Source organism: Ictidomys tridecemlineatus, chromosome 11 (genome assembly GCF_052094955.1).
Source record: "Ictidomys tridecemlineatus isolate mIctTri1 chromosome 11, mIctTri1.hap1, whole genome shotgun sequence".
NCBI classification, from domain to species: domain Eukaryota; kingdom Metazoa; phylum Chordata; class Mammalia; order Rodentia; family Sciuridae; genus Ictidomys; species Ictidomys tridecemlineatus.
In genome coordinates, this window is record NC_135487.1 from 104,178,426 (window position 1) to 104,466,783 (window position 288,358).

The 288,358-nt window shown below is 39.0% G+C and overlaps 8 protein-coding genes, 4 long non-coding RNA genes and 1 pseudogene across 35 annotated transcripts; 4 read left to right on the forward strand and 9 right to left on the reverse strand.

The window, feature by feature from the left end:
• Positions 1-9,084: 9,084 nt before the first annotated feature.
• Positions 9,085-21,456, reverse strand: LOC144368238 (barrier-to-autointegration factor pseudogene; annotated as a pseudogene).
• A 2,420-nt stretch (positions 21,457-23,876) lies between these two features.
• Positions 23,877-46,202, reverse strand: Dram2 (DNA damage regulated autophagy modulator 2). Of its 6 annotated transcripts, none has more exons than XM_005338128.5 (10): positions 46,051-46,200; positions 45,577-45,687; positions 43,967-44,037; positions 38,673-38,817; positions 34,326-34,393; positions 33,340-33,479; positions 26,374-26,551; positions 25,780-25,862; positions 24,723-24,815; positions 23,877-24,237 (listed from the first exon to the last, which is right to left on the reverse strand). In XM_005338128.5, exons 4-10 carry the CDS (start codon positions 38,801-38,803, stop codon positions 24,130-24,132), a joined length of 801 nt encoding a protein of 266 aa, XP_005338185.1. In that variant the 5' UTR covers positions 38,804-38,817; positions 43,967-44,037; positions 45,577-45,687; positions 46,051-46,200; the 3' UTR covers positions 23,877-24,129. The 6 variants fall into 6 exon arrangements, with proteins under 6 accessions (XP_005338185.1, XP_077883118.1, XP_021590824.1 ...); XM_078026992.1 differs by having other exon boundaries at positions 45,972-46,109; XM_021735149.3 differs by lacking the exon at positions 24,723-24,815 and having other exon boundaries at positions 46,051-46,202.
• On the forward strand, positions 46,141-83,101 carry Cept1 (choline/ethanolamine phosphotransferase 1). Of its 7 annotated transcripts, none has more exons than XM_078026986.1 (10): positions 46,141-46,292; positions 53,054-53,464; positions 59,455-59,602; positions 61,456-61,597; positions 67,595-67,636; positions 74,411-74,495; positions 80,403-80,534; positions 80,962-81,120; positions 81,622-81,747; positions 82,326-83,101. In XM_078026986.1, the coding sequence occupies exons 2-10, from the start codon at positions 53,126-53,128 to the stop codon at positions 82,443-82,445; spliced, it is 1,293 nt and encodes a 430-aa protein (XP_077883112.1). In that variant the 5' UTR covers positions 46,141-46,292; positions 53,054-53,125; the 3' UTR covers positions 82,446-83,101. The 7 variants fall into 7 exon arrangements, with proteins under 7 accessions (XP_077883112.1, XP_077883117.1, XP_005338186.1 ...); XM_078026987.1 differs by having other exon boundaries at positions 46,222-46,395; XM_078026990.1 differs by lacking the exon at positions 46,141-46,292 and adding an exon at positions 46,297-46,407.
• A 2,116-nt stretch (positions 83,102-85,217) lies between these two features.
• Positions 85,218-102,349, reverse strand: Dennd2d (DENN domain containing 2D). Of its 2 annotated transcripts, none has more exons than XM_040287407.2 (12): positions 102,128-102,349; positions 97,560-97,735; positions 96,670-96,782; positions 95,758-95,827; positions 94,938-95,015; positions 93,761-93,901; positions 92,427-92,575; positions 89,828-90,005; positions 87,086-87,127; positions 86,597-86,678; positions 86,034-86,273; positions 85,218-85,739 (listed from the first exon to the last, which is right to left on the reverse strand). In XM_040287407.2, the coding sequence occupies exons 1-12, from the start codon at positions 102,183-102,185 to the stop codon at positions 85,663-85,665; spliced, it is 1,404 nt and encodes a 467-aa protein (XP_040143341.2). In that variant the 5' UTR covers positions 102,186-102,349; the 3' UTR covers positions 85,218-85,662. The 2 variants fall into 2 exon arrangements, with proteins under 2 accessions (XP_040143341.2, XP_021590823.3); XM_021735148.3 differs by lacking the exon at positions 102,128-102,349 and adding an exon at positions 98,313-101,823.
• LOC144368239 (uncharacterized) lies at positions 101,783-103,746 on the forward strand. The gene is made up of 2 exons (XR_013428014.1): positions 101,783-102,217; positions 103,558-103,746. It is a non-coding gene; the product is annotated as an uncharacterized LOC144368239 (long non-coding RNA).
• A 15,552-nt stretch (positions 103,747-119,298) lies between these two features.
• LOC144368240 (uncharacterized) lies at positions 119,299-138,583 on the forward strand. Its single transcript, XR_013428015.1, has 5 exons — positions 119,299-119,386; positions 119,500-119,597; positions 120,096-120,175; positions 123,093-123,156; positions 136,464-138,583. It is a non-coding gene; the product is annotated as an uncharacterized LOC144368240 (long non-coding RNA).
• On the reverse strand, positions 126,159-136,703 carry LOC144368241 (uncharacterized). The gene is made up of 2 exons (XR_013428016.1): positions 136,503-136,703; positions 126,159-129,387 (listed from the first exon to the last, which is right to left on the reverse strand). It is a non-coding gene; the product is annotated as an uncharacterized LOC144368241 (long non-coding RNA).
• Positions 138,584-142,891: 4,308 nt separating the features above from the next.
• On the forward strand, positions 142,892-155,572 carry LOC144368243 (acidic mammalian chitinase-like). The gene is made up of 11 exons (XM_078026996.1): positions 142,892-142,965; positions 144,748-144,777; positions 145,955-146,156; positions 149,630-149,686; positions 150,354-150,519; positions 152,803-152,927; positions 153,107-153,230; positions 153,512-153,697; positions 154,171-154,290; positions 154,376-154,517; positions 155,233-155,572. The coding sequence occupies exons 1-11, from the start codon at positions 142,941-142,943 to the stop codon at positions 155,481-155,483; spliced, it is 1,428 nt and encodes a 475-aa protein (XP_077883122.1). The 5' UTR covers positions 142,892-142,940; the 3' UTR covers positions 155,484-155,572.
• A 2,641-nt stretch (positions 155,573-158,213) lies between these two features.
• On the reverse strand, positions 158,214-169,890 carry LOC144368242 (acidic mammalian chitinase-like). The gene is made up of 11 exons (XM_078026995.1): positions 169,747-169,890; positions 168,420-168,449; positions 167,042-167,243; positions 164,101-164,157; positions 163,267-163,432; positions 160,859-160,983; positions 160,556-160,679; positions 160,089-160,274; positions 159,496-159,615; positions 159,269-159,410; positions 158,214-158,553 (listed from the first exon to the last, which is right to left on the reverse strand). Exons 1-11 carry the CDS (start codon positions 169,769-169,771, stop codon positions 158,303-158,305), a joined length of 1,428 nt encoding a protein of 475 aa, XP_077883121.1. The 5' UTR covers positions 169,772-169,890; the 3' UTR covers positions 158,214-158,302.
• A 4,997-nt stretch (positions 169,891-174,887) lies between these two features.
• On the reverse strand, positions 174,888-212,163 carry LOC144368244 (uncharacterized). Of its 12 annotated transcripts, XR_013428026.1 has the most exons (5): positions 212,027-212,163; positions 204,694-204,792; positions 175,767-175,891; positions 175,495-175,647; positions 174,888-175,063 (listed from the first exon to the last, which is right to left on the reverse strand). XR_013428026.1 is itself a non-coding variant. In XM_078026997.1 (3 exons), the coding sequence occupies exons 1-3, from the start codon at positions 212,153-212,155 to the stop codon at positions 202,370-202,372; spliced, it is 375 nt and encodes a 124-aa protein (XP_077883123.1). In that variant the 5' UTR covers positions 212,156-212,163; the 3' UTR covers positions 201,358-202,369. The 12 variants fall into 12 exon arrangements, 1 of the variants encoding a protein (XP_077883123.1); XR_013428024.1 differs by lacking the exons at positions 175,495-175,647; positions 175,767-175,891 and adding an exon at positions 196,234-196,303 and having other exon boundaries at positions 212,027-212,158; XR_013428019.1 differs by lacking the exon at positions 212,027-212,163 and having other exon boundaries at positions 204,694-204,888.
• Positions 212,164-215,171: 3,008 nt separating this feature from the next.
• Chia (chitinase acidic) lies at positions 215,172-226,819 on the reverse strand. The gene is made up of 11 exons (XM_078027000.1): positions 226,714-226,819; positions 225,376-225,405; positions 224,000-224,201; positions 221,061-221,117; positions 220,228-220,393; positions 217,814-217,938; positions 217,511-217,634; positions 217,046-217,231; positions 216,453-216,572; positions 216,226-216,367; positions 215,172-215,511 (listed from the first exon to the last, which is right to left on the reverse strand). Exons 1-11 carry the CDS (start codon positions 226,736-226,738, stop codon positions 215,261-215,263), a joined length of 1,428 nt encoding a protein of 475 aa, XP_077883126.1. The 5' UTR covers positions 226,739-226,819; the 3' UTR covers positions 215,172-215,260.
• A 33,848-nt stretch (positions 226,820-260,667) lies between these two features.
• Positions 260,668-261,454, reverse strand: LOC144367762 (uncharacterized). Its single transcript, XR_013427273.1, has 2 exons — positions 261,327-261,454; positions 260,668-260,812 (listed from the first exon to the last, which is right to left on the reverse strand). It is a non-coding gene; the product is annotated as an uncharacterized LOC144367762 (long non-coding RNA).
• A 12,746-nt stretch (positions 261,455-274,200) lies between these two features.
• LOC101972718 (ciliary microtubule-associated protein 3) lies at positions 274,201-282,346 on the reverse strand. Its single transcript, XM_040287405.2, has 6 exons — positions 282,237-282,346; positions 281,915-282,054; positions 280,843-280,941; positions 279,961-280,088; positions 277,786-277,903; positions 274,201-276,783 (listed from the first exon to the last, which is right to left on the reverse strand). The coding sequence occupies exons 1-6, from the start codon at positions 282,301-282,303 to the stop codon at positions 276,715-276,717; spliced, it is 621 nt and encodes a 206-aa protein (XP_040143339.2). The 5' UTR covers positions 282,304-282,346; the 3' UTR covers positions 274,201-276,714.
• Between the last annotated feature and the right edge of the window lie 6,012 nt (positions 282,347-288,358).

The following is a 288,358-nucleotide window of genomic DNA, read 5'->3' on the forward strand; positions in this document are numbered from 1 at the left end:
TAAAATCACCTGTTTTACAACAATTGAGAAGGAAAAAAAGACCGTATTAAAACATAATAGGAGCAATGAGTTGTCCTTAAGCCAGATCAAGCAATTTAAAACCAAAACAGAAACAGAAAGCCCATGCTGGGCTCTGCAGCCATTTCAATGGGCACACAGATGAGCACACATTAAATCATTCCCATTTTCAGATATCAGCAAATTAAAACACAGGGAACACCCCTTGGTGGAACCTCTTAAGAATCTGTCTAGTAAGAACTTACAGAGGGATTACCACTAGGAAAGTCATTATAACCCCCTTCTCATCTCCAAAAACAACCGGAGCAGGGTGGAACAGAGCTCTGTGCAACCTGAATGTCCTGGCACAGGAGTGTTCCACAAAGCATCCCTAGGAAACTGGGCAGAAAGGAAATGCTCTGCATAGCCTCCATGAGAACCCAGAAGGAGAGGGTGCACTCTATGAAGCATCCTTAGGATCCCAGAGAAGAAGTGCTCCATACAGCCCAAGTGGGACCCCAGGTAGAAAAGGAGCCCTCCACGAATTCCATGCAGCATTCACAAGAACCCCAGTATAGATGAAGCAGTCTCCTGCAAGTCATGGAGATAAGAATCAAGACCTCAACTCCAAGTGGGAAGGTAGTTTGGCTCCAAGCAGAGGAGAGGGAATCCAGCAGGACTGTTGCTCCCAATGATCACTGACACTGGGGGTAGACACGGTGGGAAATTGCCTGAGTCCTATGAAGCCTAGAAGGGCTATCTCACTGATTGCAGCCACAGATATCATGGGGCCCATTCTAGAGGGAAGATGCCTAGATAACAAATGGCATAGTATGACAGTCCACAGGTTGGGGCAAAGACTAGTGGAAGGCCAGAATTAGAAACTGCCTGAGACCATGACGCTTAAAAAGAAGGTATCTGAATTGCAATAATAACCAGTGGGAAGTTTGTTAAGGTGAAAAGCTGCCTGGACCCAAGGCAGGAGATAGTAATGACACCCAGCCTGGCCCACGATCAGTGTTTGGACACTGGCTGGACATTTGCAACAGTCACAGTCAGCAGAGTGAAACAGTACCCACCAATCACCATCTGGGTTAGTGAAAGATAGAACACCCAAGAAAGCCAGCTGAGTCACCTTACTCAGTAGTAAAAATAGTACCCAATGAAGCTACGTCAACCAGGAGGAAATTTCTGCACCACAGATCAACCATGAAGAACCCACAACCACAGGCCTGTGCTTATAGCAGCTACCAGGCTCTACATCACTTTGAAAAGGATGCTGTAGAGGGGAGCAGATACATGGTCATTTGCAGCATTTATAATAATAACCCAGAGCTCTGCATTAAAAACCATTGAAAACAAAGTTTTCAATTTCAGGCACACAATAAAAATGACCAACAGAGACACCCTGCACCCTGTGAGTATTCAGCCACAGGCCCCTGAGCTGACAAACCAGAACCAGCCAGTGGGAGGTCCAAAGCAACTGGGGGAGTGACTCCTGCACTCCAGCATGTCTGGAGGGATCCAAAGCCAAGAATAATGGGTATCTTATAAATATCCCAAATCCTCATTAAATCCAAACAAAAATTTAACAAGAACTTTCTTCACCTTAGCATAGTTTACTTTAAATAACTGTAAAATCAACTTTGTTCATATATATCACTCTTTATCTTAATTAATAGTGGTTACCCTGAAAATCAACACTGGACCTTCAACCCATATGAATATATTTCTTCTAATGGTTTAAAGCATTAATTGAAATCACTCTTTTTTATTTCTCCTAGCTCTGGTTTATACTTTCTCCTCCTTTGCCGCAGTCTGGCTGGGCACAAAATAACCGAGCCACCACAAAAACTTGTAGATTCCAACAGCAACTCTTTATTCCCAAACTCTCACTGGCACTCTACACGAACGAACGTTCTGGGGAAAATACACTCTCTACCGGGCTCTGCTACCAAATACCCTCTGAATCCTGCAAGAACTCAATGGGAACTCAAGGAGTGGATGCCTGAGGCAGCAGGATACACCCTATTCCCAGCAGGATCCACCCTGGAACCGCCCTATTTCCACCCCCCCCCAGGATCCACCCTAAACCCTAAACCCGGATCCACCCTAAACCTGGATCCGCCCTAATCCCTGAGCAAGGTCACCTTTCAAATCAAAATTCTCAAACATTCATGCAATGTCACTGCAAATGACCTGGGTTCAAGGCAAGCCCATTTCCACAATGGAGAGGCCTCCCTCTAAGCAACAATGGGTAGGCTGACAAGGAAATTGCCATGCATCATTCCTACTTGGCTATGGCTCTCAGCATCCACTCCTTCTCACTATTCTTCCTCTTACACTGTCTGCTACAGTCTCAATTTTCCCCACCCCCATCCATTTTTTCTCGTTACCTTGGTTTGCACTATTCATTTCTACCTTTTCTTGTTTTTTCTCTTCTTTTTGCTTAATCTTTCTCTCTTTGCCTTCTCAACCCCCATTAAATGTTACAGAAATTTTATTATTATATATAACTAATGTTTTACCTATTCCAGAACTTCACTACAAGTTTACATATGGATTAGAAGAACTGTTAAGAACAATAACATGTTTTTTTGATTTTTCACAAGATTGAGTAAGCACATGACTTGGTTGTGAAGTGATCATAGTAAGTAGGGTTCAGAGGCTTCTTTCAAAGTGGTGCCGACACTGGAATCAGCAAAGGCTAAATACTGAATTAAAGTATTAATATTTGCATATTTGCCCAACCCAGGACTCCTAAGAGAAAGAAGCTCACAAAAGAGTCTCTTGCTTAAAATAACCAATAAGCATCCCAATAGATGGGAATACAGACAAGCAATATGAAAAAACAGTGAACAAGCCACCTGAAACATCCTATAATACTTTAACAACTAACTCCATTGACAACACAGAGAAAGAAATGTGAGAGAAAGAATTTATAAGGTTTATAGTTAAAATGTTCAACAAGCTAAAAGACAATATAAGGAGTGAAATTAGAAAATACAGGAAGTGAAAGATCACTTCAATAAAGAGACAGATATCCTGGAAAAGAACCAAACATAAATCCTGGAAATGAAAAACTCAAAAACCCAAATTAAAAATTCAATGGGATGAATCACCAATGGATTAGAACATTTTGAAGATAGATTTTCAGGCCTTGAAGACAAAGTATATAATCTTAAAAATAAAGTTGAAAAGAAAGAAAAGATGTTAAGAAATCATTACCAGATATTCAAGAAATCTGGGATAGCATCAAGAAATCAAATTTAAGCATCATTGGGGTAGATGAAGATTCCAAAATACAAACTAAAGGAATATACAATCTTTTCAATGAATACTATTAGAAAAGTTTCCAAATCTTAGGAATGAGATGGAAATTCAAATACAAGAAGCATACAGGACTCCAAATAAACAGAATTAGAATAGATCTTCTGCAAGACACATAATAATTAAAATGCCTAATATGAAGAATAAGGATAAAATTATAAAAGCTGCAGAGAAAAATGGCAAGTCATATTTAGAGGTAAACCAATTCAGATTTCAACTGATTTCTTGATCCAGAACCTAAAAAAGCCAGGAGGACTTGGAATAATACATACCAAACTCTGAAAAAAAAATGGATGCCAACCAAATATGCCCAATAAAACTATCCTTCAGAACTAAAGATAAAACAAAAACCTTCCATGATAAACAGAAACTGAAAAATTCATAACTACAGAACATGCATTATAAAACATACTTAACAAAATATTTTTCAAAGAAATGAAGAATAAAAATGAATATCAACATAGGGATAAATCGCACTAGAAGAATAGACTATTCAAGGAGAATCAAGTCTGAATTAAACATTAGAAATGAATCAGAATGGCAGAAAATAAAAGTCACCTCTGTATAATAATACTGAATATAAATGGTCTAAACTATTCAATCAAAAAGAGATTGTCTGGATGAAAAAACAGAACCCAAAAATATGATATTTACAAGAGACTCATCTTACAAACAAAGACATTCATAGTCTAAAGGTGAAATAATGGGAAATTATATACCATGCAAATGGTAGCTCAAAGCAATTAGGGTTAGCTATTCTCATATCAAAGTGGATTTCGAGGCAAAATAAATCAGTAGAGAAAAAGAAGTTCACCTCATGCTGCCTAAGGGCATCATCCAACAACAATAAATTATCGTAAATGTTTAGCCCCAACCATGATGCATTTACATACATAAAACAAACCCTTCTCAACATAAAGAATCAAAGAGACCACAATAAGATAACACTGGGTGATTTCCAACACACCTCATTCACCAATAGATGGACCGTCCGACATAAACTAAGCAAAGATTCTTCCTTACTAAAAAAATACTATTCATTAAATGGACCTAACTGATATCTATTGACTATTTCATCCATCAATCAATGAATTCATTTTATTCTCAGCAACACCTGGAGCATTTTCTAAAATAGATCAATTTAAAATCACAAAGCAAACCTTAGCAAATACAAAAGAGAGGGAGAGGGAGAGGGAGAGGGAGAGGGAGAGGGAGAGGGAGAGGGAGAGGGAGAGGGAGAGGGAGAGGGAGAGGGAGGGAGAGGGAGGGAGGGAGAGAGAGAGAGAGAATGAATTGTTGTATCCTATCATAGTATATTGAAATTAAATTAGAAATCAACAATAAGATAAAAACAGAAATCACTCTCTAACATCTGGAGATTAAATAATGCTCTTTCAAATGATAAATGGACAGCAGAAGAAATCAGGGGATAAATTAGAAAATTCTTAGAAAAAAGTAAGAACAAATGATACAACATATCAAAATTTCTGTGACAATATGAAGCTGTTCTAATAACAAATTTTATAGCACTGATTTCACACATTAAAAAATAGAAATATTCTAAATAAATAATCTACCATTACACCTCAAGGCCCTACAAAAAGATAAACTGACACCAAAATTAGCAGAGGACAGGAAATAATTAAAATCGAACTGAAGTCAATGAAATTGAGAATAAAAACAATACAAAGAATCAATGAATCAAAGAGTTTTTTTTAAGAATAAAGATTGAGCTGGGCATGGTAGTATACACCTGTAATCCCAGTGGCTCAGGAGGCTGAGCCAGGGGGATGGCAAACTGAAGGCTAGCCTCAGCAACTTAGCAAGACCCTAAGCAACTTATTGAGACCCTATCTCAAAATCAGAAATTAAACAAAAAAAGAGCTAGGGATGTAGCTCAGTGGTAAAGTACCCATTGGTTAAATTCCCAGTATTAAAAAAAAATGAACAAGACTGATAAACCCTTAGCCAAACTAACCAAAATAAAGACAAAGAAGTCACAAATTAATAAAATTAGAGCTGAAAAAGGAAATATCATCAGAGATACTACAGAAATCCAGAGACTCATTATAAACTATTTTGAAAATCTCTAATAAGTTAGAAAATCTTAAAGATATTGACAAATTCCTAGAGACATATCCCCTACCCAAATTAAACAATGAAGACATAGAAAATTTAAATAAATCAATATCAAGTAGTAAAACTGAAGCAGCTATCAAAAGCCTTCCAACAAAGAAAAGTCCAGGACTGAATGGATTCTCAGACAAGTTCTATTGAACCTTTAAAATCTATCAATGAAATTTTCATTGATCAAATTATTCAATGAAATAGAAAAAGTAGAAACACTGCTAAATTCATTATCATCCTGATACCAAAACCAGACACAAATTCATCAAGGAAAAAGCTTTACACTTATATCTTTGATGAACATATATGCAAAAATTCTTAAAATAATGGCAGACTGCATACAAAAGTCCTTGAAATTCTAGCCAGAGCAATCAGGCAAGAGAATGCTATTAGAGGCATTCAAACAGGAAAAGAAGTCAAATTATCTACTTGTCAATGGCATGATCCTACCTTTAGAAGACCCAAAAAACTCTACCAGAAGAGGTCTAGAGCTGATGAACACATTTCGCAAAGTAGCAAGGTACAACATCAACATATATTAATCAATTATTTTCCTATACTCCAATAATTAATCTGATGAAAAAGAAATTAGGAAGACTATTCCATACACAATAACTTCACCAAACCCAGCCAGGCTCCCCACTGGCTTTCCCCAAGAGTTTCTGCCATGAAATCTCCATGCTTTGGGGAGGCTGTCATCTTGATGGAGCTTAATAGGCATCTCTGTAAGGGCTGCTCTCACCACTCGGCCATTCCTGGCCACACCTCAGTTGGGGCCTTTAATACAACAATACCTCACTGTCACGAATGGGTAGATTATCCAGATAAAAATTTAGAAAAGAAACATCAGAGTTAAACTACACATAATTTCCGCTCTTGATTTCAAAAAGCTGGAGCCCTCTCTGGGGACATAACGAAGATGAATTTCCTCACTGCTTTTCCTATTTCTATGAACAATGTCATTGGAATTTTAATAGGAATTGTATTAAATATGTACAGTGTTTTTGGTAGTATGGCCATTTTGATGATATTAATTCTGCCTATCCAAGAACATGGGAGAACTTTCCATCTTCCAGTGCTCAACATCTCTAGCAATTACAGAAATGCAAATTAAAACTACACTGAGATTTCCCCTCACTCCAGTTAGAATGGCAATTATCAAGAACAGAAGTAACAATAAGGAGGCTGACTCATAGTGGAGTAGGGACAGGGACTATGGGAGGAATAGATGAATTCTAGATAGGGAAGAGGGGTGAGAGGGAAATGGAGCAAGCAGGAGATTTGCAAGGATGGCAGAATGTGATAGACATCATTATCCAAAGTACATGTATGAAGACATGAATTGGGTGTCAAAATACTTTATATACAAACAGATATATGAAAATTTGTGGTAATATGTGTAATAAGAATTGTAATACATTCTTCTGTCATTTATTTATTAGATCATTTTTTTTAAAAAAAGAAGTAACAATAAATGTTGGCAAGGATGTGGGGGAAAGGGTACACTAGTCAGTTGCCGGTAAGAATGCAAATTGGTGCAACCATTCTGGAAAGCAGTATGGAGATTCCTCAAAAAACAACTAGGAATGGATCCACCCTTTGATCCAGTTATATCATTCATCCATATATATTCCAAAGGATCTAGAATCAGCATACTACAATTGTGTAGCCACCTCAATGTTTATAGCAGCTTAATTCACAATAGCTAAGCTATAAAACTAACCTAAATGCACTTCAACAGATGAATGAATAAAGAAAATGTAGTATATATACACAATGGAATATTACTTAGCTATAAAGAAAAATGGCTTCATGATATTTGCCAGTAAATGGAAGGATCTGAAGACTCTGCTGCTAAGTGAAATAAGCTGATCCCCCAGAACCAAAGGTCAAATGATTTCTCTTATGCAGATACTCACACAGAAGGGGGGGGGAATAGAAGTTCAATGGATTAGACAAAGAAGAATGAAAAAAATGGAAAGGGGATATGAAAAGGAAAATAGAATAAATCTGATATAACTTTCTTATGTTCATATATAAACACACCACAGTGAATCTCAACATCATGTACATCCGTAAGACTGGAATCCTAATGAGGATAAGATATGCTCCATGTTTCTATAAGTATGCCTATAGACTCTATTGTCACTTATAACTAAAAAGAAAAAATACAAACAATACATAAAGCATCAACTTAATGATATTCTATTTCTCATTCTCATTCTCAACAAATAGACTTAATCTAATTATTAAAAAGTACTGTTATATTTGAGTTGGAATTTATATCAGAATTTTATGCTTTAAAATAAAATTGATATTTTATGTTTTTACATTTTTGTGAGAGAATATTAAGAAATAAATTGTTTCTATAAAGAAAAGATACTTAAAGGAAACTTACACCCAGAAGTGGAAGAAAGATAACTGCCACAATGAAAGCACATGGAAGTATAAATCCCATGAGAAGAACAGTTACATGAAAGATGAATAAAAAAGAATAAAACATTATCAATATACTAAACCACCAAACCATAAATATGAATAAGAGAGGAAGAATCAAAGAGTATTCAAATCAACTAGAAAAAAATCAACCAAATGACAGATGCAAGTCCATACCTTTTGTTAATAACTCTGAATATAAATGGTCTTAATTTGCCAGTTAAAAAACACAGAGTGGCTTAATGAATATAAAAAAAATTAAGACCCAACAATATGTTGCCTACAATAATCTCACCTAACCTGTAAGGACACATACAGAGTGATCAAGAGGAAGGATAGAAAATGATATTCCAATCATATGGATCCAAAAGCAAGGAATAGCTACAATTATACCTGACAAATAGTCATTAAAAGAAAAACAGAAGAGACAAAGAAGGTCACTATAGAATGATCAAGGAATCAATTCATCAAGAAGATATAATGATTATTAAAAATCTATATTAACCAAATAATGGAGCAGCTTTTTGGTGGTTGTTTTTTTCTGAAGTGGGAGGGTGGTTAGCAGGGATTGAACTCAGGGACACTCAAACACTGAGCCACATCCCCGGCCCTATTTTGTATTTTTTATTTAGACAGGGTCTCACTGAGTTGCTTAGCGATCCTGTGCTTAGCTACCTGAGCTGCTGGGATTATAGAGCACTCAGTTTTATTGAAAACAAAATAAAACACTATTAGACTTGAAAGGAGAGACAGGCTTTACTAATAGTTGGAGCCTTTATTAATTTATTTATATGGCTATTTTATCTATCTATCTATCTATCTATCTATCTATTTATTTATTTATTTTTGAGGCTACTGACTTTTTTGATCTAAAAAACTTTCCAAGGACAGTGACTGTTATGCCAAAAAAAAAAAAAAGGTGCCAAATGGCATCAAACAGACCAGAGGTGAAGGTGGGGTGAGGGAAGACGCTCAGAATCCAATCAGAAAAGGCAGTTAATGGTTTCCATGTAACTGGGAGAGGAAAGAGGAAGGGAGCTGCATGCAAGAGCAAAAATTCCAAAAAGATTGAAATGGTAAAGGGAGAGAACTCCAAAAGTGTCGGAGACCAGTTCCAACAGGGGGTCTCAGGAGACGAACGGATGGTGAGGAGTCAGCGAAAGAGGGGGTAGAGAAACAACACAGACACCAAAGTGAAGGTGTTGATCCCAATCTTTACTTGTGAAGTTGATCATATATACTTTTCATTTTGGCAGGCTTACAGTACTTTGTGGTTACAAAACAGGAATCATTATTCAAACAAAACAAAATATTACGTAGCTACAATTAGAATAGAAGAATGTATCTTGGCTTATGCATAAGTAAGCATTTGTACTTTCAGTTCGTGTTTTGCTTTGAGCTGTTTCTGCTTAGTTAACTTTTAATAATAGTTACAAATGTCCCAAACTATTGGCCTATACCTTGACTATTCTTTCTTGACTTACTGACTGGAACCGGTGCCATGGTTACGGCAAGGGGTTGACTTGTTATTACTTTTAATCAAACAGAAGTAAGAGCACAAACCATTGTGCACAGGAACAAGAACAAGTTGCCCAGTACTAAGTACTAATCTATCTTCTTAACAATAATTTTTCTTCTCTAGATTTTAATTTAATTTCTCAAAAACTTCCTTGACAGGAATACAGGGAGTTTTTCTTTAGACATTAACAATTTACACTCCACAGCTGAATCATTGCATTTAGAGCAAACAGATCTATGCTTTAGAAGTAGTTGCATTAATTGGGAAAGTCGTGATTTTTCCTTTATACTTAATGGTCATATGAGAAATCAAAACTATACTTATTAAAGGAATACAAAAACAAATCAGCCCATTCCCAGAAACATACTGCGCTCCTCCAGAGGATGGATGCCTTGCGCCATCCACCTCGGTAGGGCCTTGCCATTGCCTGAGTCAGGGGAGGGGCACAGCACAAAAGACCCTGGAGAATGTCAACAGCAATCTTTTCCTTTGTAGAACACAAGGAGCCCCACTCAGCTGCAAACTCTGGAGACTTGATAATGGGGCTGAGATTGATGGCTCCCAGAGAACATCACAAGAAGGAGTCACACCATTCTTGAAGCATTCCCAAAGCTGTCCGGAGACTGCTTGGCAATGCGCCACAAGTGTTGTTCAGCCATTCCCATAAGAGGTCTTCATCTTTCTTTAGCACCAGAAACTGACCAAGGATGACACAGGCCTTGTCGAAGCCCCTTTCTTCCAGCTTCTTGCCCAGGACTTCACCAAACCCAGCCAGGCTCCCCACTGGCTTTCCCCAAGAGTTTCTGCCATGAAATCTCCATGCTTTGGGGGGGCTGTCATCTTGATGGAGCTTAATAGGCATCTCTGTAAGGGCTGCTCTCACCACTCGGCCATTCCTGGCCACACCTCAGTTGGGGCCTTTAATACAACAATACCTCACTGTCACGAATGGGTAGATTATCCAGATAAAAATTTAGAAAAGAAACATCAGAGTTAAACTACGCCTTAGATCAAATGGGCTTGATGGATACTTACAGAATGTTCTCTCCAATAGCTAAAGAACATACAATCTTTTCATCATGATGTACAACTTTCTCTAGAACAGACCACATATTAGGTCACAAAACAAGTCTTAGAAAATTTTAAAAAATTGAAATCATATTATGTTATCTTTTTATCATAATAGGAAGAAACTACAAATCAATAGCAAGAAAAACTTGAGAAATTACACAAAAACATGGAGACTGAAGACACTTATAAATAAGCAGTGGGTCACTGAGGAGGTCAGAGGAAAGTTAAAAAAAATCCTTGAAACAAATTAAAATGAAAATACAACATACCTAAATCTGTGGGATACAACAATAGCAGTACTAAGAGGGAAGTTTATAGCAATAAATGCTACATTAAAAAAAATAGATTTCAAATAAACAACTTGATGTTGCATCTCAAGATTTTATAAAATAAAAAATACTCAAAATTAATAGAAGGAAAAATTATAAAGACAAGAGCAGAAATAAATGAAATAGAGTCCTAAAAGAACAATAAAATGATCAATGAAACAAAGAGTTGGTTCATTGAAGGGTTAAACAAAATTATAAAAAATTAACTAGACAAGTCAAAAGACAGCACATGCCAAATAAATAAAATTAGAGGTGAAGAAAGAGACATTACAACTGATATTACAGAAATTAAAAGAATCATTATGTTTATAAAATATTATAAGTTAACATATTGGAAAAATCTAGAAGAAATGAACAAATATATGGAAACATAACCTATCAAAATTAAACCAATCATATAAAAATCTGAATAAAGTGAAAACAAGTAATGATATTAAACCAGCAATTTTTAAAAGTTTTCTAACAATGAGCCAAAATTAGGTGGCTTCACTGCTGAATTTAATGAAACATTTAAAGAACAACAATGCTCCTCAAAATATACCATAGATTAAAAGAGAGGGAACCCTTTCTAACTCATTTTATGTGGACAGCATTACCTTGACACCTCTTCTAATGAGTATATAACATCAGCAAAAACAAACACAGTCCAATATCTCTGATGAACATAGATGCAAAAATACTAAACAAAGCTCTTGAAAATAAAATTCAATAGCATATTTCAAAAATCAGACATGATGATCACATGGTTTCACTTCACAGATGCAAGGTTGATTCAACACACACAAAATAAAGAATAAAAAGTCAAATGATTATCTCAACAGTTATAGAAAAATATTTGATTAAATTCAACATCTCTTCATGATAAAACCCTGAATAGAAATTATATATAGAACAATCAGGCCTTAACATAATAAAAGCTGAATATGACAAACACATAGCATCCTATTGAAGGGAAAAAGACTGAAGGCATTTCCTCTAAGATCAGGACAAAACAAGGGTGTCCATTCTCAGCAATCTAGAATTAGAGTTAAATTAATACTTAGCCAGAGCATAAAGTAAGAGAAAAAAATTAAAAAGCATAAAAATAGGAAAGGAAGAAGTCAAATTATCCCTGTTTGCAGATGATATGAGTCTATACAAAGAAAAATCAGAAAGACTCCATGAAGACTATTAATTCAGTAAAGCTGCAGGAAACACAATCAACATACAAAAATCAGTATCTGTTTTTATATACTAATAACGAATTCACTGAGAAAGAAATCATGAAAGCAATCCAACTCACAATAGCTACAAAAATAAAATAAAATAAAAAACTATACCCAAGAACAAACTTAACAAAAAGGAAAAAACTCTACAATGAAAATTATAAAAATATAATTTAAAAAATGGAAATACACACATACACATTGAAAAGATCTATGTTCATAGACTGGAAATATAAGTACTGTTAAAATAGTTATACTACCCAAAGCAATTTGCAGATTTAATGAAATTCTTCTTAAATTACCAATGATATTCTTTGCAGAACTAGAAAAAACAACTCTAAAATTCATATGAAATCTGAGAGACCCTACATAACAAACGGAATCTTGAGCAAAAAGAGCCAAGCTAGAGGCATCACAGTAACTGATTTCAAGACATACCATAAAACCACGGTAACAAAAACAGCATGGTATTGGCATTAAGACAGACATGTGGACCAATAGAAGAAAATAGAAAATCCAGAAATACATCCACACATTTTTAGCTAACTGATTTTCAATAAAGGTGCCAAAACCATACCATGGAGAAAGGACAGCCTCTTAACAAATGTTCTGGGAAAACTAGATATCCACATGCAGAAAACTGAAGCTTGACTCCTCTCTCTCACTCTGTTAAAAAAAAAAAAAAAGAAAAACTCAAAGAGTATGAAAGACATAAACTAAAGATCTGAACCTCTGAAAACACTAGGAAAACACAGGGGAAATACTTCGAGACATTAGTACAAATAATGAGTTTCTGGATAGGATTCCAAAAGCACAAGAAACAAAAGCAAGAACTGACAAATGGGGTTATATCAAATCAAAAAGCTTCTTCAGAGCAAAGGAAACAAACAATAGTTAGGAGAAAAATCCACAGAATGGGAGAAAATGTCTGCTAGCTATTCATCTGCAGAGGATTAATATGCAATATAAAGAATTCAAAAAACAATAGGAAAAAAGAGAATGTTTTCTCTCATATGCAGAAGCTATAGAAAAATAAAGGAAAGGGGAAGAGGAGGATAGTAAAATATATTGAATCAATCAAATATAATAATAGAAGAGTAAAACAAAGTCGAGTAGAGGAAGGAAATGGGAAAGAGGAAGGAAGATGAGAAGGAATAGGGGAGAGATCATGAACTGAAATTGATTTCCATGCATGTACAAGTTTGTCAGGATGAACCCAACTATTATGTATAATTATAAATCTCTAAAAAACAGAAATAATCAAATTTTTAAAAGGATAAATAATCTAAATGATCTGAACAAACACTTTTCTCAAGAAATACAATGACCAATAACTATATGGAAAAATACTCAATACCATTTGCCATTAGGGAAATGCAAATTGATATTACAGTGAAATATCACCCCACCCATATTAGAATGGCTATTATCAAAGAACAGCAAAAACACACATAATTTTTTGAGTTCTTTGTATACTCTGGATATTAGGGCTCTATCTGAAGTGTGAGGAGTAAAAATTTGTTCCCAGGATGTAGGCTCCCTATTTACCTTTTATTGTTTCTCTTGCTGAGAAAAAACTTTTTAGTTTGAGTGAGTCCCATTTGTTGATTCTTGTTTTTAACTCTTGTGCTATAGGTGTCCTATTAAGGAATTTGGAGCCCTACCCCACAGTATGTAGATTGGAGCCAACATTTTCCTGTATCAGATGCAGAGTCTCTGTTTTGATATCAAGCTCCTTCATCCATTTTGAGTTAACTTTTGTGCATGGCGAGAGAAAGGGATTCAGATTCATTTTGTTGCATATGGATATCCAGTTTTCCCAGCACCATTTGTTGAAGATGCTATCTTTTCTCCATTGCATGTTTTAGCACCTTTGTCAAATATAAGATAGCTGTAATTTTGTGGATTGATCTCTGTGTCCTCTATTCTGTACCATTGGTCCACCCACCTGTTTTGGTACCAGTACCATGCTATTTTTGTTACTATTGCTCTGTGGTATAGTTTGAAGTCTGGTACCGCTATACTGCCTGATTCACTCTTCCTGCTTAGAATTGCTTTTGCTATTCTGGGTCTTTTATTTTTCCATATGAATTTCATGATTGCTTTATGTATTTCTACAAGAAATGCCGTTGGGATTTTGATTGGCATTGCATTGAACCTATAGAGAACTTTTGGTAGAATTGCCATTTTGATGATGTTAGTTCTGCCTATCCATGAACAGGGTATATTTTTCCATCTTCTAAGATCTTCTTCTATTTCTCTCTTTAGGGTTCTGTAGTTTTCATTGTATAAATCTTTCACCTCTTTTGTTAGGTTGATTCCCAAGAACTTTTTTTTTTTTTTTTTGAGGATATTGTGAATGGGGTGGTTGTCCTCATTTCCATTTCAGAAGATTTGTCACTGATATACAGGAATGCCTTTGATTTATGCATGTTGATTTTATGTTCTGCCACTTTGCTGAATTCATTCATTAGCTCTAGTAGTTTCTTTGTAGACCCTTTTGGGTCTGCTAGGAACAGAAACATGTCATCCGCAAATAGTGATAATTTAAGTTCTTCTTTTCTTATTTTTATGCCTTTAATTTCTTTTGTCTGTCTAATTTCTCTGGCCAGTATTTCAAGAACTATATTGAATAGAAGTAGTGAGAGAGGGCATCCCTGTCTTGTTCCAGATTTTAGAGGGAATGCCTTCAGTTTTTCTCCATTTAGAATGATGCTAGCCTGAGGCTTAGCATGATAGCTTTTACAATGTTGAGGTAAGTTCCTGTTGTCCCTAGTTTTTCTAGATGATTGGCTAAACAAACTCTGGCACATCTATACAATGGAATGTCCTTCATTAACAAGGAGAATAACTAGTGATGCATGAACAATGTGGCTAGATCAAAATGCACTCTGGGTAGTAGGAAAATGGTCACTCACAAGACTATATACTGTATAATTATATTTATATTACATTCCTCAAATGACAAATTTATGGAGATAGAGAAAAGATTAGTGGTTTCAGGAGGACAAAGATGAGGTATGATTGATTATAAAGGATTAGCATGAGGCATTTCCTTTGTGATTATGTGATAGTTCTGTATCTTAATTCTGGTGGCTTTACAATTGTCCACTTTGTCTAAAATGACAAGAATTACGTACACTCACATATACACAAATCAATACGTGTAAAATATGTAAAAATAGAAATGTGTAGCCTAGGTAACAGTGAACCACTGGCAATTTCCTAATTCAAATATCTTACTACATTTATAAAAGATAGTTTCACTGGGAGAAAACAGGGTGAAGGTCATTGGGATTCTATACTATTTTGGCAATATCTGTAGTATATAATTATATGAATATAAAAAGTTAAAGTGTGAATAAAATAAGAATCAAGAAAAAATAAAGACCATCATTACCTTTTAATTTTAATTGTCTCCCCTAATCCTTAGGAAATACGTTCCACAAACCTCAGTGGATGCTTGAAAACAGACAGTATTGAGCCTTGTGTATAATATGTATACAAGGACATTAGTAAAAAAAATAGTAAAATCTGAATGCATTTTGTAGTTAAATACTATTGTACCAAGGTTAATTTGATACAATAGTACACTGTTCAATTACATACACTGATTAAAAGCTTTTTCTACCTTAACTAAACACTTATCACACACCATGGCTATAACTTAACTAGTAAGAATATTTTCTTCCATCTTTACAATTTCACAGATATACTTGTTCTTTTTTTTAAAAAAAATATTTATTCTTAAGTTTTAGGTAAACACAATATCTTCATTTTACATTTATGTGGTGCTGAGGATCGAACCCAGTGCCTCATGCATGCTAGGCGAGCACACTACCACTGAGCCACAACACCAGCCCCAAGATTTGTTCTTAACATGGATTTTAACAAACTCAGCATATGATTTTTCTCTTTCCTAAGTTAGAGAGCTTTCACCTTTTCACTTAAAGGAACCACTTTACTGCCTTTCTTTGGGCCAGAATCTCTATTAATATGCTATGGAACCATTATCAAGATAAATGAGAACTACTTATACATAAGCAGTATGAAGCTGCAACAGCTGATGTGATAACTGAGATAGTTACTGAGTGACTAATGGACAGGCAGCACAGACCACATGGGTACATTGGCAAAGGAATGATTTTCAAACCGGTGAAATGATATACTACTCAATTATAAACCTATCAATCATACCTGGAATTTTCCATTTAATATTTTCAAACAAGAGTCAACCATGGGTGACTGAAACCATTGAAAGCAAAATGGCAGATATGGGGAAAAGGTGTCTATTGTGTTCATTTTACAGTGTTTATTAAATTTCACTTTTATCCTCACCTTACCTCTAAGGAGATAAATAATGTAACTTGGAATCTTAGATTGGATCTGGAATAGTCAAGGACATTAGTGAAAAAAAATACTAAAATCTGAATGCATTTTGTAGTTAATTACTATTGTATCAAGTTTAATTTCTTAAATTTGACCACTTTCCTTTAGTTACAGAAAATATTAGTTGTAGGGTTTTTAATATCACAAAACTGATCTGTAGACAAAAACTAATGTTAACAAAAGTATTAAGTAACTGAAGCATTCATACATTGGTGGTGAAAGGATAAAATGGTACAATCATTTTGGAAATTGGAGTCACAGTTTACCATAAATTAACACATATATCAACCTTGTAATCCAGCAATTGTTCAAGATATTTTCTCGGGGCTGGGATTGTGGCTAGAGCACTCGCCCAGCTCAGGCGGGACCCAGGGTTGATCCTCAGCACCACATAAAAATAAAGGCATTGTGTTGTGTCCATCTACACCTAAAAAATAAATATTAAAAAAAAGATATTTTCTCAAGATAACTGACAACACTTTAACACAAAAAGAACAATATGAAAATGTCTGTAGCATCTTTGTTCATACAGCTCAAACTGCAAACAACTGAAATTTATACCAGAAGGAACATCCATAAACAAATTGCTGTATATTCATAAAATGTAAAATCATGCAACAATAACATGAAATACAAGAAACAACTTGAATAAATATCTAAAACATTATTCTGAGATTATAAAGACGAACAGACAATAGCACATATTGTATGACCGCATTTCTCTGAAACTCTAATATAAGCAAAATTAATCTATGGTTAAAAGACTATTGTCAAATTGTATCCTAATATTTTATATATTTAAAAAAGATTATTACTTATTTTAAAAAGTCAGTTGCCTTTGTGAAAGAATGGGGACTGGGAAGGGATACAAGGGACCTTCCCAGAATGAAAAAAATGGTTTTTTTAGGGGGGTTGGGTTTCATGAGTGTATACGTTTTTCAAACAGTAGAAATATAAGACCTGTACATTTCAACATAAACTTTTTACAAAAAAAAAAAAAAAGTCCTACACCATTTTCTTTTCCTTTCATTTACTCTATTGCAAAATTAGTTGAAATTTTTTGTTTCTCTTTGATTATAATGTATCTTTTATCCATCTGCTTTTTTTCTCATTACTGTTTTCAGCAATCTATGTTGTCCATACGTGTGGGTTTTCTTAGAGATAAAAATTTGTAAATTTATCTTATTTGATATTGCCATTATTTGAAAATATTTAACCTTCATCTTATTAAATGTTGTTTCTTTTTCCTTCACTATCCTCTTTATTGGGACTGTAATTAAACATGTGTGACTGCAGTCCGTGTTTCTTAGATCGTTCCCTTTATTTCCATTTCTTTTCTCTACGTACTTCACTTTGCATATTTTATATTATCCTTATGCTTTCTTATCCTTCATTATTCTCTTTAGTACACATAATTAGTTAATTGTATGTATTTCCAGTTTTATTTAACAGGCCCACCGCTTAACTCCCAAATCTAATCTTTCAGGTCCACAATTTAAAAAGCTCTTAGGGAAAAATCATGACACTTGCTTTTTGACTGAACACTATTTCCTTTGTTGGTAAATTTTCCATATGCACATGAAATGAACGTCCATTTTGAAATTGTTAGATGCAAGTTCTATGTATCTTAATTATATTTTATTTAGAGTGTGCTGTCCAAATACTCAAAAAACACTACTTTTGATGTGCTTGTCATATCAGCAACTGGTATAAATTTTATGTGAGGCACTTCAATTTTCCAATCTGTTGCTCTAGTTCAGGCAAGTGTTAAATGCCTACTTGTGTTCTATTTCACAATGCAATCCTTTTGTGTGAGATAAACCCCACTGCCCATGATTAGAATCAGTGAAAGACACCTACAGAGTAGAAAATGGCTATTGCCAAGATCATCCTCTCCATAATTTTAATTGTTCTGATACTGTTTTCACAGATTATCATTTTTCTTTAAAAATTCTTTTTAAAATTTCCTTTTTTGTTGTGTCTTTTAAAATTTTTATTTCTTTTATTATTATTTCTATTATTATTATTTGTGTGTGTGTGTGTGTGTGTGTGTGTGTGTGTGTGTGTGTGTGTTGCTGGGGATTGAACCAGGGCCTTGTGCATGCAAGGCAAGCACTCTACCAACTGAGCTATATCCCCAACCCCTTAAAATTTCATTTTTAAAAGTTGTTGAGATGGGATCATTGCCCTTCCAAGATCTGAGATTCTACCAAGAAGTGTAAATACATGACAATTTTTAATACTATGCCAGTTGCTTTGTTTAAAATACCACATTAAGAATGTGTCTTTAACTTCATTGCTTCATTTAACTTTTTTCTCTTAGTATTTCTGGTAAAATAAAATTTGATCCAATAAATTCATTATGCACAGATTAATAAATATTTATAAGAAGGTCTAATAGGTGACGCTAGCACATCCCATCATGGGGCACTTATTTTGCCCATTTATCCCAATTTTAGTGAGACTCAACTGGATCCCTTAGTGGTATAATTTGGATATATTTTGTCCCCCAGAGGGACACATCCTCGAAACTTGGCTCCAGGCTGGTAGTGTGTGGTGTTGAAAGCTTTAAAAGATCCAAAATCCTTGGAAGGCATTAATGTAGTTCCCTGAAGGTTATAAAACAAAGCCACCCTACTCACTTGACCCTTTCTGAATATAGCCAGTTCTTTCGGTTTCTCCACATTTTATGAGGCAGTCAAGGAGACTTTGCCACAGAATGAACAGATGGAGCCACCTGATCTTGAATTTTCTGTCTCCAAAACTGAGCCAAATATATCTATTTTCTTTTCAAAATACTTAGCCTCAAGTATTTTGTTAAAGCAACAAAAAGGATGAATATACTTGGTTAATGTGATGCAAACTAGTCCTCTCAAATCAATATAAAGGCATGTTTTCCATCTGAACTATACAAATAATCTATTCATTAACCCTTTTGTACTATGGGAATATCTGTTTCCCCAACAATTTTTACAAGTGATTTTGATTTTAAGCAAATAAAATCTTTGATTTTTTCAAATGTCTCTACTAAGTTAAACTCTACTTGGTCTTAATGTGTGACTGTGTGTGTGAGTGTGTGTGTGTGTGTGTGTATGAGAGAGAGAGAGAGAGAGAGAGACAGAGAGAGAGAGAGAGAGAGAGAGAGATTGCATTGTCAAAATCTATTTCCTTTAAATGTTTGCCAAAATTTTCTCAAAAGATACTGATTTTTCTTTTATTGTTAATATTTTATCCAAGATTTGTTACTGGATTTATCCTAGCTTCATAAAACAAGTTTGTTTTCTACTTTTTGAAAGAGTTTGTGCAGAGCTTAGTAACACTTCTAAATATTTGATAGATTTCTCCACTGAAGTCATCAGAACATGGAGTTTTCTTTTTGTCAAGGTTTGGGATTCCCAATTCAATATTTATTTTTAGATCTTTTTGTTTCTTCTTACATCATTTTTGGTAAGTTGTGTTTTAAGGATATTTAAATGTCAATTTAATTTACTAAATCTATTGGCATAAAGTTGTTTATAACATGCTCTTCTATTGTCTTTAATATCAACAGGCTCTATAATGATGTCCTCATTTTCATTCTTGATGTAAGCAATTGGTGTTTTCTCTTTTTAACTTGATCATTTTTCTTAGTTTCCTGCCACTACAGATGATCATAAACTGAGTGACTTAAAACAGAAATGTATTCTCTCACAATTCTGGAGGTCAGCAATCCAAAATCAAGATCCCCTCTGAAAGGTCTGGTTGCAGGCAATCTTTGACATTCCCTGGCTTGTAATTCCATCACTCCAGTATCTCCCTCTATTGTTGCATGGCTGTCCTTCTATGCCCATGTCTTCATGTGGACTTATAAAGACCCCAATCATTGGATTTAGGGTCCAGCTTTATATAGTATGAACTATTATATCTATAAAAACCCTATTTCTGAATAAGGTCACACTGTGAAGTTTTTAGGTGAACATGGATTTGGAGAGAGATACTATTCAGGCCAGTATATCAGTTTTGTAAGGTATTTATCAATTTTTTTAAAATTCACTTTTTTTTGGGGGGGGGTACTGAGGATTGAACCTAGAGGTACATAACTACTCGGCCACATCTGCAGCCCTTTTTATTTATTTTGATATAGGGTGTCACTAAGTTGTTTAGGGCCTCATTAGGTTGCTGAGGTTGGCCTTGAACTTGCAATCCTATCTTAGCTTCCCAAGTTGCTGGGATGGCAGGTGTGCACTACATACCTGGCAAAAATTCATTCTCAATTTTGTTGATTTTTCTCTGTTAATTTCCATCAATTTCAAAGGAGTCCTTGGTTAAGATGTCTTCAAACTTTTCTTTTATACCAAGTGGTAGGCCACTTGATTTTTTCTTTCAAATCTGATATTCTTCTTATTTTCACTCCTTTCCTTCTTGATTTTTACTTTGTATGCTTTCAGTTGTCCTGTCTTTAAGTTTATTGATCCATATTGTCATAGATCATATTCTAGCATTGCTTCTACTTTTTTATTTCCATATCTCTGCTACAATCCTCAATTATTCATACCTTTTATTATTGTTATCAACCCCTGATAATTCAAACAACCTGGTAATTTTCAAGATTGCTTGTATTGACTGTTATCTTTCTGGATCAAATTTTTACTCCTCCGAAAGTCTTATAATTTCTTATCATGAGCAGGATATTTTCTATAAAAGGACAATAGGTATGAAAAGAAATAATGGTTATCTTCAGAAAAGGCTATGCCTTTCCTTAGTCAGACTCCTAGAGTGGAAGGCTGAATTAATCTGATTTGCCATTGAGGAAGAGCTGGGCTTTACTGCAGTGATCGTCTGATTCACTTTATCATTCTCTTCAAATATATTCTGAGTAATGGACAGAATTTCTCAGTAGGAACTGAAATTTGAGCTCTGGTGAAATTCTAGTAGAGTCTTTGCACTTTTCAACTGCACTGTCAGGGTTCTAAATTATACATTTCTCTTTGCATTATATCACAATTGCATATTTTAGGTATCCGGGATATTCTCTTTGATATCTATTCCTATTCTTGGCTTTCAGACATATCACCTACTTTTAAGACCTACAACCTCACAAAGATTTTTCCTTTTTTAAGGTCTATTCTGTATTTTTTTTCCTTCCTTATAAATGAGAATACCTTTGCTAAAACCAGCACTTTAACTATTTGAAAACAGATAAGATGTACATAATGAGATTTACAGAGTACTAATAAGCCAACATTTATTGAGATTTTAGTTTGCAGGGAATCTGTACTGGACACTGCAGAAGATACAGGAAATGTCAACTTTCTCTTTCACACATTTATTGAGCACCCACAACACATAACATCATTCCAGCAATAGCACCCACAAAACATAACATATTTCAGCAATATGCAATATAATCTTAGTAATTTGGATGGAAATGAAGTTTCTAAATTATATATCAAGTTGATTTTCTGAAATCTGACCAAAAGTGAACTATTTTTGGCTCCTTCTACCTTGTGATTCTTCCATATCTTACAATCTTGTCGACATCAATATTCAACATACAAAGAGAAAAACTGGGCGGGAACATCTCCTGTTTCTCAAAACCTGAATACAAAAATAGTAAACATATCCACTCCACTTTCTAAAATACACTCTCACGCCTATAATTAATTGCAAGGGATGCTAGAAAACATTGTCTTCTTGTGTACCCAAGACAAAAAGGAAATATATTTTCACTATTAGTTTGCAGTACCTGCAAACTGTTACCTTACAACATCTTACTCTGAAAGCTCAAACATTCAACAAAAAATAATGTTGATTGAATTAAACAGAAATGTCTTACCTGTTCTTTCTTCCAAGCTATTGTACTTGACAGTAGAGAAAAAGTATAATTGAAGGAGAGCATGGTTGTCTTCCTTGACTTCAGCCTTAAACTTAGGGGTGAATATACATTTCAAATATCTTGACTTTTTAAAATCTATTAATATTTTCGGCCCATGTTATTTCTAAGGGTAAAAGTTAACTAATTGGATTTAAATTCTATCCAAGTACTATTTGTCTTAAAACCATTTTGTTAATGTGTGGTTTGTATCTCTAATCCTGACATTCTAGAATGGACAAACAAGTCCATGTTAGTTCCTGAGCCACCTTTCCCACACATAATTTAGTTTTGTGAGCTCTGATTCCATCAATTTCTTCTCATCATAATGTGAATTCTTCATAATTAGAATTAAGAGTTTGCTTGAATTATAGCAATCTAGACTGGATGATACTTCCCAGGTATGGTGGCACCATGATTTTCAAAGACATGATACCTTTTTGTGATTTGTATCCAATTTTTCTAGTAATGACAATACTTAATCAATCAACATTTGTTGAATTCTTCCCATGTTCACATTTCTTGATAATAAATATTATTTTCTCCCATTTTCCTCATTATTAGTCCACAAATGTTTTTAGAAATATTATTTACTTATATCTTTATCGACTTATTTATAATCATGGTCTCTAGTTCCATCACATAAGCACTTTCCCTTAGACTGCTCTTTCTTAACATTTTAAACCATTTCACCATTTCTTCTTCTGGCATTGGAAGCATCTCTTCTAAAAATATAATAAATCTTGTTAATCTTCTTCAAAAGATTCTTTTGCAAACCAGTTTGCCACTAGGAACACCAGAACATTTTTTCCCCTTTAATCTCACCAGGGATCTGTAAAGCATTCTTTACCTGCCTAAATAAGAAATTCAAATAGAAACTATATAATCACTTGCATGACAAAAGAGAAAATTGTTTTAATAGATGCAAATCACTATTATTTTGTACCTAAGTTTTTGCCTTTTGATTTCTTAGTTTGTTCTTAGTGTAAATTCTAAAATGGTCACATTCCATTAACCAGGCTCAATATTTACCTGTCATGACTACTTTTACTAGTAATTATAATCTGGGGTGACTTTTGATAGTAATGATATCTGCTATTACAAACTGCCTAGCCTTGTTTATAAATACTAACTCTTGTTTTATGTAAAACATGACAGAAGTAAATTTACTAGTTACCTCTCTTAATCACTGGTTATTAAAAATCTCATATCAGAGATTAGGCTTCATAAAACTATTGCAAGCATGTGTGATAAATCGGCATAGTATCTGGCCTTGTGGACAAAATCAAATCAATTCCTACACAATCTCTTGTGCAAAGTTTAAGCCATTAAAAAAAATCAGGTCTGCTTCCATTTATAGATGGATTCCAAAAAAAAATATTTTTTCAACATTTTAAACACTATAATAAATGTATTAATGTGGCAAAACTCCAAACTTTAAAGCCCAATTCTAAATAATTTATTAACGAATACTTACTATTTTGGAAACATGGAAAAATGTCTCTCATAAAAGTGCTATCAAAACATATTTTTATAGTGACTTACAAATGTGAAAGGCTGGGTTGTATAGACTGGTGCACTTCAGGATGTTTCTTGTAAATAAAGTAGAAAAAACTACAATGTTATAGTCCTTTCATTTTATTTCCTGGGATAAAAAAGTATAGGTATAAATGTTTTTAAATAGTCCTCTTGATTATATCCTTAAAAAGATTTATCAAATGGCTTATTTCATGTCTCCTGATTATCAGGATTCATCAATGTCACTGTCAGTCTTGATTAATTGGTTGAAAATTTCAGAGGGTAGTAAGTTACTTTTCTGAACCTTTTCTCCATCCCTGAGAATCATAATCAGTACAGAAATATTTTATACTTTCATTAAAAATCTCTGGAAAGTAGTCGTGTTCGTTCATCAATAACAGGGCAAGGAGCAGTATCATAGAGGGTTAATCCATGTAAATTGGTTTCCACCCGTAAAGAAATTTTCTGGAACAGAACAAAAAAGAAAATTATATAGAGAAGTTTGCTCCTTAAAGAAAGAGTAACTTCCTCTTTAGTAAGTTCTATACAATTTCTGTGATTAGAGATATAAATCCATCTAATGAATAACAAGAATGAGAGTGCTATTTTCCTAAAAAGTTATCAAGTGATCGAGAAAAACAAAGCTTTTCTCATCAGAAAGTTTCCTGTTTTTCTCGAAGAATCAGTGAAACTAAAGGTTGAGGATGGTCTATGTAAATGTATAGAGTTGAAAATTCTACAAAAGAATTTCTTCAAGTATGTTTTCATTTCCAGTTTTGAGGCTGAACCTCATTAGCAATACACCACTTCCCCAAACTCAAACAATTACACCAGGGAAGGTATCTTCTGTTTATTATTTATGGTGCCAGATTTTGAACAATTTCCAATGAAATGTTCTCTTACTCCACCGAAGGAAGTTTGACTATAAATCCAAGACTGTGTTTTCTTACCTGAAAATCACGAATGTAAGTCAGAAAAAAACCAAAGAAGGAAAATGACATAGACCATTCTGCTGCAGTAGTAACCATATGAAGCACATATCCCTGAATGACAGGAGAAAAACTTACAGTTTTGTGAAATTTCATTTAATCTACAATATTTCTCAAAATAAAACAAATTCTTATAAACTAGTTTGTCTTCTGAAAATCAACACTTATTTAATTCTTAATATTATGTTATTTATTTAACATAATATTAAGAATTAAAGTAGATGACAGAAATTCCTCTTAAATCACATGAGCTATCTTAGTCTCACCTAGAACAAATATAATTTCCACTTACTAAAACAAAACAGGGGAATTCCTATTCTACAACCAAAAAGTTACTATTTCCCAAAGTCATAAGATTCATAAAATGCTACTAAGAAAAGTTTTTAAATGTTCAACATAAACTTAGTAAGGGCTATTTTTAGAGTATGAAATAATATACAGATTGCAATTAGGAGACTCTAATAAGTCATTTCATTCATTCCCACAAATATGCCCTATTTAGGGCTGAAAGTTATAAAACAGATTAAAATAAAATGCTGCTCAGTAGTTTGTGAAAACAGATAAACTCCTTTTATTTCTTAGTTATATATCCCTCCTCTCTTTTATTCTCAGGATCAAAGATACTTTCTCCACATAAATAACTACTACATTAGAACCCAAATGTCTGTAATAAATTTCCAGAAAATGTAACAAAATAATGAAATGTGGGAGAAGATACTTTTCAGTTCAGAAAACAAGTATTTTAAAAACAGAAAAATCCCAGTTGGGTATACTGTATCCACACTTAGGGAAATTTCTGAGAAAACACATTTGCCATTATACTTCTCTACATGTCTTAAAAATATCCATATATCACAAGGATCTGCATAAACTATATCATATCTAGAAAAAAATCCCAATTCATAATTGATTACTAAAGAAGTCTCATTGGTTAGTGATAAAATGAAAAATACATCAAAATCAACCCGAAGAGTCATCTTTAATATAAAACTAAGTTTTATAAGATCCAAGTTCTTACTTTGTCCTCAGGGTTCCAGTGTAGTTTCTGTACTAAATCAGTGCCAAAATCCCCACTGTATAAAATTGATGAGCAAGTCAGCACTATTAAAAAATAAGTCAAGGAAGAATCTCAGAGAAGACCTGTAAATTTAAATTAGATCCAAAACAAAAATCACTTTGAAGGTCCAATAGGATAACTCATATATTTGTTGCCAAAGTCCAAACCAAGTTTCTTAAAGATTGAATGTCACATGGCACTAGTAAAACTCAAAATGTGCCCAGATGATCACCACAAATCAGTCCTCATAGTAGATCCCTTCTCTCTTTGCTCAGAAACTATAATTCTATCATAAACTTCTACTAGATGACACAGGGAGGGCATCCTTCAATTCTTTAAAGTGAGTATGATCAGGCTAAACATTACCTTAATTTTTTGGCTCAGTTACTGAGTTTTATATTTACAGTCCTTTAGTTTGTTTAGGGTTAATAACCTAAGACTCCCTCCCACACATACACACAAAAAAGGTGCTTACATTGTGCACCAGTAGTGTTCACTTAATTTTTGTTATTCAATTCTCTTCCAAGTATAGCCATACTTTACAGTGAAGGATACTGCTAAATGCACTTACTCCACACCAGATAACCAACAGAAGTCTGATCCAGAAGACTTGCTTGCCATGAATTTTGGGCTGCATTTGGTAGGAAAGGATGGTCTGAACAAACATATATAATGAGCCCATACCAAAGGTGAGCACAGCTCCACTTACATGTGCAAAAAAAAGTGTTGTTTTCTGAGGTAGATAAAAAAAAAAAATAAGTCAATAAGGGAAACTCAGAACACATTGGCAATCCAATATTCAAAAGCACAAGCCAGATATTTCAATAGGACATTCACTGAGTGGAGAAGCTCTGCAGATTCAATAACATATTATTTCCTAAAACATTTTTCTTTTAATATTTAACATGAACCTGAAGATTACAGTAAAACCAAATTACTTCATTATACTACCACTGAAAATATGATAGTAATTACTGATTTGTTCTTTTACTCATTTAATAATATGTTTACATTTAATAATATGGGTACTTAATTAGAAGCCATGTACTACTTAAGTCCTCAGATACATAAATGAACAAAACAGACACAAATCCAGCGCTTACAGAGTTTATATTCTAGTGAGGCTACACAAACAATAAATAATAAATTTTAGAAATAAGGAAACTCCACAGTATGTTACATGGTGATAAGGGTAATAGAAAGAGTAGTTCAAGAAGGATTAATATGGCTGGGAATGCTGGGGATGAGGTGGTTTGATTTAAATTCAGCTTAAATTTAAATGTATTTTAAGGGCTCAAATTAAAATACTCTTCTTTGGTCTTATACACCAGGGAATACTACAAATTATAATTTTTCTCCTTCCTATAGTTATCTGCTTATATTTTACTTTAAAAAATTTTTAAGTTATAGATGGACACAATATCTTTATTTGTTTATTTTTTATATGGGGCTAAGGATCAAACCCAGTGCCTCATACTTGCAAGGCAAGTGCTCTACCACTGAGCTACAGCCCCAACCCCTTATATTTTACTTTTTAACATTATATGTACATTCTGCTTTAAAAAGACAACAGAGCTCTCTAAAATTCTGCAGTCAAAAGGTTTTCAGTTGAATTGCTGTTTTTCTGAACTGGTGTCATCTATATTTCCTTTGTTTGAAAAGATCCAATACAGTACTTGACACAGAAGATATGTAATGACTAAGACAACAAAAGAAAAGGGATTAGAACTTGATTCTCCTCTTTTATAATCAACTGTACTAATACACAAACACAGAGTTCAATTTTCTTAGATGAAGGTAAGAGAAGACTAAATAAGAGATTGTAATTTATTTGCTAGGGACATTGGCTTCCTTTTGAGAGAGAAAGGGCTATTTTTATGTGGTTTAGGGTGTTACACATTGACGAAGTATAGATATAGCCTGATCAATGTCAGAACATAGTTCCTTAACAAAATCCCATGAATTAAAAAGTAAAGAATGGAGAGTATTTAACTTTTTAAAAAACTGAAATGGATGTACATAAAACTGGTTTTAATGGTAATTTTTCTGCTTAATAATATCATTTTAGAGACTAAGTAAATATAAGGTAAGATCTTCTATAATGACAGAAGTTGATAAACAAGAGCAGACATTAACTCAAGAGAAAATTACAATAATCAAATAATCCCTAACCATACAAATGCAAATTATGTTCTACTGAATACAACTGATTACCACCAGGTGAATTATGACCAATTTCACTAATTTTGCATCCATTTGTAAATTCATTCCCATATTCTCTAACTACAAATGTATGTTACTTGGACTGTTCTTTTTAGCTAGTTTATAATATCTATTGTTTGCTTCAATAATTAATAAGTTCAATAAAATCTTTGATACCTATACAAAAGGTATGATTTTATCCCTTTGAAAATATATCCCTTAACAACTCAAAAAATTATCCTTTAATGAAATAAACACAAACAAGAAATTATAGAGATAAGTATGCAAATCTTAAGACATAAAACTTATATGTTTTATAAGTGATCTAAAATCTTTTTTTTTTTTTAAAAAAAAATAAAATAAAATAAAATCTTTTTTTTTTAATTTTTAATATTTATTTACTTTTTTTAATTCTTGGCGGACACAACATCTTTGTTGGTATGTGGTGCTGAGGATCGAACCTGGGCCGCATGCGTGCCAGGCGAGCGCGATACCGCTTGAGCCACATCCCCAGCCCTCTGATCTAAAATCTTTACCTAAAAGCAGTTAATAAAACTTAGAAACTAATTTTCCACTTACTTATTCTTAACCCTTCCCAAGTCTCTCTGGGAAGAGAGAATGCCCCATGCTGACCAAGGTATAAATTAGAGTTATGCTGTCAAAAACCAAAAAAGACCAGAAATTATCTGAAATTATCAGAAATTGGGAGAAGATGTTCCCTAGAGTACCCAAGAGAGAACCAACCCTACCAACACTTTAATGTTTTAGTCTTCTGGCCCCGTCAACTTTGAAAATGAATTTCTCTTGAACTACCCAGTTTGCAGCATTTTGTTATGGCAGCTCAAGGAAACTAATACATTTTTCTGCTTATTAGTCCCTTCTAAGTTTCCTGGAGTATAAATTTACTAGAGGGAAAAATGCCTCTGTGGGCACTGAGGACACTTAACCATTTGTACAAATTTGTTTTCAAAATATTTAATCCTTAAATATTCTTCAAATACTCTCAGTTACTAGGCTTTTTTTTTTTTTGGGGGGGGGGGTATATGGGCAGAGGTACCAGGAATTGAACTCAAGGGTACTTGACCACTAAGTCACATCCCCATCCCTATTTATTTAGGGACTGAGTTGCTTAGTACCTCGCCATTGCTGAGGCTGGCTTTGAACTTGCAATCCTCCTGTCTCAGGCTCCCGAGCCCCTGGGATTACAGGCATGCATCATGGCACACAGCTAGGCATCTCTTAAAATGAAAACAGCTATAGTAGTAGTAACAGCATTTGTTGTTTTTCAATCTGCTTAGTCCTTTGGCCTCTCTCAATAAGTTCCTAAATAATTAATCAGAGTGTATTTGTGCTAAGTACTGTTAGGTGCTAGAAATGCAGTGGTGAACAAAACCACTGCACTTAAAATTAATGAAGAAACATTATAATCAAAAAATTCAATAAATTTAAATAAACACTGATATAAAATTAGAATGTAATAAGAGCTATGAGGACTCAGTTTTCAGAAGCTTAGAGAATACACATGAAAAAAAGAAAATTCAAAATATTCTATAGGAGGAACTGACAGAAAATTATGGTATGTACTGAGATCTTAGGCTAAAGATCTTAGCCTAAATCTTCTTAAGCTCTGGGTTGTGGCATGCCTAATAACATATGAAAAAAGAGTTAAATAAACTTGTCTTATTTTAGGAACCCAAAAGAGGCTGGCATTATATACACCAGAGACACTAAGAACAAGAATGATGAGGCTAGATGGTTAGACAAAACCGAGATTATATTAAGATCTTTAGAGTTAATTAATTAATTAGTCAAATTATTTTTCCTCTCTTGATTCTATCTTTTTTCATGTATTTTCTGAACCTGTAAAGATTTAAGCAAGAGTACACATTTAAAAAAGAGTGAGATAGATATACATTTCAGAAGTATCACATTGGCTCCAATATCAAGAACTTATTAAAAGCAAGTAAGAGTAAATATAGAGGAACCAATGGTTTGGATGAGAGATAATGAAATCTAAATTGATTAAAAAGGAGATGGTAGAAAAAGTGTTATGGTTTGGATAGTAGGTGTCCCCCAAAATCTCATGTGCGATTCAATGTAAAAATATTCAGAGTTGAAATGATTGAGTTATAAGGGCCTTAACCCAATCAGTGAATTAATCCCCTCATGAGGATTAACTGAGTGGAAACTGAAGGCAGGTAGGGTGTAATTGGAGGAGGTGGGTGTTGTGGGGGGCAGGGGGTGGCGTGCCTTTTGAGGTATATTATATAATATATACTGCTTCCTGATTATTATGTGAGCTGCTTCGCTCCACTACACTCTTCGGCCATGATGTCTGACCCTCCACAAACCTCAAGGAATGGAGCCAGCTGTCTATGGATTGAGACCTCTGGAACTGTGAGCCCCCAAATAAACTTTTCCTCCTCTAAAATTGTTCTTGTTGGGCTTTGGTCACAGCAATGAAAACGCTGACCAAAACAGAGGGAAACAGAGATGGAATTAGCACAAGAAATATTTAAAAGATAAAACCAGTAGGTTCTTAATCTATTTAAAATAAATATAGTGTTAAATTTAAAATAAATATAGTGTTAAACTCTCTTTCAAGTGAAAATACAGACCAAGTTCAAATATAATTTTTGCTGTGTAAGTCAAATAGAGTTTATAACTGCAAAAGAAAAGGGGAAGGAGGAGGCAATACAGTCACCACTTTACATAAGTAGGAAAAGTTTATATTACAGAGGAAGGTGAGCTACTAGATATCTAGATAATGCTGCAGGGTCTGCTAAAGAACCGGGCCAGCAAGGAAGCCAACAGTGAAAGATGAAGAGGACATTCAACAGGTCCAAAGTTGCATGAAGAGATGAGATTAAGAGAGAAAGAGTAATCTTATAAAAAATTAAAAAGCCAAGAGGAATCCAAAACAAAACAAAAAAGCAAGCATATAAACTGTCTTAGTAGATGAGATCAAGGTAGAAAAGCAGCTCATGTGAGTTCTATCAGGGAATACTATTGGAATTTACTGGATTGGGTAAATATTTAAGATTCATTTTTACCCTATGGTGATATGAGATCTTGTTAAATTATCAAAGGACAACTACATCAATGAATCACTAGCCATGCCCTAAAAGTTCCCCCCAAATTTGTGTATGGTACTGAGAAATGAACCCAGGGCTTCATTCATGCTAGGCAAGCACTCTACCACTGAGCTATATCCCAGCCCCTTTTTAAAATTTTATTTTGAGACAAAGTGTCACTAAGTTGACCAAGCTGGTCTCATACTTGCCATCCTCCTACCTCAGTCTCCCAAGCTGCTGGGATTACAGGTTTGTGCCACTGTGCCCAGTTCCCAAAGTAATTTTTAACACAGATCTATAAAAACTGATGAAAAAAGGCAGGACTCTATTTATGTCATAGATAGCTACTTAACTGTCCACCAAAACTTTTATTCCCCTTCTATAGATAGTACAGAGTTGTTCAGAACATTAATGCCCAGCAAAACTACATTTTCTAGCTACCCCCTGATCCCCAACCTCCACTTCTAGCAAATGGAAATCTGTAGAATGATGTGAGTCACCACAAGGTAGCAGGGAATCTTGCCCTGACCAAACAATACTCTGAACTTTCTTCTTAACTAGGCCTGACATGTGGAACTCCATGTTGATCTCTGCAATCCAATTTTAGCAAGAGTCTGTCTAAGTCAATTTAACTAGGATCCCCCATCTTAAACATCTGCTGATCCTGACTGGGTTCCTCAAACTCCACCATCCCCCAGGTGATATATAATCACCCTGGTCTGCTTTCAGCAAGAATCCTATTAGGTGAGTTTAGTCAGAATACCTCCTTATCCCTGATATTTCTTCTCAGTAATTTTCCATCCACTGACCACCATGCTGCTTCTTCACTATAAATTCCCATTTTTCTTTGCATTTAGAAGTGAGCCCAATTTCTTCCTGCTACTGCAAAAATCTCACAGCAGTTGTCCCTTCACTAGTCAAGATGACCCTAAAGAAAGTCTGCCTAATAAGTTTTATGAATAAATTTTTTAACATAAGCTAAAATTTTTAAGAAGTAGGTGTGACTTTTGCCATCTCCTAATTTACTGTTTCAGCCAAATAGCTGCAGTAAACAGAGGCCCTAGGGCATGACAAAGCCCAAAGATGGACATAGGCTAGGCTTTAAATTACTCTGGGAAAAAAGCCACGAGTCAATGGGAAAAAAAGAAAAAAAAACCCTGTATTGGATTCATGTGTAAGACCTCTACCCTCTACTGTGATAAGCCACTGAAAATTCAGGCTTTGTTACAGCAGTTAGCATTACCTTAATGTCCACATAGACTATGCTTATAGAGCTTACTGCATGTTGAGCATCCCTAATCTAAAAACTGGAAATATGAAATGCTGCAAAAATCCAAAACTTTTAAAGACTGCAAGGAGATTAATCAAAATCTAACACATATCAAGCGTGGAGCCATTATTATTATCGACTCCTCTGAAGAGCATCAACAGACAGGAATGTGGAGAGTTTACAAATACAGTCCTGCACCACATAAATGTTTCCATCAATAAGGACCACATATATACGGTTATCCTATAATATTAAATTACATACTGGCATCTTAGATTGTGTAAGTACAATCTATGATGTTTGCACAATAAAACTGACTATCAATATATTTCTCAGAAAGCACACTACTGTCAAGTTTCAAATGAGTATATTTGGTGAGGCTGATTGCTACTATTAGGAATAGTAATATTAGGAATGTTAGGAATTAATATTACTAATACTAGTAACTAATATTACTAATACTATTATTTATTAATAATGATAGTAATATTAGAAATTTCCCCCCAAAAAGCTAGAAAAGCTATAGATCCTTCCTTACTTCCTAATGGGCTAGGCACCTAGGAATGGGAAGGCAACCAACTGAAACATCTAGCAAGTACATAAAGTAGGAAAATGATTGTGACTTATCATATGAACAACAAAACAACTGGTGTTTAAGTCACTGATTGTATCACTTATATCAATTCTGTTTGGTCTTGAAACAATATCCAATTAAGTAGTAATAAAGAGGCTAATTAACTATCCTGTGGATCCTTTAAAAAGTTAGAATCAAGTATATTTTTTTAATGACTGCATTTGAATTTTTTATTGTGAAAGTAGCTATTTCTAACAGGGTCAACAACATAAGGCACTAGATTCCATTTTATTAAGGCAAAGAAACAAAAACAGCATGTAACTGAATGTTTCAAGCTTCCTTTTTAAACATGTATAATTAGGTACTTAAAAAAAATACCTATGCTGGGCTAAAACACAAACCTGGAAATTTGCCACAAGAGAAAGTCCTAAACAACTCAATATTCCAAGTACAAGGCCAGCCTTGTTTAATTTGATGATAAGGTTCTCTTCAGGACTCAGGGCATGAACTTGCTTATAACGAACATAAATGGTGGCAATGCCTGGGAAGAGAGAATCGGAAAAACAACAAAGTAATAAATAACCAGGGAATAAAGTTGCCAATGAAGAGTTCACAAAGGTCACTGCTATCCAGAAGCACATTTTTTTCCTTTTAAAGTTAATCTGAGAGAAGAACAACAACAACAAAATAGCTGTAGATTTTAAGAACTTTTAAGGTTGCATCATAGAACTACTGGTTTCTCTGTGTGTCTGAGCAAGTTGTTTGCCTTCCATTAGTCTCATGTCTATAAATATTTAGTATAAAACTTAAGAGATGTGTGATGTCTAAGAGCTCTATAAAATACAAAATATCTTCATGATTAGCATCAAAGGCAAATGTAAGTTGCTCTAGAATTTGAATGAAATAAGCACAGGAAAAAAAATCCAAAAGTTTATATGCTTCATTCTCATATCATTTTATTTCAAATTACTACAATTTGGCTCAATCTGATATAACATTCAGATTATACAGGAAAAAAGCCCACTTTCCATACTTACTTGTCAAGAAAGGGCCAAGTCAAACTTTCCACTGCCAAAGTATTGCCAAAAAACATAACAAAGACATGCTTTTACAGACATACTTCTGAAGAGTTCAGCTATAAAATGAATTTCTATAAATTGAATAATTTTCCTTGTTTTTGACATAAGCAAACAATAAATATCACAAATGAATTCAAATATTTAAAACAATCATAGCTAAAGAATGTATATTTCAGTAAATCAATAAAGTTTTGGTTCATAAAACATTTCCTCAATTATAACAATAAAATAATTAACATGATCGTGTTTAAAGAAGAAAATAGTAATTAGTATTAATTTTGATTGATAAAATCTCTCTCATTACTTACATAAAACTGCAGCAATATTTAACATTGCCCCAAACAAGCATTTTTCTGGAGCTACTGTACCAGTGTCACTGAAAGAAAAAAAGAAAATGTGAATTTATCACATTTCATGTTTTAGTCAGCTTTCATTGCTGCAACAAAATACCCGAGATAAACAACTGAAAGAAGGAACAATTTATTTCAACTCACAATTTCAGAGGTTTAAGTCCAGTTACTTGACTCCATTGTTTCTGGGCCTGTGGAGAGGCAGTACTTCATGGTGAGGAAATTGCTCACCTTGAAGAGTTCAGAAAGAGGAGGGGGTAGAGAGAAAGGGGCCAGGAACAAGATATAGTCCCCAAGGGCATGCCCACAGAGAAGGACCTACATCCTTCAACCTCCTATAATTTCCATCACTTCCAAATAGTCCATTCAGCCATCAAGGGACTAATCCACTGATCATGTCAGAGCCCTCATGATCCAATTTCTTCCCAAAAGTCCCACCACTGAACACTGCTGCATAGATGATCAAGCTTTCAACACATGAGACTTTGGGTGACATTCTAGATCTAAACCATAACACTAGATATATGTGTGTATTTCTTCTACGGAATAAGTAGTAACAGGAGTTACTTCAAACCCTTTATCTTTTAAAAATCCATGAGCTCAACTTATATCACTTTATAGAAAGAACATGATAATTTATACTTCAAATATTTGCCTGCTTTACTTTTTTTAACAACATTTAAGATTATTTACCTTTCACATAATAGAAATTAATATAAATTGATTTTTAAAGAAGAAAAAGCTACCCTTATTATTTTAAGACTTTGTTGCTGACTTACCATGCACCAAGCACATACATCTATCTGTCTATTCAGAATACTCCCTGAATACCATAGGCCCTTTCACAACTCGCCTTTTTGCACCTGTTGTTGACTTTGCCTATAATCCAATTAATACTTGCTCAATTAAAAAAGTATCAAGCTGGGCGTGGTGGCACACTCCTGTAATCCCAGCAATGCCAGCCTTAGCAACTTAGAGAGGCCCTTAGTGAGACCCTGTCTCCAAATAAAACATATAAAAGGATATGGCTCAGTAGTAGAGCACCTCTGAGTTCAATTCCGAGTACCAAAAAAAAAAAAAAATTTTTTTTTTTAATCAAGTACTTACCATTAGCTAGACATCATTTCTGAGACAGGAATATGGAGGGAAGTGAAACAAAAGACCCTGTCCTTAGGAAGCTAACATTCAAGAGCAATTTTGAGGCCTCTCCTCTCTACAGCCTTGAACTACTCACTCCTCTAGGAGAGTAACACAACATTTTGTCCAGATTTCTATCAAAATGACTTGCCATTCCACATTGCAACATATCTGTTTACATGCTTGACCTTCAGGGTACTGTGCAATACATAGAACCAAATAGAAAACACACTATTTACTAACTGTAGGATCTTGGGCACCTAACACTTTAACCAAGTGGGAAAAAAAAGAGAAGTGAACTTGCAGCAATATTTGCCTTTAAGGGTAATTTACATTCAGTTCTGTCCTTTGGGGCTGTAAAAACTAAACATTTTGGATAGGATTTACAGACTAAAATGAACTTTGTAGAACATCTATCTTAAGTATTTTGTAAATGAAAGAAATGAGCCTAGGAGAAGTAAATCAGTGCTAGAGTTTAAATACCTTAAAATGTTGGAGAAAGATTCCAGAGTAACACCAAGTTCATTAGCAGAAAAAATTTTAAAAGCAAGAGAGAAAAGGAAGTGTCTAGGGCACTAGTAGAAGATCACATGGAGTACCATCAGAGAACTGAAACTCTCAAAAAGAACTCAGTGGCCTCCGAAATTATTTAAACTTCCTTTAAAGTGAAAGAAGACAAGTTCTCAGAAGGAAAAATAAAAATACTGAAAGGCCCTCATGAATCTTAAATATATGCCTTCTCTAGGAACTACTAAAGAATGGTCTAGCTCCTTAGGCTGGGTGTATCTCTAGCACAGTGGTAGTTATCAATCAAATTATTCCTAGAATTTAGAACCTTAAATCATAAAAAAAAAAGTGTTGGTTTTGTAAGTATTCTCAAAGTGTACCAAATTTGCTTTTATCATTTGTTTGATAACCCACCACTATAAAAAAAACAAACATACATGGTAATGCCCAGATCTTTCCTTGACATTTTAAAAAGCCAAAATGAATATTCTGTTTATCAATCTTTAAAATTTTGCTTTTTCTGTATTGGAAAGGTTATTTTTCAGAAAAAATAGATGAATAAATTAAATAAGTTTAACAAACATAAAGTGAAAAATGCTACTTAATTCCAACAACAAAAGCAATGCATTCAGTTTCTCTATGAAGAATGATGTTTCCAAAGCATCATAAAGAAGTTGAATAGTTATGGACCTCACTATATTCCATGTAGAATCATTTAGATTAAAACACTGGTAGATGTTCATATTTAAAAATGATATTTTAATAATGTTCTCATCATCTTCCCTCCCTATTTAATGTTTAACTTTTACTTAAAAGTTTGAATCTTACTAACTCAGAAACCATTCATAAAGATTATTATTTTTCTCATATCCTCTTTTTTTTAAATATACTTATTAGTTATTGATGGACCTTTATTTATTTATTTATTCATATGTGGTGCTGAGACTCGAACCCAATGCCTCACACATGCTAGTCAAGCACTCTACCACTGAGCCACAACCCTAGCCCTCTCACTTCCTCTTTATGAATGCACAATTGATGAAATGCTATTATAGGGGAATTTGCCATGTCAAACTAAAAATGTTGGTATGCTATTACCTATCAGCAATCCCACTTGTAGAAATCTACCTAAATATAAATAGTAGCATACATATATAAAGTTACATGTTATATAACTGTTATTATAGTGTTATTTCTAACAATCAAAAAAATCATTAACCTATATAATTAACCTTTTAACAAATGAAACAAAACTAAGACCCCCCCAAAAAATATGTTAAAAGTGAGAAGAAATAAAAGAGAGAAATAGTTTTGTATAAATATAGATGACAAAACAAATCAAACTTAGGAAGGAAATCTATCAAACCATCAGTCACCCCTGGGGGCAAGAATTAACTAGAAGAGTCAAGAAGGGACTTCTCTTTTTGTAATTAAAAAAAATTGTTATAAACATAGCACATGTAACTAAATACCTACACTCAGAATACTCACATCATTAGTAGTTTTGAAATTTCAAAAAAATTACCCAAAATTGTTGAGACTTAATGTGTCAGAATTATCTAGGAAGCATGTCATAAAGAATAAATAACATAGCCCCCAGAGTCAAACTACCCAGGTTGTATCTTCATTCCAACACTAACCAAATTGAGTGCCCTTGAGCAAATCACCTAAGCTTCCTGGACCTCTTTTCTTTTGCTATAGCTAGATCTTCAAGGTCTCCCCAAAGTTCATGTCAAAGCCTTGATCCCCAGAAAGGTGCTGTTAGAAGTGATAGAACCTTAAGAGGTGGGGCCAAGCAGGAGGTCTTCTGGTTATTGGGGATATGCCCTTGAAATGGATTAAGGAACCCTGGTTCTTTCCTTTTCTTTTACTTCTGGGCCATGAGGTGAGTGGTATTGCTTTCCCACTCACTACCACCATGATGTGGTCCCTTGTCATAGGCCCAAAGTAACAGGGCCAATCGATCATGGACTGAAACCTTTAAAAAACATGCAGCAAATTCTCTTTATAAGTTGATTTTCTCAGTACTTATTATAGTAACAAAAGGTGACTTAACATACCTTCTTCTCTCAAATGAGGATAACCTTTCCTACCTACCTCATATGCATGTTGTAAAGATTCAATTATCTAAGACATGAAGAATGCTTAAAATGTTACCTTGAATACAGTAAACAAATGAATACATTTTTGTTATCACTACCACCTTTTCCTATTATTACTATCATTTGTTTGCAGCATTTTTTAATGTTAAGGGGAGAAGAACTCCACTGAGGTTCTGAGACAACTTCAAATGCTTACTGGTAAGATAAGGCATGAAGGGGTCGCGATTCATTAATCAATCTACCAACTGAATTTTATCCCATTCGCTCCACATTTCTGTATCACATAGAAAAAGCCAAATACAAGTCCCATCTTACATTTCCTTTGTTGTTGTAATACATAAAAATAAGAACTTTTAAATGTTGACATAAAATGTCAGTGTCAATATACAATATGAAAAAGACATAAAGATATGTCTCCTATACACGCCTAGCATGGTGGAGCATCTCTATAATCCCAGCTACTTAGGAGCCTAAAGCAAGAGGATCACAAGTTCAAGGACAGCCTGGGCAAACTAGGAAGACCCTGTCTCAAAAAAAAAAAAAAAAAAAAAAGACTGACCTGATGTAAGGCAAAGCAGGGTCGACATGGTGGAGTGTTACCGCAGTAATGTATGAAAATATGAAAGCAGCAGATGTCCAAATTACAAGGGCTGAGGGAAGAAAACTGAGGCCTTGCTGAAACCACCACATTTCAAACAGATCTTCTGAAGTGGAAAAACAAATTTAAAAAGATAAGTCATAAGTTTCCTTCAGTCTCCTTCAGTCTACGTTAGCCATCTATTCCTACCACCTTGCACTTATTATCCTGAGCTGTTCCCCTCCAAAAACATCCCCCACACCATTCCAATACTTGCTCTTCTTTGCTTTTCCAGTAAATGGAACCAAGATTCACCCCCTTGCCATTGCCAGAAACTTACTTTTTGTTCCACTTTCCCACATATAACCAAGTACTGCTTATTCCCCTAAATTTCTTCTCTCCACTTTTATAGCCATTACTCAACCTAAACCATTATCATATTTAGCCAGATGATTATCATTAACTTTCTGAAGGGTCCTTATGATATTTTTAAGTATCTATAGTCATCCTTCTGTATCCTTAGGGGGACTGGTTTCAGGACACCTCAGAAAAATCTGCAGATGCTCAAATCCCTTATATAAAATGGCATAGTATCTGTATATAACTTATGCACATTCCCCATATACTTTAAATAATTTCTAGATTACTTATAATACCTAACACAATGTAATGCTATGTAAATAAGTTGTTATACTATATTATTTAGGGAATAATGACAAGAAAAAAGTTTGCTGATGTTCAAACTTCATCTGTTTCTTGGCAAAACGTTCTTAAAATCTTTGGAATTTATCTTTTATGTGCTAATGAGATAACTGGGGTTGGCACCTCTAGGTAGCTTCAGGATGGGTGCTGATCACAGGAAAGATCACAGTGTGCTTAAAGTGCTGGGATTTGCTGGGTGCAGTAAGCACATGGGTAACCGTCCTTCAATGGTGACCCCAAGCTCTAACAAATTATCTTTTCTTCTTAATATGGTCCATAAAGTCCTTGCAATAAAGGCTGAGACAGGAGGATGGCAAATTCAAGTCCAGCCTCAACTACTCAGTGAGGCCTCAAGTAACTTATTGAGGCTCTCTCTCAAAAAAAAAAAAAAGAAAGAAAGAAAGAAAAAAAAAAGAAAGGAAAGAAGGAAGAAAGAAAGAATAAAAGAAGGGCTGGAGATGTAGCTTAGTGGTAAATTGTCCCTGGGTTAAAATCCCCAGTAACCACCCTTCCCAAAAAGAGTCAGGATTTTCAGCTCCACCCCCCCCCTCCCAGGAGGAGAGAGGGGCTGAAGGTTAAGCTGATAACCGATGGCCAATATTTTAATTAATTATGCATATATAATGAAACTTCCATAAAAACAAAAGAACTGGGTTTGGAGAGCTTCTAGATGGATGAACATGTAGATGGAGGTTTCTGGAGGGTAGTGAGCTCAGGGAGGTCATGTAGCTCCTTGGCACTCCCCACATGCCTTACCATACGTATACCTTTAGCTACGTCCTTTGTAGTATCTTTTAACATAAACTGAGTAACTCTAGAAAATTATTTGATTCTGGGAATCCCCATTTATAAGCTGGTCAGTGAGAAGCACAAATAAAACAACTTGGGTCTTAAGACTGGCACTGGAAATAGGGGCAGTCTTATAGGACTGAGCCCTCAACCTGTAGGATCTGATACTATCTTCAGGTGGATATTGTCAGAATTAACTGAGTCAGAGGGCATTCAGATAGTTTCTTCGCAGAATTGATTGGCTGTTATGGGAAGAAATTCCCTCACACTTCTTAGTGACCAGAAAAGTATTCTGTGTTTTCTACATTACTCAGTCCTTCTCTCGTCTTCAGCACAATCAATCAGAATAATCAGAATAATCCCCCTAATTCTAAAATAGCAATCTGACCATCTTACTCTCCTACAACAAATCCTTCAATGATTACCCCAAGCTCTAACAAATTATCTTTTCTTCTTAATGTGGTCCAGACAGTCCTTGCATCATCTGACCTCTACTTACTTTTTAAGGTCCTTGCATCATCTGATCTCTATTTACTTTCTATATTCACCTCTAGCTACTCTTTGTTCATAATTTCTGGCTCATCTTTATTATTCCCTATAGAAGCTCTTAGTGTTTACTATGTGTTAGTAATGTTACTAAGCACCTCAAATACATCTCTTATTTAATCCTCTCAATAAAATTAGAGCAATTAAGAGAACTACCTGAACCTATAAGGTGGGAATATAAGAGATAGGACTCAAACTCTCATAGCTTCTTATCCATCTTCTAATGTGCCAATGCCAGGCACATTATGCATATTCCAGGCCTTCATGCATATTGTTGTGTATATGACTCAACTTCAATGTAATTGCCTCTGCCAAATTACCTATCCAGTTAATGTCACAAATTTTTCAGGTCCCAATCCTTTTGGCTCCAGCTGAATGTGTCTGCTGTTCCCAATAGCACCCAGTCCTTCCCCAATCAGGACACCCTTCACACTTAACATTCACTTGTTTGTTTTATCTTCCACACTAAACTTTAAGTTCTATGAGGGCAGGAAACTGTTGTTTTTTTTTTTTTTTTGCCATTATATTTCCAATTTCTCCACAATAGAGAAAAAAAGAACCTAAACATGTCTATAGCACACATCACTCTCTCCATTAAATTCTAGACTAAGGATGTTATATAAAAATGAGTTAATAACATGAATTAGAAAACATAACTTCATATATTTAATTTATTTAAATTTTAAATACATAGAAATACTTTTAAATTATAAGAAATTGCTCCTATGTGAGAATTATTTGGAGGACCTAAAAAAGTTTTGTTGTATTTCCCCTGAACTTTGTATATATTCTTCCACCCCATTCTGCATAATCCTCCACTGTGCTCAGCTTCCTCATTTCAGCCTGACTTCCCAAATAATGAAATCTCAGTCATTTTGACTTGTACATGTCATTGACTCTGATCATCTGACTTGCTACCAAATAGGAACATTTACAACTTACTAAGTAAGTTTCTTTATGGCTAAAATCATCATTATAAGCTTTATTTGAGTAAACTGATGCCTAATTATCATAATCTCTTCTGTTTTGTTCCTTTTTCTTGTCTGTCCAAGGACAGACAAGCTACCCCATCACTTCTTTCCTTTATCAATTTAGTTAATCATAGCAAATCTTTGCCAAGAACCCATAGGTCCTTTCTCCACCATAGGTTTCTGGGACACTAATTTTCAATTTCTGCAAAATTTGAGTCACTGCTAACATCTGTCATATACTTGCTAAAATAGCATTTAAATAAAATAGTTTCTGTTTCTGATAATTCCCATCTAAAGTCTTTAGAAATTTAGGAACTACCACATGAAAGGTGCCTGCTTGAGTTATGCACTTGGGAAGTCACAGGGATAACTACCTTGGTAGGAAGCAGAGGGAGCCTATCACTTGCCCCCAGTTGTGCTTTATCTACTATCTATCAAATGCACCCAATGGAGTCATGCTGCTAGTATGCCATTTCAACTTCAGCTCTCAGTTTGACAACTAAGGATAATGTGATTTATTCAGCACTTAGATATTTTGGTAAAAGTAATTTTCCAAAAATTTAGTCTACCACACTGGTAGAAATAAAACTTCCTCCATGCTTTATTGTTTTTACATGTCTACATCTTTTCTTCAAAACAGAGCTCAAATACTGTCTTCCACATACAACCTTCCCTAATCCCTCTGTATTTGGACATAAGCACCCTCTTCTGAGAGCACTTGATTTGCACATCTCCTACAACTCTTTTTCTATAGTATGAACATTTTAGGAGAGTGCCTTAAGTGAATAAAATCCTTGAAGAGGGACTTTACTTATCCACCTAAGCATGGCAGAAGGCTTTGCCCACAGTAATCACTCAATATTTGTTGAATAAACAAATACCCCAAACCAAATCCTCTTAATTCTAAAAAGTGTTCATGGTTTTTATACTTTAATAAGCAGCATTATATTTTCCAGGTTATCCAGATTTTAGGATTTCTGAGTAACCTTTCTCCAAAGCCTTCATATACTGTCCTTTAGTGATAGCAATTCTATCTCCATAAATCATTTACAAAAATCCTTCTTCCTTGTGCACACTGTACCCACTTGATTCATATTTTCAATTCTTTTGACCTAACTACTTTTCTTCCCTTCCATCCATTCTATTTGTATTGCTTTACATTCCTAAGGCCAGGCAATGTGGTATGCCTATAATCCCAGCAGTTCAGGAGGCTGAGGCAGGAGGATTTTTAGTTCAAAGCTAGCCTTGGCAACTTAGGGAGACCCTGTCTCAAAAAAAAAATTATTTAAAAGAAATAATAATAAAGGGCTGGGGACGTGGCAATCCCCTGTGCCATTTTTTTTGAGAGAGAGAGAGAGAAGAAAGAGGAGACAGAGAGAGAGAGAGAGACAGAGAGAGAGAGAGAGAGAGAGAGAGAGAATTTTTTAATATTCATTGTTCAGTTTTCAGTGGACACAACATCTTTATTCTATTTTATGTGGTGCTGAGGATCGAATCCAATGCCCTGTGCATGCCAGGCAAGAGTGTTACTGCTTGAGCCACATTCCCAGCCCAGCCATTTTTTTTTTAATTGTAAAGTATTCTACTGCTCAAAAATTTTTTTTAACAAAATTGTGTGAATTTGGGCAATCTTTTAACTTCTCTGAATCAATTTCTCCTTTGAAAAATGGGAACATTATCAGCACAAACTATACTGTCCATATAGTAGCCAATAGTATGTATAGCTAATTAAATTAAAAGTTCAACTTATTAAGTAAATTAAAATTAAAATTTCAGTTCCTCTATTATCCTAGCTACATCTCAGATACTCAAAGCTACATGTGTGTAGTGGGTTGCCAATAGGACAGCAAAAATACTGAACCTTTCCTTAACATGGAAAATCCCACTGGGCTGTGCTGGATACTTATTAGCATAAGGAAAGAACCTAACACACTGATAATGCACAGTAAATAGTATCTTTAGCTAGGTGTGGTGACATACACCTATAATCCCAGTGACTCAGGAAGCTGAGACAGGAGGATCCCAAGTTCAGGGTCGGCCTAAAACTTGGCAAGACCCTGTCTCAAAATAAAAAATATCTCAGTGGTAAAGTACCCCTGGGTTCAATCCCCAGTGCCAAAAAATAAATAAATAGTAGCTTTTAGTATTATTTGTTAAATAGCCTCAATAAATAGATGTTTCATTGAGATTTAATCAAGAACTACATGAAATAATAAGTAAGTAGTCAATAAATATTTGTTCCTTTTTTAGATCTGAAAGATAAATTACCTGTTTTATAAGTTCACAAAATTGTAGTCTTCAGAACTGCCCAAACTTGCACCTTTTGTAAATCCTGAATTCTATATCAAAAGAAAATATGAAATTACTGTTTTGATCTACATAATTTAAAACAGTACAATTTTAGGCCAACACACCCATAACTGTTTGTGGAAAAACATTAGGCTATAATATTAATAGGTCATTTTTCTTTAAAGAGTTGATACTTAAATTTTTTTAAATAATGGTGGTGAAATATATGAAATTAAATAATGTTTTAAATCCAGGATATCAACTTTTGTAACCCTTGTTATACCAGACATCTTTTCTCTGGCCTCAAAAAGGATAAAAGAAAAACATAAAAGGTTCCTCCTAGAGAAAGAAAGATAAAGATTCAGGAAGAATGATGCTTTATTATTAAGCAAAATAAAACATTAACTAGTCCCTGAAATGCAATCTAAAAAACACAGTTGTTAGATCAGATTTATCTGAGTGTAAATCCTATCTTTACCACTTTCTAGCAATATGACTTCAGGCAAGTTACTTAACTTCTGAGTTACAGTATTCTTATTTGTAAAACAGCCAAACCCTCAAAGCATTATTTCTTACAGTAGAACAGAGCAAGCATAAGATAGTACGGTTCATTTGTTAATTCAGTAGAATCTTGTACATGAATAAATGAATCATCTTGTATTCCTACCTCCTTAGGTCATGAAGGTTCTCGTGGTCTAAAATAATAATTTAGAGGACAGGAGGAGATTGAAATGGTTTACCACTCTGCCAATGAAAAGTGAAAATTTTAAGCACACAGACTAAGTGTGAAAGTGTACTAATTATTTCTGTATTTTCACCTTAGAAAGCATGACAGAGTAATTCCCAGCTAAGCAAAATTAGAATTTTAATGGTTAATGATTCAAGAAACCATTAAAAAAATACTTGAAAATATGCAGTAATAATTTTACCTAGCAGTGGTTAGCAGAATGTTCTTGAATCTCTCACCTATCTTTTCTGCTTTCTCTGAAGCTCCACCTAACAGAACTCCAGTTAGAATATTTGTCAAATATTTAAGTCACTGGTAATAAAATGAAAATTTTATGCAGTCTCCTCTAAATAGTGACAGAAAATCTTGAGCTTCTTTCCGAGCTACACAGAACCACTAAGCGAAAAGCGAAGCATAACAGAAAATGGTTATTCTAAACTCTCACGTGTCCCCCTGACAAATGTAATATTTTTCCAATGGTTAAATCCTAAAGAGTCTAGCAGATTAAGTGACATCTTTATAAATTACATGGAAAAAAAATGAGAATCTGATACTCAAACACAAAGAGTTGCATCGGGGTACTGATTTACAAATTAAAATATGGAAGAACTGGAAAAAACGATTCTTTTAGGCTGTGGTTTTTATTTTTCAAATGCATCCTACTGTAAATCAGAAGTGGAACGAGGACACACAGGACAAGCAACTTCCTTTCGGTATTGAGACCACTCCCTGCAATACAATTGTGAATAGCAGATGGAGCTTCCCGTAAACACAAGGTCACCAGGGACTTCAATTCCAAACTTCCCTCCTGGCCCTCACCCCCAAGGTATCTGAGCCCAGAAGTGACCACAGGAACACTTACTCAAATCTAGTTTTTGTGGGACTGGAGGGAAGGTTATCCGTAGCCGCTTAAAACCGCAGAAAATACTTGGACCACTGCCTTTTTCCTCAGGAGTGCAGCATTCCGCGCTGCCTGGGGTCAGGGAAATAAGCGGAAGGCAAAGCTTAGCACTTAGCACCTCTCGGGGTACGCAGGGAGTCAGGGGTGGGGGCAAGTGGGGTGCGGAGACCCGCGCCCAGCTTGCACTCGCCAGCTTCCCTGTGGTCCCCCGGAGGTGGCCTAGGACTCCCGTCACCACCAGCCCCTCTCCGGCGCCTGGCACAGTTTAGCCCCAGGAGGGAGAGGGTGCCAGCTGGGGTACGCGCAGCCTGCCACCGGAGGTGATGGGTGAATTGCGACCCCACCCCTTGACGCACCCTCTAGAGTGAGCGGCGGGACTCCAGGCGCTTGGATCCGTCCTCCTGCCCCACCGACCCCACCTTCGGCCTATCTTACCTGGCTGGCCCAGCCAGCACCGCCCGCAGGCTCCGAACCCTGCCAGCCGCGCCGAGACAGGGCGGGGCCCCGAGGCGCGCTCCCGAGGAGCCAGGCCAGCTCCGAGCGCGCCGCCGCTCCTCCCGACCCTTTCTACCTTTACGGCAATCGCGAAAGTGTCGTGAAAGTGCTGCCGCCGATCACTCATCCAGTCGGCAGGAGTCGAAGTTGTTATTTCTAGGGGTGTGCTTGTTGAGGTCGGGGTAAGACTGCGGGGATCGGTCTTGGGGAAGCGGCTGGGAAGTGGAGGACGTGGTGGGAGGCGTTTCTCCCAGGCAGAGTGAAGAGAGGACTGGATGCTCAGGGGTGGGCATTACGGTATAATGCGGAAGGACTCGCTGAGGCAGACGCCGTCCTTCTTCCTCTAACCGGGTGGCCTCGCGCGCGGGGTTGTGGGGGAGGACGAGGGGCGACTCCTGGCCCCTTCGGGGACTCTGGAGGCTGAGGTGGCGGGGTCCGGGGGTGGAAGCCCCGGAGCTGTGAGGAAGCCGGGGGTGGTGGGAGCGAGAAGCGCCTGCCTGGCCAGCGCTGGGCAGGTCGAGGGCTGGGGCGCTGCCCGCGCGGAACCGACCTTGCCTGTCAGGTCCACACCCTCCTGCCCCGGTGCTGCCGAGTCCACGAACCGTGTGGCGTCCTGCGCCGGGCTTGCCTTCCTTTTGGAATGCGGTGGTGGTGTTTCATGGCTGGGCCTCGCTTCTTGGTCAGCAACTTTTCTAGAAATTTCAACCCGTGTTGACGAGCTCTCTGAGATTGCCAGCTAGGGTTTAATTTCAGCAATATTCTTGGAAGGAGAATGGACTGAAGGATCGCTGGTGTGGGCCAGTGTTCCCAGGAATGCTGAGATGAATGAGATCTTTACATTTATCCTTGTTTGTGTTCTAGGATACCGTGCGTGGCATTTTTGTGTCGAGTGTGTGTGTGTGTGTGTGTGTGTGTGTGGCATTTTGCATCATTGGTGTTGAATGTGTGATTTTGCTTGAAATCTTTTAGTTAAGCGAATCTCTACTGCAGTAGACGGACGTATAGATGCTTTTGAACAAATATTAATGTTTTATCTGAACGTAGTCAGGAAATTTAGTACCTGCTGTCGAACTTGTAGAAATGTGTTCGAATACTTCTGTACTTGACTGGCTCAAAAAACAACATAGATTGGGATGAGGGTGTTTATAATATTACCAATTTAGAACAGTTGGCTTTTGCATAAAATTCCAGGGATTGAAGTTCTGAAAGGATTTTGCTACGTATTTGTACTATGCTGAGAAAAGTACTTAAAAGCTTCTTGTACAACTTGTCTTTACGACTCTTCTCTGCCTCTCCTATTAAGGACAGTTATATTTTATTGCATAGCAATTTCTTTTCTAGGGTGCATATTTTCTTTTTTAAAATATTCTATGAAATGCAAGACTTTTGCTCCCCGCCCTCCCCCAGAAAGTTACTTCCTTTCTTAAAGAATGCAAGATTGCACTTAAGCAAAACACTAGATCCAAGTTGTTTTACACGTAGTATTTTTGCTTCCAAGTCTGCTGAAAAGGCTTTTGTTTCTGTAAACTTGCTGTATGCATCATTTGTTAAGTAATGCTGAATTTAATCCTTTTTTTCCTATTAGTTTTCTTTTTCTTTCTTCCTTTCTCCTTTCTTATTCTTTATAATATGCCTCCTTTCCTGGTAGTGCCAGCTATTAGTATTTTCCTTTGGTAGTACCATAAGGTGGGAAGGAGTACGTATCACAAATTCCCTGTGAAAGGATTGTAAACATAATGCTGAATCAATGCAGATCAAAACTTGGCACCCTTAGATGTGGGGGGAGGAATGAAAATTCTGGAATTTCACATAACAGGTTGGATATTGTGTAAGTTTACCTTGTCCTCTGCTCAGCAGTTGAAGTTTTTTGGTTTTTATCTTTTGTCTTTTTTTTTAATGTGATAGTCAGATGTACCCATGCTAAAGTCACAACAGCAATGTGGTAGGCAAATGTCATTATCCTCAGCCACTATAAACACAAATGTTTTACATGATAGACTTTTTAAGGCCCACAATTGTGTGTAATTTTAGTAAGTGTATTCATTAAATATCTCTGATTATAATCTTGTACTTTTGTTGGACTTTCACATAAATATTCATGTATGTACAAAGAAAATGCTTTGTCAGACCATATGTCTTCTCCTTTGGACTCCCCAAACAATTTGTTGGCATCGTGTTATAATTTATCCATTTATAAGACTACAACCCCCCCCACCACCTTTTGAGCTTCTTGAGAATATGGAATATTTCAATCTTTCTGTTTCCCTAATATCTAGAAACAACTAAGTGCTCATTAAATACTAGATGTGTCCATATTTGTTCATTGTTAAGTACGTACTAATTACTTAGTGCTAGGTATGGTACAAGATAGAAAGAAAAAAATATTAACAAATATGGAAATTACTAAGCAATGTGTGTGTGATGAGAGGAAGGGGTGGGGAGACCCACAATAAACAGAAAATGTTCAAAATGCATCAAGTATTACCAAGAGTGCAGGACTCTGGAGCCTTAAAGGCAGTGGGAATTTTTTACAGTTTAAAATATTCAGTTTTATGATATATGAAAACTATCCTCAGCTAACAATTAGCCTGTGCCCAGAATTGTAGGTTTCTTTGTAAATTTGTTGGTGGTTTTCCATGACATCAGAATAAAATCTCAGCTCTTTGCTTCTGCATTGTCTAACTTTTCAAACTTCATTTTTGTTGCACTCTTTTTATCTTCATTTTTGTTCCACTCTTCTATCTTGTTTATTCTTGTCTAGCCTTTGTGATTCCTCAGATACTTGAAAAAGATAAGCTCTCTTCTGCCTCAGGGCCTGTTCCATTTTCTTAAAACTATTCTTCTTCTTGCCCTTAAACCATCTCCTTCCTTCTTTTCCTAAGTTTGGAATAAAAGTTACTTCCTCAGAAACTTCAGTCACCCTATTTAAAACATGTATTCCCAACTATTTTCTGGCTCAGCATTTTGTTTTCCCACAGAGCCCATTACACCTTGCAATGTTATTATTTGTTTTACAAGTTTTCAGTTGTTTCCTCACTGTGCACAGGAGCTGGGACCTTATCTGTATTATTCACTAGATTTAGGTATTGGCTGGATGAATTTAGAACTTGGAATACATTTTCTTATAAATTGTTTTGGTGGGTAATTTTTTCTAGGCTAGCCAGCAATAATTTTAATTTTTACTTTTTTATTGTTTTAATTTCTTGCACCTATGGTGAGAAAGGACATTTTCTGCTTATCCTTTTGAGCACAGGCTTGATTCCGTAAAAAAATCTCATGGTTAAAATAAGTTTTGTTATATTTGTACCTCCTTTACACAGTTCCTTTCCTATATCCTTTCACTTTTCTCTCCACATAGTCTGTCCTCCTTTTGTATCTACTCCCTTGACATGCTTGTTTTTCCTTTTTTTGCATTTCCTTGTTTTTCCTTGTTTTTTTCTGAGATGGTTTTCATGATTATAGTCCCCGCCTCACATATGATTGGAGAAAGAATGGAGTTGGACCTGTGGTAGTGTGAGTAACCTCTGTAGCTATTTACATGTGTTGAAAGTAAAGTGGCCATCTGTATGTCAAGGGCTACATGTATCTGAATTTATGTTTGCAGTGTTGTTGCTAATAACTCCACAAGGACAGTGTTGCCAAATTGAAATGTTGGCAAGGAACCCCTTCAAAAACTCATTGTCTCTTTTCAAGTATGAATTATATAATGGCTGGATCTGCAAAGGTTTGTCAAAATGTAGATTTTTCTAAAAGAAAAGTAAAAGGTTAAAAGAAATCTAGGTCATGAAGGGGAAACTCAGAAGGAAAGTGTCAGTTTGTTAACTAGTCCTGCCAAACGCTCAAATTTAAAACCATTAGGATCAATTGCTTGTACTTGTTCAGTGCCAAAAGCAAGCTAGCACCCTCACTGTATGAAGTTTAATAATAGAAGAATGGAACACTGCAACAATAAAATTCAGATGCAGTTGGCTCAACTTTTTATTCTTCTATCAAGTGAAATTCTATCAAAGCTGATTATTCTTATCAAATATGAAAATGGATCATTCAGTTTGACTAGAAAATTTGGCTACTATAATACTAAGTGTTTTGGTGGTAGATCTCAAGTGATCCCATTACTATTTGTTTAACATTATACAGACATCACTTTAAAGTAGTTTTAATCAGTAGCTTTGTGATATATCTGTGAGGAAGAATTCTTTGAAGTAGTGAGAAGTTAGTTTCGATTTATCATTTTGGTTTGAATTTAAATATTTTTACTTCAGAATACCTCACTTAGTTGAATTGAAGCACTGATAATTTTTTTTTTTGAGATTTTTGAAAATGTATTTCAGGAGTTAGCTTGACTACAATGACTGTTTTCTGGGCAAATGCTAAGAAACACGATTGGCAGAAATGTTGAATGCCACCTTAGGTCATTAATGATGTTAAAAATTTCGAAATTGAATATTTATGAGGATATAGGGAAAATATGCTGGTTCATATGTGACACCAACATTGTATCTACATGTCCAGCTCAGCCATGTCTGGTTGTCCCTATGGCCTGTACTGCCATCACCTCCTATCTTCTCCAACCACTGGCCTTCATTAGCCCTCATTTCATCCCTTAATCAAGTATGAGGTGGCTCCTGCCATTCAAGACCACCCTATTATAACAGAATAAACCAGATCCTGTCATGGGTGGGGTGGGAGGGGGAGAAGAAACATCAACTACCTGTTTTGCTAATAGATTACCAGATCTATTGAGAGGTTCTGAGTTCTCTATCACATTCTACATTCCCATACTGCATCACTTCTGGGAATTACATACTACTTTCTAGATAGTTTTTGACGAGAAGATCAAAATACAGCTCTCTTGGTCCACTGTTACTACCCTTTTTATTCTATGAAGATTATTTCTTTTTTTTTTTTAATCTTCTTAGAGTTGCTGTTTCTCCTTCTACTTATTAACTATGGATTTCCCACAATGTTCTTCATTCTTTTGCTTTTCTCTCCATACTTAATCCCTTCAAACCTTTTCTACTTTCTAGTCTTTACTGGACGTTAGCTTCTAATTGGCAAAATTTTCATCTTTTACTCAAACTCTAGTCTTGATTTTGTTTAAAATATCTCTACTTAAAAGTTGCATTTATCAGCCAAGTGTGGGGACATATGCCTATAGTTCCAGCATGTGAGAAGCCATGGGTAGGGGGGATTCCTAAAAATAATTGTTACCTGTTATATCTTCTAGTCCTATAGCTTACACTTCACCTCAGTTTCTCTCTCATCCCCTACCCCAAAAAGTCAAAAAATAACTAACTGGTTTTCCATTCTAATTTTCTCTTTTAAAAGCAGTGCCACTAATCTCTAGCTGTTGATTCCTTTTTTCTTCTGCTTCACCTCTCATAGCCACACATGAGTACTTTCTACTGATTTTTTCCTTCCAAATAGAAAACCTGTAAACTTGACTGTCTTTTTCATATTTCCATTCTTACCCTGTTACTCTAGTCCATTACCACTTAAAACCATTGAGGTCATCTGCTAATTTTCTTTTTTATATTTTGGTATCAAGGATTGATCCCAGGGTCGCTTAACCACTGTGCCACATCTCCAGCACATTTTATGTTTTATTTTAAGTCAGGATCTCACTAAGTTGCTGAGGCTGTTTTTGAACTAGAACTCCTCAGCCTCAGAGCCTCTGGAGCCACTGAGATTACAGGCATAAACTACCATTCTCAGCTTTGTGAGAATGGTAGTTTCTGCCTTTAATTGTTCTCATTTCCTTCTCCATTCTGATGAATGTGTGTGTGTGTGTGTGTGTATGTGTGTATGTGTGTATTATGCATTGCTAAACTTGAAGATATAATTGTTTTCTTATGCTGTTTAATTACTTATTATAAGTATGTTGTTGTGAATCTTTTTTAAGTCTTGAACAAGGTTTCAGGGCTTAAACTTAGTTTTTTTTTTTTTTTTTTAATCAACAGTCATCACATCTTCTTATCCTGTATTCTTACTACTTCCTCATTTTGTAGGGTCATTCTGCTGATACATATATGGTATTGTCTTCTTAGAGTTAATTTTTTTCTTACTGTTTATTCCCATCTAGAATACCATCTGTATCCCTTTTCACCAATAAGAAGTTTGTCTTTTGATTTAGCATAAGCAGAAACCCTGTGTTCTTTTGAACACCTCTTATACTCTGTGATATGTGCAAGTCAGTCAGCTACACTACCTTAGTTTCTTTTTCTGTAGAAATGAGGGTGATTAATAGTCCCTATCTTGCCAGGCACAGTGGCGCACACCTGTAATCCGAGCAGCTGGGGAAGCTGAAGCCAGAAGATTGCAAGTTCAAAGCCAGCCTCAGCAATATCGAGGCACTAAGCAACTCAGTGAGACCCTGTCTCTAAATAAAATACAAAATAGGGCTGGGGATGCGGCTCAGTGATTCAGTGCCCCTGAGTTCAATCCCTAGTACTAAAAAAAAAAAAAAAAAAAAAAAGTTATAAAGGTTTAGGTTAATATCAGTGTTCGATATTAAATGTTAGCTATTATCATTAAATAAAAATCTAGTTTAAGATCCATTTTAATCAAGTCATTCCTCTGGTATTAATACTACTTTCCTAGCCTTGGGGGTCTCAATTTCTACATATGTATATGAAGAGATTAGATTATTTCTAGCATTTGTTCTGAGATAGAAAAAAATGTATGTGAGATAGAAAAAAAGATTGTGAGCTGCAAAGTCAAACAAACTGTAAAGTAACATGAAACCCATGACTATTAAAGCCCCTTAATAATTTTCACTTAAAAGTGAGATTATAAACCTTCAGTAAGAACTAGAACAAAAATTGGGCCCCTGGTTTTCTGATTTCTCTTTGATATTTATTATTCTATTAGCAGGTTGATTTTTTTTTTTTAATTTGCTGATACTAATGTAAGTAGTAGCTGACAGGTATATCTTGTTTTTTAGGGAAATACGAATCACAAAAAAACTACAAGACAAGGTTAATTGTTATTTCCAAATAAAAGAAAACCAAGATCCATGAGTGGGCATCGGCCAACAAGGAAACGATGTGGAGATTCTCACCCAGAGTCCCCCATGGGCTTTGGGCATATGAGTACTACAGGGTGTGTATTAAATAAGTTGTTTCAGTTACCTACACCACCATTGTCAAGACACCAACTAAAGCGGCTAGAAGAACACAGATATCAAAGTGCTGGACGGTCCCTGCTTGAGCCCTTAATGCAAGGATATTGGGAATGGCTAGTAGGAAGAGTTCCATCCTGGATTGCACCAAATCTCATCACCATCATTGGACTATCAATAAACATCTGTACAACTATTTTATTAGTCTTCTACTGCCCTACAGCTACAGAGCAGGTAAGAGGATTTCTTACCAAAACATAATATTTCTTATGTATCAGAATATTGTAATTGGGATTTCTGGGTCATTTTAAATAATGCTTATTAGAAACCAGAAGCAAGGGGCATACTTGATACTAGTAGGTTAATTAATGTTAGCAGAATTTACATGTAAAATTTCATCCCTTTATAAAAGAGTTTTATGTTTTGTTTTGTTTTGTTTTCCAGATGGTTGAATAAAAATCTTAATAAAGTTTAAAATGATCAGAGAGAAAAGTCTGGTAGTTGAGATGGCATAACTATAAACCAGTACTATCAAAAACATTTTTCTCTTCCTTCCAGAGAGAATTGTTGAATATCCCTTTTCTCTTCTTGTAAATGTGGCTGATAGACTTCAGGTATATCACTTTTCTAAAAAGGGAAAGTAAATGTAAAAAAACAAGTCAATATCCTGCTCTTTTTTATGTCCTGCTCTGGCTGCCATTAAGAAAGAAAGCGTGGTATTGCTTCCAAAGACTATATAAACCTTCTCAAATCCACACCTCTCTTCTGCTCTTATATTATTCTCTCTATCCATTACTTGAAAATAAAACTAAAACTCTTCATCCAAATGGGTATATTGATTTTTTTAAATTTCCTTATCAAAAGGTAAACTAAAGTAGGTAGATGGAAAAGAATCAGAAACATCTGTTCTGCCTTTATTAATCAGAATAATCTGTCTGGTTACTGTGGAACTAAAGATGTAAAAGTGACTCTAAATTACATGAAATCATAATGGCCACAACATTCCTTCTCTTAATTGAAGTTAATTTTTTTAAAGTAGATTATTCAGATAAAGTTACCATCCCGTTCCTTTATCTCTTAAAGTGAATGGCTATTAAAGGTCACAGTTACCCATAAAGCATGTGACTTTTGTTTTCCAGATATTTGTTTATTTTAATCCTCTTTTACTATTCAAATACAGTTTATACAGATTATATGACTGATTTTCCTTCATTTTCTTAAGTATCTTGCTGTACCTCATTTAGGACACTTAAAATACAAGGTCTAATAAAAATCATTTAAACCCGTCCTGGGGTCCTTCATCACATTTCCTCCAACAGTTCACCTGGAGCTTACTGAGGCCCTCACTGCTACTTCTATAAAAGTTTGGTGCAGATTTAACAAATTCGTTTATTAGAACAACAGAAAATGGGGTTGATTCCACTGAAGCCCTCCAATAGTCTAAAGTTAGATCTACAATGAAGATCAAAGATGGATCAGACAATAATCATCAATTATTGAATACCCTAGAACCTACCAGGTTCCATGTTCTATAATGCTTTTCTTTGGCCACTGTTTGTGATTTGGAATTATTGGAATAACTCTAGAATTAGTTAAACCTTTGGGGAGAGTTCCAGAATGGGAAATACTCTGATAACAGCAAATTTCTGGGGGGAATCAAGGTGGAATATTACTGAGGTACTATTCAGTGCTCTACAAGGGAAGGTAATGTCCTGCAGGAGACATGCCTGAATGCATTTATAGCTGCATGCTAGAAATACTTGTTATGCTCAAATCAGAATACGTTAAAATTAGCCAGGCTTATCTTCTGTAATAGTTCCTTATTATCTCTGTGATCTTCAGTAAGTATATAAATTATCTGAGTCATACTTTAATCTTTCTAGATCTTACTTTGTAATATTACAAGAATTAAGAAAGATCATGCATTTACGGTGCTTAGCCTATAATGCTTAATAAGTGGTAGATAGTTATTGTTTCATTAATTTTTTAAAAAAATTCAAGTATATAGCCTGTTATTCTTCCTCACAATCTCCCTTCCATTTCTAATTTCTTCTAATAATATATAACATATGAAATCATAGATTCATCCAAGTCCTTATTATTGAGTTTTATATTTTTGCCTGTAAGCATTTTGGAGCCAAAGGTTTTATAAATTTATAAACTTTCATTATGGCTGCAATTCTTTTAGGCCTTTTACCAGTAAGTGATCAAGAAGATTTATGTCTACATATACTATCAATTCTTCATATTTTTTATATACTGTTTTTTACCCATTTCTTTGGTAGAAAAGGTCACTTTTAATGATTTTAGCTTCCTAATAGATAAGAAAGGAAGGTGAGTTAAACCCCATTTTTCAAATTTCTACATTTTCAGATTCCTGCAGTAGAAATGTAGACTTCTCTTTTCAGTATCTCCTTGATCTTTTTGTTAGTAATATTAAACTTCATCTAGTAGTTTTGGTTTTAGTACCAGAAATTCATTTTGAGTTTTTGTCTTGCAGCTTGATGTATGTTAATATGCTTAAGTTATCTTTGCCACACAAGACAAAGGAAGTTAGTGTTGTCTGTTTTACACACATGAAAACCAGAACTGAGCTATACCATTTTCAGTAAGAGTTTTGTTGAAAATAAATATAATTTTTAGAATATATTCATAAGAGTTTTTTATTTAAATGCTGATTTGTTTTTGTTTTTATATTGCTAAGTTTAATGCTTTTGATTTAACTTACCAAAAATTAACTTGTTAAATCAGGCATGTTGGTACACATACAATCCCAGTGACTAGGAGGATTGCAAGTTTAAGGCTAGCTTGGCAACTTAGTGAGACCTTATCTCAAAATAAAAGAAAAAGAACTAGGGATGTAGCTCAGCGACAGAGTGCCCCTGGCTTCAATCCCCAGTACCAAAAAAATTAAAATTTTAAAAAAATTTAAATTTATGTACTGTTTTTTACCCATTTCTAATATCTAACTTATTAGATATTATTTGCTAGTAAAAAATGAAAAGAAAATTAAAATGCCACATTGCTCATAATTTTACTGCATGCTTAATTTCTATTGACATTAAAAAGGAGAGGGGGAAATTACATAGCATAATTCAAACAGAAAGATATAAACAAAAAACATAATCTTCTCTTTTTTTACTTGCATATCCTTTTTTTTCTACCAATTCTTCTAAACATAACAATGTTTGACAATTGTTTGGTGTAGCCTTTCAGGAATAAAAATTTTAAAAAATCTAAAAATTTAAAAACCTCCTATCAATATATATATATATATTTGCATTTGTATAAATCCTTAAACTGTTTCAAAAGTTTAGTAATACCATGTTTCTAATTTTTCATATGAATTAATCACATAAAATTGGGTTTATTCCATATCTTCCTATTAGGGTTAATGATATCCTGGCTCAGATGTGTTCTTTTGTTCATTCAGTATCTTTCACAGGTTTTTGACTGAGACCATATAAGACCATGATGCATATAAATATTAGCTTAGTGTTCTATAGATTTTTAATTAAGAAAGGAAAATCCAAAGATGAGAAAGTTTTTCTTTCTTATATGTATAAATATTATTGTTTTCTAGGATTGGGTATATGTGTGTGTGTGTGTGTGTGTGTGTTCCATAGTAATATTTAAATTTTTTTATTCTAATTAGCTATATGACAGTAGAATGCATTTTGACCCATCATACATAAAAGACTTCTTATTCTTGTTGAACATGATATAGAATCACACCAGTCGTGTAATCATATGTGTACATAGGGTAATAATGTCCAATTCATTCTACTATTCTTCCTATCCTTTACCCCCTCCCTTCCCTTTACTCCCCTCTGCCTAATCCAAAGTACCTCTATTCTTCCCTAGCTACTGCCCCCCAATTGTGAATTAGCATCCACATATCAGAGAAACATTTGGCCTTTGGTTTTTTTGAATTGGTTTATTTCACTTAGCATGATATTCTCCAGCTCCATCCATTTATCTGCAAGTGTCATAATTTCATTCTTTAAGGATGAGAAATATTTCATTGTGTATATATATATATACATGACATTTTCTCTATTCATTCATCTGTTGAAGGGTATCTAGGTTGGTTCCATAGTTTAGCTATTGGGAATTGAGCTGCTATAAACATTGATGTGGCTGCATCACTGTAGTATGCTGATTTTAAGTTCTTTAGATATAGACAGAGGAGTGGGATAGCTGGGTCAAATGGTGGTTCCATTCCAAGTTTTCTGAGGAATCTCATACTACTTTCCATGATGGTTGCACCAATTTGCAGTGCCACTAGCAATGTATGAATGTACCTTTTTTTTTTTTTACCATATCCTTGCCAACATTTATTGTTGCCTTGTTCTTCATGATTGCCAAAATGACAGGAGTGAGATGAAATCTTAGTTTTGATTTGAATTTCTTTAATTGCTAGAGATGTTGGACATATTTTCATTATATTTGTTGATTGGTTTTATTTCTTCTGTGAAGCATCTGTTCAGTTCCTTTTTTGTCCCATTAAAATCCTATGGTTAGACCTAGCTCTCTAGTCCCTTAAAACAGAGACATTTAAGAGAATGTATGAGGTGTTGGGAAGGTTCTGTGTCTCTGTGGTCCAGTATGGTATCCTTAGCTACAGTGGCAATTGAGAACTTTAAATGTGTCTAGTGTAACTTAAGAACTGAATGTTTAATTTCATTTAATTAAACTAAAATAGTTGTACTGATGGCTAATGTGTAGGACAGTACAGCCCTAGAGAGTTATAGGATTACTTTAGCAGCAAGAAGCAGTAGACCTAAAGCCCAGAAGAGGGAGTTCTTAGTCCTAGGATTAATTGCCCATTTCAGAGTGCTTTAGTAAAGTATGGTTATATAACTATAATTATTGTCTTCAAGATTTGAAACTCTAGCTTAAGGGAAGTACATTCTATGAACCTTTTAGTAGCCTTACCTTTTAATAATCTAAACAGATCTGTTTCTTTATGAAAGAGATAATAATCTAAACAGATCTCTTTCATAAAGAAACCCCTTTGCAGTACAAAATATATTAAATATTATTTGCAGTTATAAGTGTTTAATACAGTGTAACTGGTAACCAGTATCTTAGAAGATACCTGTGATTATAAAAATTTTTTCATGGCCTACGCATGGGAAAATAGTGAAAAGTATTGTAAAACATTGTTCCATATTCTTAAATACAGTGATCCAAATAAAAGCTCTCTTTTAAACACATACTATTTAAATTTAATACCAGCAGTTCATTTCCTGTCTAAGAGAAACTATTCCTTGAAAATGTGACTCTAAATATTTGAAAAATAATGTTCTAAGCACTCTGCACTAGATTCATCATTTCCCTGGTGTTGTTTCATGAACCATTAAAGAAATGTGTGTAAAAATAATTTACCTGCTCAAGTAAATGTGGAAAATATCAGTATATTTTTCCCCTTCTTGAGTATTCACAGTATGTATTAGTAATATTAGGGGTTGGTAAAAGTCTTGCAGAAAGGAAATCTGTTTAATGTTGTTTAACCCAGTATTAAACATGAGGTTAGCATTAAACATCTTGAAAGGTACAACTTGGGAAAAACTGTACTAGATTATTCACTAATTGGCTCTTCAGATCTTAGAATCTACATATTGGGAGGGCTTCTATGGAAGAAATCTCATAGATTTCTATAAAATTTCTGAGAAGTAGTTGTCCCATGGTATCCACAGGAAACTGGTTCCAAGACCTCCCTGCAGATAGCAAAATCTGCAGATACTTAAATCCCTCATACAAAATGGTGTGGTGTTTGCACATAAGCTATGTATATCTGTCTATATGCTTTAGGTCATCTCTACATTACTTGTAATAACTAATACAATGCCAATTTATGTAAATATTGTTATACTATATTGTTTAAGGAATAATGAAAAGTCTGAACATAGTGCAGACACAGTTTTTAATACTGAATATAATAGAGCCTCAGTTGATTCCATGAATGTGGAACCCCAGGGATATGGAAGATCCCATATAGTTAACTAGCATCTGTTTAAACACACCTAAAAGCAGAGAATTTAATTCTAACAATCCTAATTATTTCAGTAAGTTCTTAATTATGTAGCACTTCTATTTTCTATAACTTCAAACACTCACTCTAAAGAGTGAAGATATAATATCTGCAGATAAAAAAGGTGTTAACCAAACACGGTAACTAATATGTCTGAATACTCTTACTTTTCTTATTTATTTCACAGGCACCTCTGTGGGCATATATTGCTTGTGCATGTGGCCTTTTCATTTACCAGTCTTTGGACGCTATAGATGGGAAACAGGCAAGAAGAACCAATAGTAGTACTCCTTTGGGAGAACTTTTTGATCATGGTTGTGATTCATTATCAACAGGTATTGTTACTGTTTTAATGTTAATGAGTAGTAACTGATAAAAACATTTTGATAAACAGCCTTAGGATAAATAAGGATTTATTTGGTCATCAGAATAAATGATTTTTTAATTAAATAAGAATTTCTCATGACTGCAACTGATTCATATTTGTTCATTATTGGCAGTATTGGGGAATTTAGAAATTAAGTTCATTTTTTCATTGTAAGTATGGTTTGGGGCATCTTTTTGAAGGCTTAAGGTATAATGGTCATTATTAAAGAAAACCTCATGAATTATAGATGAGCACAGTAGTGGGAGACTTGTTTGATAATTTGTGGTCTTTATATTTAAATGAATCTTAAATTGACATTTTAGTCTTGGATTATAAATATGTGATGGGGCTTAGATAAAAAGAGTAGATTGAATGAATCTGGAGATCTAATTTGCAATATGAAGACTATGGTTAATATCAATGTATATTGAAATTTTTGCTAAAACAGTAGATTTTAGGTGTTCCTACATGAAGTAAAAAGAAAACCATGGAAGGCAATTAATAGGTTAATTTTTTTAATAGTAATAATTGTTTCACTTCATACATAGCATACAAAACAGCATATTGTGTACTTTAAATAAGTACAGTTTTTTAAAAGATGAGAAAAAATACAGTAAAGTGTTAGGATAGATGAATTACAGGGTGATATGTCTTTAGTGTTGCAATGTTTTTAAGTAATATTTTAGTATGATTTTAGAGGGAAAATGTTTGGTTGGTTGGGTGGTTTTGTTTGTTTGGCAGTGCTGGGTATCAAACCCAAGCCTGATGCCTTGAACTACACCCCTAGCACTAAATGAATTTCTAACTAGTCTTCCTGACAGGAACTTTTTCTCCTTATTTTAATTTGATTCCATAGTTCTCTTATCATTTGGCATGGCATTAAAAAGGAAACAGCCAGGATGTTTACAGGCACCAGCATGCCTGTAATCCCAGCAGCTTGGGAGACTGAGACAGGAGGATCACAAGTTCAAAGCCAGCCTCAGCAAAAGCAAGATGCTAATCAACTCAGTGAGACCCTGTCTCTAAATTAAAAAATAGGGCTGAGGATGTGACTCAGTGGTCGAGTACCCTGCCACCCAAAAAAAGAAAGAAAGAAAAAAAAAAAAAAGCCCTTTGATGACTTTATCTCCTGAATTCAGGTTTGTAGATGACGTAGATGCATGTCAGAATGAATCATTATTTCATTGTAGCCTGATAACAACTTTCTTAGTAGACAAGGAAGAGAAACTAAGCTCTTACAACTTCTAAGAGTCAAGTCAAGAAAAATTCAAAAAACTTCCACTGAAAAGAAACTAGCTGAGTATCTTGATGCTAACCACGTGACCACAGAATACCATTATCCTGTTTTTTTATTGAAAATGACAATTTTTGCATTGTAGTTTAAGTTCCAAACTTTTATAGGAATATTTTTTTCTATGTATGTCACCCATGATATCTACTAAATAAGAAAAGACAGTTATCAACCTGAAGCAAGTAGGTCCCTTGGGGTATGTTGTTTGTTTATTCATTTTTGTTTTCTTTTTGGCTGCCTTGAACTTTTTTGTACTCATTAGTATCAGTAAGTCAAGAGAATATTCCAAAAAATGCCCAAGTATTTTAGTTGCTTTCAAGAACTTTGGTTCCACCAAGTGATTTAGTGAAAAAAGAGATTGAAATTATGAGATAAAATGTAGCATAAAAGATTATATTCTACTTTTCCTGTTATTATCAATTACTGAGAGTAGACAATACTTTATTTTGTCTCTTCTAAGGTTATTTCCAGCTCAATTATTGTTTGTTATTTATTTTGTCCTGTTTTCATCGTGATTTTTCTTTCTGCAGTTTTTGTGGTTCTTGGAACTTGTATTTCGGTACAACTTGGAACAAATCCTGATTGGATGTTTTTTTGTTGTTTTGCTGGGACATTCATGTTCTATTGTGCACACTGGCAAACATATGTTTCTGGGACATTACGATTTGGAATGTAAGTACACTTAATGACAATTTTGTTTTCACTTTCAAATATGGAGGATGTGGGTTGCTTATAGGTATTTGAGTATCAGGAGTTGGTAAAATCACTAAATTTGTTTAATAAATAAAATGTTTTAAAGCTATTATATCTATTTTCTAATAGACTATCATGTCCCCCTATTACTTTTTAAAAAGGAAATATCAGAACCCCCCAATTATAATTTTAAAACAATATGAAAATATGCTTCAAAAAAAGCATATTTTAAAGCAATATGAAAAACCATAGCCCCTTTTTACTTGTTTCCATTTATCTTCCTAGACAAACTCACTTTCCCCCCTACCATTATTCACCTTACTCACTGTTTTATTTTGATATATAAAAAATGTATTTTCAGGAAATAAGATAGTTTCTGAGAGCAAAGAGTAGTATTCATCTCTAAATTTCATAGTTTATTTAGGTTTATATAGTTTTTTTTACATTGTGTTCTTTATGAATCTTTAAAAATCTAAGCTCTTAATAATTCAGTTGACATAGTTGACATGAACACATCATATAGTTTATTATTGCCAACAAATATACCTGAGAATTTAAAAATTAAATATAAATATCTTTTAAACTCCTAAAGAAAGAATCTCTACCTGTTGATCAGTACTTTTCCATAAGTATTAATGAGTTAACCAGTTTTGGAACTTGGTTAATGATGGCACTCACCCATTGTTTTTTAATTAAATATCACTGATCCTATTTACACTATTTAAGTTATTTCTTTTTTCATGGCATAGGGTTCAAAGAGAAAAAGCCTTGAGAAAAGACTGTATACTTCATGAAATGTCAAAATAAAAATCTCTGATGGCAGATAACAAGAGAACATCTCAGTCTCAAAGATGAGTCATTGCTAGATTTTTTTTTTTAATTTTAGAACCTTAGTAAACTTAGTTTTTTAGACCTTGAAAAAGCCACAACATGGAGAAATTCAGTTGTTTACTACAAGTTCAGATGGGTTTTTTTCTTAAATTTATTTATTGAACTTATCATATCCTTATGACAAGTGAATACTTGCTAATTCTTTGGATGTTAACTATTTAAAAGAAATATCTTGGAATAATTTTAAAATAAAGAGGCCTAGAAAATGTGTTTAAGACTTATCTTAAGATAGAACCCTTATTTTTAGAGATGATAGCAGACATGCGTATCTGTTGTGAAAACTATGTCTGTGTATCCATCAGCAGTTTATAAAATGATTAGTGCTCAGAATAGATTGGAGAGGTTTGTTTGGTTTGGTTTGGTTTTTGGTACTGGGTATTGAACTCAGGGACACTCACCACTGAGCCACATCTCCAGCCCTATTTTGTGTTTTATTTAGAGACAGGGTCTCACTGAGTTGCTTAGCATTTCACTGTTGCTGAGGCTGACTCTGAACTCAGGATCATCCTGCCTCAGCCTCCCAAGCCACTGAGATTACAGATGTGTGCCACTGAACCCGACTGGAGAGTTCTTATATAAAAGAAACAGTAATTGAAAATATTTACAGTTTTTTCCTCCATATTGTTTTCATAATCTTTATTTATTTAAATAATATTTTCATAGTCTTTCTCTACATACATAAACCACTAAATATGTTAGATCGCTAAGATCATTTGGTTTTGTCTTAATTCAGTTTTAATTTGTAGTTTTTCTACTGTTTTCAGAAATGGCAGAATTTATTATATCTGGATTTCACATAGTTGATGTTTTATTGGTTATTATCTCATAGTTAACCATTTTGTTTTTGTTTTTGGTACTCCAAATTGAATCTCATAGTTAACTTTGAAAGCTTATTTACCAACCAGTCCTAATGTGTTCTCTTTCCCTTTTAAGTAATATAGCACCAATCATAATGGTGTGGGAAGTTAAGGAAGGAGAAAATATTAACCATGAAAATAGTAGAAAAATAGGTTTGTAGGACTGATTTGATAGCACAGCTTTCTGTCTTCCGGTCTTAGAATTCCCCTTGTTCTTGTTTTCTGTCATGAAATTATGTATTTAGAGAATTGCAAACAGGTCCATATGGTTGGATCATAAGATACCTGCAGGAGATAAGCCTGGAAAGATCCAGAAAATCAGGGACCTTCTCTGCTCTGCCAAGAAATGTGGGCTTTTATCCCAAATCTGCAGGGAACTTTTGCAAGGCCTAAAGGTGCAAAATTACAAAATACCTTTTAGATAGATCAATCTGGCAACATGGCAGAGAGTAGAATGTGACAGAAAAAAAGAAGACTGGTTAGAAGACATCAGAATAATTAATATGAGGATAATGGAGCCTGAACTAACACAGCATCAGCATCAGTGCTGTAGGGTGAGAAAGGAATAAGTAGGTTAGAGAAAGACTTAAGAGGTATAAACTGTAGGACATAGTCTCTGGGTGTAGGGAATAAATGAGAGCACAGATATTAATTAGAATGACTCCTTAGGTTGTTGGATGGAAGGTAGAGTAAGGGACTACAGGAAAAGGAACTATTTAAAGGAAAGCTACTTAGGAAATGTGATGATTGTTAGACATCCAAATAGAATAACAGAAAACTTAGAGAGGAAGCTGAGAAAAAAGCCCATGAAAATTATTGAACAGCCAGAGTAGGAGGAATGCTGGAATGAAAAGCCAGAAGAGGGATGTATTTCAACAAAGAATAATGCCAAGTGCTGCCAAGACTCAAAATGAGGACAGAAAAAAATACACAATGAATTTGGCAGCATGAGCCATCCATAGTAGTTTTTATATAATGGTGGGGCAGAAGCCAGATTGTAGTGAGTAGAATAACTAAATACAGTACCCACTTATTACACAACATTTAGTGTTACTTAGAAATGTGTGGCTATGATGGGAAGAAGAGAGCTGTTGATTAGAGGAGAGAATATAGGCTAAAAGGAAGGTTTTTAATTTCAGTGAAAAATTTTGAGTGAGCAGAAAAAGAGATAGAAAATATTGAAAACAAAGAGAAGGAGCATTATTTATGGAGTGAGATAGCTGAAGATACAAAACCAAATGAGTTCTAGAGTAGCAGATAGAAAACAACACTGAATTTCTTTTTAAAATTAAAAGCAGGCTACAGCATTCATAGAAATATGCTGTGAGTGCTTTACATTTAAGGAGATATTTATAAAAATACTAATGCAATGGAGGATTACAGAATACATAAATATATTCTAAAGACATCTTTATGCTTAAACTTTACCTGAAGTTTGTATGCATGGAAAAGATAGTAAAAATTTTATTTTACTTATTAAAAAGGAGAGAAAATCAATTCTCATGTAGCTTGAGTAAAGAAACTTTTAAAAATCACTTTTTCTTACTCTTTCTTAGAGGAAAGTAAAAACTAAGAACATTAAGGAATCTTATTTTAGAATACTTTTGTTTCAGTTGTTTTCATTTGATATTTATACACAATTGAAAAGAATCTTGAGGATTTTTATGTACAATAGATTCTGGTTATTATGCTTTTAATAACCTTATGAAATAGAATGCTTACCAAATAAGAAGTTTTTGTTCTCCTTAATCTCTTTAATGTTAGTGTTTTAATTGCTAGAGTATAGTCATAGTATCTTGAATAGGATTTTAATTCTTCCATTCTAAATAATTTCCATTCAAAGTCTAGAATTGAGAAGGCAAATATGCTTTGAATACATCTTCCCTGAAATTATAAGCTATATTTTGTAGCTCTTGCTCTAGTCACAGCTAAAAGCTGTCTTCTGCATAGAATTTTAGTACCTCTCACATCTCAGCAGACCCCTGTCTGCATGGTGCTCCTGGACTGAGCAAGTAGGGCCCTGACAGAAATGAGTACTGTTTGACTAGATCTCATTTAGCCTAGTTATGAAAGATTGGAGAGGGAAGTAAGGTTAGAGAACTTAATGGAAACTTGGGATTGGTAGAAGAGATATTTTAAAATTTATAACTTGTATGTATAAAATCATTTTTATAAATACATGTTTAGAAACCCTAAGCAACCTTTAATAAAACTACACTTATATAAAATATGTATTAAAAAATCTTCCATACTGTAAAAGCAGAACTCTTGCTTAAATTATTATTTTAGGAAAAATACTCTTAATTATCTTTTTGAGAGAAAAAAAATTATAATAAATTGAAGTGAGTCCAGTGTATCTTGACTCAAACGTTATCAAATTATTTTGTATATGTGTCAGCTTAAACAAGGCTCAAAACTTTCATAAGCCTCATTTCCTAATTTGTAAAATAAGAGTTTTGGAGGAGATGATCTCTAAGCTTCTTTCTTCTTATAAAGTCTGAATCTACTAATTTTATAGATGTTATTTCTAGTGTTCTCATAATTACAATATACAGAGTATTAATCTTCACAATACATTTAATTTTTCAGTTCATGCCTCTAAGATTTTGTATTAGCTAAAAACCATGCCACCAAACATTTATTTCTATTTATGCAAATAACATCCCACTTTTTCTTTTCTGTAGTTAATTTAAAAAGTTAGTAAACTGTGTATTCTACTGGCAGTTTGATAAATATAGTTTATCTTTTTATCCAAGTAATTTCTAAAGAATAATTAATTGAAGACTTCCTTGTAATAAAAGACTTCCTTGTTGTTTTTTATTTTATTTATTTTTATTTCTGTTTTATTTTTATTTTCTGTTTAAGAATTAGGAAACTTTGCTATCAAATACCTATATGAAATCTTCATATCTTTATGTGTTTAAGGTTCATCACATGAATTATTAAATACTGAAGATCTTCCTTTTAGTTTCTACTTTCCCCATGTAGTTTTTCCTTTGCAAAAATTCATTCATTTTGACCCCTACTCTGTCTACTTAATTTATCAATTGTTACATATAATATTCTAAAACAGCCATTTGTATTAATGTAAGACCTAGATTGCAGCTGTGCTCTCTGGTCATCAGGTAAAATTGGAGACATCTTTCTATGTCATTAGTATTTCTCATTCTTAATTTTGATTGATGTATTTTTTATTTGAAGCCTGTTCTGTATTAATCTTTTTCTGTCACCACCTGTGTTCCAAAACTTGGGTAGTGATTGAACTGTTTTTCTTGTTGTTGTTTTTTAACACTAAAAGATTAATCCAGTGTAATAAAGAGTTGTAATAATGCTGGTGTGGAATCCCCACAAGAAAAGGAGAAAAAAAAATGAAAAGATTTTTCTACTAACAATTATCAGGGAATCAGATAAGGAAATAGCCAATTTGATTTTTGCTCTATCAATATCCAAGAAATCACTTGACTAAATTCTTTCCAACTTTTTCCACATGCATCTGCCAATTTTTTGAGATAACAGAATTAGGAGTGTGATAAAGTTTGGGGCAGTAAAGGAGTACAAGGTTAGTGGTTTTTTTATCAAATGTGCAAAATAGATAATTCTCTGGAGTTTCTGTTTTGTTTGTTTGTTTTAAGAGAGGAAAGACACATTAGAAATTTGGGGAAGATGATTAATATACTGACCAGTTCTCACAAAATGTCATTTAAATTACTTCATATCCCTCATTAAATAGTGAATTAGAACTAAAGCCAAATGCTTTTGTGTAATGTTAGGTATCTGAACACTGAGAATAAAAATGAAACTAGAGGCTGGGATGTAACTGCTGTCTACAGGGAAGTCTAGATATGTTCTGACACTGAAGGGACCTGTGTCACAGTGTAATTATTTGGCAAGTAGTATTGGCTATTCCGAGGTAACTGAGAGTTGACTGTTTTTAGGACCAGTATTTCCAGCTGCCAACTTACAAGTCATTTTTTTCAGTGTGTTAACAGTTTTAATTTTTTAAACTTTTCTACTAATTTTATTTGGATAAGAAATATTTGTATATGCATAATAGAGTATAAATTGTGTTCTTGAATCTTTAGGTGTCTTTATAAGGAAAATGCTATTTTGTTACCTGTTTTAATAAGCCTTTTTAGCAAAAGCTCTGAATAAACTATTTTGAAATGTTTGTTTTCCTATGCATAGATTTGATGTTACAGAGTCCCAGATCCTAATTATAATATTCCAGCTCCTCACAGGAACCCTGGGGCCTTGGTTCTGGAACTTCACGGTAACTGCTAGAATATTCATGCTGTCTGATGAACAATGGTGTGATCTCAATAAAGACAGCACCTTTGTCATGCACAGAATAATTAGAAAATTAAAAAATCTTTCGGTAATATTTTACAAACAGATTATTATAGATCAAATAATTTTAATACACAATAGGGCAATAAAAATCCACCCTATTAATATAACAAAGATTTTGAAAAGTCATTTCTGATGATTTGATGCTAACCCCAATTCACTTTTCCATTTATTTATTATGCCTAATATTACTTTCACTGTATGTAATATTTTTTAAAACAAATACCTTTCCACCATTAGATAGATTTTGGGTTTTGAAGGTTTTATGTTTTTTTGGAATTTCTATTTTGAAAACAGAAGAGAAACAAGCAGAGTTTTTCTTAGACAAGTAAGTTCAGAGAACTCAATGTAGGAAAGATTCTGCTTATTAACTTCTTCAGCATATCCTTTAAGCATTCTGTTTCTTCAGCTTGGATTAACAATGATCTTAGTATTATAAAAAATTTCTGCTAGAAATTATTCTCATTTCTATTTGTTTTGTTTAATGTTTTCCTCCCTTAGTTGTGCTTTCAAATTAAATATCCTTAGCTCTTCATGTCACTATAGTCACCCTTTGAATACCTTCCTCTTTCAGTTTTTTCTTTTAGCAATACACATTTTCCTAAAGAAGTGTAGTATATCGTTTTCCTTTCATATTAGAAATGTAATTTTGACCTTCAGACTTTTAGAAGTTCAAAAATATTTGTTAGGAAATATTTCATCAGTAAAAAAAAAAAAAATCCAGAAGCCTACGCACTTTAGTGTGAAAGTTTATTTACAACTAAAAACAGAGTGCCTACATTCAATTTGTTTTGGATTTCAGAGAATGTTGAGGAATTGTCCATATGAAAATTTGACAGATCATTCCTACAATACAAAACTTCATTAGATTTTCTACATAAGTCCCTTGCTCCTCTAAAAAGAATTACAAGCACTTTAATAGGGATATTTTACATCTTTTGTCAAAATAACCTTGGTGTATGAAGAATACTGAGAAGTACTATAGACGTCTAGGAGCAAAACCAAAACCATTTTTAATTGAATTTACAATGTATCTACATATTTATTTATGGGATTCACTCATAGGTAAAATAATTGGGGGTAGTTCAGTATGTGTCTTTATCCTCTCTTGACCCTTACTCTATCTCTAGTACTTTCTCCAAAGACTTGTAGCTTTATGCTCCTTAAAATCGCCTGGATTTATCATTTTTTATCATGTTTTATTTTTTGTTGTTATGCTCACCAGTTTTCTTAATAAGATTAAGTCAGAATATTGACTTATTTATTTTTCTCCTGTTTATGATAACAAAATACCCTAATTTTTTTCTAAATTAATTTAACTTATTAGCATTTAAACTTTCTGTTCACTACTTCCTGTTGTATTCTAACATCTTTGGTAAAATTGTGTTAGAATACGGAAGCATCATCCTGAAAGCATCATCTTAGCAATAGCAAATAAAAAAAAATTTGCCCCTGTTGATAGGCAGGCTAAAAGTTAGGAGTTCCAGCATTGCATAAGAACAGCACCCCCAATATCTTTGAAGTTTCTGCCTCTTATTTTCTCTGTAACATTGGAAAAACCTTAATTTTTCTGACTTAATTTCTTCATGAATAAAACTACGATAGTATTTCCTACCTCCTAGGGTGGTTGTGAAGATGAGAAGTGTTAAATATGTAAATATGCTGGTGACTACAGTGCTTGGGATGTAGTCTTTGTTGTTGTTATTGTATTTTTGTTGTTGTTGTTGTTATTGTATTAATTCTAAGACCTATGTTAGTAACTCCCAGTAGCCTGCATATTTCTTCTAGAATTGAGTATGATACAGATAGAATAAATTCATGATTCCTTGACTCCAAGGTTGTTAATAAATGGAGTGAACTCTACTTTGAGTTCTTGTTTCCAAAAGTGATGAGGATAGGCTGCCCCTTAGTTTAGATCTGCATTCTAATTCTTCTTTTCAGTGACTTATTCCAGCTTTAGCCTATATTTTTCTCCATTTTCTCAAGTTATTCAACAGATTTTTGCTTTTTAGTCTTCAAAAAATCTTATGATCCGCCGGACGTGGTGGTACACGCCTGTAATCCCAGCAGCTCCGGAGTCTGAGACAGGAGAATAGAGTTCAAAGCGAGCCTTAGCAATGACAAGGCACTAAGCAACTCAGTATGACCCTGTTTTTAAATAAAATACAAAATAGGGCTGGGGATGTGGCTTTGTGGTTGAGTGCTCCTGAGTTCAATCCCTAGCACCCCCCCCCAAAAAAAACCCTTATGACCCATAAAGTTATTCAAGTGGTGGGTATTACTGTTTTTAATAATTCAGCTTATTTTAAAAACAGACACTTAGATTTGTCTGTTTTCTCTATAAACATTTGAATTAAAAAGACCTAAGTTACCACTCAGCTGTATGGATAATGTTATTTAATACCTATCAAAGATTGTTGTCATTGCTAGTTTGTCCCTTATCAAGGATAGAAAATAAAATGTTGTAGGGCAATATGATGAATTTCTAGGCTAGTCTTCCTTTCAGTCTACTAACACTTCACCCTACCCATAGTATTTCTAGTAAAGTATGTTATGAATGCCATTCTCTGCTTATTCATAAATTACCTGTAAATTCAGATCCATTTACAAATAAACAAATCTGTAGTTGATAGTAGTCTGAACCTTGAATTCATTTTCAGATGCCATCAAACTAATGAGTTTTTAAGCAGAAGCTCACAAGTCAAATTGTACCAACCAGGGTTTCTTTGACATTGTAAATTTATCCCTACTACATATTTTATGTTAACCAAACTAATAGTTAACCTAAATTATAACACAGTTGTGTTTATAGCTTAACAGAAATTCTTTTGTATATAAATTAACTGCAAATGTATGTTTAAGATGCTTGTGTCACATGTAGAAGACAAATTGATTATCTTCTAATTTTTAGAGGGGGAAGACATTAAAAATTATGCAAAAACATGATTAAGATAATTATCAGCTCTCACAGAATATCATTTAAATACCTTCATCCTTCATTAAATAGTGAATTAGAATTCAAGCCAAGTGCATTTGCACATTTGTTAGCTATCTCTCCAAGTACTGAGAAAACTAAGACTTGGAAAATAGTCAGGGGCTCATTGTATAGCTCAGTGGTAGAGCACCTGCCTACTCAATCCCCAGCACTGAGAAAAACAGAAATTTTCTTCAGTTTGCTAACGTAGATAGTTTGTAGTTGTTGCACACTATGCCCTAAATACCACTTTTAAAGGCTAATTTATTCTTCTGATATGATCGCTGTCTTCAGTGAGATTTCTAAGCCACCTTCCTATGGTGATGAATGCCCCCTGAGATCCTCCCTTAAACTGAAGAGATTAGGTGTTCCTTGTTTAGAAGTTGAAATCACTCTTTCATTTAAGGACAGTTTGTTCTCTCTACATCTTAATCAGCAGATCATTAGAGTGTTGTTTTAAGGAATGATTGATCTTAGAAGTTTGATCTTCAAGGTTATTTTGACCTTGGACTGCCATACTTAACAGCCTCCCCATTAAAATAATGGGAGCGCTCTCAGATCTCACAGCTGGTTTGCTTTTTACCTTTTTTATCCTTGTGATAGCCATCAGAACCAAAACAATGTTCATTTGTGGCTTGTTGTAATTTAAGTATGTTCTGACCAAAATTTTAATTACTGGTTGTCCATAACCATTGAAGGAATTCTTTTTGTCCTTTACAGCTTACATTAAATTTAAGTAGAAGTAGGAAATTATTTAAAGCAATACCAGTCAAGATGTTCAGACATCTTCATAGGTAAAGAAAATTATGCTTTCTCCCTCCTAAATTTTATGCTCTAGAAATCTAATGCTGCAGATAAGAGACCTATTTATTTTTAAATCACAGTTGTTTGGGGGTGCACATGCCCCTTATGTCTTTTTTTTTTTTAATCCTTATGGTTTGAAGAGCTTTTTTTTTTTTTTTCTTTGTTGTAGTGGTGGTCAGTTTCTTTGATTTTTTTTCTTTTTGATTTTCAGCAATATCCCAACACTTGGGAATATTATCACCCATGGTTCTCCATTTTTTAAAAATGTTTTTTCACTTGTAGATGGACACAATATCTTTATTTTATTTGTTCATTTTTATGTGGTGCTGAGGATCGAACCCAGTGCCTCACACATGCCAGGCTAGCGCTCTACCACTGAGCCAAAACCCCAGCCTGGTCTCGATTTTTTAAACAGTAAGAATAAAAGGAAGTGAATACAGAAATTCCAAATTCCTACCTATATATATTCGTTTTTCTACATGTCTTTCCCACATGGCCAAAAAAATTAAAATGAACCTGTTCCTAATAAGCAATCCAGTAAATTGAGCCCACACTGAGAGATTTCTTCGTGGACAGATGGCAGAAGGGACTGTCATGTTACTACTTCTCTTCTAAACAGAATCATTAGGTCTTCTATTTATCATTTCTGCTACCTGTCTCAGCTAACTTCAGTCCTCATCACTGGAAATAGCTTTGCACTGTACTCTTTTTCATTCTTAGTCAAGATTAATGGTACACTTCAGAAGTGATGATAGGCAGTTCTCCTATTCAGAGCAAAGATCTCAGCCTGGAGTTCAGAGGATTACTCTCAATAAGATAAGCAAATAGGAAAAAATATTTCTAACTACCTATTGACTGGTAAGCTTTCCTTGGCCCCCTTTCCTAACATTAAAACATTTTGAACTAAATATAATGACAGTGTCTGAATAATTTATAAAATTCTGTCTCCCAAAATTTGAAACATGCTAGTCCACAAATCTTTCCCTAAGAATCCCAATTTGAGACTTTGTGAAGATCTTTTCTCTTTTATATTCATCCACAGTACAAAGATTAATTGCATAAGGTTCCCTCCATTTTTATTTTGTAATTCTATACTTCTGGCCCTTCCCCTTCCAAAAGGCTACTTCATATGTCCAGAAAAAATGTTCTAAGATGTCTGCCCTTCTCCACCCAAGACAGAATCGATCATCTTTGACACCTACCTGCTTAGTCTCCTGAGTCTGCTCCTGAGTGTAATTTCCCTTATTGGCAACACCACTCACCAGGTCAGCTCTACAGATTCTTTTTAGCCTAATTCAGTCCACTTTTTTTTTCAATAAGTGTGTATAACAAGATAACTACATCACTATTTGTTTGCAGCTGAATAAGATTCTATTTAAAAATATTTTTGATCAAATAAAGATAATTTTTTTGGTTTTTGTTGTTCTTGTTGTTTTAGTTTCAAGAGACTGGTTTCAACCCAGCTATCTTTCATGGGCATTAAAGCTTACATATCTTAAGCTCACATTATAGGTTATCTGCTTTAAGTATTAATTTTAGAAGTGGGGGCTCTATTCTGTGGAAACTGAACCCCCTTGTTGATACCAACTTTTCTTAGACTGATTATTTTTAATAGCTAAATTATTTGCTCAATTGAAAAACACACTATAAAAAGGTGTACAGTGAAAAGTATCCTTCTCATCCTTACCTCTCAGCTGCCTAGTTCCTACACTGTCCTCCCTTATAATAGGTAACCACCCTAATAGGTAATGTATCCTCCCAGAAATGTTTTATGCATCTACTGGTAAAAATAAAAGAATATTAATTTTCTCCCTTTTTGACACAAAAAGTAGTCTCATACATTCTGCAACTTTCTTTCTCTTAATATATTTGCTATTTTTCCATATGGATATTTAGGGAGCTACTCTTCTCCATTCTCTTTAAGAGCTACAAAATATTCCATTGTATGGAAGTATTACAATTTATATAACCACTCCCACATTGATTTTTTTTTAAATTGCTACTATAAAATCTGTAGTGAATAACCATGGTTATAAACAAGTATATCTGTAGGATAAATTTTAAACACTAGAAAGCATTTGGATCCAGCAATCTAAGAATGATATCAAGATTATACACAGTACTAGTCTACCGAAGGAAAGGACACCAGCATATGCTTTGCTTCTCAACTGTTTTGCCCACATTCTGTTTTGTTTTGTTTTTCCCCAGACTTTCAGGCTTCTAATTTCTACTGCCCTCTTTTTGCACCAGGTTTATTTCTTCTTGACTATAAAATCATTTTCAGCAATCCTAAAGCCACTTGGCTGCTTTCAGTATCTTCTTTCCAGAAATGCGAAGGTAGTTAACCTAGTGAGAATAAGAATTTGAGAATTGGATGAAAGGGTTTTTTGTTTTGTTTTTTACATTCACAACATGGCAAGCATTAAATGAATGTATCTAAAGAACAGTATGTTTTTTTAAGGTCTCAGTGATTTGTTACTTTAGTTAAAGCTCACCATTTTTTCATTTGATACTACAAAGCACTTAAGATTTTATATCATATACCCATGCAATGTAATCCTCTGCTTGATACTCAAAACTTAACACAGGTATACTTTTTTTTTTTTTTTTTTTTTTTGGTGGGAAAGGTTAAACTACAGTTAAATAAATCCAGCTTCAGTAATTTACTGAGTCAGAAATTTCCTTTGGAAAGGAGGGGTTTTTATTGCTCTGTGAAATTTATCAAGTTAAATTAAGACTCTGGATTTTATATGATTTTGCTCATAACAAATTTTGATACCTCCTTTTCACCTTTCCTCAATATTTTGAGTTTTTTTTTTTTCTATTGTGCATGATAGAGGAATGCTGCTATGCTTGCAGGTAATTAACATGAAATTGTTTTGAGTAATTATGCTTTTTTGGCTTTTTGTACCTAATCAGAATTGATGTGACTGAAGTGCAAATCTTCATAATAATCATGCATTTGCTGGCAGTGATTGGAGGACCACCTTTTTGGCAATCTATGGTAACTTTGTTCACATTGTATATCCCATGTGATGCATGCTGTCTTTGCTTGTGTTTTCTAATATGGGATAATTCATTAAAGGGTAATGTCTAAAATATTTTTTCTGAAAATTAGAAATCACAGCAAACAGTAGGACACATACTTCTCTTGAGGGCAGGATGAATTTTGCTACTTGGAGTTATATAGGACATTAGGTGTATTCCAAGGTTTTATTTTTGAAGGCCTGTAAGAATCTGAATCATTATTGTCATCCCATTTTACATATTAGGAAAGACCAGGTAATGTAACAGGTTAACCAGTGACAAGATTAAATTGCACATTTTGTTTTGCTGAACTATGTCAGTCCACTAGTTTTTCTGCATGCCATGTGCTTAAAGCCACATAACAAATTTAGGAATGTAAATTAACTCTGCCTCAGAAAAAAAGATAAATACTTATTGAATGAAGTTAGTGATACAGGATTAACAAACCATGACCTTGATTTTCAGGTTGACCAGAAATACGGTCTCTCTACAAACAAATTCTTTACGTGAACCTCAGATAGGGAATATAATACCAGGGCAAAGGACACAAACTCTGAAATCAAGCTACCCTTATTTGATCCAGGCTCCACTGCCTACTGTGCGAAATTAATCTATTATGTAACTGTCTATGGCTTAGTTTCTTCCTATGCAAAATGAGGACAATAATAGTACTCCTCTCATAAAGTTATTTTGTGGGTTGAATGAGTTAATATGTGTTAAACACTTAAAATAGTGCCTACCAAATAGGAATCATTCAATGAAAGCTGATGCTGCTCCTACAGTCTATAGTCTGCTGGATTTGGGTCAAAGTAGTTTGTACTCCCTGATCCTCAGTTAATTGCTGGTTACCACTACCTGCCTTCAGAGTACAGTGTCATTTATTTGCTATAACTTACTAAAAATCTTACTAAGCCTAAAAGAACATAATTTTTTTTAAATTTGTTTTTAATTGTAGATGGACACAATACCTTTATTTTTATTTATTTTTATGTGGTGCTGAGGATCGAGCCCAGTGTCTCACATGTGCAAGGCAAGCACTCTGCCGCTGAGCCACAATCCCAGCCCTGAACATAATTCTTAAAAATAAGATTACTTTTAAAATATAAGGGAAAATACATTGAAAAAGATTTTTCCTTACTTAACTCACTTATGCAAGTAAATGAGGGACTTCAGGAAGTGTAACTGACACATTTCCTTAATTATTAATTGCCAGAAATTGTTTAATGCCTTTGTTGGAAGTTTTCTGTAGATTTAAGACTAAAATGGAATTCCCAGGCCAAGCAATCCAAACAGAATTAATGAGGTTAGTTGCAGCAGGAAAATGGATTCCCAAGCTCCTCTTCTGTTAGCTTCATTAATGCTTCTATTAGCCTCATTCAACTCAAAGGGAAAGACCTGACTTCTGTAGTGGTATTTGAGGTTGGTGAAGTGTTTTGCGTTCTTTGAGCAATTCTCAACACAGACTTCCAAATTGACCTCTGACCACTCCTCAGATTGAGTATCTAAAATGCTTGGGACCTGAAGGGTTTCAGATTTTGGATTATTTCGAATTTACCAAATATTTGCATAGACTTAAGCAGTTGAGCATCCCTAATCAAAAAAGAAAATCTCAACTGCTTCAAAATCCAAAACTTTTTGAGCATTAAGTTTTAGATATTATGGTTAGAATTTTCAACCTGTATTACTACTTTTTTCTTTTCTTTTTCTTGGCTTATGAGTTCTTTACTAAATATACTTTTTGAAATGCATTATGTTAGCCCAGGAACAGTTACTACATGTAGTGTATGTTATGTGCCAAAACAGAGAAAAAGTATTTATTTAGGGTTCAGTTGTGAGATTTTCATCTCTTGAGATTGAGGCAATAAAATTGCTTTCCAAATTCTCATTAAATTAAAGGGCTTTTACTTATATTTAGAAGGCAAATTTTTGCTAAAAGCAAACAAAAAAGTACAAATATCTTCATAAAGTTGATTCCAGAAGATCAGCTAATTTGCGAAGGTAAGCAGTTTACATCTACTATATTTGGATTGCCTATTTCTTGCTGCTTTTTTGTCCAAAAAGATGGGATTTTTATTAAAATTTGCTATTTACTTGCTTTTTGTTTGGTTTGGGTTTTGTTTTTTAAAGGAAAGAAGTTGTTTTCATGAACAAAAGTTAGTACTTTATTTATACATTGCAAGAAACAAAAAAATCATATTCTGTATATTACTTCCCAAAAGAATATTTCCTTTTGGAAAGTCTTAGAACTATCTTGTACATCTCATCCTTTGAGAAAGAGAGGAAGGGAGAGAAAGAGAGAATCCTCACTTTGGAAAAGAACCACATACAATCCACTCATGGTTACTTGCACTGATTTTGATTCTCTTAAATGTAGTAGTTGATTAAATATGCAGTAAACCTTTTGGAATTCAGTTTAAGCAACTGGATTGTACTACAAATGAAGGTTCGGGATCATTTGGTAGGACCAAAGACTTGATAATGTGGTATAAATTATTTGTTTCTCAATCTTGTACTAAAAAATTTTAAAAGTACCATTGTACTTAAATAATTCAGACATAGTAATTTTTCTTAAACAATTATGTAAACATTTACTGTATTTGGTGAAACTCACTAACATTAAAATGATTTACAAACAGGCATTACCACATTCTTCGGGAAAAAGTATCTAATTTTAAAATGATGCTTTCTCTATTTTTACTGAAATCTACAAAACCTACAAGAACATTTTATTATAAGGAAACAAGTTTATTAGTTAATAACTGACAATAATCTGCAATAATCCAAATTGTCAAACTAAAACACTTCCATGTCCATTGTAATCTGTTAAAGGTGCTGAAAAATTAAGTTTTGTTTTTGTTTTTTTGTTTTTGTTTTAATCTCTAACATTTTTTAAAACAAATTACTGCTGGTTTGGAAGCGAATGCCCTTAATCCCAGCCGCTGGGGAGGCTGAGGCAGAAGGATCAAAAGTTCAAAGTCAGCCTCAGCAATTGCTAAGTGAGGCGCTAAGTTACTCAATGAGACCCTGTCTCTAAATAAAATTCAAAATAGGGCTGGGGATGTGGCTCAGTGGTTGAGTGCCCCTAAATTCAATCCCCAGTACCCCCCACCAAATGAATTACATTTAATTCATATTATTTGGGTGTATTATTTTGTGTCATGAGTCCAGAGAATTTTCCCCTGGCTATGGAAAAGACATTATTGTGACATTATAGCCCAAGACAGTTCTTGGTCTTCCCAAGTCTTGAAGATTACCAAAACTTCAAGCAGGACTGAGAATAAGGTGTTTCCACTACAGCTCTTTGCCTTTTTCTAAAGTAGCTGCACCTTGGCCACCTTTCATGAATGCCAATAAGATGATGACAGAAACAAAGTGGGAAAGACAATGTCCCCACCCTTTGTGACAGGGAGAAAAGATAGAATGTGCCCACCCTCCTTGATCTTGAGTGATGGGTGAAAATAGCAACATGAAAATATAGTGTGTTTTATAAGTGGTTCAATTGGTGTAAGACTAGGGATTCCTCCAACTCCAGCTTTTACTTTTCTTTGCCTTATTTTTTTTTTAATATACCTAACTACCTTTTTCATTTTCAATGTTGGAAGCAAGATGTTTTGTCATACACTTCCCAAACAGGAATTCTACATGCATAAGAGAAAAAGAGATCTTAATCTTCATTTAACAAATAAATATTGAACACCTACAATAACCAGTGCTCTACAGAGAGTACATAAATCAATTCAAACAAAATCCTACACTCAAGGGCTTATATTTTGGTGTTTATAACTAACATGTAAAAGAAGTAAATGAGAACCCTAAAAATGTTTATGATATTTTGCTCTTACATCTTAGCTTGCTTACTTTGCAATTCAAGATATGTACTAATTTGCCTGGCTTTTTTAAAGTTTGTATTTTTCTTTTCTTTCAAAGGGCAACAATTTCCATGATCCTAAAGCAGGTTCATTACTTATAAATGTGGTTAAGATGCTTTATCAGTCTAATTGTGATACAGAAACTATTATACACAGTTGGCACTCACTCAGATACTCTGGCTATACTGCAGGGATGCCCCTATAATGAAATAATGCTCTGCTTCTTTTGGAATGTGGTCAAGTGTAGTATTTCCCCATTTGCCAGAGAGATCCTTTGTCTCTATGGGAGGAAAAATGTGGGAGCAGTGCAGAAGAGACTGGAAACTATAAAACTAGCCAGAGTATTGAGTTCCAGCCAGGTGCATCAGATTTAGATTGTAATGCTCCCCCAGTTTTCTGAGAGCAGGGAAAAAAAAAAATCCCTTAGAGTTCAAAGCAATCATGGTATTGGTTTTCTCCTTTATTGGAAACAAGTTTTGAATTTGAGCTGTCAGGGTTGGATAACAAGGAAGGAAGAAGACCACTTAGGAGGCACCCTAAAGTTCTGGACTTGATTTTAGCTAGACCTATTTCATTTTAGAAAATTAAACACTGCTATGGTACCACTTGAAATTTGAATGTTTGATTTCAGTATTTTTTAAGTGTTGTAGTTTTGTAAGAGGTCATAGAGTTGTGCAAATAAAGTGAGCTCTTCAGAGTTTTAATAGAGTATCCAAACATTAAAGTTTATTTTTGTCAGTTTTACTGGGGTTTTATATACACAAAAAGAAAAAGAATTGTCCTATTTTTGATTTTGTTTAAAAGTGTAGGCAGATGACATCCCAGAAAATATAAATAGCCTTAATTAAAATATTTTCAGCAAGCCAGGTGCCTGTAATCCCAGCTACTGGGGAGGCTGAAGCAGAAGGATTGCAGTTTAGAGGCTAGCCTCAACAATTTAACAAGACCCTGTCATAAAATAAAAGAGTTAATAATGTAGCTCAGCAGTAGAGGACACCTGGGTTAAATCCCCAGTACTGCAAAAAAAAAAAAAAAAAGAAGTTTTCATTTTAAGAACTCATTGCCTAACAAACTTGGAATCTTTTTCCTGTAATCCTTTGTTTCTGTTACTGAAATTTATCATTTATCTTTTCAATCAATATTGGACAAATTTTGAAACCATGAGAACTAAAGGAGGAATGTAAAAAAAGAAGAGACTCTTAAATGATTTTAAAAGTTTAGAGTGCAAGTGTCTTTCATTTTAAATGATACATATTGTTCTTGGAAGATTAAATGCATGTTTTGGATCTACTCAATCCCCAACCCCCTTACTTTAGGTAAATCAATTCATATTTTCAGTATATAGTACCATAGCAATGTTATTTACTTTTTATTAAAAGTAAACCTAATATGTTAGAAATTTAGATACATGATTGTAGAGCTGTAACTGTTTGGATTTGCTTGACAAGGGTTTTGGTTGGTTGGTTTTTTTTTTTTGTTTTTTTTTTTTTTTTCCTACCTGCCTGTGTCTTAGCAATATAGAATTGGGAACTCTTCCAAATAGAACCTTCTCTTCCATTCTCTACTTTGTGTATTTTTAATTTAGTGGCAGATATTTCTATCCTTTTATGCTTCATATATCCTCACTACAATAGGGGTATACCACAGGTTTAAAGGAAGAAATTTTAAAATACACAAAGGAAAAGGCAGGGCACACCCTTTTTATAGGACATTAGCCTAGTTCACTGTTGCCAGATCTCTGGGATGCATTAGGAGAATCATACTTAGCTTATGACACAGATTAATAAAATTGAATCCATTTTTTAAAGGTGTCAGAAGTAAGTTAATTTTTTACAGCCTCATCTCTTGAGTCTTGTCATATTGCTTATGATGAAGAGGAGAAGGAAGCTTCCATTAAGTATTAATTAAACTGGAGGGGATGAAGAATATTGGGGAATATAAATCAAATATTTATACTATTTTTTAAATTTTAGTTTGTATATATTTTAATTGTTCTTTCTCTCTACCTATTAAAGATTCCAGTGCTGAATATTCAAATGAAAATTTTTCCTGCACTTTGTACTGTAGCAGGGACCATATTTTCCTGTACAAATTACTTCCGTGTAATCTTCACAGGTGGTGTTGGCAAAAATGGATCAACAATAGCAGTGAGTATATCTTAAGATTTCTGTTGATTTCCAAACTAGGACTTGGTTTTGTGGTCAGTTTGTTTTTCATTTGAAGTATATAAAATCATTTGTTAATTTAGTATTTCTACTTAGCCTTAAGGAAAAGTGTCCAAAACTTCTCAGTTTTATATATACATACATACATTTATATGCTTATATATGCATGTTCTTGTGCGTGCACAAACACATATTTTTAGAAAGTATGATCTGCTTTGTAAATAATAAGCCTAACCCATTCTTGCTGCTGCTTTTCATTAGCTCTTCCAATGTTCAGTTTATAGATATTGTTGGCTGTCAGGCACCATGGGGTTACAGAAAGTTTGAGATGATCCGTTTTATGATAGATCCATGTGGTATCTGATGAACATTGAATAGTACCCTTACCACTTCTCTTCACTCTGTACAGGGAACAAGTGTCCTTTCTCCTTTTCTCCATATTGGATCAGTGATTGCATTAGCTGTAATGATCTACAAGAAATCAGCAGTTCAGCTTTTTGAGAAGCATCCCTGTCTTTATATACTGACATTTGGTTTTGTATCAGCTAAAATCACAAATAAGCTTGTGGTAAGCACCTCAACTCTACTTGTTTTGTTTTTAACTTTCATCTTATTTTGGTTTTATGGTCCTTGTTTTTATTTTATAGCTTCCTAAACAGACTAGGGTTTACAATAAAAATCTTTTGAAATCATTATGGAAGCTATTTTTAGTCTTTCGTAAAGCTGCAATTTGAGATTACCAGAAGTTCTTAGAACCCCTAGAACTTTTCACCATTTAATGCACTGTTATAATTTGGTTGTTCAGTTTATCTGCACTCTGTAGTATATTGTCTTCAATCTGGACACTCAAATTAAGGCTCTTTGGAGAAAGCATTTGCAAATTTAGTTTGACATGATGTGTCCCTTTCCTTCTCACACATCAGATTATTGAGTTTTTAGTGTTGGAAATTCAACAACTATTGCTGAATAATTCTTGAAACTCTGTGTGAATATAACACTGATTTACCACGTTGCTCCCAGTTGCTTTAATATGAAAATGCCTACATCGTTAATTTTATTCTATTCATAGGTTGCACACATGACGAAAAGTGAAATGCATTTGCATGATACAGCTTTCATAGGTCCAGCACTTTTGTTTCTGGATCAGTATTTTAACAGCTTTATTGATGAGTATATTGTACTTTGGATTGCCTTGGTAGGTATTCTCCTATCTTATTTCATGATTTGGTACTCCTTGTTTGTTTGTTTGTTTTTAATGAGCCAGTCCTAATTTATAGAATCATAGAATTATGAATGGGAATGCCAGAAATCCACAAATCATATATATAAGACAGTGTGGAAGGTCCTTGTGACTTTGTATTTGAGTTTTTTGGTTTTTTTGCATTATTTTTATTAGTTCTTCCTACATTAGGACTCATAAATTTCAAATTTCTGACCATGTAAATCAGAAATTCAAACTATACCCTGTAGGCCCTCAACCTGTTTACCCAAGCCACAGCCATTCCTTTCTGTATTGTCTGTGGCTGCTTTCATGCTATAGTGGCAGAGTGGAAGAGTTTGGACAAAAGACAGAATTTAAAATATTTGCTGTCTCTCTAAGAGTTTATTGATCTTTAGTGGAAAGGAAAAAGCATGGAGAAACTGAGTTACAAAATTATATAGAATTGATGGTGAATTTGAAGAGAGAAGAAAGATGCCACTCCTTTCCTTTGGGGGAAATATAGAAATTACCTAAGCAGGTGCTGAGAATCTAACAGTCCCTTTTCTTTCCAGGTCTTCTCTTTCTTTGATTTGATCCGCTACTGTGTCAGTGTTTGCAATCAGATTGCGTCTCACCTGCACATACATGTCTTCAGAATCAAGGTCTCTACAGCTCATTCTAATCATCATTAATTAGTTGGTGTTATATAGGAAACTCATGTTTTCTGCAGGAAAGAATCTGAACATATTAAGAAGAATGGGGGTGAAAAAGAACAAATATAATTTATAATCAATGTTATGTAACTTTTATTCTTTGTTACTGGTAACACTCCCTAACTATCCTGTGTGAGAATGGGAATTTCAAGTCCCATCCTGTAAATTGTACATGTCATCATACAGGGTTTGGCCCAAGAAAGCATGCAGGAAAAAATGCCATGTGTTTGTAATTATCCTGGCTTCAGAATAATATTGTCATGGGGAGCAGGTCCCCAGTGAAGGAGATTTCTAATGTAGAATATTTGCAGGCCAAAAGATGGTTGTTTTATAATTTTAACAAATTATCATCTTTTAGTAACACCCTTGTTTATGTCTTCTCAAGCTTTCTTTACTAAAGAGCTCAGCTTGTGACACAGATACATCCCACTAGCTTGTGAGGTGAAATGAGTGATAAAGACCTGGAATTTGGGTTGAAAGGTTTCCTATCTTCACATTGTTGAGGATGTAATTTTTTTATTGCTCAAGAAATGGTATCTCTTGTGGGCTTGGGAAATCCTATTAGCATGCAGAATAATGTGGTAACTTTGTCGATCCATTTTATTTTTTTAAATAAATAAATGATCTAAAAGCCAGCTTTTTCTCAAGTTTTATTCAATGGGGAGATAAACTAAGTTTAATGTCATTTTTTAAAATTTAAGGAAAATTTATTCCTGTTCTTTAATAAATAAGGAAATTTGGTCAGCTGTGTTGTCATACTGTGTCCCATTTCTATCTTATAGAAACTATTTAACTTATAAAAGATGAACAGTGTTCATCTTCCCTCTTGATGAGTTCGTTGTGTTATAGTTGTTCCCTTACCCTTGTGATTATGGGACATTTGGGAATCTTGAGTCCTTTCCCCTACATTTTCAGTAATTGCCTGGGTCTCTCTAAGGGATGTCATTTTGCACTCTTCTTTTCTGGCACACTCCTTTTCCGTGTTTATACTACAATTTGAAATAGGAACTAAGTGTCCTTGTGAACCAGATCTATTTTCATTTGTATAGATGTTCAGTTGCTTGAATGAAGAGATAGACTGCAGAAACATTTTAGGGTTAAAATAAACTGTCTTATTATTGACTTTTATTTATACCTTGTTCCATAATCCAGAATAAGCAGTAGCTGCACTTCCTTCCCTGGCAGCCAGAACTGCACTTTGTTGCACTCTTCATGAGTCCATCAGTCCAGTGTAGATCTGGATTTGCAAGATGAGTTAAACCTTGAATTTCTTTCCTAAACTGTAATAGGAAATGAAATCTCTTCATTACCTTTGTTTGTTAGTAACTTCTCCAACATCTGGGATAGAGAAACACATATAGGAACGTGCTGGGACACAGCAAAGTTTTGAAAGCTAGGAAAAAGGAGGATAACTCTTATTCAACAGTTGCATCTGTTGTCTTCCAGTTGATTATCACAACAGGCACAGCAGGCATTCATCACCTGGGAGGCATTAATCACCTGGCGAGCCTAACTGCCATACCAATGGCACACAGTATTGAGTTCCTTTAGAAGACTAGAATCCATGTCTTCTGAATACTGGTTCAGTGTTTTCTCCCACACCACACTGGATTTGAGCTAAATCTGTAAATTGAGATGTCGAGGGCTAATTGAAATGTATATCCTAGAGTCTTTTTTCAGCATAAAGGGAATCTGAAAAGCACTCAGATGCAGTGTGTGCTTCAGCCCTAGATACCATTTTCATAACATCAAGGGTACATTTGTATAGTTCCACTGGTTCTGATTATTATGTTGATTTATCTAGTGGAGTACTAAAATCACCTGAAGCACCTTTTTAAAAAATATGTAGATTTCCAGATCTTATCTCTAAGGACGTCTTAGTAGATTTAGGATGGAGCCTCAGTATTCTTATGAGCTTCCCAGGATTCTAGTCCCTTCTCTGAAACCTTTTGAGGTAAGTTAAGTTTAGGAACAGAGGCCATAAACTGCCTAAAAAGATGTTGTGATTCTTAGAAGCTGTGAAGAACAGCAACATAGTTGGCATGGTATGGACAGTGGAACACCTGCAGTAGTGTCTCTGTGTTTTCCAGATCAATTTATATTGGCTTTAACTTCAATTTGGAAGCCCCCCTGACCCTTTTCAACCCTCCAAAACATTTGTATTTTTTATAAAATTCAGAGACTCTGAGGGCCACACTCAAATAAAAGAGGTAGAATTTTTGAAAGACAAGATGCTTCTAAAAATGTTTCCCATCTCTTGCAATGTTTAAACAGAAGCGGTCAGTAGAGGTATAGAGGGAAGAGGGATTAAGTAACCACTAAAGTCCTTAGACTCTTGCAGTTATGATTCTGTTTTCCCAAAAAGAAAAAATGTCAATAAAGGGATCCCTCTACCTTTAGCCAAAGAATCAAACTGGGCTTCTCAGAACAACAAACAGTTGGAAGTGGGATATCTAAAACTGCAGGTAAAGTACTAGTCCAATCAGGGAGTGATGGGCAGGCAGATGTATTTATGGAAGCCAGGTAGTGACTTCTGTTGACTTGAGATTCTCCACTCAAGCTGCCCTGTACTCTCCTGCCCTGTGTCTGGCGCTGCTGCTGCTTTTACCAGGATCTCTTATCCTTTTAGTAAGTGGAGTACTGCTTGACCCCTGTGACTCTATGACTCTAATCATAGCCCACCATGACCAAGGCCTCCTCTTCTAATCCAGTTTATTCTCACATGTATTATCTTACACATTGACACACATGTAAACAATGAGATTCTCGCCTTTATTATCCTCATGTGTCCATAGACCTCTGTTTTTATGTGGAGGAGCTGAGCCTTTGGGCCACAACTTCTTTCAGCTCTGCGGAGGATTTCGTAGTGGTGGTTCCCAGGAGACATCAGTTGCAGCAACTTGTAACCAAGCACCTACAACACATGCACTACAGTTTCCCACTCTGTGTCACCTCTGCAAAAAAGGCAGCTTTGAGTCCAGTTCTGTGAGCTTGGGGTCTGAGCCCCCAAAAAGTCCCAAGGAAGCTCACACCTGTGATCCCAAACTCAGATACCAGTATGAAGCAGGACCTGGACACCAGGACTCTGGAGAAGGCCATGGGTTCTGGGAGCTGAGCTTTGCTGATCCCACCACTCTGGCAGGGGCCAAAGTCCAGAACTGGCTTGTAAGTCAAGTCATTCCTGTTCACCACGCTCTTATTTCACAGTCTTTTCCCTTGATTTCTTCTGTTTCTTCTGTTGTTCATATTCAAGTATTTTTTGTTGGAAATAGCCTGTGGGTTCAGATACAGAGGTTAGGCATCTAACATGATCAAGCAGACTGATGAACTCAGGAGTAAAATGAGAAATACCCTCTGCACCCCATACTACATATACCACAAACCAACTTTTACATAATATCAGCCAATGAGGCATTTTCTTAGGTTTTAGATTCCTTCCTTCCAAGCCTACTAATAAACTTTACAGCTCTTCTATGGGCCTCTAGAAAGAAATATTCTTCCACCCCCTCCTCTGTATCCTAAAGGTGACCTCTGTTTGAAATAGGCTAGTGGAGGCTGTCACTGTACCTGCAGGAGGATTCTTGCTCTTCTCAGCTTCCTGGATGAAAAGGGAGAAGAGCTGTGTCTTCACAAACTTCTTCACAAATCGGCGGTTGGTCTTAGAGGACACAGCCTTACAGAAGGACCGTTCTTGGAAATGGCCTTGTCCATTTGCCTCCCGTTTGATATAGGAAGCGTAGTGGCCCACAGTCTTGACAAAGAACTGCACAAAAGGGCCTGAAACATGTTCGTTGATTTGTTCTGAAGCTGTCAGAGATATACAATGACCATCTTAGAGGGTGGCAGAGAATAAAGTTACTCATCTCACCTCTAAGGACAACTTTCATTTCAGGCCAACAGTGTCTAGGGAAAGCAGGGGGACAGAAGTTCATGATACCAAATTGATGGATTGAGACGAGAGCTCGGGTGTGGGTTCTCTGCCATTGCTTAGGAAAAATCTCATATTTCACCTTGCTTCAAGATATAGGCCTCTGAGACTGGCCCAGGGCTGCTGAATGAGTATATTTTAGTTCTGAAGGGGAATAATTGCCCTCAAACTCCTTGAACAACCACAAAATAAGAGGACTTACTCAAGTCACTGATCCCCTGATCAAGAGAGACTAAGATATCCTCTTGAAGCTTTGGTGGCAGGATATCTTTTTCATCTCCAACCTGGAAGAGGATAGTCAGCTTAGAGTTCCAACAAAGAGGAGGTACGGAAGGAAGGAGGTAGCAGAAGACCATGAGGGGAGCATGAATTCCACACCCTTGCTCCACCCCCAAATAATTGCTCACGCAGAGAAACAACAGAGCTGTTTCTTCATCTTTAGTTTGGCTCAAAACATTAGCAGGGGATCCCCTCCATTTCTGTAGTACTTGGTTTATATACATTACTCGAGGTACGAGCATTGATCACCTGGTAATGAAGTGGTCAGTGTCTATAGGACTTCCTTAAGAGCAGGGAGGTCTTAATACCAGGAGTTCTCACTCAAATGTTCGTCAAAATAGGGAAAACCCCATGAGGCTAGAGTGGCTGCATTGGTGGTGGGTCTGCAAGGACTCAGAACTCAGATGCTTACCGATAATAAGAAGGTTCCTTCACAAAGATTCACCAGCAAGACCTGAAAGAAACAGAATAGTTTTATTCCTTCACAAACCATAGGAGGACTTACCATCTGCATTTCTGACTCTGGCTATTAGATCTTTGGGCCTAGAGGACCATGAAATCAGCATCTCCAAATCTCATTTCCTGCCTGGTATTCTCCTTCCTTCCTAGGGAAAGGGTGAGCATGTAGAAAGAGGTAAGGGAAAGAGCCCAGGTAGAAGGAGGTACGATATGGGGAAATCCTAGCCAGTTACTGCCTGAAATAAAACATTGATCATAGTAATTGCTCTTATTACAGAGCCTTTAGTACCTGGCATACATGATAAGCACTTTGCACATTTTCGCATTTAAACCTGGCAACAGTCTTGTGAAGCAGGTACTACTTCCATTTGCAAATAAGGAAACATCTAAAGAAGTTCAGCTGCTAGAGGTCATACTGCTGACAAACAGCAGGACCCTTTCAGAACCTAAACTGTGCTGTCCTTGGGATTACATTCCTCTCTCTACACTCGCCTTCCACTTGTCAGCCTAAGGACCAAAGTGGACATGTTTCTATCTTTTAATGCTTGCAGCAACTTTATGTACAATTGCCTGAGGTTCTATTTAAAAATAATAACAATCTAGGAGCTTTGAGCCTATCAGCAAAAAAAAAAAGACACATCATGCAAGGAATGAGGAGAACATGTGCCTACAAACCACAGGTAAGTCAAGCACAGGGCTGGAAATATGGGGGACCCTAGTTCCAGAACCAGCTCCATCTCAGCCTGAGGGGCCTACAATGGAGATGAGAAACTATAAACAGGCATGCTGCTGCCTGATTCCAACTAGAAGATCTATTAGATTCAGAGTATTTTAAAATAAATGGATTAGTTCCTGATATTTAAATTGGAATATTTTGCTTAAAATTTGGATTTGGGGCTCTTCCTAAAATGTCAGGCCCTCTAATGCTGTCCATGTTTTAAAGGACAACATGCAGCTGCCCTCTTTGGGCAGGATATGCAGTCACCAGTATACCAGCCCCAAATCATGTGTTGGGCATTAGGGGCCTGTGCTGGGCCCCTCTTTTTAGTTTTTGACCTTGGTCTTAACAGGAGGGTGAAGAATCTTCCCTTCTTCCAAATATAAGAGAGGGACTGAAAAGTACACCAAAAAAACAGCTTGCACTGTAATTATCCATCATCAGGGGAGAACAGCTGAACTAGTCCAGGCCTGAAACCACTTGTATACAAAGGCTCAGATGCCTTCAGCAGGAAAAGCTGTTCATTTGGGGGGGTTGGAAGGAAAGAGTATGTATGAAGAATTCTTTTTTGAAGTTGCTCCTAGAAGTTCTTTCAGTATTTGGGCACATTGGTGTCTATTGACTAACTCCTTCCCTAGAGCTATGTGGGGAGTTACGGGATCCCCACACATACTCTGACCACATTGCCCTCCTCCTTCCACACCCTCTGCCCATTTCTCTGAGCAGATGCTGAGGAATGAAACAAGCCAAGGTTCTTGGCTAGCAGGAGCGGAGTCCATTGACTCTGGGATATCTTCCCTCTGGGTCATGAAGGGAGGAACTACAGCTTCCGAGGAGCTGGAGCTGCAGCGTCAGGAAGTTTCATAACTTCTAGGGTTGGGACAGTTTAAGTTTCATTGCCAAACACAGTGCTAATACTCTGTCCCAGTTAGTCACAAGGCTAAGGGTGGTTCAAAGGGCATGTGTACTCAGTCAGCAGTTCTGAGGAGGGTGGGAGAGCTGGGGGAGAGAAGAAGGGAAATGCAGCCTGCTTCTCAGCTTCCCAGCAATGCTTTCTATGGATAGAGTGGTTTTATCTGTGCAGGGATCTGCTGCTGCCTGTGTGGCCTCAGCTCAGGGTTCTGTGCACCTTAGCTATCTCTTATGCAAAATGGGGCAAATCCTCCCACTAGGGCTGGCTTGTTCAAGTAGCTTCCTTCTAGACTCCTCTCATCTGGGTACCCTCTCTCTGCATAGAGGGAGTCAGTAGTTAGCCAGGACAGTCATTCCCAAATAGTTCTTCTGCTTTCAGATAACAGTAACATACCATCTTTGAAGTTATAACAGACAACTCAAAACAGGACATGTTTTCAGTTGATTTTCTATCTATTAGAGATTTATGTGATTAGTGTCCTTTTCCACAATTGAGCCCTCTGCCATGTCAGCGGCACTTCCAAAATATAAGAAGCTAAAAAAATAAAATGGGATTTGAATCTATATCCTCATAAACCAACTAAGCTCTGAGCCACTCAGAAAGATGGTGCTTGTTGTAGAAATTGGCATTCTCAAGACACATAGTTTGCAGGAAGGCTCATTTCCAAGGAATTTGAGTGAATTCCAGTGGGGTGTGTGTTGTATAGACCAGCTGGGATCATCCATTCCACTGAGAGATGGGACACCCCAGAGATTGCTCATTAGGGCCAGCTGGTACAGGACAGTCTCATGACCTCTGAATAAGCTACATGCTGCCTCTTAAACCCAAGAGAAATCCTTCAGGAGAAGACAGCCAACACTTAATGAGCATCAACTGTGTGGCAGGCACCGGACTAGAAGGTTTATACAGGATATTTCCCCCAGAATCCCTAAGAACTGAACACTTGTCCCCATTTTACAGAGTAAGTCACTTGCCCCAAATCATATAGCTGTAAGTAGCAGAACCGGGATCCAAATCCAGGTCTACCTGGCTCCAAATCACGTACTCTTCTGGCTGCAGCATACCTCTTCCATGGGGCTGTCCATAACTTCCTGCTGAAAGCGCATTTGTACTCCAACCATGAAGGGAGTGGGGCAGCAGACGGTGGCCAGAAGGCTCTCGGGCACAACAGGGATGTAGGTGTGTGCCCAGCTGAAGGGGTACAGCAGCGCAGCAGCAGCATGGATGCACTGAGACAAGGTACTGGGATGGAGCACAAAGAAGAGAGTCAGAGAGGACCCTGCACCTCCGCCATACACACCCTCTCATTGCCCTGCACCCACAGCAGCTACTACAAGTCCTTCCTGCACCTGTGTAAAAAGGCAAGTCTGGGAGCCACACAGATCACAGAGCTTGTCACCACTTGTTGCCAGGAGAAGGGCAAAAACCAGGAGAGGTTCCCTCTCTGCACTAAGGAGCCACAGGCTCCACTAACCCAGGGTGGGGCATCTATTTGATCTTTCATTTCCCAATTAGTCATCTCATTACTGGTCCAAAATAAAAATGGCTCAGAAGCAGGGAGAGAAGAAGGGATGTCTTCATTCAAACAGAGAAGTGACAGAGCCACCAATGTGTGCCGACAGCTGTGCTGAGGATGATGTAGATACCAGGAAGAGTAAGATGCTGGGCCTGCTTTTAAGGAACTCACAGTGGAGTAAAGAGACAAACTGTCCATCTGAGCCTCAGTGCAGAGCAAAGCTTTTCCTCCTTGTGTCTATAAACCTTCATCCCCCACCCTGACCTCACATGGCTCACCCTGGCCACTTGAGGGCATTGAGAGCTACCAGGTTGGTGCCCGAGTTAGCTTGGGAAATTCCGAGATTCCAGGAACCTCTGGCTCAGCAATTCCTACATGGAAAGTCCCACAGAGGTGGCTCCTCTAAGCTATGCAAGAAAGCATCCCTCATGTCATTCCTGCCCAAGCCCAGTCAGCCTTCTCCTCGCCCCCAGGCTCGCACACATGCACACTCTGGCTTCTATTTAGCAGCTTCCATGGCTCTTCATTCCTCCAGCCAAATTGCCCCAAAGCCAAGGCCAATAAAAACACAGATGCGGAAACCTTGTTTCAATTCTTGGTATCAAGCTAGCACTTCCTGAGTAAGAAAGGTTTGAGTCTCTGAGCGTGTAGCTGCAACTCTGGCTGACTGGAAGTCCCCTCCCAGTGCGAGCCTCAGGAGCCTGAAAACTCCATATGGGAAGGAAGTGGGGAGTGCTGGTATCTCCCTGGAGAAGGTTCACTCCTTCCCCCTTCGCTTCCCAAACACTGATCTGAGGGGAAGACCAGAACCCCAGCCCCAGCCACGATAGAAACTTCTTTCCACTCAGACCTAGGAGTGGAAGAGCTTTTTGTTTGTTTAATATTTTTTTAGTTGTTGATGGACCCTGTATTTGTATGTGGTGCTGAGAACCAATCCCAGTGCCTCACACATGCTAGGCAAGTGCTCTACCACTGAGCTACTACCCCAGTCCTAGAAGAGCTTTTATTAAAGCAAAGATGATGTCTTTCCGACAAGGATTAAACTAAGACTAGTTCCTCTTTAGTCGTCACCGATTTTCTTTTGAATTTCAACACACAAATCCCAACCCCTACCCAAGCTTCCTCTCTTCTGAAACCCATGACATTCATCTAGACCTCTGACCTCTGTTATTTCTCTAACATCCTTCTCTTCTTCCCTAAAACTTAGGACAAGGGCTGTCAGCCCAGTGACATTGATCTGTTCCCCCACCCTCTGCCCAGATATAAATAGAAGGTTAAACCCTCCTATTTTATGATTTTTTTTCTTCTCCATCTGTCACATGTCTCCCATGTACTTTTCAGACATGTAGAAATCAAGATGCGACCGTGCCCTGCTTTGACTACACACAGGGAAATCCTTAACTGTGAACTTCTTAATAGCAGCTAATCCTCATCAATATGTCCCTGGCCTGGGGCTAGATGCTTATAATGTGAATATTTCCTTTCATTCTTTATACAACCCTGTGGGTAGGTACAATCATTTCCCATTCTACAGAAAAAAAGATCATGTCTTCAAGAAGTTAAGATGGGGACCTGGGGGGACCCTCATAGCTGCAGGTGGAAAACAGGATTTGAAACTCATCTGCTGACTTCAATACCAATCCTTTCAACCACTACCCAATCCTGCAACCCCTTAAGGTCAAGAACCATGTCTTCTTGATATCTTCCCAATGCTTTTATCTGGCAAACAGTTGTCACACAATAAACGTTTGTTGAATGAGTGAATCAATGGGTAGATAGGCTTATCCTTCATAGCATCAGATGCCCTCCTGGACTATTCTCCACCCCTTCTCCTCACTCAGCCTTGCAAAGGCACCATCATGCCTGCATTCACCTTAACTGGACTTGCCTAGGCTGTCTCAGGAACAAGGACAGTTCAGTGTCCTGCTCAGAGCTAAATCAGGAAACTTCTTCAAGCCCAGGATATAACTGAGTTTGGAGACAGGGCAGGGGAGTTGCAATAGATGTTTTTCTACATCTAAAATGAGGATTCAAGAACAGGAATCAGGAGAGAGTGGACACACAGATCCTACAGTCTGACTTCCCTTGAGAACCTCTAGTCTGTTCCCGTGGCCGAGGGATGAAGGCCATCCAGTGACTGAGCCCACCTGAGACCTTCTGCCAGGAAGATGATCTTTCTCTCCAACACCGCAGAGGCAAAGATCTGAATAATCTGTTCAAAACGAAGACAGTGCAACAGGGAACTAAAATCCACATGTTCGAGGTGGGAGTCCAGGGGCCGGGTCAGTGAGATGTACTGTGGGAAAACCAGAGGGGAGGAGTCGTTACATTGCAAGATCCCTCAGACCCCAGAAAGCTGGGCCGCTACCAGCCCTACTCCATGCTTCCCACTGGAGAAATCTGATCCTGTCTCTTTGCCCCTATAAAAAACCCACAGGGGGGTTTGCTCTGCTCTAAGGATGGCATGACCTAATCTTCAACATGGCACATGAGGTGCTGCCTTGAGCATGCACCCCTCTCAACATACTTCACACTATCTACCTGTGTCTCAGGGGCAGACCATGCTCTCCCACCTGAAGCCCTTCACAGGCTGGTCCTCCCTTGCCCCACATGGCTTTTACCTTCTATCAGGCCTCAGAGGCCCACCTTGACCACCAATTACTTCCTCATCTTTTTCTCATGTAACGCCCTGGATTTTCTTTCTTTGAGATGATACACTTTTTAATTATATATTCATTGATAGTTTGCTTATTTAATGTCTGTCTTCCCTATCAGGCTTTTAGCTCCATCGCGGTAAGGGACCACATTCATTTTGGTCACCACTGGGTATGCAGACAATAGTACATATTGGCACACAGAAACCATTGAGTACTTATTTTTCAAGTCAATGAACAATCCTAGATGCTTCCATATTCTTCCATGGGGAAGACAGAGTTCAGAGGGGCACATAGACCCTCCATGGCTCTGGACCAGAATTCCAGGGGTCAGACTAGAATTCTTTGAACACTGTCCCACTTGCTGGACTATTCAGTCTGTTTTGTGCCTTAGAACAACAGCATCCCCACGTACCATGGTGGGGGTGGACTCAGGGATGGAGATAGGTGATCAGAAGTAGGCAGGTGGAGGCTACAGGTAAGAAAGAAATAAAGGACAGACACACAGAATAAAAGGGAGGTGTTCTATGCAAGCAGCCCTTTGGGGACAGGGGACAAAGTCCTTTCCAGCACCAAAACCCTCAATTCACATGTTTTACTGATCTCAGTGGCTTGAACAATAACTAGGTGCTTTGGGGTATCATGTTGGAAGACTCGGCAAATGTGAGTTTGATTGTCAGCTCTGCCATTAATTCCAACCAAGTTCCAGTCCCTGCCTGGCTCAGTTTCTCTGTACGTTAACCTGGTGAGTAGAAGAACAGTAGTGAGAGGTGCCACAGAAGCCTACCCTCTCCAGCCAGGGGCCTTTCACCCATGTGCTAGCTCACCTCTGTGCCAGAGTCAGGGATGAAGCTCTTGAGGGTGACAGTTTTTCCAGGTGCAGGGAAGGCTGCCTCTCGGAGGCCCTGCATGAATGGGTAGATGACAGCCATGGAGATATGATGCCTCTTTTCCACTTCATCCAGGATCTGCCACAAGAAAGGGCCACAAGAGACAAGGCTCAGAGGGATGCCAGTGATCATCCTGAGGCGCTCAAGCTGCTTCAGGTTAGTCTCATGCACCTTCGAGGCCCCTCCACCATCTGGCTCTTTCCCTCCCTTGCTCTCAGGCTCAATCATCTGCTCTCTATCTTCTGAACAAGACCAGATATGTCCTAGCCTTCTTTTCATTCTCTCTACCAAGCCATATGCCTCCCTTCCCACACTAAAATAAAACGACAGGCCCCAGAAAGCCACGCCAGAGCACTCAGCATCCATGACAGCAGTGCCGGGAGTGGATCCAGTGACCTCTTGAGTGTCACTCTGACCTCCAGTTCCACTGGAGACTCTCCAAAGTCAGGGTCAGGAACTGCTTCCAGCCCTCGGAACACTGCTCAGATGAAAGTTCTGCCCAAGCAAAGCTGACCGGAGGTCCTGCCCTGGTCCCCCAGGAGTCTTGCCCCACAGAGCAGTAAGAAGCCCTTTACAGCCACTGAGACATGTCCACTCTGACGGCTCCTCTCCCATCCTGTCTCAGTGTGCTGGGGCTACAATCAGTCCAGCAGCCCAAGACCTGGGCACCTCAAGTTCTACCCTTAAAGGGGTTAGAGCAAGGCTTGAGGCCCCTATTATACGATGACTACCATCCTATTTGTTCATAAAGAGACTTCTCATCGCAGCCCAGGGGAGAGGAAGCCGAAGGACCATTAGATCCACTGGACAGAGGAGGAAACTGGAATTCAGGGCAGAAGACTCCTGAGGCTCTTCCCTTTATCCTGCTTAACTGCTTTCTGACTTGACTAGAGTGCTCTCTCTGCAGGGGAGATAATCCTCCAGATTTTCCTAAAATCAAGTTAGGCTCAAGCCCCTCTCTGCTCCAGTGTCCCCAAATGTCCTCGATGAAGGCCAGGCTACGGGGAAGGAGGTCCACTCAGGACACAAGTTGCACAGGAACGGCGAGAAGCCAGACCAAGCCTAGAAGCTGAACAGGCCTAACAGGCCCTGAGGAATCCTGTTCCACCCCTACCTTGGAGAACAAGCCGAAGCAGCCAATGCAGCTGATGATGCAGTATACTTTGGGAAGTCGAGGGCCGGGGCCGGCGGGCTGGGGAGGGACAAGAGGCATCTTCAGTGCTGCAGCCTTCCCAGTGGCTTTTCCCACCTGGGGCTGAGGAGCTCAGGGCTGAGTGCTGGGGGTGGGGGTAAATGGGGACTTATGGGATGGATGGAGAAAGGCCTGGCTAGGCAGTGGTTCCATTCATGGGGCAGGCAGCTGGGAGGTCAGAATGGTCACCAAGTTCAAAAGAAGATGGCCTTCAGGGAGCTGAGGTTTTCATAGACAAGCCCCGCTGCCTTCAGGGCCAACACAATCTGAAGATCAGCAAAGCGAGGGAGCAGGCATGTCTTAGAGATGAGGAAATGGCTGAGTAGGACAGCACTGTCAAGGTGCTTGCGGAGAATTGTGGAGACCCAATAAGTGGACCCAGTTGTTCAAATTCCAGCCTCTGCTCTGGGGGGCTCCCAGGGCCAAGGCAAGCAGGTCTGAATAAGAAGACAGGGAGAGGAGTCAAGTGGAGCCTCTCACAATGCACGGAGCTTTTAAAAGCTAGGAAGGGCACAGACCAGAACCTGGCCAGCAAAGGTATCACAGGTGAGAAAGAAGGAGTGCAATGTCCTCCTTCTCATGGGGCTGCAGAAGGGATATTAGCATAATAGCAAGTTCTGGGCTGAGTCCCTATAACCACCACTGCAGGGAGCCTGAGCTTTTGCAAGTGAAGCTTGAGCAAGCCCAGCTGTGGAGCTGAGCAGGCTGCAGATAGGAGGGGGCAGTTCTGAGCGACACAGACCAAGAGGCGCCTGCAGTATCCAATCTTTCTGCTGCCGTCCACATTGGTCAGGACAAAGGAGAAAGTCTCCCTGCAAAAGAGCAAACAAGACTTGGTTGCATTACTCACTAGATTCTAAAAGGAGGTCAAAAGGGTGCTGATGAATAATCATGTTAGTAATAACCCCAGTAATTTATTAAATGCTTATTGGTGTCAAGCCCTAAATGCATCACCTCATTGGATCCTCAAAGAAATCTTTTGAGGTAGGTTTGATTATTATTTCCACTTTAAAGATGAAGGACTGAGGCTCTGAGAGGGTGAGAGGATATTGCTTGCTTGCTTTACTTATTTTTGGTACTGGGGTGTGAACCCAGGGCACTTTACCACAGAGTCACATCCCCGGGTCTTTTTATTTTTTTTTTTATTTTCAGACAGGGCCTTGCTAGTTGCTGAGGCTGACTGTAAATTTGCAATCCTCCTGCCTCAGACTCCTCCCCAGGTCCCTGAGATTACAGGCCTGTACCACCACACCCCACCTGTAAAGGTATGTATTGAAGGCAGACTCATCAGTGGTAAAGCCAAATTCAAACCCAGGGAGTCAAATTCCAGGGCTGATGTCACAAGGGTCTTTGCTATGTTGCCTTCATAGAGGCCACAGGCCTCCCGTCCAGTACAGTTTCCACCAGTAGCAGAGTCAAATACAATTATTGCTCCTCAGACATCTGAGAATTCCAGCCATCTTTGGACAGAGGTAGAACCACAGCTAGATGCTTGGCCTTAAGGGCCCTCAGGCAAGATGTTTATAAATGAATCAACTCCACCCCGTGGCAGGAAATCCGGCATGCACACCAGGGGAGGGGGACCACAGGAGACACACGTGGCCCACACTTGCCCCTTCTTTCCCAATCTGATACTCCAGGGTGGAGCAGTTACCTGGGATACTCAGTGAGTGGTGCCCACTCATTCCCATCTGGGAAGCAGAACAAGGGGATGGCTTTGAGAAGTCGCTCCTCCTCCTCCTGCTGCCCTCGAAGCAGATTCTCCCGCTGGAAGAAAAAGAAAGGAAGGGATTGTGAGGGCAGGAAGGATAGCAGGCTTTTGAGGCTTTAAAGCTATCTCGGAATATGCTTTTCCACGTGGGGGGTCAAAGGGCACCTCTGTCTGAATTCTGGGTCTAGCAAGAGAGGTCCTTCTGGGCCCCATTGACGGTGAGCGTGGGTTGGACTTTAGTGTCTTGAGGATCTACATAGTTAAGGAGCAGGTCAGGGACCACACTGCATACTGAAAGGCCCTGAGCTGACCCAGCCCCTGGGAGGGTGATGTCAGAGAGATACCACATCAGAAAAGAGAAGCGGCCAACTCAGCCGCTGCACCTGCTAACGAGAGGGGTTAACCAGAAAGATGCCCTATTTCACCTCTTGCCCAAGTGCAGCATCATACAAGAAGGAACCTGATGCCTGGGCTGCGGTGCAGTCCCCGGCCTACCCACTAACTCTGTGCTGCCCTGCCCTCTCCTTCCCACAGAGCAGGAGGGCACTCCTTCTAGAAGGCATGGCAGAAGGTAAGCTTCCCTATGGAGAAAGGTGACTGAGGATGGGCAAACTCTGAGGTCCCAAGAGGGGCAAGAGCTTAGTCTAGCTTCCCCTCTAGGGAGCCTCAGCCTCAGAGAAGCAAGCAGACCTAGATTCTCTGGGTGATAACAGAAAACTAGGGCTGGGCTGAGAAGGAAATAGGAGCAGCACACCCAGAGCTCCAGCCCCAGCAGGGACGGGGGGAGAGTGGAACCCCCATTCTCGGTCCCCACCCCCTCCCTCAGTCCTTACCTTGGGAAACTGGTAGGTGATGGTGGGTTCATAGTCGTCTCCTGAGCGCTTTTTTTTAAGAGAAACCACCAGAAGATATTCAAAGAAATGCTGCCCCCCAGCAAAGCTGGGCAGAGAGTTCTCTTGAGTCCTTTCTGGTTCGTTTACAGCTTCCCCTAGATTGTCCCGGGGAGATCCTGAAAGCAAGACAGTGCCGTCGGTTCAGGATCTCTTTGATCCATTCTGTGGAGTCTGTGAGAATGTGGGCAAGCTGCAGGGCTCCAGGCTGCCCTGCCCACGCTGAGACACCTGAGCCTGGCCGGCACTGCCGGTCAGCAAACAAAACCAAAGCCAAGTGGGCAGTTTCCACACACGCCCTGCGAGGTTTAAAACTGGGATAAGCCAAGAGAAGGACAGAAACCACCGAGGTAGAAGCTGAGGAAATATACTGGACAGGTTCATGGAGACCCCATCCCCTGGGGAACCACAGAGTCTCTGCCTACCGGAAGAGTCCAGGAACAGCATGCCTTGAGTGAACTTGTTCTACATGAGCAGGACAGGCCCAAGGGGCATATGACTGTGATCACACCAACCGCCACAGAGGCCACAATCAGCTCTGCAAAACTGCAGGGAAAACCTCATGGCCCATCACATGGGGGAACATATGGAGGTCAACATATGAAGGAAAAAGAGGAAGGAGCACTTCAAGAAAGGTACAGTCCCATTTAAAAGGGTTCTCCTGATAAAATAGGAAGTGGACAAGCCAGTCCTGACCTGCTCGGTGTCCGAGTCGAGGCAGTCGATTTCGGAAGCGCCTGAGTGCTCGGCCGACCGCTCGTCCTTCCATCTCCCCAGGGCCTTCAGGACAAGGAGTGGGCTCCCCTTTCCCCCAGCACAGGCTGGCTACAGTGAGGCCACTGCTTTGGTCTCCAGCCACAACTCTCTAAAGAGGAGCCACACGCTAGCTTCCAAAGAGGGGAGAACAGTTCCCATCCTGTGCACCCCGTGGTTGAACAAGAAAGATGTCACGGGACCCAGGAGGCAGTTGAACGTGGGCATGAGAGCGGCAGCATCCTGGCACTGCGACGCAGCTCCAGGCTCCTCCCAAAAGCCCCAGGGTGTGGTGAAAGAAAAGGTCATGAGCAAACACCTCCAAGGACCAGCTGCTTCTGGGCTGAGGGCTTGTAACTCGGGACTGCAGACTTCTCAGCGAGTTTATTTACAACCTCACCGCCCTGAGGAACGCCTGATAGCATCAGACCGTGGATCCTGGAACCTCGCCAGGCTCAGGACAGGGATCTTACATCCCCATAGCTTTGGTTGCTCACCTTTCACTTCTCAACATGGTCAACAGCAGCTGAAAGCTCCTACAAGGTTACCTGCTACAAACTTCAAGGACTTCAGGACCTCAAATGAGATCACAGAACCAAGCTTTCCCTGATCAAGGTAGACTTGGCCTAATAATGATCTACTGATGAATTCTTCTAGCAGGAGAGGGAGTCCTAGAAACTAATATGGACCACAGCCTCTTCTCCTGATGATGAAGTAGAGAACAAAGTCCACCCCTGAGTTGGGAATTCTTGCTATTTCTGGAATAACCCCCTGCAACATGTCCTGTGCAAAGGCAGAGCGTTCTCTCACTAGGATTATTCCAGGCCTCCAGCAAATTCCCTCTTTCCAAATAGGAACCACTGACTCAGGAAATTGTCCCCAGCCTAAAGTAGGGGACTGGTTGCATCAGCAGCCTAAAGGTCACTTAGTGGCAGTGGAAAGCATCCGGGTGATCTCCACTCCACCCCATTCCTGCTTAGCCTGTCTCCCTGTGGGGGCAGGCCAACAGGCTGAGCTGCTGGCCCACGGCTGGATCTGAAGAACAAGGAAGAGGGAAAAACTAGCAGTAAACCACCTAGGCTTCTCACAGACACCCTTGAATAAGGAAATGCACACGATAAGAAGGAAGACCTTTTTGTCAGGAAGTTGCCTCAAAGAAGAAAGAGGCTGGAGGCCAAGGGGTTCAGTGTCAGTGTCAGCCACTCCTGCGGAGAACAAGCAGCCTTCTGGGAGAGAGTGGGGTTCTGGGGTAGGAGAGGTGGCTGCCTTGCTGCTAAGAGCTGTCATCTGGGCTTTTGAGGCCATGATTCCTGGGGAAATCCCAATCCCAGTAAATAAGGGTATTACAAATGTTATAATTGGCGAGAAGCATGAACCAGAACTCAGAGACTTTGCCACACCTTTACCTACATACCACCTGCACAGACTTGTTGAGTAATCCTTACTGCTTATTTGAGGAACAAGCAACTTCCTGATATAGGTGGGGAAACTGAGGCATGAAGTAATTCAGAGGTTATTTAAAATTAACAGGATCTGCTGAAGGTGGGGATTATGAAAGCTCCAGGTCCGGGTTCCTGCCTTCCACTGCCACTCAGCAACGCAGCAAAAAACCCACAGAGGTTTGCAAAGGGCTCTGAGATCCAGAATCTTCTCGCTGATCATTCCTGAACCTCAGGAAATCATGCCCTTTCCTAAATCCTTCGGGCAGCATTTTAAGCCTGCTTCCTCTTGCTTTATCAGGAGACCAAAGGAACAGCGAAAAATAAAAAATCCTTGACAAAAAAACAAAGCTAGACTTTTTGACTGAGGCGCAAGAAATCTATCAAAAAAACTGCTTTCTCCCTCCCCAGTTTCAAAAGGGGTTATCAAAAGAAGAGAAAAGCCTGACAGAAAACTAGCATCCATCACAAACGTTTCCTGTAAAGCATTTCACGTAATCCCCAGTGCCCCAGAAAGGGATTATCATCCTGGGTTTTAGCTGATGAGGGACTCACCCTTTCTAGGGAAGTCAGGACTAGTTACACTTTTTCCTCCACCAGGAAGCCCCGCCCACAACCATAGGCCTGAAGTCCCAGAACCGTTTAGAATAGAGGTGAGGGGATTTTCTGACTGCAATCTGAAAAGCTGAACTTTTCTCTTTGAACTGAGCTGTTTTCCACCCAGGACTGCCAACAACACTCCTCCTCACTATGGCAATTCACACACATACACACACACACACACACACACACACACACCCTCCTAATATGCAAATGCCTGGGCACCAGGCACCAGAAAGACACAAGAGGAAAGGGAAAATCCCCAGGAAGGTGGATTGTCCCATGTAGAAGCCAAAGAAGACACACTCCTGACCTGACAGGTGCTGAACTTCAGGACAGATAATAGAGACTGATTATCTTCGGGTTCCTAAACAGCCAGGAAGTTCTTCCCAACAATCACCAGATCTATGTTGGAGTGAGTGGGTGGGGGCCAGAGGAAAGTCTCATGTGGGCTACAAAAGGCAGACTCCATCCATTGGGCTGACTTCCCAGGTCAGTGCTCTCCAGAGAAGAAAGGTCTCACCTTGCATTCTGTTCCAGTCACTGCCCAGCTTCCCTCAGGGTGCAAGCTGGAATAGATACTGGAGAGAACAGCAAGGATGCTGGGGGAAAGCACCGGGTGTCAGAATGGATGGGAAAGGACACAGCCACTGTAATTCAGAGAAGGAGGCTTTGACCTCATCCTGGGGTCTCTCCAACTCTGGGACTGGGAGCAGGAAAGAAGCTCACTGTGCTGTCCATTTGTCAATGTTGGAAGGAGTGGGCTGTCTGGGAGTGACCCCTACTGCTCTCCTTCCCGTGTTTGTTTCTCCTCAGAAGAGGAAACTTAAGGTTAAAAAAAAAATCTAAACGGTTATGGCTACTCAGCAGTAGGACTGGCTAAATCAAGCAGCAATAAACCTTTGTTGAATGAATGAATAACCTAGTGATATCCTAATTACCTTCCCTCCAAAGCCCAACCCTCTTCTGAGAAGAAAAGAAAGGAAACTAACGTGGACTTCTAACGTCATCCCCACCAACTGGATGAGGGGAATTAGTCCCATCTCAGTGATGGGATGGAGTGTCCCACACCTCTGGGTCACTCGGGAAGCAGCTGAGCAGGCTTCAGCTCAGTTCTGCCCACCCGCCGCTAGTCTGCGGGGCACCTGGGCGCCCCTGAGTGGGATAGGTTCGTGGTCACCGGGCAGGGCCGTTTTCGTGGCCGGCTGTCTCGGCAGGGTCAGGGGCAGCTGGTTCCCAGGAACTGGGCAAAGGCTACGGGCGGGCGTGGGGCTGCGAGGCGGGGCGCAGCTGCCAGCCGACGTGGGACTGAGGCGGCGCTTCGAGGGGACACCACAGCCCGGGCGCTTCAGGCACACTGCGGTTGCACCACAAGTTTCCTGAATCAAAGGACACGTGGCCCCGGGGCCCCACAACGGTTTCCTTCGGCTGGTGGCCGGCCGGTCGCCTCCCCCTCGCCCCGGTGGACCTGGCCGCTTCGCTGACTCCGCCCCCGCCCCCACCTAACCCTTTTCACCGCTACCTGCGCGGTCCCCGGCTCACATGACCCCTAATGCCGTCCAATCGCCCAGCCTTCCCGAGTCCCGCCCCACTGCTCCCGGATCTCGACCCTCGCGACGTCCTTCCCGGGTCCCCAACTCCCGCCACCCTCTAGGACCGGTTCCCGGGCCCCCGCTCGGTCCCCCACCCTCGCCCCGACGCGCCCTGGCCAGCACTAACCCCCGTGGCCGCGCTTCAGTCTCAAGCTGGCTCGAAGGCGGCGGCCGAGCCCATCCATGGCCCCTCGAGTGCCCGGGCGCCCGCTCCCAGGTCCGCGCCGGCCCCGCCCCCCAATCCTTGACCTCCGCGGGCCCCGACACTTTCACTTTCATGCGGGGGGTGGGCCGCGGGGACCGGCCTGGGGCGGGGCGGCGCACCTTCCGGGCTCCGGCCCAACCCCCGGCGCACCTGGGCGGGACGAGCTTCTCTGGGCCCTTGGCAGGGCAGTGTGGGGTGACAGAGGGCGCTCGACGCGCGTCCGGGAGGGGCGGTGCCACCTCGCTTCCACCCCGCAAGGAAGCTCGACTTTACGAGCCCCGCAGTCCCCGAACGCATGGGGTCCCGGCTAAAGGCACCCCCACCTCCAGGACGAGGGCTGGAAGGTGCAGCTTCCAGATGGCACCAACCTAACCCCAGAAGGGCGCGGAATTTTCAGAGCCCTCCCACCTTTTCAACCCCTGCACCCCTCTCCTTGCAACTGCTTTGGCCTCTGGCCATTTCTCTTGCCACATTCTGCATATCACCCTGGAGGCTCTTGGAGAGTTGGTTTAGGGGCCTGACCCTGCCTTCCATCCAGTCTCTTTCTCCAGATCGACAAAATGACGGTCCTACCTGCCCTACTGGAAAGATGTAAAACTCAGGGAATGGAAAGTTTTTTGTAAGCTGTTATGTGATAACAAATTTAAGAGACACTGTCATCATCATTGCAACTATCTCCACTCCTCCTCTAATCCCAAATCCCATGGCAGCCTTGCAGTTTCTTCTCCCTTTTCTCACTGTCACTGACTTCCAAATATGCCAAGACTTCAAATTCCAGTGACCAACCATGACAGCTTGATAAGCACCACTTGTTCCTGGGGGATCTGCCTTGGCTCCCACTCCCTCCCAGGACACGCATCTGTAGGGATGGGAAGTGCAGAGCCCATCTGAAGTTTCTCTGTTCACCACTCAGCTTCCAGAGTGGGTCTCAGAGGGAAGAAGAGACTTTGGCAGAAGTATGTCTGGGATCCATGGGATTGCCCCTGCCCAGACCCATATCCCCCTTTCTTCTCTTTCAAGGTGACCCTGCAGTCACAGATGAGGGGAGAGCAGAAGTTGGGAAGCCAGCCCTAGTATTAAACTGTCTACTCTTAGCCTAGAGACTCTAAAAGTTGCCTTTACTTTGGGCGTAGGCAATTTTGCACTTAGCAACAGTCCGTTTCTGTTCCCTATTCTCTGGGTTCCTGCACGCAAGGACACAGCTCTTCCCCCAAGTACATTCTCTAGGCTAGACCTTTGTCTTGGGTGTCTCTGTCAACACAGGAGTTGCTTGTGATAAAGTTGCTCCATTGGTCGACTTTATTGTACTTTAATCTTCCCAACCAAACTACTTTTTTTTTCCTTAAAAACAGATAAAGAAAAGTGCAAGAGTGCACCGAGAAGACAAGGCAAGCATGTCCATGAAAACCTTATCTGAAATAGCCTTAGCCTGGAAAAACCTCACATGTCCCTCAACAGTAAAGTGGATGAATTGTGGTATATTCAAACAATGGAGTACTGTACAGTAATTAAAATGAATAAACCACCACTGTGCATACTAACATGGCTATATTGTACAAATATAAGGAGCAAAAGAAGCCAAACACCAAAGAGTACAGGATGTAAGATTCTATTTATGTAAAGTTTAACACGGGCAAAACTAGTGTATGGTCAAGATGGTGTTATGTTTAAGAAGGAAGAAGGAAGTAATGAAGTTTACTATGGGCTTCAGAGTGTGGTCACGTACATTTTTAACCTGGTGGTAGATATATAAGTGTACTCACTAAGTATTTTTTCTCTGCATTGTACACTCTAACACTTCTCTATATGTCTCTATATGAGACTTTCTCCCCTATTTTTTTTAAGTATTCATTAATTAGGACATTAGGGGGACTTGAATGACAATAGTGAAATGGAGGTGGAATTTGGTTAAGAATGAAATGAGGAATGATTGGGATTTGAGGGGTTAGGGAGCATCATCTACATTTTTGCAAAGTGTGAATAACAAGAAGCACTTGTTGACTGGTCTGTAGTTAGAGGGAGATTTGGTTTAAAGTGGTGGGTTAGATGGTAAAGATGAGAGCTTATTAGAGGCAGAGAGAGAGGAACGAGGGCAGAGGTTTAGAGGATAAGAAAGTGTGCAGACAAACAAGGCCTGCCCCGGGAGCAAGGAAGTGCCAGCAGAGGCTTAGATAGAAGTTTGGCTTAAATAGGAAAAGGGAATGTTAGCTGAGGGGGCAAAGAGAGATGAAAACGAGGACAGCAGGGATAAATGTGTGGATAAGGAAGTGGGGAGGGCAGCACAAGAGGCCTCCGTTTCTGCTGGGAGAAAAGCTCTTTTCCTTATAGCTGCCATCTCCCTTTGTGCCCCTGTGACTGTTCCCCCAAGTCTTGCTGTGGAGCGGCGGACAATGACCCCAGCCTTTCTTTTCTGAAGGTCTTGCAAGGATGCACACAAGGTGTCCTTCAGGGAGGCAGCCTGACACAACAGCAGGTCAGGCATCTGAGAAGCACCTGGAGGTGAGCCCCACTCCGCCCCTGACCTGCCCTGCAGCCTTGGGTTAGGTGCTTCCCTGAGCTCACTCTCCTGAGATGATAAAATGATAAAATCACTTCTGGGGCAGTCGGGAGGATTAGAAAGAACATTCATAATCCAATTTCCAAACTTCTCTTGTCCCTTTATCCTCACATCGATGGAGTCTCAGCTCCGCCTCTTTTGAATGTTGAGAGCAGTTTTATCAGGCTCCTGTCTCCAAGCATTTCTGAGCCACTCCAAGAAGCACACCCTCCACAGACCAGCTTTGGCAGTTACTCCTCACTACAGTCCACCCCTGAGGACCCCAGTTGCTGTTTTCTCCATCTGCAGTTACACACATTTGTCTCTAGACAGACTGTTCCAGTTCTCTCCTCTGCAGCTTTGGACTTCTTCGACCCTGTCTTCAGTTTCAAACACTGACAGTTGAGATGAGGAATAAGGCTTGCCAGGACCTTGCCTGGGGTTTGTTAAGACTTTGTTTTGTGATAGAGGAAGCACATTGGAAAGGAGAACTTAAAGCCAAAGTAATACCACTTCTAGGGGCTGCACAGGGGTCCTCTCCTTGTCACACCTCCACCTCTCCCTAGACTTGCCCCATGTGGCTGACCTGACTCCCGTGGAAATGCCCTGTTGCTCAGCCCTGCCTCAGCATCCACATATTCCAGAATGAGTGACCCGTGGCACTGTTTGTTCCACTCAGAGGTAACCCTATCCCATAACTGGGTCTGATCTGGTCCTTAGCCACGAAAGCACTAAAATAACAACAATGAAAACCACGTTCCTTCCCCCAGGGTGACAGCATCCACAGTGCTCTAAGGTGTTCTTCCTCTTGAGAGGAACAGAAGCCTCAGCCCTGATTCCTTCAAGCTGCCTCAAGTCTTGGCTTTTGATCTCCTGTGAGAAACAGCGTGGACAAATGACTTACACACCTGCCAGGAATGAGCGATGACACCCAGGGATAGGAAAGAGCATCTGACTGTGGGAAACAAGGATGACGGTCTGCCCTGTAACAAATGTCCTCGTATGTCTCCCCTGGATGAAAGACTCTGCTCGACCGTGGACAGACAAACCATCTATTCCTTGAATGAAGCCCTGATGTAACTTATCTGTCCCTTGTTTCTTCTCTGGCTTCATCCGTGTCACCTTGTCCCTCCTTATACCATCCTTCTTAAGTGCCCCGATCTTTTTGATCCCAACATTTTTTTGCACATGCCGAGACCTCTGTTCAGAATGTTCTTCCTTGAAATGCTCACCTCCGCCACCTTCCATCATTCTTTGTATCTTGCTTAAGATATCCTTTCTGAGAGGACTTCTTTGACTTCTGGCCCCATTCAAGCAGATCCTCCAATCACACCTTTCCTTTGTTCCCTTAAAAGCATATATAATTATTAGAGCGTATCTAGTTCCATATATGTTTCTGAAATTATTTGTTCAACTATTCTCTCCTTTTCTGGAGTCATTCCCAGGAGGCATGGGCCATGTCCCTGTTGCCTAACCCAGGGCCACACACACATTAGATCATCAGTAAATACTGCTGAGTAAGTGAACCAATGAGAGAGTGAATGTATGAGCAGTCTGCATCTGTCTCAAGCACAGCAGCCTCCATGCTGCATCCAAACACACATACACACACACACACACACACCAAATAAAACAAGTTCACAGTGCAATTCCAACTCCTACCATGTGCGAATAGGAGTTGCCTTTTTTTTTGCATTTTTTAAAAATATGCCTGTTTGAGGCATATTTTTAAATGCTTTCACCACCCAAAATATGTGTTATACTCTACAATTTAAAACACTCTTTGGTTTTCTGGTAACTTTTCTGCAAATGTTGGAGCAGAACTTCCTGGGTTGACATCTCAGCTCTGCCAGTCATTGCTGGTGTTACATCAGACAAGTTTCTTTACCTCTCTGTGCTCAGTTTTCTCAGATTTGATGGGTGTAATATTGGTACCTACCTCCTACGACTAAGTGACCTACTACACATGAAGCATTAGGCATAGAAAGCCATTGGGAGGTCTACATAGAAGATTGACATGATCCCACAAAGGTGAGCAAGGAAGACAAAGTCCCATCCTTGTGGAGACAACATTCTGGTGGAAGAGATATCATGTGGAAGTATGGGGGTTAAGACAACGACGGAGCAGCCCTGGATCATGGAAAAGAAGCAGGCATCTAGCCTGAGGAATCAAATCTACCCCCGGGAGACAAAATAAATTGTGAAAATTCTGCTTACTTTTTTATTTAACTAGTAGACTGATTTTTAGAATTTTAGGTTTACAGAAAATGTAAGGGAAAGCACAGAGTTCCCTTATCTCCCCTCACCCTCACCCCACACATAGTTTCCTTTATTGTTAATGTCTTTCTTTAGTGGGGTACACTGGTTACAACTGCTGAGCTAATATTGACACACTCTTACTAATTAAAGTCCATAGGCTGCTGTAGTACTCACTCTGTCTTGGTCGTTCTATAGGTTTTGACAATCATGTATCCACCATTACAATACCACATGGTACAGCTTCACTGTCCTAAAAGTCCTCTGCTCATTCCCACATTATCTCGACCCCTGAGCTTTTCACTATCTCATAGTTGACGTTTTCTAGAATGTCATATACAGCTGGAATCTTGCAGTATGTCGCCTTTTCAAATTGGCTTCTTCCACTTAGAAATACCTACTTACTTTTTATTGATTGATTGATTGATACTAGGGATTGAATCCAAAGGTGCTTAACAACTGAGCCACATTTTATTTTGAGCCAGGGTCTCACTAAGTTGCTTAGGACGTCGATAAGCTGCTGAGGCTGGCCTTGAACATGTGATTCTCCTGCCTCAGCCTCCCAAGCCACTGGGATTACAGGCTTTCACTACCATCCCCAGCTCTACTTACCCTTTTAAACCCTCTGTGAATGCAGAATCCATTCTTAATAAAGGAACAAAGAGTAAGAACTTCAAAATGTATTTTTCAGCATTATTTAGGGCTTTGAGCAGCCAGTAGAAATAACAAATCCCTTCACAAAAAAAACTACTTAATAAATATTTCTTGAGTAGATGAATGAATGAATCCACAGCTTTATGAGTACAATATTAGCAGATGATCAATATGTATTTATTGAACTGAACTATATTCCCACCATCTTGATTGGACTTAGGGAGTTCCCAGTTCTCCTTCTCCATTCATGTAAGAGAAACAGATAAACCTTATGGGAAGTGTTTTACAAATACTATTTCAAGTCATCCTTATCAATAATTCGTTGATATTTATTAATATTCCTGCTTTATAGAGGAAGAAACAGGTTCAGAGATGTTAAGGAACCTGCCCAAGGTCACCCAGCAGGCAAAGTGAACAAACTCGAATGGAAACCTTATCTTCAGGTTCTTGGAAAACTCTGATGAGTCCACCAGGATTTGTTGTTGAGTCTTCCATGGAGCTGAACGTGGTCCAGTACTGAACGCTGCCCGTGATGACATCAAACAGACGTCCTGTGTGACTAAAGTCAGGTCACCTGCTCACTGGTCTCCAAGTGCCTTGCCCATTTCTATTTTCTACTCTGAGGAATTTCCCCAAAGGGTGGAGTTTGTTTTGTCGTTTTTTTTTTTTTTTTTATTTCCCTGCATGGGATACAGGCTCATCGTAAAGATGTCATAGCTATGGGAAGTCCTCCAAGATGCACATGACCCCTAGAAATAAAGCTGGTGACTAGTTTCACCTTAATGCTTGGGAAATGAGCACAGCATTCAGCAACACAGCGGGAAGGAAGGGGCCAGAAGAGCACACGGGGCTTTGTAAATTCATCAGACTCTTGGATATTTCTAGCTACAATTCAAAATGCAAAATGCCTGGTTTTCTCAATATTTCAAACTTCCGGCAGAGAAGATTTAAAAACCTGAACCAGAAAAAAACTTTGTGGACATGTAAGCAAGTTGTGTCAACTGAACCATACTCACCTGAGAACGCAGTCAAGAGCTACCTCCCCTGCTCTTTTTAAATTTTTGATTTTGAGACAAAATTGCTTACCTGAGTGAACACACTAGAAAAACCTACCCCAGGAAGAATGACCTCAGTAAGGAAATTTATTATCATCTCTCTGCTTATCTCTACGATTTCCCAGTACTGCACTTTGCTCCTAGTCAGACAAGAGAAATTTAAGCATCAACCCAGTGTCACAACTACAGGAACTGAAATTCCAGTGTCAGGATTTGGTCTGAGACTCTGATCAGGGAGACGAGGCTCCATTCCAAAGCTAACCAACTGAACCCTTCTTCTGGTTATAAAATTTCCTAATTCTATAACTCATCTTGCAATATGATGTATCTTTCATTGTCTTTTTGAACAATAAATGATCTTTTATACCATTTTTACGAAGGTGTCTTCTTCCTGAATTTTATATATATACATTTAACTTTATATATATATACACATGAGTTTATATATATATATATGTATACATAATTTTATATATATACACACAACACTTTATATATATATATATATATATATACACACACACACACACACACACACACACACACACACACACACACATAACTTTATATGATTAAACCCAGGAACACTTAACCACTGAGCTACATCCCCTGCTCTTTTCTAATTTTTTATTTTGAGACAAGATCTTATTAAGTTGCTTAGGGCCTCACTAAGTTGCTGAGGCTAGCCTCAAACTTGCAATCCTCCTGCCTCTCGGCCCCCAACCCCAAGTCTCTGGGATTACAGATGTGTACCACCACCTGGCTACCTGAATTTTAATTGACTAATTTAAATTGAAATCCTCTTCTCTTTCCCTAAGTGGCAATAAAATCTGTTTATCACCTGCTTGGTTTCCACATCCTTTGCACCTTATCTGTCTTGTGAATCACCATAGTCTGGCCATTTATTGACAAAAAGAATCTAGAATTGCAGAAGACCAAGTCAGAAGGCACAGTATCAGAGGTGATCATATGCCCCAGGCTGATGCTGTCATGTGCTGGGAGCTCTGCTGCGCTTAGCTTTGGCGATGGGACAATTGCTGCCCGGAGCACTTAGCACCTGCCAGCCCCTGGCCTCCCTAAAGGGCGTGAGCCTCTTCCCCATGCAGCCGGTTAGAGGCTGCCAGGCCGGATTCCAGGAGCCATCTCTGCCCAAGCCTCCTCTGTCTTCAGCCCAAGAGAGGGATCTGCGGGGTAAATGCCTTGTGTTTTCCCTCTTTTCACTGCAGGAGCAGAGACAGACAACAGAGAACAGAAAGCTACTGGCACAGGCCTGGAGCAGAGAAATCAGTAAGTCCTTGTCATAACACCCAACCCTTCTCCAGTTCCCCTGAGTAACAAAGGCCAAGAAAGCGCCGCCCCCTGCCCCCCACCCCCATTCCCTTCCTCCCATCTCACACTTCAGTCTGGAAGGAGCTGGGCCAAGTGACCCTGCTAGAACAGTTGCCTGCTCAGTGACACGACATGCAGGGGAAGCCAAGGAGATGACTAGAGGCTTCGAAAGAACCACAGGAAGAAAGAAGGTAGGTCCAAGGGGGCAGAAGCCTGGAAGGAAGAGAGATCGACGGTTGGTGGAAAGGCAAGGTTGATGTCGCCCTCACAACCATGGTGCCCCACGTGGGTCTCAGAAATGACTCCCCTCCTTCCCTCCTGGCTGCGGAAGACCATCATTCTGTCTTAAGTTTCGTGTCTTATTTAAAGAGATGAATGCACATCATATGTATATCCAGGACCTCTGTGCTTTTTTTTTTTTCATTTTTTTTTTTTTATTGATTGTTCAAAACATTACAGAGCTCATGAGAGAGAAAGGGAGAGAGAAGGGAAAGCATATGGAAATGGTAGGAGACCTCTGTGCTTTTTTAAGGGAGAGAGAAGGGAAAGCATATGGAAATGGTAGGAGACCTCTGTGCTTTTTTAAGCATATACACCAAGTTAACACCTGTCCCCAAATTGAACTCTGGTGAATAGAGAGTGTTTCCTAACTCAGTGGCCTCAGGGAGCTTGCACTGGGAATTCCAAACCCATTGGGGGCCAAGGGCCAGCCTCAGCCTCCAAGGAGGCTGACTTTTAGCTGACTTTTCTAGGAGCCCCCAAATGGCCAGCCCACTGGGTCACTTCCCACTTGTTTGTTCACTTTTATGTCTTACCCTAATAAGTCAGGAGACAGCTGTCATTTCCTGAGAGTCACCCTGCTGAGTGCTGGAATTGGAACCTCACAAACCTGCCTCAACTCCACAAAGTTCTCATCCCAGCCCTCTAAGGTGTTTTTACATCCAACAGAATTTGTAGAGTTCTTGCAAAGATCAAGGAAAACTTTAGATAGAAAAAAAATGCTTTCAGTTATTGGAGCATTTGAGCTTATTATTGCATGTACAACTAATTTTTTTTTTTTCCAACTGAGCTTACAAGAGGCCTAGCAACTGAGAGGAAGCCGAATATAGTAGTAATCAGGTTCTGAGACCGCATGAGGGGTAGGAGGTCTGAGCATCAATCAAGTTGTAGATAATATAAGAAACAGGGAGCCTCAAGTTTCCGGGGTGAGTGAGGCATGCGGTGATAATAACTGTTTTGTTTTGCGCTCAAAGGAAACTAAATGCAAATTGGCACAGATTGTCTGGGGCTCAGGTGCCAGTCCTCATCAAGAAATCAGGTTGAAGTTCTCGGTTGGCCTAGCAACAGCGGCCTGGTTGCACTACACACAATTGAGGGTCTGGACTAAGGTTGTTTATCAGCTTGTTCTGGGGAAGGAGGTGGAACCATCACCCTCACCACTAACCAGCGGAAATGGCTGTTCCCCGAGAGGCTTGTGGGACTTCCTGCGAGCACAGTGAGCCCATAGTCTCTCCATAGCCAGAGATGGGGAGGGGGCAGGGCATTCCTAATGATCAACAGACTCCAGCCAAAGCTTCCAGGTCAACACTGAGCTGCGAGTGGCCTTGGGGAGGCTTGCAGGCACAGAGAGCACCAGGCTTTCAGTCAGGAATTCCTGTGTTTAAATCCTGGCCTGCTTGGTAGACTTCTTCTATGTACAAAGGGGAGAGAGGGCCTCACGTTGGGGAACTGACTTTCTCTCCCATCAGCTTAAGTATTTGCCCTTTCCTTCCCAGTTCCCAGGATGGCTTTAACCCTCCTCTTGCACTGACAGCCAAAACTCAAGATTCTGCTTATTTTATTTTGCAGAGCAATTCAGTTTTGTTTCATTATTTATTTATTTATTTATTTATTTTTGCTCTGAAGACTGGATCCTGAGACCTAAGTGATCATCCAAATTTTTTTTCCAAACAAACAAAATGATCTCTAAGGAGAATTCTGCCCCCAGCTTTAAAATAGACACATTTCCCCTCCACCCCCCACCCCTCTTACCATGTTAGTGTCTCACTGAACGTCCCTTGTTTCTCCAGGTACCCCGGCTGAGTCTTCTACACAGACCCTGAGGGGCCCCAGGGCACTGCTGCTGTCTTTCCAGGCTGTGGCTTTGTCATCAGAAATGGTGCCTTTCTCCGTGCCCCTCCTGTGCTTCTCAGTCAGCTGATTTATGAAGTCCTCCCCAAGCACAATGCCATTGGGCAGCAAAAAGCAGTCAATGGTGGAAATCACCCATTCCCTACTGCACATCCCTCCTGCCAGTCCCATGTCACTTCTTCCCGGCTAACAGGAGCCCTGTTTGCAAGAACCAATTGAATCCCTTGAATTCAAGGAGGAGAGAAATGTAATCCACCTAAATCAGATCGTCAAAGGGCAGGATTACAATCTAAAGATCCAAATCGGCCTTATTTTTGGTTGGACAAAAATCAAGCCACAGAACTTAAGAGTTCTAATGGGCTGGGGCTGAAGAGATGGATTTTATAGACAGAAAAGGGCTAAAGAAGCAGCAACCAAGAAGAAAACACCATTTGATGGTTTCAACGTGACTTTCTCGTAAGGCAGGGGCAGGAAGACAGAGCAATACACAACACCTAATAGTTAGCTGGTTCACGTCAGGTTACTCTGTGTGTAAGGATTAAGGCAGAAGGAACCTCATCATAGTGCCCCCTGAAGCTGGTCTGGGAATTTGGGCTGTTATCTCTTTTCTGATTTCTTGGAAGGTAAGATAACACACTTAATTTCTGGTTGATTTTTTTGAGTATGAGTGACTCTATTTTGATTTTTAATTTGTTTTATTGGGGCCCAGTTGTAGGAGATTAGCCTAAAACAATGACCCCCCTATCGTTTTCAACAAAACATACAAATGTCATTCTCCTAAGGATGACCACAAGACCCATGTGCTTCCAGTAAAGCTTTGTTTTCTGGATAAAAAGAAACAAGCTCGGCTGGATGGGCACCTTATGACCTTCTGCCATTTCTTCTTTCCTGGAATAGTACCATTGCACCTGGAAGTTCAGCAGCAATCTTGGGACTATGAGGCAAAGGAAAAAGACAAAAACAAAACAAAACAAAACAAAACAAAAAAAACCCAAACTTGTTCAGGGATGTTTTAAATCTGTGAGGTGAACAGAGAGCCCACATCCTGGGAGCAAATCTTTATCCCTCACACATCAGATAGAGCACAAATCTCTAGGGTCTATAAAGAACTCAAAAAGCTAAGCACCGAAAAAACAAATAACCCAATCAATAAATGGACCAAAGACCAGAAGAGACACTTCTCAGAAGAGGAGATACAATCAATCAACAAATATATGAAAAAATGCTCATCATCTCTAGCAATCAGAAAAATGCAAATCAAAACTACTCTAAGATTTCATCTCATTCCAGTCAGAATGGCAGCCATTACGAAGACAAACAACAATAAGTGTTGACGAGGATGTGGGGGAAAAGGTACACTCATACACTGCTGGTGGGACTGCAAATTGGTGCACCCAATATGGAAAGCAGTATGGAGATTCCTTGAAAATCTGGGAATGGAATCACCATTTGACCCAGCTATCCCTCTCCTCGGTCTACACCCAAAGGACTTAAAAACAGCATACTACAGGGACACAGCCACATCAATGTTTATAGCAGCACAATTCACAATAGCTAAACTGTGGAGTCAACCTAGATGCCCTTCAGTGGATGAATGGATAAAAAAAATGTGGCATATATATACAATGGAATTTTACTCAGCAATAAAAGAGAATAAAATCATGGCATTTGCAGGTAAATGGATGGAGTTAGAGAAGATAATGCTAAGGGAAGTTAGCCAATCCCCCAAAAAACATATGCAGAATGTTTTCTCTGATATAAGGAGGCTGACTCACAGTGGAATAGGGAGGGGGAGAATGGGAGGAATAGATGAATTCTGGATGGGGAACAGGAGAGGGAGGGCAAGGGAGGAGGCGGGGGGTTAGCAAGGATGGTGGAATGTGATGGACATCATTATCCAAAGTACATGTATGCAGACACGAATTGGTTGTCAACCTACTTTACATACAGAGGTATGAAAAATGGTGGTACATATGTGTAATAAGAATTGTAATGCCAAAAAGTACATGTATAAAGACATGAATTGGCATGAACATACTTTATATACAAAGATATGAGAAATTGTGCTTTATATGTGTAATAAGAATTGTAATGTATTCCGCTCTCGTGTATTTAAAAAAATAAAATCAATTTTTTAAAAAAGGTATGGTTTAGCAGAAAGATAGTAAAAGCCTGGGATGCTTTCGGCAATCTTGAGTAACTGAGCAGCCCCGGTCTAACCAGGTATGAGATGGAGAAGCTCCAGTTCCTTTATGTCATTAGTTGAGTTTCCTATTACATACACCTAAGGGCATCCCACCTGATACAGAGCTCTTACCCCCAAGAAATGGTTAAAGGCTCAGTATAGAAATGTAGCCATCACTCTTGATTCCAAATCCAATAAATGAACAAGTCCTGTTCCCTCTACCACCAAACGACATGCTGTGATTCCAACCACCTCTAACCACCCGCATTGCCATTAACCCGGTCTAAGCCGCCAACACCTCTCACTCATAATAATGCAGTGTTAACTTGTCCAATGTCAAGTCCTTTTCCCTTTCTGTCGATTCTCAACACAGTAGCCAGAATTAGGATTAGTCCATTAAAACATGAGTCAGATGGGATTGCCTCTCCCCTAAAAGCTCTCCATGGTGCTCCTTTGATGACTTAGATTGGAGATCAAAATCCTGAAAATGACCTACAGGGCATGTGACTGATTTGCTTTTGCTTTTTTTTTTCCTTGTTTGTTTGGGTTTAGGTCGTTTCTATCACCTTGTCTTCAAACTTACCAATATCTTCTGCAGGACCTACTCTATGAAGCCTATCTAGTGAGGTTTTCATTTTAGACGTTGTATTTTTTCAGTTCCCTGTTTTTTCATAATTTCCATTACTCTCTTCCTTATGTTCATATTTAGGACAGCTGTTTTAAAGTTCTTGTATGATCATTTCTGTCACTTCTAGGTCTATTTTTATTGACCCATTTTTCTCCTGGTTATGAGTCAGCATCCCACGCAATATTAGAAGGCAGAAAATGAGAAGTCAATTGATGTGGAAGGGGATGCTCAGAGTAGCTAAGCTGGGAGGGGGGAATGATGTGATTTGAGTGGGAAAGAATAGCTTAGGGGATGCAAAACACCTGGACTCTACTGCTAGCTTTCTCTTGATGTTTAAAAATTTCTAAATAGTTATATATGACAGTAGAATGCATTTTGACACATTATACATAAATGGAGTATAACTTCTTATTCTTCTGGTTATATACGACATAGAATTACACCAGTCATGTTATCATATGTGCACATAGGGTCATAATGTCCTATTCATTCTGCTATCTTTCTTACCCTCATATCCCCTCCCCTCCCTTCACTCCCCTCTGTCTAATCCAAAGTACATCTATTCTTCCTTAGCCCCCCACCAGCCACCACCACCGCCAGTATTGTGAATTAGCACCTGCATATCAGAGAAAACATTTGGCCTTTGGTTCTTTGGGATTGGCTTGTTTTGCTTAGCATGATATTCTCCTGCTCCACTCATTTACCAGAAAATGCTATCATTTCATTCTTCTTTAAGGCTGTGTAATATTCCATTTGTGTGTGTGTGTGTGTGTGTGTGTGTGTAAAATAATTTCTTTATCCAACATTCATCTGTGGCAGGGCACCTAGGTTAGTTCCATAGTTGTCTTGTTTTTTTGTTTTTTTGTCTTTTGTTTTCAAAATGGAGCATACGTAGGAATTTTTTATTAGATACTGAATGCAATAAATGTTATGTAGTCGGATGTTTAGATTTTGTTGCCAGGTAGTTAATTTATTTGCAGATCAACTTGAGCATTCTGAACCTTGTGTTTCAGCTTAGTTAGGTCAGGTCTAGAGTGGTCTTTACTCTGGGGCTCATGTAGTCCTTTACTAAGGTTTGATTTTTCTGAGGTCTCTATAATGTTTCCTGGTTGCTTGACAAGGACTTTCCATTCTGACCAGTCTAAAATTCAATGTCTCCCGGCCTCTGGCTTTCTGGGGGTACTAAGTTCCTTGGTAATTGTTCTTTGCCCATTCTCCTGACCTTTCACCCCATGGGCCTACTTCTTACAGTTCAACCAGCGTTCCAAGGGGGAAGGCGGTGCAGGCTGCTGGAGCTCTTGTTCTATTCTATGTCAGGGTTTATGCACATTTCAGCCTCCCTAAGCTCAATCCTTGCCTCCTTAGCTCAGTGGGACTTCCATGCTCTCCCTGGGTTCTTCTGCCTGAGCTGCAGTCCAGACCTTGCCCCCAGGCAGAAAGCTGGGGTAGTGGTAAGACTCGCCTCCTTTGCTTTCCTGCTGTCAAAGGCCACAGCCCTGAACTGCACGTTACCCACATAATCAAAGCGTCATGCACTTTTCTAGATTATGCTGCGAGGGTTACTCAGTTATGACTGGAGGCGACCACACTTATTTTTAAGTGTGTGAAACGTTTCAGCCTGGACGCCGGTTACCGGGGTGAGAGAACACATGCTTGTGGTAGAATTGAAACTCAGGGCGGGGAAATAATTTGTCCAAGGCAAACCTGTTGTTGGAACTGGGTGCAGAGTCCAGGTGTTTGGTTCTTTTTCTGTTCAAGCCACATCATCCAGTCCCTGGTGTAGCTGCTCTGAGCTCCCCCTACCTTCAGCTTCCCCTCAGTCCCTATTTCCAGCATCACATGGGATGCTAACTTCTTCAGTCAGGATCCCCCCAGGACTCCCCAGACCCCCATACCGACTAGGTGGAAAAGATATCAGATCACTCATTGGCTCCACCATGAGCCAGTGGGATGACCCCTTTCTGCCCACGTTGGCTGTGCCTCAGATGGACATGTGACCAGGTCTGTGAAAGCATGCTGCGGACACGCACTGTGAACCTCCACGCTGGAGGAAATGGGATTCTTCAAAGAACAATGAGAATGATAAACATCCGTCTCTGTGCGTCAGGCCCCAACAGGCTGAAGGTCCTGAATAAAGATGCCCTCCTTACTGAGCAGCCTTCTAGATACTCGTCACCCTGCTGTGGGGCTGCAGTTACCAGGAAGTCTCCTCTCTTTTCAAGGTCATGACCTTACCAGGGTAGCCCACATTTGGTGACTGAATGAGGATGGGGGTCTAAAGGCTCAGGAAAATTTGGGTCTGAAGTGTGAGCTTGCTGATGGATGTCACTTGCTCTAGGACTTCTATCAAGGTTGGGTGCAGCTTTGTTAAAGCTGCCTAAAAACTCAGCTCCTTCCTGCAGCCCAATCCTGTTCCCTCCCTTCCTTTCACAAGTGGTAACTCCTGATAAACAACTTGTGCCCACACTCCAGCTCCACATCTGCTTCCGGAGAACCCAGCCTGTGACCCAGGGAATGACCACTGGGCTATGACAGCTAAAGTCCAGTCCAGTTTCTCTGCAACCAGGGAAAGCACCAGCATGATGACTCCACAGGAGGGTCACCCTGAGACCTCAGGCTTTTGCTCCTCACAATACTCCACCTTTTTTTTCCCATTTAAATGTGAACATCCAGAAATCCTTGGAAAATAATATTAGATAATTTTAAGTAATAATCATGGAGTGTACAGTCTGAACCGGGTATTAGACTAAGTGCTTCACATACATTATCACATTTAATCCCCTCCAGTAGTCTAATAATAGCACCCCATTTCATCCTAGTCTCTGTCTTGCAAAACATGGGGCCAGGGCCATGGGTGGATGGCAGCTGAGTCTTGGCCTCCACTTGAACAACCCAAGTCCCTGTGGGCGGCCTGCATTCTCATGACTGGCTGATGCTTACATCCTCTTTTTCTCCCTTCCCCGCCTTCAACTCTCCATTTTGCAGATCTGGCAGCCCCTGCTGAGGCCCCACTAACAGATCAGAGAGGCTTTCAGTACCCAACCCCCACCTTCGAAAATAGGAAGAGGAGAAGCTCTCAGCCCACATCCTGCTTCGAAGCAGAGTTCCCACAGGTGGATCAACCCAAGCATAACATCTTTCAACTCACGGCCAATTTAGCAACCACACAGCCTGTGCCTCCAAGAGGTCACCCATTCATTCACCAGCAATGGACTACCCACCACAAAACTGTTGTGGATAGTGGTCCATTCACTTATTCTTGCACTTGTCCATTTAACGGAGATCTAATTTTGTTTAAAGCACAAGTCTTGAAGTTATGGCAGGGATCAAGAAACAGTCTTGAGCTCACATTGATCAAGAGTGGAAGGCAGAAGGGTTCAAGTCCATTATCAAACAACTTTTTAACACCTGAGTCATGCACACACAAAGTCCAGAATGTGTACAAGAGATGTGAGTTCAGGTTTGGCAGGAACTGCTCATTTATAAAGGGTCCCAGGACCAGTGAGGTGTTTGGAACCTTCTGAAGTCCCGTTCCCCCCCACCCCATGATTCTTCAATGGGCCTAGTTTTACTTAGACTCTCTGGGTGCCTCACAGGCCCAAAGCTCTCACTAGCTCTCTGAATCTGCTGCTGTCTCTTCTATCCCCACCTGACCCCTAGGGAACCTGGCCTCTTTACGCCTCCCTCTGTGTCCTTTCTTGTAGATGGAAGGACTCAGAGGGACTTCCTTGTAGGTGGAAGGACTCTTAGCAGGTATGCCCAGTGCTCCATGCTGACATATGCTAATAGAGCCATCTCTACCTCAGTCTATAGGCACACAAACAAAATCCCCTTTCTGTTGTATCAAGCTGAGGCCTGGATCAGTCCCCAGAATATAAGACAGGAGGGTTCCAAGCCTTAGGAATGCAAATGTTTTAGGGCAAACCAGAAACACTCACTTTGCCCTATTTCAAAAAGATCATTTCTTCTTACTTATTTTCCCCCTTTGATTTTCACTGGTGTTCTCCCTCTGCTTCCTCTTTTTTTGGTGCAAACCTATTTCCACAGTGAGCAGGATCATGACGTAATTCCTGTCTCCCTACCCATCCTCCCAATTTAGTTCTGAGACATCCCCAAGCCAAGAGATGATAAATTACCTTCCCAAGACACGAGCGCAGAGCCAACCGGCTGTTGAGCTGCCCAACAATTACCACCAGAGGGCGCTACTCCCCCATATCTCCTGCTACGGTCGCGCTCGCTGGAGTCATTCTACTCTGGACCCAGGGTTGTGTTTGGACCTGAGACAGTGTCGCATTTTTCTCAGTGATTAATAAATAGCCAACCTTCATTGTTATTTCATCCTGTGACAGAATGGGGTTCCCGATTTTTCTCCTCGGGTTGAAGCATAGTTCGGAGCTAACCTTTGATAGTAAGACCAACTTTTCCCTCCTGGGTCCTCCTGGAGGTTGGAACAGGTTTGCCTTCCCAGGCCCCTTGCAAATCAAGGGGACTCAGGGCTGGCTTTTAAATCTGGTCTTATAGGTCAAGAAGTAGACATCCTAGGCTCCTGCTCAGCTCGGGGATCTCAGTCCCCACGACGCCCCTACTCTCGCCAGTCCCACAGTTCCCCTCTGCCACAGGTAACTGGCTCCCGCGCCTGCAGCTCCACTGCTGCAGAGGGTGTCGCTCCCTTCTCCCCGGCAGAGTCCGGACTCGCGATCCAGCTCAAAGCTTGCTTTCTGCAGGAAGCCGGCCTGGCTCCCCCAAGGGCAGGGAAGAATTCCCACTCAGCACTGCTCCACCTTCTGCCTACACAGCTGCGGTGTCCGAATGTTAATTCTCTGCTCCTTTATCCTGCCTCTTAGGTAGCTCTCACCTCTGTCCTCTTTCCCCTGCTAGTGGAAGATGCTTTAGATGAAGATGGACAGAGGACATCAAAAATACTTTTTAAGCCTGGCATGGTGGCGCACGCCTGTAAATCCCAGCGGCTGGGGAGGCTGAGGCAGGAGAATAGTGAGTTCACAGGCAACCTCAGCAAAAGCGAGGCATTAAGCAAACACAGAATAGGGCTGGGGATGTGGCTCAGTGGTCGAATGCAATCCCTGTTAGCTGATTTTACTCTTTTACAAACATTCCAGCAAGTGTTTACATACACTAAGATGGCTACAACATCACAAACAACAGCATCTTACAGGACTGCCCTCAGGACCACCATCAGGTATGTGCCTGTCACTGATAGAAATGTCATGATGAGTACAGGACTGTTTTCATGACATGAAAGGATGCTTTGTCATGAATTGTTACGTGTGTGTTTGTGTGTGTGTGTGTGTGTGTGTGTGGAGAGAGAGAGAGAGAGAGAGAGAGAGAGAGAGAGAGAGAGAGAGAGAGAGAGGAGAAGCAGCCTGGAACAGGAGCTAGAAATGATACATAACAAAGTGATAAAAGAATTTTTTAAAAAAGAATTAGTAAATACTTTCAATTTCTGCTTTATATTCCTAAATCTCCTTTAGGGTGTTGCTGTAATATATATTTGCAACAATTACATTTTTAAAATTTTCAGTTTGGAGGAAAGAAAAACCATTTCATTTTTGCATTCATCTCCCACACTGAAAACATAAATCACTAGAAAACTGGAATCAAGTCATATTTGGTTTACTGGTTTATATAGTAGCTGACATAACACTCCATTAATATTTTTTTAATATTTATTCTTAAGTTTTAGGTGGACACAATATCTTTAATTTACATTTATGTGGTGCTGAGGATTGAACCCAGTACATGGTAGGCAAGAGCTCTACCACTGAGCCACAACTCCAGCCCTCCATTAATATTTTAAAATTTTTTTCTTAGTTGTAGATGGATACAATATCTTTATTTATTTATTTTTATGTGGTGTTGAGGAGCAAACCCAATGCCTCACCTGTGTGAGGCGGGGTGCTGTAGAGCACTGAGCTACAGACCCCATTAATATTTTTAAGGGATTTTCTTCTTACATTTTAAAGGTGGGTGCTCCATTTACTGTATACTTTATTCCTGATATCATTATATTTAACTGTATTTACATATTTTCCCACTGAATTAGAGTGTAAGTTCCTGGAGGCAGATCAAATCATCTTTTGTAAGCCTTAGTAGTTCATTCATGACAGATTTCCCATAGTGTTTGTTGGATTTGAATGTGGAATGATTGGAAGCTATAGTTCCTCCCTGGGCTCCAAACCCTTCACTGTTGTTCCTCTCCTTTGCCCCAGTGGATCTTTTTGTTTAGAACATACCAGTGGCTCTGGTAACTGGGAACAAGCACAGGTCTAGTAAAAAGTGTCTGTAAGTTTTGGTTTTGAGTCAGAACAGGCAAAGGAGCAACAGAAGAAGGAAACTTGTTTAAGAAGAAAGTCTGAATAATTGCCATGACCTTGACAGAGAAAGTAAAAATCTGATTGACTGTTTTCTCTTTTCATTCTGGGAAAAGTTTATCATTTACTAGAAAGAAAAAGTAATCTCTTCTTCTACCAATATAATATGGCACAATGCCAGAAAAGAAGAGATAAGTAATTGATAACTTTCTTAAGGTATTGTCAGTGGTCCTGGTCATCTGATTAATAACACCAAGACAGACATCTGTAAGGAAATGTGAGCAAGCACACAATTCACAGGCACACTTGCAAAATGACATTTTGGGGGGTTGGGAAATGCCTGCTATCCCACTTGAAGTCAATAGGCTTGAGACTTAATTTTAGGTTCTTATCCTAAGGATGAGTGGGTTCCTGGATTTATAATTAAACCTTTCTGAGTCACAATTTTTCTCCTCTCAAAAATAAGAATATTTGTCAGGTATGGTGGCGCGTGCCTTGTAATCCCAGTGGTTTAAGAGATTGAGGCAGGAGGATCACAAGTTCAAAGCCAACCTCAACAATTTAGCAAGGCCCTAAGCAACTCAGCAAGACCCTGTCTCAAAATACAAAATAAAAAGGGCTGTGAACATGACTCGGTTATTAAGTGCCTCTGGGTTCAATCCCTAGTGAGAGAGAGAGAGAGAGAGAGAGAGAGAGAGAGAGAGAGAGAGAGAGAAAATTAAAATTGATAAGTGGTTTCTAAACTTTTGTTGTTGCTAACGTCTCAGAACTCTTTCTTCAAGTGAAAATTTAGAGAAGCTCAATGGGTTTGAAACGTAAAGACAGAACTTCTCTGGTTGAAGTTGGTGTAGACATGGAACATCTCTTCCCACAAGACTGTTCTTATTGGAGACCTCCAGACTCTAAAAGTTCATTGTAAAAGTTACTGGACAGAATAGTCTCTGGAGTCATTGCCATTTCTGTCCAGGACCCCTAGTCAAAATAGTTGCTAAAATTTGTTGCCAGTTCTGGTACTATGCTAGACTTTAGTCAGGCAATCCTGGAGGCACCAATGTCCAGTGATGACAGTCAGTTAATTATCTTACTTTAAAAGCTCTCTGACAGAAAATTTTTCTTGAGTACTGATGCTCCTTGACTTATGTTGGGGCTGTGTCCCAATAAAATCATCATGATTTCAAAATATAGTAAGTAAAGCATTGAATATACCTGACCAACCACACATCATAGCTTAGTAACCCAGTGAAGGATGGAGTATGGGTTTATTCCCCTTGTGATCTCGAGACTGACTGGGATCTGTGGCTTGCTGTTCCTGCCTAGTATTGCAAGAGAGTATGGCACTTCATATTATGAACCTGGGAAAAGATCAAAATTCACAGTATGCTTTCTATTAAATGCAAGTCACTTTTGCACCATTGTAAAGCTGAAAATGATGTCAAACTGTTGAGAGCCACAGCCGAAGGGGCCCCAGCAAACGTCCGGCTGCCAGCTGATGATTGGCTCACAGCGGCCCCAGCAAACTTCTAGCTGCCAACTGATTGGCTTCTCTGCGGTGATGCTCATTGGGCTGTTTCCCCACCCTTTCAGACCACGGAGCTGCTCATTGGGGGACTTTTTTTGGCTCCTCCCATGTGACCCAGCCAATCAGCCTCAAGAGCAGGAGGAGTGGGGGAGGTTGAGAGGCTTGTGGGAAGCCGGTGGTGGCAGTTGGGCTCTGAGGGAATTCCTGAAGAGCTGTGTGGTGCTGATGTGTGTGTTCTAAAAATAAAGTTTGTTTCTTTTGACAAGTGGCTCCTGAATTGTGCCCAGCCAGACTGCAGCATTTGGTGGCCCGCAAGGGGAACGACTGAGGGTAAGTGATAAGATAAACTGTTCACCCCTGAGGGCAGGACAAGAGGATGGGTAGCCATTTTAAGATTCTTCTTTTGTTTTGCTTCACTTTTGCTGGGGCCACTGTGAGCCAATCATCAGCTGGCAGCTGGAAGTTTGCTGGGGCCCCCTGGAAGTTTGCTGGGGCCCCTTCGGCTGTGATGGCACTTCATATTATGAACCTGGGAAAAGATCAAAATTCACAGTATGCTTTCTATTGAATGCAAGTCACTTTTGCACCATTGAAAAGCTGAAAAATGATGTCAAACCATCCAGCGTTTGAGACTACTATAGTTTAGATATGGAATGTTCTCCAAAGGACTATGTATCTTGGTCCTCCTTATGGTACTCTTGGAAAGTGGTGGAAACTTTTAAGAGATGGGACCTGATGGGAGATTTTACACAACTGGGAGCATGTCCTTGAAAGAGATTATAGGACACCAGTCTATTTCTTTTTGTTTCTTGGCTGTCATGAGGTGAGCAGTTGCTTCACCATGCGCTCTCCATCATGATGTACTGCCTCACCCTAGGCCCAAAGGCAATGGGGCTAACCAACCATGAACCGAAACCTCCAAAATGATGAGCCCAGAGTAAATCTTTCCCCTTTTAAATAGATTATCTCAGGTATTTTTGTTATAGTAACAGAAAACTGGCTAGCACAGAGATCATCTGTATTAAAAAAATAAAATCTCACCGCCTGATCTAGTTTAGCTAATCAACTGAAAATGTTTGAGATATCCATCAAAACTAGTGAAATATTCTGAATATTGTAGTAAACACCTTGCTTTACCACCTTCTATCAAACTAATGTGATAATCCCAGAACAGACTCAAACTTTATCTTCTCCCAGGGATCCTAACTCACTGCAACTAGTACAGCACTGGTCCAATGAGCACTATCTGAGAATCATTTATCTATTCTAACTCCAAAAGTACAAAGTTCTATTTTTCCCCCAAAACAAACTCAATTGATTTTCTAGGTAAAACTCGGAGTCTCCATAGTAGTTTTCCCTTAAATGAACAAATAAAAAGTGCTTTCCTAAATGTCATTTCAATTTTCAAGGTGAAGATACACATTTGAGTGCATAACAAGCTTAGTATTAAGCCATATTACATTTTGTTTCATCTTACCGAAAATTAAGAACAAGATTAAGGCTTTCCACACCATTTATCTGTCATTCTCTCAGAGGGCTGAGGTCTTTTCATACCCACCCAGGTTCTATATGCTTCTGGGCTCTTGAGAATGATTAGGCAGGTATCTCAGTTCTGGCTGATGTAATATAGCAGACTGTACGGCATTGACTGGGTGACATAAACAATAAACATTTACTTCTCATAGTCTGAAAGCCATGAAGTTCCATATCAAGGTGCATGCACATTAGGCGTCTGGTGATGTCTCTCTTCCTCGTTTGTAGACAGCTAGCTTCTTCCTGTATCGTCTCATGGTGAAGAAGGACACTAACCCCATTCATGAGGTATCTACCGTCATAAACTCATTATTTCCCTAAATAGTTCCCTTTTCCAAATACCATCACACCAGGGACTTAGTGTTTCAGCATATGAATTTTGAAGGACATAAATATTCATCCCATTACAAGAGGAAAGAACTCTGGTAAATCAAGTTCCATGCTTACTGCTAAAGATGGCTGACCACAATGAGACTAGGGTTGTGGCTCAAAGGGGTAGAGTGCTCACCTAGCATGCATGAGGCACTGGGTTTGACAGTCAGCACCACATAAAAAAATAAAATAAAGGTATGTGTTCACCTACAACTAAAAATAAATATTTAGGGAAAAAATGACTGACCACAAGTTTCTCTCTAATTCACACATTGATTTTTTTAAAAGTGTTATTTTTTTCCAGGGCAAATTCAGACATTTTTAAAAGTGACATTTATCATGTTTTCTTCCTAACTGAAAAAGTAGTTCACTGTCACAAAATAATCATCATCATCATCATCATCATCATCATCATCATCATTATTATCATCATCATCATCCCAAGGAAATTACTGGATTATGAATTCCTTGAAGACATCAAAGGGAAAGTCAAGTTTCTTCTTTTGAACTCTTCCATCCTTTCCATCCAGCCTGCTCTCAAGATTCAAGTTGTATCTTTCTGCACCCTGACCTCTCTTGATCCAAGTGTGACTTCAAAACATAGCTTGTTGGCCAATGCATGAAAACTATTGCCCTTTTTGTACCTTGTCACCTGCAACAGCATGATGAACTCTAAGGTTCTCTTTAGCTTTAATATTCTATGATTTACTAACCATACAAGATAACTCCACTTAACTTCATTGTATTTAATTATTTTGGGGATACACACAATATTTAACTCCTTAGGGAAGGATCCCTCTAGGGTCCCATGCAAAAGAAAAAATGTTCTGAGGAAACACATAAATTACAATCGAATGTTATACCTTATAGAAAGAAGAAACAGAGGTATATATGAAATCTGCAACAATATTGAAATGCACACATACTCAAAGAACAGAATTTGGGAACAAAGAATCAAGAAACTTACCCAAATAAGTTTGCCATTTGGACATGGCATTTTCAAATTTGTAATAAATGATATTAAAACATCTAATTAGCTATGTGAAGAAAAAGGTAAATCCCATTTTTAAAAATATTCCAGATAGTTCAGAGTTTAAAACGTAAAAAATAAATTATAAAGTATTAGAAGAAAACCAAGTGACTTTCAAGAATATGGTCTTGGATTAAGGAGGTGTACACATTCTTATGCAATAATATAATCTTGGACTAAGAAGTTGCATACATGCTTAAGCCAGATAACAAAGCCAGAAGTCATAAAGACTGATGGACTGGAAGATGTAGCTCAGTGAAAAAGTCCCTGCTCAGCATACACAAGGCCCTAGCAGACTCCAAAGACTGATTATTAATTATATATAAATTTAAAACACTATGGAAAAAAGTAATTTAAAAAACCAATAAAAGATAAACAACCTGTTCAGAAAATTGCACACTGGACAAAGGTCTGATTTATTTACAGGGCTAAATTTTCTATTACACGGAGTTCTTCCAAATAACAAAAGAAAATCCAACAGGAAAGCTGGCAAGCGAGGTACACAGGCAGCATTCTTAAGATTTACAAGTGACTTATAAATATAGACAATCATTCAGCATAATCCAAAGGAAAACAATGAGATAACATGTTTTACCTGTCAGCTTGGCCGAAGATAACAAAGTCAAATAATGTACAATCTCTTTGAAAGGCAATTTTGCAGTAGCTTCCAAAGTTTAAAAATTCAAATACCTTTTGGCCCATCAATTCTACTACTGGACATTTTGCCTATAAATTAAACTCTGGCATGTACAATAAATGTGAAGGCTCCAAGCTTGATTGAATGTTGCATCAGCCCCTGGTCCCTAGCCAGGCCTGCAGGGACTGTCATGGCAGCCACCTGTCTTCTCTCTTCCCTTGCCTTACCCTTTCACCCCTCAATTTCCATCTTGCTTATAATTTCTGAACTGGCTTTAGCCAAAGCAAGAGGAGAGAGAGGAGTAACGAGAGGAATAGGACACATGTCACTTGACTGGGCTGGTCTAAAGAAAGCCCTATGGCTCCTGGGCCTAGAAGATGCTTTAAGCTGCCCTTTCCCGGCTGGGGGAAGATTGGTGGGTTCCTCAGTATCATCCTTTCCCACGTGCACACTGGAAGTCATCACCCGCGGTGCATTTTCCTCTTGCCACTCTACCCTACATCAGTTCCTGCTTTCCTGGTACATTTCTCCCAACAGTAGACTCTCTGTTGGGTCCCATTGTCCTTCCTTGGACAGGATTTAAAGAGGATCAAGACTATTTTTCTTTCAGCTACCACCTGAAAAGTGAAAAATGGCATGCCAGGGCCTCAAAGTCTGAAAGAAGGCTCTTGGGACTAATGTAAGAGAATAGAGACAGAAAAAGTAAGAGGAAAACGAAGACATAGCAAAGGGAGACCGCAGAGATAGGCAGAGACCAGAATTGTTCCAAGCCTGGAGAATCTGAATCTTACAATCAGGTACCGTTCCATTCCAGCAAGTTAATGGAGGATCTTCAATAAATGTTTGTTGAGTTTCTTTGTCTTTTGTTTTGTTTTGTTCTTTCATTTCACGTAGTTCTTGTACTTAGGAACTGCACAGTCAAGCTGGGGCAACAGACAATAGCATGTGAATATATGTAATGAATTAGAATGTGCTGTGAATAGAGGAGCCAGCTTGTCCCAATTTGGGGCAGAAATGGTCAAGGCTATAAAAATGTCATCTGGAGGTGCCAGGTGAAGAATAGCTGCTGAGTGGGACCAGCTGAGATAGAAGTCCTGTCTAATGATAAAAAATAAACAAACAAAAACCAAAACCAACCAAACAAAAAACCCCCAAGAAGACCAGGGTTGATTTGAGTACAGAGAGAGGTGAGGGAAAGATAATAGGGAAAGGCATTTGGTGACTGGAGGACGAGACAGAGAGGCAAAGCCAAAGTATCACCTTCCTTTCTCAAGGACAGGTTCCTTCCAGATGAGACTAGATGAAATAGTCCCTTCAGTGTCTGTGTTCACAGTAGCTCTTTTCTGACAGGTTTTGAATATTGGCATTGTTCAAGTCTGCACTTCAATATCTGGAAGTTTCCTAAGACAGATTTGCCAGGGAAAGTCCCTAGAATCTTCTGGACTTCTTGCTTCCTTCCAGAAGACCAAGCTGTTGAAAACTCAGAATATAAAAGGTGCATCATGTACGTGTTCCAGAGCAAGCTGGCCAGAAAGACAGAAAACCACCATGGTCCAGAAGTCTCTGTGCGAAGGTGGAGTGGTAATTCCTCAGGAAAGTTAGGAAAGAGGGGTCACACAGATCTATGGAAGATCCAGCTTTTCCTGGGTCCCAGTCTCTCTTCACCTCAGTATTGAAAACATCAAGTTAATGCAACCATCCTGGGGGAGCCATGTGATCTTTCCCAAGTGAACAGGAAAGCAGCAGTGGCCAGTCTTCAGACAGACAGGATGTTCTGTTTGCAGAGAGGTGCCTCATGTCCACATTGGAACTGGAGCTCAGGGCAGGAAGGAGAGTGAGCTTTCTTAGTTTCTTCAAAGGGAAGAGGGGGGTGCAGTCCCCAGCCTCTAAATCTTATGGTTGGACACTAAAGTTCACAGTAAACTCTGTAGGAATGCACCTCCATCAAACTATTTATTCATTAATGTTCATTCATCAATTTAATACTTACCTAAGATACCTAAGTATGTCAGGTACCATGTAGGTGCTTGGCGATTAAGACCCAGTGCTCATCATGACGGGTACAGACAGGTAAAAAGAAAATTATAGTCTGATAAATTAAGTGCTACAGGGCAAGTTAGCCACAAAGAAAAGGAATCATTGCAGTGTCATTCTTGGATGACAGATGGCATAGGAGTTTACTTAATATGATGAATAAAAATAATACTGACAAAATATGCTAAGGATATAGAACAGTGGTCCAAGAGAGGAGACAAAATTAAATAGGCAATCGTCAGCTTCTGTATTGCATTTCAGTAAAGCTAAAGTTGTTGCACATTAGTTGATCAATTCCTAACAGCCTCTAGTGATCAGGAGATGGATAGAACAGCACCTGCCTCCAAGGAGCTTACCATTACTAGGAGAGGTAGACTGTGACAAATAGATCACAAAGCACAGCACCCTGTAACTAGTCCAACAATAAAAGTCTACACAAGGTCATAAAAACCATTTCCCAAACACACAATGAGATTTGGCTTGAGCCCATTTTATGTGAGAGGCTTCACAGGAAGCAACCATCCAGTGAAAGCTGCTGCCTGTGGAGACACAGACTTACACTGCACTCACAGAAACAGGTCAAACAGGCAAAGGGAAGAAACAGAAATGAAACAAAGAACTGGATTTGGGGTCAAAAGCTCTGAACTCTACTCCATAGGTGACTGAGTAACTTCATCAAATTCTCATCCCCAGTTCCTCATCCATATATAGAAACAATAAGGGAAAAATAGGGACAAACTTACTTTCCTTCTTGCAGAGTAGAAAGAATCCAGTGGGTTACAGATTCTTGAGAGGCAGCAAATCCATGGTCCATTGACAGTGAAGCCTTCCCAGTGTGACTCGGGGTCTCTCAGCCTGTGCTTGATACCTCCAGGGAAGACGCAGCACTTCTTGAAGAGTCCGTTTGTCCTTACCAGATTCTAATTGAAGACTCTTCAAGTTTGAGGAAGCTTTTCTAAAATAAAAGATACTAATAATTTATAGACTCCTCATTGCAAGCACTTAGAGAACAAATTGTAATTTTCTTTCTCTGGTGATTCAGGAAATACCTAACAAAAAGCAACTAAAATTTTCAAATGAATTGATATTTTATTAAATACCTGTATTTTACAAAACAATAATAGTAATAAGTTCATAGTTGAGTCATGCCCTTTATTTCATCTTTACACAATGTTTGGTGTACAAACTCTATGCCTTCTCCCACAATTACTTTTTAGCTACCTAAGAATTTGAGGTCCTCAGTTTGGGAATAATAATATTAACTAAAATTTATTAAGGAACCACTATGTGCTGCACACAGTGCTATATACTTACACAGATTATCTCACTTAATCCTCACCAAAGCCACATGAGTCAAGAACAATTATTTGTAGGTTAAAAATGAGGATGTTGAGGCTAACAGGTAGAAAAGGGCGTGTAAGGTGAGCCAGCATTAAAATCCAAATACGTGATTCGAGAGGCTACTCTACTCAATTACATGAAAACCACTGTGCAGGTAGACACAGGTGCATGCTCTGTGTGATTGGCTAGTATTGGCTATTTGGCTGGGTATATCCCTATCAGTATGTGAATAAGCTGGTATTCATTGATTCAATTGCATTGGCCTTTTTTCCCAATATGTTTTGTTGTGTAAAATATATATATATATATATAATTTACCATCATAACCATTTTTTTTTTTTTAGTATCACAGATTGAACTCAGGGGCGCTTAGCCATGAACCACATCCCCAGCACTTTTTATTTTTTATTTTGAGCAAGGACTCCCTAAGTTGATTAGGGCCTCACTAAGTTGCTGAGGCTGGCTTTGAACTTGTGATCCTCCTGTTTCAGCCTCCAAAGCCTCTGGGATTAAAGGCATGTGCCACCCACCTGGCAAACATCTTAAGCATTTTGAAGCCTACAGTTCAGTGGTATTACATATATTCATAACGTTGTCCACCTACCACCACCATCTATCTGCATAACTCCTTTCTTCTTATAAAGTCACACCTATAGTTATTAAATATTGTCACCACCCCTGTTCTTCATCCTCTACTGATCTTCCTTTTGCTTGTCTATTTAATGATTTTTGATTGGTTCTTTCTATTTATACATAAAGGTGAAATTCCCCGTGGTATATTTGTACACATATGTAGCATTGTTTAAAAAATTTAATTCTGCATTTCCACCCCTTTCTTGTCTTTCCTTTCTGCCTCTCAGTCTCCTTCTGCTCTACCAGTCATTCTTGTATCTTTGTGATATCCCCCACTCCCTGCTTTGCTTACTTTATTTTGCTCTACTTTCCACAAATGAGAGAAAATATTCGACCCTTGATTTTCTGAGACTGGCATATTTTCACTTAGCATGATGTTCTCCATATTCATCCACCTACCAGCAAATGCCATGATTTCATTACTTAGGGCTGAGGAAAACTCCATTGTGTAGATCCACATTGTCTTAATGCATTCGTTTATTGATGGGCATATGGGTGGATTCAATAATGTGGGTATTGTAAATTGGGCTGCTATAAATGTTGAAGTGACTGTATCACTGTAATATACTGGTTTTAGTTCTTTTAGATAAAAAACAAGGAGTGGGATACCTGGGTCTTTTGGTGGTTCCATTCCTGGTTTTTTGAAGAATCTTCATACTGCTTTCCAGAGAGCTTGGATAGCCTGCAGTCCCCACAACAATGTGCAAGATTACCTTTTCCCACCCTTCCTTGTCAGCATTTATTTATTTGTGTTCTTGATCATTGCCATTCTGACTGGAGTGAGAGAAAATCTTAGTGTAGTTTTGATTTGCATTTCCCTGATTGCTAGAGATACATTTGTTGGCCATTTGTGTTTCTTCTTTTGAGGGATGTCTGTTTACTTCTTTAGCTACTTATTGATTGGGTTATTTGATCTTTTGGTATTGTTTCTTGAGTTCTTTATATATTCTGTATACTATGTCAGAGAAGTGGTTGTCAAAGATTTGCTACCATTCTGTAGCTCTCTCTTCATGCTCTTGATTGCTTTGCTGTGCAGAAGATTTTGAATTTCATGTCTTACCACTTATTAATTCTTGATTTTATTTCTTGAGCTTTAGGGTTCTTTTTTTTCTTTTTTATTTGTTCTAATTAGTTATACATGATCGCAGAATGCATTTCAATTCATTGTACACAAATGGAGCACAACTTTTCATTTATCTGGTTGTACACGATGCCGAGTTGCACCACATGTGCAGTCATGCATGTCCCTAGGGTAATGATGTAAGAAAGTCAGTGCCAGCACCAATAGGATGGAGAGTGGACACTGTGCTTTCTTTTAGTAGTAACAAGTTTTATGGTCTAAATCCTAAGTATTTGATCCATTTTGATTTGACTTTTGTGCAGGGTGAGAGACAGGAATCTAATTTCATTCTTCTGTGGATATCTGGGTGGGGGGTTGTTCTTTTTAGATATACATGTCAGCAGAGTGTATTTTGACATATTACACATACATGGAGGATAACTTTCCATTCTTGTGGTTGATGTGGTGTTTCACTGGTCGTGTAGTCACATATGAACATGGGAAAGTTATATCCAATTTATTCCACTGTCTTTCCTGTTCCCATCCCCCTCCCTCCCCTTCATTTCCCTTTGTCTAATCCAATGAACTTCTCTTCTTTCCCCAACCCCCTCCCCTGGACATCCAGTTTCTCAGCACCATTTGCTTAAAAGGCTATCTTTTCTCCAACATGTACTTTTGTCAAGTTATCAGATGGCTGTAAACATGTGGGTTTGTCTTCTGCCCCATTGGTCTTCATGTCTATTTTGATGTCAATGCTGCACTGTTTTTGTTAATCTCATCTGTAGTGTCATTGATCAGGTATTGCAATGCCTCCTGCATCACTCTTCTTGCTTAGTATCGATTTGGCTATTCTTAGGCTTTTATTCTTCCAAATAAATTTAAAGATTTTAAAACTTAAAATTATTTCTAATTCTGTGAAGAATATCATTTGTTATTCTGATGTGGATTACATAGAATCTCTATATTGCTTTTGATAATATGACCATTTTGACAATATTAATTCTGCCTATTCAAGAACACAGGAGATCTTTCCATCTTCTAAGGTTTTCTTCACTCTCTTTCTTTAGTGTTCTATAATTTTCATTGTAGACCCCTTTTACCTCCTTGGTTAGGTTGATTCCCAAATGTGTGTGTGTGTGTGTGTGTGTGTGTGTGTGTGTGTGTATGAGAATTAAATGGTTTTCCTGATTTTTTCCTCAGTAGAAGATATTGAACCTGACAAGAACAATTAATTAGAGGAGGAAAAATTTATTTGGGGGCTCATGGTTTTAGAGATCTCAGCCCATAGATGGTCAAATCTATTTCTTGGAGCTTGAGATGAGACAGAATGACATTGCGGAAGTATGTGGCAATGGAAAGTTGGTGGGGACATAGCACTAGGAAGCAGAGAGACATTATTGCTCAACAATAACAAAATATAAACCCCAAAGGCATTGCCACTAATGACCCACCTCCTCAGTCCACATCCTGCCTGCCTAGAATTATCACCAAGTTAATCCCTATGGGGATTAATTAAATGCTCTGATTTGGTTAAGCCTCATATAAGGGAATTATTTCATCTCTGCACTTTCTTGCATTGTCTCACATGTGAGCTTTTGAGGGACACCAGGCTATTGACCTTGTATCCTAACACTTTGCTAAATTTGTCAGCTCTAGAAGTCTCCTAGTGGATTTTTGTTTTATAGGGAGGACAGTTCTGATACAGGATCAGGTCACCAGTAAACAGAGATTGTTTGACTTCTTCTTTTTCTATTCATTTCCCTTTCACTTTCTTCTGTTGCCTGATTGCTCTAGCTAGTGTTTTGAGAAGTATATTAAATATAAGTGGTGAGAGTTAAAATCCTTATCTTGTTCCTGATTATAGAGAAAATGCTTTCAGTTTTTCTTCACTCAATATAATAATAGTTTTGGGTTTCTCATAAATAGCTTTTATAATACTGAGGTAAATTTCTTCTATTCCCAGCATTTTAATATGAATGGGTGCTGTATTTTATTTAAGGCCTTTTCTGCATCTATTGAGATAATCATGTGATTATTGTCCCTAATTCTATTTAAGTGTGAGTTACATTTATTGATCTCTGTGTGTTAAACCAACCTTGCATCCCTGGGGTGAAACTCACTTCATAACTGTGTATGATCTTCTTGATGTGTTTTTGAAATGTGGTTTGCTAATATTTTATTAATGATTTTTGCCTCTATGATCATTAGGAATATTAGTCTGTAGTTTTCTTTTCTTGATGTGTCTTGATGTGGTTTGGTATCAGGGTGGTACTGGTTTCATAGAATGTATTTGGAAGTGTTCCCTCACTTTCAATTTCATGTAATAATTTGAGGAAGACTGGTGTTTGTTCTTCTTTAAAGGTCTGGTAGAACTCAACTGAGAACGTATCCTGTCCTGGGCTTTTCTTTGTTGGAAGGTTTTTAATTATTGTTTTGGAAGATTTTTAATTGTTGTTTCAATTTCAGCACTTGATACTTGACTGCTTAGACTTTCTATATTCAATTTGGATATGTCATATATGTCTATAAATTTGTCAAAGTCTTTAGATTTTCCAGTTCGTTGGAGTATAATTATCAAAATAGTTTCTAATGATTCTCTGGATTTTAAAAGTGTGGTAATATTTCCTTTTTTCATTTCCAATTTTGTATACTTGGGTCTTGCCTTTCTTTATGTTAGTTCAGCTAAGGGTTTATCAGCTTATTTATCTTTTCAAAGGACCTACTCTCTGTTGCATTGATCCTTTGTATTGTTTTTTTTATTCTCAATTCGATTAACTTGGAGTCTGTTCTTAATGGTTTCCTGTCTTCTACTGACTTTGGAATTAGATTGTTTTTCCTTTTGAAGGTCTCGAGATGGAGTATAAGATTATTCATTTGGTATATCTCTATTTTGTTAATATCTGTTCTCATATCTTTTTTTATACAAACTTCTTGTTTTCTTCTCTAATTTCTTCTTTGATCCATTCTTCATTTAAAAGGGTATTGGTCAATTTCCATGTGCCTATGTGTTTTCTACTATTTTCTTGCTGTTGATTTCTAGTTTCATTCCATTATGCCATGACAGAACACATGGGATTGCATCAAAAGTTTTGCAATTTCCAAGACTTATCTTGTGACCTAGCATATGTTCTATTTTGAAAAAGCTTCTTCCACTAGCTGCTGAGAAGGTAAATTCAGATATTTGGGGGTGAAATAGTCTGTAGATGCCTTTTAGGCTCATTTGATTTGTAGTGTTGTTTAGGTTGGAAATATCATTATTGATGTTATGTTTTGATGACCTGTCTACTAATGATAAGGGTGTGTTGAAATCACCCAGTGTTACTGTATTAGGGTCTATCTGAGATTTAATGTCAAAAGTATTTGTGAAAAAAAAAGTATTTGTGTGTGGGGTGTGTGTGTGTGTGTGTGTAGTTGGATGCATTGACATTTGGGGCATATACATTTATTATCATTGTCTTTTGTTGGGTTCTTCCCTTTATCAGGATGTAGTGGCCTTCTTTGTCTTTTCTGATTAATTTTTTTTCTTGAAATCTGCTTTGTCAGATATGAGAAAAATTACTCTGACTTGTTTTTAGACTCCATTTGCATAGATTGTTTTCAATCTTTGTCTCCTTTTAGTCTGTGAGTGTCTTCACCTATGAGATGAGTCTCTTGCAGATAACTATATAGGTTAATATTGTTTTTTGATCCATTCTGCTAATTTCTGTTTTTTAGTTGAGGAGCTTAGAACATTTATCTTCCTTGTTATTATGGGTATGTGTCTGTAATTTCCTGCCACTTTGATTTTTTGCTATATTTAATTGTCTTGATTCTCATTTACTTGATTACTTTTATATTGGCTTTCATCTATTTGGAGTTTGGGATTTGTTGGGGGTTTTTCTGTGTGCAGTGTATCTATGAGTGTTCTTTGTAGTGCTGGGTTGGGACTCATGATGAATTCTTTTAGTTTATCCTTGTCATGATTTGATTTGTCAAATCAAAGCCAAATAAGAAACAATTGCAAAAGGAAACAATTATGGGAAAGTAAACTATATAAATGTATATATATATATTTTTTCAAAACTAGTTGCACAGTGAAAATACACTCAATACACACACACACACAGACACACTAACACACATCCACATGCACTCACACAAAAAACCATGTATAGTAATCATGTATAGTAAAGTAAAATATAATCTAATAAGACCTGGATGTTCCAGTCGTTGGGGTTTAGTCTTTGAGGAACCTTTGGAACTCTTTAGGTGGGTGTTTGAGATTTGACCCATGCCCGCATTGCTGGGAAGATGCCAGTGGTCTCTGCTGCATGTCTGGATCTCTGGGGCCTCTGGTAAAATCCACCTTTAGCCCATAACCCTCCACATGTTTCACCTTCCCTGCTGTGAATGTGAATTATCCAGTATCCACCTAGAGGGCAGAGGCTCCTGTGTGGCCACTGTGTGTCTTTCCATTGGCTCTTATGGGGACCAGCATCAAGGGGAGCTTTCTCCTCTTCGTAGCCAGAGCCTGTATGAGCAGGTAAATACTTTAGTGCCTACTTCAGTGACTCTGGTTCAGGCACACCTTGCTGGTCACAATATGAGACTGCTGGCTGCTTCCTTTGTATGTTCCTGATCTGTCTCTGCTCATTTCCAAGCAGCATTTATACACAGTTCCCAGGCCATACTCATGGTCATTTTCTGGGCCAGTGACTTAAGTTCCCTCCAAGCTAACTGGCCAAGGGACCCAAGTAATTTGGGGTTGTTTTTTGTGAACCACATTCCTGGTGGAACTCTGTGTTCATTTAGATCAGTCTCCCTCTCATATCCATAGGTTCCCTGAGGCCAATTAAAAATAAATAATAATTTGTTCTTATTCTGCATACTGCTGTCACACTGTGTAGTCTCCCCCAGTCCCTCAGTGGCCACCACCAGACAAGGTGGTACATCGCTATTATTTCTTACATTCTCTTCAAAGTTTCTGAGTCTCTGTGTCTCTGTGGTTTCTTTTACAGACTAGTGCTGGGTTTCAGTGAGTTCACCTGGTAACCCACCTCACTGAGGAGCAGTCTTCCCACTTCCTGAATGATGCTGAGAAACTCCTAGAAGGGCATTCTTCCTCCAATCTGCCATTTCTCTCCCTAAACATTTTAAAAACATGAAGTTTTTCAATCCATGAACATGGATTTGTCTTTTAAAGTTTCTTTCAACAGTATTTTGTAGCTTTCATTCTCTTTGCTATTATTATGAATGGACTTATGTTCATGATTAATATACAGAATATACGAAGAACACAAAAAACTTAACACCAAAAAAACCCAATTAATAAATGGGCAAAAGAACTAAAGAAACACTTCTCAAAAGAAGAAATACAAATGGTCAATAAATATATGAAGAAATGTTCAATATCTCTATCAATCAGGGTGTTTTAGTCAGGTTTTTTGTTTGTTTATTTGTTTTTGTTTGGCTGCTGTGACCAAAAGTACTGACAAGAACAATAGTAGGTGAGGAAAAGTTTTAGAGGTCTCACAGTTTTAGAGGTGTCGGTTCATAGATGGCCTCCCCATTGCTCCTTGTCCAAGATGTGGCAGAATATCATGCAAGAAAAATGTGGTGGAAAAAGTGGCTCAGGACATGGCTACCAGAAAGCAGAGAGTGACTTCAGCTCATCCAGGACAAAATATATACCCCAATGGCAACCCCCAGAGATGGCCTCCTCCAGCAAGACCAAACCTGCCTACAGTTACCACCCAGTTAATCTGTTCAAGTGGATTAATCCAAGGATTAAGTTAAATTTTTCATGATCCAATCATTTCACCTCTAAACTTCCTCACATTGTCTCACATTAGAGGTTTGGGGAAACAACTAATATCTAAACTATAATACAAGGAAATGCAAATCAAAATTAAATTCAGGTTTCATCTCGTTCCAATCAGAATAGCAATTATTGGAATACAAATAATAATAAATGTTGATGAGGATGTTGGGGAAAAGGCATACTCATATATTGTCAGTGGGACTACAAATTATACAACAACTCTGAAAAGCAGTATGAAGATTCCTCAAAAAACTAGGAATGAAACCAAAAACTAGGAACAAAGTCATCATAGGACCCAGCTATCCCATTCCTTGGCATATATCCCAAAGATCCAAAACCACTATACTATAGGAATGCAGCCACATCAATGCTTATAGCAGCACAATTCATAATAGCCAAGCTACGGAACTAGCCTAGGTACCCATCAACAAACAGATGGAAAAGAAAATGAGGTATATTAACTAGATGGCATTTTACTTCATCATAAAGAAGAATGAAGTGATGGAATTTGCTGGTAAAGGAATGGAACTGGAGAATATCGTGCTGAGTAAAACTAACCCAGGCACAGAAAGTCAAGGGTTGAATGATTTCTCTCACATGCAGGAGCTAGACCAGAATAAGGGGGGGAGAGAGGGGAGGGATTCTATGAAAATAGAAAAAAGATGAGTACAATATAGGAAGGTGATTGTGGGGGAAAGAGTAAAGATGGATTAAGGGAGGACAGTGGAATGAAGTGACCAAACTTTCTCTTGTGCATATATGAAGATACCACAGTGAATTTCTCCTGTATGTATACCCATGATGTACTAAGATTTTTAAAAACATAAATAAATAGAAGTAAAATGAGTAGAGGGAAGGAAACAGGGGAGGGAAGAGGGGCAGGAAAGGGCAAGTGCTTAGAACTGAATTAGAGCCAATCATGTTCCATGTTTGTATAATTATGTCAAAATGAACCCCCAATATCATGTGTATCTATAATAAACTAAGAAAAATTATCTTTGTGCTTTTAAGAAAAGCTTAATGCTGAGCTTAAAATACAAGAAACAAAACACTATGTTTTATCATTTTACAAGTCGGTGGACTGACACGGACATCATTACCCTAAATGCATGTATGAAGACACGAATGGTGTGAGTCTACTTTGCAACCAGAGATATGAAACTTGTGCTCTATATGTGTAGTATGAATTGTAATGCATTCTGCTGTCATATATAACAAGTTAAAGTTAAAAAACAATATGTGTTATTATTTTACTTATATAAATTAAAAAATAATGAATATATTAAAACTAATAAACTATAATAAATTAATGTAAAACGAATGAATAACTGTAATGTACTAATTAAAGCATAAATACTAATGAGTATATTATTTAGGGACATAAATAATAAAATTATTTTAAAAACAAATAAATAATACAAAATTCAAGATAGTGCTTACTCAGGGGAATTGATCAGCTAACTGGGAAAGCACATGCAGACTTATACTTAGGATAATCATATCTTTTCTACACTAGATAAACAGCATTTTCATTTAGATTTTTTTTGTTAAATGCATATCTAAACTCAGGCGTACAGTAGATTTTTTCAAGAGCTTAAAAAGACTAGTTTTTAAAACAAAGTTTAAAGAGACTACAATTAATACTAACTTATTTTTAAAAATATTGTGAAAGGATACACCATGCTGACGATTTTAAAACCTTTATTAGTTCTATAAACCTTTTGGTGGGAATTCTTTCCAAACTCCAGGTGCTCCTATGGGAGGCCAGTGTGACAGGGGCTCTCCTGGCTCAAGTTTGAAGGGAACTCCTGAGGGCCTCCTAAGAAGGAATGTTATCTGTGGTCAGATCAATTACTTTGAAGGATCTAGGTGCCAAATTCAATAGAAAACACCTCACTGAACAGGAGCAGTAGCTAGAACCAACAGTGCTGATTAGGATAAAGCCGGGGCTGCTGACCTTGTTCACTTTTGCATGTGCTTGACTTTGTGCTGGGGTCCTGCCTTAGTGGTGTCCATGGGGTCCTGAAGGATGAGTGCATCAGCAAAAAGGATGAGACAGGAGTCATTCCCTTGGAGCAATCTCTAGGAGCTCTAATGCAGCTCTCTCTGGGTCATCTTTTATTGCAATTTTTCTCATCATTATGGATTCAGAATACATCATTGATTATATAATTTCAAAATCATGCCAAGATGTGACATTTCCTTAACCATCATTAGAGGTATAGAAAAATGTAACATTAATTTACATATTCCCAGGATGTGACATTTACTTATCAATTATTAAGGGAACAAAATCATTAATAAATTACATCACTAATTTACATTTTTCAGATTTTCCCAAGATGTACTATTTTTCCCAAGATATGCTAATTTCTTATTAACTAATGCCAAACTACATAACCAGATTCTAAATCTCCTAACCTATCATTAACCTTTAAGTTTTAAGTACACCTGCACTTTATTTCTAATCTAAAATTCCCATCTAAAGAAGTTCCCTTAAATCTTATACTAAAAATATCCCAAAGTCTATAAACCATTCTTAAAGTCTTATAAAGCCACTTTCATTAATTCCTACATTTATCCTCATAAAACTGGTTGAGCTGCTTTCTCAGAGTTTCTTGTTTCTTAGTCAAGGTACACTTGTTCTTGTATCTTTATAATCTCTCTCAGTAAAAGGCAAGTTCCAAACCTCAGTCCACTTACCGCCAATAGTAACTATGCTCATCATAAATGCCTATGTGAAGTAAAAGAGGGTTTATAGAAAAGAGGAGAATGTATCTTTATATGTCTTAACTTTCCTAAGTGTATAACATAACTTTCCTTCAAAAATAAGACTACATATGGTGGGATTTGTGCAATTAGCATAATGATTAGACTTTCTAAGAGGCTGGAAATATAGACTTGGGTTCTTAGTTGATATAATCAACGCGGTGCCTAAAATTCTCCTGACTCTTCAGAGAAGATTGTTGTCCATTATCAGTTTTGTCCTCAATGTACTGAGATAGAAGAGCAGCCTTCTGTTTCATTCTTGCTATGCTGAGAGGTACTAGAACGGCCTTCAAGGCATGAACTACCTGTTATGTTCTAGCCATCTGAAATTTAATTTGGTTTAGCATTTAACATACTCATGCCTCCTGTCAGGAACATGAGCATGAAAATGAAAAGTCCCAATTACGTAAAAAGGAGCCTCATGGTCCCGGTTTCCCACCAGCCAGCTCAGCTTTGCCAGCTTCACTTGACCTTGTCAAGACAGTGAGCGGGGGGGCACCTTCACCAACTTTGAATTGACATAATTCTGGCTCTTTGATCCAACCATATTCTCCTGGCTATCTCAAGAAATTGCCTCACCCAGGTCAACCAGGACCACATACTGACCTTCTCCACACAAGGAGACAACACAGCACAAATATCAGGTTTCCATGATGGAGGCAGTTAGTCTTGGCACTAAGTCCTTGCTCTTCTGCTTAATAGATGTTTGGTCAATTTTCTTATTGGCAAAATTGGTGGGATAGAAATATTTCATTTTATAGTCGAGTTTTCTGATGAAAACGTTGTTTTTTATAATTCTGCATTTACTCTTAATTCTTTTAAAATTTCACTTGGTGATCCGTCCTGTTGGAAATGTGGATCTAAGTGTCCTGTCGTTCCCTCATTGAGGGTCTGGCGCTGCACAACCAGACTATTTCTGACAGGATCTTGAATCCTGCGTAGAGGTGTTCATGGATGGAAAATGAAAGTCTGATTTCATTTAACCTAGACCCCATCCCACTCCCTCGCCTGAGAAAGACTTGGTATCTGTCACGTCCAAGGGAGGCTCTGTATTCTCATCTTTGATTCAGTGAGCTTCCTCATGTCTCTCTAGTATTTCAATATTGTTAGAATTGGTTTGGGGCACTGACTTAGTGCTAGAAGCACTAGGTACGACCTCTGTCCCATAACAGGTGTTTGTAGTGTTAGTTGGTATGGTTTGCACAATATTTGTACAATAGAAATCTTTCTTGACAATAATTCTGCTAGACTTTCTCTGGTCCTGTGGATGGGAACAGTGGTGTGGATATGAGGTGTCCCTGAAAAGCTCCTGTATTCATGCAGGAGGTGAAGTGATTAGATTATGAGATCTGAAGCCTGAAGAGTCCATCCTCATTTAAATGGACTAACCTGTGGTAACTGCAGGTGAGTGGGACATGGATGGAGGACTTGAGACTCTGGGAATGTTCCCTGGAAGAGTTCAACTTCCTGCAGTCCCTCTCCTTTCTCTCTTTGCTCCTGGGCCACCAAGAGATGAGTAGCTTTCCCTCACTGTGCATTTGAATATGAGGCCCTGCCTCATCTCAGGCCCATGGCAGTGAAACTGGTGGGAACGGAATGAACCTCTGAAACCATGAGCCCCCCAAATCTCTTCCTCCTCCAGGTTGTTCTCATCAGGCATTTTGGTCACAGCAGTGGAAAACTGACGAGCACAGGAACAAAACACTCCAGACTTAACTATCATAGAGGAATGGGGACAATATAGTTTCCAAATATAATAATGGAAAAACCAGTCCAGACACAAATAAATAAACAAACCCTCTACTAAGGTGTCACCATCCCATGATGGACATCCATATTCACTAACTGAATTCCAGGAGTTGTCACAAGATCTTACCATATAAGCTATCCAGGCCACATGTGCTGGAGCACATACATTAATTAAAAAGAAGTGGAGCTCATTCAAATACAAAGAGAGGATCTAATCTGGATTTGAAAGAATTGCTAAATAGAGATAGGCAGGGAAGAGAAGGAGACCATCCAGACAAGAGGTGGAGGGGCAACTTGAGCAGAGGCATACAAGATCTCAGGACCATGAATAGACCACTGCAGTGAGATGGAAATTCACTGTAGGAGAATGACAATGGGTGGTGTTAGGAAAGGGCAAATTGGCATTAATTTTAAGCAGAGAATTCTAACAATGGTCAATTTCAAATATTTCTACAAAAAAAAGAAACTGATTTCAGTATTCATACCCATCTCTATCCATCAGCAACATGAAACGGAATTCTTTTAGCATGTCCTGGATATAACTTGAAAGTAGGGAACACCAAGAGGTTCTTGGTGGCCTGAGAGGAAACTTTTCAGGAACCAAACAGTCTTAGATACAATTATCATATCTTCACAACTTGAAGTCATTTCAAAGTAAAATGTTCAGAAAATAGCACCTACAAAGGGAAAGTACCTTTGGCACTGATTGTACAAATTCCATAGGCAAAATTCCATGAAGAAGAAAGGTTGAAAAATCAACTAATAACTTCTAAGGGTTCTATTTTTTACTTTCCAATAAGGACATGATTTGATATCAGTCACAAAATGTACTCAAAAGAAAACCTAACCACAGAATCAAAATAGATGCGTATCAGCTGTGAGAACTGCCAAGAAAGCTATTAGGCCAGTGATTTTTATAGTGATGGACTCCACCTCCCTAAAGGGAGATGTGCCATGGTTCCTCCTTCTGGGGCTGGGAAGGTGGTGCAGCTGGTGGGAGGTCCAGGGGGCAGTGTCTTAGGGGAGGAGACCTATTGATACAAGGATTAGTGGATTAGCTTTGGCACACATCCTGGTTTAAAACTCTCCATTTACTGTTCAGAGACTCAGATGGTATAAAAGCAAACCCAGGCTCTCCTGGACCAGTACTAACGGCATGGCAAGACTTACTCTCCTCACAGGTAAGATGCAATGAGAAATGGCGTCTTCGCCTCACCTGATTTCTCTTTCTTTCAGGAAGTCTTTATGTGAGGCATCTATGCTTTTCCATTTTTGATCATTTCAAATTTTCATGGTCTTGAAAAAAAGGCTCACTTTCTTCTAGTGCTTGTCTATCTTTTTTAATCTTTGGCTGGGTTCCGTTTTCTCCTCTCCTCTTCACTCAGCACCTAATTGAAATTACCATTATGTTTATTGACATGCTCATGTCTGACAAGATGCTTTTTCAGGGGAGAAAATTGGTAGGAAATGAGATAATATAGCTATGTAAGTTGCCTTTGTTCTATTGTTTTCAGAATTATTTCTCTTTTGTACTTGATAGACCCAACCTGATCTTTTCTTAAAATTGGGAGCCATCTCACCACAAAGCTATGAAAAGATAATTTCAGCTTTACTATAAATTACTGCAAATTCTGAACCTGCTTGGAACGCCTGCCCATACCTTGAACTCACCCATGACTGACTCTCTGACCAGATAGCAGCCCTCTCTGAAACTTTAGTGATGCCTCACAAATCTTGGCCTTCCCTGGCCAGATAACGACCCTCTCTGAGGCTCTAATGATCCTCATAAATTCTGATGTTGGAGCCAGCAAAAAATGCAAACTACCATTTGTGTTATGCTTGTCAGAGTTCTGTTATCTGTAACACCCCTTTGTGTACCTTTCTGGGCTATAAAGCTAGGCTGCAGGAAAGCTGCGGCTGCTGTCTTGTTCTCTCGGTGTTTGGTGGGAGAGGCAGCCCGGCCAGTTGGAATAATTAGCTTGCTTTAATTTGATTTTAATTGGAGTCAGTGGTCTTTTCTTGCATCCAGGTCTAACAGTACTCTATAGTCCTACTGAGTGGATGAGGTACATTTAAAATGTGGCTCTTAGAATTGCAATCATTACAAGAAGTAGTTGAAAGTTGTTCAGAGCCAAGTCATATGCAGAATTTTTGTGGTGGTTGTGGTACCAGGGATTGAGCCCAGGTGTGCTTAACCACTGAGTCACAACCCCAATACTTTTTTTAAAATATATTTTTCATTTAGAGACAGGTTCTACCCTATTACTAAGTTGCTTAGAGCCTCACTAAGTTGCTGAGGCTGGCTTTGAACTCATAATCCTTCTGCCTCAGTCTATCCAGCTGCTGGGATTACAGGCATGCTCCACCACACCTGGCCTGGCAAAATTTATTAGTTTCTCTAAAGCTGTGATTCACAATCTTTACAAAGGCTCAAGACCTTTTCCAAATGAAACCTTAAGTTCTTCTCTTGCCGGGTGGTTAAAAAAAATTCATAAGATCCAAAGGATACTGAATTCCTTGCTTTAAAAGATACCTGATGCCTCCACTGTACAGGGCTATACTCACCTCAGCCCAAGGAGATGGGGAATTTGTGAATGTGCAGTTATTGAGTAATTGAGTATGGGGTTGCTGTCAGACTGTGCACCTTTCATAGACAGTAGCCACATCTTGGCAATTGTGAATAATGCCACATGAATATGGAAGAGCCAATCTCTCTTCAAAAATACTCTTTTCTGAAACAGAAGGTAGAAGAAGGAAACATGGCCATTTTTTATTAAGTTATGAAAGAGTAGGTCTTGTGGTGTGTTTATTGAAAGGACTGTCCTCTGGCATAGGCATCTAGTTACACTAAGTGTAAAAATCTATGGTAAATAGGAGAGCACCCAAGGCCTCAAAATCAGATTCTCTAGGATACAGATAAAAGTTCAGAATAAATGCTTTTTTTCCTCTCTCTCTCTCTTTAGGACTGGCCTTTCTGCTCAATGTTCAGCTGGGTAAGTCAAGGACTCTGTTTTACTATTGACAAAAATCTTTTCCTACCAAAAATCTCGAATCCCAAGAATATTCATCAATGAGGTGAATATTGATAATGCAATTGTCTGTTTAAATATGTGATTTCAAAAATATATCCCAGCATTACTTTTTTTGAAAAAAAATATGTTGAGATAAATCATACCACAGAAAGAGATGGGTTGCTTTAGGGAGAGCATACTGTTCGGGGTTGGCTGTCCCTCATGTCCTCCTCAGCACAACCACCTGAGAGTTATAAACTGGCATTCACGGGGCTAGGTAGGACTACTGGGCATCTTTTCTTTCTTTTTCTTTTTATTCTGATTTGTTATGTATGACAGCAGAATGCATTACAATTCATATTTCACATATAGAGCACAATTTTCATCTCTGGTTGTACACAAAATAGAATCACACCATTCGAGTCTTCATACATGTTCTTCTCAGCAAAAGAAACAGTCAGTGACATGAATAGAGATCCTACATTTTGGGAGCAAATTTTTACCACATGCAAATCACATAGAGCACTAATCTCTAGGACATATAAACAACTCAAAAATATTAACAACAAAAAAACCCCAAATAGCCCAATCCATAAATGGGCCCAGGAACTGAGCAGATATTTCTCAGAAGATGATATTCAATCAATCAACAAATATATGAAAAACTGTTCAACATCTCTAGCAATTAGAGAAATGAAAATCAAAACTACTCTAAGATTTCATCTCACTCCAGTCAGAATGGCAGCTATTAGGATACAGACAACAATAACGGTTGGTAAGGATGTGGGGGAAAAGGCACACTCATACATTGCTGGTGGGACTGCACATTGGTGGAAAGCAGTATGGAGATTCCTTGGAAAACTGGGAATGGAACCACCATTTGAACCAGCTATGCCACTGAGCATCTTTTCTTAGATTTCTAAGCTAACCCAAGATCTCACAATGACTCTGTCATAGTAATAATAGCCAACTACAGATGAGTTACTCGTTCCTCAGTTGGCATCTTTGGACTCATCTGTAAGTGCTGTTCATACCCGTCACCACCAGACAGAGATCAGGCAGCTGAGGCACAGGAGGGAAAAAGACAAGGGCCAATATTCACTCCACAGTTCAGCAGCACCTAAGCCAGGACATTGCCTTTCCTCTCTACAACCCACAGGTTCCAGCTACCAGCTGACATGCTACTTCACCAGCTGGGCCCAGTACCGCCAAGTCCTGGGGAAATTTATGCCTGATAACATTGACCCCTGCCTGTGTACTCACCTCATCTATGCCTTTGCTGGGATGAAGGACAATCAGATCACCACCATTGAATGGAATGATGTCACTCTCTACCAAGCTTTCAATGGCCTGAAAAATCAGTAAGAGGTTTTGTGCTATTTGTCTCTCCATGCCTAGCTCATATCATTTAATTTGGGCTACTTTGGTGGGCCAATAGTTAACAAACATCAGTGTTTCTTAAATGTAATTCAGTCAATCAGCTTGAAGTGGACCAAGACAATACATATTGTTTCCTTTTCAATTGACAACATTGTGTGCATTTATTGTGCAAAACACAAAGCTTTGAAATATGTGTACACTGCAGAAAGGCTCAGTTGGGTTGATTAACATAAGCATTGTCTCACATACTTAATTTTTTTTGTTGTTAAGAACATTTAAAATCCACTCTCTTGGTGATTTTCAAAACACTGTACATTGTTATGAACCATAATCCCACTGTACAATGGTGTTTTCTTGAACTGGCTCTTCCTGCCTCACTGAATTTTCTATCCTTTGACCAACATCTCCACGAATTCCCCACCTCCATCTGGCCCCATTCTACTTTCTACTTTCATGAGTAGAAGGTTTTTTTCTATTCCACTTGTAAGTGAACTTTTGTGTTATTTTTCTCTCCATGCCTGGCTCATATCACTTAATTTAACACTTCTATTTTTGCCCAGGTTGTTGTAAATGAGAGACTCATTCTTTTTATGGCTGAATAGCATTTCACTGTGTATATATTACAAATTTTCATTCATCCACTCTTCCATTGATGGACACAGGTTGATTCCACATCTTGACTATTGTGAATAATGCCACAGTTAATAGGTAGTGCCAATATCTCTTCAAGATAGATTTCATGACCTTTGGGTAGAAACCTGGTAATGAGATTGCTGGATCATATGGTAGTTCTATTTGTAACTTTTTTAGGAGCCTCCATACTGTTTTACATAATGACTATAATACTTCACATTCCCACATAATGGTGTCCAAAAGTTCTCTTTATTCCACATTGACAGGAGCAAGGGACGGCGGCGAGGTCCCCCGACCGCTCCCGGGTGGTCTTGAAGTCACGGTCGCCCCTGCCCCAGGTAACCTCTCCCGGCAGATGATCCGTGTCTTGAAGAAAAAAGCCGCCGCACACGAGATGCCTTTTCGAATGCTTGGTTTATTCACTCCAAGGGCATCACATCACATGAGGCACAGGAACAGAGGCTGGCGGGACGCAGTTCGCTCGATGTTGACCCACCACATAGTGGGTCTGAACTGGCCAAAGAGCTCAGCCTTCCTGGCCTTTAAATACTATAGTTGTTTACAACACTTCAAACCAAAAACATGTTTATTCCATAATTTCTATTTCTTATCCTATCTTAACAGATCGTCTCTATTACATCACACCTTGCTTACATCTTTGCTTATCTTAGACAATCACACTTGTTTTGTGCTAAAATACTTCAAAACATGTTTACCTTGCATCCTTATCTATTTCACACATTTTTCTAGCTTAGGCACCTTTCTTCATCATAACATGTTTACTTCAAACTCTCCTGTCCTTTGTTTATTTCAAACTCTCCTGTAACTCTCCTGTCACACATCTTTGACAAAACGCTGGTTTTCTTTCATATTTTTGATAATGGCTATTATAAGAAGAGTGAGGTGGTGGCTCCTTGTGGTTTTCATTGGTATTTCTCAGATGATTAGTGATGTCAAGTGTCTTTCCACATGTCAATCAGGCATTTTTTTTTTCTTTTGAGAAATGTCTATTCAGGTTGTTTAATAAAGTTATTTGTTTTCTCCCTACTGAATTGCTCTGAACTCCTTATATATTTGAAATATTAAGCTCTTAACAATGTTTGCAAATATTTCCTCTCATTCCATAGGTTATCTCTCCACTCTGTTACTCCTCACTCTGATTGGTTTCTTTGTTGTGCAAAGGCTTTAGGTTAATGCCAACCCATTTGTTAATATTTGCATTTGCTGCCTGTGCTTTGGAAGTTACATTGAAAAAAAATCATCATCCAGACCATTGTCATGAAGCTTTCCCCTGTGTTTTCTTCTAGTATTTTAGTAGTTTCAAGTCTTAAATCTTTAAACCACTTTGTGCACATGTTTTATATGTTATGAAATAAGGATTCAATTTCATTCTTCTCCTGTGGATAGGACTCTGCACTCCCAGTAAACCCTTCCAAGATGATACTGATGCTTCTGGTTCCAGAGATACACATACATTAAATAGCAAGTACATAGACAAAAATAGTACCTACCTTGCCTGCTCTAGTACACTTTCAAATAATATGGGTTCAATTTCTTAACTGCCCCACTGTTGTGTGTGTGTGTGTGTGTGTGTGTGTGTGTGTGTGTGTATGTGCACGCACATGCATGTATGTATGTCCCAGAAAACTAAAAACCATCTTGGCTACTTGCATCAGGAAACAATGGGTAGAGAATTACTAAACTTTAGACACTGTTGAGCCCAAGAATGAGAAGGGCTTCCTGCTATCTCGCAATTAACAGTTTCACTCAGTTTAATCATATCAAGAGATTGCTACCATCAGCAATAGCACTACCATGAATGCAAATACTAGAATTTTAATAGTTATTATTCACAGTTGGAAATAAACAACTTTGGAATGTTGTTTCTGCACTGTGGACCATGGATTACTTCCATCAGTATTCCATGTAACACTTTATATAAATGCGAGTCCCCACCCCATTGCAACTGAAGCAGAATCTTTGGGAAAAGGACTATAAATCTGGAAGGTTAATGTCCTCCTCAACTCTTGCACTGGATTTTCATGTAAACTTATGTTTAAGAACCACTATTCCAGAAATTGGTATTCCAAACCTATGAATTTGTATTAATTATCATAGAGGCTGAGGATGTAATTATGTAATTATGCTCAAGCAACATTTATCATTTTATTAGATGGAATAGAATATAAGCTTTGAGGGACACACTTCACACATATAGCTGATACATTCTTTTTATCTTTATAAATTTATTTTTATGTGGTGCTGAGGCTCAAACTCAGTGCCTCACACTGCAAGGCAAGTGCTCTACCATTGAGCCACAATCCCAGCCCCTTGATGATACATTCTTAAAAAAAAATGTTCCACTAGGCACACTGGCACAAGCCTATGATCTCATCAAGACAATGAAGCAGGGAGGATCACTGGTTCAAAGCCAGCCTGAGAGACTTAGCAAGATAGATCCTATCAAAATAAAATGAGAAAGTGGTTGGGGTGGAGCTCAGTGGCAGAGATAAGGAAGACTGAGATAGCATGTGGAAGGCCCTGAGTTCGATTCTCAGTAACACACACACACACACACACACACACACACACACACTTCATAGTTTAGATTTCCTTTAGGAATCCTGAGCACATTTATGATGATAACAACATGAAGAAATTTTCTGAAGAAAGTATTCAGTACTAGAGGAAAAATGTACTATATAGTAATCATAGAATAGGAGCAAGACCCATACTAAAAACAACAATGTTATTTTAAAAGAGGCACTTCTGTATTTTGAAATTTCTCTTTCCTTTTATTTTTTTGTCTTTTCCTTTAAAGGAACAGCCAGCTGAAAACTCTCCTGGCCATTGGAGGCTGGAACTTTGGAACTGCCCTGTAAGTCCTCTCTGAAGAGCCTGTTGTTCATTTATTATTGGAACAAGTTAGCCCAATGTGATCTCTGTCCCTTTAAGCTTCAAATCTAAGGCAGGGACTAAAGGATGCACATTGAACAAACATGCTAACTTGATAGCTTACTCTCCCAGAACTTCAATATTTATTAAGTAGAACATACTTAATTTCATATATTTAAATTTGGTTGGATATTCTGGGATCCTATCCATAGGTTTAGTTATCTGCTTCCATAATGATCTTCCAAGAGTACAGACCTGAGGAAAATCTTATAGAACTTCTATTTGTCTTTTGGGAGAAGAAAAGAGAAAGTCATGCACATAAGCAAGAAGACTCCTTTTAGGACACATGAATTTGGGGAACTATTTAGATATAGAACACAGTGAGCTTAACACCCAGGTATTCAAAGCATCAAGGATAGTTTGAGAGAAAGATTAGAGCAAGAGAATAACAGAATAAAGGGAACACCAAGACACCATAGCTTGGAAGAGTAGTGGTGACAGAGGATGCCCAGGAGAAAACGAGGAGCATGCATGCTTCTGGGATAGGGGTCCTGGTGAAGGACTGAGGCAGAAATTGAGGAATCCACTTTTTATGTTCCAATGTGTTGAGACCATGAGGCCATGTTCTGCTTTTCTGGTGTCTCCCTCAGTTTCTCCACCATGGTTTCCACTCCTGAGAACCGCCAGACTTTCATTACATCGGTCATCACGTTCCTGCGGCAGTACGGGTTTGATGGGCTGGACTTGGACTGGGAGTACCCTGGGTCTCGTGGGAGCCCCCCTCAAGATAAGCATCTCTTCACTGTCCTGGTGCAGGTGGGGAAGGGAGAAATAGTCTCTTTAGCCCTAGATAATTGAAATCTCTTGTTTCCAAGGAGAATTGGATAGCTGCATAAAGAAGATAACCTTAATTTAGAATTATAGGATTTTAGCATTGCAAAGATTCCTAAATGCCATGCATTCTTAAGTCAACAGCTTTTGAAAACAATAACTGCATGGGCAATAGGTGCCAGACATTCCCCTATATCATGTGTTAAGATCGTAATTCTTTTCATCATCACCTTACTCTACAATACAGATACTATGATAATATTTATTTTACAGATGAGCAACTAAGACATAGAGAGGTTATAAGAAACTTGTCCAAGATCACACAACTCGTGTCATAAACACCTACATCCTGGGGCTAGAGAGTCCACCACTTTTAAGAGTCATAGTAGATTAAGCTGCCTTTTATTACTGAGCACAAACATGCTCTTGGCTTTAGGCACACAGAATCTGAGGTGGAAGACTTAAACCTAACCAACAATCACAGTAATTTTGAAAATGCCATGATAAACTTCCACAGAGTGTAAAAGTAACAGAGAGAAGCTGCCTAAGTCTGCTCTGGACCCCAAATCAGAAAGCTCATCCTAGGTAAAGTGATGCTTCCTTTAAAACAAAACAAAACCCGTTTTAGCCAACTAAGTGAGCACAGGGCAGGCAGAAATGAAGACATGGAGACCCATGTGGGCCAGTGGTGAGTGCTGGACTGTGAGGCTGCTCAGATCCCAGACTCAGATCATGTGGGGACTTCATATTAACATAAAGAATTAGAGTTTACCCTCAAGGCAATGGGGTAGCTTTGAAGGATTTTAAATAGTAAAGAAATATAATACAAATGAGCTTGGGAAAGGCTGCTCTGGCTTTAACCCTGGAGGATGAAGGGGAAGGAAGTGAAGAGGAACGGACAGGGTTAGGCCCTTGTTGAAGTGAACCAAGCAGGAGATGAGGAATGCCCAACAATGTCTGGACACCCAGGGAAGAAGGCTGTATTCAAGGTGTGTAAAGATGATGAAATCAACCAGAATTAGGGACCAACCACAAGTAGATGCATAATAGAATTCCCAGTTTTCTGCTTTGAGGACCGGTTTGATTGTGGTGCTATTATGTAAGATGGTAACTACAGGGAGAAGCTTAGATTTGCAGTAAGAACAAGGACTGATTAACAAGAGTGGGAGGTATCTGGAATGCCCAGCTGGTGTTGGAAGAACACCTATCTGGAGTGCAGGGCAAAGATGTGATAGAGTGTGCCAAAGCCATCAGCAAGGGTAGATGATCACCAAAGAAAATGAATGGAATGATGATAGTCGGGGACTAAGCATGCTTTGGAGATTTAATCTCTCCAAAACAGACATTTTTACTCCATATATCAGATTGTCAGCCATATTGTGAAGAGTTTCAGTGTTACATAGCTCACTACCTAAAGTTCGTTTACTTATTCATTACACAGGTCTGATGATCAGAGCTAGAATCTTTCTTCTTAGCTGGAACATGCCTCCAGTCATATAGTATAATGTCCCGTTATCAGGTCTTCAGTTCAGTGGTCTGCCCACTGAAACAACAAAGAACAAAACATCACGATTTGCCATACATGGGTTCTATACTTCAAGACAGCAATAAAATCCTGCTTACGATTTCTCTTCTTCCAGTTAAATGACCTGCTTCCTTCAACCCATAACCACATGACAATTTTCAGGGAAACTCCTCTGGAATACACTCTGGCACACCCACAAAATGCAATTATTAGAGCTGAGCGCAGTACTGCAAATTAGATTAGAGTCACACAAAATAGAGGTGAAAAGTCTCTAGCACTGAATGGGGGTCTCTCATGTGGCAGTTACCACCTTCCTGATTGGCCAATTCAGCATTTCATTTGATGGGGTGTCCAGGCTTATAAGGTAGTTCACCCATAGAACAAATGGAAGTAAATTTCTATACTGCTAAAAACAGGAGGTTACTATAGCAACTGTAATTTCCCAGTGTAATGATACACTTGGAGCTCCATCTAGTCACCTAAAACCCAGGCTGTGGTCATGAACTGGCTAATAACTTTCTCTGGGATTTAGAGAAATTGTCTAATGCTATGGATATTAGATGTCTATAAAGTTGATTAATACCATCTAACCTATCAACCTTGATCAGGGATGTTGATAGAATAAATTAAGACAAAATATGTGAAACAGTTAGAAAAAGAAAAATGTAGTAAATATACTTGATTGACAGTTAAGGAGTGGAAATCAGCTCATATGTGACCTAATATATCCTATAATTCTGTAGGAAATTCGTGAAGCTTTTGAGGAAGAGGCCAAGAAGACCAATAAGCCCAGGCTGTTGATCACTGCTGCAGTTGCAGGTGGCATCTCCACCATTGAATCTGGCTACGAGATCCCCCAACTGTCCCAGTGAGTGATGTACCTCATCTCAAACTCCTCTAGGTGTCCTTGAGGCAGAGTACACTTGTTCTTGGTCTGTGTTATTGTCGAAGGACTTTGTTTAGGAGGCTTTGGAGAGGTGTCTTCTGTCTGCACAGGTATGGGAAATGACCACTGGAGAGTGTTTTAAGTCATTTACCCCACCTCAGGTATCTGGACTACATCCATGTCATGACCTATGACCTCCATGGCTCCTGGGAAGGCTACACTGGAGAGAACAGCCCCCTCTACAAATACCCAACTGAAACTGGAAGCAATGCCTACCTCAATGTGGTAAGTCCCTGCACAGATGCAACTGCAGATTCAGAGGTGAATGGAAATCACATGGAGATTCAGGCACAAAATCAGAGTGAATTCCATAAATGTGTCATTTAGACAAAGTCCTCATGATATTGATCATATCTCAACTACATTTCATCAAAATATTTTGGGAAGAAGAACACTAACCCTTCAGTCATTAATATCATGCAATTTTATAGAACAGAGAACTAACATAACTAAGCCTTGGGTCCTCAGCTAGTTGGATCCTGTAACTAACCCAAGTGCCATTTCAGGATTATGTCATGAAATACTGGAGGGACAATGGGGCCTCAGCTGAAAAGCTCATCGTTGGATTCCCAACTTATGGACGCAACTTCCTTCTGAGAAACCCTTCCGACAATGGAATTGGTGCCCCTACTTCTGGTGCTGGCCCTGCTGGGCCCTACACCAGGGAGGCTGGGTTCTGGGCCTACTATGAGGTGGGTAGTTTCGTCTACACAGTTCTCTGTGAATTCTGTGCATGGTGCTGAACAGTAGTAGGCCTTAGAGCTAAAATATAATGTAATCATGAATGTTCTTTCTGTCTAGTACCTACTTGCTCTGAGCAGTGTTACTCCAAATTCTTAAAGGATTTTAATAGCATACTTAATAACTTAACCCACTTAGTAATAAATATCTCTTCAAGCAATCGACTTAATGTCATTTACACTAGCACACAAAGAACAAAATAAATGCATCTCTCATTTTACTGTTGATTGCTCCAATCAAGCTTCCAGAATGGGGACAACATATGAATATCTGAAACACTACTTGAGCTTCCTTACCATAAATAAGTAATTGAGGAAAACCCCATTAGAGACAAGAAAAGAAAGAAAAATCAAAGGTATAAGTGTATAATTTTCCCCCAAGGGAATAAATATTTTAAATATTTGAATCTGTTTAATTATTTAAGATCTGTACCTTTCTGAAAAATGGAGCCACTCAAGAATGGGATGCCCCTCAAGAGGTGCCCTATGCCTATCAGGGCAATGACTGGATTGGCTATGACAACATCAAGAGCTTCAATATCAAGGTAAGGTCAGCCCTCAGCTATGTGGTGATCCAGCATGGAACCCTAGGGAATCCAAGGACTCCTGTTGTCCTCTGTCCTTACACAGGCTCAGTGGCTTAAGCAGAACAAATTTGGAGGTGCCATGGTCTGGGCCATTGACCTAGATGACTTCACTGGCACTTTCTGCGACCAGGGCAAGTTCCCCCTGATCTCCACCCTGAAGGAAGACCTGGGCCTGCAGAGTGACAGTAAGTGACAGCAGGGGGTACCTGGGTGTATGAATTTTCCTAACTCAGAAGTCAGCCTTGCCATCTGCCCACTGAGGACACAGAGAGACTTCTCATTGCCTTACACTGTTCTTGCCCAAGTAAGAGACAGGTGCGAGCAACCTTTCCCAAGACCTGAACTTCCACATCAAGAATTTTATTCTCATGTGGAAAACAAGGCCAACCTGGGTTGTTCTTTACACTGCTAAGTCTTAAGGTTGTGCGAGAGCCCACGGAAATTATACTGATCTTCAGAGTAAAAACCTGCCTCTACAATCCTTTCTTCAAAGTCTTTCAACCCACCTGGAGAGATCCAACAAGAACTCCTCTCTACTTCTCTCCTGTCTCTAATCTGTCATTGAGGGGACACACCAGCTCTCTAAATTGTTACCAGGCTTTCTCTTAGAGCTTACTTGTTCACCACTTGTACCCTCATCCTAAAAAGGTGTTTTATACAGACAAAGTGCACTTAGTGTCCTTTCTTAATGACTTTGATGTCATAAGGGATGATAGACTTGCTTTTAGGGGAATTCAGGCTGACTTGACATGACAGCTATTCTGAATTCAGTATGGGGCTCCCTTCTGATCCTCAAGTGGGGGACTCCAAAGCTAACTGCAGCCCATCTCCCGAAACTTGCCCCTGGTTTTCCCCTCTGGACCAGGCCCACTGGGCTGACCTGTGTGCTGTGTGTTTCAGGTTGCACAGCCCCTGCTCCCAGTGAGCCAGTCACTACTCCTTCTGGTGGAAGTACAAGTGGGAGCGGGAACGGGAGCTCTGGTGGCAGCTCTGGGGGCAGTGGATTCTGTGCAGACAAACCCGATGGCCTGTACCCCGTGGCTGATAACAGAAATGCCTTCTGGCATTGCGTGAATGGAATCACCTACCAGAATAACTGCCAGCAAGGGCTTGTCTTCGACCCCAGCTGTTTATGCTGCAATTGGCCATGAACCTGTCTCTGTCTCAGTCTCCTTTGCTTGTCACAAAGGACATTTTGATTCTCCCTAAAGTTGTATAATAAAGCCAGCAGTCAAAATTAGTCTTTCTTGGTTTAAAATGATTTGGGTTGAAACCTTTTCTAGATGTGACAATACCAGCTGTGCATGGGCTGGAGTGGCCATGGAGAGTGTTTGCCCAAGGGGTGGAACTTACAGCATGGCTGGTTGTCTTCTGTCTACCTGTGCCCACCTGCAGGGGCTGCAAGAAGGAAATTTGAGTGCTGGGTACAGGGTGGGATGAGGGTTTGAAGAATCTAGGTCTGCTGGGCACAGTGGCACATGCCTGTAATCCCAGAGGCTCAGGAGGCTGAAGCAGAAGGATGACGAGTTCAAAGCCAGCCTCAATTTTTAAAAAATGAGGTGCTAAGCAACTCAGTGAGACCCTGTCCCTAAATAAAATACAATATAAGGCTGAGATTGTGGCTCAGTGGTTGAGTGCCCCTGAGTTCAATCCCCAGTGCCCCCCGCACACTCCCACCACCCCACCCCCCAAAAAAAGCAGCAGCAGCAGCTATGTCTGTAGCCTGGTGAACATTCCCAGGAAGGAGCCAAAGTGACTCCTCTGCAGAGGAATCTGGCATAGACAGGGCATAGGCAGAGCTGCTTGGCTCCCCAGGACCAGGAGGTCAGAGCATTCTCTCCACTTCTATGGAAGACCCAGAGCTGGTCTGAGCAAGAAGACACCAGCAAAGCCACAGAGAAAAGCCAGGATGCAAGATGGAGCAAATGCCTCCTGATGGCTTTCCCACTCCTGATTCTAGCTCCTTCCTGAGACCCAGATGTCTTTTCTGTCTTTGGATTCTGTAGAACCTCCCTAAGTATATAATAAATTCCTATTTGCTGCTTAAGCTGGCTCTAGTTTACTAAGCACTCTCATTTGCAAACGAAAAAACCCTAACTAATGTAATGAGAATATATGACACAGTGCTGCATGCCTATAATCCCAGTAACTGGATTGGGGAGACTGATGCAGGAGGATTGGGAGTTCGAGGCCAGCCTCAGCAACTTAGTGAAACCCTGTCTCAGAATAAAAAATAAAAAGATTTGGGCTTAGCTCAGTGCTATATTGCTCAGTGATAGATTCTTATGTGCCTAGAAGGACACATGGCACATAATAAAAAGGGCTATGAGTTCATGAAGAAGTGGACATTCCTGGGGGCTGCCGTGCCTCATCCAGTGCTGCCATGTCCCAGGAGAACACTATGGTCTGTCATCAAAGGGGGCCCAACACTCAGCAGAGAGGACTGAGCTCAGGAGCCACTTGTCTGGTTTGGGATCTGGCTTTCCAACTAAGCTCTGTGATGTTGGGCAGCTTACTTAATTCCTCTGTGCCTCATTTTCCTAGAATTTTTGTTATCTACCTCATAAGGCTGCTGAGAGAAGTAAATAAGAAAACACCCCTAAAACACTTAGAAAAGGTCTTGAACTGGGTGCAGTGGTGCACAGTTAAGGTCCCAACCACTCTGGAAGCTGAGAGAGAAGGATCACATGAGCCCAGGAGTTTGAGGGAAATCTGGGCAATATTAGTGAGGTCTAGTGTCAAAAATAAAATAAAATAAATAGGGCTACACCACATGGTAAGCACAGCAGGAAAAAAAATAGTCAGAACCTTTTTCTTTCTTTCCTTTTTTGTACTGGATATTGAGCCCAGGGCACTCTATCACTGAGCTGTAGCTCTAATCTTTTTATTTTTTATTCTGAGACAGGGTTTCACTAAGTTGCTGAGGCTGGCCTCGAACTCCCAATCCTCCTGCATCAGTCTCCCCAATCCAGTTACTGGGATTATAGGCATGCAGCACTGTGTCATATATTCTCATTACATTAGTTAGGGTTTTTTCGTTTGCAAATGAGAGTGCTTAGTAAACTAGAGCCAGCTTAAGCAGCAAATAGGAATTTATTATATACTTAGGGAGGTTCTACAGAATCCAAAGACAGAAAAGACATCTGGGTCTCAGGAAGGAGCTAGAATCAGGAGTGGGAAAGCCATCAGGAGGCATTTGCTCCATCTTGCATCCTGGCTTTTCTCTGTGGCTTTGCTGGTGTCTTCTTGCTCAGACCAGCTCTGGGTCTTCCATAGAAGTGGAGAGAATGCTCTGACCTCCTGGTCCTGGGGAGCCAAGCAGCTCTGCCTATGCCCTGTCTATGCCAGATTCCTCTGCAGAGGAGTCACTTTGGCTCCTTCCTGGGAATGTTCACCAGGCTACAGACATAGCTGCTGCTGCTGCTTTTTTTGGGGGGTGGGGTGGTGGGAGTGTGCGGGGGGCACTGGGGATTGAACTCAGGGGCACTCAACCACTGAGCCACAATCTCAGCCTTATATTGTATTTTATTTAGGGACAGGGTCTCACTGAGTTGCTTAGCACCTCATTTTTTAAAAATTGAGGCTGGCTTTGAACTCGTCATCCTTCTGCTTCAGCCTCCTGAGCCTCTGGGATTACAGGCATGTGCCACTGTGCCCAGCAGACCTAGATTCTTCAAACCCTCATCCCACCCTGTACCCAGCACTCAAATTTCCTTCTTGCAGCCCCTGCAGGTGGGCACAGGTAGACAGAAGACAACCAGCCATGCTGTAAGTTCCACCCCTTGGGCAAACACTCTCCATGGCCACTCCAGCCCATGCACAGCTGGTATTGTCACATCTAGAAAAGGTTTCAACCCAAATCATTTTAAACCAAGAAAGACTAATTTTGACTGCTGGCTTTATTATACAACTTTAGGGAGAATCAAAATGTCCTTTGTGACAAGCAAAGGAGACTGAGACAGAGACAGGTTCATGGCCAATTGCAGCATAAACAGCTGGGGTCGAAGACAAGCCCTTGCTGGCAGTTATTCTGGTAGGTGATTCCATTCACGCAATGCCAGAAGGCATTTCTGTTATCAGCCACGGGGTACAGGCCATCGGGTTTGTCTGCACAGAATCCACTGCCCCCAGAGCTGCCACCAGAGCTCCCGTTCCCGCTCCCACTTGTACTTCCACCAGAAGGAGTAGTGACTGGCTCACTGGGAGCAGGGGCTGTGCAACCTGAAACACACAGCACACAGGTCAGCCCAGTGGGCCTGGTCCAGAGGGGAAAACCAGGGGCAAGTTTCGGGAGATGGGCTGCAGTTAGCTTTGGAGTCCCCCACTTGAGGATCAGAAGGGAGCCCCATACTGAATTCAGAATAGCTGTCATGTCAAGTCAGCCTGAATTCCCCTAAAAGCAAGTCTATCATCCCTTATGACATCAAAGTCATTAAGAAAGGACACTAAGTGCACTTTGTCTGTATAAAACACCTTTTTAGGATGAGGGTACAAGTGGTGAACAAGTAAGCTCTAAGAGAAAGCCTGGTAACAATTTAGAGAGCTGGTGTGTCCCCTCAATGACAGATTAGAGACAGGAGAGAAGTAGAGAGGAGTTCTTGTTGGATCTCTCCAGGTGGGTTGAAAGACTTTGAAGAAAGGATTGTAGAGGCAGGTTTTTACTCTGAAGATCAGTATAATTTCCGTGGGCTCTCGCACAACCTTAAGACTTAGCAGTGTAAAGAACAACCCAGGTTGGCCTTGTTTTCCACATGAGAATAAAATTCTTGATGTGGAAGTTCAGGTCTTGGGAAAGGTTGCTCGCACCTGTCTCTTACTTGGGCAAGAACAGTGTAAGGCAATGAGAAGTCTCTCTGTGTCCTCAGTGGGCAGATGGCAAGGCTGACTTCTGAGTTAGGAAAATTCATACACCCAGGTACCCCCTGCTGTCACTTACTGTCACTCTGCAGGCCCAGGTCTTCCTTCAGGGTGGAGATCAGGGGGAACTTGCCCTGGTCGCAGAAAGTGCCAGTGAAGTCATCTAGGTCAATGGCCCAGACCATGGCACCTCCAAATTTGTTCTGCTTAAGCCACTGAGCCTGTGTAAGGACAGAGGACAACAGGAGTCCTTGGATTCCCTAGGGTTCCATGCTGGATCACCACATAGCTGAGGGCTGACCTTACCTTGATATTGAAGCTCTTGATGTTGTCATAGCCAATCCAGTCATTGCCCTGATAGGCATAGGGCACCTCTTGAGGGGCATCCCATTCTTGAGTGGCTCCATTTTTCAGAAAGGTACAGATCTTAAATAATTAAACAGATTCAAATATTTAAAATATTTATTCCCTTGGGGGAAAATTATACACTTATACCTTTGATTTTTCTTTCTTTTCTTGTCTCTAATGGGGTTTTCCTCAATTACTTATTTATGGTAAGGAAGCTCAAGTAGTGTTTCAGATATTCATATGTTGTCCCCATTCTGGAAGCTTGATTGGAGCAATCAACAGTAAAATGAGAGATGCATTTATTTTGTTCTTTGTGTGCTAGTGTAAATGACATTAAGTCGATTGCTTGAAGAGATATTTATTACTAAGTGGGTTAAGTTATTAAGTATGCTATTAAAATCCTTTAAGAATTTGGAGTAACACTGCTCAGAGCAAGTAGGTACTAGACAGAAAGAACATTCATGATTACATTATATTTTAGCTCTAAGGCCTACTACTGTTCAGCACCATGCACAGAATTCACAGAGAACTGTGTAGACGAAACTACCCACCTCATAGTAGGCCCAGAACCCAGCCTCCCTGGTGTAGGGCCCAGCAGGGCCAGCACCAGAAGTAGGGGCACCAATTCCATTGTCGGAAGGGTTTCTCAGAAGGAAGTTGCGTCCATAAGTTGGGAATCCAACGATGAGCTTTTCAGCTGAGGCCCCATTGTCCCTCCAGTATTTCATGACATAATCCTGAAATGGCACTTGGGTTAGTTACAGGATCCAACTAGCTGAGGACCCAAGGCTTAGTTATGTTAGTTCTCTGTTCTATAAAATTGCATGATATTAATGACTGAAGGGTTAGTGTTCTTCTTCCCAAAATATTTTGATGAAATGTAGTTGAGATATGATCAATATCATGAGGACTTTGTCTAAATGACACATTTATGGAATTCACTCTGATTTTGTGCCTGAATCTCCATGTGATTTCCATTCACCTCTGAATCTGCAGTTGCATCTGTGCAGGGACTTACCACATTGAGGTAGGCATTGCTTCCAGTTTCAGTTGGGTATTTGTAGAGGGGGCTGTTCTCTCCAGTGTAGCCTTCCCAGGAGCCATGGAGGTCATAGGTCATGACATGGATGTAGTCCAGATACCTGAGGTGGGGTAAATGACTTAAAACACTCTCCAGTGGTCATTTCCCATACCTGTGCAGACAGAAGACACCTCTCCAAAGCCTCCTAAACAAAGTCCTTCGACAATAACACAGACCAAGAACAAGTGTACTCTGCCTCAAGGACACCTAGAGGAGTTTGAGATGAGGTACATCACTCACTGGGACAGTTGGGGGATCTCGTAGCCAGATTCAATGGTGGAGATGCCACCTGCAACTGCAGCAGTGATCAACAGCCTGGGCTTATTGGTCTTCTTGGCCTCTTCCTCAAAAGCTTCACGAATTTCCTACAGAATTATAGGATATATTAGGTCACATATGAGCTGATTTCCACTCCTTAACTGTCAATCAAGTATATTTACTACATTTTTCTTTTTCTAACTGTTTCACATATTTTGTCTTAATTTATTCTATCAACATCCCTGATCAAGGTTGATAGGTTAGATGGTATTAATCAACTTTATAGACATCTAATATCCATAGCATTAGACAATTTCTCTAAATCCCAGAGAAAGTTATTAGCCAGTTCATGACCACAGCCTGGGTTTTAGGTGACTAGATGGAGCTCCAAGTGTATCATTACACTGGGAAATTACAGTTGCTATAGTAACCTCCTGTTTTTAGCAGTATAGAAATTTACTTCCATTTGTTCTATGGGTGAACTACCTTATAAGCCTGGACACCCCATCAAATGAAATGCTGAATTGGCCAATCAGGAAGGTGGTAACTGCCACATGAGAGACCCCCATTCAGTGCTAGAGACTTTTCACCTCTATTTTGTGTGACTCTAATCTAATTTGCAGTACTGCGCTCAGCTCTAATAATTGCATTTTGTGGGTGTGCCAGAGTGTATTCCAGAGGAGTTTCCCTGAAAATTGTCATGTGGTTATGGGTTGAAGGAAGCAGGTCATTTAACTGGAAGAAGAGAAATCGTAAGCAGGATTTTATTGCTGTCTTGAAGTATAGAACCCATGTATGGCAAATCGTGATGTTTTGTTCTTTGTTGTTTCAGTGGGCAGACCACTGAACTGAAGACCTGATAACGGGACATTATACTATATGACTGGAGGCATGTTCCAGCTAAGAAGAAAGATTCTAGCTCTGATCATCAGACCTGTGTAATGAATAAGTAAACGAACTTTAGGTAGTGAGCTATGTAACACTGAAACTCTTCACAATATGGCTGACAATCTGATATATGGAGTAAAAATGTCTGTTTTGGAGAGATTAAATCTCCAAAGCATGCTTAGTCCCCGACTATCATCATTCCATTCATTTTCTTTGGTGATCATCTACCCTTGCTGATGGCTTTGGCACACTCTATCACATCTTTGCCCTGCACTCCAGATAGGTGTTCTTCCAACACCAGCTGGGCATTCCAGATACCTCCCACTCTTGTTAATCAGTCCTTGTTCTTACTGCAAATCTAAGCTTCTCCCTGTAGTTACCATCTTACATAATAGCACCACAATCAAACCGGTCCTCAAAGCAGAAAACTGGGAATTCTATTATGCATCTACTTGTGGTTGGTCCCTAATTCTGGTTGATTTCATCATCTTTACACACCTTGAATACAGCCTTCTTCCCTGGGTGTCCAGACATTGTTGGGCATTCCTCATCTCCTGCTTGGTTCACTTCAACAAGGGCCTAACCCTGTCCGTTCCTCTTCACTTCCTTCCCCTTCATCCTCCAGGGTTAAAGCCAGAGCAGCCTTTCCCAAGCTCATTTGTATTATATTTCTTTACTATTTAAAATCCTTCAAAGCTACCCCATTGCCTTGAGGGTAAACTCTAATTCTTTATGTTAATATGAAGTCCCCACATGATCTGAGTCTGGGATCTGAGCAGCCTCACAGTCCAGCACTCACCACTGGCCCACATGGGTCTCCATGTCTTCATTTCTGCCTGCCCTGTGCTCACTTAGTTGGCTAAAACGGGTTTTGTTTTGTTTTAAAGGAAGCATCACTTTACCTAGGATGAGCTTTCTGATTTGGGGTCCAGAGCAGACTTAGGCAGCTTCTCTCTGTTACTTTTACACTCTGTGGAAGTTTATCATGGCATTTTCAAAATTACTGTGATTGTTGGTTAGGTTTAAGTCTTCCACCTCAGATTCTGTGTGCCTAAAGCCAAGAGCATGTTTGTGCTCAGTAATAAAAGGCAGCTTAATCTACTATGACTCTTAAAAGTGGTGGACTCTCTAGCCCCAGGATGTAGGTGTTTATGACACGAGTTGTGTGATCTTGGACAAGTTTCTTATAACCTCTCTATGTCTTAGTTGCTCATCTGTAAAATAAATATTATCATAGTATCTGTATTGTAGAGTAAGGTGATGATGAAAAGAATTACGATCTTAACACATGATATAGGGGAATGTCTGGCACCTATTGCCCATGCAGTTATTGTTTTCAAAAGCTGTTGACTTAAGAATGCATGGCATTTAGGAATCTTTGCAATGCTAAAATCCTATAATTCTAAATTAAGGTTATCTTCTTTATGCAGCTATCCAATTCTCCTTGGAAACAAGAGATTTCAATTATCTAGGGCTAAAGAGACTATTTCTCCCTTCCCCACCTGCACCAGGACAGTGAAGAGATGCTTATCTTGAGGGGGGCTCCCACGAGACCCAGGGTACTCCCAGTCCAAGTCCAGCCCATCAAACCCGTACTGCCGCAGGAACGTGATGACCGATGTAATGAAAGTCTGGCGGTTCTCAGGAGTGGAAACCATGGTGGAGAAACTGAGGGAGACACCAGAAAAGCAGAACATGGCCTCATGGTCTCAACACATTGGAACATAAAAAGTGGATTCCTCAATTTCTGCCTCAGTCCTTCACCAGGACCCCTATCCCAGAAGCATGCATGCTCCTCGTTTTCTCCTGGGCATCCTCTGTCACCACTACTCTTCCAAGCTATGGTGTCTTGGTGTTCCCTTTATTCTGTTATTCTCTTGCTCTAATCTTTCTCTCAAACTATCCTTGATGCTTTGAATACCTGGGTGTTAAGCTCACTGTGTTCTATATCTAAATAGTTCCCCAAATTCATGTGTCCTAAAAGGAGTCTTCTTGCTTATGTGCATGACTTTCTCTTTTCTTTACCCAAGAGACAAATAGAAGTTGCACAGGATTTTCCTCAGGTCTGTACTATTGGAAGATCATTATGGAAGCAGATAATTAAACCTATGGATAGGATCCCAGAATATCCAACCAAATTTAAATGTATGAAATCAAGTACGTTCTACTTAATAAATATTGACATTCTGGGAAAGTAAGCTATCAAGTTAGCATATTTGTTCAATGTGCATCCTTCAGTCTCTGCCTTAGATTGTGAAGCTTAAAGGGACAGAGATCACATTGGGCTAACTTGTTCCAATAACAAATGGACAACAGGCTCTTCAGAGAGGACTTACAGGGCAGTTCCAAAGTTCCAGCCTCCAATGGCCAGGAGAGTTTTCAGCTGGCTGTTCCTTTAAAGGAAAAGACAAAAAATAAAAAGAAATTTCAAAATATAGAAGTGCCTCTTTTAAAATTACATTGTTGTCTTTAGTATAGGTCTTGCTCCTATTCTCTGATTACTATATAGAACACTTTTCCTCTAGTACTGAATACTTTCTTCAGAAAATTTCTTCATGTTGTTATCATCATAAATGTGCTCAGGGTTCCTAAAGGAAATCTAAACTATGAAGTGTGTGTGTGCGTGTGTGTGCGTGTGTGTGTGTGTGTGTGTGTGTGTGTGTGTGATACTGAGAATTGAACCCAGGGCCTTCCACATGCTATCTCAGTCTTCCTTCCGCCTGCCACTGAGCTCTGTCCCAACCCCTTTTTCATTTTATTTTGATAGGATCTATCTTGCTAAGTCTCTCAGGCTGGCTTTGAACCAGTGATCCTCCCTGCTTCATTGTCTTGATGAGATCATAGGCATGTGGAACATTTATTTCTCAAAGAATGTATCAGCAAGGGTGTCGGATTGTGGCTCAATGGTAGAACACTTGCCTTGCATGTGTGAGGTTTGATCTGCAGCACCACATAAAAATAAATTAATAACAAAAAAACATGTATCAGCTATATGTGATACATTTATATGTGTTATCTATTCCATTCGATAAAATGATAAATGTTGCTTGAGCATAATTACATCCTCAGCCTCTATGATAATTAATACAAATTCATAGGCTTGGAATGACATTTTCTGGAATAGTGGTTCTCAAACATAAGTTTACATGAGAATCCAGTGCAAGAGTAGAGGAGGACATTAACATTCCAGGTTTATAGTCCTTTTCCCAGAGATTGTGCTTCAGTTGTAATGAGGTAGGCATTTATAGGAAGTGTTAACATGGAATACTGATGGATGTAATCCATGGGCAATACTGCAGAAACAACAATCTAAAGGAGTTTACTTTCTACTGTAATTAATAACCATTAAATTCTAATATTTGCACTCACTGTAGTGTTATTGCTGATGGTAGCAATCTCTTGAAGTCTTCCTTATCTCAGATATGATTAAACTGAGTGAAACTCTTAACTACAAGGTAGTAGGAAGCCCTTCTCATTCTTGGGCTCAAAAGTATCTAAAGTTTAGTAATTCTCTACCCATTGCTTCCTGATGCAAGTAGCCAAGATGGTTTTTAGCTTCCTGGGACATACATACATGCATGTGCGTACACACACACACACACACACACACACACACACACAACAGTGGGGCACTTAAGAAATTGAACCCATATTTTCTGAATGTGTACTAGAGCAGGCAAGGTAGGTACCATTTTTGTCTATGTACTTGCTATTTAATGTGTATCTCTGGAACCAGAAGCATCAGCATCATCTAGGAAGGGTTTGCTGGTAGTGCAGAATCCTATCCACAAGCAGAAGAATGAAATTGGATCCTTATTTCACACCATATAAAACATGTGCACAAAGTGGTTTAAAGATTTAAGACTTGAAACTACAAAAATACTAGAATAAAACATAGGGGAAAGCTTCATGACAATGGTCTGGATGATGATTTTTTTCAATGTAACTTCCAAAGCACAGGCAGCAAATGCAAATATTAACAAATGGGTGGCATTAACCTAAAGCCTTTGCACAACAAAGGAACCAATCAGAGTGAGGAATAACAGAGTGGAGAGACAACCTATGGAATGGGAGAAAATATTTGTAAACCAAACATTGATAAGAGCTAATATTTCAATTATATATGGAGCTCAGAGCAATTCAGTAGGGAGAAAACAAATAACTTTATTAAACAACCTGAATAGACCTTTCTCAAAAGAAAAAAAAAAAGGCTAATGGATATGTGGAAAGACACTTGACATCACCAATCATCTGAGAAATATCAATGAAAACCACAAGGAGCCACCACCTCACTCTTCTTATAATAGCCATTATCAAAAATATGAAAGATAATCAGTGATTTGTCAAAGATGTGGAATAAAGAGAAACTTTTGTACACCATTATGTGGGAATGTAAAGTAATAGTCATTATGGAAAACAGTATGAAGGCTCCTAAAAAAGTTACAAAGAGAACTACCATATGTTCCAGCAATCTCATTACCAGGTTTCTACCCAAAGGACATGAAATCAATATCTTGAAGAGATATTGGAACTACCTATTAATTGTGGCATTATTCGCAATAGTCAAGATGTGGAATCAACCCAAGTGTCCTTCAGTGTAAGAGTGGATAAACAAAAATTTGTAATATATACACAGTGAAATGCTATTCAGCCATAAAAAGAATGAGTCTCTCATTTACAACAACCTGGGCAAAAATAGAAGTGTTAAATTAAGTGATATGAGCCAGGCATGGAGAGAAAAAAACACAAAAGTTCACTTACAAGTGGAATAGAAAAAACCTTCTACTCATGAAAGTAGAAAGTAGAATGGTGGTTACCAGGGGCCAGATGGAGGTGGGGAATTCCTGGAGATGTTGGTCAAAGGATAGAAAATTTCAGTGAGGCAGGAGAAGCCAGTTCAAGAAAACACCATTGTACAGTGTGGGATTATGGTTCATAACAATGTACAGTGTTTTGAAAATCACCAAGAGAGTGGATTTTAAATGTTCTTAACAACAAAAAAAATTAAGTATGTGAGACAATGCCTATGTTAATCAACTCAACTGAGCCTTTCTGCAGTGTACACATATTTCAAAGCTTTGTGTTTTGCACAATAAATGCACACAATGTTGTCAATTGAAAAGGAAAACAATATGTATTGTCTTGGTCCACCTCAAGCTGATTGACTGAATTACATTTAAGAAACACTGATGTTTGTTAACTATTGGCCCACCAAAGTAGCCCAAATTAAGTGATATGAGCCAGGCATGGAGAGACAAATAGCACAAAACCTCTTACTGATTTTTCAGGCCATTGAAAGCTTGGTAGAGAGTGACATCATTCCATTCAATGGTGGTGATCTGGTTGTCCTTCATCCCAGCAAAGGCATAGATGAGGTGAGTACACAGGCAGGGGTCGATGTTATCAGGCATAAATTTCCCCAGGCCTGGACGGTACTGGGCCCAGTTGGTGAAGTAGCATGTCAGCTGGTAGCTGGAACCTGTGGGTTGTAGAGAGGAAAGGCAATGTCCTGGCTTAGGTGCTGCTGAACTGTGCAGTGAGTATTGGCCCTTGTCTTTTTCCCTCCTGTGCCTCAGCTGCCTGATCTCTGTCTGGTGGTGACGGGTATGAACAGCACCTACAGATGAGTCCAAAGATGCCAACTGAGGAACGAGTAACTGATCTGTAGTTGGCTATTATTACTATGACAGAGTCATTGTGAGATCTTGGGTTAGCTTAGAAATCTAAGAAAAGATGCCCAGTGGCATAGCTGGTTCAAATGGTGGTTCCATTCCCAGTTTTCCAAGGAATCTCCATACTGCTTTCCACCAATGTGCAGTCCCACCAGCAATGTATGAGTGTGCCTTTTCCCCCACATCCTTACCAACCGTTATTGTTGTCTGTATCCTAATAGCTGCCATTCTGACTGGAGTGAGATGAAATCTTAGAGTAGTTTTGATTTTCATTTCTCTAATTGCTAGAGATGTTGAACAGTTTTTCATATATTTGTTGATTGATTGAATATCATCTTCTGAGAAATATCTGCTCAGTTCCTGGGCCCATTTATGGATTGGGCTATTTGGGGTTTTTTTGTTGTTAATATTTTTGAGTTGTTTATATGTCCTAGAGATTAGTGCTCTATGTGATTTGCATGTGGTAAAAATTTGCTCCCAAAATGTTGGCTTTCTATTCATCTCTCTGACTGTTTCTTTTGCTGAGAAGAACATGTATGAAGACTCGAATGGTGTGATTCTATTTTGTGTACAACCAGAGATGAAAAATTGTGCTCTATATGTGAAATATGAATTATAATGCATTCTGTTGCCATGTATAACAAATCAGAATAAAAAGAAAAAGAAAGAAAAGATGCACAATAGTCCTACCTAGCCCCGTGAATGCCAGTTTATAACTCTCAGGTGGTTGTGCTGAGGAGGACATGAGGGACAGCTAACCCCGAACAGTATGCTCTCCCTAAAGCAACCCATCTCTTTCTGTGGTATGATTTATCTCAACATATTTTTTTTCAAAAAAAGTAATGCTGGGATATATTTTTGAAATCACATTTAAACAGACAATTGCATTATCAATATGCACCTCATTGATGAATATTCTTGGGGATTCGAGATGTTTAGTAGGGAAAGATTTTGTGAAGAGTAAAACAGAGTCACTGACTTACCCAGCTGAACATTGAGCAGAAGGGCCAGTCCTAAAGAGAGAGAGAGAGAAAAACCCACTTATTCTGAATCTATTATCTGTATCCTGGAGAATCTAATTCTGAGGCCTTGGGTGCAATCCTATTTACCATAGATTTTTACACTTAGTGTAACTGGATGCCCATGCCAGAGGACAGTCCTTTCAATAAACACACCACAAGACCTACTCTTTCATAACTTAATAAAAAATGGCCATGTTTCCTTCTGTTTCAGAAAAGAGTATTATTGAAGAGAGATTGGCACTACCATATTCATTGTGGTATTATTCACAATTGCCAAGATGTGGCTACTGTCTATGAAAGATGCGCTGTCTGACAGCAACCCCATACTCAATTACTCAATAACTGCACATCCACAAATTCCCCATCTTCTTGAGCTGAGGTGACTATAGCCCTGTACAGTGCAGGTATCAGGCATCCTTTAAAACAGGGAATTCAGTGTCTATTGGGTCTTAAGGGTTTTTTTTTTTCTGTTTTTTTTTTTTTTTAACCATCCAGCAAGAGAAGAACTTTAGGTTTGATTTGGAAAAGGTCTTAAGTCTTTGTAAAGATTGTAAATCACAGCTTTAGAGAAACTAATAAATTCTGCCAGGCCAGTTGTGATGGCCTATACCTCTCATTCCACGCAACTGGAGAGGCTGAAGCAGGAGGATCATGAGTTCAAAGCCAGCCTCAGCAACTTAGTGAGGCCCTAAGCAACTTAGAAAATAGGGTAGACCCTTTCTCTAAATTAAAAATAAATTTTAAAAAACGGATTAGGGTTGTGACTCAGTGGTTAAGCACACCTGGGTCCAATACCTGGTACCACAACCACCACAAAAATTCTGCATATGACTTGGCTCTGAACAACTATCAACCACTTCTTGTAATGATTGCATTCTAAGAGCCACATTTTAAATGTACCTCATGGACTCAGTAGGATTATAGAGTACAAAAGAGAAATAAAGAATAATAGAACAAAGACAACTTACATAGCAATATTGTCTCATTTTCTACTGATTTTCTCCCCTGAAAAAGCACCTTGTCAGACATGAGCATGTCAATAAACATAATGCAATTCCAATTAGGTGCTGAGTGAAGAGGAGAGGAGAAAACGGAACCCAGCCAAAGATGAAAAAAGATAGACAAGCACTGGAAGAAAGTGAGCCTTTTTTTCAGGACCATGAAAATTTGAAATGATCAAAAATGGAAAAACATAGATGCCTCACATAAAGACTGCCTCATGGTTGTCAGATCCTGAGAGAAAGAGAAATCAGGTGAGGCCAAGGCTCCATTTCTCATTGCATCTTACCTGTGAGGAGAGTAAGTCTTGCCATGCCGTTAGTACTGGTCCAGGAGAGCCTGGGTTTGCTTTTATACCATCTGAGTCTCTGAACAGTAAATGGAGAGTTTTAAACCAGGATGTGTGCCAAAGCTAATCCACTAATCCTTGTGTCAACAAGTCTCCTCCCCTAGCACACTGCCCCCTGGACCTCCCACCAGCTGCACCACCTTCCCAGCCCCAGAAAGAGGAACCATGGCACATCTCCCTTTAGGGAGGTGGAGTCCATCACTATAAAAATCACTGGCCTAATAGCTTTCTTGGCAGTTCTCACAGCTGATACGCATCTATTTTGATTCTGTGGTTAGGTTTTCTTTTGAGTACATTTTGTGACTGATATCAAATCATGTCCTTATTGGAAAGTAAATAATAGAACCCTTAGAAGTTATTAGTTGATTTTTCAACCTTTCTTCTCCATGGAATTTTGCCTATGGAATTTGTACAATCAGTGCCAAAGGTACTTTCCCTTTGTAGGTGCTATTTTCTGAACATTTTACTTTGAAATGAGTTCAAGTTATGAAGATATGATAATTGTATCTAAGACTGTTTGGTTCCTGAAAAGTTTCCTCTCAGGCCACCAAGAACCTCCTGTTGTTCCCTACTTTCAAGTTATATCCAGGACATGCTAAAAGAATTCCGTTTCATGTTGCTGATGGATAGAGATGGGTATGAATACTGAAATCAGTTTCTTTTTTTGTAGAAATATTTGGAATTGACCATTGTTAGAATTCTCTGCTTAAAATTAATGCCAATTTGCCCTTTCCTAAACCACCCATTGTCATTCTCCTACAGTGAATTTCCATCTCACTGCAGTGGTCTATTCATGGTCCTGAGATCTTGTATGCCTCTGCTCAAGTTGCCCCTCCACCTCTTGTCTGGATGGTCTCCTTCTCCTCCCTGCCTACCTCCATTTAGCAATTCTTTCAAATCCAGATTAGATCCTCTCTTTGTATTTGAATGAGCTCCACTTCTTTTTAATTAATGTATGTGCTCCAGCACATGTGGCCTGGATAGCTTATATGGTAAGATCTTGTGACAACTCCTGGAATTCAGTTAGTGAATATGGATGTCCATCATGGGATGGTGGCACCTTCGTAGGGGGTTTATTTGTTTATTAGTTTGTGTCTGGACTGGTTTTTCCATTATTATATTTGGAAACTATATTGTCCCCATTCCTCTATGATAGTTAAGTCTGGAGTGTTTTGTTCCTGTGCTCGTCAGTTTTCCACTGCTGTGACCAAAATGCCTGATGAGAACAACCTGGAGGAGGAAGAGATTTGGGGGGCTCATGGTTTCAGAGGTTCATTCCGTTCCCACCAGTTTCACTGCCATGGGCCTGAGATTAGGCAGAGCCTCATATTCAAATGCACAGTGAGGGAAAGCTACTCATCTCTTGGTGGCCCAGGAGCAAAGAGAGAAAGGACAAGGACTGCAGGAAGTTGAACCCTTCCAGGGAACATCCCCAGAGTCTCAAGTCCTCCATCCATGTCCCACTCACCTGCAGTTACCACAGGTTAGTCCATTTAAATGAGGATGGACTCTTCAGGCTTCAGATCTCATAATCTAATCACTTCACCTCCTGCATGAATACAGGAGCTTTTCAGGGACACCTCATATCCACACCACTGTTCCCATCCACAGGACCAGAGAAAGTCTAGTAGAATTGTTGTCAAGAAAGATTTCTATTGTACAAATATTGTACAAACCATACCAACTAACACTACAAACACCTGTTATGGGACAGAGGTCGTACCTAGTGCTTCTAGCACTATGTCAGTGCCCCAAACCAATTCTAACAATATTGAAATACTAGAGAGACATGAGGAAGCTCACTGAATCAAAGATGAGAATACAGAGCCTCCCTTGGACGTGACAGATACCAAGTCTTTCTCAGGCGAGGGAGTGGGACGGGGTCTAGGTTAAATGAAATCAGACTTTCATTTTCCATCCATGAACACCTCTACGCAGGATTCAAGATCCTGTCAGAAATAGTCTGGTTGTGCAGCGCCAGACCCTCAATGAGGGAACGACAGGACACTTAGATCCACATTTCCAACGGGACTGATCACCAAGTGAAATTTTAAAAGAATTAAGAGTAAATGCGGAGTCATAAAAAACGTTTTCATCAGAAAATTTGACTTCATTATTTCCTCTAGCCAATAAAATGAATTCTATCACACTAATTTAGCTGATAAGAAAATTGATCAAATAGCTCTTAAGAAGAGCAAGGATTTAGTGCCAAGACTAACTGCCTCCATCATGGAGACCTAATATTTGTGCTGCGTTGTCTCCCTGTGTGGAGAAGGTCAGTATGTGGTCCAGGTTGACCTGGGTGAGGCATTTTCTTGAGGCAGCCAGGAGAATATGGTTGGATCAAAGAATCAGAATTACGTCAAGTCAAAGTCAAGCACGTGCAAAAGTGAACAAGGTCAGCAGCCCCGGCTTTATCCTAATCAGCACTGTTGGTTCTAGCTACTGCTCCTGTTCAGTGAGGTGTTTTCTATTGAATTTGGCACCTAGATCCTTCAAAGTAATTGATCTGACCACAGATAACATTCCTTCTTAGGAGGTCCTCAGGAGTACCCTTCAAACTTGAGCCAGGAGAGCCCCTGTCTCACTGGCCTCCCATAGGAGCACCTGGAGTTTGGAAAGAATTCCCACCAAAAGATTTATAGAACCAATAAAGATTTAGAATCATCAGCATGGTGTATCCTTATTATTTTTTTCAATAAGTTAGTATTAATTGTAGTCTCCTTAAACTTTGTTTTAGAAGCTACGAGTCATTTTAAGCTTTTTTAAAAAGTCTGCTGTACCCGTGTGTTTAGATATGCATTTAACAACAACAAAAAAATTTAAATAAAAATGCTGTTTCATCTAGTGTAGAAAAGATAATATAATTCTGAATAATAGTCTGCATATGCTTTCCCAATTAGATGACCAAATCCCCTGAGCAAGCACTATCTTTAAATTTGTATTATTTCTTTGTTTTTTTAATAATTTTATTATTTATGTCCATAAATAAAATGTTCATTAGTTTTTATGATTTTATTAGTACATTATAGTTATTCACTAGTTTTATATGAATTTATTACAGTTAATTAGTTTTAATGTATTCATTATTTTTTAATTTATATAAGTCAAGTAATAACCCATTGTTTCTTAAATTTTAACTTGTTATATATGACAGCAGAATGCATTACAATTCATACTAAACATATAGAGCACAAGTTTCATATCTCTGGTTGTAAAGTAGACTCACACCATTCGTGTCTTCATACATGTATTTAGGGTAATGATGTCCGTCTCAGTCCACCGTCTTGTAAAATGATAAAACATAGTGTTTTGTTTCTTGCATTTTAAGCTCAGCATTAAACTTTTCTTAAAAGCACAAAGATAATTTTTTCTTAGTTCATTATAGATACACATGATATTGGGGGTTCATTTTGACATAATTATACAAACATGGAACATGATTGGCTCTAATTCAGTTCCAAGTACTTGCCCTTTCCTGCCCCTCTTCCCTCCCCTGTTTCCTTCCCTCTACTCATCTTTCTTCTATTTATTTATGTTTTCAAAACATTAGTACATCATGGGTCTACATAAAGGAGAAATTCACTGTGGTATCTTCATATATGCACAAGGGAAAGTTTAGTCACTTCATTCCACTGTCCTCCCTTAATCCATCTTTACTCTTTCCCCCACTATCACCTTCCTATATTGTACTCATCTTTTTTCTATTTTCATGGAATTCCCCCCCACTCTCTTCCCCCCTTATTCTGGTCTAGCTCCTGCATGTGAGAGAAATCATTCAACCCTTGACTTTCTGTGCCTGGGTTAGTTTTACTCAGCACGATATTCTCCAGTTCCATCCCTTTACCAGCAAATTCCATCACTTCATTCTTCTTTATGATGAAGTAAAATGCCATTGTGTTAATATACCTCATTTTCTATTCCATCTGTTTGTTGATGGGTACCTAGGCTAGTTCCATAGCTTGGCTATTATGAATTGTTCCACTATAAGCATTGATGTGGCTGCATTCCTATAGTATAATGGTTTTGGATCTTTGGGATATATGCCAAGGAATGGGATAGCTGGGTCGTATAATGATTTTGTTCCTAGTTTTTGGTTTCATTCCTAGTTTTTTGAGGAATCTTCATACTGCTTTTCAGAGTTGTTGTATAATTTGTAGTCCCACCGGCAATATATAAGTATGTCTTTTCCCCCACATGCTCATCAACATTTATTATTATTTATATTCTCAATAATTGTCATTCTGACTGGTGAGAATAAAACTGAATTTAATTTTTATTTGAAAACTGAATTTAATTTTGATTTGTATTTCCTTGTGCTATAGTTTGGATATTAGCTATTCCCCCAAACCTCTAATGTGAGACAATGTGAGGAAGTTTAGAGGTGAAATGATTGGGTTATGAAAATTTTAACTTAATCCTGGATTAATCCACTGGAACAGATTAACTGGATGGTAACTGTAGGCAGGTTGGTCTTGCTGGAGGAGGTGGTCTCTGGGGGTTGCCATTGGGGTATATACTTTTTCCTTGTTGAGCAGAAATCACTCTCTGCTTTCTGGTAGCCATTTCCTGAGCCACTCTCGTCCACCACATTTTTCTTGCATGATGTTCTGCTACATCTTGGAGTAATGAAGTGGCATTCTATGAACTGACAGCTCTAAAACTGTGAGACCTCTAAAACTTTTCCTCCCCTAAATTGTTCTTGTCAGTTCTTTTGGTCACAGCAGCAAAACAAAACAAAACAAAAACAAACAAATAAACAAAAAAAACCTATTAAAACACCCTGATTGATAGAGATATTGAACATTTCTTCATATATTTATTGACTATTCGTATTTCTTCTTTTTAAAATTTTTTTATTAGCTACCCATGACAATTCATACACGTATTTCTTCTTTTGAGAAGAATTTCTTTACTTCTTTTACCAATTTATTAATTGGGGTTTTTTTTTTGGTGTTAAGTTTTTGTGTTCATCGTATATTCTGTATATTAATCATGAACATAAGTCCATTCATGATATTAGCAAAGAGAATGAAAGCTACAAAATACTGTTGAAAGAAACTTTAAAAGACAAATCCATGTTCATGGATTGAAAAATTTCATGTTTTTAAAATGTTTGGGGTGAGAAATGGCAGATTGGAGGAAGAATGCCCTTCTAGGAGTTTCTCAGCATCATTCAGGAAGTGGGAAGACTGCTTCTCAGTGAGGTGGGTTACCAGGTGAACTCACTGAAACTTGAGAGAGGTCTGTAAAAAAACTATAGAGACACAGAGAGTCAGAAACTTTGAAGAGAATGTAAGAAACAATACATTAGCGCTGATCCATCTTGTCGGGTGGTGGCCACTGAGGGGCTGGGGGAAACTACACAGTGTGACAGCAGTATGCAGAATAAGAACAAATTTTTTAAAAATTGGCTTCAGAGAACCTATGGATATGAGAGGAGGCTGATCTTAATGAACACAGAATTGGTGGGGAAAGTGGTTCAGTGGGCCAGATAGTTTGGAGGGAACTAAGGTCAATGGCCCAGAAAATGACCATGAGTATGGCCTGGGAACTGTGTATAAATGCTGCTTGGAAATGAGCAGAGACAGATCAGGAACATGCAAAGGAAGCAGCCAGCAGTCTCATATTGTGACCAGCAAGGTGTGCCTGAACCAGAGTCACTGAAGTAGGCACTAAAGTATTTACCTGCTCATACAGGCTCTGGCTATGAAGAGGAGAAAGCTCCCTTGATGCTGGTCCCCATAAGAGCCAATGGAAAGACACACAGTGGCCACACAGGAGCTTCTGCCCTCTAGGTGGATACTGGATAATTCACATTCACAGCAGGGAAGGTGAAACCTGTGGAGGGTTATGGGCTAAAGGTGAATTTTACCAGAGGCCCCAGAGATCTGGACATGCAGCAGAGACCACTGGCATCTTCCAGCAATGGGGGCATGGGTCAAATCTTAAACACCCACCTAAAGAGTTCCAAAGGTTCCTCAAAGTCTACACCCCAAGGACTGGAGCATCCAGGTCAGAAGTCTGCCCCACCCACTGCAGGACTGCACCATTCACCAGCACTTCCCAACTCTTCTCCCCTGTGCTGAGAGAGGGAAGCTGAGAGTTACTGCACCCAGCTGGCAGGGAGGAGCGGAATGAAAAGACATTAGACCTAATAATCCCAGCTCTTGACCAACAGCTACAGAGCCAACAGTAAATATAAAGAAGGAAAATCCATTCCTGCCAACGTTTTCCACCACCTTAGCAGAAACAAGTCCTGTATTTTTCATTAAGATTTTTCCTCTTTTTTTTCTTTTTCTTTATTGCTTTCCCGCACATTCCCATTTTAATTTATTTTTTCTTCTTTGTTTTTAAATTTTAACACTTAAAACATTTTTCAAACATCATTTCTTCATATTGGATTATATTTTTACTTTTTTCCACCATGCATGATTTTTGTGAGAATGCATGTGGATGGATGTTTCTGAGTGTGTGTGTGACAGTGTATTCTCACTGTGTAGTTAGGTTTGAAAATATATATATACATTCATATAATTTATTTTAACATAATTGTTTCCTTTGGCAGTTGTTTCTATTTGGTCTTGATTTGACAGGTGGGGTGAAATTAGACCAGAATTTGAGTTGTTTAAATCTTACATTTTCTGGTTTGTTCATACCAAGGTTTTTGTTCCCCTAATCTCCCCCTTTTCACTCTATTCCCCCATCAACAGCTAAATTTCCCCATTCCCTTTTCCTCCTTCTTTCCCTTCCCCCTCCCCTATCTCTCATTTTATTACATTCATTTTTTATATTTTCTTTGTTGCTGACAATCTGACTTTCCTCTGATCATTTTAAGAATATTTCAAGCTTTCTTTTGCCTTCATACCTTATTTTCTCTTTACTTAAGAATCTGTAATCCCACTAAATAACAGAATTATATAGCTTATATAATTCCAACCCCATTTAAGTTTTTGTGATTATTCATAAAGAGTATGACACCTGGTGTTGAAGGCCTGATCTCATCACATTTTTTAAAATGGTTGGTACCAATGTTAAATGCTAACCCCACCATTACTATAGAGGTGGTAATTAATATTACAGATATGAAAAATAGATATTAGACATTGATCTTAAGGCTGTACACCTGTTGCTATTCCTGGCTTCCCCTTCATGCTAAGAGATGCTTAAAAATGCTTGGATCACTTCAAGATCACATAATAGAGAATCTGCTGCTGAGAAATACTTCAGAGCCAAGCAAAAATGAATCTCACCCTTAATCTAGCCACATACCAGAGCCTTAATATTACTTCAACTGGTCAAATTGGGGAGACAAAATCCCTAAACTGACAACCAGACCCCAAGGAGTAACAACCAGAGGGAGACCTCGGGTCCCAACCCTTGACATCTACTCATATATCTAAAAAAAGAGAGAAGTCACAGAACAAAAATAATAATAATAATAATAACTAGTCAAAGAGGCTTGCATATGAAAGAGGAAGGGGACATTGTTTCAAATGATACACAAAGTCAAGACCTCTGAAAATAAGAGAAAACAGGTAAACAAATTTTCTCTCACCCCAAATTTGTAATCCCCGAACAAAGATTACACAGATATGGAAGCATATAAAATATTGAAGAAAGATCACAAGAAAATTGATTATTAAAATGTTCAATGAACTAATCAAGAGCTAAGGAATGAATTTAGAGAGTAACATTTCAATTAAAAAATAGAAATATTGAAAAGAAAACAATCAGAACTTCTGAAAAAAAAAGAAACAATGAATCAATTTAAAAATTCACTTGAAAACATCAACAACAGATTAGATTGCACAGAAAATAGAAATTCAGTCCTGAAAGACAGAAGTTAAGACCTTGAAGACAGGGTGTGTGTACTTGAGAACACAGTATGCAGTAGAGGGGAAAAAATGATATAACATGATCAGAATATCAAGAACTCTGGGACAAAAGTACCAAACCAGAGCATCACTGGACCAGAAGGAAACATGAAGACACAGGCTAATGGCATTAAGAATACTATGCATGAGATAGTAACACAAAACTTTCCCTGTATCAGAGATAAGACAAATATCCACATACAGAAGTATACAGGATGCCAAATGGATCAGAAAAAGAAAACATACCATAATCAAAATATCTAGCACAGAAAATAACTACAGAATATTAAAAGCTTCAAGATAAAAACATTAGGTCACATTTAGAGGCAAACTAATAAGGCTCACGTCTGAGTTCTCAATTCAGACCCTAAAATCCAAGAGGGCCTGGAATGAGATATTCTAAACTCTAAAATAAAACAATTTCCAGAAATAAAAACTTTCCATGACAAGGATAAACTAAAAGAATACATGAGTCCCAACCCAGCACTACAAAGAACACTCATAGATACACTGCACACAGAAAAACCCCCAAATAAATCCCAAACTCCCAAATAGATGAAGGCCAATATAAAAGTAATCAACTAATGAGAATCAAGACAATTAAATATAGAAAAAAATCAAACTGGCAGGAAACTACATACACATACCCATACCAACACTGAAGATAAATGTTCTAAGCTCCCCAACTAAAAGACAGAAATTAGCAGAATGGATCAGAAAACAATATTAACTACTTTATATTTTATATTAATAATATACTATTTGCAAGAGACTCGTCTCATAGGTAAAGACCCTCACAGACTAAAGGGAGACAAGGATAGAAAAAAATCTATGCAAATGGATTCTGAAAACAAGTTGTAGTGATTTTTCTCATATCTGACAAAGCAGATTTCAAGAAAAAAATTAATCAGAAGAGACAAAGAAGGCCAAGAAGGCCACTACATCCTGGTAAAGGGAATAATCCAACAAGAAGATACAATGATAATAAATGTATATGCCCCAAATGTCAATGCATCCAACTACACACACACACACACACACACACACACACACACACACACACACACAAATATTTCTTGACATTAAATCTCAGGTAGACCTAATACACTAACACTGGGTGATTTCAACACACCCTTATCATCAGTAGACAGGTTATCAAAACATAAAATCAATAATGATATTTCCAACCTAAACAACACTACAAATCAAATGAGCCTAATAGGCATCAACAGAATATTTCACCCTCAAATAGCTGAATTTACTTTCTCAACAACTAATGAAAGCTTTTTCAAAAGAGAACATATGCTAGGTCACACGATAAGTTTGGAAAATGCAAAAATTTTGATGCAATTCCATGTGTTCTGTCATGGCATAATGGAATAAAACTAGAAATCAACAGCAAGAAAAATAGTTGAAAACACATAGGCACATGGAAATTGAACAATAACCCTTTAAATGAAGAATGGGTCAAAGAAAAAATGAGAGAAGAAAACAAGAAATTCATATAGAAAAGAAATGAGAACAGACATTAACAAATAGAGAGATTCCAAATAAATAATCTTATGCTCCATCTCAAGGCCTTGAAAAGAAAGAACAATCTAATACCAAAGTCAGTAGAAGACAGGAAACCATTAAGTACAGAGTCCAAGTTAATGGAATTGAGAATAAAAAAACAATACACAGGATCAAGGCAACAGAGAGTAGGTTCTTGGAAAAGATAAATAAGACTGATAAAGCCTTAGCTGAACTAACAAAAAGAAAGACAAGACCCAAATGAAAAAAATTAGAAATTTTAAAAAAGGAAATATTACCACACTTTTAAAATTCAGAGAATCATTACAAACTATTTTAAGAATTTACACTACAATGAACTGGAAAATCTAGAAGACTTTGACAAATATATATGACACGCCAAATTGAACCAGTAAGATATAGAAACTCTAAGCAGCAAGTATCGAGTACTGGAATTGAAACAACAATTAAAAACCTTCCAACAAAGAAAAGTCCAGGACAGGATACATTCTCAGTTGAGTTCTACCAGACCTTTAAAGAAGAACAAACACCAGTCTTCCTCACATTATTACATGAAATTGAAAGTGAGGGAACACTCCCAAATACATTCTATGAAACCAGTACCACCCTGATACCAAAGCACATCAAGACACATCAAGAAAAGAAAACTACAGACTAATATTCCTGATGATCATAGAGGCAAAAATCATTAATAAAATATTAGCAAACCACATTTCAAAAACATATCAAGAAGATCATACACAGTTATGAAGTGAGTTTCACCCCAGGGATGCAAGGTTGGTTTAACACACACAAATCAATAAATGTAACTCACCACTTAAATAGAATTAAGGACAAGAATCACATGATTATCTCAATAGATTCAGAAAAGGCCTTCAATAAAATACAGCACCCATTCATATTAAAATGCTGGGAATAGAAGAAATTCACCTCAGTATTATAAAGGCTATTTATGAGAAACCCAAACTCATCATTATACTGAATGATGAATAAACTGAAAGCATTTTCTCCATAATCAAGAACAAGATAAGGATTTTCACTCTCACCACTTATATTTAATATACTTCTCAAAACACTATCTAGAGCAATCAGGCAACAGAAGAAAGTGAAAGGGAAACAAACAGAAACACAAGAAGTCAACAATCTCTGTTTGCTGGTGACATGATCCTGTATCTAGAACCATTCTCCCTATAAAACAAAAATCCACCAGGATACTTCTAGAGCTGACAAATTTAACAAAGTTGCAGAATACAAGGTCAATAGCCAGGTGTCCCTCAAAAGCTCACATGTGAGACAATGCAAGAAATTGCAGAGATGAAATGATTCTGTAATATGAGGCGTAACCAAATCACAGCATTTAATTAATCCCCATAGGAATTAACCTGGTGATAATTCTAGGCAGGCAGGATGTGGCCAGAGGAGGTGGGTCATTAGTGGCATACCTTTGGGGTTTGTATTTTGTTCTTGTTGAGAACTGTCTCTCTGTTTCCTAGTGCCAAGTCCCCACCTGCTTTCCATTGCCACACACTTCTGCAACATTATTTTGTTTCATCTCAGGCTTCAAGAAATATATTTGGCTATCTATGGACTGAGATCTCTGAAACGATGAGCCCCCAAATAATTTTTTCCTCCTCTAATTAATTGTTCTTGTCAAGTTCAATATCTTCTACTGAGGAAGAAATCAGGAAAACCATCTAATTCACACACACACACTCACGCACGCACCCATATTTGGGAATCAATCTAACCAAGGAGGTAAAAGTGATCTACAATGAGAATTATAGAACACTAAAGAAAGAGAGTGAAGAAAACCTTAGAAGATGGAAAGATCTGTGTTCTTGAATAGGCAGGATTAATATTGTCAAAATGGTCATACTATCAAAAGCAATATAGAGATTCTATGTAATCCACATCAGAATAACAAATGACATTCTTCACAGAATTAAAAATAATTTTAAATTTCAAAATCTTCAAATTCATTTGGAAGAATAAGAGACCAAGAATAGCCAAAGTGATACTAAGCAAGAAGGGTGAAGCAGGAGGCATTGCAATACCTGATCAATGACACTACAGATGAGAGTAAAAAAACAGTGCGGCATTGACATCAAAATAGATATGAAGACCAACGGGACAGAAGACAGACAAACCCACATGTTTACAGCCATCTGATAACTTGACAAATGATCCAAAAGTATGTTGGAGAAAAATAGCCTTTTAAACAAATGGTGCTGAGAAAACTGGACGTCCAGGGGAGGGAGTTGGGGAAAGAAGAGAAGTTCATTGGATTAGACAAAGGGAAATGAAGGGAAGGGAGGGGGATGGGAACAGGAAAGACAGTGGAATAAATTGGATATAACTTTCCCATGTTCATATGTGACTACACGACCAGTGTAACACCACATCAACCATACGAATGGGAAGTTATACTCCATGTATGTGTAATATGTCAAAATACACTCTGCTGACATGTATATCTAAAAGAACAACCCCCCCATATCCATAGAAGAATAAAACCAGATTCTGATCTCTCACCCTGCACAAAAGTCAAATCAAAATGGATCAAAAATATTTAGGATTTAGACAATAAAACTGCTAAAAGAAAGCACACTCTCCATCCTATTGGTGCTGGCACTGACTTTCTTACATCATTACCCTAGGGACATGTATGACTGCACATGTGGTGCAACTCTACATCCTGTACAATCAGATAAATTAAAAGTTGTGCTCCATTTATGTACAATTAATTGAAATGGATTCTGCTATCATGTATAACTATTTAGAAAAAATTAAAAAGAAAAAAAAACCTAGCGCTCAAGTTTTCACAAGTGGTAAGTCATGAAATTGAAAAATCTACTGCACAGCCAAGTAAGCAAGAGCATGACAACCACTTCTCTGACAGGGGAGTAGTATACAGAATATATAAAGAACTCAAGAAACAATACCAAAAGATCAAATAACCCAATCAATAAGTAGCTAAAGAAGTAAACAGACATCCCTCAAAAGAAGAAACACAAATGGCCAACAAATGTATCTCTAGCTTCAGGGAAATGCAAATCAAAACTACACTAAGATTTTCTCTCACTCCAGTCAGAATGGCAATGATCAAGAACACAAATAAATAAATGCTGACAAGGAAGGGTGGGAAAAGGTAATCTTGCACATTGTTGTGGGGACTGCAGGCTATCCAAGCTCTCTGGAAAGCAGTATGGAGATTCTTCAAAAAACCAGGAATGGAATCACCAAAAGACCCAGCTATCCCACTCCTTGGTTTTTATCTAAAAGAACTAAAACCAGTATATTACAGTGATACAGTCACTTCAATATTTATAGCAGCCCAATTTACAATACCCACATTATTGAATCCACCCATATGCCCATCAATAAACGAATGCATTAAGACAATGTGGATCTACACAATGGAGTTTTCCTCAGCCCTAAGTAATGAAATCATGGCATTTGCTGGTAGGTAGATGAATATGGAGAACATCATGCTAAGTGAAAATACGCCAATCTTAGAAAATCAAGGGTCGAATATTTTCTCTCATTTGTGGAAAGTAGAGCAAAATAAAGTAAGCAAAGCAGGGGATATCACAAAGATACAAGAATGATCGGTAGAGCAGAAGGAGACTGAGAGGCAGAAAGGAAAGACAAAATAGGGGTGGAAATGCAGAATTATTTTTTTTAAAGAGAGAGAGAGAGAGAGAGAGAGAGAGAGAGAGAGAGAGAGAATTTTAATATTTATTTTTTAGTTTTTGGCGGACACAACATCTTTGTTGGTATGTGGTGCTGAGGATGGAACCCAGGCCGCACGCCTGCACTACCGCTTGAGCCACATCCCCAGGCCCAGAATTAAATTTTTAAACAATGCTACATACATATACAAATATACCACGGGGAATTTCACCTTTATGTATAAATAGAAAGAACCAATCAAAAATCAATAAATAGACAAGCAAAAGGAAGATCAGTAGAGGATGAAGAAAAGGGGTGGTGACAATATTTAATAACTATAGGTGTGACTTTATAAGAAGAAAAGAGTTATGCAGATAGATGGTGGTGGTAGGTGGACAACGTTATGAATATATGTAATACCACTGAACTGTAGGCTTCAAAATGCTTAAGATGTTTGCCAGGTGGGTGGCACATGCCTTTAATCCCAGAGGCTTGGGAGGCTGAAACAGGAGGATCACAAGTTCAAAGCCAGCCTCAGCAACTTAGTTAGGCCCTAATCAACTTAGGGAGTCCTTGCTCAAAATAAAAAATAAAAAGTGCTGGGGATGTGATTCATGGCTAAGCGCCCCTGAGTTCAATCTGTGATACCAAAAAAAAAATGGTTATGATGGTAAATTATATATTTATATTATAATATTATATATATATATATGTATTTTACACAACAAAACATATTGGGAAAAAAGGCCAATGCAATTGAATCAATGAATACCAGCTTATTTACATACTGATAGGGACATACCCAGCCAAATAGCCAATACTAGTCAATCGCACAGAGCATGCTCCAGTATCTACCTGCACAGTGGTTTCCATGTAATTGAATAGAGTAGCCCCTAGAATCACATATTTGGATTTAAATGCTGGCTCACCTTACACGCCCTTTTCTACCTGTTAGTCTCAACATCCTCATTTTTAACCTACAAATAATTGTTCTTGACTCATGTGGCTTTGGTGAGGATTAAGTGAGATAATCCATGTAAATACATGGCACTGTGTGCAGCACATAGGGGTTACTTAATAAATTTTAGTTAATGTTATTATTCCCAAACCGAGGACCTCAAATTATTAGGTAGCTGAAAAGTAATTGTGGGAGAAGGCAGAGTTTGCACACAAAACATTGTGTAAAGATGAAATAAAGAGCATGACTCAACTATGAACTTATTACTGTTATTGTTTTGTAAAATACAGTTATTTAAATAAAATATCAATTCATTTGAAAATTTTTGTTGCTTTCTCTGGTGATTCTCTGAACCAGAGAAAGAAAATTACAGTTTGTTCTCTAAGTGCTTGCAATAAGGAGTCTATAAATTATTAGTATTTTTTATTTTAGAAAAGCTTCCTCAAACTTGAAGAGGTCTTCAATTAGAATCTGGTAAGGAGGAAACGGACTCTTCAAGAAGTGGTGCATCTCCCACTCTGGAGATGTTCAAACACAGACGTGAAAGAACCCGAGTCACACTGGATAGACTTCACTGTCAATGGACCATGGATTTGCTGCCTCTCAAGAATCTGCTAATCCACTGGATTCTTTCTACTCTGCAAGAGGGAAAGTAAGTTAGTCCCTATTTTTCCCTTATTGTTTCTATTTATGGATGAGGAAACTGGGGATGAGAATTTGATGAAGTTACTCAGTCACCTATGGAGTAGAGTTCAGAGCTTTTGACCCCAAATCCAGTTTTTTGTTTCATTTTTGGTTTTTTCCCTTTGCTTAATGACCTGTTTCTGTTGGTTCACTGTAAGTCTGTGTCTCCATGGGCAGCAGCTTTCATTAGATGGTTGCTCCTGTGAAGCCTCTCACATGAAAAGGGCTCAATCCAAATCTCATTGTGTGTTTGAGAAATGGTTTTTATGACCTTGTGTATACTTTTATTGTTGTACTAGTTACAGGGGCGCTGTGCTTTGTGATCCATTTGTCACAATCTACTTCTCCTAGTAATGGTAAGCTCCTTGGAGGCAGGTGCTGTTCTATCCATCTCCTGATCACTAGAGGCTGTTAGGAATTGATCAACCAATGTGCAACAACTTCAGCATTACTGAAATGTAATACAGAAGCTGAAGATTGCCTATTTAATTTTGTCTCCTCTCTGGACCATTGTTCAATATCCTTAGCATATTTTGTCATCAGAGTGATCACTGGCTATTCCTGACTGCATGTATTCTAAATGGCAGGTAAACTCCTGGAGATTAACAGAGGAGTCTACCACCTGTGAGAGTTGCATCTAAGAAACTGGGACAACCTGGGTGATGATTCTCCCAGGGAGATGTAAGTGCAAGACAGGGAGAATGCACCAATGCCCTTGGTTTCAGGTGTTTCCTTCCTACCTGGAAAGGAGCTCTTTCTTCTTGTACCCGTGGCATACTGCTCCTATCTGGGGCCATCATCTAGGTGGGAATCCTACCCCCACACTTTCTTATGCTCAGGATCACAAGATAGTTGCAATACTTTATTTGCATTAGCTTCAGGGTAAGAATAATTGCCCAATGCTCACCAATGGCAGAGCTTTGGGTTCAGAGTAAAGAAGAAGTAATGGACACAGCCACGATATTGGATCCCCCAAATCATCAATGTTTGGCACCAGAAAGCTTCCTTAGCCTTCTTTCCTTGTCCCAGGTCTCTAACTGACAGAGAACAGATAGAATGCAAAGCAATACTCAGGGCATTTATAGCATTGGACAAGCAATCTAGCTGTCCCACTAGTTGGAAGGAAGAAGGCGTAAGCAGCTTGTATTTGGTTCAGCCACCCCAGTGTTCTCTTGCCCTTATCCTTTGTGGTTAAAAGGAGGTATGAAATAGCCATCAGCTTAAATTTTAGAATGATAACAAGAATAAAAAAATCTACTTAATGCTTGACATGTGTGAAGGCTATCTCCAGGTGGAAGCTAATGCCTCTAACTCAGTCAAAAATTTCCCAGGTTGCTTATTTCAGCTCCCCCAATTCTATCCTGTTTGATCAATAACTTTACTTTTAATGTTATAGAAATTGGGTTCAATTTGGGGTTCCTCATCATCATATGTTCTGGATATGAAGTTCCCTATCTTCCTTCTGTATTATCACTACATGATCAGTCCAATGCACCCATCCCTTTGGCAATCACTGGGTGGACCCCTACAAAATGGTATGTTTTTTTCTATTACCAAGGATAGGGACTATATCATCATCATAGAAGAGGTGACAGTGAAATACCATGTCCCTGAATACCACCTTTATATTTCCAAAATCCTACCCAAAATAAGGGAACAATGAGAGAAAACCTGAGCTAGAATATCCCGATACATATTATCAGGAAGGACACTATTTTTTTTTCTTATATACACTGGAAACGAGAACAAATTAATGTCATTTGTAAAAAGCTACTTTCTTGCATATGCACCAGGACAGTTAGTTGCTCCTTGGGATGCTGGTCAAATAAGCAAACTAAGCAAGCTAATGTGGATGATGGCTCTGCTTCTGCAGCCTAACATATAATGCTCCTTCCTGAGTCAAGATGGTCATGGAACTGGGGGCACTGTGGAAAAGATATGTGTCTCCTGTCCAGCTGGTCATTAAACCAATGACCATGAGGGAGAGGAGGTGCTACTTGGTAAAGCACCATGAAGCACTGAATTGCTATCTGTCAGCCTGTCACCACTGAACTATCCATGGAGCGGTCACTGATCTTCGGTATGCCCTCTCCAGTAACCTCCTGTCTCCCATGCTGTCCGTGCACACTTTCTTTGCCTCTCTGCCACTTATCCTACATCCATGGCACAACTGGGCTGTGGATGAGACAGGGGCCATTATTAGTTTCATCCCACATAACCCTTTATTTAGAACCCATAATCATAGAGACTTTCAAAGATGCAGCTTGCATGGGAGTTCTCCCTAAAGTTCTGTTTGTACAGTTGGCCTCATTTTAGGTGATCTACTTCATGTGCTGCGAGAGGAACTCATCACATACTTTGTCTTGCCTCTCCTTTGCCCCACTTTAACTGGGGTGTGTAGTACCCTAACAACCAGACAGCCCCTGTCATCTTGAACTGACCCTGCCAATCACAGGAAGAGAATCAGAGAATAACTTTTTTGATTTATCCTGCTTCGTCTGATCATATAAAAGTCCTTTCACATTCAACCAAAGTTTTAAAATTGTAGTTTCATTAGAAATACTGACTCAGGCTTCCTCAATCTTCCTACTTTGAGGAATATCTTCTAAGGCCATTTATAACAATCATACAATATGAGGTCAGGTGATCTTAACCGCTTATTCTCTCTTCATAATTCTGGATTCTTAGGAATTTAAGGACTTGTGTTCCTGACCAGATACTAGTTTTTGAAGTTGATGGCTCATATCACCCAAGGAAGTCTAGAAAATCTAGAGTCTCTCAGTTCATTTCTAAAAGGCCATGGTGGGTGCCAATGTCTAACACTCAGTTCCTTGCAATAGCTGTCAAGCAATTGAGGGCAAGTGGCCAAGCAGCATGATTAAGTCTCTGGAACATCATTTATTGGGGAAAATCCCAGAGACTTCTCCCAGTAGCAAGTGATCCTCTAGAGGCCACCTTAAATTCAAGTAACACACAACAATCTAGCACAATCTGGCTCAGGAGGCTGAGGCAGGGAGATGGCGAGTTCAGAGCCAGTCTCAGTGATTTAGTGAGGCCTTATGCAATTTAGCAAGACCCTGTCTCTAAATAAAATATAAAAAGAGATTAAGTGGTTCAGTGGTTGAATGCCCCTGTGTTCAAGACCTGATAAAAATAAATTTTTTAAAAAAGCCTACTCTCTAAGGCTAGGTTCACCTTAAAGTAGCTCAGGTCAGAGTATTTGTTCCGAAATGGAATCCAGGGAGCAGGACAAAGACACACAGGAGTGAAACAAGGAAGACAGGATCAATACAAAAAATATACTATCAAATTGGCCACTGCTAGGAACAACTGGATGCTCAATCCCTGTGACTGTCTCCTCAATCTTACGGATTTTTTTTTTTCTGATCATCCAGGGAAGCAAGCAGGAAAAAACATGGTCCCCACATCCCCAAGGGAGATATTAACTCCTCTGCATATCTGCATCGTACCTGCTTGCATGGAAGCTTGTGTCTGAGAAGATCCAGGAAATTTAGCAAAAAGTGCTCACAGATGTCTGAGGATGGTACTATAACTCTACAAAGATGACTTAGGCATAGTCAGAACCGTTCTCTATGGTTGTAGCTGGAATTAAGAGTAAGGCAGAAAGAATTTGAAATGGTGCTAAGAAGTTTTGTCTATACATACAGAGTTCTGGGGAAAAGAAAGTATGAGTCCATCATATTATAGCCTGCCAAATATAATGTATTTGAAGTATACTTTTCATAAAGTATAGGAAATAGGCAACACTCAAAAGCAAAAGGACTCAAGGACTATGGTAGCCACAGAATGACTTTAAAATCTAATGACAAAATCAGCCATCACCCCCCCCCAAAATATTTTGCATTTATTGACACACAGTGCTAAGAATTGAACCCAGTGCTAGGCAAACACTCTGCACTGAGCCATAACCCCAGCCCCATAGTCTATTATTCTTATCCCAATTTCATTGCTTCCCTTTTAGGAATTTCAGATAGGGTTTGTATATTCTTACTGTCTTCAATTCTTTTCTTTCTATTAAACCTATTCCACTCAGGGGATTGCCACCAAGCTGTGTACTGACCTTATTGTTGTCAAGGTCATCGATGACCTACATATGCTGTCTCATTGGTCACATCTACTCCCAGATGTGCCAGGTCAGGGGTGGGTTGTGGAAAGGCCAAAGACAGAACCTGAAGATGGCATGTGAGACACAAGATTTAACAGGGAAAGCTTACAAGAGATCAGTGATTGCTCCAAGAAACGTTCAGTGACACTTCCACCCTCCTGACGGCTCACCAAGCAGCACCTCTGTCCCTCTGACACTTTCCATGTGGTGCTTTTTCCAGTAGAGACAGCCACTGGAGGAGGACACACATCCTATCCCAGTGCCATCAGTGCCAGGTCCTCATCCACTCAGAGTTTTATGTGTTGGGATGCAGAAGCATTAACTCCCTCACTATGTGCAGGAATGGAGCTTTCTACAGATAAAACACTAACTTGCCCTAGTTCCTGGTGTGCGTAAAAAAGTCAGTGTTCTCCAAAATAACATGTATCTGGATACTCTGGCTTAGGTTCCTTCTCAGTTTTCCCTTACCTTGGCTAGGTTTTGGGGAGCAGAAAGGGGGCACTGAGGGACATGGTGTTTTACTGTCCTTCTTTTAAGGTTTGGTTAATTCTCAGACCTGTTCTGCCTTGACCTAGCTATTCCATGCATTGGGCCACTTTCTCCTCCTGATCTATTTCTTTCCTTGTCTCTGTTGGTTCCTCATCTTCTCCCAGGCCTCTGAATGGCAAATGCTCAGGGTTTAGTTCTTACATACTTTCTTCTCCCCATTATTTTCACTTCCTTAATGATCTCAACCAATCTATTGACTTTGAATAACCAACTGTCTCCAAAAATGTTGTGTCCAACTCTCTATTCAACATCTAAACTCAGAAAGCCAATGAAAAGGAAAGAAATAGATGAAATTCAACACAACCAGAACTGAACACCTTTTCTTCTCCCCAAACTCACTCTGCTTTTGGCCTTTCAAATTTCTGTTAATGACAATTCTATTTGCAAATTCTTAAACCAAAATCTTGGAATTATACATTACTCCACCCTCATCCCTGCCCACATTCAACATATAATCCACAAGAAAATCTTGCTATCTTAATCTTAAAAATGGTGCTTGCATGTCCACCACTCCTGACCACTTCTACTCTAGTCTGAGCCCCATCTCTGCCCTGGATCATTGCAGTCACCTCCTGCTTGATTGGCCACATTGATCATATGAAAATTAAATCAGATCAAATCACTCTTTCACCTAAAAACTTTCAAAGACTCCTTATAAATTCCAAGAACAATAAAAAAATTCTTACAATGACTTACATAGTCTGAAACCAGAGGTTGGCAAAATATGATTCTTGAACCTTATTTTGGACCAAAATATGGTCCTTACTTATTTTTGTACTGTAGCCTGTGAACTAAGAGAGTTTTTTAAACGTTTTTATTTTTGAGATAGGGTCTTACAATGTTGCTGAGTCTGGGCTCAAATTCCTGAGCTCAAGACATCCTCCCACCCCAGCCTCTTGAGTAGTTTTGTTTTTGCTGGGGATCCAACCCAGGGCATGTTAGCCAAGCACTCTATCAGCGAGTTGGTAGCCTCACGTTTTTAAATGGGTGAAAAAAAAATCAGACAAATAATATTTGATGACACACAAAAATTATTTGAGTTTCAAGTAGTTGCAACAGAGATTATATCGTCCACAAACCCTAAAATATTCAATATCGGGTCCTTTAAAGAAACTATTTGCCCCGCTCTGCCCCAATCAGCCTTCTGCTGAGCACATCTCTCATAACCTTCCCCTTGATCCTCTCCCTTGCTCTCTTTCCTCTAACCATCTGTCTTCTTACTATCACTCCTTCTCAATGTCAGGAATTCTACCCTTGGGCCTTGCATGGCTCTCTCTCTCTCCCTCAGTCAGTAACACCCACCCCTAGATAGTCAAAGGCCTAACATCTTCACTTCCTTTCTACATTTGTTCACGCAACTCATGAGGCCCAGGGCAAATGTAGGACTTCTTGTTCAAAAATTATTAAGAATTCTAAGATACCACCACAGAGCTAGCATTAACCAAGTGCACAGGCCCCATGCCTAGGAAACTGGCCCAGTTCACAGGTCCTCTTGTTGGCTCCTGTGTGACCACCCCTTAAAAGCTGCAATCCCTTCACTGGCATCCCCAGGCCCCCTTATTCTCCTCTAAACTTTTTATAGCAATTTTCAGCATCCAACATAATATATGGCTTATACAGCATTCCTTCTGAGGATGGAAAATGTGAGGTGGCTAAATATGAGTTCCATGTGGGCAGGGATCTTTCTCTTGTTTCCTCCATGGCAGTGGTTCAAATATTAAGAATAGTGCCTGAAATATAGTAGGTGCTCAATATATGTTAAATATATGTTCATATATGATTGTTAAATCATATATGAACTTCATCACTCTATTTTTATGTTCTTATTTTAAATTAAAACAGTTAAATATATTTTATTAAAAAGAACACTTATACTATCATTTACAAAATTGTTTGCCTGGCTATCTATTTTTTCACTTGTACTTAAAATAGCTAATGTTTCCATAGTATGAACAAACACTGATTACTGGGGTCATAGTCCAATGATAGAGCATTTGCCTAGCATGCATGAGGCCCTGGGTTAAATCCCCAGCACTGCAAAGCAAATACTAAGAAATACAGCCCGTGGAATGGAACCCTCTAGAGAACTGCTATTTTTATTTTGTAACCATAGTCTTGTTTGACATTTTACTCATGTATATGTATTATTTTGACCAAAAATTTAAATTTAAAAAGAGATAAAGACTGAAAGTTGAAAAAATACAAGTTCTCAGACTGAAAGTGAGCTTGAATACCAAGGAGGAGCAGGAAGAGGAAGAGGAGGAAGAGGAGGAGGAGGAGGAGGAGGAAGAGGAGGAGGAGGAGAAAATCTCATGATAAAACTAAAATAATGAAACTTCAGAACATTGAGTATGAAGATAAATGGTGAAAGAAGAGGAAAGGTAAATGGATTAAACTGACACAGACTTTAATGAATCTTTTCTTGTCTTCAAAACCCCTAAGACAAAGCTATTTGGACAAGGTACACTATTCTCGATTATTGGAGATGTGGTTTGGGTGGTAAATGAGGGAAAAGCCCATCATGTTTAAATCTGTCTTGGTGATTTTGTTCCAGTTGGTGTGCTCTCTTGTGCAAAACTTTGTGAGTGTGTCTATCTGGCCAGATCTGTGTCATCCCGGTGGTCCTGACCACTCATGTGAGTTACAGTGTCTTCACTGAGAGTTTTCTTGAATTCTGCTGAGTAAAAAGTACTTTCATTGGCAACACACCTCCTAGCTCCAGTCCTTCTATGTGTGTCATTAGCAATTATTGTTTGTGGCCATCCAGCATCTTGGCCCCAGCTCCCCCCATGCAGCTTCTTGTTCTGATTTATCTTTAGTCTTCTTCCTTCCTACATTGTGTGTGATTGGAGCAGCTGTCCTAACGTTGGTAAGTTTTAAAGTTCCCACAGCTCTAGTTACTCCCCTAGGAGTGAAGCCCCTGATAGGAGACTGACTACTTCATCTATGGCAGCCATGGGCTGTTTCCAGTAGAAAATGTCTCCATCTGAGTTCACCAGTAGTCAAATCTCTCTAGCTTTCCTTTGACCACCAAGCAGGACTCCAATTGGCAGCCACCTGGGGAAGCTAGCACTTCCTATTAATGATTGTCATCCCTGTTCCAGGAATAACAAGACCCTCTGCAGTACCCTGTGACGCTTGTTGGCCCTTTGGGCATGTCACTCTGGAGGTGGATGTGTTTTGTGTAAACAGTTCTTGAAGGTTAAAACATTTTGTCCCTGGCTTCTTTCATCATTTACTTGTGTTTCAGACCCATGAAAGTGGTGATCTCATAGTTTCCCATTCCAGCCAAGGCATAGGGGTCATCATCAGGCCTGATGCCCAGCAGGCCTGGCTGGTACTGGACCCAGTGGGTGAAAGAGCATGTCAGCTGGTAGGCGGAGCCTGGACCCAGAAGAGGCTGAGCAGCTATCACAGAGAAAGCTTCCTGGGATTTACAGGTTTCTTAAGAAACCACACATTTCCTAACAACTTTCTCATCTAAGTATCAAGGGGAAGGTGAAGATGAACATGAGAACTTTAGGTATTGCAGTAAATCCATTATTAGGAGGCACTTCAGAGATGAAGACCTCTCTTAGAAATATCTCTGTCCCTCTAAGAGAGAAGTAAAGAACTTAAGAAATTATTGCCTTTAGCTGCAAACATTAAAGATGATGAGCCCTGGTTTGGATGGGTCCTAGTCCCCTCTGCATGCTAATAGCAATGACTAATGCTTACTTTGTACTTAGGGACTAAGCATTTTCTTAGAAATTATCCTACATTCACTCATAACTCCTTACCCTATGAGGTAGACATTATTCTTTTTCCCTTTTACCAGATTGGAAACTGAAACACAGAAAGAATGATAGCATAAATCTCTTTAAAATTTGCAGCTGCATCCCCCACCCCATGGAGTAAATGAGCTGTTCCCTAGGAGTCCAGAGAGTCCTGGCTTCTGGTTTGGATTCTTCCAGGAACTCCCTACATTACTTGGGGCAGGTCATATGGTTTATCTCTGCCATGGCTAAATGGACTGTGAGTAGGGTGCTAGTGTCTCCCCTGTACAACCCCAGAGAAGACTCAGTAAGATAATGGATTTAAAAATGCTTTCACCAAGAAGAAGTAACTCCATAAATGCTTCACCATGTTATTTTTTTATTGTGTCATTAATTTTTAAGGACACCATCTAATTGGTTTTAGCTTTAGGGTTGTAGGCCATTGGTCCCAATCCTTTAAACTTGAGCTTAGCTATCTTGCCTCACTGGGAGGGCCTCCCTCCTCTCACCTCCCCCCTCTTGACTTCATATCCCCTCCTCTCCTGAGCTTTGCTATGATTTCCTGTAAATATTGATATTGGCAATGCTCACAAAGTTCAAATCTATTTAAGAACGCATTACTGATAGGGAAATAATACTATCTTGATTTCATTTTACAAGAAGAAAAGATTCGACTCAAGTTTGAGAGTCATATTAATAAGCTCCATTGTGGAATTAAAAATGTTTTATGTATAGTGGGCTATATTCTCTATTTGGATAGTGAAGCAACTAATGGGCTATTTCACTCCCTCTTTGTCAGGCAGAAGTACTGATAAACTTTGCATCTGTTCATTCTTTGCAGTCATTTATTCACATGTTGTGAAAACACAGATCCTTACTTAAGCCAAGATGAAGAGGATGGTGGCCTACTCTTTTTTTTTCTTTAAGTAATTTTATGGTCTACTCTTTTTTTCCCCCAAAATTCATTACCTCCTTTCCTTCTACTGATTTTCCTATTGCTATTCCTCCTACTTGGTCCCAGCCCTCTACTCAGGAGCCAGCCTTTGCTGGTTTCTAGGTGCTCAGGAGGCTCTTTCCCTCTATAACACTTCCCTGGGTTTGGCCTCAGGGCATCCACCATAATGGCCATCCAACCTTGAGCCCACTGGGTGGCACCCTAGGTGGTTCTTTTCCCTAGGCCAACACCTTGCTGGTATAACTGTGAGTGGCTCCAAAGTTCTGCCACTGAAGATCTCACAGGATAGTCTTTTTGAGTCCTCTGCTTCTCTGATCTCCACAAATCACAGGTCACTTAGATCTCCAATTTTCTTCATTGATCCAGGAGTTCCCCCTCTTCTTAAGACCTTCCATTCCACTCCCAATCACTGCCTTTAGAGCTTGTCACTGTGACAGTGTGTCAAAACCTCCTTCTTTTCTAAGCCTGTTCTATATGTGGCACCAAATAAGTGAGTTAAGATGTAATGTCTTCCCATTCCCTCATAAAGATAATCCTTTCTCCTTTCCTGTCTTCAAGATTCCACAGTCTTCCTTAACTTACCTTTCTGGCTTTACCCCCTGTTAGCTCCTTGTATACTAAATTGTTCTATTCTTCATGCTGAAAACAGTCTGACTTCTGACTTTTTGCTCAGACTATTCCTTTCATCTGGAATACATAATACAGTACCTTTCCTCCTGCACTCACCTCATCACTATCTTTAAAGACCAAGCTCTAACCTGTTCCATGATGAACCTGTTCCCTGATCACAGCTGGAGCGGACCACCTTCCTCACCTCTGCCTCTTTGGCACTTTGTTTGTAGCATTCAGATAACTCATGGCTTCTTTTTAAAGGAATCCTTTAAAGTGTGGAACCAGTGGAAATGGCCACATGGATGGAGGTTCGAGTCCTTTCTACTTTCAAATTTTTCCCACCACCTGGTAGGTATGGGAAATTGGAAAGGTTCTTTAATCTCACTTTTCTAATTTATAAAAGTGAGATGCAAATGTCTACCTTGCACGACAGTGTTAAGCACTAAAAAATATTTGTCAGAATCCAGAACATAATAAACAACCCACAAATGAAAATCATAATTGTAGAATAGTTGTACATGTGCCTTCTCTTCCATAGGACTGAAACTGATCCGACCAATGTTAATTTCCATATCACACCTAAAATCTATTTCCTAGACAAAATAGGATCCCCAAACAAACATTCTCTGAACACCAAGTGAATTGATTTTGGTAGAAGTAACTGTTGCAAGTATTTTACATACAGTAAAACAGGCTAGTGCAGGGCCATTTTGGGGAGCAGTGATCTTCTAATATTTCCAAGTCACACCCTGTAGAAGGATGCCCAGATATGCTACCTGTCTTAGTTAAAGTACGAGGAACTGCAGGACGGATTTCAGTTGAGTATGCAGTTTGAGAAGGGCTGCTGTAGGGCTAAGAGCCATGAGTGGGACACCTAGACACTGCGTGCACCTGGTACACCTGCAGAAAAGCTAAGCAGTTTCTCTCATCTTGACACTGACCTCCCCCATCACCACTGGTCCCTTCTGTGTTTCTTTCACTGTGTTTCAGAATGCTTAAAGGCTCCCTTACCCTTAAAAGAAAAAACAGGTGAGTTAGGGAGCACTAGCAGTACTGCTAGTGCTGAAGCTGGTACCTTGGGTCCCGGACTCTGTTCTACCTCTGATTCATTTTCAGTTCCAAATCTGTACAAGTGCATTGAGTTTCTGAGTCTGAACTTACTCCTATGCCTTAGAACTCTCAGGTGAGCTCAGGGAAGTTTCCAGTAGTTCATGGCAGGTCAGTAGAGGAGCTGTTCTTTGAAAGCCTCCCAACCCTGCTATGGGTTTCTAGAAAGCCCATGGAAGGCTGTTAATGTTTCTTTTATTCTGGACTCTCTTTCAGTGGTAAGGGCAGAACCCCAGGCTGTGATTCCAAAACAAGGCTGCCCCTATCCCTCTGAGGACTTGAAGGGCTAGGATCACAGCAGTGGTGGGGTAAGACTAGGGACAAGGAATACAACCTTTAACTCAAGTCTGAGGTCATGAAGGAGAAAAAATCCTGGACTTCGAAGTCAGGAAAGGTCTAGTGTGAGCTTTACTATTAACCTGCTGACAGCTTTAAGAAAGTCACTTAAACATATAAGAAATCGAAATTGGCTAAATACTGTAATTACAAGTCAAAGATTACCAATGCATTTTCTTTTTTAAGAAAACATTCATGTATATGCTGCTTATAAAAGACATATCTCGGGGCTGGGGATGTGGCTCAAGCGGTAGCACACTCACCTGGCATGCGTGCAGCCTGGGTTCGATCCACAGCACCACATACAAACAAAGATGTTGTGTCTGCTGATAACTAAAAAATAAATATTAAAAAAAATCTCTCTCTCTCTCTCTCTCTCTCTCTCTCTCTAAAAAAAATTCTTAATAAAGAAAGACATATCTCAAAGACACAGCAAAATTGAAGTAAAAGAATTGAAAAATACATCATGTAAACACTAAGAGAAGGTTGGAGTAGCTCTACTGATATCCAATAAAGTAGTTTTAAAACAAGAAACATCCCAAGAGATTAAAAAAAAGAAAATTCATAATAATACAGGGGCCAATCAAACAGGAATATATCACAATTCTAAATTTCTATGTATTCAGTGTTCCCAGCTTCCAAATAGATAAAATAAAATTTGACAGAACTCAGGACGGAAATAGACAAATTCACAATCATGACAAGGGATTTTAAAGTACCTCTCACAGTAACAGAATAAAGTAAAAGCTAATAAGTATCTAGATCTGAACACATCATTCATAAGTGATGCACAAAACATTATATAATAGTTCTACAATTCTCTTCAAATGCATATGAAAGAATGAAGGAGGAAAGGACCTTTGTTTTCAGAGAGCTTGCATCATTTAGAGCACACACAGTTGGAAAATAATGAGGAGCTACAATCTAGCAGGTAGTACTCATAACGTGTGTACAAAATACAGCTGAAAGTGTTGATTTGCAAATGATAAATCAGACAGGAGATATTTTTTTAAAAGGCTTCTTTTTGGTAAAAAGTGATTCACAAGTTGGAGGGAAGAGGAGGTGCAGCCCCCAGCCTCTATAATCTTAGAGTTGGACACTGAAGTTCACAGTAAACCCTGTAGAAATGCACCTCCATCAAACTATTTATTCATTCCTCAATTTAATACTTACCTAAGATACCTAAGTATGTCAGGTACCATGCAGGTGCTTGGCAATAAAGACACAGTGCTCATCATGACGGGTATAGACAGGGAAAAAGAAAATTATAGTCTGGTAAATTAAGTGCTACAGGTTAGCCCCAAAGAAAAGGAATCCAGCATCTAGATTTAAGGGGTTCAAAGGAAATGACCAGAGGTAGGAGGAGAGAATTAAGAAAATATTTCTGAAGAGGACTTTTTAAAATGATATTGAGGTACAATAAGGACAGCAGAGACACATGGGAGTGAGGCAACCCAGAAAAACAATGCAAAAATTCACCATTAAAAATAATAGAATGCCTCTCTTATGCTGATGAGATGGAAAGATGTCTGAGGAAGTGAAAGAAAGCAAGGTACAAAAGAGTATGCTTCTGTATGTATAAAATACAGGAAACAGGATCAATAGATTATTCTGAAAAAAGGGGACTACAGGACAAGTGTGAGCAATTGGAAGAACTGGCCCCAGTACTTTTTAGCTCTTTGCCTTGGAAAGTGCAGCTGCTTCCCCTTGAACCTGGGCTGGTCCTATAATATGCTTTGATTAATGGAGAGCAGCTGAAGTGAAATGGTGAGTTCTAAGCCCTGCGCTGAAGAGGCTGTGCAACTTTTACTTTCAGATCCTTGGAAGCCAAGACTGCCACGTGAGCACATGAGGGATGACAAGAAACGTGGCTAGTTGCCCCTAGTCATCCTAGCTAATCCCCAGAAGTCAAGCTATATAGTTGACCACAGCTGATCACACATGCATAAGTCAGCGTAGCCCAGGCCAGAAGTATCTACCTCATCCCAGCTCAAACTGCAGACCCACAGAATTGTGAGCTAAATAAATTGTTGCTGATTATTTTTTTAATTTTCACTTAAAATTTTTGAAATTGTGTTTAAAAAACACATAACATAAAATTAACCCATTTGTTTTTAAGTGTACAGTTCAGAAGTGTTAGCTATGATTACATTGTTGTGTAACAGATCTCTAGAACTTTTTCATCTTGCAAAACCAAAACTCTATGCCCATTAAAAAAACAACTCCCCATTTTCTCCTACTCCCATTCCTGGTTGGCCAATCTACTTTCCATTTCTCAGGTTTTGACTGCTCTAAATAGCTCATAAAAGTGGAATCAAAAACTATTAGTCCTTTTGTTACTGGCTCATTTCAGTCAGGATAATGTCCTCATGTTTTATCCATATTGTAGCATGTGAATTTGTTGCTATCTTAAGCCATTACATTTTGGAGTGGTTTGTCACACTGCAAAAGTTAACTAATGCAAAAAAGTTAGTTACTGAGTCTTCAATCTGGTGTGTATTCCACACTTACAATATAATTTAGTGTGGAATAATCATTGATCAAGTGCTCAGTAGCCACCTGTGACCAGTGGCTACCATATTGGTCAACACAGCTCTGGAGAGACCAATAGAGAGCTAAAACCTGCCTTTCATTTTATAAGCTTCCCATAGGTCTCCTTTGGTTGGTTGCATTTTGGACTTAAGCCCTCCTTTTCTCTGTAGGAAGCATCCATCTTTGTGTAGGGGTGTCATTCCTCACTTATACAGTGCTATGTTTATAAAAATTCTGGAAGGAAGTATATTTCTGGCCTTAAAATCTAAAATAAGTATTCTGCTTGTCTTGTTGGTTTGTTCTGACTTTATGGCCATTATAAATTGTGTAACAACTTTCATTTCCTATTTATCATTGACTATTAAGAATACAGAATCAAATTTGTGATTTGTATAGGGTAGCCTTTCCCAAAGTGTGCCTAGTTTATTATTAGTGTGCAAAAATCTAGTGTTTAATAGAAAACATTCTGTGAAATGTTTCTAGCAGCTAATGGAAGACACACATTGAATCTACATGGTGACTCTGATAGCATTATTTTTTAAATGGACTGGTAACACAACGATAGTGAAGCAAGTGGGTGTTGATGGGAAGAATAGTGGGTAACATTGAAAGATGAGGGCTTCAGTCTTTTGCCCTTTCTTGCTGGAGATGGTGGGGACAGCCCAGCCCCTACAACAGGACAGATAGTGGTGGCCTAACTGGTGTCCTCAGAACCATGTATTGTACTACTCTGGAGAGTTTCCAAGGGGCAGACCTGGCACTCCTTCCAGCCAGGTCCACACTGTGTTGGGAGAGAAGTGGGAGAACGGAGGAAACTAGATAATCCTGAAATTAAGTAGACCACCCCCTGAAACAGCTAGATGGGTCCCTGCTGTCACCATGCTTTAGAGGAAGGCTTGGAAAACTCTGTGAAAGGCCAGATAGGAGATATTCTAGGCTTTTCAGTCCTCATCATCTCTGTCTCAGTTTCTCAGTCTGCCATTATAGAGAGAAGACAGCCACAGACAATAGGTAAAGAAGTTGGGCATGGCTGTGTTCCAATAAAGTTTTACTCCTGAAAACAGGCAGTTGTCTGAGTTGGACACATAGGCCATAATTTGTTGAGCCCTGCTTTAGAGTTCTTCCACCTGCACCCTTCCCCATGAGGTGAGAAGACTAAGGGCAGTCTGAAACCCACATGCTTTCTTTTCTAAACCAGGATCCAGGTACATAGGATTCCTGCCCCAATAGCACAAGTAACCTGTGCTGCTAGGGCCTGCAGAGGCCTTTTTCTTCCCTGGGTTTATCATCATGGAGGGTGGACCACTTACTAGTGTGCTCATGCCTAGCCCAGAGGCTCTTCCTGTGTGTGTGTGTGTGTGTGTGTGTGTGTGTGTGTGTTGGAGGGTCAGGTGTAGATGAAATTTGGATGTAAAGCTCCAGATGTCCACAAGTATGTGCATGAGGCCCCTGGTCTGTAAGACAGAATGAAGGTGGGAAGAGAGGGAGTTGTGTGGAGCTAACAGCTGAGCACAGAGCTGCCACATTCTGGTGCGGAATTCTGCAATCTGAGAATTCTAAATTAAAACTTGACCTTGAATGTGTATCTACTTCCCTCTGTCTATGCCAAGAAAAAAAAAAGAGTCAAACTGGATCTTCTAGGTTGTTGTGCAGTCAAATTTGTTCGTGTAGGACTGCAAGCCATATTTTAATAATATATAGCTTTTTTGGTATTTAAACAGATGATAGAAAGCCTCCATTTGTTCTCTATCCCTGTGCCTAACAAATAGTAAGGGGTAGGACAATCTGATATCACAGCATCAAGGATTGCAAACACGAGGCCACATTTGATGGAGAAAAATGATGTTGTTGATTGTGCTGGAGGGCATCAAGTCAACAGCTACAGGAAAACAAATCCAGGGCCAATCCAAGGTCTGAGATAAAGTCAGGAAAGACTTCCCAAGGTCTGGGATAAAGTCAGGAAAGGCAGGGAAGAGAGATCTGGAGGCCAGTATGGAGGGGAAATCCACAGGAGAATTCCTACAGAGGCAGGAGGCAGCAAGGTCACTTTGCCTGCTCCATTTTAATTTAAGCCTGGAAGGAAAAGGAAAATTCCAAAGGCCAAGTCACTAACCTGATGCCTGAATCGAGTTGCTAAACATTGACTTCTCAGAGGTAGAAGGCTGTTCCTAATCATGTAGCCAGGATTTCTCAAGTGGCTGGACCCTTCTAGACAGCATAGTCAGTCCTCTTTGGTTATCTTCTGTGGTGGGCTCTAGCCCTCGGCTTCTCCACCTTCTGCCCTAGAACCAATGCATCTTTGCATGTCTGGTTGGCCAACAATAGCCATTACCCCCACAGGAAGCTACAGGATGCACCCAGGAGCCTGGGGCTCAGGGATGGAGCAGCAGCAAACCACTGGCTTCAGGCAAGAGCATATCAATAATGATCATTGGACCTCCCAACCATGTAGACTAAGTTGGGAGAGGGAACACTAGTTAATGGCTGAGATAGAATTCTCAAATTTACTCTGATTTAGAAAATTAAAAGAAGTTGATGTTTTTGTTATCAAAAACTATGGTGGCATCAATATTTATTCCCACTTTATGTGTGAAGAAAGTCCTTAGTGCACACTGCATTCAATAAATGGGAGCCACAATTATTTTTATTATCCTAAGAGGCTAAGGATGCCTACCAACAGGATGGAACCAGCCTGATCAATAAGAAAACAAGGCAGTTAAAAAAGAGCATGAGAAAAGGTCAGTCCAAATCTGTGAAGATGATCCCCCTTCCCTGTCTACTGTGCCTGGCTCTGCCCACCTCTCTGCTTTGTTATGCCAGATTCATGGGACCCCATTAGACTTCCAGGAGCCGAATCCGATGCAATCACACAAGAGTCTTTTTTGAAAGCTTGAGCCTGGACTCACAACCGTTCCCAATGCAGCGGTCCCAGGGAGTGAGTCCCGGTCCTTTGTTCAGTTTTGAGGGATAGTCTATGCGTCACAACATCATACAGCAAATAATTCCATACTGCGGGAAAAATCAAACAACAACTCTTAACGTTGATTAGTACATTCAATGGCGGGAACAAGTTGGGTAGAGGTGATTGGTTAATACAAGAGGGGGATTCCTTTGAACTGATTGGTTTAGGCCACAAAGGGTGTATGTGCTAAACTACATGGTTTCCCAACATGTTATCAACCACCATAAACTACTGGGGGGTCATCTGGCATCCCAGGTATTTTCCCTGACTCATGCTGATTGGAGGTTGCTAGGGGGGTTACTTTAGGTCCTCACCTATCCTAACTGAGTCAGCAACACCTGACGCCACAGATGTCTCCTGTTATTTACAGACAAACAACTCAGCAGGGTGGGTATGTGCTTAGGAGTGCTCTGTGGGTTTTTCCAAGGACAAGGGTCACACCCCCTTCCTTAGGACAGGCCTTGAGGTAGAAGATGCTGTTATTTATTCATTTTTAAAAATGGACTCACATTAGTTTCTCATTCCCCCCTTTGTCTAGAAACTTGGGAACCAATCATGGTTCCCTCAGTTGGGGGTCTATTTGGGCAGGCCCTACATCTTGTTAGGATCCTCCTTCTGGGTCTAGGGCTTGATAGTGGGTATGCAGAACCAACATCTGAACTGTGTTGACTCTGTCCTTGATGAAATCCACTAGCTTGTTCACAAGTGGTCCTACTAAGGTTGACATTAGAGTAAACAGTAACCCTCAGGGGACAGTCTTTAACTTTCCAGACTCACTCAAAATTGGCCTCCTGACTCCATTTACCTATCGACACTGTCTATCTATTTCTGGCTTCATTCCCCATCTAATTTTAGGAACTCCTTATTGCTGTAAGGAGAAGGGGCGATGGCTCCTTCTGGCTGCTTCAGAGCTGATATTGGGCGTCGAACATGAGGGGGCTCGACGACATGGGAAACGATGTGGAGGACGTGAGTTCCCTTTTAGAAGTCAGTTGGGTTTGAAGTCTGGTTGGGGAAGAACAGGTTGTAAAGTCATCTGGGGATGGGTGTTTCTATGAGAGAAACAAAAACCATGAGTACTGAATAAATGTTGCAGCAGCTGGAACATGTCACTGTATAGAAGTTCCCTCACCAGGCTTTAACATCCCCAGTTGTTACACCAGGATGCAAGAAAAGACCACTGACTCTAATTAAAATCAAATTAAAGCAAGCTTATTATTTCCACCGGCCAGGCTGACTCTCCCTCCCAAAACCGTTGTAACAAGACAGCAGCGGCAGTTTTCTTGCAGCCCAGCTTTATAGCCCAGAAAGTTACACAAAGGGGGGTGACAGATAACAGAACTCTGACAAGCATCACACTAATGGTAGTTTACATTTTTTGCTGGGCCCAACATCAGCATTTATGAGGACCATTAGAGCCTCAGAGAGGGTCATTGTCTGGCCAGGGAAGGCCAAGATTTGTGAGGTGTCATTAAAGTTTCACAAAGTCCTCTCCTCCCTCTCTCTCTTCCTTCTTGCTCACTGCCCTCTAGCCATACTAGCCTTCTTCTTCATTCCCTCACACCAAGTTCTTTCCCAATTTACAGCCTTTGCATTCCTGACCTCTCCTGTCCAGGGTGCGCTGTCTCCAGATCTTTCCAGGCTGGCTCAATCTTGTCACTCAAAAATCAGATCAAGTGTGATGTGCTCAGAGCATCCTTTCTTAACCACCCACTACCTTCACATCATGGTCCTGTTTAAAGTTTCCTCATAGCACCTTTCCTGGTCACTCTACTTCCTGGCTTGTCCACAACAGCCCCAGCTCATGGCTGCTTCCCTTTCAATCTCAGAAGTGTCATAGATGGACAGATAAATTACATGGTCACCTTCTTTACTACTATTGGTATTTCCTTGTGTATTTACTTCTCATCTATTTGGACTCTAGAGTCCAAGCTCAGAGCCTCGTGAGGTGGGTTTACTGCAAGAACTCTGCAACCTACAAAGTACAACCTACAAAGTAGCCAGGTTTCATGGCACAGATCTGTCTTATCAGGGACTCAGGAGGCTGAGGCAGGAGGACCACAAGTGTGAGGTCAGCCTTGGTGATTTAGTGAGATTCTGTCTCAAAATTAAAAAGTAAATGGGGCTTCAGTACTTGGAAAACAAAACAAACAAAAATAAACAAACAAACGAACCCAAACTCTTTGGTATATTAGTAAATATTGACTAATGAATAACTGTGATTTTGCAATTACACAAGGCCAGAGACCTAGGAGGTAAGAGGTTAAATCTTTAAAGTTGAGTGGTTTTTTTATTTAGTGGGAGGGTTTTGTTATAATCACTGATGTATGGACTCCTTTTCCTATTGCTTACTGATGAAATATACTAGAGAAAAGAGGAGACATACCCAGGAAAATTGTCTTTTGAATAGCTCTGAAATCAAGGCATCAAGGCAATTAAATGGAACAAAACTTTGCTTTGTTTTTTCCTTCCAATTCTCTACTCTCTGATACTTGCCTGGGTGAAGTATCGATTCCTATTACCAAGAAAAAAAAATCAATGTGTTAAAGGGAGACACACCTACACAGAAATGCTTCCATTTCAAAAAACCTCAACTGTCCTTTTCCTTAGCCATTTCAAGATATACAAATAGGATTATGTGGATAGAAAACCAAGCTATAGATGTGAGTCAGTCATGCTGGATGTATAGGTTATAGTAATAAACCTAGACTGAGCAGAGAACCAAGACAACTTTTGCAGTCACTATGCCCATGGTCCCACTGAGAAATTTTGAGAGCCAGTGTCCCTTGAGTTTCCATGGAAGTAAACATCCAATCAGAGATTAGGATTCTTGATCCAAGGATGTAGCTCAGTGGTGGTGTACTTACCTAGTATGTCCCTGGGTTCCATCCCCACCCACTTCATGAGAGAAAGAGAGAGAGAGAGAAGGAGAGGGAGGGAGAGAGTGAGAGAAAGAGATTAGGATCCTTTACTAAAGATTAGACTTAAAATCCAATCTCACAAAAGGATAGAAAAATTAGAACCTGTTTTTTAACTGACAGGATACTATGATGTATATAAATGCAGTTTCCAGTATTTTGACCTCATTCATCTCAGCACTAAAATCCTTTGTTGGGACTATTTTCTCAGTGAACTGTTTTTCTTCTCCCAATATACACACACTTCTGCAAAGCTAATGCCAAACTTTTCATGCAGTCACATGGATCATCATAAAATCCCAGCATTTTACCTTGTTGACTGGCTTAAACCTCATAGCTGTTCTGGCTCCAAGAGTATATCCTTTTGTACTGGTTGGAATCTTGGTGAGGTTGTATCCCAAGCCATAGGACTTCAAGTAGTAACATATGAATAAAAAGAGAGAAAGAGTAAAGAAAAACATTAATACCACAGTGAACAGCCTTCATCTGAACTACTCTGTAAGACATTGCTCTTTCTCTCTTGACTCCTTCAAGGTCAATACCACACAATAATCACATAAATAATACATGTAATTTTGCAAAGGGTTGTGTCATAGTTTAGATGTGAGATGTCCCCCAAAAGCTCATGTATGAGACAATGCAAGAAAGTTGAAAGGTGAAATGATTTTGTTCCAACAGCCTTGAGCTGATTAATCAGCGCTTAAATTCCCCTCCCCAGCATAGAGATTAACTTGTGATAACTCTAGGCAGATAGGGTGTGCCTAGAGGAAGTGGGTCCCTGGGGTGTGCTTTGGGGTTCATGTTATGTTCTTATGAGCAGAGCTTTCTCTCTGCTTCCTGACCCTCATGCTCTGAGCTGCTTTCTTACACCAGATGTTCTGCCTCACCTCAGGCCCCAAGGAATGAAGCTGGCCATCTATGGACTGAGACCTCTGAACCATGAGCCCCGAAATAAACTTTTCCTCCTTAAAATTGTTCTTATCAGGTCTTTTGGTAGCAGTAAGGAAAAAGCTGATTAAAAGAGGGATGTGGTTGGACAGGTAGAATAAATGACATCTTTGTGTATTCTAATAAATTCCATCCTCTGAATCTCATAGGTCTGAACTTGTTCCAGTTGCACCTGGCAGCCTGAAGTTAGGACCAGTTTTGCCTATTTAAAACTTAATAAATAAGTTTATTTATTAAAAAATAATTCTGCATATTTATGGATTACCTTGTGATGTTTCAGTACATTTTTACATAGTGTAATATGCAAATCAGAATAAGCATATGTTTGGCCTCAAACATTTATCATCTCTTTGTAATTAGAACAGTCAAAATCCTTTCTTTCAACCATGACATCCACCTTTAATCTCAGCAGTGGGAGGCTGAAGCAGGAAGACAGTGAGTTCAAAGCCAGCTTCAGCGACTTAGTGAGGCCCTAAATAACTTAACAAGACCCTATATCTCTGGGTATGTGGCTCAGTGCTCCTGTGTTCGATCTCTGGTTAAAAAAAAAAAAATCATTTCTTCCAGTTGGAGAAAGCATTTTTGTTTAAGAATTATCAAGCTCAGGGAGGCTAAACATCCTGCAATGCACTGTCTAGTTATATATATGAATTGTTTCATATACCATATAACATTTAAAATGTCCTGCTGGTCTCTACAAAACCTTTTGAAAGTACTTATATATATTAGTATACAATTTTTTTTCAAGAGATAATATAGAGAGACCAGTAATATAGAAAATTGTTAGGAGGAGCCAAGCTTAAAAGGAATAAAGATAAAATATCAAAGTTGTTGTTCTGTTTACTCCAAGAATTCTGCTACTCAAATTATGATTTTGTCAATACCAATGGTAAATAGAATGTAAAGAGATGTTTATATTGATTTTATAATTTTCACTTTCATTAATATTTTAGGTAATATTAACATTTCTAGGTTCTCAGTGTTTCTTAAAAATAGTGTTTTCATTACTAATGACAGGCAACATCTCATAAAGTATGCTGAAGATATATATGGCAACCAATTTTTACATTGATAGACTGATCTACTTCAGACTAATCTCGTAGCCAAGAAAACCTGGGTAAAAAAGCTGGACAAAATAAATAAACATGTTTCAAGTTATCAGAGATATTAAGGAAGAAAAAATGCAGGGACTAAATCAAAAACCATATCAAACTTCATTAAGGTGTGATTCCAGCAGTTGGTGTATTGTTCTCTTTGTCATTTGCTAATTAAAAAGCTGGCTGAGAAGTAGAGTATTTGAGCAGAGCTTTGGACAGCTGATTTGAGACCTGGGGAAAAAATTAGGCTGGCTATGGAGAGGGGGAGATTGGAAAACACCTTAGAATTCTAGTTAGAACTCTAAAGAGATAAACCCTGGAAATGAAGATAAACAAGAAATAGATGAGCTCTCAAAAGCCTCTGAAATCCAGCTTTGCATCAACTCAATTCCCAATTGCACTAAAATAATTTCCTTCTCCCCTTATTGCATGCAGGAGACAGAAGTAAATCATCTTTGAAGATAATAACATTGAGACCCTGAACTGATATTTTTCTATGCAAAATATTTGACTCATACTAAATAAATAACTGCTCATACTAAAATAAATCAGTAAGAGTAGTAGAAATACACTCCAAGGAAATTCAAATTCCATTAAATGTGGAATTTAAAATAACCATGCTTGGCTTGAGATTTTGGAGACAGCAAGTTATCAGACTAGTCGCATGGCAAACATTTGGAAGCAAAAGAAAACAAGGAAATGTGTGACCATGAAGTAAATGCATGGCTTCTGAGGTAAGAAGCTAAAAAGAAAATAAACCAGACCCTAAAAACAAAGTCAATAAAATTTCCATTATATTGGGAAAGAGAATTTCCTCATTAATTTCCTATTCACGTTGTCAATATGGGCTCACCTACATCCAGATTGATGACAAATTTATCAATTGTTCATTAGAGCCAATCTGAGCACAGTACAAGGATGGGCTGTCTATGCACCTTGTTTGTCCCACTGAGTTAATTGAGAAGTTAATGCAGAATTTTAAGTATTGCTAAGGAATATCAAGGATCTGATGTTTGCATGATAACTATTCACAAAGTAACTTCTATGTAGGTGACTACTTAGTACTGAGGAATGCGGAAGACAAAGTTCTATTTTGTGGTCGCTTTTGATGAAGACATTAAGGTTAAGCAGGTTCCATCAGGTACATTTCTAATTATAGTTAGAGCATCAAGAAAATGCCAGATATTTATGGAGACCCTGTCATAGTTTTATGAGACTGCCTACTGCTTTCCTCATTTGAATATTTCTGAGGCCAGCATAAGAATTATTATTACAGGGAATCACTTGCTTTGTTGCAGAAGTCTAAGAATAAGAATGTGAATAAGTAGATGTAAATTTTGGTATAATATTTTCTTTATTTAAAAAAAATATTTATTTTTTTAGTTTTCGGCGGACACAACATCTTTGTATGTAGTGCTGAGGATCGAACCCGTGCCACACGCACGCCAGGCGAGCACGCTACCACTTGAGCCATATCCCCAGCCCTTGGTATAATATTTTCAATATATTGTCTCATTAAAAAATTTATTGAGGGACTGGGATTGTGGCTCAGTGGTAGAACGCTCGCTTAGCATGGGTGGGACTCGGGTTCCATCCTCAGCACCACATGAAATTAAAGGTATTATGTTGTGTCCATCTACAGCTAAAAATATAATAAATATTTTTTTAAAATATATTGAGTTAAAAATAATCAGTCCAGCCCAGAGTACAAAAAAATGATTATATGATATATAGTCAAGAAATTAAGTGACAAGAGGAGAATTTTAGAAGCAACAAGAAAGGAAATCTGTGGAAATAAAAAAAAATTATCATCAATGAAAGAAAGTAGGAATTAAATGCATGAGTTTAATAGCAGATTAGAAAAACTGAACAAACAAATGAATGAAATGGAAAATGGGTCAGAAGAAAATAAATACACTTAAGCTTGGAGAAGCAAAAGGGTACAAAATACATACAATATTGTAAGAGATACTCATTGTACTATCATTGTACTAACAATGAAATGTTTGGATACATTTTTATTTGGAGTTCCACAAGGGATGGAGACAGTGTGGTAGATGCAAGAGTTGAAGAGTTAACGGCAGATAATGAAATTGAACAATTCAGCAAATTTAGACCTTTACAAAGGTGAAAATAAATACATGATGAAAAAAATCATTAAAACCAAAAGTCAAGTGTGGACTATTAATTGAGCAGTCCCAGCTACTCAAGAGGCTGAGGCAGGAACTGATGAAAAAATTGAACCAAATGTTGCAACCTGAAGTAAAACAAATAAAAGGCAAACCGCATGGTCATATCATAGTACAGCCAAAGAAAACCACAGAGAAAACTTTGAGGGCTGGGGTTGTGGCTCAGTGGTAGAGCACTTGCATAGCATGTGTGCAGGACACTGTTCAATTCTCAGCACCAATAAAAAAAATAGAGATATTGTGTCCATCTATAGCTAAAAATATTTTTTTAAAAAAGAAAAGAAAACCTTGAAAGCAGATACAAAAGATATGTTACTTTCAAAGAAGTAAAAGTAAGCCTAATAACTGACTTTTTTAGACAGGAACAATAGAATCCAGGAGACAATGGAATAGTGTCTTTAAGTGCTGAGATAAACAAAGAATGGAATACACTAGTGTAACTCCACATCACGTACAACCACAAGAATGGGAAGTTATACTCCATAAATATATAATATGTCAAAATACATACTACTGTCATGTGTAACTGAAAAGAACAAATTTAAAAAAAGAGAGAGAATGGAATACAAATTCCATAAGAAAATTATTAAAAAGTGAATGTAGGGCTGGGGATGTGGCTCAAGAGGTAGCGTGTTCGCCTGGCATGTGTGCGGCCCGGGTTCGATCCTCAGGACCACATACAAACAAAGATGTTGTGTCCGCGGAAAACTAAGAATTAAATGTTAAAATTCTCTCCCCCCCCCTCTCTCTCTCTCTCTCTCTCTCTCTCTCTCTCTTTAAAAAAAAAAGTGAATGTAGGGCTGGTGCTGTAGCTCACTGGTAGAGTGCTTGCCTCGCATGTGTGAGGCTGGGTTCGATTCTCAGCACCACATTAAAAAAATAAATAGATAAAATAAAGATATTATGTTCATCCTCAACCAAAAAGAAAAAAAATGAACGTATGTCTACTAGTATCAGACAAAGTAAAGCAAGAGGCATTGATAAAGATAAAAAGAGATTTTTAAGTTAGTGAAAAGCCATCACCCCTAGAACCTGTAACATTTGAAAATGTCTATGCATCCATCTCACAACATACCCTCAGAATCTATAAAGAAAAATTGATGGAATACAATGAAAATGAGATCATTCTACACTCATAACAGAGGATTTGAATACACTACTCTCAGTAATTGATAATGTGAGCAGACAGAAACTATCAGTAAGTACTTGAAAGGTTTGATCAACACTACAGTCAAACTTGACTGAATTGACACTGCTTTGATAACTGAAGAATGCATATTATTTTTAAGTCCTTGGAAACATATATCAAAACTGCCTATGGGCTGGGTTACAAAGATTTAACAAATTTCAGTAAGTATAGACCTTCATGAAGGTGAAAATAAATATATAATGCCAAAAAGTCATTAAAATCAAAAGTCAAGTGTGGACTATTACTTGATTAGTCCCAGTTACTCAAGAGGCAAAGGCAGGAGGATCACTTGAGTTCAGGAGTTTGAGGCAAGCCTGGGAAACATAGTGAGACCCCAACTCAAAGAAGGTAAACAAACAAACACCCCAAAGTTGGTTCTATAAGAACACAAATAGATGGGAACTGAAATAGAGCCAACAAGGTTATAGGTAGTTATGAATATGTCATAATGAGCCCCACTATTATGTATAACTATGATATACTGATAAAGGCATTTTAAAAAATAACACAAGTAGAATTGATAAATCATTGGTAATAATGTTTAAGGGGACAATAAGAGAAAGCACAAAATTCCAATATAAGAAAGGACAAGGGAGACATTTTTACTGATTTTATAAACATTAAAAATTGACATTTTTAAATCAATGGAAATGATAAAATATTTAACAATTTTAAAAACAGATAAAATTGATATATTTTCAGGAAATTATCATGTCCAAGCTAAGAAATAGAATTTATGACTTAAGACTTTCTCACAAAGAAAATCGTAAAATTAAAGGGCCTTGCCGGATTTCTTATTTAAAGAAGAAATAATACCAACTCTGTACAAACTAGTAAATAAATAAAGAGAGATGCCATAACCACTTTATTATGTAAGACTAGAAAAATTAGGGATATTACAAGAAATAAGAATCTGTCTTATGATATAAAGGGGAAAAAAATCCTAAACAAAATTTAGCAAACTAAATACAGGTTGTATTTTCAAGATGAAGTTGTATTTATCACAGGAATACAACGTTGCTATAATGTTTGAAAATAAAATTAATATGATTTCCTATACCAACAAAGAAAAAAGGGATTATCTCAATGGATTAAAAAAGCCTACAATATCCACTCATAATTTTAAAAATGCATCTCTTAGTGATCTAGGAATAACTTCCTGCCCCTAATAAATATTATCTATGAAAAACTTATGCAGAATACGCTTAATGACGAAAAGCGGAAAAAATTTCTGAGATTGAAGTCAAGAGAAGGATGGTCACTATCACTATAAAATAATCCATTGAATAAAACAGGAATAAACAAGTCCATACTAATATTTGAAAAAAATTAGAAGGGAAATTACATACAGAGCTAAGAATTAAGAAATAGAATTAGCTAATCATTTGGCAGCTAACATACTGGTTGTTGGGACAAAAAGAAGTTATGGAGAGCTACCAAGGTAGCTGAGTAGGGATGTAATGAGGGACATTACTGTGTCATTGGTGTAATATAGGGACATTTTCTGTGATAGCTTTTTTGATGTGTTGAGCTAGCTAGGCTAATTATTCAAACACTGATCCAGGTCTTACTGTGAAGAGATTTCTGTGTACATAATCTAAGTCCTTCCTTACTTGACTTTAAGGATATTACTTTGTATACAATCTGGATGGCATGATTTCAACAATAGGAAGGCTTTCAAAGTAGTGCTGAAGAGACAGCAGAGGTAGAGAAGAATAGGTTCCACCCTGGACTACAATTTCAGACCGTGGAGGGACTCAGCCTACCCTTGGTTTTCCCTTTCTTGTTGCCTGCCTGGATTTTGGATTGATTCAACCAGGCCCCACAATCTGATCCTTCTACTGATAGTTCTTTAAGATAGGAAGGAAAAGAAAGGCTGAGAAAATATTTTGCATCTGTTATGGTGTGGATGTGAGGAGTCCCCCAAAAGCTCACGTGTGAGACAATGCAAGAAGGTTCAGAGGAGAAATGATTGAGTTGTGAGAGTCTTAACCCAGTCAGTGAATTAATCCCCTACTAGGGATTAACTGAGTAGTAACTAAGTGATAGAGTGAATGTGGTTGGAGGAGGTGGGAATTAGGGTGTGGCTTTGGGGTATATGTTTGTTTGTGGCAAGAGGAGACCCCTCCCTCCCTCCCTCTCTCTCTCTCTCTCTCCTTTCTAACCCTCATATGAGCTGCTTCCCTCTGCCATTCTCTACTGCCATGATGTTCAACCTCACCTTGAGCCCTGAGGAATAGATCTGTGTTGAGAGCCACAGCCAATGCAGCCCCAGCAAACTTCCAGCTGATTGGCTCACAGCGGCCCCAGCAAACTTCCAGCTGATTGGCTCCTCTGAGGTGATGCTCATTGGGCTGTTTCCCCGCCCTTTCAGACCACGGAGCTGCTCATTGGGGGACTCTTTTGGCTCTGCCCAAGCAACCCAGCCAATCGGCCTCAAGAGCGGGAGGAGTGGGAGGGTTGAGAGGCTCACCAGAAGCTGGTGGTGGCAGTTGGGCTCTGAGGGAATTCCTGAAGCACTCCTGTGGTGCCCTGTGTGTGTGTGTGTGTGTGTGTGTGTGTGTGTGTGTGTGTGTGTGTGTTCTAAAAATGAAGTTCCTTTCTGCTTGACAAGTGGCTCGTGAATTGTGCCCAGCCAGAGTGCGGCAGACCTGGCTGTCTGTGGGCTGAGACCTCTGAAACTGTAAGCCTCCCAATAAACTTTTCCTCCTCTACAAATGCTCTAGTCAGATCTTTTAGTCATTGCACAGAAAAAGCTGATTGAAACAGTATTAAAGGATATGGATGGAACATGATAATAGAAAGTGGCATGACTCCTGGGTGGCATCCTGGATGAGACCGGGAAACCCCCACTATTGGCTCAGTTGGCAGTTAGAACAGAGCGATTAATGGCACAATTGTATTGAGGCTGAATTTCACTTGGTAGGGTTCTGTGAGTGCAATGCAGGAGAGAGTCATTAGAGGGCGACGTTGAAGTTGTTAGGAAAAATGAGGCAACATCAGAAAAAGTGTATTAAAAGGAAGAGAGAAATAAGAGTTCAAAGCAATGTTTTTCAATAGAGGAATTTGGGTGAAGAGGATAAGAATTTTCTTTTTATTCTTTTTACAACTTTTCCTTAGGATTGAAACTGTTTCAGAATGATAATTTAGATGAGGTTAGAGCCTTCAAGATCCACTTTCCAAAAGCCCCACATTGGTGCACTGAGGACAAAGCTTTCAACACATGAGCCTTTTGGGGAACATTCCAGATCCAAACCATAGCAATAGAATTGTAAATCAATCAATGTGCTCACTTTGGAAATCTGTCTGGCAGTCTTTATTACAGCTGAACATAAACATCTCTGAGACCTACTAATTTCTACCCTTGGTATTTCCTCAGCAGGAAAGCATATACTGTGTCCCAAAAGAGATGTACAAGAATATTAAAAGGAGGATTAATCAAAATATCCCTTAATTAAAAACAAAAATGTCTATAAACAATAGAATGGCAAAGACAAATTGTAGAATACTTATATAAATGGCTATTTTATAGCAATGAACTCTAAAATGATTGGCTGGGTTGTGTGGGCAGAGCCAAAAGAGTCCCCCAATGAGCAAAATCCTACACAGGTAGTAATATAATCTCACAATGTTGTATGAAGTAATTCAGACATGGACATCAACACACTGCATAAATCAATTTACTTTTCTTAAACTTTAAAGATATATTAAAAATAATCTATCAGTTAGAAAGCAACATGGGGAGACATTTGGTGAAGAAGGCTGATAAGGAATATGAATAGGACTCTTTTGCCTGGAATATTTCACCTATGTGTTCAGTTATGATTTAGACTGTTTTGATATATATTATAAAACAATAAAATAACTTATTTTTTAAAATTTGGCAGTCCTAGCCAATTCACAGTTTCCTCAAGAACAATAAGTTCACATCCCTCCTCTCCTTTTTGACTTCAGTGGTTTATGATTCGTCTAGGTACTGTCCCTGTTTCTGCTAAAGCTTCAGTTAAAGCTCTTGGCTTTTTTTTTCTGTTATCAGAAACCAGTAAGTCGGAAGGGTTCTTGTTCTTTAACTCTAGCTTTTGTTTTGCAGTCCACTGAAAACTAGGCTCTTCTATTTCCATGAACAGCTTGTGTGAAATGACTTTCGATCTTCTTAATTCTAGACGTAGTCATTGTGCAGTATGTCGGGCAGCAGCCTGACTACTTCACCGTCCTCCACAGTTGGTATGTCTGGGCATTGATAAGCTGAAACACATAGTGTCTTCTGAGTTTTTCTCCTCTATATTACAATCATGGCATCCCATTGAGTTGTGTGTGAAATTATGTGAGGTAGGTTACATTCTCTATGAAGTCAATTATAGATTAACAAAGGCTGTATTATACCATATTTCCCCCCCTTAAAACAGGCCTTGGATCTGAATAAGGCTGAGAACACCTGGTCCAGGGAATACAAACCCTGGATAAGTGGGTCTGGACAAGGGAGACAGAGGGAAGAAAAATCGACTTGCTCAATCCCACCTTCCAGACCTTCTTATATCCCAGACTCTCCCACCTGGGGGTAGAGTTTAGTATATACTTAGGGAGGTTTTACAGAATCCAAAGACAGAAAGACATCTGGGTCTCAGGAAGGAGCTAGAATCAGGAGTTGGAAAGCCATCAGGAGGCAATTGCTCCATCTTGCATCCTTGCTTTTCTCTGTGGCTTTGCTGGAGTCATCTTGCTCAGACCAGCTCTGGGTCTTCCATACAAGTGGAGAAAATGCTCTGGCCTCCTGGTCCTGGGGAGCCAAGCAGCTCTGCCTATGCCCTGTCTATGCCAGATTCCTCTGCAGAGGAGTCACTTTGGCTCTTTCCATGTAATGGTCACCAGGCTAGACATAGCTATTGCTACTGCTTTGTTGTTGTTGTTGTTTTTTTGGGGGGGCGGGTGGCAGGAGTTGGTTGAGGGTACTGGGTATTGAACTCAGGGGCACTCGACCACTGAGCCACATATCCAGCCTTATTTTGTATTTTATTTAGGGACAGGGTCTCAATGAGTTGCTTAGCACCTCACTTTTTAAAAACTGAGGCTGGTTTTGAACTCATCATCCTTCTGCTTCAGCCTCCTGAGCCTCTGGGATTACAGGCATGTGCCACTGTGCCCAGCAGACCTAGCTTCTTCAAACCCTCATCCCACCCTCCACCCAGCACTCAAATTTCCTTCTTGCAGCCCCCTGCAGGTGGACACACGCAGACAGAAGACAACCAGCTATGCTGTTAGTTCCACCCCTTGGGCAAACACTCTCCATGGCCACTCCAGCCCATGCACAGCTGGTATTATCACATCTAAAAAAGGTTTCCACCCAAATCATTTTAAAACAAGAACACTAATTTTGACTGCTGGCTTTATTATAGAATGTTAGGGAGAATCAAAATGTCCTTTGTGACAAGCAAAGGAGACTGAGACACAGACAGGTTCATGGCCAATTGCAGCATGAACAGCTGGGGTCGAAGACAAGCCCTTGCTGGCAGTTATTCTGGTAGGTGATACCATTCACACAGTTCCAGAAGGCATTTCTGTTATCAGCCACGGGGTACAGGCCATTGGGTTTGCCTGCACAGAATCCACTGCCCCCAGAGCTGCCACCAGAGCTCCCGCTCCCGCTCCCACCTGCATTTCCGCCAGAAGGAGTAGTGACTGGCTCACTGGGAGCAGAGGCTGTGCAACCTGAAACATAAAGCACACAGGTCAGACCAGTGGGCCTGGTCCAGAGGGGAAAACGGGGGGCAAGTTTCAGGAGATGGGCTGCAGTTAGCTTTGGAGTCCCCCACTTGAGCATCAGAAGGGGGCCCCGTACTGAATTCAGAATAGCCATGATGTCAAGTCAGCCTGAATTCCCCTAAAAGCAAGTCTATCATCCCTTATGACATCAAAGTCATTAAGAAAGGACACTTAGTGCATTTTGTCTGTATAAAACACCTTTTTAGGATGAGGTACAAGTGGTGAACAAGTAAGCTCTAAGAGAAAACCTGGTAACAATTTAGAGAGCTGGTGTGTCCCCTCAATGACAGATTAGAGACAGAAGAGAAGTAGAGAGGAGTTCTTGTTGGATCTCTCCAGGTGGGTTGAAAGACTTTGAAGAAAGGATTGTAGAGGCAGGTTTTTACTGTGAAGATCAGTATAATTTCCGTGGGTTCTCGCACAACCTTAAGACTTAGCAGTGTAAAGAACAACCCAGGTTGGCCTTGTTTTCCACATGAGAATAAAATTCTTGATGTGGAAGTTCAGGTCTTGGGAAAGGATGTCCGCACCTGTCTGTTACTTGGGCAAGAACAGTGTAAGGAAATGGGAAGTCTCCCTGTGCACTCAGTGGGCAGATGGCAAGGCTGCCTTCTGAGTTAGGAAAATTCATACACCCAGGTACCCCCTGCTGTCACTTACTGTCACTCTGCAGGCCCAGGTCTTCCTTCAGGGTAGAGATCAGGGGGAACTTGCCCTGGTCGCAGAAAGTGCCAGTGAAGTCATCTAGGTCAATGGCCCAGACCATGGCACCTCCAAATTTGTTCTGCTTAAGCCACTGAGCCTGTGTAAGGACAGAGGACAACAGGAGTCCTTGGATTCCCTAGGGTTCCATGCTGGATCACCACATAGCTGAGGGCTGACCTTACCTTGATATTGAAGCTCTTGATGTTGTCATAGCCAATCCAGTCATTGCCCTGATAGGCATAGGGCACGTCTTGAGGGGCATCCCATTCTTGAGTGGCTCCATTTTTCAGAAAGGTACAGATCTTAAATAATTAAACAGATTCAAATATTTAAAATATTTATTCCCATGGGGGAAAATTATACACTTATACCTTTGATTTTTCTTTCTTTTCTTGTCTCTAATGGGGTTTTCCTCAATTACCTATCTATGGTAAGGAAGCTCAAGTTGTGTTTCAGATATTCATATGTTGTCCCCATTCTGGAAGCTTGATTGGAGCAATCAACAGTAAAATGCGAGATGCATTTATTTTGTTCTTTGTGTGCTAGTGTAAATGACATTAAGTCGATTGCTTGAAGAGATATTTATTACTAAGTGGATTAAGTTATTAAGTATGCTATTAAAATCGTTTAAGAATTTGGAGTAACACTGCTCAGAGCAAGTAGGTACTAGACAGAAAGAACATTCATGATTACATTATATTTTAGCTCTAAGGCCTACTACTATTCAGCACTGTGCACAGAATTCACAGAGAACTGTGTAGAACAAACTACCCACCTCATAGTAGGCCCAGAACCCAGCCTGCCTGGTGTAGGGCCCAGCAGGACCAGCACCAGAAGTAGGGGCACCAATTCCATTGTCGGAAGGGTTTCTCAGAAGGAAGTTGTGTCCATAAGTTGGGAATCCAACGATGAGCTTTTCAGCTGAGGCCCCATTGTCCCTCCAGTACTTCATGACATAATCCTGAAATGGCACTTGGGTTAGTTACAGGATCCAACCAGCTGAGGACCCAAGGCTTAGTTATGTTAGTTCTCTGTTCTATAAAGTTGCATGAGATTAATGACTGAAGGGTTAGTTTCTTCTTCCCAAAATATTTTGATGAAATGTAGTGGAGATATGATCAGTATCATGAGGACTTTGTCTAAGTGACACATTTATGGAATTCACTCTGATTTTGTGCCTGAATCTCCATGTGATTTCCATTCACCTCTGATCTGCAGTTGCATCTGTGCAGGGACTTACCACATTGAGGTAGGCATTGCTTCCAGTTTCAGTTGGGTATTTGTAGAGGGGGCTGTTCTCTCCAGTGTAGCCTTCCCAGGAGCCATGGAGGTCATAGGTCATGACATGGATGTAGTCCAGATACCTGAGGTGGGGTAAATGACTTAAAACACTCTCCAGTGGTCATTTCCCATACCTGTGCAAACAGAAGACACCTCTCCAAAGCCTCCTAAACAAAGTCCCTCAACAACAACACAGACCAGGAACAACGGTACTCTGCCTCAAGGACACCTAGAGGAGTTTGAGATGAGGTACATCACTCACTGGGACAGTTGGGGAATCTCGTAGCCAGATTCAATGGTGGAGATGCCACCTGCAACTGCAGCAGTGATCAACAGCCTGGGCTTATTGGTCTTCTTGGCCTCTTCCTCAAAAGCTTCACGAATTTCCTACAGAATTATAGGATATATTAGGTCACATATGAGCTGATTTCCACTCCTTAACTGTCAATCAAGTATATTTACTACATTTTTCTTTTTCTAACTGTTTCACATATTTTGTCTTAATTTATTCTATCAACATCCCTGATCAAAGTTGATAGGTTAGATGGTATTAATCAACTTTATAGACATCTAATATCCATAGCATTAGACAATTTCTCTAAATCTCAGAGAAAGTTAGTAGGCAGTTCATGACCACAGCCTGGGTTTTAGGTGACTAGTTGGAGCTCCAGGTGTATCATTACACTGGGAAATTACAGTTGCTATAGTAACCTCCAGTTTTTAGCAGTATAGAAATTTGCTTCCATTTGTTCTATGGGTAAACTACTTTATAAGCCTGGACACCCCATCAAATGAAATGCTAAATTGGCCAATCAGGAAGGTGGTAACTGCTACATGAGAGACACCCATTCAGGGCTAGAGACTTTTCATCTCTATTTTGTGTGACTCTAATCTAATTTGCAGTACTGCGCTCAGCTATAATAATTGCATTATGTGGGTGTGCCAGAGTGTATTCCAGAGGAGTTTCTCTGAAAATTGTCACGTGGCTATCGGTTGAAGGAAGCAGGTCATTTAACTGGAAGAAGAGAAATCGTAGGCAGGATTTTATTGCTGTCTTGAAATATTGAACTCATGTATGGCAAATCGTGATGTTTTGTTCTTTGTTGTTTCAGTGGGCAGACCACTGAACTGAAGACCTGATAATGGGACATTATACTATATGACTGGAGGCATGTTCCAGCTAAGAAGAAAGATGCTAGCTCTGATCATCAGACCTGTGTAATGAATAAGTAAACTGACTTCAGGTAGTGAGCTACTTAACACTGAAACTCTTCACAATATGGCTGACAATCTGATATATGGAGTAAAATGTCTGTTTTGGAGAGATTAAATCTCCAAAGCATGCTTAGTCCCCGACTATCATCATTCCATTCATTTTCTTGGTGATCATCTACCCTTGCTGATGGCTTTGGCACACTCTATCACATCTTTGCCCTGCACTCCAGATAGGTGTTCTTCCAACACCAGCTGGGCATTCCAGATACCTCCCACTCTTGTTAATCAGTCCTTGTTCTTACTGCAAATCTAAGCTTCTCCCTGTAGTTACCATCTTAGATAATAGCACCACAATCAAACCAGTCCTCAAAGCAGAAAACTGAGATTTCTCTTACATATCTACTTGTGGTTGGTCCCTAATTCCGGTTGATTTCATCATCTTTACACACATTGAATACAGCCTTCTTTCCTGGGTGTCCAGACATTGTTGGGCATTCCTCATCTCCTGCTTGGTTCACTTCAACAGATGTCTAACCCTGACCCTTCCTCCTCACCTCCTTCCACATCATCCTCCAGGGTTAAAGCCAGAGCAGCCTTTCCCAAGCTCATTTGTATTATATTTCTTTACTATTTAAAATCCTTCAAAGCTACCCCATTGCCTTGAGGGTAAACTCCAATTCTTTGTATTAATATGAAGTCCCCACATGATCTGAGTCTGGGATCTGAGCAGCCTCACAGTCCAGCACTCACCACTGGCCCACATGGGTCTCCATGTCTTCATTTCTGCCTGCCCTGTGCTCACTTAGTTGGCTTACATGGGTTTTGTTTTGTTTTAAAGGAAGCATCACTTTATCTAAGATGAGCTTTCTGATTTGGGGTCCAGAGCAGACTTAGGCAGCTTCTCTCTGTTACTTTTACACTCTGTGGAAGTTTATCATGGCATTTTCAAAATTACTGTAATTGTTGGTTAGGTTTAAGTCTTCCACCTCAGATTCTGTGGGCTTTAAAACCAAGAGCATGTTTGTGCTCAGTAATAAAAGGCAGCTTAATCTAGTGTGACTCTTAAAAGTGGTGGACTCTCTAGCCCCAGGATGTAGGAGTTTATGACATGAGTTGTGTGATCTTGGAAAAGTTTATTATAACCTCTCTATGTCTTTGTTGCTCATCTGTAAAATAAATATTATCATAGTTATAGTATCTGTATTGTAGAGTACAGGTGATGATGAAAAGAATTACGATCTTAACACATGATATAGGGGAATGTCTGGCACCTATTGCCCATACAGTTATTGTTTTCAAAAGCTGTTGACATATGAATGCATGGCATCTAGGAATCTTTGCAATGCTAAAATCCTATAATTCTAAATTAAGGTTATCTTCTTTATGCAGCTATCCAATTCTCCTTGGAAACAAGAGATTTCAATTATCTAGGGCTAAAGAGACTATTTCTCCCTTCCTCACCTGCACCAGGACCGTGAAGAGATGTTTATCTTGAGGGGGGCTCCCACGAGACCCAGGGTACTCCCAGTCCAAGTCCAGCCCATCAAACCCGTACTGCCGCAGGAACGTGATGACTGACGTAATGAAAGTCTGGCGGTTCTCAGGAGTGGAAACCATGGTGGAGAAACTGAGGGAGACACCAAAAAAGCAGGACATGGCCTCATGGTCTCAACACATTGGAACATAAAAAGTGGATTCCTCGATTTCTGCCTCAGACTTCACCAGGACCCCTATCCCAGAGGCATGTATGCTCCTCGTTTTCTCCTGGGCATCCTCTGTCACCACTACTCTTCCAAGCTATGGTGTCTTGGTGTTCCCTTTATTCTGTTATTCTCTTGCTCTAATCTTTCTCTCAAACTATCCTTGATGCTTTGAATTCCTGGGTGTTAAGCTCACTGTGTTCTATGTCTAAATAGTTCCCCAAATTCATGTGTCCTAAAAGGAGTCTTCTTGCTTATGTGCATGACTTTCTCTTTTCTTTACCCAGGAGACAAATAGAAGTTCTACAGGATTTTCCTCAGGTCTATACTACTGGAAGATCATTATGGAAGCAGATAATTAAACCTATGGATAGGATCCCAGAATATCCAACCAAATTTAAATGTATGAAATCAAGTACGTTCTACTTAATAAATATTGACATTCTGGGAAAGTAAGCTATCAAGTTAGCATATTTGTTCAATGTGCATCCTTCAGTCTCTGCCTTAGATTGTGAAGCTTAAAGGGACAGAGATCACATTGGGCTAACTTGTTCCAATAACAAATGGACAACAGGCTCTTCAGAGAGGACTTACAGGGCAGTTCCAAAGTTCCAGCCTCCAATGGCTAGGAGAGTTTTCAGTTGGCTGTTCCTTTAAAGCAAAAGACAAAAAAATAAAAAGAAATTTCAAAATATAGAAGTGCCTCTTTTAAAATTACATTGTTGTCTTTAGTATGGGTCTTGCTCCTATTCTCTGATTACTATATAGAACACTTTTCCTCTAGTACTGAATACTTTCTTCAGAAAATTTCTTCATGTTGTTATCATCATAAATGTGCTCAGGGTTCTTAAAGGAAATCTAAACTATGAAGTGTGTGTGTGCATGCGTGTGTGTGTGTGTGTGTGTGTGTGTGTGTGTGTGTGTGTGATACTGAGAATTGAACCCAGGGCCTTCCACATACTATCTCAGTCTTCCTTCTGCCTGCCACTGAGCTCTGTCCCAACCCCTTTTTCATTTTATTTTGATAGGATCTATCTTGCTAAGTCTCTCAGGCTGGCTTTGAACCAGTAATCCTCCCTGCTTCATTGTCTTGATGAGATCATAGGCATGTGGAACATTTTTCTTTTTCAAAGAATGTATCCGCAAGGGTGTCGGATTGTGGCTCAATGGTAGAACACTTGCCTTGCATGTGTGAGGTTTGATCTGCAGCACCACATAAAAATAAATTAATAACGAAAAAACATGTATCAGCTATATGTGATACATTTATATGTGTTATCTATTCCATCCGATAAAATGATAAATGTTGCTTGAGCATAATTACATCCTCAGCCTCTATGATAATTAATACAAATTCATAGGCTTGGAATGACATTTTCTGGAATAGTGCTTCTCAAACATAAGTTTACATGAGAATCCAGTGCAAGAGTAGAGGAGGACATTAACATTCCAGGTTTATAGTCCTTTTCCCAGAGATTGTGCTTCAGTTGTAATGAGGTAGGCATTTATAGGAAGTGTTAACATGGAATACTGATGGACGTAATCCATGGGCAACACTGCAGAAACAATAATCTAAAGGAGTTTACTTTCTACTGTAATTAATAACAATTAAATTCTAGTATTTGCAATCACTGTAGTGTTATTGCTGATGGTAGCAATTTCTTGAAGTCTTCCTTATCTCAGATATGATTAAACTGAGTGAAAACTCTTAACTACAAGGTAGTAGGAAGCCCTTCTCATTCTTGGGCTCAAAAGTGTCTAAAGGTTAGTAATTCTCTACCCATTGCTTCCTGATGCAAGTAGCCAAGATGGTTTTTAGCTTTCTGGGACATACATACATGCATGTGCGTATACACACACACACACACACAACAGTGGGGCACTTAAGAAATTGAACCCATATTTTCTGAATGTGTACCAGAGCAGGCAAGGTAGGTACTATTTTTGTCTATGTACTTGCTATTTAATGTGTATCTCTGGAACCAGAAGCATCAGCATCATCTAGGAAGTGTTTGCTGGAAGTGCAGAATCCTATCCACAAGCAGAAGAATGAAATTGGATCCTTATTTCACACCATATAAAACATGTGCACAAAGTGGTTTAAAGATTTAAGACTTGAAACTGCAAAAATACTAGAAGAAAACACAGGGGAAAGCTTCATGACAATGGTCTGGATGATGATTTTTTTTTTCAATGTAACTTCAAAAGCTTAGGCAGCAAATGCAAATATTAACAAATGGGTGGCATTAACCTAAAGCCTTTGCACAACAAAGGAACCAATCAGAGTGAGGAGTAACAGAGTGGAGAGACAACCTATGGAATGGGAGGAAATATTTGTAAACCAAACATTGATAAGAGCTAATATTTCAAATATATAAGGAGCTCAGAGCAATTCAGTAGGGAGAAAACAAATAACTTTATTAAACAGCCTGAATAGACCTTTCTCAAAAGAAAAAAAAAAGGCTAATGGATATGTGGAAAGACACTTGACATCACCAATCATCTGAGAAATGCCAATGAAAACCACAAGGAGCCACCACCTCACTCTTCTTATAATAGCCATTATCAAAAATATGAAAGATAATCAGTGTTTTGTCAAAGATGTGGAATAAAGAGAAACTTTTGTACACCATTATGTGGGAATGTAAAGTAATAGTCATTATGGAAAACAGTATGAAGGCTCCTAAAAAAAGTTACAAATAGAACTACCATATGATCCAGCAATCTCATTACCAGGTTTCTACCCAAAGGACATGAAATCAATATCTTGAAGAGATATTGGAACTACCTATTAATTGTGGCATTATTCACAATAGTCCTGATGAGGAATCAACCCAGGTGTCCATCAGTGTAAGAGTGGATAAACAAAAATTTGTAATATATACACAGTGAAATGCTATTCAGCCATAAAAAGAATGAGTCTCTCATTTACAACAACCTGGGCGAAAATAGAAGTGTTGAATTAAGTGATATGAGCCAGGCATGGAGAGAAAAATAACCCAAAAGTTCACTTACAAGTGGAATAGAAAAAAACCTTCTACTCATAAAAGAAGAAAGTAGAATGGTGGTTACCAGGGGCCAGATGGAGGTGGGGAATTCCTGGAGATGTTGGTCAAAGGATAGAAAATTTCAGTGAGGCAGGAGAAGCCAGTTCAAGAAAACACCATTGTACAGTGTGGGATTATGGTTCGTAACAATGTACAGTGTTTTGAAAATCACCAAGAGAGTGGATTTTAAATGTTCTTAACAACAAAAAAAAATTAAGTATGTGAGACAATGCCTATGTTAATCAACTCAACTGAGCCTTTCTGCAGTGTACACATATTTCAAAGCTTTGTGTTTTGCACAATAAATGCACACAATGTTGTCAATTGAAAAGGAAAACAATATGTATTGTCTTGGTCCACCTCAAGCTAATTGACTGAATTACATTTAAGAAACACTGATGTTTGTTAACTATTGGCCCACCAAAGTAGCCCAAATTAAGTGATATGAGCCAGGCATGGAGAGACAAATAGCACAAAACCTCTTACTTATTTTTCAGGCCATTGAAAGCTTGGTAGAGAGTGACATCATTCCATTCAATGGTGGTGATCTGGTTGTCCTTCATCCCAGCAAAGGCATAGATGAGGTGAGTACACAGGCAGGGGTCGATGTTATCAGGCATAAATTTCCCCAGGCCTGGACGGTACTGGGCCCAGTTGGTGAAGTAGCATGTCAGCTGGTAGCTGGAACCTGTGGGTTGTAGAGAGGAAAGGCAATGTCCTGGCTTAGGTGCTGCTGAACTGTGCAGTGAGTATTGGCCCTTGTCTTTTTCCCTCCTGTGCCTCAGCTGCCTGATCTCTGTCTGGTGGTGACGGGTATGAACAGCACCTACAGATGAGTCCAAAGATGCCAACTGAGGAACGAGTAACTGATCTGTAGTTGGCTATTATTACTATGACAGAGTCATTGTGAGATCTTGGGTTAGCTTAGAAATCTAAGAAAAGATGCTCAGTGGCATAGCTGGTTCAAATGGTGGTTCCATTCCCAGTTTTCCAAGGAATCTCCATACTGCTTTCCACCAATGTGCAGTCCCACCAGCAATGTATGAGTGTGCCTTTTCCCCCACATCCTTACCAACCGTTATTGTTGTCTGTATCCTAATAGCTGCCATTCTGACTGGAGTGAGATGAAATTTTAGAGTAGTTTTGATTTGGATTTCTCTAATTGCTAGAGATGTTGAACAGTTTTTCATATATTTGTTGATTGATTGAATATCATCTTCTGAGAAGTATCTGTTCAGTTCCTGGGCCCATTTATTGATTGGGCTATTTGGGGTTGTTTTGGTGTTAATATTTTTGAGTTGTTTATATGTGCTAGAGATTAGTGCTCTATCTGATTTGCATGTGATAAAAATTTGCTCCCAAAATGTTGGCTTTCTATTCATCTCTCTGACTGTTTCTTTTGCTGAGAAGAACATGTATGAAGACACGATGGTGTGATTCTATTTTGTGTACAACCAGAGATGAAAAAATGTGCTCTATATGTGAAATATGAATTATAATGCATTCTGCTGCCATATATAACAAATCAGAATAAAAAGAAAAAGAAAGAAAAGATTCCCAGTAGTCCTACCTAGCCCAGTGAATGCCAGTTTATAACTATCTGGTGGTTGTGCTGAGGAGGATATGAGGGACAGCCAACCCCGAACAGTATGCTCTCCCTAAAGCAACCCATCTCTTTCTGTAGTATGATTTATCCCAACATATATTTTTTCAAAAAAAGTAATGCTGGGATATATTTTTGAAATCACATTTAAACAGACAATTGCATTATCAATATGCACCTCATTGATGATATTCTTGGGGATTCAAGATGTTTAGTAGGAAAAGATTTTGTGAAGAGTAAAACAGAGTCACTGACTTACCCAGCTGAACATTGAGCAGAAGGGCCAGTCCTAAAGAGAGAGAGAGAGAGAAAAACCCACTTATTCTGAATCTATTATCTGTATCCTGGAGAATCTAATTCTGAGGCCTTGGGTGCAATCCTATTTACCATAGATTTTTACACTTAGTGTAACTGGATGCCTATGCCAGAGGACAGTCCTTTCAATAAACACACCACAAGACCTACTCTTTGATAACTTAATAAAAAAAATGGCCATGTTTCCTTCTTCTACCTTCTGTTTCAGAAAAGAGTATTATTGAAGAGAGATTGGCACTACCATATTCATTGTGGTATTATTCACAATTGCCAAGATGTGGCTACTGTCTATGAAAGATGCGCTGTCTGACAGCAACCCCATACTCAATTACTCAATAACTGCACATCCACAAATTCCCCATCTTCTTGAGCTGAGGTGAGTATAGCCCTGTACAGTGCAGGTATCAGGCATCCTTTAAAACAGGGAATTCAGTGTCTATTGGGTCTTAAGGGTTTTTTTTTCTGTTTTTTTTTTTTTAACCATCCAGCAAGAGAAGAACTTTAGGTTTGATTTGGAAAAGGTCTTAAGTCTTTGTAAAGATTGTAAATCACAGCTTTAGAGAAACTAATAAATTCTGCCAGGCCAGTTGTGATGGCCTATACCTCTCATTCCACGCAACTGGAGAGGCTGAAGCAGGAGGATCATGAGTTCAAAGCCAGCCTCAGCAACTTAGTGAGGCCCTAAGCAACTTAGAAAATAGTGTAGACCCTTTCTCTAAATTAAAAATAAATTTTAAAAAACGGATTGGGGTTGTGACTCAGTGGTTAAGCACACCTGGGTCCAATACCTGGTACCACAACCACCACAAAAATTCTGCATATGACTTGGCTCTGAACAACTATCAACCACTACTTGTAATGATTGCAATTCTAAGAGCCACATTTTAAATGTACCTCATGGACTCAATAGGATTATAGAGTACAAAAGAGAAATAAAGAATAATAGAACAAAGACAACTTTCATAGCAATATTATCTCATTTCCTACTGATTTTCTCCCCTGAAAAAGCATCTTGTCAGACATGAGCATGTCAATAAACATAATGCAATTCCAATTAGGTGCTGAGTGAAGAGGAGAGGAGAAAACGGAACCCAGCCAAAGATAAAAAAAGATAGACAAGCACTGGAAGAAAGTGAGCCTTTTTTTCAGGACCATGAAAATTTGAAATGATCAAAAATGGAAAAACATAGATGCCTCACATAAAGACTGCCTCATGGTTGTCAGATCCTGAGAGAAAGAGAAATCAGGTGAGGCCAAGGCTCCATTTCTCATTGCATCTTACCTGTGAGGAGAGTAAGTCTTGCCATGCCGTTAGTACTGGTCCAGGAGAGCCTGGGTTTGCTTTTATACCATCTGAGTCTCTGAACAGTAAAGGGAGAGTTTTAAACCAGGATGTGTGCCAAAGCTAATCCACTAATCCTTGTGTCAACAAGTCTCCTCCACTAGGACACTGTCCCCTGGACCTCCCACCAGCTGCACCACCTTCCCAGCCCCAGAAGGAGGAACCATGCCACATCTCCCTTTAGGGAGGTGGAGTCCATCACTATAGAAATCACTGGCCTAATAGCTTTCTTGGCAGTTCTCACAGCTGATAGGCATCTATTTTGATTCTGTGGTTAGGTTTTCTTTTGAGTACATTTTGTGACTGATATCAAATCATGTCCTTATTGGAAAGTAAATAATAGAACCCTTAGAAGTTATTAGTTGATTTTTCAACCTTTCTTCTCCATGGAATTTTGCCTATGGAATTTGTACAATCAGTGCCAAAGGTACTTTCCCTTTGTAGGTGCTACTTTCTCAACATTTTACTTTGGAATGACTTCAAGTTATGAAGATATGATAATTGTATCTAAGACTGTTTGGTTCCTGAAAAGTTTCCTCTCAGGCCACCAAGAACCTCTTGGTGTTCCCTACTTTCAAGTTATATCCAGGACATGCTAAAAGAATTCCGTTTCATGTTGCTGATGGATAGAGATGGGTATGAATACTGAAATCAGTTTCTTTTTTTGTAGAAATATTTGGAATTGACCATTTTTAGAATTCTCTGCTTAAAATTAATGCCAATTTGCCCTTTCCTAAACCACCCATTGTCATTCTCCTACAGTGAATTTCCATCTCACTGCAGTGGTCTATTCATGGTCCTGAGATCTTGTATGCCTCTGCTCAAGTTGCCCCTCCACCTCTTGTCTGGACGGTCTCCTTCTCCTCCCTGCCTATCTCCATTTAGCAATTCTTTCAAATCCAGATTAGATCCTCTCTTTGTATTTGAATGAGCTCCACTTCTTTTTAATTAATGTATGTGCTCCAGCACATGTGGCCTGGATAGCTTATATGGTAGGATCTTGTGACAACTCCTGGAATTCAGTTAGTGAATATGGATGTCCATCATGGGATGGTGGCACCTTCGTAGGGGGTTTATTTATTTATTAGTTTGTGTCTGGACTGGTTTTTCCATTATTATATTTGGAAACTATATTGTCCCCATTCCTCTATGATAGTTAAGTCTGGAGTGTTTTGTTCCTGTGCTCGTCAGTTTTCCACTGCTGTGACCAAAATGCCTGATTAGAACAACCTAGAGGAGGAAGAGATTTGGGGGGCTCATGGTTTCAGAGGTTCATTCTATTCCCTCCAGTTTCACTGCCATGGGCCTGAGATGAGGCAGGGCCTCATATTCAAAGGCACAGTGAGGGAAAGCTACTCATCTCTTGGTGGCCCAGGAGCAAAGAGAGAAAGGACAAGGACTGCAGGAAGTTGAACCCTTCCAGGGAACATCCCCAGAGTCTCAAGTCCTCCATCCATGTCCCACTCACCTGCAGTTACCACAGGTTAGTCCATTTAAATGAGGATGGACTCTTCAGGCTTCAGATCTCATAATCTAATCACTTCACCTCCTGCATGAATACAGGAGCTTTTCAGGGACACCTCATATCCACACCACTGTTCCCATCCACAGGACCAGAGAAAGTCTGGTAGAATTGTTGTCAAGAAAGATTTCTATTGTACAAATATTGTACAAACCATACCAACTAACACTACAAACACCTGTTATGGGACAGAGGTCGTACCTAGTGCTTCTAGCACTATGTCAGTGCCCCAAACCAATTCTAACAATATTGAAATACTAGAGAGACATGAGGAAGCTCACTGAATCAAAGATGAGAATACAGAGCCTCCCTTGGACGTGACAGATACCAAGTCTTTCTCAGGCGAGGGAGTGGGACGGGGTCTAGGTTAAATGAAATCAGACTTTCATTTTCCATCCATGAACACCTCTACGCAGGATTCAAGATCCTGTCAGAAATAGTCTGGTTGTGCAGCGCCAGACCCTCAATGAGGGAACGACAGGACACTTAGATCCACATTTCCAACGGGACTGATCACCAAGTGAAATTTTAAAAGAATTAAGAGTAAATGCGGAGTCATAAAAAACGTTTTCATCAGAAAATTTGACTTCATTATTTCCTCTAGCCAATAAAATGAATTCTATCACACTAATTTAGCTGATAAGAAAATTGATCAAATAGCTCTTAAGAAGAGCAAGGATTTAGTGCCAAGACTAACTGCCTCCATCATGGAGACCTAATATTTGTGCTGCGTTGTCTCCCTGTGTGGAGAAGGTCAGTATGTGGTCCAGGTTGACCTGGGTGAGGCATTTTCTTGAGGGAGCCAGGAGAATATGGTTGGATCAAAGAATCAGAATTACGTCAAGTCAAAGTCAAGCACGTGCAAAAGTGAACAAGGTCAGCAGCCCCGGCTTTATCCTAATCAGCACTGTTGGTTCTAGCTACTGCTCCTGTTCAGTGAGGTGTTTTCTATTGAATTTGGCACCTAGATCCTTCAAAGTAAATGATCTGATCACAGATAACATTTCTTCTTAGGAGGTCCTCAGGAGTTCCCATCAAACTTGAGCCAGGAGAGCCCCTGTCACACTGGCCTCCCATAGGAGCACCTGGAGTTTGGAAAGAATTCCCACCAAAAGATTTATAGAACCAATAAAGATTTAGAATCATCAGCATGGTGGATCCTTCTTATTATTTTTTCAATAAGTTAGTATTAATTGTAGTCTCCATAAACTTTGTTTTAGAAACTACTAGTCTTTTTAAGCTTTTTAAAAACAATCTGCTGTACCGTGAGTTTATATATACATTTAACAAAAATATATTCTAATGAAAATGCTGTTTCATCTAGTGTAGAAAAGATAATATTATCCTGAATAATAGTCTGCATGTGCTTTCCCAATTAGATGACCAAATCCCCTGAGTAAGCACTATCTTGAATTTTGTATTATTTATTTTTTTAATAATTTTATTATTTATGTCCATAAATAAAATGTTCATTAGTTTTTATGATTTTATTAGTACATTATAGTTATTCACTAGTTTTACATGAATTTATTATAATTTATTAGTTTTATTCATTATTAGTATTCATTATTTTTAAATTTGTATAAATAAAATAATAACACATATTATTTTTTAACTTTAACTTGTTATATATGACAGCAGAATGCATTACAATTCATACTAAACATATAGAGCACAAGTTTCATATCTCTGGTTGCAAAGTAGACTCACACCATTCGTGTCTTCATACATGTATTTAGGGTAATGATGTCCGTCTCAGTCCACCGTCTTGTAAAATGATAAAACATAGTGTTTTGTTTCTTGCATTTTAAGCTCAGCATTAAGCTTTTCTTAAAAGCACAAAGATAAGTTTTTCTTAGTTCATTATAGATACACATGATATTGGGGGTTCATTTTTACATAATTATACAAACATGGAACATGATTGGCTCTGATTCAGTTCCAAGCACTTGCCCTTTCCTGCCCCTCTTCCCTCCCCTGTTTCCTTCCCTCTACTCATCTTTCTTCTATTTATTTATGTTTTTAAAACCTTAGTACATCATGGGTCTACAGAAAGGAGAAATTCACTGTGGTGTCTTCTTATATGCACATGGGAAAGTTTGGTCACTTCATTCCACTGTCCTCCCTTAATCCATCTTTACTCTTTCCCCCACTATCACCTTCCTATATTGTACTCATCTTTTTTCTATTTTCATGGAATTTCCCCCCCCCTCCCGCTCTCTCTCTCTCCCCTCCCCTTATTCTGGTGTAGCTCCTGCATGTGAGAGAAATCATTCAACCCTTGACTTTCTGTGTCTGGGTTAGTTTTACTCAGCATGATATTCTCCAGTTCCATCCCTTTACCAGCAAATTCCATCACTTCATTCTGCTTTATGATGAAGTAAAATGCCATTGTGTTAATATACCTCATTTTCTATTCCATCTGTTTGTTGATGGGTACCTAGGCTAGTTCCATAGCTTGGCTATTATGAATAATGTTGCTTTAAGTATTGATGTGGCTGCATTCCTATAGTATAGTGGTTTGGATCTTTGGGATATATGCCAAGGAATGGGATAGCTGGGTCGTATGACGGTTTCGTTCTTAGTTTTTGGTTTCATTCCTAGTTTTTTGAGGAATCTTCATATTGCTTTTCAGAGTTGTTGTATAATTTGCAGTCCCACTGACAATATATGAGTATGTCTTTTCCCCCACATCCTCATCAACATTTATTATTATTTATATTCTCAATAATTGTCATTCTGACTGGTGAGAAGAAAACTGAATTTAATTTTTATTTGAAAACTGAATTTAATTTTGATTTGCATTTTTTTGTGCTGTAGTTTAGATATTAGTTGTTTCCCCAAACCTCTAATGTGAGACAATGTGAGGAAGTTTAGAGGTGAAATGATTGGATCATGAAAAATTTAACTTAATAGTTGGATTAATCCACTTGAACAGATTAACTGGGTGGTAACTGTAGGCAGGTTTGGTCTTGCTGGAGGAGGCCATCTCTGGGAGTTGCCATTGGGGTATATATTTTGTCCTTGATGAGCAGAAGTCACTCTCTGCTTTCTGGTAGCCATGTCCTGGGCCACTTTCTTCCACCACATTTTTCTTGCATAATGTTCTGCCACATCTTGGACAAGGAGCAATGAACCGAGACCTCTAAAACTGTGAGACCTCTAAAACCTTTTCTCCCCTAAATTGTTCTTGTCAGTTCTTTTGGTCACAGCAGCGAAACAAAACAAAACAAAACAAAAACAAACTAATAAACAAAAAACCTGATTAAAACACCCTGATTGATAGAGATATTGAACATTTCTTCATATATTCATTGAATATTTGTATTTCTTCTTTTAAAAATTTTTTTATTAGCTACACATGACAATTCATACACATATTTCTTCTTTTGAGAAGAATTTCTTTAGTTCTTTTGCCCATTTATTAATTGGGGCTTTTTTTGGTGTTAGTTTTTTTGTATATTCTGTATATTAATCATGAACATAAGTCCATTCATGATAATAGAAAAGAGAATGAAAGCTACAAAATACTGTTGAAAGAAACTTTAAAAGACAAATCCATGTTCATGGATTGAAAAACTTCATGTTTTTAAAATGTTTAGGGAGAGAAATGGCAGATTGGAGAAAGAATGCCCTTCTAGGAGTTTCTCAGCATCATTCAGGAAGTGGGAAGACTGCTTCTCAGTGAGGTGGGTTACCAGGTGAACTCACTGAAACTTGAGAGAGGTCTGTAAAAAAACTATAGAGACACAGAGAGTCAGAAACTTTGAAGAGAATGTAAGAAACAATACATTAGCGCTGATCCATCTTGTCGGGTGGTGGCCACTGAGGGGCTGGGGGAAACTACACAGTGTGACAGCAGTATGCAGAATAAGAACAAATTTTTTAAAAATTGGCTTCAGAGAACCTATGGATATGAGAGGAGGCTGATCTTAATGTACACATAATTGGTGGGGAAAGTGGTTCAGTGGGCCAGATAGTTTGGAGGGAACTAAGGTCAATGGCCCAGAAAATGACCATGAGTATGGCCTGGGAACTGTGTATAAATGCTGCTTGGAAATGAGCAGAGACAGATCAGGAACATGCAAAGGAAGCAGCCAGCAGTCTCATATTGTGACCAGCAAGGTGTGCCTGAACCAGAGTCACTGAAGTAGGCACTAAAGTATTTACCTGCTCATACAGGCTCTGGCTATGAAGAGGAGAAAGCTCCCTTGATGCTGGTCCCCATAAGAGCCAATGGAAAGACACACAGTGGCCACACAGGAGCTTCTGCCCTCTAGGTGGATACTGGATAATTCACATTCACAGCAGGGAAGGTGAAACCTGTGGAGGGTTATGGGCTAAAGGTGAATTTTACCAGAGGCCCCAGAGATCTGGACATGCAGCAGAGACCACTGGCATCTTCCAGCAATGGGGGCATGGGTCAAATCTTAAACACCCACCTAAAGAGCTCCAAAGGTTCCTCAAAGTCTACACCCCAAGGACTGGAGCATCCAAGTCAGAAGTCTGCCCTACCCACTGCAGGACTGCACCATTCACCAGCACTTCCCAACTCTTCTCCCCTGTGCTGAGAGAGGGAAGCTGAGAGTTACTGCACCCAGCTGGCAGGGAGGAGCGGAATGAATAGACATTAGACCTAATAATCCCAGCTCTTGACCAACAGCTACAGAGCCAACAGTAAATATAAAGAAGGAAAATCCATTCCTGCCAACGTTTTCCACCACCTTAGCAGAAATAATTCCTGTATTTTTCATTAAGATTTTTCCTCTTTTTTTCTTTTTCTTTATTGCTTTTCCCTCACATTCCCATTTAATCATTTTTTCTTCTTTGTTTTTAAATTTTAACACTTAAAACATTTTTCAAACATCATTTCTTCATATTGGATTATATTTTTACTTTTTTCCACCATGCATGATTTTTGTGAGAGTGCATGTGGATGGATGTGTGTGAGTGTGTGTGTGTGACAGTGTATTCTCACTGTGCAGTTAGGTTTGAAAATATATATATACATTCATATAATTTACTTTAACATAATTGTTTCCTTTGGCAGTTGTTTCTTATTGGGCCTTGATTTGACAGGTGGGGTACACTTAGACCAGAATTTGAGTTTTTTAAATCTTACATTTGCTGGTTTGTTCATACCAAGGTTTTTGTTCCCCTAATCTCCCCTTCTTCACTCTACTCCTCCATCAACAGCTAAATTTCCCCATTCCCTTTTCCTTCCTTCTTCTCTTCCCCCGCTCTCCCTTTCTCTCATTGTATTACATTCAATTAATTTTTTATTCCTTCTTTATAGCTGACAATCTGACTTTCCTCTGATCATTTTAAAAATATTTCAAACTTTCTTTTGCCTTCATACCTTATTTTCTTTTACTTAAGAATCTGTAATAGGCTCAAGCGGTAGCGCGCTCGCCTGCCTTGCATGGGGCCCGGGTTCGATCCTCAGCACCACATACAAAGATGTTGTGTATGCTGAAAACTAAAAAATAAATATTAAAAAATTCTCTCTCTCTCTCTCTCTCTCTCTCTCTCTCTCTCAAAAAAAAAATCTGTAATCCCACTAAATAACAGAATTCTATAGCTTATATAATTCCCACCCCCATTTAAGTTTTTGTGATTATTCATATAGTGCATGACACCTGGTGTTGAAGGCCTGATCTCATCACATTTTTTAAAATGGTTGGTACTAATGTTAAATGCTGACCCCACCATTACTATAGAGGTGGTAATTAATATTACAGATATGAAAAATAGATATTAGACATTGATCTTAAGGCTGTACACTTGTTGCTATTCCTGGCTTCCCCTTCACACTAAGAGATGCTTAAGAATGCTTGGATCACTTCAAGATCACAGAATAAAGAATCTGCTGTTGATAAATACTCCAGAGCCAAGCAAAAATTAATCTCACCCTTAATCTAGCCACACACCAGAGCCTTAATATTACTTCAACTGGTCGAATTGGGGAGACAAAATCCCTAAACTAACAACCAGACCCCAAGGAGTAACAACCAGAGGGAGACCTCGGGTCCCAACCCTTGACATCTACTCATATATCTAAAAAAAGAGAGAGAAGTCACAAAACAAAAAATAACAATAATAATAAGTAGTCAAAGAGGCTTGCATATGAAAGAGGAAGGGGGCCTTGTTTCAAATGATATGCAAAGTCAAGACCTCTGAAAATAAGAGAAAACAGGCAAACAAATTTCCTCCCACCCCAAATTTGCAATCCCCCAACAAAGATTACACAGATATGGAAGCATATAAAATATTGAAGAAAGATCACAAGAAAATTGATTATTAAAATGTTCAATGAACTAATCAAGAGCTAAGTAATGAATTTAGAGAGCAACATTTCAATTAAAAAATAGAAATATTGAAAAGAAAACAATCAGAACTCTGGAAACAAAAGAAACAATGAATCAATTTAAAAATTCACTTGAAACATCAACAACAGATTAGATTGCACAGAAAATAGAAATTCAGTCCTGAAAGACAGAAGTTAAGACCTTGAAGACAGGGTGTGTGTACTTGAGAACACAGTATGCAGTAGAGGGGAAAAAATGATATAACATGATCAGAATATCAAGAACTCTGGGACAAAAGTACCAAACCAGAGCATCACTGGACCAGAAGGAAACATGGAGACACAGGCTAATGGCATTAAGAATACTATCCATGAGATAGTAACACAAAACTTTCCCTGTATCAGAGATAAGACAAATATCCACATGCAGACTATATAGGATGCCAAACAGATCAGAAGAGAAAACATACCATAATCAAGATGTCTAGCACAGAAAATAACTACAGAATATTAAAAGCTTCAAGACAAAAACATCAGGTCACATTTAGAGGCAAACTAACAAGGCTCATTTCTGAGTTCTCAATCCAGACTCTAAAATCCAAGAGGGCCTGGAATGAAATATTCTAAACTCTAAAAGAAAACAATTGCCAGAAATAAAAACTTTCCATGACAAAGATAAACTAAAAGAATTCATGAGTCCCAACCCAGCACTACAAAGAATACTCCTAGATACACTGCACACAGAAAAACCCCCAAATAAATCCCAAACTCCCAAGTGGATGAAGGCCAATATACAAGTAATCAACTAAATGAGAATCAAGACCATTAAATATAGCAAAAAATCAAACTGGCAGGAAACTACATACACATACCCATACCAACACTGAAGATAAATGTTCTAAGCTCCCCAACTAAAAGACAGAAATTAGCAGAATGTATCAGAAAACAATATTAACTAATTTATATTTTATATTAATAATATACTATTTGCAAGAGACTCGTCTCATAGGTAAAGACCCTCACAGACTAAAGGGAGACAAGGATTGAAAAAAAAATCTATGCAAATGGAGTCTGAAAACAAGTTGTAGTGATACTTCTCATATCTGACAAAGCAGATTTCAAGAAAAAATTAATCAGAAGAGACAAAGAAGGCCACTACATCCTGGTAAAGGGAACAATCCAACAAGAAGGTACAATGATAATAAATGTATATGCCCCAAATGTCAATGCATCCAACTACACACACACACACACATACACACACACACACACACACACACAAATACTTCTTGACATTAAATCTCAGATAGACCCTAAGACACTAACACTGGGTGATTTCAACATACCCTTATCATCAGTAGACAGGTCATCAAAACATAAAATCAATAATAATATTTCCAACTTAAACAATACTACAAATCAAATGAGCCTAATAGCCTAATATTTCACCCCAAATTGCTGAATGTACTTTCTCAACAACTAATGAAAGTTTTTAATAAATAGAACATATGCTAGGTCACACAATAAGTTTGGAAAATGCAAAAATTTTGATGCAATTCCATGTGTTCTGTCATGGAATAATGGAATGAAACTAGAAATCAAAAGCAAGAAAAATAGTAGAAAAATGTAGACACATGGAAATTGAACAATACCCTTTTAAATGAAGAAATTAGAGAAGAAAACAAGAAATTCGTATACAAAAGAAATGAGAACCGACATTAACAAAATAGAGAGGTTCCAAATAAATAATCTTATGCTCCATCTCAAGGCCTTGAAAAGAAAAAATAATCTAATACCAAAGTCAGTAGAAGATAGAAAGCCATTAAGGACAGAGTCCAAGTTAATGGAATTGAGAATAAAAAAACAATACACAGGATCAAAGCAACAGAGAGTAGGTTCTTGGAAAAGATAAATAAGACTGATAAACCTTAGCTGAACTAACAAAAAGAAAGACAAGACCCAAGGAAACAAAATTAGAAATTTTAAAAAGGAAATATTACTACACTTTTAAAATTCAGAGAATCATTAGAAACTATTTTGAAAATTTACACTACAATGAACTGGAAAATCTAGAAGAGTTTGACAAGTATATATGACATGCCCAATTGAACCAGTAAGATATAGAAACTCTAAGAAGACAAGTATCAAGAACTGAAATTGAAACAACAATTAAAAACCTTCCAACAAAGAAAAGCCCAGGACAGGATACGTTCTCAGTTGAGTTCTACCAGACCTTTAGAGAAGAACAAACACCAGTCTTCCTCACATTATTACATGAAATTGAAAGTCAGGGAACACTTCCAAATACATTCTATGAAACCAGTACCACCCTGATACCAAAGCACATCAAGACACATCAAGAAAAGAAAACTACAGACTAATATTCCTGATGATCATAGAGGCAAAAATCATTAATAAAATATTAGCAAACCACATTTCAAAAACACATCAAGAAGATCATACACAGTTATGAAGTGAGTTTCACCCCAGGGATGCAAGGTTGGTTTAACACACACAAATCAATAAATGTAACTCACCACTTAAATAGAATTAAGGACAAGAATCACATGATTTTCTGAATAGATGCAGAAAAGGCCTTCAATAAAATACAGCACCCATTCATATTAAAATGCTGGGAATAGAAGAAATTTACCTCAGTGTTATAAAGGCTATTTATGAGAAACTCAAAACCATCATTATACTGAATGAAGAATAAACTGAAAGCATTTTCTCTATAATCAGAAACAAGATAAGGATTTTCACTCTCACCACTTATATTGAATATACTTCTCAAAACACTAGCTAGAGAAATCAGGCAAGAGAAGAAAGTTAAAGGGAAATGAATAGAAAAAGAAGAAGTAAAACAATCTCTGTTTGCTGGTGACATGATCCTGTATCTAGAACCGCTCTCCCAATAAAACAAAAATCCACCAGGAGACTTCTAGAGCTGACAAATTTAGGAAAGTGACAGAATACAAGGTCAATAGCCTGATGTCCCTCAAAAGCTCACATGTGAGACAATGCAAGAAAATACAGAGATGAAATGATTCCGATATACCAGGCTTAACTGAACCAGTGCATTAATTAATCCCCATAGAGATTAACTTGGTGATACTAGGCAGGCAGGATGTGGCCAGAGGAGGTGGGTCATTGGTGGCATACCTTTGGGGTTTATATTTTGTTCTTGTTGAGCAGAGCTCTCTCCCTCTCTCTCCCTCTCTCTCTCTCTCTCTCTCTCTCTCTCTCTCTCTCTCTCTCTCTCTCTCTCTCTCTCTCTCTCTCTCTCCTCTCCTTCCTAGTGCCATGTCCCCACCAACTTTCCATTGCCACACACTTCCGTAACGTTATTCTGCCTCATCTCAAGCTCCAAGAAATAGATTTGGCCATCTATGGACTGAGATCTCTAAAGCCATGAGCCCCCAAATAAATTTTTCCTCCTCTAATTAATTGTTCTTGTCAGGTTCAATATCTTCTACTGAGGAAAAAATCAGGAAAACCATCTAATTCACACACTCACACATGTACGCACGTACCCATATTTGGGAATCAACCTAACCAAGGAGGTAAAAGGAATCTACAATGAGAATTATAGAACACTAAAGAAAGAGAGTGAAAAAAAACCTTAGAAGATGGAAAGATCTGTGTTCTTGAATAGGCAGAATTAATATTGTCAAAATGGTCATACTATCAAAAGCAATATAGAGATTCTATGTAATCCACATCAGAATAACAAATGATATTCTTCACAGAATTAGAAATAATTTTAAATTTAAAAATTTTTAAATTTATTTGGAAAAATAAGAGCCTAAGAATAGCCAAAGCAATACTAAGCAAGAAGGGTGAAGCAGGAGGCATCGCAATACCTGATCAATGACACTACAGATGAGAATAACAAAAACAGTGCAGCATTGACATCAAAATAGACATGAAGACCAATGGGACAGAAGACAGACAAACCCACATGTTTACCGCCATCTGATAATTTGATAAATGATCCAAAAGTATATGTTGGAGAAAAGATAGCCTTTTAAACAAATGGTGCTGAGAAAACTGGATGTCCAGGGGAGGGGGTTGGGGAAAGAAGAGAAGTTCATTGGATTAGACAAAGGAAAATAAAGGGGAAGGAGGGGGGATGGGAACAGGAAAGACAGTGGAATAAATTGCATATAATGTTCCTATGTTCATATGTGACTACACGACAAGTGAAACACCACATCAACCACAAGAATGGGAAGTTATACTCCATGTATGTGTAATATGTCAAAATACACTCTGCTGACATATATATCTAAAAAGAATAATCCCCCACCCAGATATCCATAGAAGAATGAAACCAGATTCCTATCTCTCACCCTGCACAAAAGTCAAATCAAAATGGATCCAATACTTAGGATTTAAACAATAAAACTGCTAAAAGAAAGCACAGTGTCCACTCTCCATCATATTGGTGCTAGCACTAACTTTCTTACATCCTTACCCTAGGGACATGTATGACTGCACATGTGGTGCAACTCTGCATCGTGTACAACCAGAGAAATGAAAAGTTGTGCTCCATTTGTATACAATAAATTGAAATGCATTCTGCTATCATCTGTAACTACTTAGAAAAAAAAAAGAAAAGAAAAAAACCCTAAAGCTCAAGAATTAACAAGTGGTAAGTCATGAAACTGAAAATACAGCAAAGCAAACAAGAGCATGGCAACCGCTTCTCTGACAGAGGATTAATATACAGAATGTATAAAGAACTCAAGAAACAATACCAAAAGATCAAATAACCCAATCAATAAGTAGCTGAAGAACTAAACAGACATCCTTCAAAAGAAGAAACACAAATGGCCAACAAATGCTCCTGTATCTACCTGACAGAGGTTTCCATGTAATTGAATAGAGCAGCCTCTAGAATCATGTATTTGGATTTTAATGCTGGCTCACCTTACACACCCTTTTCTACCTGTTAGCCTCAATATTCTCATTTTTAACCTACAAATAATTGTTCTTGTCTCATGAGGTTATGGTGAAGATTAAGTGATATAATCTGTGTAAGTATGTAGCACTGTGTGCAGCACATAGTGGTTCCTTAATAAATTTTAGTTAATATTATTATTCCCAAACTGAGGACCTCAAATTATTAGGTAGCTGAAAAGTAATGGTGCAAGAAGGCAGAGTTTGTACACCAAACCTTGTGAAAAGATGAAATAAAGGGCATGACTCAACTATGAACTTATTACGGTTATTGTTTTATAAAATACAGATGTTTAAATAAAATATCAATTCATTTGAAAATTTTAGTTGCTTTATCTGGAAACACAGACTTACATTGCACCAACAGAAATAGGTCATTAAGCAAAGGGAAAAAAACAAAAATGAAACAAAAAACTGGATTTGGAGTCAAAAGCTCTGAACTCTACTCCATAGGTAGAATCAGAGAAAGAAAATCGCAATTTGTTCTCTAACTGCTTGCAATGAGGAGTCTATACATTATTAGTATTTTTTATTTTAGAAAAGCTTCCTCACACTTGAAGAGTCTTCAATTAGAATCTGGTAAGGACAAACGGACTCTTCAAGAAGTGCTGCGTCTTCCCTGGAGGTATCAAGCACAGGCTGAGAGACCCCGAGTCACACTGGGAAGGCTTCACTGTCAATGGACCATGGATTTGCTGCCTCTCAAGAATCTGTAACCCACTGGATTCTTTCTACTCTGCAAGAAGGAAAGTAAGTTTGTCCCTATTTTTCCCTTATTGTTTCTATGGATGAGGAACTGGGGATGAGAATTTGATGAAGTTACTCAGTCACCTATGGAGTAGAGTTCAGAGCTTTTGACCCCAAATCCAGTTCTTTGTTTCATTTCTGTTTTTTCCCTTTGCCTAATGACCTGTTTCTGTGGTTGCAGTGTAAGTCTGTGTCTCCACGGGCAGCAGCTTTCACTGGATGGTTGCTTCCTGTGGAGCCTCTCACATAAAATGGGCTCAAGCCAAATCTCATTGTGTGTTTGGGAAATGGTTTTTATGACCTCGTGTAGACTTATATTGTTGGACTAGTTACACGGCACTGTGCTTTGTGATCCATTTGTCACAGTCTACCTCTTCTAGTAATGGTAAGCTCCTTGGAGGCAGGTGCTGTACTATCCATCTCCTGATCACTAGAGGCTGTTAGGAATTGATCAACAAATGTGCAGCAACTTCAGCATTACTGAAATGTAATACAGAAGCTGAAGATTGCCTATTTAATTTTGTCTCCTCTCAGAACATTGTTCAATATCCTTAGCATATTTGGTCATTATTATTTTTATTCATCATATTAAGTAAACTCCTATGCCATCTATCACCCAAGAATGACACTGCAAGTGAAGTTGGAGAACACTGTGACTCCTGACATTCAGAAAGGTGACTTCTTTGAACTCAAGACAAATAATGACCATTTGGTTCCAGAAATCTAAGAACACACTTGTGAACCTTTTGCAGGGGTCAGGACTTAATCTGAGGCTTGAGAAGATGCTTGTTTGCAAGGAAAAGATCCCCTGAGTGGAATATTATACTGACCAGATAATGTCATGTATATTCTGGGTCCTCGAGTCAGCTTTTCTCTTTACCAGTGTCATAACTATATACAGACTTGAACAAGACCATCCTTGGAAACCTCAGTACAAAGCATAGGAAACGACTGACAAATGACTACAACATTCGTCCCATGTCTGCTTCAATAGCCAGGGAGCCTGTGCTAACTGGAGGGAAAAAAATGTTTCTTCGTGGCCTGTTAGGCTTTGGGACGTAGGATCCTTCACTGACAATCAGTTAACAATGACAGATACTGAGTGGTATAACTCAATGGAATGTTCTAGGAGAATAGTGGCACCTGAATATACCAGAGTGATCACTGGCTCCTCCTGACCGAATGCATTCTAAATGGCAGGTCAAACTCCTGGAGATTAACAGAGGAGTCTACCACCTGTGAGAGCTACATCTAAAAAACTGGGACAACCTGGGTGATGATTCTCCCAGGGAGATGTAAGTGCAAGACAGGGAGAATGCACCAATGCCCTTGGTTTCAGGTGTTTCCTTCCTACCTGGAAAGGAGCTCTTTCTTCTTGTACCCGTGGCATACTGCTCCTATCTGGGGCCATCATTTAGGTGGGAATCCTACCCCCACACTTTCTTATGCTCAGGATCACAAGATAGTTGCAATACTTTATTTGCATTAGCTTCAGGGTAAGAATAATTGCCCAATGCTCACCAATGGCAGAGCTTTGGGTTCAGAGTAAAGAAGAAGTAATGGACACAGCCACCATATTGGATCCCCCAAATCATCAATGTTTGGCACCAGAAAGCTTCCTTAGCCTTCTTTCCTTATCCCAGGTCTCTAACTGACAGAGAACAGATAGAATGCAAAGCAATACTCAGGGCATTTATAGCATTGGACAAGCAATCTAGCTGTCCCACTAGTTGGAAGGAAGAAGGCGTAAGCAGCTTGTATTTGGTTCAGCCACCCCAGTGTTCTCTTGCCCTCATCCTTTGTGGTTAAAAGGAGGTATGAAATAGCCATCAGCTTAAATTTTAGAATGATAACAAGAATAGAAGAATCTACTTAATGCTTGACATGTGTGAAGGCTATCTCCAGGTGGAAGCTAATGCCTCTAACTCAGTCAAAAATTTCCCAGGTTGCTTATTTCAGCTCCCCCAATTCTATCCTGTTTGATCAATAACTTTACTTTTAATGTTATAGAAACTGGGTTCAATTTGTAGTTTCTCATCATCATATGTTCTGGATATGAAGTTCCCTATCTTCCTTCTGTATTATCACTACATGATCAGTCCAATGCACCCATCCCTTTGGCAATCACTGGGTGGACCCCTACAAAATGGTATGTTTTTTTCTATTACCAAGGATAGGGACTATATCATCATTATAGAAGAGGTGACAGTGAAATACCATGTCCCTGAATACCACCTTTATATTTCCAAAATCCTACCCAAAATAAGGGAACAATGAGAGAAAACCTGAGCTAGAATATCCCGATACATATTATCAGGAAGGACACTATTTTTTTTCTTATGTACACTGGAAACGAGAACAAATTAATGTCATTTGTAAAAAGCTACTTTCTTGCATATGCACCAGGACAGTTAGTTGCTCCTTGGGATGCTGGTCAAATAAGCAAACTAAGCAAGCTAATGTGGATGATGGCTCTGCTTCTGCAGCCTAACATATAATGCTCCTCCCTGAGTCAAGATGGTCATGGAACTGGGGGCACTGTGGAAAAGATATGTGCCTCCTGTCCAGCTGGCTGCCTGGACAATGACCATGAGGGAGAGGAGGTGCTACTTGGTAAAGCACCATGAAGCACTGAATTGCTATCTGTCAGCCTGTCACCACTGAACTATCCATGGAGCGGTCACTGATCTTTGGTATGCCCTCTCCAGTAACCTCCTGTCTCCCATGCTGTCCGTGCACACTTTCTTTGCCTCTCTGCCACTTATCCCACTTCCATGGCACAACTGGGCAGTGAATGAGACAGGGGCCATTATTAGTTTCATCCCACATAACCCTTTATTTAGAACCCATAATCATAGAGACTTTCAAAGATGCAGCTTGCATGGGAGTCCTCCCTAAAGTTCTGTTTGTACAGTTGGCCTCATTTTAGGTGATCTGCTTCATGTGCTGCGAGAGGAACTCATCACATACTTTGTCTTGCCTCTCCTTTGCCCCACTTTAACTGGGGTGTGTAGTACCCTAACAACCAGACAGCCCCTGTCATCTTGAACTGACCCTGCCAATCACAGGAAGAGAATCAGAGAATAACTTTTTTGATTTATCCTGCTTCGTCCGATCATATAAAAGTCCTTTCACATTCAACCAAAGTTTTAAAATTGTAGTTTCCTTAGAAATACTGACTCAGGCTTCCTCAATCTTCCTACTTTGAGGAATATCTTCCAAGGCCATTTATAACAATCATACAATATGAGGTCAGATGATCTTAACCGCTTATTCTCTCTTCATAATTCTGGATTCTTAAGAATTTAAGGACTTGTGTCCATGACCAGATACTAGTTTTTGAAGTTGATGGCTCATATCACCCAAGGAAGTCTAGAAAAGTCTCAAGTCTCTCAGTTCATTTCTAAAAGGCCATGGTGGGTGCCAATGTCTAACACTCAGTTCCTTGCAATAGCTGTCAAGCAATTGAGGGCAAGTGGCCAAGCAACATGATTAAGTCTCTGAAACATCATTTATCGGGGGAAATCCCAGAGACTTCTCCCAGTAGCAAGTGATCCTCTAGAGGCCACCTTAAACTCAAGTAACACACAACAATCTAGCACAATCTGGCTCAGGAGGCTGAGGCAGGGAGATGGCGAGTTCAGAGCCAGTCTCAGTGATTTAGTGAGGCCTTATGCAATTTAGCAAGACCCTGTCTCTAAATAAAATATAAAAAGAGCTAAAGATGTGGCTCAGTGGTTGAATGCCCCTGGGTTCAATACCTGTAAAAATAATTTTTTAAAAAAAAAAAGCCTACTATCTAAGGTAGGTTCATCTTAAAGAAGCTCAAGTCAGAGTATTTGTTTTGAAGTGGAATCCAGGGAGCAGGACAAAGACACACATGAGTGAAACAAGGAAAACAGGATCAATACAAAAAATATACTATCAAATTGGCCACTGCTAGGAACAACTGGATGCTCAATCCATGTGAGGTCTCCTTAGTCTTATGGATTTTTTCTTTTTCTGATCATCCAGGGAAGAAAGCAGGAAAAAACATGGTCCCCACATCCCCAGGGGAGATATTAACTCCTCTGCATATCTGCATTGGACCTGCTTGCATGGAAGCATGTGTCTGAGAAGATCCAGGAAATCTAGCAAAAAGTTCTCACAGAGGTCTGAGGAAGGTACTATAACTCCACAAAGGTGACTTAGGCGTAGTAAGAACCATTCTATATGGTTGTTGCTGAAATTAAGGGTAAGGCAGAAAGAATTTGAGATGGTGCTAAGAAGTTTTGTCTATACATACAGAGTTCTGGGGAAAAGAAAGTATGAGTCCATCATATTATACCCTGCCAAATATAATGTATTTGAAGTATACTTTTCATAAAGTATAGGACATAGGAAGACACTCAAATGTGAAAGGACTCTAGGACTATGGTAGCCACAGAATGACTTGAAAATCTAATGACAAAATCATCAGCCCTCACCCCCAAAATATTTTTTAAAAGGCCATAAGAAAGAACTAGTTCAATGTTCAGTACCAGAATATAAAGGGAAATGTTCACAAGTAATTTTAAAAATTTTAATCAAGCAAAAATATTAATGTAAAAACCAGGAGTCTTGCTAAATTGCCCAGGCCGCCTTTGAACTTGCAATCCTCTTCTCTCAGCCTCCCAAGTAATTGGGATTATGGGTTGGTGCCACTGCTACAGACCGTAATATCTTAATTTTTTTATTTTTATATTTTTTACTTGTCAATGGACCTTTATTTTATTTATTGATACACAGTGCTGAGACTCAAACCCAGTGCCTCACACACGCTAGGCAAGCACTCTGCCATTGAGCCACAACCCCATCCCTGTAGTCTATTATACTTATCCCAATTTCATTGCTTCCCTTTTAGAAGTATCAGTCAGGGTTTGTATATTCTTACTGTCTTCAATTCTTTTCTTTGTATTAAACCTATTCCACTCAGGGGTTTGTCACCAAGCTGTGTCCTGACCTCACTGTTGTCAAGGTCATTGATGACCTACATATTCTGTCTCATTGGTCATATCTACTCCCAGTTGTGCCAGGTCAGGGGTGGGTTGCGGAAAGACCAAAGACAGGACCTGAAGATGGCATGTGAGACACAAGATTTAACAGGGAAAGCTTACAAGAGATCAGTGACTGCTCCAAGAAATGTTCAGTGGCACTTCCACCCTCCTGACGGCTCACCAAGCAGCACCTCTGTCCCTCTGACACTTTCCATGTGGTGCTTTTTCCAGTAGAGACAGCCACTGGAGGAGGACACATATCCTATCCCAGTGCCATCAGTGCCAGGTCCTCATCCACTCAGAGTTTTATGTGTTGGGATACAGGAGCATTAGCTCCCTCAGTATGTGCAGGAATGGAGCTTTCTACAGATAAAACACTAACTTGCCCTAGTTCCTGGTGTGCGTAAAAAAGTCAGTGTTCTCCAAAATAACATGTATCTGGATACTCTGGCTTAGGTTCCTTCTCAGTTTTCCCTTACCTTGGCTAGGTTTTGGGGAGCAGAAAGGGGGCACTGAGGGACATGGTGTTTTACTGTCCTTCTTTTAAGGTTTAGTTAATTCTCAGACCTGTTCTGCCTTGACCTAGCTATTCCATGCATTGGGCCACTTTCTCCTCCTGATCTATTTCCTTCCTTGTCTCTGTTAGTTCCTCATCTTCTCCCAGGCCTCTGAATGGCAAATGCTCAGGGCTTAGTTCTTACATACTTTCTTCTCCCCATTATTTTCACTTCCTTAATGATCTCAACCAATCTATTGACTTTGAATAACCAACTGTCTCCAAAAATGTTGTGTCCAACTCTCTATTCAACATCTACACTCAGAAAGCCAATTAAAAGAAAAGAAATAGATGAAATTCAACACAACCAGAACTGAACACCTTTTCTTCTCCCCAAACTCACTCAGCTTTTGGCCTTTCAAATTTCTGTTAATGACAATTCTATTTGCAAATTCTTAAACCAAAATCTTGGAATTATACATTACTCCACCCTCATCCCTGCCCACATTCAACATATAATCCACAAGAAAATCTTGCTATCTTAATCTTAAAAATGGTGCTTGCATGTCCACCACTCCTGACCACTTCTACTCTAGTCTGAGCCCCATCTCTGCCCTGGATCATTGCAGTCACCTCCTGCTTGATTGGCCACATTGATCATATGAAAATTAAATCAGATCAAATCACTCTTTCACCTAAAAACTTTCAAAGACTCCTTATAAATTCCAAGAACAATAAAAAAAATTCTTACAATGACTTACATAGTCTGAAACCAGAGGTTGGCAAAATATGATTCTTGAACCTTATTTTGGACCAAAATATGGTCCTTACTTATTTTTGTACTGTAGCCTGTGAACTAAGAGAGTTTTTTAAACGTTTTTATTTTTGAGATAGGGTCTTACAATGTTGCTGAGTCTGGGCTCAAATTCCTGAGCTCAAGACATCCTCCCACCCCAGCCTCTTGAGTAGTTTTGTTTTTGCTGGGGATCCAACCCAGGGCATGTTAGCCAAGCACTCTATCAGCGAGTTGGTAGCCTCACGTTTTTAAATGGGTGAAAAAAAAATCAGACAAATAATATTTGATGACACACAAAAATTATTTGAGTTTCAAGTAGTTGCAACAGAGATTATATCGTCCACAAACCCTAAAATATTCAATATCGGGTCCTTTAAAGAAACTATTTGCCCCGCTCTGCCCCAATCAGCCTTCTGCTGAGCACATCTCTCATAACCTTCCCCTTGATCCTCTCCCTTGCTCTCTTTCCTCTAACCATCTGTCTTCTTACTATCGATCCTTCTCAATGTCAGGAATTATACCCTTGGGCCTTGCATGGCTCTCTCTCTCTCCCTCAGTCAGTGACACCCACCCCTAAATAGTCAAAGGCCTAACATCTTCACTTCCTTTCTACATTTGTTCACGCAACTCATGAGGCCCAGGGCAAATGTAGGACTTCTTGTTCAAAAAATTATTAAGAATTCTAAGACACCACCACAGAGCTAGCATTAACCAAGTGCACAGGCCCCATGCCTAGGAAACTGGCCCGGTTCACAGGTCTTCTTGTTGGCTCCTGTGTGACCACCCCTTAAGAGTTGCAACCCCTTCACTGGCATCCCCAGGCCCCCTTATTCTCCTCTAAACTTTTTATAGCAATTTTCAGCATCCAACATAATATATGGCTTATACAGCATTCCTTCTGAGGATGGAAAATGTGAGGTGGCTAAATATGAGTTCCATGTGGGCAGGGATCTTTCTCTTGTTTCCTCCATGGCAGTGGTTCAAATATTAAGAATAGTGCCTGAAATATAGTAGGTGCTCAATATATGTTAAATATATGTTCATATATGATTGTTAAATCATATATGAACTTCATCACTCTATTTTTATGTTCTTATTTTAAATTAAAACAGTTAAATATGTTTTATTAAAAAGAACACTTATACTATCATTTACAAAATTGTTTGCCTGGCTATCTATTCTTTCACTTGTACTTAAAATAGCTAATGTTTCCATAGTATGAACAAACACTGATTACTGGGGTCATAGTTCAATGATAAAGCATTTGCCTAGCATGCATGAGGCCCTGGGTTAAATCCCCAGCACTGCAAAGCAAATACTAAGAAATACAGCCCGTGGAATGGAACCCTCTAGAGAACTGCTATTTTTATTTTGTAACCATAGTCTTGTTTGACATTTTACTCATGTATATGTATTATTTTGACCAAAAATTTAAATTTAAAAAGAGATAAAGACTGAAAGTTGAAAAAATACAAGTTCTCAGACTGAAAGTGAGCTTGAATACCAAGGAGGAGCAGGAAGAGGAAGAGGAGGAAGAGGAGGAGGAGGAGGATGAGGAAGAGGAGAAGGAGGAGAAAATCTCATGATAAAACTAAAATAATGAAACTTCAGAACATTGAGTATGAAGATAAATGGTGAAAGAAGAGGAAAGGTAAATGGATTAAACTGACACAGACTTTAATGAATCTTTTCTTGTCTTCAAAACCCCTAAGACTAAGCTATTTGGACAAGGTACACTATTCTTGATTATTGGAGATATGGTTTGGGTGGTAAATGAGGGAAAAGCCCATCATGTTTAAATCTGTCTTGGTGATTTTGTTCCTGTTGGTGTGCTCTCTTGTGCAAAACTTTGTGAGTGTGTCTATCTGGCCAGATCTGTGTCATCCCGGTGGTCCTGACCACTCATGTGAGTTACAGTGTCTTCACTGAGAGTTTTCTTGAATTCTGCTGAGTAAAAAGTACTTTCATTGGCAACACACCTCCTAGCTCCAGTCCTTCTATGTGTGTCATTAGCAATTATTGTTTGTGGCCATCCAGTATCTTGGCCCCAGCTCCCCCCATGCAGCTTCTTGTTCTGATTTATCTTCAGTCTTCTTCCTTCCTACATTGTGTGTGATTGGAGCAGCTGTCCTAACGTTGGTAAGTTTTAAAGTTCCCACAGCTCTAGTTACTCCCCTAGGAGTGAAGCCCCTGATAGGAGACTGACTACTTCATCTATGGCAGCCATGGGCTGTTTCCAGTAGAAAATGTCTCCATCTGAGTTCACCAGTAGTCAAATCTCTCTAGCTTTCCTTTGACCACCAAGCAGGACTCCAATTGGCAGCCACCTGGGGAAGCTAGCACTTCCTATTAATGATTGTCATCCCTGTTCCAGGAATAACAAGACCCTCTGCAGTACCCTGTGACGCTTGTTGGCCCTTTGGGCATGTCACTCTGGAGGTGGATGTGTTTTGTGTAAACAGTTCTTGAAGGTTAAAACATTTTGTCCCTGGCTTCTTTCATCATTTACTTGTGTTTCAGACCCATGAAAGTGGTGATCTCATAGTTTCCCATTCCAGCCAAGGCATAGGGGTCATCATCAGGCCTGATGCCCAGCAGGCCTGGCTGGTACTGGACCCAGTGGGTGAAAGAGCATGTCAGCTGGTAGGCGGAGCCTGGACCCAGAAGAGGCTGAGCAGCTATCACAGAGAAAGCTTCCTGGGATTTACAGGTTTCTTAAGAAACCACACATTTCCTAACAACTTTCTCATCTAAGTATCAAGGGGAAGGTGAAGATGAACATGAGAACTTTAGGTATTGCAGTAAATCCATTATTAGGAGGCACTTCAGAGATGAAGACCTCTCTTAGAAATATCTCTGTCCCTCTAAGAGAGAAGTAAAGAACTTAAGAAATTATTGCCTTTAGCTGCAAACATTAAAGATGATGAGCCCTGGTTTGGATGGGTCCTAGTCCCCTCTGCATGCTAATAGCAATGACTAATGCTTACTTTGCACTTAGGGACTAAGCATTTTCTTAGAAATTAACCTACATTCACTCATAACTCCTTACCCTATGAGGTAGGCATTATTCTTTTTCCCTTTTACCCACTTGGAAACTGAAACACAGAAAGAATGATAGCATAAATCTATTTAAAATTTGCAGCTGCATCCCCCACCCCATGGAGTAAATGAGCTGTTCCCTAGGAGTCCAGAGAGTCCTGGCTTCTGGTTTGGATTCTTCCAGGAACTCCCTACATTACTTGGGGCAGGTCATATGGCTTATCTCTGCCATGGCTAAATGGACTGTGAGTGGGGTGCTAGTGTCTCTCCTGTACACCTCCAGAGAAGACTCAGTAAGTTAATGGATAAAAATGCTTTCACCAAGAAGAAGTAACTCCATAAATGCTTCACCATGTTATTATTTTATTGTGTCATTAATTTTTAAGGACACCATCTAATTGGTTTTAGCTTTAGGGTTGTAGGCCATTGGTCCCAATCCTTTAAACTTGAGCTTAGCTATCTTGCCTCACTGGGAGGGCCTCCCTCCTCTCACCTCCCCCCTCTTGACTTCATATCCCCTCCTCTCCTGAGCTTTGCTATGATTTCCTGTAAATATTGATATTGGCAATGCTCACAAAGTTCAAATCTATTTAAGAACGCATTACTGATAGGGAAATAATACTATCTTGATTTCATTTTACAAGAAGAAAAGATTGGACTCAAGAGAGTCCTATTAATAAGAGTCATATTAATAAGCTCCATTGTGGAATTAAAAATGTTTTATGTATAGTGAGCTATATTCTCTATTTGGATAGTGAGGCAACTAATGGGCTATTTCACTCCCTCTTTGTCAGACAGAAGTACTGATAAACTTTGCATCTGTTCATTCTTTGCAGTCATTTATTCACATGTTGTGAAAACACAGATCCTTACTTAAGCCAAGATGAAGAGGATGGTGGCCTACTCTTTTTTTTTTCTTTAAGTAATTTTATGGTCTACTCTTTTTTCCCCCAAATTCATTACCTCCTTTCCTTCTACTGATTTTCCTATTGCTATTCCTCCTACTTGGTCCCAGCCCTCTACTCATGAACCAGCCTTTGCTGGTTTCTAGGTGCTCAGGAGGCTCTTTCCCTCTATAACACTTCCCTGGGTTTGGCCTCAGGGCATCCACCATAATGGCCATCCCACCTTGAGCCCACTGGGTGGCACCCTACGTGGTTCTTTTCCCTAGGCCAACACCTTGCTGGTATAACTGTGAGTGGCTCCAAAGTTCTGCCACTGAAGATCTCACAGGATAGTCTTTTTGAGTCCTCTGCTTCTCTGATCTCCACAAATCACAGGTCACTAAGATCTCCAGTGTTCCTTCATTGATCCAGGAGTTCCCCCTCTTCTCAGGACCCTCCATTCCACTCCCCAATCATTGCCTTTAGAGGCTTATCACTGTGACAGTGTGTCAAAACCTCCTTCTTTTCTGTTCTATGTTGGACACATAGGCCATGATTTCTTGAGCCCTGCTTTAGAGTTCTTCCACCTGCACCCCTCCCCATGAGGAGAGAAGACTGTAGGGGCAGTCTGAAACCCACATGCTTTCTCTTCTATGTACCTTCAAGATTCAGGTACATAGGATTCCTGCCCCAATAGCACAACCTGTGCTGCTAGGGCCTGCACAGGACTTTTTCTTCCCTGGGTTTATCATCATGGAGGGTGGACCACATACTAGTGTGCTCATGCCTAGCCTAGAGGCTCTTTGTGTGTGTGTGTGTGTGTGTGTGTGTGTGTGTGTGTGTGTGTATGTATGTATGTATTGGAGGGTCAGGTGTAGGTGAAATTTGGATGCAAAGCTCAAGATGTCCACAAGTATGTGCATAAGGTCCCTGGTCTGTGAGACAGAATGAAGGTGGGAAGAGAGGGGTTTGTGTGGAGCTAACAGCTGAGCACAGTGCTGCCACATTCTGGTGCGGAATTCTGCAATCTGAGAATTCTAAATTAAAACTTTACCTTGAATGTGTATCTACTTCCCTCTGTCTATGCCAAGAAAAAAAAAAGACAGAGTCAAACTGGATCTTCTAGGTTGTTGTGCAGTCAAATTTGTTCGTGTAGGACTGCAAGCCATATTTTAATAATATATAGCTTTTTTTTGGTATTTAAACAAATGATAGAAGGCCTCCTCTTGTTCTCTATCCCTGCCTCACAAATAGTAAGGGGTAGGACAGTCTGATATCACAGCATCAAGGATTGCAAACACGAGGCCACATTTGATGGAGAAAAATGATGTTGTTGATTGTGCTGGAGGGCATCAAGTCAACAGCTACAGGAAAACAAATCCAGGGCCAATCCAAGATCTGAGATAAAGTCAGGAAAGACTTCCCAAGGTCTGGGATAAAGTCAGGAAAGGCAGGGAAGAGAGATCTGGAGGCCAGTGTGGAGGGGAAATCCACAGGAGAATTCCTGCAGAGGCAGCAGGCAGCAAGGTCACTTTGCCTGCTCCATTTTAATTTAAGCCTGGAAGGAAAAGGAAAATTCCAAAGGCCAAGTCAGTAACCTGATGCCTGAATCAAGTTGCTAAACATTGACTTCTCAGAGGTAGAAGGCTGTTTTCAATCATGTAGCCAGGATTTCCCAAGTGGCTGGACCCTTCTAGACAGCATAGCCATCCTCCTTGGTTATCTTCTGTGGTGGGCCCTAGCCCTCTGCTTCTCCACCTTCTGCCCTAGAACCAATGCATCTTTGCATGTCTGGTTGGCCAACAATAGCCATTACCCCCACAGGAATGCCCCCAGGAGCCTGGGGCTCAGGGATGGAGCAGCAGCAAAACCACTGCCTTCAGGCAAGAGCATATCAATAATGATCTTTGGACTTCACAACCATGTAGACTCAGTTGGGGCAGGGAACATTAGTTAATGGCTGAGATAGATTTCTCATTAGCCAGGTGAGTTGGGTCAAATTTATTGTGATTTAGAAAATTAAAAGAAGCTGGTGTTTTTGTTATCAAAAACTATGGTGGCATCAATATTTATTCCCACTTTATGTGTGAAGAAAGTCCTTATTGCACACTGCATTCAATAAATGGGAGCCAAAATTATTTTTATTATCCTAAGAGGCTGAGGATGCCTACCAACAGGATGGAACTAGCCTGAGCAACAAGAAAACAAGGCAGTTAGAAAAGAGCACGAGAAAGGGTCAGTCCAAATCTGTGAAGATGTTCCCCCTTCCCTGTATCCTGTGCCTGGCTCTGCCCACCTCTCTGCTCTGTTATATCAGATTCCTGGGACCCCATTAGACTTCAGAAGCCGAATCCGATGCAATCACACAAGAGTCTTTATTGCAAGCTTGAGCCTGGACTCACAACCGTTCCCAATGCAGCGGTCCCAGGGAGTGAGTCCCCGTCCTTTGTTCAGTGAGATTTTGTAGATTTTGGGGGGATACTCTATGCATCACAACATCACACAGCAAATCATTCCAAAAATCAAACAACAACTCTTAACATTGATTAGCACATTCACTGGCAGGAACAAGCTGGGTAGGGGTGATTAGTTAATACAAGAGGGGGATTCCTTTGAACTGATTGGTTTATGCTACAAAGGGTGTATATGCTAAACTACATGGTTTCCCAACATGTTATCAACCACCATAAACTACTGGGGGGTCATCTGGCATCCCAGATATTTTCCCTGTCTCATGCTGATTGGAGGTTGCTAGGAGGTTGCTATGGGTCCTCACCTATCCTAACTGAGTCAGGGACACCTGGCACATCAGATCTCTCCTGTTATTTACAAACAACTCAGCAGGGTGGGTAGGTGCTTAGGAGTGTTCTGTGGGTTTTTCCAAGGACAAGGGTCACACCCCCTTCCTTAGGACAGGCCTTGAGGTAGAAGATGCTATTGTTTATTCATTTTTAAAAATGGACTCACATTAGCTTCTCATTCCCCCCTTTGTCTAGAAACTTGGGAACCAATCATGGTTCCCTCAGTTGGGGGTCTATTTGGGCAGGCCCTACATCTTGGTAGGATCCTCCTTCTGGGTCTAGGGCTTGATAGTGGGTATGCAGAACCAACATCTGAACTGTGTTGACTCTGTCCTTGATGAAATCCACTAGCTTGTTCACAAGTGGTCCTACTAAGGTTGACACTAAAGTAAACAGTAACCCTCAGGGGACAGTCTTCAACTTTCCAGACTCACTCAAAATTGGCCTCCTGACTCCATTTACCTATCGACACTGTCTATCTATTTCTGGCTTCATTCCCCATCTAATTTTAGGAACTCCTTATTGCTGTAAGGAGAAGGGGTGATGGCTCATTCTGGCTGCTTCAGAGCTGATATAAGGTGTCGAACATGACGGGGTTCGATGACATGGGAAACGACGTGGAGGACGTGAGTTCCCTTTTAGAAGTCAGTTGGGTTTGAAATCTGGTTGGGGAAGAACAGGTTGTAAAGTCATCTGGGGATGGGTGCTTCTATGAGAGAAACAAAAACCATGAGTACTGAATAAATGTTGCAGCAGCTGGAACATGTCACTGTATAGAAGTTCCCTCACCAGGCTTTAACATCCCAGTTATCAGGACTATAAACATAACATTTAACTTTTAGTGTTACAGATGTCCTTCCCCATAAGATAACAGTTTAATAATTTAATGTCATCTGCTCTTGCAAAATCCTTTTACTGTTATGACCTCTGTGTCTAATAGAGAAACCTTTAATTATGTTACTCAGGGCTGGATAATCATACTAGCAAATACCAAGCCTACCTGTGTAGGTTAGGAATATCTGTAGGCCTTAAACTGAAAACTACTCTGGCAGTTCTTGATAGGTTTTTTTTTTTTTTTTTTTGATAGTTATCAGGCATTTCTGCCTAAGAATCTCTTCTGTAGCCTCCAGTCTTACTCATTCTTGGGGGCGAACACAAGGTGTATACCTCAAGTTACATTTAACTCTTATTATTATTTAAAATGCCCAGGAATAGCTGTGTTTTGGTTTTAACTGTCTTTGCTAAGTGTTTAAGATGAAGCAAGTCAAACTGACTTTTGTTTCTATCTATTGTTAACAGTCAGCTGAGTTTCTATGGAAATCCTGGGGGAATTTTTGGAGCAGCTTCTCAGTTCTGCTAGTGCCATTTGCGCTAGGATGGGCCCAGGTCTTGCTTGACCATGTGGCTTCCCTCAGAAGCATCAGGGATGTCTCCCTTGTCTGGTGACCCTCCTCTTCATAGTAAATGCACCGATTGGCTTTCTGTTCTCCAGTGGTCTCATTAATCTCCCTGATTGGGAGGTTTTGTGGCCTAGAGTTGCAAAGCTCTTTAGAGAAGTCCCCTGCTCCCTGGATTCAGACTGACTCAGAGGGCAAGAGCCAAACATTGGTTTTCTTGTCCCTTTTAATTTAACTTTAATTTTTTTTTTTTAAAAGAGAGAGTGAGAGAGGAGAGAGAGAATTTTTAATATTTATTTTTTAGTTGGCAGACACAACATCTTTGTTGGTATGTGGTGCTGAGGATCGAACCCGGGCCGCACACATGTCAGGCAAGCGCGCTACCGCTTGAGCCACATCCCCAGCCCCTTAACTTTAATTTTAAATCTTAATCTTAAACATCCAACAAATCAATTTCACCGGAGTACTGGGCTTTAATGTCTATCTCTCTATCCTGTAGGTGATAACTTATTATCTTAAATTAACCCAGGTTGTGTGTTTTTAAAACAACACCTCTGCAAAACATTAACAGGCAGTCTTTAGACCATTTATAAGAAAACTACAAATAAAATTAACAAGAGTAAAATCATGTTTATTTCAGGTAATAGCTACCTTGAACTTTGGCAGAGTTATACATCATATCCCATGTTTGAGATCCTAGTAATCTTGACAAAAAAACAACTTTTGGACACAACTTTAAATGTACTGAAATCTGGCCTATTTCTTTCGTAGTCATTTTCACATGCAGTGAGATGGGACACAGGCCTTATCTCAGGTAAGGCGAGGCTCTTCATAAGTCTTAAGTAAAGTGCTGTAGTTCTGAAGCTGATCTTTGCTTTTTAAACATCATTTTACAAAGCTTAGATAAATTGTTGCTCAAGTTCACATGAATATTAGCTAACACAATATAATGTCACATCTAAAACATGAATTAAAGAAAGGATGAAAGCTTTTAACCTTTTGTAAGAAAAGTAGTGAAGTACTTTTGTGTTTTACAGTATTAACTTTTACACAGATTAGGTTCTCATTAACTTAAAAATACATTTAAATTGTACCTCAGTGTTAAAAATTAACATAAAACTTTTGCACATCTTATTGATAACAGGTCCAGTTACAGAAAATCAAATGATATAAAGAAATCTTCAATATGTTTTTTAAGCCTAAAATTACCATACAATTTTAGAACACCAGCTTGATATACTGCTCTTTTAAAGCTTTTACCTTACAGACTTATATACCTGGAAGATATGAACACATTAATAGCACCACAATTACATTGATGTTTTTATATTAACCAAGTTTAGCTTTTAAAGAAATAACATATTACAATATTGCAAAATAACAGTTGTTGTTAACCATAGTTGTATAATTTTTAATGTCTTTAAGATTACTTGCTCAAAAAACTTACACATATATCCAACTTACACCGACCTTCTTTATCACTTACTTAAAAGTTCTTATTTACTTAATCACCTAGACTCTTTTATCTAGAAACACCTTTTTTTCTTCTACTAAATCCATACCTAGAACCTTCTAATTTCTTTTTTCCATCTGTTAACCTCCTTTGCTGTTCACATTTTAAAACAATCCTTGTAAATTTCTGAACTTAGGCAGATTATTTCATTTTAATAAAAAGAAATACTTGATTTTACTTACAGTACTCTTATTTGGAACAGTTGAAACTTTGGGGCCTTTGTATATAGAAATCTTCTATAAACCCTTGTATCTAGAATCACATCTGTTTACCATTTCATGAAAACACAATGTCTAAGTATCAAGGATAACAAAGCAACTTTATTCCTTTTTTTCTCCTTAATTTTCCAACTTACAAAAACACCAATAATGTTACCCAGTGTGATTCAAGGAGTTAAGAGTACTCTATGGTATATTTAACATTTAGAATTTTAACCTTGTAAATCATTCAGCTATCCAACAAAAGTACTCATAAATAAGTAATCCCATGTCAAATCTACAGATCAATCAGATATCTAACAAAAATACTCAGAAATGAGTAATCCCATGTCAAATCTACAGATCAATCAGATATCTAACAAAAATACTCAGAAATGAGTAATCCCATGTCAAATCTACCTTACTTATTTTATCAAAACATCAGACAAGTGTATTGAACAGTGTTAGCCATTTCTTCCTTGTTGAAGAAAAGTTCTAGAGCCAAAGCATATCAGACATTTCATAGACATCAACATTTTATTAGTTTTTTTAACACCTAGAAAAACTTGTAAGCTTAATTTTAAAGACATCATTATTTTCATCTGTTTACCCAATTTAAATTGAACCATTTAAATCACATGAATCAAAGATATTTGGATCCATTTTTTTAATTTCATGAGGTTCCTCATATATCTGTTAATTGTCATATCATGTGCATGATATATGGACATACACACATACAGACAGACAACACATAAGTGTACACACATAACACAATAGTAAAGGCCTTGTAGCTTTCCTCAGGTGAAATCTCCATTGCAATGTTTAAAAGCTCCACAGTTGATCAAAAATAGAACTGATCAGAAAAACATTAACCTAGGTCTCTAGGATCAAAATCATGAGCTCAAAAAAAAAAAAAAAAACAGGATCTAAGGAAAAAGCAAGAGTCCTAGAAAAAAATGACTGGCCAGTAATTAATAAATACCATACAATTTACTTTTTGGTTTAATCTAGTTTTAGTTCAGGTAAAAAACACCTTTACTCCCCGCCCCCCTTGGGCCTCAGATCAGTCTCCTCCTGAGCTTGCAGTCTTCATCTATTTGCATTTCAACTTAAGTCCTGGCTGAGGACTGGAAGGAGCAGGGAATACTGCTATTCTGAGCAGAAACTTCATGCCTAAGGCATTTTAACCTTAAGTCCTAATTTTCAGGTTTGGATGTTGAAAATTATGATACAAGTTTAAGATACAGTTCACAAAATTTCATACCTTTATATCTTCCTACAGTAGAAAAACTTTCTCACACAAAACTGAAAAGAGGGTCTTACTTGATAATATAAAAGCTACCATTAGAAGAAATGCCTTCAGGATCATTAAGCCACTTTCTTTGCTCTGAAATTCCTGTAGTAGTATTAAGTTCCAAAAGACAACCACACACTACCATCTATATCCAAAATTAAGCTTTAAAAATTCCCAAGACTGTTGCTATTCAATGTCATTTCAATAAACCAGACCAATGTCCCAATCCAATGCTTTCTTTTCCTAAATCCTACACACTGAGGGGGACAGATATTGTTGTGGGACAAACGAGGCAAGGCACCAAAGACAGCAGGAAACAGTTTTATTTGGCAGCAGCCAGGTTCAGAGGGCACAGCTTTTGTTGTAATCAATCAACCCCCTGAACCCTGAGTTCAGGGAGTTTCAGAGTTTTATACCCAGCATGTAAGAGGAGGGGCTCAGGAGTTCACAGTCTGCAGAAGTTCACATAAAAGCAGCTTTTCCTTTCACTGTCCTGGGCAAGTTAACTCTTCAAGGACAACACCTGAGAAGGGGGGAGCTTCTTCACACCTTTCTTTCCTCCCACTGCCAGCTGTTACCATGGAGCCCAATTGTAACTTATCTTAAAAATGTAGGCATCTCTGTGAAGCTGAGCTCAAGGCCAGAGTCATTGTTTGCACATTTCTACAAAGTACTATACTGGATACATTTGTGAAAACTAGTAAGGGGTGTCCAGCACCTGGAGAGCTGGTATCTTCCCAGCCAGTGACCAAGTAAACAGGGTGACAGGAAAATAGGAAGTTTATCTACAATGGACCCTTTTGCTGATAGTCCTAAAATCAGCCATGGTGAAGAGGGATTTTCTGTGGAGAAAGAGGGTGCCACTTCAATACCATACCATGATTTACTATCCTTGCTTAAATTAATGCACTGGTACACCTAGTGAAATCTTCCCAGGCTACCCAATTCAAAAATTGGTGAAAAAATAAAACTAAATGATTGGGAGTTTCTTGCCAACTTGGAAGTAACTTGGAAGTAGAGTTCTTTAGTTTTTCATCCTAAGTATTTAAGTTCTTTGGCATGAATTATCTGAAATCATAAACTAAACCAAACTTCTAACTGCAAGATTGTGCAATGCTTCAAAAACCCATTCAGATACCAGATTGTTACAATAAAACATCTTTAGACACACATTTAACCAAGATCATTCCCGAGAAACAATCTATAATATCAACACATTAATGCACTCAGTGTTCTTTTTATTCTCTTTTTTTTAAATTAATAAACACAGGTGGAGTAATCCTTACAGTGCAGGGAAGGAAGGAGGATTTCCTGGAAACAAAGTGTTTCTAGGCAGCTGCTGGGAGTCCTCCTTTTACTTACAGGATTAGTTCCTCTGGTTTGATCAGACCCCAGGCACCAAGAAAGCTCCATATCTCCTAACTTTTCAGTAGTCAGCTCTCAAAAAGTTAATCCTCTGCATGCAGTTGTTGAGTGCAATGCTTCCCCAAGAAAGCGAAGCAGGAGCTCCTCTAGAGTCCCATCTGGGGTGCCAAAATTTGTAACTGAAAGTTTGGTTCCTGTCCTCGAAGCCAATTAATGCCAATTTAATAATGAGTAAAGGGTTTTGAGAAAAAAAAGGGAGATATCAAAGTTCTTAGATCCTCAGCAGGTATTTCCCTCTGCAGTGGGAGCACTCAAGCCAACTACAGGAAGAAAAGAAAACATTGCTTCTCTAATCTGGATTAACAAAGGGGAGCAAAGTTTATCAAAGTTCTTTAAAACACACACAGCTCAAAGGGGTTAAGAGGTGAGAACAGAAAAGCTGGCGGTTCTATTGACTTTTGGGCCTTTTCAGGGAAGCAGGAGAAGCATAGCAGGGACACTTTCAGGCTAAAATTTAGCTAAAGTTACCTCCACACATCTAAGGCAGATCAGAACTTGGGACACTGCATCTGTCCAAAGTAAAACAATGCCATCACACTCAACAGAGACACAGACAACAAGCTAAAACACAGATCAGATTGCAGACAAAACGGAAGTCCCCCTCAGATTGGGGGAGTATCCCTCTCAGATTGGGTCTGATGACAGAAGCAGGGTGCTGGCCCCAATCCAACTGGGGCCTTCCCCTCAGACAACCAGATTGGAGGAGTATCCCCCTCAGATTGGGGTCTGGGACATCTCCCAGGAGCCCCAGCTGGCGACCCTATGGAAAGGCCAGTTGCCAGCCCAGAATACAGATTCTAGGGGCCATAGTCAGAACAAAGCAGATAACAGACACACGAATAACAAACAAGACTCACCAGTGTTAGAGTCTCCGGTTTGGGGGTCCTGGAGTCTGGGAGATCCCGGACAAGCCCCCAGATGTTAGGTGAGATTTGTGGGACCCCAGTAGACCTCCAGGAGCCGAATCCAATGCAATCACACAAGAGTCTTATTGCAAGCTCAAGCCTGGACTCACAACCATTTCCTATGGAGTGGTCCCAGGGAGTGTAGTCTATGCATCACAACATCACACAGCAAATCATTCCATACCGAGGGAAAGTCAAACAACTCTTAACATTAATTAGCACATTCAATGGCAGGAACAAGTTGGGTAGGGGTGATTGGTTAATACAAGGAGGGGTTCCTTTGAACTGATTGGTTTAGGCCACGAAGGGTGTATGTGCTAAACTACATGGTTTCCCAACATGTTATCAACCACCATAAACTACTGGGGGGTCATCTGGCATCCCAGATATTTTCCCTGTCTCATGCTGATTGGAGGTTTCTAGGAGGTTGCTATGGGTCCTCACATAGCCTAACTGAGTCAGGGACACCTGGCACCTCAGATCTTTCCTGTTATTTACAGATAAACAACTCAGCAGGGTGGGTAGGTGCTTAGGAGTGTTCTGTGGGTTTTTCCAAGGACAAGGGTCACACCCCCTTCCTTAGGACAGGCCTTGAGGTAAAAGATGCTGTTATTTATTCATTTTTTAAAATGGAGTCACATTAGTTTTGTTGATAAAGATGGTTCCAGGAGTGCTTCTATTCCGGGAGCTCAGGTCCATAATGCACTGAATCACACGCAAACTGTCACTCCAATCCCTGTGAATGACAGGAACTTTGAATGGCACACCTCCAATCCCAGAAGTGGCGCAAACTCTCAGCCAGTGAAGAAGTAACAGCCCACTCGCCTTGCTCCTCCTCATCCTGTGTTAAGCCCATAAATATCAATATCCTGGTCATTCTCTTACTCTGACTCTCCTCTCTCTCCCCCCTCCCCTCTCTCTTCCCCTCCCCTCTCTCTCCCCCCTCCCCTCTCTCTTTCCCCCTCCTCTCTCTCTTTCCCCCTCCTCTCTCTCTTTTTCCTCTCCTCTATCTCTCTTCCCCCTCTTCTCTCTCTCTTCCCCCCTCCTCTCTCTCTCTTCCCCCTCTCCTCTCTCACTTCCCCTCTCCTCTCTCTCTCGACTCCCTTCTCCTCTGCAACTGGCCCCTGTAGTAGTCCTGCTAATAAAATCTCCGACAGGGAAACATTTGTTTTGGCTTGCTGAGTTTAGGGAGCTTTTCCATAGTCCTTTACAAGTTTCTCAGCTCCTACCCCAGCCCCAGACTCTGTTACCTTCACGGTTCCTCTTGACTGCTGGGACAAGTGGGTAGGCACCCTGGCAGCTGGATTTTCCCGTGAAGTTGAGAAAATGATGTGACTCCATTTTTGAAAACAGTTTCTACCTCAAGGCCTGACCAAGGAAGGGGGCGTGATCCTTGTCCTTGGAAAAACCCACAGAGCACTCCTAGGCAGAAAGCCACCTTGCTGAGTTGTCTGTAAATAACAGGAGAGATCTGCTGCACCAGGTGCCCCTGACTCAGTTAGGCTAGGTAAGGACCCCTAGCAACCACCAATCAGCATGAGACAGGGAAAATACCTGGGATGCCAGATGACCCCCCAGTAGTTTATGGTGGTTGATAACATGTTGGGAAACCATGTAGTTTAGCACGTACTCCCCTCACAGATTAAACCAATCAGTTCAAACGAATCCCCCTCTTGTGCTAACCAATCTCCCCTACCCACTTTGTTCCTGCCAGTGAATGAAATGAATTGCTGTGTGATGTTGTAACACATAGAGTAAACCTAAAAATCCTATAAATCCTCACTGAAAAAAAGAAACGGGGCTCACTCCTTGGGGACTGCTGCATGGGAAATGGTTGTGAGTCCAGGCTCCAGCTTGCAATAAAGACTCTTGTGTGATTGCATAGGATTCCGCTCCTGAAGGTCTATTGGGGTCCCATGAATCTGGCATTACAAAGTCGTCCGGGTCAGTGGACCACATCATGGCCCCTCCGAGGTTTAAATTCTTGAGAAATTGAACTTGTAGGAGGCAGAGAGGGACATAACAGAGATTAGAAGAGGCCTTTAAATGCCCATAACCAAGTCAGGTACTAGTGAGGGTTTGCGCTTAGAGTGCAGCTGCAGACTAATTTGGTTCATGAAGTTAGAGATGCCCTGAAAAAAAGGTGGCCCAGGAGATTGGAGCCCATTATTAACTTCCTCTTTACTCTAGCTCACTGCTGTCCAGCATTCTTAGAAGCTGTGAAAACTCTCCAGATAAAGGTAGAAACTAGGAAGCCCTTAGCAAGACAAGTGGCTGAAGGCTGTTAATAACAATCTTGCTTCCTTCCTGCCCTAAGCTGGGAAGGCAAACCAATGTGTTACCCAGGTCTAAGGCTGGCCACCTCATAAATCTGAAGCCTCTTGGAGAGTTAACCCATGAGAAGGACTGGAAGGTTTTGTCCTGAGAGCCGATGAGATAGATGAACACTGGGACATCAGCAACGTCTCCGGTGCTCCCTGTCCCTTCTCCTTTCTCCTCCCTTCTCTCCACTCCTCACTCTCCCACTTGTTTGCAAAGCTTTCTTGAATCCTTTCCATCTCTACTGCCTGTACCACAGGTGCTCACAGCTATAGTTTAGAGTCATTACTAGTGTTGGGCCATAGAGGACACTGGATCCCATCCTAGAGGCTAGGACCCCAGAAGCTTCTCTGTTTCAACTGTGATAGTCAAGCCAAAGTGACTCTATATTGTTTAGTAACTCCATTTTGTAAAACAACCATGCCAAATAGAAAGGTCACAGCTGGGGCAAGTCATTCTTTTCCTTTTGCTACAGAAACCCTTAAGAACATGGAACTATCTAATGGAGCACTGTTTCTGTAACTAGGATAATGGGGCTATGTTTCTGTATTGGGTTGACTGGGCTAACTGTTATTAGTTAAGCTTCATGCTGCCTGACTACACTCTCCCACTTCTGTATCCTGGCTTGCTTGCCTTAGCTGGACCCCCAAATGTCCCTTTTGTGGTTTTCAGGATTATGAGAAGTGCCCTTGCAATTGTTCAGGGATGATCAGGGGAACAGCTTTATGTTCTGGTCAGCCGCCACCAGTGTGCTTCCATAAAGGCTGGATTCAATTATACGTGAGTGGTCTGGAAGTCAGTTTATGAAACCCCAGGATGTTGCTTTAACTATAACAATGGAGAGAGAGAGAGAGAGAGAGAGAGAGAGAGAGAGAGCGCGCGAGAGCGAGAGCGAGAGCGAGCGCACTCACCTCTACTCAACAAGGACAAATATAAACCCAAAAGCCATGCCCCCAGGAACCCAGCTCCTCCAGCCACACCCTACCTGCCTACAGTTACCACCTGGTTAATCCCTATCAGGAGATTAATGCATTTACTGGATTAAAGCTTCATAACCCAATCATTTCACCTCTAAACCTTCTTGCATTGCCTCACACAGGAGCTTTTGAGGAACACCTCACATCTAAAGCATAACACCAAGGAAGATATCCTTGGGTTGGAAAGAAGAAACCATTCATTATGTCAATCAATCCTTCAAAAGTCCTGAGTACCTACCATGATTTAGTCGGAGCACTGTGCACACACTGTAGACAGAGCAGTGAACTAGACAAACGTGATCTCCACCCTTATGGACCTTACAGTATATCAAGGATACAGACCAAAACAAACCCCAAAAAGTCTCAAGTATTTTCAAGTTGTGATAAGAGCTAGGATGGAAGCAAATAAGATGGTCAAGGAAGTCTTCTCAGGGGAAGTGATATTTAAGCTGTGATATGAATGAAAAGGAACCAACAACACAGAGAGCAAGGAGAAGGGTGTTCTGAGGAAGTGGAAATTGTATCAGCAAAGGCCCTGAGGCAGGAAAGACCTTAGTCCTTCTACACACAGGGCTTGGCAGGAAAAGGAATTCTGCCCAAAGTTCCTGGACCCCCTTCTTTTGGGATTACCATTAATTCTGACTTAATTCTCAGTATCTCTTTGTTCCAAGTTATGCTTTACCAAAACTTGTAATTCTTGTATGCCGGGGCATATTTTTTATACAAAGGGATGATTACTGTGTGCTGAAAGTAGCCCAAAAGCTGCTTACTACAGGAAACAGACAATGAAGACAGTCACTTGAATCTACCCTCTTTCCAGGAAATGCTGGAGGGGTTTGATGAAGCAGCTAAAAAATAGGACACCCAGGATGCTTATCAGAACATCTGCTGGAAGAGGGAGCACTACAGCCCATGAAACTGCAGACCCTGGGGAGTGCACTGGGTCTCTTGGAATCTCCAAGTCCTAGAGCAGAGATTCCTAGACTATGTGGTGAAGAGCATCCAAATAGTTAAGTGACTATAACATTAGGGAAGTTAACCTTCAATGACAAAGAAGTTTGGGAACTTGGTGGCCCTGGCATAAGGTTATGGTCCCTTTAAATTGTCACTATGGTAAGACTATGGTCACTGTGGGGAGGAATGAGACTCAAGATCATAGAAAATACTTATAATGGCAGCCTCATTAGCAATTTCTTTTGAAAAAAAAAAGTTGTATGATCATGTAAATTATTATTGACAAAACAGTAGAACTACTCACCTGATTCCTGTGGTCCTACAGATCCCTGTTTCTGTTAACATCCCACAGTTAGTCTTTTGCTCCAGGAAACAGGACCACATGGCTCTACTTGGCATCATGAATTTCCCACCATTATCATATCTTACTCCTTAGTCATCCATGAGGAAGTGCCCTGGTGATTCTGTTAGCTCTTGTTCTGGGCTCCTCAACTTCACTAGCATGTCACCTGTAACTACCTTGGTAGCTGGGACACATCCACAGGACACAACAGACCTCTGCATTTAGCCCCAAAGCAATAGTAAATTCTATTATACTCTTACAAATAGCTAGAGAAGGATTTCAAAAGTCTAGGATTTCAAATAATTGGATCTCCCTTCCAACCTGAATAGTGTTTACTTGAATCCTGTGCTGATAAGTGAATGACCACACATAGGATTCATAGATCAAGGTGACATGCATTAGTACCATCATGTAAGAAAGGAAAGCCTTGAATCTTATGCAGAGGGGAAATGGTAGGGTTTGGGGAGAGTCTTGCTTATGGATTAAGGCTTTCTTTGGGGGGGACAATTGCTAGACTTTGGTCATCAAATGCATCAGACACTGTTGATGAACAAAGGTGTGTTGTCTTCCCCAGGAATGTGCCATGGACCACTGGAAAGGCAAGGGGGTCCCTGCAGAAAGGTTGGTTAAAGGTTTCCCACCTGTGGAGAGCCTTCAACCTAAGTGGTTCTAACCCCTCAGCTGGTGCCCAGTCTCTGAAGCAGAATCATCTGGCCCTTTAATGTAGGAGGCAACTCCTAGGCTTACCATAAATTAACTAATGTGGCTTAAAATGCATCGGCAGAAATTCTTTTTTTTTTTTTTTTTTTTTTTTTTTTGGTGCTGGGGATCAAACTCAGGTCCTTGTACATGTGAGGCAGGTACTCTACCAACTGAACTATATCCCCAGGGGAGATTCTTTCATGCTCTAAGTCACTGTGCTACTCTTCTCTGGTGTCCCTAAACCTTGGTTTCTCATTGCTGGTAGCATAAGCAGCTTCATGGCTATAGAATATTTATTTAGGAAATTAAAAAATTATCTGCATTTCCCTTTTTTTAATTTTTTTAATTAGTCGTTCAAAACATTACAAAGGTCTTGATTTCATACATTTGATTCAAGTGGGTTATGAACTCCCATGTTTACCATGTATACTGATTGCAGAATCACATCAGTTGCATTTCCCTTTTAGGTTTTAAAACACCATCTTTTCCATAACCCCAAAGTAATACTAAATTCTATTCTGCTCTCTCTCTTAAATAGCTAGAGAAGGACTTCAAATAATCTGATCTCCCTTTCAACTTGAGTTAATTGTGTTTACTTGAATCCTGTGCTGAAAGCAGAATGACTGGCAAGCAGTTTGCCAGAGCCACAGAGGGAAGAACCACCTGGGTGCATCTGGGTGCAGATTAGCCAGAATGGCAGCGTCTGTAACCTGACATCAGTTTTTTTTTTTTTCCAAATATGTAGTATTTTTTTTTAAAGAGAGAGAATTTTTATTTTTTGTTTTTTTTAGTTTTCGGCAGACACAACATCTTTGTTTGTATGTGGTGCTGAGGATCGAACCCAGACTGCACGCATGCCAGGCAAGAGCGCTACCTCTTGAGCCACATCCCCAGCCCCTGACATCAGTTTTTAAATTTGTCTTGTCCCATAAATTTGTCTCTTCACTTTATGAGACGAGATTTCCTCTAAAGAACATGTGAGATTAATGTCGTTTCCATGATGTCCTCTTCTCCATCTCCTTGCCATTTCTTCCTAGTTTTCCGCCCATTTCAGTTCTTTCTCTTCCAATGTGACATTTGTCTGTGACATGCTCTTTCCCTTCTTCACCCCACACCTACAGAGCCACACATTCTGAAGTGGAACACAAATGCCTGCATGGAAGACCAAAGGCGCTGAGTGGCTTGGCCAGGACAACGCTGAGGACTACACTATGAGGTACAAAGACTGAATAAATTACAATTCTGGCTCTGACACCTGCATTTCTCAGGGACAAGACCTGCGGTTTTGAGCTTTTAAATGCTCAGAGGAAGGGCAGACTAACCTCATTATTACTTACTTTTTCCTCAAAGCAGAAAAATATGATTAAATATAATTTAATATTTAATCATACACTGTTTAAAATGTCACGGAGCACAGTGAAACACACTGGAAGACTTTAATGTGATTTAAATCGATTTCCAAATATTTGCTGAGTATGAATCTCTCCTAGTACATGTGCATGGTTATAATCCTGCTGCAATTGGCCATTAAATTCCACTTTGTCACAGATTCTCTTGTGCTGCACGTAAAGCTACCTCCTCCAGGATTTCATGCAGTCTCAATGTTATATCAATCTCTGTTACATTGGAAACTCTACTTCACTATGATTTTACTAAATGAACCCCCCAAAATTTTGTAAGCCTCTTGAACAAATCCAGATATAAAATACATATGGTCCACTATGTTTTGTCTTTGGTACTGGTTTTATTTATTTATTTATTTCCTTTTGGGGTCCTGGAGATCCCCACACTTGCACATGCTAGGTAAGCACTCTCCTACTGAGCTACACTTCCAGGTCTCATAATATTTTTTTCTTAAGTATTTATGCCATTTCTTAATAGTTTAGCATTTTAGAAGACCCTGAAGATTAACTGAAGTTCTGTTACAATTTATTTTTGATCAAGTCAGATTACTATTTTATTATTTAACAGGATGTGTTTTTTACTCTTTCTTTCTTTGTATGTGTGTGTGTGGGGGGGTGCTGGGGATTGAACCCAGGGCCTTGCCCATGCTAGGCAAGTGCTCCACCACTGAATTACACCCCCAGCACTAGATTACTATTTTAGGAAAGAGAGTTTCCTTCCCTGGGAAAAGCTTTGAGCATATGGACCAAGCAGTGGGAAAGATGTTCCATCCTGCTGTCAATAAATTCCTAAGAAGGGGCAAAAGATCTTGGATTAGAAACAATGACAAGTGCTAAATTATTGTCTCTGAATCCACCTGCATGTAAATATATGGATCCACAGGAGAAAAGGAGGGAAGCATGTGGGAGGGGTGGTAAGAGTTCATCCTGACACTCAAGTCATCAACTCTTCTCCACAGGTTAAGAGAAATAATCCAATCATCAGATTAAAAGATGTTGAAGCCTCAGGTATCCTTAACATTCCAATTTGGTTTCCTATAGATACTTTTCTGACTCTTACCACTGTGATTTCAGAAGACCTTGGCTCTTCTGTGCTGGGTTTCTGTTCACGAGACTAAAAGGCTCAGGGGTCACTCCAGTTAAACTGGGCTAATTGGGCTGCATTAAACAACCACAAAAGAGACACAAATACCTTTTTCTTTGAGGTCTGTGACAGCTCCTATGACCTTAAGGGTCTGCAGGAAGAGAGAGAGTGAGAGCACGTGCTGACCACTTTTATTGAGGAGAAGTTATTTAAATGAGGCAAGGGGTCAGGTTTCAGGGGGCTGAGTCTATCTTCATGATGTCCACAGTCAGCAGGTTGACTGACACCTGGGTAGGCCACACCCAAGAGAACAATAAGAGAAGGGGACACACACACAAGAAACTTCCATGAAAGATTCTATCCTAAACAGGGCAAGGGGTTATATTACAAAGGAACAGGTGAGCGTAGCTTCACCCATGGGGCTGTCACAAGACACACCCATGCATGAGACACTGACCCTCAGACCCAAGAAGGGTGGGGAAAGCTCTGCCACATTTCTGCTACTGAGCTCCTAGTACCCAGCCAGGTAGTGTGACTCAGTCATGTGTAAGGTTGGTCTCCCACATATTCCCCATATATATATATATATATATATATATATATATATATATATATATAGATAGATAGATAGATAGATAGATAGAGAGAGAGAGAGAGAGAGAGAGAGAGGGAATGCAACTGGGAAATTCTTTAAGTCACTTGATTCTTGGTCCAAGGTCATCACAATCTGCTACTGAAACACAAAAAGAATTAGTAGAAAACCTATCATCTTCACAACACAATTAGTAGAAAACATATCATCTTCATAACACAATCAACACAGTAATCCGGATTATTATTACTTCGCCAAACACTCATCAGAAGATTTTAATCTTTTCCCAATCTTATTGGGACGCATTGTGTTTGGCCATAGTACCAGACATTTTCATTGCCATGGCATTTAGTCCTCTCCATAAACCATAGAGCAAAGGGCTCACTCACATTTTTATTACATTGTCTTCTAAAACATCATTACTTAGTTCTCATCCTTCCATCAGCAACTTATTGACCAGGAAGGATTTTGGAAGAAATTTAAGTCAAACATTAAGAAAATTCATACATTGTAAGTTTCAAGACATAGCCACAAAGGCTGCAATTGTATAAGCAAGGAATAATATTTAAAGTAGTCACTTCAGGGATTATGAGACCAGAAGTTTGCCTAGGTCTGGTTAATTGACATACACCTGTTTTAAAGCCTGAATATTAACTTTTGCATATTATAGTTCTGAAATATTAGCTGGCAATAACCAATGATACAGTAAGTTGTATTCTTATAGGCTACAGGGTATTTATCATTTTTTTTAACTCTCACATTTAGTGAGTTAATTAGGTCTGTAAGTAATATAAATACTCTTGGAAAAATCTATTTTAATAATCTTTCCAACAATTGTCCATATAGGTAAATGTAGTCTTAGTCACTAAAGCCCAGCATAATTGGCTGGCTTGGGTTTTTTATCTGCTATCTCACATACGTTTCTGTCACTGGTGTGGTCAATTTGTTGCTCGGCTACTTTGGCTACCTCAGTCACGGGAACTGAGGTGACAAACCTCAAGTCAATGTTCAGTAGCTCGGTTTCATTTTGGAATGCACACAAGTGGGCGTGCCTGTCAATCTACATAAGCAAGATAATATCCATAAGCCAGTCATCTTCTGCCTAATGTAATCACACTGTGAGGAAACTCTAAGTGCTCGTAGCTGTTAGTTGCAACTGAAGGCTATTCTAACATTTTCTCCCCTTTATTAAATTTATTGTCAAAGGAGAACCCTGATGAGAGAAGAGAGGAAAAGGGAAAAGCATAGGGGAAAAAGAATAGAAAAACCAAGAAAGAGAAAAGCATCCAGACATGGCCCATTTTTGTAGCTGCAGTTGTCTCCTGCTGTGGTGAGCAGGCAGCCACTGTTGACTAGGTCTCTGTCACTAGGGTTCTGATCTGAGCTGGACGTGGGGAGCAAAGCAGCCATGGGGCAGGAGACCTCTCTCGGAAGGGGAGAAGAATTAGGTCTTTGCACAGGTGGGGGGTGAGGTTCTGTGCCTCACCTCTGTTGGCCCCCAAGCTTTCTCCTAATGGCCCCTCTGCAACTGTGCCTGTCTTAGGTTGTCCCTCCCTTGAGGAATCTTACCAGTCTTTGACTAATCAGCCATCCTCTGGGGCCAAACAGGCTGATGTGGAGTGTGCAAGGCATTGTTCCCGAGAGGGCTCTCTGTCTTCTTGATAGATAATGCCCCTGTGGCCTCCACACCAGCATTTACCCTAGGATCAGCAAACTCAGGTTTCTTCTCCATGGAGGGCCCAGCTCACAGCACTGGGCTGGTGGGGCTGCCTTCAGGAAGGAGGGAGAAAGGCCATAGACAGACAAACAGTAATATTGTGACAAAGCTGAGAGAGACAGATAGATGAAGAGGGGAGCAGTGCTAAGACTCGATCCCTCATAGAGAACTGGCCCTTAGTTGGTGTTACTTACATCTGGTCCATAGCTGCCATCCATATGGATGAGGAAGAATCCGTTATTTCAACACTGTCTTTTTCTCAAAAGACACTTCCAGACAGTCTGTTTACCATAGAGCCAATATGTAGGTATAACTGACCATTCCAGTCAGGACAATTAATCTAGTTTCATGGGTGAACTTTCCAGTCCTCATAGCAAGATACATTAAAGGTGTACCTGGAAAATTGGTCCATACAAGTCTTTTGATAATCTTTATTTACCTGACAAGCTCCGTGAAGCTTCATGGTTATAAATTCTGTAGCTGAAAATTGACCTTCCTGGGCCAGGTTTCTCAGTCATTATCATGATGACTGGTTTAAACTCTCCTTTGACATTTGATTTAATTTAAGACTCTCAATATTACAATTTAAGAAAAAACTTTAAAATATTTGTAAAATCTAGTGTGCGTCTCTGGGGCCCTGTATTCCCCCTTTTCATTATTTAATAAAATTGAGTAAAGGCTTGGTGTTAAGTCATAGTATCATTAATTTAAGTTATAGATAATAGTACAAGTATTTAAATGATAAGAATAGATTTACCTTTTATTGATTATTATAATTTTCCAATATAGACTAGTCGATCCATCCTAACAATTTAGAAAGAACCCTCGATCTTTTTGAGAGAAGGTCTCAAACTGTCTCTATATTTTAGAATATTATCCTTTAAATATGTATCTCTTAATTGCATTTAAAAAAGTATGATTAAGGTTATCTTTTAGTGTAGGGAGCATTATATAATAAATCTTAACATATTTTTATAGATAATAGGTCCAGTCAGAGAACTTACATAATATCAATGAACTTTTAAAGTTTGTAACCTTTAATGTTTAAAATTAACATATGACTTTAATTTGGAGAACCTCAGTTCTAATTTTTTTAAGTTTTTATAATTATTTAATAAACAAATATGTAAAAATGAACAGTATCTTAGCGTCTAGAATCAATCAAATTTAATCTTAAAGGACAATTGTCAAAATTGGGATCTAAGTTAGCAGTTTAATATACTTAATGTTTAATCAATGATGTGAATTTATTTACCAAAATTAATCTCTGTCTTAAACAGCAAGAATTATTAGGCAATAAAGATCTTTCTTTAAGGAAATAAACTTAACATTTTAATAGGTGCTTATCATGTCAAAATATGGACAAAATCTTAGCTCACACATCAGTATAGTTAAATTAGGAAAATATCCTCGAATTAATCAGTTAAAATTTTTATAGTCAGTCCAGTATATATAAATCTCTTCTTTAATTGTTCTAACTTTTTACATCATCTGTTTAGATAATAATATAAAAATCTTTTTATTTAGAGAAATATTTTTATCACTAAAATCTAGAATATAAAGACCTTGTTTTACCCAAGGATGATTTTTTTCTTCTTTTCAATATCCAAAGTGTGTTTTCTCTTTGTTGAAGCATATTTTTTCTTTTAGAATTGTTTTCTGGTTATATTTTGGAACAATTTCTGAAAACCTTAAAATTTATAAACAAATTATTGTACTTTGATAAGAAATATTAATGAAAATAGAGTTAAAATCCTTAGATATTTTGTAGACATAATTATAATTTTTTATTATTTTATGAGTTTGAACAATAACTTTGAGAATTAGAAACTACTTGAAGATTGTATTTTCACTTAAAAGCAAATTTATAGTAAATATATTTATCTCAAATATCTGTAACTGAAAAGGCAGAGTATCTGATAAATGTACAAATAAAACATAAATTATGGGTTTTCTGTTGAAGAAAAACAATTAGACAAATATATATTAACTAAACAATTAGACATGTGCTAATTATTTTATAGATTAACAAATATAGGTTATCTGAATACCTAGAAAAATATATATTAAGAATAAGGACATGGGCTGGGGATGTGGCTCAAGCTGTAGCGCGCTCGCCTGGCATGCGAGAGGCCTGGGTTCAATCCTTAGCACCACATACAAACAAAGATGTTGTGTCCGCTGAAAACTAAAAAATAAATATTTAAAAATTCTCTCTCTCTCTCAAAAAAAAAGAAGAAGAAAGAGATAACTTATAATCATATGAACTTTATGTAACTATGTGGTTCTTAAAATATTTGGATCCATTTCAATTTATTTTTACCTAGGAGTGCACTCTTTTATGTGACGTCAGTTGATGTAACTGAATAAGATCCTGTGTATACATATTTATTTCTTATAGTCAGGAATGAGAATAAGGATTTTTTGGTCATCACAGGAACATTGCTGGCTTTGTTCCTGTGGTGAGCAAATGCATCCCCATAACCTCCAAAATTAAAGTTAAATATAAAGAAGCATGTTTGATATTTCTTATTATTAGAACATTATTTAGTAACACAACTATAAGAAAAGTCAGGTTATTTAACTCAGAACTAACTTAAATTTAGGGCTGCAACATAGAAACCTGTGGAATTAAATTTTGTCTGAAAAAGATATCTTTTGTTAGCATTTACAGGTAGGCATTCTTAGAAATACAGGCTCTGAGCAGCTCCCATAGCAATCTGAATCAGGAAATACAGGTGAGTGGCTGGAAGGTGGACTAGAAGTCCTGTCTGAGTGACTGTGGAAGAACCAATCAGAAGCCTGCGAAAGTGCGGGAGGTGGGACCAGGAAGCCTGCTCCTCTGGCCAGGCACCCTATGGTTACCATGGTGACGCAAACAACATGGAGTCTGCTACCCATTGTTGGGGATAAAGTTTTCTGAGTTTTCCTAGCTGCTAGTATTTTGTTTGATTTTGTCTGCATTTTTCTCCACCTGGCCAGGATCCTATTAGGGTAGTAGCTTGCTTTGTCTCTGCGACCTGCAGTTGCAGCGCATGTACTCCCGCATCCTGCACTTTTTTTTTGTGGCTCATGGGTGCTCCAAAATTTTTTAGCGGCAGATGCCAGTTTTACCATCAGATTTTAAGCCAGTCTGGGTTCAGCATTAAGGTCAAGTTATTTAAGGGTTAAAAGCACTGCTGGCCGCTGGGGCTAGGACCCCAAAGCAAGCAGCAAGCAGCAGGTCAAGTCTTGTCCCCAGCGGCTGAGTCACAGCCATTCTGATTCATAGGACAATCAAGTAGCAAAGAAGTCAGTACAAACTTTCTGAGTATTGACAAAAACAATAGAAGACTGAAATTTATTTCTCTCCAGATAAACATCACAACATTTTCTCTCCCCTTTTCTCATTCTCCTAGCACAAATTTCTAGAACATAAGGACCAAAAAACTTTTTTAAAAGCATTTTTTTAATATTTATTTCTTAGGTGTAGATGAACATACAATGCCTTTATTTTTATGTGGTGCTGAGGATTGAACTGGGTCCTGCCCATGCCAGGCGAGCACTACCTCTGAGTCACAATCCCAGCCCCCAAAAAATATTTTATAAAGATTTATAAAAAACAATTTTCAAAAATCCACAAAAGCACTCTTTCCATGGAGAGGACTCAACTCAACAACAGCCTATTAATCATCTGAATTTAGAGTCTCTAGAATTGTACCCCAATATTAAAATTTTTAACGTCACAGATTTTCCTTTTGTATAATTCACTTATTTTCTACAATTCAGCCCACAATACTCTGCAATCCTAAGCACCCTTAACTTCTGGAGAGAACTTTCAACTTCACTAAACTTTTAATATTTAAATTGGAGTCCCCTTAAGAGCCAGCATTTGTAGCTTTTGTCCTGGCAGCTTAAAGACACAGACCTTCAGGCCCATGTTGGACGCCAATTGCCGGGTTTCTGTTCTCTCTACTAAAAAGCTCAGGGGTCGGTCACTCCAGTTAAACTGGGCTAACTGGGCTGCAGGAAATAACCACACAAGAGACACAAATACTTTTTTCTTTAGGGTCGCTATGACAGCTCCTCTGACCTTACGGGTCCTCAGGAACAGAGAGAGCCAGAGCATGCGCTGACCCCTTTTATTTATTTAATTTTTGTTAGCTGCACATGGCAATACAATGCTCTTGACAATTCATACATTTGAATCAAATGGGGTATAATTTCTCATTTTTCAGATTGTACAGGTTGCAGAATCATATTGATCATACAGTCACCTTTTTACATAGCCATAATAATGTCTATTTTATTCTGTTGCCCTTTCTATCCCCCCTTCCCCTACCCTCCCCTCTGTCTACCCAATCTAATGTGACACACTTCTTTTTTTTTTTTCCTCCTCACAATATCATACATGTATTCTGTAAAACGATGAGGGTCTCCTTCCATCTTCCATGCAATTCCCCTTCTCCCTCCTTTTCCCTCCCATCTCTCTTCCCTATTTAGTGGTAATCTTTTTCTCATGCTCTTTCTCCCTATCCCATTTTTGAGTCAATCCCCCTTATATCAGAGAAGACATTCGGCAATTGTTTTTTAGTGATTGGCTAACTTCACTTAGGATAATCTGCTCTAATGCCATCCATTTCCCTGCAAATGCCATGATCTTGTTATTTTTTAGTGTATAAATGCCACATTTTTTTTATCCATTCATCTATTGAAGAGCATCTAGGTTGGTTCCACAGTCTACCTATTGTGAATTGTGCTGCTATAAACATTGATGTGACTATGACCCTGTAATATGCTCTTTTTAGGTCTTTTGGGTATAGTACCAGAAGGGGAATAGCTATTGAGGAGAAGTTATTTAAATGAGGCAAGGGGTCAGGTTTCAGGGGGCTGAGTTATCTTCATGATTCCTCTGTCAGCAGGTTGACTGACACCTGGTTAAGGCCACACCCAAGGGCACAGTAAGAGAAGGGGACACACACAAGGCACTTCCATGGAAGATTCTATCCTTAACAGGGCAAGGGGTTATATTACAAAGGAACAAGTGAGCATAGCTCCACCCATGGGGCTGCAGCAAGACACACCCATGCACCAGACACTGACCCTCAGACCCAAGAAGGGTGGGGAAAGCTCTGCCACATTTCTGCAACTGAGTGCCTCAGCACCCAGCCAGGGAGTGTGACTCAGTCACGTGTAAGGGTGGTCTCCCACACTTCTGGACCTAGGCTTCTCCAAGGTCATTCACCAGGAGGTTGTTGTCTATCCTTGTCCCCAGCTAACCCTTGTGTGGGGTGGCTCTCAGGGTTGTAGTGGGCTGGAACTTTCCTGTGGCCACTATCAGCTTCTCACTCTTTGAAATCCAGACCCTTTCAGAGTTTTGGGGATAATTACTACCAGGTAAGTGATACAAAAGGACCCACTCATCAAAAACTAAGCTAGACAGCTGGGAGTGGTGGCACATATCTGCAATCCCAGTGACTTGGGAGGGCTGAGGCAGGAAGATTGTAAATTCAAGGCCAACATCAGCAACTTTGTGAGAACTTGTCTCAAAATAAACACAAAAAAGGTGGGGGATGTAGCTCACTGGTAAAGAGTCCACGGGTTCAATCCCCAGCACCTTACACTGGGGAAAAACAAAAGATAAAATAGGCCACACTTAATTCCATTAATGAAAAAAAATTACATTCTTGAGAGTTAATGTTGAAAATTCAGAAGGCTATCTACCACACCAGAGTGTCTAGGTAAGTACTTTATACATGGCTGCTGCTTTGTGATCTTTATACCCTTGGGCTAGCTATCAGGCTCCAGAGGTCATTCAGACTGAAGGGCAGTCAACCTGGGGAGGTCTCAGACTTCTGGCCAGCCTCAAGGAACTAGGGGGGTCAAGTTTCAACACTTCAACTTTCTTAACACAAACTTGAAAAATTACTTTCACTGTATAATCAACTTAGTGTAAGTTGAATCTCAATATGTTCCAGTGCCTACCACTGACTGACATGGAGTCATGACCGAAATATATATGTTGACCAACAGATTAAATAGATGATGTAGTGGGAAGGGGAATTTTTGGTTCTCTGTGTTTTATGTTAGTCTAGGAAAGGCAACCTACTCAGGGTCTTCCTACTCCACACTAAAGCTTGGAAGAGTTCCTAAATCAGGAATGTTTTAACCCACTTTTAGGCATCCTCCATGTCTAGCAAGCCCACATCCCATCCAAGCTCTTGATACATGTAGGCCAACAGCTACATATTACCAGAGCTAGTTATAGAACATATAAGGCTGGTCCCTGGGAATTGTGAATAAAGGGCAAGGGCCCAAGAATCTTTCACTCAAATGAAACCATCCACCTGAACACCCACCAGGAATCCACAGATCATAAACCAGCAGCAGGAGAAAGAACACTTGGAACCAGTTTTATGCTCACAAAACTCAGTTGTGAGCCCCTTAACGCGTTCTGGGCCCGGGGCTGAAAGACATGAGGGCCGTGGTGATGAGACCAAGAGCAGCTCTATCCTCTATTCTGAAGAGTCTGTGATCTGGAGAAGCATGTGAAGGAAGTGATCACTTCTCAATCGTAAAACAGGCTTAAGTAAGCAACTCGGTTCCGATGCTTTCTAAATTCTTTGTCTGTGGACAGCTGCAATGAAAGACAATGTTCTAATGAGAATCCTCTGCCTTTCTGTGTGTGTGTGTGGCACTGGGGATTGAACTCAGGACCTTGCATGCAAAATAGAAGCATGCATTCTAGCTGTATGGCCCAGGTAAACCCCAGTTTCTAGTAATCCAGCTTTAGTCATTTTCTCAACATTTGTGCACATCTACCATTTATCATCTTACTATGATAAAAAAAAAGTTGCTTGGCTTCTTGAAGACACAGATTATATGTCTAATTCTTGAATGTTACCTATATGTCTTAGCACAAATGTATTAATATATTAGGCATTTAGTACATATTTGTGGAATTAATCCTAAATTCCACTAGGAAAGAACTATATTTCAAGAAGTATATAGTGATAGCTAACATGGATGGAAACATATGTTATCGTTACTGTGTTAAATGCTTTTCTACATTCTTTCCATTATTAATCTTTACAACCATATCAGATCAACTCTGTTATTTCATTTTAAAGGTAAGAAAACAGATGCTTAGAAAAGTTAAAGGGCTTGCCTAAGATCACATAGCAAGTCTACACAGGAGCTGGTATTTGAACTCAGGAAGTATTATCCCCAGAGTCTGTGCTCTTAACCAGAGTGCTCTATAGCCCTCCAGTCATTTAACACTCAACTTTATGTCAGAAAGAGCACTGCATTAAGAGTCCAGTTGTAGGACCTGTATGAATCAATCTTCCTGGGTTCCAGTATCATCCATTGTCTTAAAGGGATATTTCTCCTGAATCTACTCCAAGAGATGATTTGAGGAACAAATAAGAAAACATGACTTTAAGTCAGTCCTATACACGGTTAAAAATCTAATGAAACTATGTAACTCTCTCAAAAGGATCCTCATATTTCTATGCACACAAAATTGTGCATATAATTTCAGGGGATCATGAACTTCATTTACAAGCTTCTGGTTATTGACCCTTGCTATATATGAACATATTAGACAGAGTGATCTACAGAAATCCAATCTTAATACCTCAGCTTTTAGAGTTCTTTTCTGTAGACTTGGAACCTGAGCCCAATCTGGAGATCCAAATTTCATTGGCCAAGTAACTTTTGGAAGTGGTTTCTTCTCTGGGTTGTATGCACCAGGGCTAGAAATAAAAAAAAAAAAATACAAACCATGTCGAATGAGTCAGTGGCATAGGACGAACTCCACTAGTAGGTAGCAAGGCCATCACTGAAGTAGGTTTAACCTCTTGGGAGAAGGCAATGGACTGATTAACTTTTTAACACTGGGCAAGAGTGGGGTGATTTTGCTTGTTAATGTATTTCTTATTAGCTAAGGTAAAAGCTGCTTTTAAAAAGTATTTCTACAATTCAGTGTTCTGAGCCAGGACACGAGAAGATCTCAGAAGAGGTGTTGCTAGAAGAGATCCATGATAATGGTATTAGTTCTTTCATTTGAAGTTGGTGGTTAAAATCCTGAAACAATCTATCTGCAATGTAGGGACATGAAAGTGGAACCAATTAAATTTCTTGGCCATGGATTATTTTAGAATTGCCTTGGTTCCTCAATCTTTGTCTTTTGAAAATTACACTGAGATTTCTTCTCAATCTAGTCAGAATGGCAATTATCAAGAATACAAGTAATAATAAATATTGGCGAGGATGTGGGGGGAAGGGTACACTCATACATTGCTGGTGGCATTGAAAGTTGGAAAGCAGTATGGAGATTTCTCAGAAAACTTCAAATGGAATCACCATTTGACCCAGTTGTCCCACTCATGGCATATACTTCGAAGACTTAAAATCAGCATAATATAGTGACATGGACTCATCAATGTTTATAGCAGCTCAATTCACAATAGCTAAGCTATGGAACCAACCTAGATGCCCTTCATAGGATGAATGGATAAAGAAAATCTGGTATATATAATATGTAATATTACTCAGCCATCAAGAAGAATGAACTTTTGTAACTCCATATCATGTACAACCACAAGAATTGGAAGTTATGCTCCATGTATCTATGATATGTCAAAATATATTCTACAGTTATGTATAACTGAAAAGAAAAAATACAAAATTTAAAAAAAAAAACTTTATCTTTTGGTGTTAATTCTACTGTGGTGGACATGAGACTCAAGATTTAACCCTTCAACTTTCTTAACACAAACTTGAAAAAGTTACTTTCACTGTATGATCTTTGGACTTCTCATCAGTAAAAGACAGACCCTGACCCTTTGCTGTGCAATTTCATACATTCCGAGTGGTTTCCTAACACACTAAGAATAAGCCCCTTGACCCCCAAAGTCCTCTCCTCCCTCTCTCTCTTCCTTCTTGCTCACTGCCCTCTAGCCATACTAGCCTTCTTCTTCTTTCCCTCACACCAAGTTCTCTCCCAATTTACAGCCTTTGCACTTCCGACCTCTTCTGTCCAGGGTGTGCTGTCTCCAGGTCTTCCCAGGCTGGCTCAATCTTGTCACTCAAAAATCAGATCAGGTGTGATGTGCTCAGAGCATCCCTTTTTAACCACCCACTACCTTCACAACATGATCCTGTTTAAAGTTTCCTCATAGCACCTTTCCTGGTCACTCTACTTCCTGGTTTGTCCACAACAGCCCCAGCTCATGGCTGCTTCCCTTTCAATCTCAGAAGTGTCATAGATGGACAGATAAATTACATGGTCACCTTCTTTACTACTATTGGTATTTCCTTGTGTATTTACTTCTCATCTATTTGGACTCTAGACTCCAAGCTCAGAGCCTCGTGAGGGGGGTTTACTGCAAGAACTTTGCAACCTACAAAGTACAACCTAAAAAGTAGCCAGGTGTCATGGCGCAGATCTGTCATATCAGTGACTCAGGAGGCTGAGGCAGGAGGACTACAAGTCTGAGGTCAGCCTAGGTGATTTAGTGAAATTCTGTCTCAAAATAAAAAAGTAAATGGGGCCTCAGTACTGGGAAAACAAAACAAAAATAAACAAACAAACAAACCCAAACTCTTTGGTATATTAGTAAATATTGACCAAAAGAATAACTGTGATTTTGCAATTACACAAGGCCAGAGACCCAGGAAATAAGAGGATAAATCTTTAAAGTTGGGCGGTTTTTTATTTAGTGGGATGGTTTCGTTATAATCACTGATTAATGGACTTCTTTTCCTATTGCTTATTGAAGAACTATACTAGAGAAAAGAGGAGACATACCCAGGGAAATTGTCTTTTGAATAGCTCTGAAATCGAGGCATCAAGACATTAAATGGAACAAAACTTTGCTTTGTTTTTTCCTTCCAATTCTCTACTCTCTGGTACTTGCCTGGGTGAAGTGTCAATTCCTATTACCAAGAAAAAAATTCAATGTGTTAAAGGGAGACACACCTACACAGAAATGCTTTCATTTCAAAAACCCTCAACTCTCCTTTTTCTATTTATAGATCAGGTATGGTTCAGCCATTTCAAGATATACAAATAGGCTTATATGGATAGAAAACCAAGCTATAGATGTGAGTCAGTCATGCTGGATGTATAGGTTGTAGTAATAAACCTAGGCTGAGCAGGGAACCAAGACAACTTTTGCAGTCACTATGCCCCTGGTCCCACTGAGAAAATTTGAGAGCCAGTGTCTCTTGAGTTTCCATGAAAGTAAACATCCAATCAGAGATTAGGATTCTTGATCCAAGGATGTAGCTCAGTGGTGGTGTACTTGCCTAGTGAGTCCCTGGGTTCCATCCCCACCCACTTCATGAGAGAAAGAAAGAAAGACAAGGAGAGGGAGGGAGAGAGTGAGAGAAAGAGATTAGGATCCTTTAATAAAGATTAGATTTAAAATCCAATCTCACAAAAGGATAGAAACATTGGAACCTGTTTTTTAACTGATAGGATAATATGATGTGTATATATATATATCTCTATATAACTATATATATAAATGTATTTTGACCTCATTCATCTCAGCACTAAAATCCTTTGTTGGGACTGTTTGCTCAGTGAACTGTTTTTGCTCTTCCCAGTATACACACAACTTCTGCAAAGCTAATGCCAAACTTTTCATTCAGTCACATGGATCATCATAAAATCCCAGCATTTTACCTTGTTGACTGGCTTAAACCTCATAGCTGTTCTGGCTCCAAGAGTGTATCCTTTTGTACTAGTTGGAATCTTGGTTAAATTGTATGCCAAGCCATAGGACTTCAAGTAGTAATATATGAATAAAAAGAGAGAAGGATTAAAGAATAACATTAATACCACAGTGAACAGCCTTCATCTGAACTACTCTGTAAGACATTGCTCTGTCTCTCTTGACTCCTTCAAGGTCAATACCACACAATAATCACATAAATCATACATGTAATTTTGCAAGAGGTTGTGTCATAGTTTAGATGTGAGATGTCCCCCAAAAGCTCATGTATGAGACAATGCAGGAAAGTTGAGAGGTGAGATGATTTTGTTCCAAGAGTCTTGAGCTAATCAGCACTTTAATTCCCCTCCCCAGCATAGAGATTAACTTGGTGACAACTCTAGGCAGATAGGGTGTGCCTAGAGGAAGTGGGTCCCTGGGGTGTGCTTTGGGGTTCATGTTATGTTCTTATGAGCAGAGCTTTCTCTCTGCTTCCTGACCCTCATGTTCTGAGCTGCTTTCTTCCACCAGATGTTCTGCCTCCCCTCAGGCCCCAAGGAATGAAGCTGAGACCTCTGAAACCATGAGCCCCAAAATAAACTTTTCCTCCTTAAAATTGCTCTTATCAGGTCTTTTGGTAGCAGCAAGGAAAAAGCTGATTAAAAGAGGGATGTGGTTGGACAGGTAGAATAAATGACATCTTTGTGTATTCTAATAAATTCCATCCTCTGAATCTCATAGGTCTGAACCTGTTCCAGTTGCACCTGGCAGTCTGAAGGTAGGACCAGTGGGAAGGAACTGGCCTTGGCTCAGAGCCTTTGAGGTGGGGATGGAGTGGGACCATATGGAGACAAGGCTTGCTTGTCTTGGGTGGAACCATGGTCCTTTACTCTCTGTATTGGCTGGGACAGCTGGTTGCCCACTAGGCACTTTCTCATGCTCTGACCCAGAAGATCACAAAGCCTAGCGTTTGTTTTCCAGGGGACTTGGGTCTCCCTTCCACATCCAGGAAACAGATCCTTGAAAGGGAAAGTGAATACTCACATCTGTCATGTAACTTCCAGGCCCTGTGTCAGGAAATCCCCTAAGAGGGAGAAAGTCGTTCCCCATCCGATTTGAGGGATAGAAGTCAGGAAAGAGCCTCCTGGGTTGGCATGATCCAAAGGAGTTTTTATTGGGCCTCTCTGAAAATCAAGAAAGACAAACTCCAGGTTAGGGAAGGCACTGGACCTCTGCAAGCTGTGGAGGAGAGGAGAGTTCAGACAGTAGAACAGAGCCCTGGGCCCCAAGGAGTTCTCACAAAAAACAGACCAATCTCCCCCTAGGGGCCACTGCACTTCCCTCCCCTCCAGCCTTCCAGCCTCACCAGCCTTTTCCTTCCCTGTGCTCTGGACTCCTGGGCATGCCTCCTCACCAGCTCTGCTGGAGCACATCTCCCAGGGTTCCTGTAGCACTGTGTATTGTGTAGTCAAGGGAACAGAGGCACTAGCCTGGCCCAGCTGTGGAGGTTGGGAGGAGGTTCAGGATCCTGGCTGCCAGCAAGTGGCAGTGCTGAGCAGGAGGTGAGAGTCTGCACCTCTGGGCAGAGAACCCAGAGGGCAGTGAGTTCAGCAGCTGGGCCAGGGGTAGGAGGTCTGTTAGATGCCCAGCTGGAGGGGCTGAGTGGGCAAGGGGTGTGGCAAAGGGTTTGGAAACTGTCAGGAGGAATGCACTGCTGAAGAGGTAGATATCGGGTTCAGTTTGAACTTCAAGGATGGAAGGAAGTTCGTGGTTTGAACTTCTCTAAATTGGGCAGGGGCCTGCCAGGGGGAGTTGAGCTGAGATCTAGTTCCTTACCAGGTTCCTCTTGGCCCGTTTTTCTATTTTTTCAGCCCCTTCGAATCAGGTTGCCCCTCCTACCTCCTGGGGTGGGGGAAGAGGAGGAGGTTGGGGATATTGTGAATTGAGGTGGGGTGGAGAAAATGGAGACCAGCTTGAGTATTTTTTTAAAAGACTGATGGCTCTGAGTGGAAAAGAGTACAGTGGAATCATAGAAATGCTTAATATTTTTTTTAAAAATCCTGGGCAGTCCTTTAATTTGAAACCCCTTTTGCTTATCTCTAAATTGGGACTGATATTACCTTTTTGTAGGGATACTGAAAGGATTAAGGTGATAGGATCATATCAATGCATTGCCTGGTACTTTGTAGTTGATCACTCAAGAGGTGGTCATTACTGAAGATAATGTCCATCTAGCTTATGAGCACCCCATCCATCCTAACCCATGAAAAAACGTCAGTCTATTTGTTGTTGACTTCTTCACCTTGTCTTGGATATTAACACTAACTTGTTTTAGTGTATTTTAAGTTGGCCTTAGGAGTTATCCAGGTTTGGGAGGTAACAGGAGACATAATGTAACCAGTTCACACTGCCCTTTGGCCCCTTAAGGATGACCTGGGATCCACACACACTCTGGGTTAGCAGTATCTTCATTAATTTATAATCTATAAAATTCTGAATTTTACAGATCTAATAAAGGTTCCCCCACAAAGTGATACCTATAGTGTATTTTGGAAAATTGTGGAAGCACTAATTTATGGTTTGCATTTAAAATATTTTTTATGTTTTAATTAGGCACATAATAATTCTGCATATTTATGGATTACCATGTGATGTTTCAGTACATTTTTACACAGTGTAATATGCAAATCAGAAAAAGCACATGTTTGGCCTCAAACATTTATCATCTCTTTGTAATTAGAACAGTCAAAATCCTTTCTTTCAACCATGACATACACCTTTAATCTCAGCAGTGGGAGGCTGAAGCAGGAAGACTGTGAGTTCAAAGCCAGCTTCAGCAACTTAGTGAAGTCCTAAGCAACTTAACAAGATCCCATATCTCTGGGTATGTGGCTCAGTGGTTAAGGGCTCCTGGGTTCAATCCCTGGTACAAAAAGAAAAATCATTTCTTCCAGTTGGAGAAAGCATTTTTGTTTAAGAATTATCAAGGTCAGGGAGGCTAAACATCCTGCAATGCACTGTCTAGTTATATATAAGAATTGTTTCATATACCATATAACATTTAAAATGTCCTGCTGGTCTCTACAAAACCTTTTGGAAGTACTTATATATATTAGTACACAATTTTTTTCAAAGATAATATAGAGAGACCAGTAATATAGAAAAATGTTAGGAGGAGCCAAAAGTAAAAGGACTAAAGATAGAATCTCAAAGTTATTGTTCAGTTTACTCCAAGCATTCTTCTCTCAAATTATGATTATGGCAATACCAATGGTAAATAGAATGTAAAGAGATGTTTAAATTGATTTTATAATTTTCACTTTCATTAATATTTTAGGTAATATTAATATTTCTAGGTTCTCAGTGTTTTTTAAAAATAGTGTTTTCATCATTAATGACAGGAGACATCTCATAAAGTATCCTGAAGATACATATGGCAACCAGTTTCTACATTGATAGACTGATCTATTTCAGACTAATCTCCTAGCCAAGAAAACCTGGGTAGAAAAGCTGGAAATATAAATAAACATGTTTCAAGTTATCAGAGATATTAAGGAAGAAAAAAATGCAGGGCCTAAATCAAAAACCATATCAAACTTCATTGAGGGGTGAGTCGTTCTCTTTGTCATTTGCTAATTAAAAAGCTGGCTGAGAAACAGAGTATTTGAGCAGAGCTTTGGACAGATGATTTGAGACCTGGGGAAAAAATTAGGCTGGCTATGGAGAGGGAGAGATTGGAAAATACCCTAGAATTGTAGTTAGAACTCTAAAGAGATAAACCCTGGAAATGAAGATAAACAAGAAATAGATGAGCTCTCAAAAGCATCTGAAATCCAGCTTTGCATTAACTCAATTCCTAATTGCACTAAAATAATTTGCTTCTACCCTTCTTGCATGCAGGAGACAGAAGTAAATCATCTTTGAAAATAATAACATTGACACCCTGAACTGATATTTTTCTAGGCAGAATATTTGACATTCAATATAAAATAACTGCTCATACTAAAATAAATCAGTAAGAGTAGTAGAAATAGACTCCAAGGAAATTTAAACTCCATTAAATGTGGAATTTAAAATAACCATGCTTGGCTTGAGATTTTGGAGACAGCAACGGGACTAGTCGCATGGCAAACATTTGGAAGCAGAAGAAAACAAGGAAATGTGTGACCATGAAGTAAATCATGGCTTCTGGGGTAAGAGGAATTCTGAGGTATCAGGAAAGAGAAATTTCTCATTAATTTCCTATTCATGTTGTCAATATGGGCTCACCTACATCCAGATTGATACCAAATTTATCAATTGTTCATTAGAGCCAATCTGAGCACAGTACAAGGACTGACTGTCTATGCACCTTGTTTGTCCCCTGTATAACCCACTGAGTAATGACAAAATTAAGAAGTTAATGCAGAATTTTAAGTATTGCTAAGGAATATCAAGGATCCAATGTTTGCATGATAACTATTCACAAAGTAACTTCTATGTAGGTGACTACTTAGTACTGAGGAATGCAGAAGACAAAGTTCTATTGTGTGGCCACTTTTGATGAAGACCTTAAGGTTAAGCAGGTTCCATCAGGCACATTTCTAATTATAGTTAAAGCATCAAGAAAATGCCAGATATTTTATGAAGACCCTGTCATAGTTTTATGAGACTGCCTACTGCTTTCCTCATTTGAATATTTCTGAGGCCAGCATAAGAATTATTATTTCAGGGAATCACTTGCTTTGTTGCAGAAATCTAAGAATAAGAATGTGAATGACTAGATGTAAATTTTGGTACAATATTTTTTCTTTTTTTTAATATTTATTTTTTAGTTTTCGGCGGACACAACATCTTTGTTTGTATGTGGTGCTGAGGATCGAACCCAGGCCGCATGCATGCCAGGCGAGCGCACTACTGCTTGAGCCACATCCCCAGCCCTTGGTATAATATTTTCAATAGATTGTCTCCATTAAAAAATGTATTGAGGGGCTGGGATTGTGGCTCAGTGGTAGAGCGCTCGCTTAGCATGGGTGGGACCCGGGTTTCATCCTCAGCACCACATGAAAATAAAGGCATTGTGCTTTGTCCATCTACACCTAAAAATATTTTTTAAAAATTTATTGAGTTAAACAATAATCAGTCCAGCCCAGAGTACAAAAAAAATGATTATAAGATATATAGTCAAGAAATTAAGTGACAAGAGGAGAATTTTAGAAGCAACAAGAAAGGAAAAAGCTGTAGAAATAAAAAAAAATTACCATCAATGAAAGAAAGTAGGAATTCAATGCATGAGTTTAATAGCAGATTAGAAAAACTGAACAAATGAATGAATGAAATGGAAAATGGGTATCTACACTTAAGCTTGGAGGAACAAAAGGGTACAAAATACATACAATATTGTAAGAGATAGTACAATGATAGTACAATAAGTAACAATGAAATGTTTGGATACATTTTTATTTGGAGTTCCATAAGCGATGGAGACAGAGTGGTAGATGCAAGAGTTGAAGAGATAATGGCAGATAATGAAATTGAACGAATTTCAACAAATATAGACCTTTACGAAGGTGAAAATAAATACATGATAAAAAAATCATTAAAACCAAAAGTCAAGTGTGGACTATTAATTGAGCAGTCCTAGCTACTCAAGAGGCTGAAGCAGAAACTGATGAAAAAATTGAACCAAATGTTGCAACCTCAAGTAAAACAAATAAAAAGCAAACTGCAAGGTCATATCATAGTACAGCCAAAGAAAACCACAAAGAGAAAATCTTGAAGGCTGGGGTTGTGGCTCACTGGTAGAGCACTTGCTGAGCATGTTCAGGACACTGTTCAATTCTCAGCACCAATAAAAAAAATAGAGATATTGTGTCCATCTAGCTAAAAATATATATAAAAAAAGAAAAACTTGAAAGCAGATACAAAAGGTATGTTACTTTCAAAGAAGCAAAAGTAAGCCTAATAACTGACTTTTTTGGACAGGAACAACAGAATCCAGGAGACAATGGAATAGTGACTTTAAGTGCTGACATAAAGAATGGAATACCCTAGTGTAACCCCACATCACACACAACCACAATAATGGGAAATTATACTCCATAAATATATGTCAAAATACATACTACTGTCATGTGTAACTGAAAACAACAATTTTTTTTAAAAAAAAGAATGAAATACAAATTCCATAAGAAAATTAATAAAAAGTGAATGTAGGGCTGGGGTTGTAGCTCAGAGGTAGAGTACTTGCCTTGCATGTGTGAGGCTGGGTTCGATTCTCAGCACCACGTTAAAAAAATAGATAAAATAAAGGTATTATGTTCATCCTCAACCAAAAGGAAAAAAAGTGAACGTATGTCTACTAGTATCAGACAAAATAAAGCAAGAGGCATTGATAAAGATAAAAAGAGATTTTTAATTTAATGAAAAGTCAACACCCCTAGAACCTGTAACATTTGAAAATGTCTATGCATCCATCTCACAACATACCCTCAGAATCTATAAAGAAAAATTGACGGAATACAATGAACATGAGATCATTCTACACTCATAACAGAGGATTTGAATACACTACTCTCAGTAATTGATAATGTGAGCAGACAGAAACTATCAATAAGTACGTGAAAGGTTTGATCAACACTACAGTCAAACTTGACTGAATTGAAACTGCTTTGATAACTGAAGAATGCATATTATTTTTAAGTCCTTGGAAACATTTGTCAAAACTGCCCATGGGCTGGGTTACAAAGATTTAACAAATTTCAGTAAGTATAGACTTTCATGAAGGTGAAGATAAATATACAATGCCAAAAAAATCACTAAAATCAAAAGTCATGTGTGGACTATTACTTGAGTAGTCCCAGCTACTCAAGAGGCAGAGGCAGGAGGATCACTTGAGTTCAGGAGTTTGAGGCCAGCCTGGGAAACCTAGTGAGACCCCAACTCAAAGAAGATAAACAAACAAATCCCAAAGTTGGTTCTATAAGAACACAAATGGATGGGAACTGAAATGGAGCCAACAAGGTTATAGGTAGTTATGAATATGTCTTAATGAGCCCCACTATTATGTATAACTATGAAATACTGATAAAGGCATTTTAAAAAATAACACAAGTAGAATTGATAAATCATTGGTAATAATGTTTAGGGAGAAAATAAGAGAAAGCACAAAATTCCAATATAAGAAAGGACAAGAGAGACATTTTTACTGATTTTATAAACATTAAAAATTGACATTTTTAAATCGACGGAAATGATAAAATATTTAACAATTTTAAAAACAGATAAAATTGATATATTTTCAGGAAATTATCATGTCCAAGCTAAGAAACAGAATTTATGACTTAAGACTTTCTCACAAAGAAAATCATAAAATTAAAGGGCCTTGCTGGATTTCTTATTTAACTGACTTTTTTGGACAGGAACAACACAATCCAGGAGACAATGGAATAGTGTCTTTAAGTACTGAGATAAACAAAGAATGGAATAACTAGTGTAACTCCACATCAC

Bases quoted from the DNA above. Each gene is read 5' to 3' on its own strand.
- Chia (XM_078027000.1), bottom strand. From the start codon at position 226,738: ATGGCAAGACTTACTCTCCTCACAG. The intron at 217,232-217,510 runs GTAAGTCCCTGC...GTGCCATTTCAG, and splicing joins GCAATGCCTACCTCAATGTG to GATTATGTCATGAAGTACTG. The intron at 216,573-217,045 runs GTGGGTAGTTTG...TAATTATTTAAG, and splicing joins GGTTCTGGGCCTACTATGAG to ATCTGTACCTTTCTGAAAAA.
- LOC144368244 (XM_078026997.1), bottom strand. From the start codon at position 212,155: ATGAGCATCACCTCAGAGGAGCCAATCAGCTGGAAGTTTGCTGGGGCC. The intron at 204,793-212,026 runs GTGAGGTTGAAC...TACTACTTGAAG, and splicing joins TCTATTCCTCAGGGCTCAAG to TCCTATGGCTTGGGATACAA. The intron at 202,517-204,693 runs GTAAAATGCTGG...TTTCTCTCATAG, and splicing joins GGTTTAAGCCAGTCAACAAG to AAACACCCATCCCCAGATGA.
- Dennd2d (XM_021735148.3), bottom strand. From the start codon at position 98,385: ATGGAAGGACGAGCGGTCGGCCGAGCACTCAGGCGCTTCCGAAATCGA. The intron at 95,016-95,757 runs GTCTGTGTCGCT...GTCCCTCCCCAG, and splicing joins GATACTGCAGGCGCCTCTTG to CCCGCCGGCCCCGGCCCTCG. The intron at 87,128-89,827 runs GTATGCTGCAGC...TGTTTCTTTCAG, and splicing joins TGGACAGCCCCATGGAAGAG to GTCTTGCTGGTGAATCTTTG.
- Dram2 (XM_005338128.5), bottom strand. From the start codon at position 38,803: ATGTGGTGGTTTCAGCAAGGCCTCAGTTTTCTTCCCTCAGCCCTTGTA. The intron at 25,863-26,373 runs GTATCCTTCACT...ATTTTTTAATAG, and splicing joins TGGAGTAAGTGCATTTAGCA to TGCTGACTTGCTCATCAATT. The intron at 24,816-25,779 runs GTAAGAACTTGG...CCTGTCATTCAG, and splicing joins ACTGGAACCCTGAGGACAAA to GGATATGTGCTTCATATGGT.
- LOC144368243 (XM_078026996.1), top strand. From the start codon at position 142,941: ATGGCAAGACTTACTCTCCTCACAG. The intron at 142,966-144,747 runs GTAAGATGCAAT...CTCTCTCTTTAG, and splicing joins AAGACTTACTCTCCTCACAG to GACTGGCCTTTCTGCTCAAT. The intron at 152,928-153,106 runs GTGAGTGATGTA...ACCCCACCTCAG, and splicing joins GAGATCCCCCAACTGTCCCA to GTATCTGGACTACATCCATG.
- LOC101972718 (XM_040287405.2), bottom strand. From the start codon at position 282,303: ATGTGCTCCAGCAGAGCTGGTGAGGAGGCATGCCCAGGAGTCCAGAGC. The intron at 282,055-282,236 runs GTGAGGCTGGAA...CTTGATTTTCAG, and splicing joins CACAGGGAAGGAAAAGGCTG to AGAGGCCCAATAAAAACTCC. The intron at 280,089-280,842 runs GTAAAATGCTGG...TCTTGGTAATAG, and splicing joins GGTTTAAGCCAGTCAACAAG to GAATTGACACTTCACCCAGG.
- Cept1 (XM_078026986.1), top strand. From the start codon at position 53,126: ATGAGTGGGCATCGGCCAACAAGGAAACGATGTGGAGATTCTCACCCA. The intron at 67,637-74,410 runs GTAACTGCTAGA...GTACCTAATCAG, and splicing joins CTTGGTTCTGGAACTTCACG to AATTGATGTGACTGAAGTGC. The intron at 81,121-81,621 runs GTAAGCACCTCA...TTCTATTCATAG, and splicing joins AAATCACAAATAAGCTTGTG to GTTGCACACATGACGAAAAG.
- LOC144368242 (XM_078026995.1), bottom strand. From the start codon at position 169,771: ATGGCAAGACTTACTCTCCTCACAG. The intron at 164,158-167,041 runs GTAAGAGGTTTT...TTTCCTTTAAAG, and splicing joins TTCAATGGCCTGAAAAATCA to GAACAGCCAGCTGAAAACTC. The intron at 160,680-160,858 runs GTGAGTGATGTA...ACCCCACCTCAG, and splicing joins GAGATCCCCCAACTGTCCCA to GTATCTGGACTACATCCATG.